Source organism: Chiloscyllium plagiosum, unplaced genomic scaffold (genome assembly GCF_037043375.1).
Source record: "Chiloscyllium plagiosum isolate Xiang-an unplaced genomic scaffold, Cpla_swu_hap1 HiC_scaffold_5, whole genome shotgun sequence".
NCBI classification, from domain to species: Eukaryota; Metazoa; Chordata; class Chondrichthyes; order Orectolobiformes; family Hemiscylliidae; genus Chiloscyllium; species Chiloscyllium plagiosum.
In genome coordinates, this window is record NW_028270143.1 from 73,967,059 (window position 1) to 74,210,851 (window position 243,793).

Consider the following 243,793-nt stretch of genomic DNA (forward strand, 5'->3'; position numbering starts at 1 on the left):
AGGGTAGAATCAGTGAACACAATCCTATGGTGTAATCGCACCAAATTAGCACCCTTAGCTCCTCACTCTCTTTATCCTCCAAAAAACACGAATGTCGAATATATACGAATGTAGTATAACATATGAATATAGTGTGCCAATTTTTGTGTGATAACCCCAGCCTATTCAACCTCTCTCTATAGCTCAAAGCCTCTAACCCCATCAATATCCTTGTCAGTTATTCCTGAATCCTTTCAAGTTTCACAGCATCCTTCCCATAGCAGGTTACAATGATGTTAGAACTGCTATGCACAAAATTAGTGGTATTGAAAATACAGGTGTATATTTTATAAATTGGCCATCATGAATGGAAAATCATTCATACTGCACTGGGATTTTCCAAATTATTCTTATGTTCTCCCATTTGGTGTGTAATTCATGGGCCTACTCCATATTTGCAACAACAGGACAATTTTAATAAAGGAGACAAGGAATTAAAACAACAAGCATGTCATGTATTAACTACAACTTTAAAACACAGAGTATGTATGGCAGATATAGATCAATAACTTTGTTTTTTTAGTACCATGGATAAACATAAAGTCACACATGACAGTGGGCATCAACACAGTGTTATCTGATATTACTCAATGTTTGGAAATAAAGAGGAACAGATTTTGAAACATTTAGACTTTTAAAAAAACCCAATTGAGAATGAAATTAAATAGAGGTAAATGTATTAACAGTTATCAGCACCAGACAACCATTTTCCTTAGTTTGAACTAAATACAATCTAACTTTGTTAGCTTTCCCAGAAAATTAGCTACAAATTGGAAAATCATGGATCAGATAGAAAGCTAGTGAAAAAAATCAGTTTAAAAATATTCACAGGTCAGGTGAGAATGGCACTTGCAAGAACCACTTTTCACTGTTTCAGAATAATAAATCATTTATTTTATGTTTGAGATAATAATAAAAAAATCACAAGAAGAGAGAACACTGGTGGTTGTATACAATGAATCAGATTGTGGTCTCATGAAGCACTTGGGAGTAAATATTGCTTAGTTCATTACTAAATCTTCAAAACCAGAGGATTGTCTATCAAAATCTGACATGATGTGGAGGAGCCAGGGTTAGGCTAGGGTGGATAAAGTTAAAAATCACACAACACCCAGGTTTTAGTCCAGCAGATTTATCTGGAAGCATTGGCTTTCAGAGCGCTGCTAACTACCTGATGAAGGAGCAATGATCCAAAAGCTAGTGCTTCCAAGTAAACCTGTTGGACAATAACCTGGTGTTGAGTGATTTTTAACCAAGATCTGTTCCTTCTTTGCTTTTCCTAGTCGTCATTTTTTAAGAACCATAGATACAAATTTATCTTGACATTGTCTCTATCTGCATAAGACCTGGCCTTCAGGAGTCAACATTGTACCAACACTGCACTTACCAATAAAAAAGCTACCTTAATTATTCTATCTTAGCAACTGAAACATCTCTTTTATGCTTAGAGCTCCTTGATTCTTGATCACCTTCCTGTCGGTACTGCATTAGTTTGTTGATCAGGTGAGGACAGAACTTGAGCTTGGCACTGATGCCTTCTACAGGTATTGATGCCTTCCAGCAAATATTATCTTTTGGAATTTTTTATTCATCCATGGGATGGGGAGGTCACTGACCAAACCTAATTAACTGAAGGGCAGCTAAGAGTCATCCACATTGCTTACAGTCTGGAGTCATGTGTAGGCCAGACCAGCAAAGGTCAACAGTTTCCTTCCCTAAAAGACATTAGTGAACTAAATGGGCGTTTCCTGACAATCAGCAATAGACATTATAAGACTCATAATTCCAGATTTTTCCCAAATTCAAATTCTGCCATCTGCCATGGCAGGATTCAAACCGAGGACTCCCAAACATTTCCTGGGTTTCTGGATTCATAAGTTAGAGATAATACCACTGGGCATCACCTCCCATTGAAAAATTCACACAATGATGGGTAATTTGAGAGAGGCACCTTTGGAGATCCATGTTTGTGGAATTGTGTAGCAAAATTGAGAATTACAAGAAGAGAGAAATAAAACTGGGAAAGGGGAAATCGTCTAACTTTTTTTTCCTCATCTGTCAATAAATAACTTCATATCAAAGGTTACAGAGATACTGGAACTTTATTGAACTGAATGTTTCCACGGAAACCAAAAGTAAATACATTTGGAAATGTGACTTCAAAACAACAGATAAACGTCACAACGAGCTATTGAAAACAAAGGTGCTGGTTTATACCTGACACGAGTTATTTCCTACACGCAGTTAGCTGTACCTTTGCTCGAATAATTGTTCAATAACAAATCCACAGTAAGTACAGACAATCCTAATGTATTAAAAATCACCTTTTGAAAATATCTGAATTGAAGTAAGATGAAGCATTTGATAATCTATATTGGCTACTGTTTTAGTTTTTCTTCAAGAATTTTAGAAATCTTTTCAGAAATATTATGATGCAAACATATATTAATACAGATGTTTCTCAATCTAGAGAAATAAAACTACAGCTGTTGGAAATGGAGAAGATACCACGTGTGAATATGGGGGAACATGGTACACAGGGATATGGTGTGTACCCATATCCCCCAGCACCTTCAAATGACCTAGGATCACAACTGGGACACTCTCAAGCCAGTCATCAGCTGGATTACCCACCAAGCTACTTTTCTCAGGAACACCCTGCTCCAAGATATCCACCTCAGGATTACTCATTGCCGGGGTGCCACCCTGCAAATGAACCATGTGAAGGCTTCCCACAGGCTCCTCCACAATCCTTAGTTGATGCACCTCCAGAATATCAAAATGAATTTGCCAATGAAACAGCAAAGAACTTTTCAGAGAAAGCTATAAGGAGAGGTAAGTCTTTCTCCTATTGGTTACGGAAGACAGTGTTCTCTCTCTTTGTAAAGTCCTTCTGATCTGAGGTTTGATAATAATGGCTTGACGATGCCATGATATTACAATAGGCAAGTAGAAGAGGCACACCCTAAGGAATGCTTCAATCAATATGCATACAGAGCCAGAACTTGCAGAATCTACAAAACTGGTTTCATTCTAAATAATTAAAGTATCAATAACATTACAAAGTGCAAAGTGAACATAGTCATCAGAATAACAAATTTAGACAATAAACGTTCATATTTCCTTTATGTTGTGACATATTCTGGTAATTATTCCTTGGAAACCTTAGTCAAATTATATTCATTGATCTGTTGATGTAAATAACTTTATAATGTAACTAGAATCAAATTTGAAATGAACTACACCATGAAAATTAGCTTTATATATAAGACCAAACAAATGCTGCAGGTGATGTGATTTTAACCAGATGTTAAAATCCCTCTTAGCTCTGCTCTTGATATTTTCTAATGACTGCCTGTTATTTGCAATGCTCCCCGCTCTGCCAATCTCCAAACAGACTGGAGGCTTAGAACAGAGCAGGGATGGCTGTTGTACTGGCATCTACGTACAGCTTAACCTCTGTACTCACAAGTGCAATCTAATTAGACTTTAGTACACTTATTAATAATGACTAGTCTGGTCATCTGGCCAGATTATTTTTAAAAAATTGAAAGTAGTTTTAGAAAGCAGGAAATTGCTGGAAATACTCAGCATCAGGCCAAGCAGCATCAACAGAGGAACAAAGAGTTAATGCTTCAAGTTGAAAGTCTTTTATCAGAATTCAAATAATATCGGGTCTTGCATTCCATTACTTTGCTGTCTTATTATTCCAACATCATAATTGAGGGTGAATATAAACTGGACTGGACTCTGAAGTGACAGGACAATGAAGAGGGTTTTGATGGTGCTTAAAGAAAGGATAAAGGGTTAAAGGTTTGATTCTGGCTGAGGCAGTGGTCAAGAAGTGGGATGGAATTATTTGCAAGTGTATGCAATTTACACAGTTTTCCTAAAATTTACTTGCAGAAAATGATTGCACACCTAAGACTGGATAAAACAGTCTGGTGATAGCGTGTCAGAGGTGACAGAGCAGTTAAAGAGGTGAGAAACAAATGAGGCTGAGTGTCAGCAGCTTACACAGGGAGGTGGGCTCCACATTCTGTGAATGATGTTGCCAAGGGGTTTTTGAGGTAGTGGTGCAGGTAGAGAAGAGAGGCTATTGCTGGATAAACTCTAGCTATGATCAGATGAATATGGGGCCACTGAACTGGGCAATAAAGGAGAGGATTAGAGAATGTTAGAATGGTCGATTGTGTATGGTTGGCAGAGGGATCAAGGATCACTATCAATCAACATCCTTTTATTGTCACATGTACTCCATTGCAGAAAGACAGTGAAAAGCTTTTACAATTTCTGCCTTCTTATGACAACATCTTAAGTACAAAGTACCTTGGTACAATTCTTGGATACAACAGAGTTGTAAAAGTAGTTGCATTACTTACAGAGTTGAGAAATAAGTTAATAATAGGACATCATTAAAGGGATGACTCTGCAGCAAAGTAGGAAATTTCAAATAAACATTACATTGTAGCAGCTCAGCACAGAGCCTCCGCATGTGGTTGACTGTCCGCGCTAAATTCCAGTACAACAGCCAGCCCTGCTCTGCTCTAAGCCTGTTCTGTACAGGCGCTCAGCTGCTCCAAGCTAAGTGCCAGGACTGCTTCCCCAATATTGGTCTCTGCCTGGGACTCTTTACATTGCCTGCATGGTGCTCCACTTCTGTTTCCACGCACTGCTCCAAGTCTCACTGCTGGCACTGTTCCCAGGCCCATACCTTACACACTGTACCAGGGCTCACTGCTCACGCTGTTCCCAGGCTCGTATCCCACACACTGTTCCAGGGCTCACTGCTTACACTGTTCCCAGGCTCATATCCCACACACTATTCCAGGGCTCACTGCTCAGGCTGTTCCCAGACTAATAACCCACACACTGTACCAGGGCTCACTGCTCACCATGTTCCCAGGCTCGTAGCCCACATGCTGTACCAGGGCTCACTGCTCAGGCTGTTCCCAGACTCATACCCTACACACTGTACCAGGCCTCACTACTCACACTGTTCCCAGACTCATATCCCACACACTGTTCCAGGCCTCACTATTCACTGTTCCCAGACCCATATCCCACACACTGTACCAGGGCTCACTGCTCTAGGGACTTGCTACCGGCGCCTGCCGCTGCACCAGTATTTGCCTCCGGTGCTGAGGTGAGAAAAGAAGAAGAAAAGACAGAAAAGAAAAGGAAAAAGAAAGAAAAAGAGCAGGCAGAGCAGAGGAGGTCCAGTAGGGTTAGGTCCTACTCTGCTGCCATCTTGACCATTCTATCGCACAAGAAAATTTTAAAGGAAAATTAAACCAACTTAACGAAAAGGATATTTTGTAAGTTTCATGTGTTTCAAAGACTAATACATATTTTGCTTCTTTGACAGCTTTCATAAGGAAAGTGTATCTCACTTTAATGGTTCAATTGTTAATCACCATAGGAATAATTTGCATGTTTCTTTATTGGTAAGTCAATTTTAAATTTACACTTTCAGTGTGTCACACAGGCTGTAATATCAGTTCTACAATGGTACTGAAGAATAATGCTGTTACAGAACAGTTAATATTCTGCTTACTCATTAAGAACAAACCCCAGTAAGAATCCATTTGTTACAGATTTCCAAGTGGTTATGAAATTGTTTTGTAACACCTCAACACCAAAGTTCATTGTAAGAGATACTGGCCTGGAATTTTTCTCTGCTTGTATTCAATAGATATAATGGTGGACGCCAGATGTAATCGACGATGCTCTCCACCGCATCTCCTCCACTTCCCGCTCCTCCACCTCTGAGCCCCGCCCCTCCAATCGCCACCAGGACAGAACCCCACTGGTCCTCACCTAACACCCCACCAAACTCCACATACATCGTATCATCCGTCGTCATTTCTGCCACCTCCAAACGGACCCCACCACCAGGGATATATTTCCCTCCCTTCCCCTATCAGCGTTCCGAAAAGACCACTCCCTCCGTGACTCCCTCGTCAGGTCCACACTCCCCACCAACCCAACCTCCACTCCCGGCACCTTCCACTGCAACTGCAAGAAATGTAAAACTTGCGCCCACACCTTCCCCCTTACTTCCCTCCAAGGCCCCAAGGGATCCTTCCATATCTGCCACAAATTCACCTGCACCTCCACACACATCATTTACTGCATCCACTGCACCTGATGTGGCCTTCTCTATATTGGGGAGACAGGCCATCTATTTGCGGAACGTTTCAGAGAACACCTCTGGGACACCCGGACCAATCAACCCAACCACCCCGTGGCTCAACACTTCAACTCCCCCTCCCACTCCACCAAGGATATGCAGGTTCTTGGACTCTTCCATCGTCAGACCATAGCAACACGACGGCTGGAGGAAGAGCGCCTCATCTTCCGCCTAGGAACCCTCCAACCACAAGGGATGAATTCGGATTTCTCCAGTTTCCTCATTTCCCCTCCCCCCACCTTGTCTCAGTCAAATCCCTCGAACTCAGCACCGCCTTCCTAACCTGCAATCTTCTTCCTGACCTCTCTGCTCCCACCCCCACTCCGGCCTATCACCCTCACCTTGACCTCCTTCCACCTATCACATTTCCAATGCCCCTCCCCCAAGTCCCTCCTCCCTATCTTTTATCTTAGCCTGCTGGACACACTTTCCTCATTCCTGAAGAAGGGCACATGCCCGAAACGTCGATTCTCCTGCTCCTTGGATGCTGCCTGACCTGCTGCGCTTTTCCAGCAACACATTTTCAGCTCTGATCTCCAGCATCTGCAGTCCTCACTTCCCCCATAATGGTGGATAATCAAAGGAATCAGATGGGAAGACTTACTGGCCTACTATTCCAATATTAGGCCCTCAATTATTCTCTCTTCCCATCCACAGGAAATAAGACTAATTTTGCATAAAAGTGATGGTACTGATTTGACGCTGATCCAATTTCTCTGCCATGCCTGACACTGCCATTGAACCAAAGACTTACTTGAAGATTGGTGATGGTAGATATTTCAGATGCAGAAACCCTGCCAAAGCTGATTTGTGCAGTTGATTAAAAATAGTCTTAAAACAAATAAAATTCGAAAAAAAACATCCAACAGAGAAATATATATCCCTTGCCATGTCACTAATAGCATGAGTGGCTTAGTTATAAGGATCAAAAGTAATCTCTGCTTTGAACGCAGATATATGCTGAATTGCTTGATTTCAGCCACAGTTTTGAAGTTGCCCTCCTCAATCCTGGAATAGACGTAGAAAAATCAAACTGTAGAAAAGTCAATCACGCATGATTGCAGTCCAAACATTCCGACTCTGTGTTAACGTGTATTGTATACTCTCAACATTTTTGGAATTTGCATCTTGGAAGTCAATCAGATGGATTTTGGTCAGTTCTGTGAAAGTAATTTATTTTAAACATTAGAAAGTCATTTAGAACAATGACAAAATTGTATCATTTCTAAGAAGGCATGTGACCTAGTTAAGTGTCAAGCAGGACATCTGTGGTGTTAATGAATGGAATGCTTACACTTCTGAGTTTACAACTGACAGAGAAAATAGATCAAAGACCATTAATTTAGCCTTCAATTTCAGTTCAGAAGAATCAGGAGTTCAGCTCAGAAGGAAGGTTTGTTTTCTCCTAGCAAGAGAATGGAGTTTTCAGTTCAGGAGAGAGGATTTTACCATAGCAGAAGGGATTTAGTTTGAAATGATCACAAGCATATTTATGGGTCTGCCAATAAAGCCAGTCATATAACATGCGGAATGGTAGAAATCCCAATGTGTTCATTCACCACGGAACATAAGGTTACGGTAAACAGTCGTAGAGAACCACATGGCCAATTTCTTAACTGGACCATCAAGGAAAGGAGTCATTTGACTCTTCCATGTGAATTTGAGCTCAGGATGGAGATCAATAAGACATATAACAAAATTATTATTGACAACCTCATAAACAGAACCTAAACTTTTTGTTAACCATTGTCAAAGAGTGTGGTGCTATAAAAGCACAGCCGGTCAGGCAGCATAAGAATCGATGTTTCAAGCATAAGCCCTTCATCAGGAATGAGGCTTGTGGGCCAAGGAAGCTGAGAGATAAATGGGAATAGGATAATACTGGGGGGGAAGGTAGCTGGGAATGCAATAGATAGATGTAGGTGGGGGTGAAAGTGATAGGTCGGAGAGGAGGGAGGAACAGATAGGTGGGAAGGAAGATGGACAGGTAGGACAGGTCAAGAGAGTGGTGCGGAATTGGAAGGTTGGATCTGGAATAAGTTGGGGTGAGGGGCAACAAGGAAACTAGTGAAATCCACATTGATCCTGTGTAGGTGAAGGATCCCAAGGCGGAAGATGAGGCATTCTTCCTCCAGGCATCGGGTGGCTAGAGTTTGGTGGTGAAGGAGGTCCAGGACCTGCATGTCCTTGGCAGAGTGGGAGGGGGAGTTAAAGTAGTTGGCCACAGGATGGTGGGTTGTTTAGTGTGTGTATCCCAGAGATGTACTCTAAAACATTCCGCAAGTTGGCATCCTGTCTCCCCAGTGTAGAGAAGACTACATTGGGAGTAATGGATACAATAGATGATGTGTGTGGAAGAAGATAAATCCCGATTAGATGTGGAAGGATCCTTTTGGGCCTTAAATGGAGGTAAGTGGGGAGGTGTGGGCACAAGTTTTGAGCTTCTTGCGGTGGCAGGGGAAGTTGCAGGGAGGGGATGGTGGGTTGATGAGGGCGCATGGACCTAACAAGGGAGTCACAGAGGGAATGGTCTCTCTGGAATGCAGGTAGGGGTGGGGAGGGAAATATATCCCTTGTGATGGGGTCTATTTGTAATTGCGGAGGATGATGCGATGTATCCAGAGGTTGGTGGAGTGAAAGGTGAGGACTGGGGGGGGGGGGGGGGGGGGATTCTGTCCTTGTTGCGAATGGAGGGGGCATTCCCTCCAGCCCCACTCCCCTCCCATTTGTCTCTCAGCCCCTTTGGGCCACAAGCCTCATTCCTGATGAAGGGCTTATGCTCAAAACGTTAATTCGAATGCTGCCTGACCAGCCGTGCTTTTCCAGCTCCACACTCATCAACTCTGATCTTCAGCATCTGCAGTCTTCACTTTCTCCTGTTTGTTAACCATGCAAACTTGATGCTGAAATAAGGTGCATCAAAGCCATCCTGCAGGGTATTGGCTACCCTGATCAATCATTTCTCATTGCACATTACACAAACCCTTGGAAGGCCCTAGCCAGTCACTCTTCATTCTGGAAAGTGCCCAGTCTATCCCATGGAAGGGATGAAGCTAACTCTTTCACGCTGCTGCTATGTAATAGTAACACAAGTGAAATTCACCACAAATGGGATGTTGCCACCATGTTAAAACAACATTGTGCCTATCACACAAATGAATAGTATGGTGTATGAATTTCACTAGCAGTGTGAGGCCAGGTATGTAGGCCATGTGTCCCAGAGATTGGTGTATTATATCAAACAGCATGTCCCTTTGGATGTTCACAACAAGAAACTTACTGACCATACCCAACCAGCCTGCACTTGCAAAACTTGGAAGCCAGTGTCTAAGATTAGATCTGATTCTGCAATTGGACAACATTTGTGACATAATTCTGAATGTGGGAGAACTATGCTGACAGCTGATTTAAAATTGTGAGTTGGGCCCACAGTGTGATGTAACTGTATGTTGGAAGCTCTGTACAGTACATTAATAAGGAGGGCCAGGTTCTTTGCAGACAGGAAGAACATGCACTGTGCTTGTTTCAATCCAACAAAATAGGTGACAGTCATTCACAGATTCATTTTCCAGGGCAATGCCCTGACCAATCAGAGTTAACCTTCTGAGAGCATATACTTGCACAGGTGACATTTCATTGGAAATAGGTTCCATGGAAGAAAGAGAGCTTGTTTTAATCTTATTGACAACCTCATGAAGAGGCCCAATTTTATGTAAGCAAAAGGAATTTGTGCATAATATTGCATCATTTTCATCCAAACAAATGTATCATGGAGGTTGCCGGTTTCTGCTGCATTCCCATAGCAACACATTGAAGAAGCAGAAACTACCTGCCTCATCTGAGGATGAAGATTGACAGTTAACTGTTCTTGCTGCATCTCCAATCCAAAGATGACATAACTGATCAGCATTCTCCTCTCATGCTCTATGATTTGGTGTCTCTTTTCAGAAGTCTGTTTCTTGCATCTAGTCCTCATGATTACAAGATGAAAAGCTTTGACTTCTTAGCAATGCTTAAATCGCTAATAGTGGGAATTTACCATTGAGTGATGTATTTTGACCCTTTTAGGCTAATTATGGCAAACAATCACTGTAAATCTGCAAAATACCAATATACCAAGAAAAGCCACACTGGTGGAGCAATTTGCCTGTTGTGTTTCCTGTATTACAATAATGACAACCAACGTTCCCTAAAATATTTTGTTCCACTATACAGAGCTGTGAGGTCTATGTGCAGCAGCCACAGTGATCCCTGATTGGCATATGCAGAACCTCTCACAGCTGCAAGGTCATGCACCTTGAAGAGAATGTTAGTGAGAACATTTCAAAAGTAAATAATTGGCTGTCAAAACCTTTGGACATCCTGAGGCTGGGAAGGGTGTAATATAAAATCATATCTTTATTTCTTTATCTGTTTCTATTGGGCAGCTACTAGGATTGTACAAAGTTAAAAATCACACAACACCAGGTTATAGTCCAACAGGTTTAATTGGAAGCACACTAGCTTTCGGAGCGATGCTCCTTCATCAGGTGATAGTGGAGGGCTCAATCCTAACACAGAATTTTTAGCAAAAATTTACAGTGTGATGTAACTGTAACTATACATTGAAAAATTGATTGTCTGTTAAGCCTTGCATCTGTTAGAATACAGTGATAGTTTCACTTCTTTCATGTGTAAATCACAAAACCGTTTTTAAAAAAAGCTGCATTCTCGGGTTAGCTGTTAACAATGGTGATAGCTAGACAATATGTTGAAGGTGTTAGTCCCCTGTGTTCTCTGTCTATGCCATGATGTTTAGATTGATTCTAATCTAAAAAGTGAGATAACGGAGTTTTACATAAATTCATGCAGTTTTTGAGCTCAGAGTTCTACATGAATGCATGCAGTTTTTGAGCAAAGTACAATGTAACCCTGCAAGTACAAATTCACCCCACAAAATATATGTGTGCATGTGGGTCTTTGTCTGTCTGTGTGTGTGTGTGTGTCTGGGTTGGGGCTTGTGAGTGTGAGAAAGTGTATGTGTGTGTGTAGTGAGTGCAGAGTGTCTTAAGTCTGTGAGGGGTTGCATGTGTGAGTGTGGGAGTGTGTGTTGTAAGGGTGTGTGTGGGTGTCTGTGTGCACGTCTGTGTGTATGTGTGTCCGTGTGTATGTGTATATAGGAGTGCCTGTGTGTGTGTGAGAGTGTGTGTGTGTGCAGGAATAAGTGTGTGTATGTATAGTGCAATGGTGGTCACCTGTAATGTGACATGAACCCAAGGTCCCGGTTGAGGCCCTCCCTATGGGTACCGAATCAAAGATGTGAGGTAAAGTTCTGTCTGGAAACCATGCAGACTGTCAAGCTCCCATATTTGTTCCCACTCTGCTGGGTCAGCAAATACCAAAATTGACCTCCACATCCCTTACTGATGGCGTGAAAAAATCTGGCATGGTGCAGATGTCAGATACGTCTGCAGTGTTACAAATGAGTCTGAAAGGGAGAATATTGAGGAGTGCTATAAGAACCCTCCAATATGATGAGTCACATGAACTCTGGGCAGAACAGCTTGGGAATCTCACAGGTGTGGCACCTAAATCTGGTCCTCCTTAAAGTCTCTGTTCCAACTCCAACATTTATCACATCATTGTAACCTGTAGCTAGTTGCCAACGTGTAATAAATACACTGAAAACAAAAATTGCTGCAGATCACAGCAGGTCAGGCAGCACCCATGGAGAGACAGCAATGTTTTGAGTGTAGATGACTCTTTAATTTGTTTCTGGGCTCCATTGACCCTCTGAGCTTCTCTGTACTGAGCTCACCCACAGGCTGGCCACTAGCCAACAACAAGTATTTACATTTTATGTGAATTATGGTCTCTACTGGTGTTTTACTGCCCAACAGAAAGCCGAGCCTATGAATCAGGTTCACTCCTGGTCAGGGTGGGGAGGGGGATGGTTTCCTGTTTGAAACACTTACAACAGTGCTCACCACCACCACTGCCCAGATAATATTGAAGTCTGAGGGTCTGAGATTCAAGCTGGAAACCATTTACCCAGTTGCCCCATTCTGTATCATTTAATTATCCATTTATGGCATCTCAAATATTATGTCTTCTGACCTACTTCCTACAGGAAGCGAGGAAAGCATAATTGGGACCTACTTATCTATCATTCAGAAGGGCACATTCCTTGGAGCCTTGTAGCTCTCAGTTATTTTTTTCATTATCCTTACACTAACTTGCCTATTATTAATTATATTATTTCTTATGGTTTCACAATCATGATGTAAATACCACATACTGTAATCGAATTTTAGTTGATTGAATTACTCAGCCTTACGTCTATATTGTGGCTAATAACAGGCAAAGTCCATCTCTGTACTGATGAATGATTGCTTTTGGATTGGACGGTTCTTAACAGGATCAATATATTTCCTTTAATGACCTCAACATAAGTGTGCAGGGTGCAATTTCAATGTTTGCAAATTACACAATAATGTAGCATTGTGAACTCTGAGGAGGATAGTGGTAAATTACATAATTGAGCTTGAGAAATGGACAGACACATGGCAGTTTCAAATTAAATAGTAAAATGTGAAGTGACTCAGTTTGGTCGGAAGAATAGTGTGATGCCATATAAAATAAAGGATTTTCATGGAGTTGTAGGAGCAAAGGTACTTGGAACATATATGTACACGTTATTGAAGAATTCAGAGAGGTGGTGCAAAGTGGTCATATCAATGGGCTAGTAATACAGACACCCAAGCTATAGCTCTGAGCACATGATTGAATCCCTAATGACAGGGATTTTTGAATTTAAATTCAATTGATAAATTTGAAATATAAAGCTAGTCTCACTGATGGTGGCTATGACAGCTCAACTCTGTGTGGAATGCTCTGCCCCAGAGGGCAGTGGAGGCCCAGTCTCTGGATTCATTTAAGAAAGAGTTGGATAGAGCTCTCAAGGATTGTGGAATCAAGGGTTATGGCGATAAGGCAGGAGCAGGATACTGATTAAGGATGATCAGCCATGATCATATTGAATGGTGGTGCAGGTCGAAGAGCAGAATGGCCTACTCCTGCACCTATTGTCTATTGTCTAGTGTAGGTTAGGTGGGCTTGGATCGGCGCAACATCGAGGACCAAAGGGCCTGTACTGCGCTGTATTCTTCTATGTTCTATGTTCCTGCACCTATTGTCTATTGTCTATTGTCTAACTATAATTATAGAAACCTTTTTAGTTAACTAATGTCCTTTAGTGAAAGAAATCTGCTGTCTTTACCCAGTCTGGCCTGTGTTATCCATAGCAATGTGGTTGATTCTCAGCTGTCCTCTGAAATAGTCTAGCAAGCCATTCATTCGAGAGCAATTAGGGATAGGGAATAAACGCACACATCTCATGAAAATATAAAGAAAAAAGGCACCGGTGAGGGTGACAAAAATGTTGACAAAGCATAAAGTATCCATCATATTCCAGATTTATCTACATACTGTGTTAGGAAATCCTCCTGCACACATTGGACAAAAACTGACCAATCCAAAGTACTTGAATTATCGTATTCCCAGTCAATATTTGGAAAGGTCAAGTTCCCCATAACAACTACCCTGCCACTCTTGCTCCTACTGAGGATCATCTTTGTTATCCTATCCTCTACATCTCTGGAACTATTCAGGGGCCTATAGAAAATTCCCAACAGGGTCACCTTTCCTTTCCTGTTTCTAATCTCAGCCCATACTACCTCAATAGATGAGTCCTCAAACATCCTTTCTGCAACTCTAATACTGTCCTTGACTAACAGTGCAACACCGCCTCTTCTTTTACTATTTTCTATATTCTTACTGAAACATCTAAATCCCGGAACCTGCAACAACCATTCCTGTCTCTGCCCTGCCCATGTGTCTGAAATGGCCACAACATTAAAATCCCAGGTACCAACCCATGCTGCAGGTTCACCCATCTTATTCCAGATGCTCCTGGGGTTGGAGTAGACACACTTCAAACTAACTTCTTGTCTGCCGATGCCTTCCTGCAATCTTGAAATCTTAGTTCTGACTTCACTACTCTCAACCTCCCATATACTTGAACTACAATTTTGGTTCCCATCCCCCTGCTGAATTAGTTTAAACTCACACAAAGAGTATTAGCAAATTTTCTCTCCAGGATATTGGTACCCCTCTGGTTCAGGTGAAGACCATTCTGTTTGTAGAGGTCTCACCTACCCCAGAAAGAGCCCCAATTATCCAGGAATCCAAAACCTTCCCTCCTGCACCATCCCTGTAGCCACATGTTCAACTCCTCTCTCTCCCTATTCCTCACCTTGCTAGCATGTGGCACGGGCAACAAACCAGAGACAACAACTCTGTTTGTTCTAGCTCTAAGCTTCCACCCTACCTCCCTGAATTTCTGCCTTAAATCCCCATCTCTCTTCCTACCTATGTCATTGGTGACTATGTGGAGCACGACTTGGGGCTGCTCCCCCTCCCCGTCAAGGATCCCTAAAACACGATCAGAGACATCATGAACTCTGGCACCTGGGAGACAATACTCCAACTGTGAATCTCTCTCATTCCCACAGCAGCCTATATGTCCCCTAACTATGGAGTCCCCAATGACTAATGCTCTGTTCCTCTTCCCCTTCCCTTCTGAGCAAAAGAGCCAGACTCTGTGCCAGAGATCTGTGCCTCATTGCTTACCCCTGTAAGTCATCCTCTCAACAGCATCCAAAATGATATACTTGCTGTTGAGGGGAACAGCCACACAGGATCCCTGCACTGCCTGCCAGTTCCCTTTCTGCCCCTGACGGTAACCCATCTACCTTCTTCTTTTTCATGAGGTGTGACTACCTCTCTGTAACTCCTCTCAATAACCCCCTCCGCCTCCTGAATGATCCGAAGTTCATCCAGCTCCAGTTCCTTAACACGGTTTTCAAGGAGCTGGAGTTGGGTGCACTTCCCATAGATGCAGTCAGCAAAGACAGTAGGAGTGACCCTTACCTCCCACATTCTGCAGGACGAACATTCAACTGCCCTAACCTCCATTCACACTATTCTAAACTACTGAAAAACTAAAAAAAAAGTATAGAAACCAGTCACCTTTTTTATTTGGTTCGAGGAGGAGGATGGTGAGAGACACCACCCAAGTAGTGTTTTGGGTAAAACAACCATCCGAATATAAAGCCTCACTTACTCAGCGGTCCCATGTCTACTCCTGTTCAGTGTGCGCTCTGCCTATGCAGGAGGCAAACCTCTATATTTTAAAAACTTTACCTTCCTGTCAGGTCTTGGTCCCCACTGTCGCTCCTCCCACTCCAATTGCCACAGCAGAAAAATGAAGAACACTGAACTCCTGAAGTAAGCTTTTATGTCTTTTAAAATTTACCTTCCCGCAGGCCTCTGGTCCTTGCTGTTGGAAAAAAAATGAAGCTCACTTGTAAGGTCCTGGAGAGTGTCACTGAATAAAGAGACCTTGGAGTGCAGGTTCATAGCTCCTTGCAAGTGGAGTTCCAGATAGGTAGGATAGTGAAAAAGGTAAAAACAATGACTGCAGATGCTGGAAACCAGATTTTGGATTAGTGGTGCTGGAAGAGCACAGCAGTTCAGGCAGCATCCAAGGAGCTTCGAAATTGACGTTTCGGGCAAAAGCCCTTCATATTCCTGATGAAGGGCTTTTGCCCGAAACGTCGATTTCGAAGCTCCTTGGATGCTGCCTGAACTGCTGTGCTCTCCCAGCACCACTAATCCAGAGAATAGTGAAAAAGACCTTTGGTATGCTTGCCTTTATTGTTCAGTGCACTGAGTATCGGAATTGCAATAGTACAGGATATTGATTAGGCCATTTTTGGAAAATTGTGTGCAATTCTGGTCTGCGTTAGGAAGGATGTTGTGAAACTTGAAAGGGTTCAGAAAAGATTTACAAGATATTGCCAGGATTGGAGCAATAGGGAGAGGTTGAATAGGTTGGGGCTATCTTCCCAGGAGCTTTGGGGGCTGACGGGTGATGTTATAGAGGTCAATATAATCATGAGAGGCATGGATAGGCTGAATAGCCAAGGTCTTTTCCCCGGTGTCAGAGAGTCCAAAACTAGAGAGCATAGGTTTAAGGTGAGAGGGGAAAGATTTATAAAGGACCTAAGGGGCAACTTTTTCACACAGCGAGTAGTGCGTGTGTGAAATGAGCTGCCAGAGGAAGTGGTGGAGGCTGGTACAATTATAACATTTAAAAGACATCTGGATGGGTATACAAATAGGAAGGGTTTAGAGAGATATGGGCCAAATGCAGGCAAATGGGACTAAATTAATTTGGTTATCTGATCGGTATGGGCAAGTTGGACCGAAGCATGCTTCCATGCTGTACATCTCTATGACTCCATGATTCTAAGTCACACTGCTCCTGATCACTGTACAATGACCAAAAGTACACTGGGACCAATTTTCTGGGCCACAGTCATGGGGTCAACTTTTACAAGAGTGTATATGCTATGTAAATTAGACTTGCAAAATTATCTTACATCAACTGGATGGGAATATATTATATTTAAGTTACCAATCATCAATTACCAACATAAGATACTGAATGAATCCATTAAGCCTTTCTTACCCATAATCAAAGCAAATGTCAGAGTTAGCAACAAGAGGCCTAATAGGGAAGGCAGATGAACGCAGGGCATGATTAGGAACATGGGACTGAGATATTATAGAAATTACAGAAATGTGGCTCAGGGATGGACAGGACTGGCAGCTTAATGTTCCAGGATACAAATGCTATAGGAAGGACAGAAAGAGAGGCAAGGGAGGAGGCGGAGTGGCATTTTTGATAAGGGATAGCATTCGAGCTGTACTTAGGGAGGATATTCCTGGGAATACTTCCAGGGAAGTCATTTGGGTGGAACTGAGAAATAAGAAAGGGATGATCACCTTATTGGGATTGTATCATAGACGCTCTAATACTATGGGGAGGCATGGTGGCTCAGTGGATAGCACTGCTGCCTCACAGCACCAGGGATGTGAGTTTGATTCCAGTCTCAGGCGATTGGCTGTGTGGAGTTTGCACATTCTCCCCATGTCTGTGTGGGTTCCCTCTGGTTGTACCGATTTCCTCCCACAATCCAAAGATGTGCAGGTTAGGTGAATTGGCCATGCTAAATTACCCATAGTATTCAGGAATGTATAGATTAGGTGCATTAGTCAGGGTAAATATAGGATAATAAGGTAGGGGACTGGGTCTGGGTGGGTTACTCTTTGGAGGTCAGTGTGGACTTGTTGGGCCGAAGGGCCTGTTTGCACTCTGTAGGGATTCTAGTAAGGTTCTAGAATAGTCAGCGGGAAATTGAGGAACAAATGTATAAGGAGATTTCCATTATCTGTAAGAATAATAGGGTGATTATGGTAGGGGATTTTAACTTTCCAAACATAGACTGGGACTGCCATAGTGTTAAGAGTTTAGATGGAGAGGAATTTCTTAAATGTGAACAAGAAAGTTTTCTGATTCGGTATGTGGATGTACCTAGTAGAGAAGGTGCAAAACTTGACTTACTCTTGGGAAATAAGGCAGAGCAGGTGACTGAGGTGTCAGTGGGGGAGCACTTTGAGGACAGCGACCATAATTCTATTAGTTTTAAAATAGTGATGGGAAAAGATAGACCGAATCTAAAAATTGAAGTTCTAAATTGGAGAAAGGCTAATTTTGACGGTATTAGGAAAGAACTTTCGAAAGCTGATTGGGGGCAGATGTTTGCAGGTAAAGGGACAGCTGGAAAATGGGAAGCCTTCAGAAATGAGATAACGAGAATCCAGAGAAAGTATATTCCTGTTAGGGTGAAAGGAAAGACTGGTAGGTATATGGAATGCTGGATAACTCAAGAAATTGATGGTTTGGTTAAGTAAAAGAAAGAAACATATGTCAGGTATAGACAGAATAGATCAATTGAATCCTTAAAATAGTATAAAGGCAGTAAAGAGAGAAATCAGGAGGGCAAAAAGTGGACATGAGATAGCTTTGGCAAATAGAGTTAAGGATAATCCAAGGGTTTTTATAAATACATTAAGTACAAAAGGGTAACTAGGGAGAGAATAGGGCCCCTCAAAGATCAGCAAGGCAGCCTATGTGTGGAGGTGTATGAGATGGGGAAGATACTAAATGAGTATTTTGCATCAGTGTTTACTGTGGTGAAGGACATGGAATATATAGAATGTAGGGAAATAGATGGTGGTATCGTAAAAAATGTTCATATTACAGAGGAGGAAGTGCTGGATGTCTTGAAACGCATAAAAGTGGATAGGTCCGCAAGTCCTGATCAGGTGTACCCTGGAATTCTGTGGGAAACTAGGGAAGTGATTGCTGGGCCTCTTACTGAGATATTTGTATCATCGATAGTTACAGGTGAGGTGCCAGAAGTATGGAGGTTGACTAACATGGTACCACTATTTAAGAGAGTTGGTAAGGAAAAGCCAGGGAACTATAAACCAGTGAGCCTGATGTCAGTGGTGGGCAAGTTGTTAGAGAGAATCCTGAGGGATAGAACTTACATATATTTCGAAAGGCAAGGACTGATTAGAGATAGTCAACATGGCTTTGTGCGTGGGGAATCATGTCTCACAAACTTGATTGAGTTTTTTGAAGAAGTAACAAAGAGGATTGATGATGGCAGAGCGATAGATGTGCTCTATATGGACTTCAGTAAGGCGATCGACAAGGTTCCCCATGGGAGACTGGTTCGCAAGGTTAGATCTCATGGAATACAGGGAGGACTAGCCATTTGGATACAGAACTGGCTCGAAGATAGAAGACAGAGGGTGGTGATGGAGGATTGTTTTTCAGACTGGAGGCCTGTGACCAGTGAACTGCCACAAGAATAAGTGCTGGGTCCTCTACTTTTCATCATTTATATAAATGATTTCGATGTGAACATAGGAGGTATAGTAAGTTTGCAGATTATACAAAATTGGAGGTGCAGCAGAAAGCGAAGAAGGCTACCTCAGAGTACAACGGGATCTTGATCAGATGGGCCAATGGGCTGAGGAGTGGCAGATGGAGTTTAATTTTGATAAATGCAAGGTGCTGCATTTTGGGAAAGTAAATTTTAGTAGGATTTATACACTTAATGGTAAGGTCCGAGGGAGGGTTGCTGAACAGAAGTGCAGGTTCATAGTTCCTTGGAAGTAGAGTTGCAAGTAGATGTGATAGTGAAGAAGGCATTTAGTATGCTTTCCTTTATTGGTCAGAGTATTGAGTACAGGAGTTGGGAGGTCATGTTGTGGCTGTACAGGACATTGGTTAGGCTATTTTTGCAATATTGCACATGCATTTCTAGTCTCCTTCCTATCGGAAGGATGTTGTAAAACCTGAAAGGGTTCAGAAAGGATTTACAAGGATGTGGCCAGGGTTGGAGGAGTTGAGCTATAGAGAGAAGCTGAACAGGCTGGGGCTGTTTTCCCTGGAGCATCAGAGGCTGAGGGGTGACCTTATAGAGGTTTGTAAAATCATGAAGGGCATGGATAGAATAAATACGCAAAGTCTTTTCCCTCAGGTATGGGAGTCCAGATCTAGAGGTATAGGTTTAGGGTGAGAGGGGAAAGATATAAAAGGGACCTAAGGGCCAACTTTTTAACACAGAGGGTTGTGTGTGTTTGGAATGAGCTGCCAGAGGAAGTAGTGGAGGCTGGTACAATAACAACATTTAAGAGGCATCTGGATGGGTATATGCATAGGAAGGGTTTAGAGGGATATGGGCCAAGTGCTGGCAAATGGACCTTAATTAGGTTAGAATAACTGCCGGCATGGACGAGTTGGACTGAAGGGTCTGTTTCTGTGCTGCACATCTCTATGTCTCTATGCTTCTTAATTTCAGAATTATTAATTGAAACAATGATCCAGATCTTCCAGTCTTTGACTATTTAGTGATATGGCACAGACCTCTCAGAAGTTCTGGGACACTGATTGTATAATAATTACCCAGGATATTTGAACATCCGATAGGCCATTATCCTGCATTTGCAAACATCTGAAAAAGTCGCCGAATCTGAGACTTTGGAGGGTTATGCCTTAATTAATAGTTACTCACGAAAAGATAATGATTAAATCCCAATCTAATACCAGACTAATTATACTACTGCACCCTCCAAATACTCATATTGATTCTGCTTTACATTCAACCGCCTTCCTCAAAACAGAAACCTGAAAGTTGCTCACCCTCCAGTGACCACTGGCCCCACAGACACAAGCCCTGAACAAATCCCCTGACAACTCCTTACCCCTTCTCTCTACTGGCCACAACCCAACCAGAACCCCACACCCTGGCATCCAACACCTGTGCCTATGGACATGTGACCAATTGATATACACCCTCCAACCCCAAATTGACCCCTAACACATCCCCAACCTCTATGGACACAAACATTCCCTGTCAACATCCAATCAACATCCCCAAAAACCTGGTCCACCCTGCCCCTAATCCATGCACTTTGCATATGACCATCCACATCCTCCGGCACCTACATCTCACCTACCTGGCATCTTAATACCCACCCTCTGGAACCCTACTGCCTCACCTATCTGCCAGCCTATCCCTCCATTCACCCGCCACCCTTCCCCAACCCTAACCCTTCTCATTCTCTTACCGTACATGCTCCACTTCCCTCAGTAGCTGTCATGTAACCATGAAAAATGGCAGATAGTGCCCTGAAAGGAATGTGTTTTCAGTATTAATCCACTCTGCTGCTGTCTGCATAGTTCGCTGGGCTGATTCAGTGACAAAACGTTCTGCCTCAGAGATTCAGCAAGAGATCTCCTGCAAAGGGACAAGTGGACAACCTTTTGAGTGATCTGAGTGGGAAACAGGAATTCCAACTCAGATTAGAAGGTTCAAGCCATTGAGTGTGCAAAGTAGGAGATATAATTAATCAATGAAATAAATCATCAACATTACAAAGACACTTCAGTTGTGTCATGGTTTAATCTGTATGTGCTTAAATGCACAAATTGGTATCTAGCCTTCTGCTGGGAGGATGTGACAGAACTCGGAAATATCTAAAGATGTGCAGGTTAGGTGAATTGGCCATGCTAAATTGCCCGTAGTGTTAGGTGAAGGGGTAAATGTAGGGGAATGGGTCTGGGTGGGTTGCTCTTCAGAGGGTCGGTGTGGACTTGTTGGGCCGAAGGGCCTGTTTCCACACTGTAAGTAAGTAATCTAATATCAGTGTGTTTCATCACCACATCTGTTGAGGTACATTTCTGTTCCTCCTGAATCCTCTTCTCTTGGATAAATTCACTTTTTGCACTGTTAACTATTTCTGGAACAACTCCCTTGACCTCAGGGAAGCATCTATATATGACTAATACACCTATACTTGACTGATATGGTCACACAGTCTTGCAGAAGACAAAAAGCATGATACAATCCAGGAAAAAGCAGTTTGCATGTTTGGCACCAATTCCATAAGTATCCAGTCCATACACCACTGACACACTGTAGCAGCAGTGTGTACAATCTACAAGATGCAATATAGAAATTCTCCAAAGATCCTGAGGCAGCCCCTTCCCAACTCATGAACACTTCCATCCAGAAGGACAAGGGCAGTAGGTAAACAGGAATATCACCACTTGTAAGTTCCTGTCCAAGCCACTCACCATCCTGACTTGGAAATATATTGCTGTTCCTGCACTATCATTATTTCAAAATCCTGGAATTCCCACTTTAAGGGCATTGTGGGTCTACAGCACATGGACTGCAGCAGTTCAAGGAGGCAGTTCACTATCACCTTCTCAAGAGCAACTAGGGAGGAACAATAAATGCTGGCCCAGCCAGCAAGGTCTATGTCCCATGATTAAAGGAAAAGATCCATTCTCTCTGTTGAAGATGCACCCTTCTCCATTAATTGCAGATTGGCTTTTATGGCAAAAATTAATAATGTTATTATTATTTGGTAACTCAGATTCAAATGAAAAGGAAAATGGATTTTAGTTTCCTGTTCTGTAAAGGTCAAAAAGACATTTCAAACAGTAAATTAAAGATAAACATTCCTAAAAAAATCATGTGACTTCTGTGAATCAGTAGCAAGCCCATTGAGGAGATAATTGCACTGGTGTTTGCTGACTTGAGTTTTAAAAACCACCAAAAGAAAGAGGGGATCCAGAAGTTGATAGCTTCAGCAAGAAAAAATCCTTAAAAGCAGAAATGCTTTGACTGTTAATAGTGGTCTAAACAGTCAGGGCTGCGTTAAAAAATCCAGAGTTGCTTGGAAGAAATCCCGAAACAGTAGGCTATGGAGATGACAGAGAGGAAGATATCCTACAAGTTTGTTTGATGACATGAGGTAAAAGAACCCATATTAAGTAATGTGAGCTGAGTAAGCAGTTTGTTTAAAAATGTAAGTAAAATGTATTAAATTTAAAGAATGCTATTGATTAAACGCAGAAGTATATTGAATAGAAACCAACTGCTGCCGTACCATCTGAACAAGAAGCTTCAGCGTGAAGACGGGGTGATCCTTCACTGAATTTCTCAAATCTATGAGGTTATTGCTGGGGCAGAAGTGTTGAATCTTTATTTCTTTCTGATATTTGCAATGAGCTTGTTTCAGATAATTGTTGTACGTCATAATATCATTTGTGTTCTCCTTTTATGTGACAAACTTTTATGTCCTTTCATTAAAAGTACATTGGCAGCCCTTTTAGTGACTGATCGCCACAATAAACTCAAAGAAAAATTAAACCTTATCAAGCCAGGTCTTACTCTGGGAATTGACTTGTCCATTTCTACCTTCAGCTGGGACCCGGACACCTTTCTTGAAATATTAGGAAATCTCTCTATTACAATGATGTTTAAAGTAACTGAGGTCTAAGCTAAGGACGAAAACATGCTGAACTTTTAGTGTCAAAAGCTCCATCTTCTAAATCCTTAATTTTCAACAAAATCACCCAATACTATTGATTAAAGAGTGGCAGGTAAAGTTGGAGACCAGAGTTGAAAAATGTGGTGCTGGAAAAACACAGCAGGCCAGGCAGCATCCGAGGAGCAGGAGAATCGATGTTTCGGGCATAAGCCCTTAGTTTCCTGAAGATTTTCCAGCACCACATTCTTCAACTCTGGTCTCCAGCATCTGCAGTCCTCACTTTCTCCTAGTTGATCTTAACCTATTGCGAATCCTCTTGCAAGGATGCCTCCCTTGAAGAAGCTCTCCTCCTCCCTCAGGTAAAGTTGAGTTTTATATCCATCCCTTTATCTAGTCATGTTGATACTGAGATGGCATCCAGATCAACGAATCACCAGCACCTTAATATGACATGACACTTACTCCCTAGCTTTCCAGGTTTTTGCTCACAAAAGCTAAGACACAGATAAGATATGGTTTTGGACTGACCCATTAACAAGTTGTTGCTGTCCCTAAGATCTTCATGGCTGCGTTTCTATCTTGATAAAGTATGTTTTGTTCGTATGAGTGTTCTTTGTTTAAATTGCATTAGTATTTCTTTTCCCAACATTTATTCTGGGTACTGACTCAATTAGAATTCACATTTAGACAAATCTTATGTATTTATCATAAAGACCCCCACTGGAAATGTGAATAGTTTTGAGAGCACAGCAGATGAGCACAGGATCAAGCTGTAATACAAACCAAAAAAACTGCGGATGCTGTAAATTAGAAACAAAAGCAAAAATTGATGGAAAATCTCAGCAGGTTCTGCACCATCTATGGACAGAAATCAGAATTAACATTTCGGATCGAGTGACCCTTCCTCAGAACTGTTTGGTAGAAAATATCAGTCTATATGCAGACGATAGGGTGGGTGGGGTGGGGGGGCAGGTAAGGAATAAATAATCGATGGAAATAGAGCCCAAAAAGAGAGAACAACAGTTGGACAGACAAAGGTTTGGATAGTGATGTAACTATTAATGGGGCCCTTTGGTGGTTATCAGCACCTCATTTTCAGCTTGGGGACCCTACAGCCTCCTGGACTCAATATCAAGTTCAATAAATTTAGGGCTTGAGCTCTCCCATTTCCTTACCCCAAACCCAAAACATCAGGCCTCATTATCACATAGTCTGCTGTTACACACAGCCCATGTTAGCCATTAATAGTCCCCATTAATGGCTATTCACTCTCCCAGCCAAATCATTATCCACTCCTTTGTCTGTCCAACCTTTCTTCTCTCTTTTTGGGCTCTATCCCCTCCTATCGTTCACTCCTTATCCCTTCTATCCACCCTATCATCTGCATATAAACTGACATGTTCCTAATTACCATCAATTCGGAGGGTCACTTGATCCGAAAGGTTAACTTTGATTTCTTTCCACAGACATTGCCAGACCTGCTGAACTTTTCCAGCAATTTCAAATCACGCTTGCAGTGACAAAACATTTCCTTTTTGGAACATTTGAGTCTGTTCCTCTTTGTCTTCTGTTCTACCTTCTCATTTACTATTTCTTTAAGTTTTCAACATCCATTCTGTGTTTTGTGTTCTTTTAAATTTCCTTGAATTTTTCATGCCTCCTATTGCCTCATGCAAATAGCTGTTTTACTTAATCAGCTCATTCTGCTGTTATTTTATACTTTTCCCTGTGCACATGTTTGCTCTTATCCTTCTTGTTGTCCTTTGTTCTTTCACCATGTAAAAGAATGATGGAGAACCCACATCCTGAACATTAATTTATCTTTTTCTGTACAGTTGCTGTCCATAACTGGTACTGTTTCAAGAGCTCACTTTTTCTGTTTCATTTTTACTTCTGTTTTATTATTGCTGTTGCTACATTGAATATTTTTAATATATTTACAGCATACACTTGGTGGAGAAAATCTAGACTGTCTATTGATTATATATCTCCTTGTTTTGCTTACTAGGCCAACCCTGAATGTATGGGTAACCCAAACTTATTGGTTTACATACGCTTTGTTGTAAGTATCTTTGAACAAGTTCTGTCAGTTATTTGTCACTTATTTCCAGTATCTCTGAAGTGCCTCTCTCTCTGTTGCAGTCCTGCCATCTTAATTTTAATCATTACCTTGTCTTGCTGCGATGGTGTCCGACGTAAAGCTCCATGGAACTTCATGCTTCTTTTATTATTTGTAAGTTGTGGTATAAATTAATATTAGTATTTTAAATATTACACACAGTGAAATATTACTTTAGTCTCTCTGGAGTCCACAATAGGACCATTGATCTAAACATGGGGTTAAGTGTTTGACCCCCATAGTTGCTTATCTGCTCATTCATCTCTAATAGTTAGCATGTGTTTCTTTGGATGGTCCAATGTTGAGTGCATCACTGCGATGTATGTCTTACCCCGGGGCTTCCCAAAGTGGTGGGGTGTCAGGACACCAAGTGGGTCATAAGCTGAAATATTGGGATCTCTCCCCTCATTCTCACAGGTCTTCTGCTCCCCCATTGATTTTCTCACTCCCAATGCCCTCACACATTTTTCACTGAGGGGTAGCAATAATTTTCAAGTCTCAAAATGGGATCACCTTTGAGAAAAGTTTGGGAAGTACCATTCTACACTACTAAAAAATCCTTGAGAGCAGATAAAAGCAAAGTTGCAATCTTTTTAATAGTGGTTGCACAACTGTGGAAATTAATTACAAATAGTATAAATTCTGGGATGTATTATTGTTCAGTTTCTATGTCTCTCATCTTCCATTTTGTCTCATTTCATTATCTTACTAAAGAGCTGCTTGATGGCATGACTGTTTTCCTCTAATGGTCACACTGAGTTCCTAAAACTTGCAGTCCATGTCACAGATCTGTTCAACTTCTGACACAGGTTACCACTAAATTGCAAGATTCAGTGCCTGTAATATTGGCAAACATGATGTCCTTCAGATGGCATAAATAACATAAATTTTGATTTAAATCCTTCATAAAATAAATTTATGATATGAAACTCCTTTCACTTGCAGACAACTCTGGAAGGCTTGCTGTTGGGAGCTGTTTCAGTGTAAGTCTTTACAGGTATTTTGCTTAAATTACACCCTTTATGCAACATTAAACAAACATATGGATGCAATTTTAACTTGAATCATTTAATTCTTTTGTTTTTTAATCCTGCTTAGTTTTTATGGTGCTGATGCAGTAATGTGGGCTGTCGGTGCAACTACATTTGTGTCACTTGGACTAACACTATTTTCTCTGCAAACCAAGGTACCACTTACAATACTATACCCAACGTCTTCTAGTATTAAACAGCTCACTGCTGAAATCTAAATAGTTAAAATCTTTATTTTTTCAGTGGGACTTTACAGCAAGAAGTGGAATTTTATTCGTGGTGCTATTGGTTTTAATAGCATTTGGAATTCTATGTGCCATAATACAATCATTTGTAAGTTCTTTTTTAAACTTCTAATTACATTGTGAAGTTTAATTTAAAAAAATGTAAAACTATGTCTTCAATCATTTCTTGTAAAGGGCTAAATATGACAAATGTGCTGAATATGTTGAAGTTTCATATCAAACACCTATTTTTACTGTCTGAAAGGAACATATGTAAATACTAAAAACATTTCTCAATTGGTCGTGCTGAGGTAATATTATCCAGTTTAGTATAGTCATTTGAAAACAATCATATTCTAATAATCATGAACAAGTCATGTTCAAGTTATCCTATCTTACATTAGATTTTCACACATAGTTTCCCCCAATTTCCATTATTTTAAATTGTTTATCTATTCCCATCTATTTTAAATTATTTGTCACTTTTTTGTTTCCATTCCACTCTTCCCACCATTTATTTCCTAGCCTCCTTCATACACATAACCTCACATTTTCTAGCAAGAGGGGAAGTGGAAGATATTTAAAGTAAAATGTTAAATTACAAAACTGATAATGGGGAATTGATAAATGTAGTATATTAAATTTTCAAAAGGCATTGATGAGGTCCCACACAGGAGGCAGCTTATCGAAATTAAAGTATATTGTATAGGAGTTAGTGTGCTGGCTGGCATGGATAAAGGACTAGCTAACAGACATAAAACAGAGAATATGGATAAATAGGTTATTTTCATTTTAGCAGACTGTGCCTAGTCTGGTACTGCAAGGATCAGTCATTGATAATGCTAATAATATATACATAAAGGATTTGGATGTGGGGACCAAATATAGCTTTTCCAATGTTGATGACACAAAGCTAAGCAGGATTGTATGTTGTGAAGATGTAAAATGTTTTCAGGAGGGTTTTGACAAAAATTAATGATTGGTCTAGAACATGACAGAATATAATGTGGGAAAATGTAAATTTGTGTGAAAAACAGGTGTGCTGGATATTTTTTTAAATGATAGGAGGGTGGAAAATGTAGATGTACAAAGGGACTTGTGTCTTTATGAATAAATCACTGAAAGTTGACATGTAGGTGCAGAAAGTGATTAGGAAAGCTCATGGAATGTTAGCCTTTAGTCTGAGAGAATTTGAGTACAGGAATAGTGAACTCTTGTTTCAAATTGCACAGGAACCTGGTTAGTCTTCACCAGAGTACTGTGTGCAGTTTTGATCTTCTTATCTCAGGGAAGACATTGTCGCCATAGAGGGAATGCAACAACAAAAATCAACAAATTTTACCAAGTGATGGCAGGAATGTTGCAATAAGAAAGATTGGATAAACTGGGGCCGTATTCTTCAGAGCTTTGAAGAATGAGAGACGATCTCATCGAAACTTACAAAATGCTTAAATGGATAGATATTGTAGATGCAGGTAAGATGCTGCCCCTGAATCAGGAGTCTACAACCGGGAGGTACAATTTAAAAATAAGGGGGACACTACTTAGGACAGATGAGTTTTTTTTAGTTGAAGGGTTGTGAATCTTTGGAATTCTCCACTCCAGAGAGCTATGGAAAGCCAGACTTTGAGTATATTTAAAGTTCAGGTTGATTATCGATGTGGCTAAAGGTTATGCAAATAGTGTGGACAGAAAGCACTGAAGAGTTGAGCAGCCATGATCAAATTAGGTGACAAGGCAGGGCAGCTTGATGGACAGAATGGACTGTTCCTGCATTCCTAACAATGTCAGTGTGTTTGGGGGAGGGGAGGGGAAGGTGCGGGTTCCAGAAATGGTTCAATAAAGTACTTATTCCATCTCATTTTTACAACTGTTTGAAGGAATCTAGACTGAATAAGATATGCTATGAAACAGTAGCTGAATTTATATGGTGATCATAACCTACATATGAATAGGAAACAGGGTAAATGATATGATGAACACCTCGCTCTCTGTTAGGTAATGGCAAAGCAAATGGATTTGTGTTTTGTATTGACCATTTGATGAAAGAATCCAATCAATATGTGGTTACTTATATAGGAGATATTTTGATTATTTGTGAAGTTGAGCAATTGCAATCCAATATAATTATATTTCAGATATTTTGAGTACAATGTTGCCTAGCCTATCATCAAAAATATGTTGGAGAGGATCCAAAGAAAATCAACAAAGAATTAGTTATCAAGTTGGCCTCCTGCAATTGAACCACCATGGAGAGCAGGTTATAAAGGAAGATGTTTAATCCAATTGAGATTTGAATATAGATTTAACCCAGCAATTTGATCAACACTATAAGCACAAAATTGAAACACAGAAGTTCAAAGTTTGTAATTTTGAATAATGAATAACAGCAACCAATTTGCTCTCTGATCGCAAAGTGATCACTAGCACATATTGGGAAATGAACACAGCTGTCAGTGATCCTAACAATGTTAATACATCACAACTTCCCAATGACCTCTACACACACACTTCCGGTGTGCTCCAGAGCTGCCTATTTCCAAATTGATTAATAGAATCCCGACAGGCCACTGTATGTGCAAAGTTGTAAAATTATCCCTTAGAAGAAACCTCTATGGCCCTATTATTGGATTTGTGCAGTAAACTGACCAAACTATACTGAGTAATGAACCATGATATTCAGAGAAAGCTGATCAATTTAAAAATTAAAATTATTCTTACAGTGGCTCCATATCGTTTATGCCTCCTTAGGAACATTGGTCTTCTCTATTGTAAGTATTTTTCGCATCTCGTCTCTTCAGATCACAATCCTACATATGTTCCGTAAGCTTTCCTAATAAATTGGTTAAATAACTGTTGCTTCCATCTATAACATGGAGTGAAATATTTCTGTAATGCTGTTGATCAAACATTGTTGCCAGGACATTTTACTTTGAATAGTGCTGCATTTACCTATTAACTATGATTATTTCTAGTTTAGATTAGATTACCTACAGTGTGGAAACGGTCCATTTGGCCCAACAGGTCCACACCGACCCTCCAAAGAGCAACCCACCCAGACCCATCCCCTACCCTATACTTACCCCTAAGTAATGCACCTAACACAATGAGCAATTTAGCACGGCCAATTCACCTGACCTGCACATCTTTGGATTGTGGGAAGAAACCGGAGCACCAGGAGGAAACCCACACAGACACAGGGAGAATGTGCAAATTCCATATAGACAGTGGCCTGAGATTGGGATTGAACCCAGGTCCCTGGCACTGTGAGGCAGCAGTGCTAACCACTGAGCCACCATACAGCCACAAAGCATTTAATGTTATGTTTCTTGAACCTTTGCTTAGTCTTTGGAATACGCTTATCTGCTCAGCAATATGCTCTGATAAATATTCCACTTGACCGCAATTGAGAGCTACGCTCTTGTCAAGTTCATCACATTCAACAACTTACATTTCTGTCGCACTTGCAGCAGAATTAAACATGCCATGGTATTTCACAGGGTTCCAGAAAAAACACCAACCCCATAGACAAGATGGTTACCTCAGAGTGTAATGGGCTTGATCAGATGGGCTCATGGACCCAGGAGTGGCAGATGGAGTTTAATTTGGATAAATATGAGGTGCTGCATTTTGGAAAGGCAAGTCAAGCCAGGACTTAGAGTTGCTGAACAAAAATACTTTGGAATGCAGGTTCATAGTTTCTTGAAAGTACAATTGCAGTTAGACAGGATAGTGAAGGAGGTGCTTGCCTTTATTGGTCAGTGCATTGAGTATAGGAGTTCGGACATTATAGTATGGCTGTACAGACCATTGGTTAGGTCACTTTTGGAATATTGCGTGCAATCCTGGTCTCCCTGCTATAGGATGTTGTGAAACTTGAAAGGGTTCAGAAAAGACTTACAAGGATATTGTGAAGGTTGGAGTGTTTGAGTTAGAGGCAGAGGCTGAATAGGCTGGGGCTATTTTCCCTAGAGAGTTGGAGGCTAAGGTGTGACCGTATAGAAGTTAATAAAATCATGGGGGGGTATAGATGGAATGAATAGCCAAGGTCTTTTCCCCAGCGTAGTGGAGTCTAAAATTAGAGTCTTAAAGTGGGAAAGGAAAGTTTGAAAAGGGACCTAAGGGGCAAAGTTTTCATGCAGAGGGTGGTGTGTATATGGAATGAACTGCCAAAAGAAGTGGCGGAGGCTGGTACAATTACAACATTTAAAAAGCATCTAGATGGAGTATGAATAGGAAGAGGTTAGAGGGATATGGGCTAAATGTTAGCAAATGGGATTAAATTAATTTAGGATATCTGGATGGCATGGACAAGGAAAGGTGTTTTCTTTGGCGGAATTTTTTCTACGGCTGTTGGAGTGGGAGGAGTGACAGTGAGGACCAGAGGCCCAACGGGAAGGTAAATTTAAAATATAAAAACTTACCTTGGCAGAGCGAACACTGAGTAGGAATGGACATGGGACTGCTGGGTAAGTGAGGCTTTTAAAGGAGCACCAGAGGGAGGGGTCACAATGAGGCGTAGAGGACTGCTGGGTATATAGAATGTAATGCCTTCCACCCGCCTTCCTCATCTAAACAGAAAAAAGGACCCTCGTATGTTGCTAAGGTAAGTAGTTTCAATTGATATTTCTTGTGTATCGTATAATTGATTAAAAGTTTAGTATTAGTTGGTTAGTTGAATAAGACCATAGGGAAGTTCTAGAAATTATTTAACTGATAAATTTTGTATAGATTAATTAAATAAGTAGAGATAGCTGGACAGGTGATGTGCTGTAACTGTATGATATGGGAGCTGGCTGATCCCATTGTGAACGGCAGTGACCACATCTGCAGCAAGTGTTAGTTGCTGGAAGAACTCCAGATCAGAGTTGATGATCTGGAATATGAGCTTCAAACATGACAGCACATCCGGGAGGGGGAGAGTTACCTGGACGCTTTGTTTCAGGAGGCAGTCATACCCGCTAGATTAAGTAATTCAAATTCAGTTAGTGATCAGGAACAACTGAATATGACTGTAAGTAAGGCAGGTAGGGGGATGCTGAGTTCAGAACTGGAGAGCCTCAGCCCTTGACCTTGTTCAACAGGTATGAGATTTGTGCCCTCTGTCTGGATGAGGAAAAGGGCTGTGGACAGATTGAGCCAGCTGACCACTACACCATGGTGCAGAAGGCCATTCAAGAGGGGGGAGCAAAAAGACAAGTAGTTGTTGGAGGGGATATTATAATTAGGGGGACAGATAGTATCCTATGCAAGCTGGATCGGAAGCCCTGCATGGTGTGTTGTCTGCCTGGAGGCAGGGTGCAGGACATCTCTGTCTGGCTTGAAAGGATATTGGAGCAGGAGGGAGAAGAACCAGTTGTGTGGTCCACATTGGCACTAACAACATAGGCACGGCTAGGAAGGAGGACCTGTTTGGGGAGTATCAAGCACTTGGGAGGAAATTGAAGTATAGGTCCTCAAGGGTCATAATTTCCGGATTACTGCCTGAGCCACGTGCTAATTGACATAGGGATAAGAAAATTAGGGAAGTAAACACATGGTTAAGAGATTGGTGTGGGAAAGAGGAATTCCATTTCATGGGACATTGGCATCAGTTTTGGAAGCGGGGCGGAAGGGGATCTGTACCGATGGGACAGTCTCCACCTGAACCGATCTGGAACCAGTGTTCTGATGAAAAGGATAAATAGGGTGGTCACTAGGACTTTAAACTTGTGAGTTGGGGGGAAGGGAAAGGGAAAGCAACAGGGAGTATGAAGTCAAGTAGAAAGATAAGCAGCCAGTTAGCATGTGTGCAGGGTTTAAGTTCAAGGCATTCTAGGAATGAAGCAAAAAAGAAGGATAACTGAGGGCATATTACTAGGGATGTTGGAAATCATGAGGATAAAAAAACTGGCATTAAAGCGCTTTACCTGAATGCTAATAGTTTTCGTTACAATGTAGATGAATTAACAGCGCAAATTATCATGAATAGTTATGATGTTGTAGGCATCACGGAGACATGATTGCAGGGGTTCAGGACTGGCAGTTAAACATCCAAGAATTTACAAACTTATTGAAAAGACAGGGAGGTGGGCAGAGGGAGCGGGGTTGACTTGTTTGTTAAGAATGAAATCAAATCTATGGCACTGAATGACATAGGGCCAGATGATGTGGAGTCTGTGTGGGTGGAGTTTAGAAACCACACAGGTGAAAAAACCATAATGGGAGTTATGTACAGACCTCCCAGCAGTGGTCAGGACCTGGGACGCAAGATGTACCAGGAAATAGATAGGGCATGTCAGAAAGACAAAGTCACAGTGATCATGAGGGACTTCAATTTGCAAATGGACTGGGTGAATAATGTTGCCGGTGGATCCAAAGAAAGGGAATTCATGGAATGCTTACAGGATGGCTTTTTGGAACTGCTTGTGATGGAGCCCACAAGGGAGCAGGCTATTCTGGACTTAGTGCTATGTAATCAGCCAGACTTTATACTAAAGGAAGGGAACACTTAGGAGGTAGCAATCATAATATGGTTGAGTTCAGTCTGCAGTTTGAAAGAGAGAAGTCAAAACTGGAGATAATGGTGTTACAGTTAAATAAAGGTAATTTCAGGGACATGAGAGAAGAACTGACAAAAATCGACTGGAAGCAGAGCCTAGTGGGGAAGACAGGAGAGCAGCAATGGCAGGAGTTTCTGGGTGCAATTGAGGACACAGTACAGAGGTTCATCCCAAAGAAAGATTATCCGGGGTGGGGTGTGGGGATTGGACAGCCATGGCTGACAAAGGAAGTCAGAAAATGTATCAAAAAAAAAGAGAGAGGCTATAAAGTGGCCAAGAGCACTGGGAAATCAGAAGATTGGGAAGGCTACAAAAACAAACCGAGGATAACAAAAACAGAAATAAGGAAGGAGATGATCAAATATGAAGGTAAACTAGCCAGTAATATTAGAAATGATAGTAAAAGTTTCTTTCAATACATAAGAAACATATGAGAGGCAAAAGTAGAAATTGGGCTGCTCCAAATTCATGCAGGAAGGCTAGTGATGGGATATAAGGAAATAGCTGAAGAACGTAATAAGTACTTTGTGTCAGTCTTCACAATGGAAGACATGAGTAATATCCCAACAATTAAGGAGAGTCGGGGGCAGTTTTGATTATGGTAACCATTACAAAACAGCAAGTGCCAGAAAAGCTGAAAGTTCTAAAAATTGATAAATCTCCTGGCCCCAATGAGCTACATCCTAGAGTTCTGAGGGAGGTGGCTGAGGAAATAACGGAGGCATTGGTTGTGATCTTTCAAAAATCAATGGAGTCAAGGAAAGTCTCAAATGATTAGAAAATTGCTGTTGTAACCCCCTTGTTCAAGAAAGGATGGAAAATTATAGGCCAATTAGCCTAACTTCGGTTGTAGGTAAAATTCGAGAATCCGTCGTTAAGGATGAGATTTCTAAATTCTTGGAAGTGTAGAATCGGATTTTAAAAAGTCAGCATGGATTTAGTAAGGGGAAGTCATACCTGACAAACCTGTTAGAATTCTTTGAAGATGTAACAAGTAGGTTAGACCAGGGAAAACCAGTGGATGCTATCTATCTAGACTTCCAAAAGGCCTTTGATAAGGTGCCTCACAGGAGGCTGCTGAGTAAGGTGAGGGCCCATGGTGTTCGAGATGAGCTACTGGCATGGATCAAGGATTGCCTGTCTGACAGAAGGCAGAGAGTTGGGATAAAAGGTTCTTTTTCAGAATGGCAGCTAGTGACAAGTGGTGTCCCGCAGGGTTCAATGTTGGGGCTGCAGCTGTTCACTTAATATATTAATGAGCTAGATGAAGGGACTGGGGGCATTCTGGCGAAGTTCACCAATGGTACGAAGTTAGGCAGACAGGCAGGTAATTCTCAGCAGGTGGGAAGATTTAGACAGTTTAGGAGAGTGGTCCAGGAAATGGCTGATGAAATTCACCGTAAGTAAATGCGAGGTCTTGCACTTTGGAAAAAAGAACACAGGCATGGACTATTTTTTAAACGGTGAGAAAATTCATTATGCTAACGTACAAAGGAACTTGGGATTGCTAGTGCAAGGTTCTCTAAAGGTTGACTTGCAGGTTGAGTCCGTGGTTACGAAAGCAAATGTAATGTTGTCATTTATCTCAAGAGGATTGGAATATAAAAGCAGTGATGTGTTTCTGAGACTTCATAATGCTCTAGTTAGGCCCCATTTAGAATACTGTGTCCAATTTTGGACCCCACATCTCAGGAAGGACATACTGGCACTGGAGCATGTCCAGTGGAGATTCACATAGATGATCCCGGGAATGGTAGGCCTAACATATGATAAACGGCTGAGGATCCTGGGATTGTGTTCATTAGAATTTGAAGATTGTGGGGAGATCTAACAGAAACTTACAAGATAATGCATGGCTTAGAAAGGATGAATGCTGGGAATTTGTTTCCGTCAGGTGGGGAGACTAAGGCCCGTGGGCGCAGCCTTAGAATTAGAGGGGGTCAATGTAGAACGGAAAAGAGGAGACATTTCTTTAGCCAGAGAGTGGTGGACCTGTGGAATTCATTGCCACAGAACACAGTGGAGGCCGGGATGTAAAATGTCTTCAAGGCAGAGATTGATAAATTCTTGATCTCGCAAGGAATTAAGAGCTATGGAGAGAGTGCAGGTAAGTGGAGTTGAAATGCCCATCAGCCATATTGAATGGCAGAGTGGACTTGATGGGCCAAATGGCCTTATTTACACTCATATGTCTTATTGAATTATGGACAAGTTGGACCGAAGGGTCTGTTTCCATGCTGTACAGCTCGATGATTCCATGATATAGGGAGATATTAGGGCAAATTGAAAAGGTTTGGTGAAAAAGGCAGATCTTAAGTTAAATCCTAAAGTAGGGAAGTGAGGTAAGGAAGGAACTCTAAAACTTATGGAATTGGCAGACAAATAGTGGAGCAATTAGATCAGGAATGCTCAGGAAAATAGAATTGGAGAATCAAAGTTTCTTTGGAATATTATGGTCCTGGAGGAGATTAGAGATGGAGAGCAGAAAAGAGGCTATTGAAAACATCAATGAATACTTTAAAACTTAGCAAGGAGCCAGTGTATATTTATGAGAACACTACTTGAGAGTAAAGACACAGACAGCAGAGTTTTGGATAATTTCATGTTTAAGGAAGGGAGAATGTGGGAGAGCAGCCTGGAGGGCATGAGAATATTCAAGTTGAGAAGTAATGAAGGCATGCATGACAACTTCAGCAGCACATGAGCTGATGCAAGCGTGGAGGTGGGTGATGTTACAGAGATGCAACTTTAGTGATGGTGCAGCTATGCAGTTGAAAGCGAATCTCATAATATGATGTCATGCTTGTGAACAATTTGGTTCAACTTCAGACAGTTCTGAGGGAGAGGGATGGTGTCAATGATTAGGGAATAGAGTTTCTAGTGGGACCACTGATGACAGTTTTAACTTTCCAATAGTTAATAGATCATTTCTGCTCATCCAGTTATTGGATGTTGGACAAGCCAACTGACAATGGAGGGATTGAGAAAGGCAGTGGTGAAGTAGAGCTGGGATTTGTGAAATATATGTGGAGACTAATACTGTGTTTTGTGATGATATCATAAGAGCTAACATGTAGGGAGGAAATGAGAGAGAGGAACAGAGGCTTCTGGGAAACATCAGAGGTAGTGGCACAGAAGCATAAAATGAAGGCATTGCATCTGATTCTCTGGCTACAAGTTGGATAAGAATGGAACACATCAGCTGGACAACACTGGACAAAAAAAGAAAGAAGATAATGCTGTTAGCTTTGTTGAAGGCACAAATAGTGAGAAGGAAGAGGAAGAACAGTTTGCCTTTGTCACAGTTACACAGAACTTAGACTGCTTTGATTTGGTGGTTGGAAACCTGATTTGATTTATTCAAGCACAGAGGTCTGGGATAGATGAGCATCAATTTCCTTTTACTCAGGTTGGCCCTTTCCAGACTGGTGTCCATTGATACAAATCTTGTCTGCTTCATTGAGTGAATGGTAAAAAATCCCACTTACTATTTGAAGAACAGCAAAGAATTCTTCCATTATCTTACCTAAACAATTAGAGCAAGGACAAACTGACTATTCAGCTCTATTGCTGTTGGTTGAATAAGGTTCATTTGGAATAGTCACCAATTTCATCGATGTAATAATTGCAGCACCAAAGATAATTCTTTTTATATAATTTTGCATGCATACTGTTTTTATCTTTGGGGAATAGTGGGGAAGTGGTGAAAGGAGTCATAGGCAGATCATGAATTCTCTTCTATGACCAACAAGTCATGGCCAGGACTTGAATGTGGAGCTTCTAGCTTAGAGGTAGGGAGCGTAAAGCCTCCATCCAAAAGTAATTGATAACGAGCTAAAAAATGTTATTTTGTTATTAAAACAAAATATGGTATGACTGAAATTTTGCAGGAGCATATTAGTCCCTAGCAATAGTGTCATAGCCAATTGATGGAATTCCTGCCAAGTTACATTTATCTCATCACATTTAACGTATTTCAATTATGAACATAAACATTTCTTTCTATTTCTCTTTTAGTACCTGGTGGTTGACACTCAATTAATGCTGGGAGGAAAGCACAGATACAGTCTGAGCCCTGAGGAGTACATATTTGCAGCTCTGAATCTCTACCTTGACATCATAAATCTCTTCCTTTTCATACTCCAAATTATTGGTCTGAGTCGTTAGGGAGTCCCAGCGCACCATGCAGTTGAGGATTCCCTCCAGCGTATTTCATTCACTTTCCACACCTCTGCCTTCGAACCCTACACCTCCAACCGCAACAAGGACAGAACCTCCCTGGTCCTAACATTCCAGCCAACAAACTCCACATACATCATCCTCTGCCATTTCCACCACCTACAAACAGACCCCACCACCAGAGATATATTTCCCTCCCTACCCCTAACCACCTTCTGTAAAGACCATTCCCTCCATGACTCCCTTGTCAGGTCCACGCCCTCCACTAACCCACCCTTCCCTCCCGGCACCTTCCCCTGCCACCGCAAGAATTGCAAAACCTGCACCATACCTTCCCCCTCACCTCCGTCCAAGGCCCCAAAGGAGCCTTCCGTATATATCAGAGTTTTACCTGCACTTCCACACATGTCATTTACTTTATCTGTTGCTCCCAATGCGGTCTCCATTTTATTGGGGAGACAGTACGCCTACTTGCAGAGTGTTTCAGAGAACATCTCTGGAACACCTGCACCAACCAATCCCACCACCCTGTGGCTGAACGCTTCAACTCACCGTACCAGGTAAAAACAATGACTGCAGATGCTGGAAACCAGATTCTGGATCAGTGGTGCTGGAAGAGCACAGCAATTCAGGCAGCATCCGAAAAGCTTCGAAATCGACGTTTCGGGCAAAAGCCCTTCATCAGGAATAAAGGCAGAGAGCCTGAAGCGTGGAGAGATAAGCTAGAGGAGGGTGGGGGTGGGGATAGAGTAGCATAGAGTACAATAGGTCAGTGGGGGAGGAGATGAAGGTGATAGGTCAGGGAGGAGAGGGTGGAGTGGATAGGTGGAAAAGGAGCTGGGCAGGTCCTGGGCCTTCTCCATCACCACTCCCTAACCACCCGATGCCTGGAGGAAGAATGCCTCATCGTCCGCCTTATGACCCTTCAATCACACGGCATCAAGGTAGATTTCACCAGTTTCCTCATTTCCCCTCCCCCCACCTTAATCCAGTTCCAACCTTCCAACTCGGCATTGCCCTCATGACCGGTCCTACCTGTCCATCTTCCTTCCGCTCCACCCTCCCCTTTGACCTATCACCATTACCCCCACTTTCATCCACCTATCACACTCTCAGCTACCTTCCCCCAGCCCCCCTTCCATTTATCTCTCAGCCCCAGAGGCTCACAGCCTCGTTCCTGGTGAAAGGCTTTTGCCCGAAACATCGATTCTCTGCTCCTTGGATGCTGCCTGATCTGCTGTGCTTTTCCAGCAACACACTCTCGAGTTTAAGAAAATACCTTAAGCATATATCACACCAATCGTGCATTCAGCTAATGCGTATGATTATTTATAACTGATGCTTTTTTAATGCAAGCCTTCTTTTCAGAAAGCAATTATCTGTTCGTTTAGATGATGAGGGAAAAGCACAACTATTTAAACATCCAATAGTTGTAGTTCTGGTTTTACTGCACCAGGTCACATGATTTTAAATGCCACACTATAAAATCTAAACTATATCCATAACTTATCGCAACATAAAACCACCATTAAAATTCCCTAAATAAGATAAAGCTTTACAAACAAAACAACTGGTGGATACCCAAATTAAAATGTATCATTTTATCAAAGCTTCCTTTGTCTTAATATTCCAAGAACTGGATTAAGGTGGGGGGAGGGGAAATGAGGAAACTGGTGAAATCTACATTGATTGAAGGGTCCCAAGGCGGACGATGTGGCATTCTTCCTCCAGGTATCGGGTGGTTAGGGAGTGGAATATTCCAAAACGTGTTTATTCCAAACCTTCTGCACCTAGTTGTGATTTGGATTAGTAGAAATTGTACAATTGAAAATTAGAAGTACTGAATATAATGATTTATAAACAGTGAAACTGAAGTGAGCCAGAAAAGTACTTCAGTTCATATGTCTTTAAGTCTGGAAATATTTACCAATAACCAATTATGAAAACATCCACATAAGGAAATATAAAATAATAAAGAGAAGGTTGGAGAGTTGTGTTACCATAAATAAAAGATCACAGAGTTCAAAAAGGTTGATTACTTTGAAAGGACGAATGCAGTTCAAAATGTCAAATTATACATGTTGGCATCTATAGGTTCAACAACAACAACATGGAAAAGACATACACAAAAGAAAATGCAAAGTAACATGTTTTTCATGATCAAGAAGGTAGCAAATGTAGGAACTTATAAACATACCATAACCAGCTGGGAATTTTCACAACCTCGAACCATCCTATAATCTTAAATCACATGTTCCTGGCCAAGATAAAGAAAGTTGACCACTGCTATACTTACGAGCATGACCTCCCCAGAATCGAAAGGATCCAAACGTTAATAAATATTGATAATTACATAGATTTACTTAGAATAAGAGACAGCTGTCCATCAGGGAAAATAAGTTATCAAAACCAAGTCTGGATCATGAAATGGGAGGAACATAATTAAGAGACAAGTCCTATACGTAAAAAATTATTTTTGTAACCCAAGACAAACTACACATATTGAAGAACAAACTGAAAAAAAGTCTAATTCAACTGGTTTGCTTAGATCTTAAAAATGTGTTGCTGGAAATCCTGAAGAAGGGCTTATGCCCGAAACGTCGATTCTCCTGCTCCTTTGATGCTGCCTGACCTGCTGCGCTTTTCCAGCAACACATTTTTAAGCTCTGATCTCCAGTATCTGCAGTCCTCACTTTCTCCTGGTTTGCTTAGATGTCAGATTCACTTAACTGGCTTAGGCATCACTTTAATATTTGATGGCTATCCTACTTAAGATAATCTTACTGTAGCAATTGAAATGTAACTGTTCTATACTAGAAATGAAATTGCACCGCCACTCTTTTTTTCAGAATGTATTAACTATTGTGTTGCATTATCATGAGTTTGAGTTGCAAGTTTAGTTCTTTAATAAACTTTTATGTACATTTTAGAATTCATGTCGTCTCACATAGCTTACAGCATTGTTGAGTTGAGAATCTTACTTTATGGTCCCTGTGAAAGAAACATTGCTCAGGATTGAGAATTTTGACATGGACACTGATGACAAATTTATCACCTGGAGACTATCTGGAGGACAGTGATAATGATGACTATCTCATTTCCTTTGAGGTGGAATCAGTCAGTCCTTTAGACTTATTTGTCTTTGCAATCTGTCTTTCTGTACTTGAAGTTAACAGGGATCATCTGAGACGTACACCTGATCTGGAATTATTCCAAACATAACCTATTATAATAGACATAATTACTAAAGTATAAACAGAAGGTTCTGGTGAAACGCAGCAGGTCTGGCTGCATTTGTGGAGACAGAATCTGAGGGGCTGAATTTTCCCAAGATTTGGCTGAATGTCAATTTCAAAGAGCTCCATGGAGGGTTTCTCTCCATTAGCCCGAGCAAGTACTCTCACACAACTTTATACTGTCTCCATATTCAGTACATATCCCACTTCCAGACTACTGCTCTCATAGAAACTTGTGTTGAGTTGTGCCTGGGACAGGGCTGTGTCCATGGTCTGGAGGAACATGCAGCAGTACCACAAGAATATAGTGCCCTTCTCCACAAGGGTAAGTGCCACCATCTTCTCTCTCTGACCTCACTCTCACTCCAACTTTACTGATACACCCACCTCCCATTAAGATCAACCACTCTCACTAACTACAGCATCTTCACTCGATGGTTCTCACCAATCCCATCTCCCTGAACTATGAACCCTTCCTGCCTGCTCAGTTTTTTACTCTTACTCAGGATACCAAGGTTTGTGCGAAGATTTGTAGCTCGGGTGCTCATTGTTGTGGTTCTGTTTGCCAAGCTGGGAATTTGTGTTGCAGACGTTTCGTCCCCTGTCTAGGTGACATCCTCTGTGCTTGGGAGCCTCCTGTGAAGCGCTTCTGTGTTGTTTCCTCAGGCATTTATGGTGGTTTGTCTCTGCCACTTCTGGTTGTCAGTTCCAGCTGTCTGCTGCAGTGGCCGGTATATTGGGTCCAGGTCGATGTGTTTGTTGATAGAATCTGTGGATGAGTGCCATGCCTCTAGGAATTCCCTCGCTGTTCTCTGTTAGTGTTGTCTCAGTCGAACTCATGTTGCTTGTCATCTGCGTGTGTGGCTACTAAGGATAGATGGTCATGTCGTTTCGTGGCTAGTTGGTGTCCATGGATACGGATCGTTAGCTGTCTTCCTGTTTGTCCTCTGTAGTGTTTTGTGCAGTCCTTGCATGGGATTTTGTACACTGCATTGGTTTTGCTCATGCTGGGTGTCGGGTCCTTTGTCCTGGTGAGTTGTTGTCTGAGAGTGGCTGTTGGTTTGTGTGCTGTTATGAGTCCTAGTGGTCTTGGTAGTCTGGCTGTCAGTTCAGAAATGTTCTTGATGTATGGTAATGTGGCTAGTCCTTTGGGTTGTGGTATGTCCTCATTCCGTTGTCTTTCCTTTAGGCATCTGTTGATGAAATTGCGGGGGTATCCGTTTTTGGCGAATACTTTGTATAGGTGTTCTTCTTCCTCTTTTTGCAGTTCTGGTATTCTGCAGTTCAGGATACCTCACTACCTTTCTTGACTGTACAAATCATCCCAATGGATGATAGTCCCCTTTTTCCTTCAAACATAGTTATTTAGTTGAGGCACAGGCAATGTGATAGCCACAAATTCTGCTGGCACATATTGTAGGTGTGACATTGACATGCAACTGTACCTTACAGTAACATGTCTATTCCACTCACACCGCTCCCTCCCCCCCCCATACAGTTCATTGCTGGCTTGCAACAGTTAAGAAGCAAATAGTTGAGTATTTAAAATGCCAAAGCATTGCAGGCTATGGATCAGATGCAGATAAATTGGATTAGTGCAGTTTGGCGTTTGTTGGTTGACATAGAGATGGTGGACCGAATAGTCTGTTTTTTTTGGCTGTATGACTTTATGAGAAGCTGCCTAGCTTTCTGGCTCTGTTAAAAGACAATCACATTCTGTCATTATCGCTATGCTTTCCCAGGCTTCATACCAGTGTCCATTTTGTTCAGAGGCAGGGAAAGTCACGCCAATATTTCAAGATCTCAACTTCCACGAATAAAATTTGTGAAATCCTATTCTTTAGAAAAACTGAACTATTGCCATATGTTGTTGCTCATGAAGAAAGTAGTATAATTCTTTGCTTGAACAAACAATGCAAGTCACTAGTCTGATATGGCTGTCCTCCATAGATTGGTAATGTCCACTTCACAGACTGGTATGACCAGGAGGCATAACAATTCATTGCAGTGGTGTTCTTGTTTGCCATCAGCAATGCCCTGCATGGCATGAAATTTGGCTACAATGAGAGAATGGCATAACTCAATTACCACTTTTGTAATCTATCTTGTAAAGCTGCTCAGACATACCAGATTAGTTACATCTCCACCTGCTTACATTCTTTGGAAGGGTAGCATCAGCAAACACAACCCTAGGGTGCTACCTTACCAAATTAGCATTCTCAGTTGCTCCTCCTCTTCATCCTCCAGAAAACATGAATATCAATCATATAATATATGAATGTAGCATAACATATGAATGTAGCGTACACGATAACAATCCATGGTACAAAAATTTTCTGCCAACTGATTTAAAAGAAATCAGTGACCAAAAACATGTACAAAATAATATTCAGGAATAATCCCGTTTTCCTAATGACCCTTTAAATCATTCAACAGCTCCTTAAAGATGCAGCAGTTCTGCCTTTTCAGTGAATTGGTGACTCATCTGGTGTGAACACTAAGAATTGGGATGGATGTGACATTTCTCCTTTGATTACACATCGAACTGAAGCACTGAGCTGTCTCTGCGAGGCCCAAGTTCCTTAGAATTAACAGTGGGTTAATCAAGAAGAAATGTGGCAAGAATTCATTCTTGGCACATATAGACATAATTGATTAGAAAATTCCCAAGTAAGTGTTTTGTTCCCTGGCTCAGTCATTATTCAGCTTGGTGAACAAAATTTTCACCTTAAACCATTTATGATCTTATATTGTGAAGAAGTCATGCTATGATCACACTTTGCTGGCATTGGTGGTGATGTTGCACCTTTGCTGGTGGCAAGGTATAATCACAGTTTATAAACAATTTTCATGATCAAGGCCACCATAGGAATTTTACCCCGGAAAAGCAGATAGGAAGCGTTTTTTTGTTAATTCTTTCCTGGAATATGAGCCGATCTGTAAGGCCAGCATTTGTTGTTCACCCCTGTAGTGATTGTAACAAAGTCAACCAGAAAATGAGTATTAATCTGGTCCAATCAGACAGCCCTGGCCGACAGGTAAGATCAAGAGTGTCAGAGATCCTGTTCACTCTGAGAGCTAGCTCTGAGGGAACTGGATCAGTGTCAAGGACTCTCTATGTGCTAAGAAAGAGTAATTTGATGTCAGGATACAAGCCTCTATGCAGTTATTTCAGTGGTGATAAGAGAAATGTATACTCCTTAAGAAATTTGCTTGCAGCAGTCATCTTTGAGTTGGGGTAAGCATTTTTGGCATCATGCTGTTAACTGAAAATCTTGACTTGTTCAATCCTGTCATTGAAAACTGGGGCCAGTATGCAGAAAGAATACATGATTTTTTTCCAAATAAATGATACTGGGGCAATGGAGGTGACAGGTGATTAGGTCAGATCCTAGAAATCCTCCAATGAGCAATTCATCTCTTGATGACAGTGTGAAACAGACTGATATATTATAAGAGGTTGATGTTAGGAAGGAGGATGTGCTGAAAATTTTGAAAAATTTGAGGACAGATAAATCCCCTGGGCCAGACGGGATATACCCTAGGTAACTACAGGAAGTGAAGGAAGAGATTGCTGTGAAGGATGATCTTTCCATCTTCACTGTCCACTGGAGTGGTGCCAGATGATTGGAGGATGGCAAATATTATTCCCTTGTTCAAGAAAGAGAATAGGGATAATCCTGGGAATTACAGACCAATCAGTCTTATGTCTGTGGTGGGCAAAATATTGGAGAGGTTTCGGAGAGACAGGATTTATGATTACTTGAAAAACCATAGCTTGATTAGAAATAGTTAGCATGGCTTTGAGAGGGGCAGGTCATGCCTTACAAACCTTATTGAATTCTTTAAGGATGTTACAAAACACATTGATTAAAGTAGTGCAGTGGATGAGGTGTACGTGGATTTTAGCAAGGTATTTAATAAGGTTCCCCATGGTAGACTCATTCAGAAAGTAAGGAGGCATGGGACACAGGAAAGTCTGGCTGTCTGGTTACAGAATTGGCTGGCCCATAGAAGACAGAGAGTGGTGGTACTGGAAAGCATTCAGCCTGGAGCTTGGTGACCAGTGGTTTTCTGCAGGGATCGGTTCTGGGATATCTGCTGTTTGTGATTTTTATAAATTATTTGGATGAGAAAGTGAAAGGATGTGTTAGTATGTTTGCCGATGACACAAAGATTGATGGAGTTGTGCATAGTGTGTAGGGCTGTTGTAGGTTGCAAAGGGACATTGACAATCTGACACTGGTACAGCTGAGAACAGACGCGAGTAAAATAGTCAGGGCAGGCAGGGACAAGGTAGGACTAATAAATTAAACTGCATTTATTTCAATGCAAGGGGCCTAACATGAAAGGCAGATGAACTCAGGGATTGGTTAGGAGCATGGGACTGGGATATCAGAGCAATTACAAGAAAGATGGCTCAGGGATGGGCAGGATGGGCAGTTTAATGTTCCAGGATACAAATGCTACAGGAAGGATAGAAAGGGAGGCAAGAGGGGAGGGGGAGTGGCATTTTTGATAAGGGATACATTACAGCTGTGCTGAGGGAGGATATTCCTGGAATTACATCCATGGAAGTTATTTGGGTGGAACTGAGACAATTTTCTGATTCAGTATATGGATGTATCTACTAGAGAAGGTGCAAAACTTGACCTACTCTTGGGAAATAAGGCAGGGCAGGTGATTAGGGTGTTAGTGGGGGAGCACTTTGGGGCCAGCGACCATTATTCTGTTAGATTTAAAATAGTGATGGAAAAGGATAGACCAGATCTAAAAGCTGAAGTTCTAAATTGGAGAAAGGCCAATTTTGACGGTATTAGGCAAGACCTTTCGAAAGCTGATTGGGGGCAGATGTTCACAGGCAAAGGGAACGGCTGGAAAATGAGAAGCCTTCAGAAATGAGATAATGAGAATCCAGAGAAAGTATATTCCTGTCAGGGTGAAAGGAAAGGCAGGTAAGTACAGGGAATTCTGGATGACTCAAGAAATTGAGTGTTTGGTTAAGAAAAAGAATGAAGCACATGTAAGGTATAAATTGAGTGAATCCTTAGAAGCATATAAAGGAAGTAGGAGTATACTTAAGAGGGAAATCAGGAAGGCAAAAAGGGGACATGCAATATCTTTGGCAAATAGAATTAAGGAGAATCCAAAGGATTTTACAAGTACATTAAGGACAAAAGGGTAACTAGGGAGAGAATAGGGCCTCTCAAAGATCAGCAAGGCGGCCTTTGTGTGGAGCCACAGAAAATGGGGGAGATACTAAATGAGTATTTTGCATCAGTATTTACTGTGGAAAAGGATATGGAAGATATAAACTTTAGGGAAATAGATGGTGACATCTTGCAAAATGTCCAGATTACAAAGGAGAAAGTGCTGGGTGCCTTGAAATGGGTAAAGGTGGATAAATCCCCAGGACCTGGTCAGGTGTACCCAAGAACTCTGTGGGAAGCTAGAGAAGTGATTGCTGGGCCTCTTGCTGAGATATTTGTATCATCGATAGTCACAGGTGAGGTGCTGGAAGACTGGAGGTTGGCAAACATGGTGCCACTGTTTAAGAAGGGTGGGAAGGACAAGCCAGGGAACTATAGAACAGTGAGCCTGACATCGGTGGTGGGCAAGTTGTTGGAGGGAATCCTGAGGGATCAGATGTACATGTATTTGGAAAGACAAAGACTGATTAGGGATAGTCAACATGGCCTTATGCATGGGAAATTATGTCTCACAAACTTGATCAAGTTTTTTGAAGAAGTAACAAAGAGGATTGATGAGGGCAGAGCAGTAGATGTGATCTCTATGGACTTCAGTAAGGCTTTCGATAAGGTTCCCCATGGGAGACTGATTAGCAAGGTTAGATCTCATGGAATACAGGGGGAACTAGCCATTTGGATACAGAACTGGCTCAAAGAAATAAGACAGAGGGTGGTGGTAGAGGGTTGTTTTTCAGACTGGAGGCCTATGACCAGTGGAATGCACAAGTATCGGTGCTGGGTCCTCTATGTTTTTCATTTACATAAATGATTTGGATGTGAGCATAAGAGGTACAGTTAGTAAGTTTGGAGGTGTAGTGGACAGCGAAGAGGGTTACCTCAAATTACAACAGGATCGTGACCAGATGGGCTAATGGGCTGAGAAGTGGCAGATGGAGTTTAATTCAGATAAATGGAAGATGCAGCATTTTGGGAAAGCAAATCTTAGCAGGACTTATACACCTAATGTGTATAAATGAAGTGAAACTATTACTGTACTCTAACAGATGAAAGGCTTAACAGACAATCAATTTTTCAATGTATAATTACAGTTACATCACACTGTAAATTTTTGCTATAAATTCTGTGTTACGATTGAGGCCTCCACGATCACCTGATGAAGGAGCGTCGCTCCGAAAGCTAGTGTGCTTCCAATTAAACCTGTTGGACTATAACCTGGTGTTGTGTGATTTTTAACTTTGTACACCCCAGTCCAACACCTGCATCTCCAAATCATAGTTAATGATGAGTCAGCCAGTGTCACCTACATCTAACAAGCGAATTAAAAAAAGAAAGCACAGTGCTGTTTAGAAAGGAAATTCAGAATTATCACCCACAGATAGTGAAATACTATAAAGTTATAGGGGAACTTGGAGGGGAACCTGCAAGTAGTGGCATTACCAAGCATCTACTGTCCTTGCCATTTTAGATGGTTAAGGTTGTAACTTTAAAAAATGTCTTGAAGGAGCATTGGAGAGTTGCTGTAGTGCACCTTGCATATGGTACATTTTGTTGTCAATATGCAAAGAGAGTCCATGTTGAATGTGGTAGATGAGTTGCTGATCATCTGAATTGCTTTGTTCTGGATAATATCTTCCATGTTATTTGAGTTGCACTCATTCAGGCAATTGGTAAGTGTTTTGTCACACTTCTGACTTGTGACTAACAGGCAGACGTCAGATTTTTAATGTACTATAGACATTTTTAAAACAAAACTATTGATTTTAAGACTTCCAATAAAAGCCTTTAAAAATATAATCACGCATTAAGATAAACTACTGAATCCTAATTCAAAACAATATTTCAAATGATCTTCCATATAATTATTTTTGTCATTATCTCATAAATATAACCAATAGTAAACTGATCCTCAGTTCTTCTTGGATTGTTAAGTCTCTATTGAAGGCTTAAATTGAAAAGGCTTTTGCAAGGATAAAATGGAAGACCATACATCATTTGTGAGATTGTAGGAATGGATTCATCTGGGAGATTAACTTGTCAGTCAGACAGAATTCCAGGTGAGAATGCATATGGTTAAAATGTTTGCTCCTCTGCTTCCAGTATATAATTGCATACCCTGATGCAAAAAATTTCATGTCCATTAAAACTAACAGATATAAAATCATGAGTTGGAGCTCGTGCAATTTCACGATGCATGCTCTCAGTCGAATGGAATTTTTACTCAATTGTGCCACTATGGCTGATTTTACTCGGTGAAGTTTTCATTTACTTTCATAACAGCCACAGGAAGCAATTTTATCTATCAATGCTAAAGCTGTCAGATATCTCATTCAGTAGTACAATGTAAGAATAGGGAAAAAAAACTAGATTTTAGTGACAGACTAGATGCTAATTTATGTCTTGTATATTATTTTATCTTGGTTTAATTGACAGTTCAGATTTAGCCTCCAAACAATCGTCAACATTTTTATTGATTTGTGTTGAAAATTTAAAAATCAAAACATTGTTCATCTAACCACATTTGTTTGTGGTTATCAGCTAACACACCTGTACTATGTACTGATCCCAAACTAAAACAGACATTCCTTTTAGATTTCTTAGTCCACAATATATATATACCATTGAAGAATGAGTCATTATTTGTAGACAGAAAGGTTAATGACATGCCATCATTGTTTATCTGTTACTGCTACAGGCACTTCATGTGAGACCAGGTGCAAGATTACATTTAGAAATCCAAACATTCTTGCTGGTGTTGTGTTTCCGCTATTAGCTTTACCAAAATGTCATTAACCTTGTCTGCCTTACCATTGAAGTGGCTTAGGCAGTAAGACATCTTAGTTTTTTAAAAAATTAACCTGTTTTTCTAATCAACCCCTGCGCAGAGATGTTATTACACACACCTAGAGTAGGTGGACTTGTACCTGGGTGTCCTGGTCCAGGGGTATGGACATTACCATTGCAGCACGAGGCCCCACCACCGCGCAAACCATCTCTTATATGGTATATTGAAATCATAGAAAGTTAAGCCTTGTCTATTTCAGTTTAACTACCATTTTAACAAGGTGGTAAGCATTATTTTACCAGTCAACTTCTGTAGCACTGAAAATTAACCATTGCTTCAGTAGAATCACAATCCTTCTCAGTTTTACCTTGTTGGAGATTTATATTTCCCCCTGTCTAGGTGACATCCTCAGTGCTTGGGAGCCTCCTGTGAAGCGCTTCTGTGATCTTTCCTCCACCATTTGTAGTGGTTTGAATCTGCCGCTTCTGGTTGTCAGTTCCAGCTGTCCGTTGCAGTGGTCGGTATATTGGGTCCAGGTCGATGTGCTTATTGATTGAATCTGTGGATGAGTGCCATGCCTCTAGGAATTCCCTTACTGTTCTCTGTTTGGCTTGTCCTATAATAGTAGTGTTGTCCCAGTCGAATTCATGTTGCTTGTCATCTGCATGTGTGGCTACTAAGGATAGCTGGTCGTGTCGTTTCGTGGCTAGTTGGTGTTCATGGATGCGGATCGTTAGCTGTCTTCCTGTTTGTCCTATGTAGTGTTTTGTGCAGTCCTTGCATGGGATTTTGTACACTACATTAGTTTTGCTCATGCTGGGTATTGGGTCCTTCCTTCCGGTGAGTTGTTGTCTGAGAGTGGCTGTTGGTTTGTGTGCTGTTATGAGTCCTGGTGGTCGCAGTAGTCTGGCTGTCAGTTCGAAAATGTTCTTGATGTATGGTAGTGTGGCTAGTCCTTTGGGTTGCGGCATGTCCTCGCTCCGTTGTCTTTCCCTTAGGCATCTGTTGATGAAATTGCGTGGGTATCATTAAAAACACAGAAATAGAGAACACACACCGGATCATCAATGCCACACTCACAGGAATCCGATTCACTAGAGAGGAAGAAAAGGACAACCAACTCCCATTCCTAGACGTGATGGTACAGAGAACACTGAACGGAGAATTCACCACAAAGTTATACAGGAAAGCCACACACACAGACCAAGTCCTAAACTACGAAAGCAACCACCCCAACACACACAAAAGAAGTTGCATCAAGATACTGTTCAAAAGGGCCACAACACACTGCAGCATACCAGAACAGCAAAAAAAGGAAGAACACCTATACAATGTGTTCGCCAAAAACGGATACCTGCACAATTTCATCAACAGATGCCTAAGGGAAAGACAACGGAACGAGGACATGCCGCAACCCAAAGGACTAGCCACACTACCATACATCAAGAGCATTTCCGAACTGACAGCCAGACTACTGCGACCACTAGGACTCATAACAGCACACAAACCAACAGCCACTCTCAGACAACAACTCACCGGAAGGAAGGACCCGATACCCAGCATGAGCAAAACTAATGTAGTGTACAAAATCCCATGCAAGGACTGCACAAAACACTACATAGGACAAACAGGAAGACAGCTAACGATCCGCATCCATGAACACCAACTAGCCACGAAACGACACGACCAGCTATCCTTAGTAGCCACACACGCAGATGACAAGCAACATGAATTCAACTGGGACAACACTACTATTATAGGACAAGCCAAACAGAGAGCAGCCAGGGAATTCCTAGAGGCATGGCACTTATCCACAGATTCAATCAATAAGCACATCGACCTGGACCCAATATACCGACCACTGCAACGGAAGCTGGAACTGACAACCGGCAGTGGCAGATTCAAACCACTACAAATGGTGGAGGAAAGATCACAGAAGCGCTTCACAGGAGGCTCCCAAGCACTGAGGATGTCATCTAGACAGGGGACGAAACGTCTGTAACACAAATTCCCAGCTCGGCGAACAGAACCACAACAACGAGCACCTGAGCTACAAATCTTCTCACAAACTTTGAATTTACATTTCCCTTCTGTCCCTTTATCAATCCAATTTTCCTTTCACTCGTTAATTCACTTTCTGCACTTGATTTAGCATAAACGTTCCCTCATTCCTACTTGCATTTTCATGTACATACTTAAATGGTTAATTTCACAATCCTTCCAATTGGCTGATGAGATATATTGTTGATTGCTTACTCAGCTCCTGGATGACAGGTTTCCCTTCATTGTATCGTTATCAACTTGCAGTTTCAGCAAATTGCCCCACAAGTCGATTTCAAAACTGAATTTGAAATAGCAGGTCTCATCTATAGTTTATGCCTTTGATACCCTAGTACAATAAATTATGGCCCATTGAAAACATTGAGTCACTAGGAATCACTCAAAGTGAGATCATTTTCCTGATAATTCTACCCACTCACAGAGGTAATGCTATTTTTAAACTCAGAAAGTAGGTCTGGCTCACTGATGCTGTGAGGAAGGCATTTTATCAATGACAGTTCCCATGGTGACTGAAGCTTCTTTTAGTTTATCTGCATTGAGATTATTACTGTTAACATTAAAAGAATATAATTCAAGAAGATAATGGAACATTTTTGGTGGCATAACCTAGTGGACGATTTTAGAGTTCTGAACTTCTACTACTGTTCTTGGGGAGAGATTTTACTCACATTTGACTAATGAAAGATTTGATTCTAATTTTTTGACGTTGCCTCTTGGATTAGCATGGTGACTCAGTGGTTAGCACTACTGCCTCTCAGTGTCAGGAACCTAGGTTCAATTCCAACCTGGGTGACTGTGCAAATTTCACACATTCTCCCCATGTCACTTTAGGTTTTTGCATGGTGCTCCAGTCTTCTCCCATGGTCGATGTATATACAGGTTAGGTGGATTGGCCATGTGAAATTGCCCATAGTGTAGGCTAGCCGGATTAGCCACGGGAAATGCAGGGTTACAGGGATAGGGTAGGGAGATGGGTCTGGGTAGCATGCTCTTTGGAGAGTTGGCTTGCACTCATTGGGCCAAATGGCCTACTTCCATACTGGAGGGATTCTATGCATCTTGGACTCAAACCGAACCAGTGGAAATAGTTCATTTTAAGATATCTTATCTGTTCTTCTTAACCTTCCAAATTTCAGGAAACACAACCAGTTTTATAATTTCTTATCATAACTTAACTCTTGTATCATCATTCTGGTAAGTCTACCCTGCTTTCCATCCCTAAGGTGTGATACAGAGAATTCCTTATAGTGAAAAAGATGGACATAACTCGAGCTTTGTAGAATTCAAGCTACCTATAGTTATAATCGCCTGCATTCCATTAGCCATTTTGAATATTTTTTGTATCCGTTCATGATATTTTAAAGATCTATGGCTGTTAATCCCCAATTTTCTTTGGATATCAATTTGGGACCTTTCACAGTCACACTATCTTCTAGATATATTCGGAAAAGTCCTTAGGAAAATCTTTTGAGTCCGCCCGTTCCCAGTAACCCTGGTATCGGTGCTCTTTTAACTTGAAATAGCCCCCTCGCTCAGAAACTTGTCCGATGCTCTTTCAAAGAGTCAAAGTGAATCAATAATCACCAGATGCTTTGGTAATCTGCTCCTATAGGCATTGTATCTGAAAAATAGCTGCCAACGTGTAATCTAGCTATTTGACACACAAATCCAACTTAACCAAATCTGTTCTTTGCATATTTTTAAAACATTAATCTTGTCGCCACGAAGACTAGATTTTTTCCAAAACGAGATTTCCTTGAATTTATTCTGACAACCAAAACTCTCAAAATTAGTTAAGCTATTGACTGTCCATGACGATCTTCTCTCGCCCTCAAAATCAGTTAAAACAAAGTACTGCAATGCTGAAATTTTGAAATAAGAACAGAATTGTTTACAATCGACCAGGTCCAAAATTAGACAATGCTTCAATGATGGCTCTGCCTAAACTCTGAACAGTCCATTTATGATAGTCTTAATTTCATATCACAATATATTGCCAATACCACATAAAATACTGTTTACTTTTTTTTCCACTTGATACAACTCTATGGTCAACTCCCATCATTGCATTTAACCTGACTGAGAATTAAGTTTAACAATTTCAGATCATAACCACTATCCCCATTACTCAGCCAGCAACTTTTATTGACGGCTCTCTTATTCTGATTTACACTTCCTCTAGATCCATGTTTTGTTTCTTTACTTGTCCCAAACCCATCCTCTTTTTGCCTCACACCACCACCCCTTCTGTTAATCTCTCTTGCACTGCAATTATCACAGACCTTTTTGTTTTTTCTTCCCCTTTCCTGAATTCGTTACACCTTTAACTTCTTCCAGTTCTGACAATAGGTCAAGCAATCTTAAATGTTATTTCTGCTTCTCTCATAACAGATACTGTCTGATTTCAGTATTTTCTGTTGCATTTCTAACATATAGCTTCTACAGTATTTTCTTTTCCCAATTTTATGTATCCATTTCTATCAGAGAATCACCTGCAATGGTTTTGCTTCCTCTTCCTTCACCATTACCACGCATAAACCTAATCTTGGCCCCTCCTGTTTTTCATCTACATTCTGCTCCTCAGTTACAGTGAACTGAGTGAACTCTCACCACCTTATGCCTCTTACCAACCAACTGAAGCATTCAGAGAAAGACGATTTAAGCAAAATACTGGCCAGCAGCAGGAGTCATAATAATCATATCAACAGAAGAACCTGGGATAAAAGACTACTGAACTGATTTCCAGTTTTATTCCTCACTGCCTATAATCTATTTAACCCTATCTATGTCTATGTGCTTAAGGTAGTGGAGGGGGTATTTATTAGGGGATTAGAATTTTAATTAGCAAAATTATATGCTGATGTTTGATAACTGTTTATCTGTAGTTCAAGTCTAACTACTCACAATGAACTGATTATTTTCAGTACAGAAACCTACTCCATACTTTCTTTTCGAACTAGATCTGAAAATCAGATAAATTGGGGAAACTTCCATACTGTATAAAATCTTTAACTTTTGTGATGATTTCAAGAATAGTGGGGCTCAATTTCCTGTGCTCTACCCAGTAAAAATTGTACAGAGGGTGCAAGACCTGCCAGCCACTGCTCAGCTGAACACAGACAGTGAGGAATTGTCAGCCTTTTCAGAGACATTGCACACAAGTAGGATGAGAATGAACCAGTCTGTCTCTAGCTCAAGTTCTATGACGTCTCAGGTCTTTGTACTGACATACATAGCCATTGAAAGTGTAGCTCCTTGCCTGGAGTATTAAATGCAGAATGCACTCAAGAGCATGTTTGCCCCTGACTGATGATGGGTCTGTTTATTTGCTCAGCTTAACCAACACTGTGGTAAACGTCACTTCGTCTTTCAGACCTCAAGTGCAACAAAGTGTATGCCAGCTCTTGGTTAGCAAGGAATTCTTGGTGGACCACAAGATGGAAGTGGGGTCTCCACTCAAAGCACTCCACATGTTAAACACACTTAAATAGTACATTTGTATTTTAATGAATTGCTGCTGCTTTGGCAACTCAGTGGAGAAGAATTGGACATGGCTGTGAAAATAGTCAGAGCAGTCATCATTTACTCTAATTTCAGATTTTTTATACCCTTACCAAGGCAAAGCACACAGTGCATTTTTTTTCAGCTTCCCCAGAGTGAATAGCTATAATCATGTCCAATGTCATTAGGTTTTAAAAACTTCTGGAATTAAACCCCAATTTTGGTTTCATCAATTGTCAACTTCACCTCTTCCTCCTCTTAATTTTATTTAACTTTGCCAAGTCAGTATAGCCTTTAAAAATAGATGCCATACAAATAAATGTGCATACATCAAAAGTACACAAGAACAATACAAAATTACCTTTCATTAAACCAATAATTCTCTTGCCCCATTCACAGCATACACAGAAAACATTAAGTTTTATAAAAATATAATCTTAAACTTAACAAAATCTCACACCTGAAAAACTACAATGTCCTATTTGGAATTTATATGTCAAGTCTGATCATGAAAACAGAAAACACAGAAAATAATATACTTAGAATTTCTCTAAGTCTTCTCCAATTATAGTAATTTCTAACTAGTTAAAAGTACATGCAAACATTTAATATGTAATAAGTGTTTAATTTTTAATGTACAAAATTAGATTCCTATTTCCACCATCCACAAATTTGTTTATTGCAAAATTGATAATTCAGGAACTTGAATCTAAATGTGGCACAATGAGCAGTTCCATACAAAATACTGCGTAACATACAAATACTGTACTTAAATTGATAAAGGTAACCAAAGCTTTGCAAAATTTACAGACACGTCAAAAATAGATCTTGCCATATTAATTTTCAAGTATGTCAAGACTTTAAACTGAATTGTTGGAGTTCATAAACCTCACGCTAATATAGTTTTGAATGTTTAAAATTGCATGAACACTGAAAACATGTTAAAACAGTGAGCCTTTTAATAAGGCCAAGATTCAGCTATATTACACAAATACAAACTTATTTTAAGAAAGCTTTAACGCCTTGGCTATAAACTGTTTCCTATTGATTCCTTCACCGTTATTGCAGGGGTTGGTCCAACACGGGTCCAGATATACCCTTTCTCGGGTTTGGTTGGAATAACTGGAAAAGGAGTCGATCTTGATTTGAAGTATTCTGAAGGTGCATGGCAAATAAATTCAAAATGCTCCATTTTTCTTGGTAGATCTTCCTCTGGCCCTGAAGTAAAAATAACTATCACTAGTATTGAACACATCAATCGCAAATGGTTTGCTCGCGAGGGTCAAAGCAATTCTTAAAACATTCATTTTGTGATCTGTTACATTTTAAAACTGCTGATTCATAATAGGATACACTTGTTACAATATGCCACACAGCAGCTTTCGAAGTGAAAGGCTCAAGGATAGTTGGTGCTGAACATATTGCTGATGTAAAACAATTATGTTGCAATGTCAATAAATGTCCTTTTATTGCTTCCATCGTGGATTAGTTGAGTAATAGAATTGCAATGTCAGTGAGGATTGATATCAAGAGTTCTGCCATGTTAGAGGTGATGTCACACGTTTGTGCAGCATGATAATTAATGTTTATGGCTGCAGTATTTTGCTCACTTAGCTTTTGAACTGCCACCCAACTGAAAGCCATTCTTCTCAGTGTTCAGATATCAAGCTATCACTCCTCAATGCTACACAGCTGTAATTCACTAACATTTCCATTGCATCAAGACTAGTAGATTGACAGAAAAAATTAACATTGGGTTAGATCCATTGTGTTGAAAATGTGTTGCTGGAAAAGTGCAGCAGATCAGGCAGCATCCAAGTATCTATTGTGTGTTTAGCATCTGGGGCCATCAGTTTTGAATCTGTCATCTGAAACCACAGTATCCTATCAGAAAGAGGTTTCAGAAATCCTAGCAGCAATCCAGTGTTGGTAAACTATTCCACTGAGGAACTGCATTCAAGCTTCTTGAGTATCTGTAATGGCCAGACATTCAGTTTCAGTAAAGTCCCTTGGAGAGTGATCAGATGGAGGAATGTGGCTTACCTATTCTCAATTAAAAGCAAAACACTGCAAATATGGAAATCGGAAATAAAATAAGTGCTGGAGAAACTCAGTGAGCCTGGCTGCACGTTGGGGAGAAAAACTACGTTAACACATCAAGTGCGATATGCCTTCTTCTGAGGAAGACTGATATTGGATAAGAAATATTAACTCTGCTTTTCTCTCCACAGATGCTGCCAGGCTCACTGAGCTTCTCCAGCACTTTCTATGTTTGGTAACCTTTTCTCATGTAGCGAGTGAAAATGGCCTTGTGGCTATTTAGCTATTCCTGATTTGTTAAATTTATCAATCAGCAATTAAACTGGTATTTTCTGGATCAGACAATTTAATAAACAGTACGCACACCATCTTTTACTATCTGCTGTCAGGAAAGTTCATATATTAAACAACCAGTTACTTGATATTAACTTTTCTACTGGGTTTCGTTTCATTTGAAAGGATTAAAAAACCTACAGCAATTATTTTCTGGTATGAAAGACCAAGTGGCTAATTTATTCCCCGAGCTTTATGAATGTTGCTTTACCAGACTAGCTTGAATCAACTGTGATGTAATATTCTTGCCCTGTGCAAAAAGATCTGATTTCACACTATATTTTTAACCACAATAAGAGCAAAATACTGCAGATGCTGGAGACCTGAAATAAAAACAAGTGCTGGTGAAACTCAGCAGGTCTGGCAGCATCTATGGACAGAGAAACGAAGTTATTGTTGAGAGTTCAATATGACTTTTCTTCAGAACTGAAGAAAGTAGTGTTTCATCATTTTCTTTTAGTTATTTGTTACAGTAAGAGTTCTAAAACATGAAATTGCATTGGGTTATTTCAGTTACCATTTAAAAGTTTGAATCTTTCTAAAATGTGACAGGTCTCTGTGGGGATTATAACACAATGGTCTGCCTTATTGCTGATTGTTCATATGTTACTTTTAAACAAGAATCACAGATAGTCTTGAAAGGTGATTGCTACAAGCTGCATTAGAAACAATGCTTAGCTGACAGAAAATTATATTCTTCCAACAGCTTTGAGAAGACTTGTGAATAGATTAAAAAGGGATGAAAAGCCTCTAGAATATTTCACAAAGAAATCTGATTATGTAGTTTACAGAATTGCCCATTGAACATATTCAGTCACGGCAGTATTATATTGACAAAATGGAAAAGATATTTCCTCTCATGGCAGAATCTAGAACTAAAGGTTCATTTTTTAAAAAAAGAATTAGGAGCACAATTCTTGTATATGTTCATTTCAGAAAGTACCAGGTAGTTTATATCAAGTTAGCCGACTGCAGCCACGTTGATGAAAGGGGCATAAAAGTTAGGCTCGATGCTTGGGGGAAAACTGACTAATACCGAAAGCCTAACATGGATATCAGATAAAGACAGCGTCAGAAACAAACACAGAATGCTGGACAAACTCAGCAGGCCTGGCAGGACCTGTGAAGAGAGAAGGCACAAGCCTTCAGAACACAGGATCAGACTTTGAGGATTATATTCTAGTCAATGATTTTTGCTGACATTCACCAAAGTTCACATGTGATGGTCTCTTTATAACATGCTGAAGGATTAATAATGCCTTTAGAAATTTAGAGTAAGAAGGCGATAGCTTTAGGAAACTGCGTTGCTAAAATGGGGGGGAAAAGAAAGTGAGTAACAGTCTGAACCAGAAAAAAACAATAAAGAGTATAAAGGGCAAATGTACTGCCACTAGTATGAATAACACCTCAAGTAAACAAACAGGAAACTGTAACAGTCACTGGTAATGTAATCCTAGTAAGTGCACAATTTTGGATTCACAGCTTTCAAAACATTCACATCCCTGTAACCATAAAGTGCATTTAAAACTTAAATAAGTCCACCTAAATTCAATTAGAATTTATCTACATTCAAGTTGGATTTCTGAAAGGTGAAGAAAGCAAGCAGTGAAGCACCTGAACCTCTAAAACGTTCTGCAGCTTGGTGAGTCAAAATTATTGAGGCCTTCTTTAGAAATGTTCTGAATGAACAACATTGCAGTATCACAATATTTTAGTTATGTCATCTAACACACATACATTTTAATACAGATATAAACAACTTAATATGTACCAAGTATATAAGTTGCTGCATCAAAGTGATCTTTGGAGCTTGCCTGAGTTGGGATAAGCCACGTAATCACTGCACTCTTTTCACAGTATTGATCTTGCACGAATCCTCTGATCTGAGCATAGTAAACCTTTTCATCATCTTCATCCGCAACAGAGACTATATCTCCAATTTGGTAGTATATACCCTAAAACACATTGAAAAAGTATAAATCTTTAAATAAAATAGACTTAAACTCTTAAAGCTTCTGAAAATCTTAGTCAATAATGAGTCAGTAGGTAAATGCACTGGGTCGTCACATATTCCAAATAGGTTCTGGGTCACTTGTTTGTGCTGTATCTGCTAGTGCTGCAACATTAGCATGAAAATTGGACTCCGTGCCACAAAGAGGTTGTGGGGTGTGACATCCATCTTAGGATACTTTTCTTTCACACCAGTCAACAACAACTGTTTGAAAATGCACTCATGAGGAACATGGTCAACTTGGTCATGAAGTTATTTAATGATCAAACTGTGCAATACGAGACAACAGCTTACATGTAAAGACTGAATGGTTAACATCTGTCAACCTACAAACTGTATGTGCCAGTGCAAAAGAAATACGGAACAAAAATTTGGTGGATCTGGGGCAGAATTCCACACCAAATACGATTAGATGGACACATTATTTTATGAGGGTAAATTGATAAGAAAAAGTCATGCTCAAAGAATCAGGGAATTATAGTTTCTGAAAGGTTCACTTCTGAAATTTGTTACAACTCAATTTAACCAAAAACTCAAAAGATTAGAGTAGTAAGCTGCTGACAACCATATCGTTGCACATATATAAAATTTATAAGTACAAAGTTTGACAAGATGATAGCATTTTGGACTACATCTTTAAGGCAAACTGGAGCAGGTTGTGTGTTCTTAAAATGAACCTAGCACACTTAACGTCTAAGAGCAAAAGCAGATGTTCCTGATAATGCAGACTTTGAGCAGAGACAGAGATGGAGAGATAAGGAACAATAGCTACTGTGACAGATTGCTGGGAAAGCTAATCCACTGTTTTAAAACAAACTTCATAGCGATTTAAGGATACTGAAAGACTTGCCCTGTGATAGAAGAAGAAATCACTAAAGTAGGCCCTGCTACTGAAAATCATTGAAGAACTGAGAAACAGGACTGTCAATGGATGCTGGGCATTACAATTTGGCAAAACAGGGAGACTTGGAAGCTTTAGACTTTCGAACATTTCCCAAAAAAAAACTACAAGTTTGCAGAAAATGTGCACCATTGTATGTAGACAGCAAAGAGTTTGTTAAAGTCTTAAAACTTGAAATGTTCTCATGTGAAAGTCAGGAATTGAATATTCAAATATCTTTTTATAAGTTATCAATATTTGTGGGGATCATAATGTATCATTCATATGAAGGACTATTGTTCAGGCAAGTTAAAATATTTTTAAAAGAATTTATGGTAGTGGATTTTTCCCACGTAGAGATACAAAACTGCACTCTGAAAAGTACTTACCCCATAGAAAATAGATTCACTTGTGATTATCGTAGACACAGATTTTGGTGCTTTAATTGGCTGCAAAATATCACAATCTCATTTTATGAAAATTCAGACTATTCCAAACATTCAAAATACTACTTTACATTATTCCATGAGCAAATGATCATGGACCACAGATTGAGCAGCAGGATCAACCATCACAATGATTTGCAAGCTGAGCCTACTTTCAACCATCAAACCATGACCTAGATTTGTCTTGTTAAGCATATCAGTGTTATAGAAAATTCAGCAGTCTCCTGTTACAATTCTGATAACCAATAGGTCCCTTATTAAATGCCAATGTTAACATGCTCCAATTCAAAACAGAAATATTCATCTTCATAAAGCAGTATTGATATTGCTATGGATCTGTTATAGCAACTCCTCTATTACAGGATGTCATCGATTTAACAGGGAAATTTAGTTTAACCCATTACATCATGTTAAAGAATGAAAACCAGTGGGTGAAATATACTCATAACAATTAATACATCGTCAGAGCACAAAGACCATAACTTGAGAGCTCTCTGCCAAATGCAGTTCCTGGAATAGCCCAATGAAAAGCCTGTTGCTGTCATGGTATAGGGCCAAAGTTTTAGTTGTGCATTGCAAAGAAATTAATTCTGCAAGCTTTATTTAAAAGGTAACATAAGATAGTCCTCCATACACATCCTGATCCTTTTAAGTTCTAATCTTAATAAGGGATCCATTACTTACCAGAATGCAAAAAAAAAGATTCCCATCAGCAATTCAGGGTGGTGATTTACTTTAAAGAACAAAAATAAGGCATCAACAATTAATGAATCTGCTATACAAGATACGTCATCAGAAAAATTGAAAAATTATTTAATGGACAATACCATAATGTCGACTGCCCTATTTATTGAAGAAATGTCTTCTTCCCTTCCCCACCTAATCTTAAATATTCAAAAGTTTTTGCAAATTGTCTTACATTTTTTAATTTGAATATATGTCTACGTCCCTTTCCTTTAGTTGAAACCTTCTTTTCAGCAGGAGGCATGGACCTATATTTTGTGTTCCGTAACCTTGCAGACCGCCTATGAATTTCTTGCTTTGCCTGTCAGAATATAAAAAAAACTACCATTATTAGCAAAAACTTTGTAGTTATTCTATTATTATTGATGAACAAGGAAGAGTAGGCCATTTAGCCCCTTGAGATTGCTCCTTTATTCAATAAGATTATGGTTGATTCAATTGTAACCTCAAATCTACAATCTCGCTTACCCCGTATTCATTATGGAATAGTATTACTCCAACAGAGTAATGAACACAGCCCAGTACGATGAATAAATCTGTGAAGTAAAAAGAATACCTGTGTTCATTTACTGAAAAGGACAAATCTTAGCCTGAGTTCATCCGTTGCTATTGAATGAGAGCATGTCATTTATCTCATTAGCTATTTAAAACTCTGTTTGTGTTTCTTCAATTTGATAAAGTTTTTTTGCTGAAACTACTTAATGTATGACATCAAAATCAAAATACAAGATGGCTTTAAAAAGGAAACTAAATGGGGCATCCATAGGAGGTTTAGCTAAAACTATACAAGACATTAGTCAGACCAAAGCTGGAATACTGAATAGTTTTGGGCCTCTTACTTGGGACTAACAGATCAACCATGATCTCAATTAATGCAGGAGGAGACTCTATGGGCTGAATGGCCTACTTCGGTTATACCTTCTGGCAGGTCCAGCCACATTACCACAGGACAGAGATCCCTCAATTGGCTAAGCTCACAGAAGTTCCCAACTTTAACTTCTAGTTGGTATTGAATCAACTTGAACAGAAAGTGGAATACAAGAACAACTGAAACCTGCAAAGACTGAATGAGGAATGTGTTCAATATTTTAGACTTGGAAATCTACGTGGATGCTTGCTAAGAGCCAATTAAACCTCTAATACGTCTGATGAAAAAATACAAACCTGCAATGTTAATCTTGTTATTCCTTGTGCAGATGCTGTCAGGTCTACTAAAATACTTCCAGCATTTTTTTACATTAACTATCATATATTGAATATTAATAAATTGCCAGTGAACACTGACCATTAAGACACAGGAATTTCAACAGCATTTGGGAATCACATTGTTCATCCCTGTCCCCATTTGCTCATGAAAGACAAACGTTTCAGTTTGGATTAAGCTATGACATGTCTTTAAACATGTTATTAAAATGTCTTCACGCTCTGTTCTATTCACAGCAGAAACGGTGACTCCCTAATCCGGAGACCACTCCCAATCTCCCTCCTCTACAGTGAGCTCTGCGCCCAAGAGTCCGTGGAAAAGCAACACGCTCTGTCCACTGAAATAGTCAAAGCCTTCTGTGGGCAGTTGGGCAGCGGAGGGGCTCGAGGGTATTATTAATTTCCGAAAAGGCAGCTTATTTTGAGCTTTGTTCATTTACACTTTGCGCCCCTTTTAGGATCGTGCAAGTTTTAATCAGATTTATTTGACTTAAATGATGATAAAAGTCTCAGGCTGGCGGCCTAGCCCTCCCTCTTCTCTGGACAGGTTTTGGAAGCGGCTCACAGCGGCCTTCCCCCTCGGGCTCCTCCCAGCCTCACCTGTTTGCCACCTCCACCTCCTCCGCCGTTGCTCTGCTGAGCAGCCGGTGCTGAGCCGGGCCCCGCGGTCAAGCCTGAAACACAGCCGGCTCCGGGGCTCTTGCCAGCGCAGTTATTGCAGACGATCTCACCCTGACTGCTCTTCCTCCACATGGCCGAGGAATTGGCCTTGCACACGCTGCAGGACGGCTTCAAACCCAGCGGCATCTTCTCCGTGTCTCCGACAACAGCCCACTCAACCGACCCAGAAAATAAACCCAATCAACCGCTGCCCCAACCTGTAACCCACAGCCTTCCCTCCCAGGATACAGCGGTGGGAGGACCCAGTGACCTGAACCGCCCCCACCTAGCGGTGGGAGGACTCAGTGACCTGAATCGCCCCCCCACCGAGCGGTAGGAGGACTCAGTGACCTGAACCACCCCCACCTAGCGTTGGGAGGACCGAGTGACCACAATGGCCCCATCTAACGGTGGGAGGACCGAGTGACCATGCCGGAGGACCATCTCCCTGCGCCAAGCAGGACCGGGGATACAGCGCCCTCTACAGCTGAAGGAGCGCGATTCCGCGCGAATGGAAATCCGGGTAGTGGCGGCCCCTTGTGTCGAGAGCATGGTAAAGCAATGTGAATGACGGAATTGTAACAGCGCGAATAATTGGGCCCGTTGTGCCTGCACCGGCTGTTCACACAAACATCATGGTTTAGTGCCAAATACCTGATTTTCGCACATATCCTTCACAAAGTATTTCTATCCAAATAATCATTCAGTACCTTCTTGAATGGCTTAATTAAACATTGCCTGGCAGTACATTCCAAACCTGAACTTTCGGTTGTTGCATGTCTTTTTTTCCAACGATAAAATGTTCACCCTCGATGATTCCCCACTGACACTTGATCCATCCAATTTCCAAGAACCAGGACCAACAAACCACCCTTTCCTCTTGCACTGGACATGGACTCCTGTCAGAATGTCTCCTAAGCACATTGAAGAAACAACTGCCCCTGACATTAACAGATTGCCAGCAGATATTTGGTTAATTGAAGTCCCTCATGAATAACAACTCCATAATGTTGAAATTTCTGTAATTTCCCTGTAGATTTGCTCCTCTACCTCCTTTCCACTAGTTAGTGGTCGACAGGTTACTCTATGCATTGTAATTGTGTTTTCTTTTATTCCTTAGTTGTAATCAAAATTATCTATCTTTGAAGTTTCCGAGACATCCTCTTTCTCCAGCTTTAATGCCCTCCTGAACCAATACTGCTACTCTTTATCCTTCCTTTACTTTGTTGCCTGAACAAGTTATATGCAGGAATATTTAACACAGTCCTGCCATTCCTTGAGCCAGTTCTCTGTTAGCACCACAAGATCGTATTTCCTCTCACCGATCTGCATCTGTAACTCCTCAACATTTTTCAAAACTATACTCCATAATTTGCAAACATGTACACTAACTTTGTTTTAAACTTTATTTCTTTCTCCTCACTCTGGCTTCACTTCAAAACTTGCTATTTTCTATGCTAATGCCCACTGAATCCTCAAGTATGAGAAAGTGAGGACTGCAGATCCTGGAAATCAGAGTCAAAGTGTGGTGCTGGAAAAGTACAGCTAGTCAGGCCACACATGAGCAGCAGGAGAATCAACATTTCGGGCAGAAGCCTTTCATCATTCCTGGTTCTGGGTAACGAGCCAGGCCAGGTGTTAGAATTGGAGGTAGGTGAGCACTTTGGGGACAGTGATCACAATTCAGTAACTTTTACTCTAGTGATGGAGAGGGATAAGTGTGCACTGCAGGGCAAGAGTTATAGCTGGGGACAGGGAAATTATGATGCGGTGAGGCACGACCTAGGATGCATGGCTTGGAAAAGTAGGCTTCAAGGCATGGGCACAATTGATATGTGGAGATTGTTCAAGGAGCAACTATTGAGTGTCCTTGATAAGTATGTACCTGTCAGGCAGGGAGGAAAGGGTCGTGTGAGGGAGCCGTGGTTTAATAAGGAATTAGAATCCCTTGTTAAATGGAAGAGGGCAGCCTATGTAAAGATGAGGCGTGAAGGTTCAATTGGGGCGATTGAGAGTTATAAGGTAGCCAGGAAGGATCTGAAGAGAGAGCTAAGAGCAGCAAGGAGGGGACATGAAAAGTCCTTAGTTGGTAGGATTAGGGAAAACCCTAAGGCTTTCTATAGGTATGTCAGGAATAAAAGAATGACTAGGGTAGGAATAGGTCCAGTCAAGGATAATAGTGGGAAGTTGCGTGTGGAGGCTGAAGAGATTGGGGAGACACTGAATGAATATATTTCGTCAATATTCACTCAGGAAAAAGACATTGTTGCCGATGTGAATATTGAGAGTCACAATTAATTAGAATGGACGGCTTTGAGGTATGTAGGGAAGAGGTGTTGGAAATTCTGGAAAGGGTGAAAATAGATAAGTCCCCTGGGCCTGATGGCATTTATTCTAGGATTCTCTGGGAAGCAAGGGAGGAGATTGCAGAGCCATTGGCCTTGATTTTTATGTCCTTGTTGTCTACAGGAATAGTGCCAGTAGACTGGAGGATAGCAAATGTGGTTCCCTTGTTCAAGAAGGAGAGTAGGGATAACCCTAGTAACTATAGGCCGGTGAGTCTCACTTCTGTTGTGGGCAAAGTCTTAGAGAGAATTGTAAGAGATAGGATTTATGAACATCTGGATAGGAATAATGTGATCAAGGATAGTCAGCATGGTTTTGTGAAGGGCAGGTCGTGCCTCACAAACCTTATTGAATTCTTTGAGAAGGTGACTAAGGAGGTAGACGAGGGTAAAGTGGTAGATGTGGTGTATATGGATTTTAGTAAGGCGTTTGATAAGGTTCCCCATGGTAGGCTACTGCAAAAATACGGAGGAATGGCATTGAGGGTGAGTTGGAGGTTTGGATTAGGAATTGGCTGGCTGGAAGAAGACAGAGGGTAGTAGTTGATGTTAAAGGTTCATCTTGGAGTGCAGTTACTAGCGGTGTTCCGCAAGGATCTGTTTTGGGACCATTGCTGTTTGTCATTTTTATAAATGACCTGGAGGAGGGGCTAGAATGTTGGGTGAGCAAGTTTGCGGATGATACGAAAGTCGGTGGAGTTGACAGTGAGGAAGGATGTGGCAGGTTACAGCGGGATATAGATAAGCTGCAGAGCTGGGCAGAAAGGTGGCAAATGGAGTTCAATGTAGGTAAGTATGAGGTGATTCACTTTGGTAAGAGTAACAAAAAGATGGGATATTGGGCTAATGGTTGGATACTTGGTAGTGTGGATGAGCAGAGGGATCTTGGTGTCCATGTACACAGATCTCTGAAAGTTGCCACCCAGGTAAATAGTGCGGTGAAGAAGGCATATGGCGTACTGGCTTTTATTGGTAGAGGAATTGAGTTCTGGAGTCCTGAGATCATGTTGCAGTTGTGGGGTGAGACTCTGGTGGGGCCGCATCTGGAGTATTGTGTGCAGTTTTGGTCGCCATACTATAGGAAGGATGTGGAGGCACTTGAACGGGTGCAGGGGAGGTTTACCAGGATGTTGCCTGGTATGGTAGGAAGATCGTATGAGGAAAGGCTGAGGCACTTGGGGTTGTTTTCATTGGAGAAAAGAAGGTTTAGGGGTGACTTGATAGAGGTGTACAAGATGATTAGGGGTTTAGATAGGGTTGACCATGAGAACCTTTTTCCACGTATGGAGTCAGCTATTACGAGGGGGCATAGCTTTAAATTAAGGAGTGGTAGGTATAGGACAGATGTTAGGGGTAGATTCTTTACTCAGCGAGTCGTGAGTTCATGGAATGCCCTGCCAGTAGCAGTGGTGGACTCTCCCTCTTTATGGGCATTTAAATGGGCATTGGATAGGCATATGGTGGATAGTGGGCTAGTGTAGGTTAGGTGGGCTTGGATCAGCGCAACATCGAGGGCCAAAGGGCCTGTACTGTGCTGTATTCTTCTATGTTCTATGTTCTAAGTATTTTGTAAACCATAGTATTCTCCTCAATTTTCTCTTGGGTCCCACACCCTTGCCAAATTAGTTTAAAATCCTCCCAAGCATGAGCAAAACAACCACAAGGAACTCAGCTCCAGTTTGTACAGGTGCCATCTTCCTCAGAGTCAATCCCAGCAATCTAAAGGCTTTCCTCCTGCATCATCTTTCCAGCTACGGAGTCCATCGTATCCACCTTTTTCAAAATTTTTCAATTAATATGTATATGTCCCCACTAGAGAAAGGGCTAAACGTGACCTCCTCTTGGGAAATAAGGCAGGCAAATGACTGAGGTATTAGTGGGGGAGCACTTCAGGACCAATGACCAGAATTCTATTAGTTTTAAAATAGTTATAGAAAAGGATAAGTCTGGTCCCAAAGTTCTATTTTGATGGGGCATTAGACAGGAACTTTTAAAAGAACAGGAAAATCGATGTTTCGGGCAAAAGCCCATCATCAGGAATAGAGGCAGGAAGCCTCCAGGGTGGAGAGTTAAATGGGGTGGGGCTGGGGAGAAGGTAGCAAAGAGAACAATAGCTGAATGGGGTGGGGATGGAGGTGATAGATCAGAGGAGAGGGTGGAGTGAAGGGAGATTGACAGATAGGACAGGTCATGGGGACAGTGCTGAGCTGGAAGGTTGGAACTGGGGTAAGGTTGGGGGGAGGGGAAATTAGGAAACTGATGAAGTCCACATTGATGCCCTGGGGTTGAAGTGTTCCGAGGCGGAAGATGAGGCGTTCTTTTTCCAGGCGTTGGGTGGTGAGGGAGCAGCGGTGGAGGAGGCCCAGGACCTGCATGTCCTCGGCAGAGTGGGAGGGGGAATTGAAATGGGCCACTGGGGTGGTGGGATTGATTGGTGTGGGTGTCCTGGAGATGTTCCCTAAAGCGCTCTGCGAGGAGGCGTCCAGTCTCCCCAATGTAGAGGAGACCGCATTGGGAACAACGAATACAATAAATGACATTGGTGGATGTGCAGGTGAAACTTTGATGGATGTGGAAGGCTCCTTTGGGGCCTTGGATCATGGTGAGGGAGGAGATGTGGGCACAGGTTTGTCATTTATTGTATCTGTTCCTCCTGATGCAGTCTCCTCTACATTGGGGAGACTGGATACCTCCTCACAGAGCACTTCAGGGAACATCTCCAGGACACCCACACCAATCAACCCCACTGCCCCGTGGCCCAACATTTCAACTCACCCTCCCAATCTGCTGAGGACATGCAGGTCCTGGGTCTCCTCCACCGCTGCTCCCTCACCACTCGATGCCTGGAGGAAGAATGCCTCATCTTCCACCTCAGAACACTTCAACCCCAGGGCATCAATGTGGCCTTCACCAGTTTCCTAATTTCCCCTTCCCTCACCTTACCCCAGTTCCAACCTTCCAGCTCAGCACTGTCCTCATGACCTGTCCTACCAACCAATCTCCCTTCCTACCTATCCGCTCCACCCTCTGACCTATCACCTCCATCCCCACTCCCATTCACCTATTGTACTCTTTGCTACCTTCTCTCCAGCCCCACCCCTCCCCCCATTTATCTCTCCACGCTGGAGGTTTCCTGCCTCTATTCCTGATGAAGAGCTTTTGCCCGAAACATCAATTTTCCTGCTCCTCGGATGCTGCCTGACCTGCTGTGCTTTTCCAGCACCACTCTGATCTAAACTCTGGTTTCCAGCATCTGCAGTCCTCATTTTTGCCTAGAAACTTTCAAAAGTTGATTGAGGGAGTCTGTTTACATGTAAAGGACCGTCTGGCAAGTGGAAGGCTTTCAAGAGAGATAATGAGAGTTCAGGACCAGGATGTTCCAGTTTGAGTGAAGGGCAAGGCTGGCAGGAGCAGGAAGCACTGGATGACTAGAGATTTTGAGGCACTAATCAGGTCCATGCAGCTGGGATCAAATGGATCTGTTGAGGAGTATAGGGGATATAGGAGTACACATAAGAGGGAAATCAGAAGGGCCAAAAAAGGGACACAAGATAAATTTGGCCCATAGGGTAAAACAGAATCCAAAGAGGTTCTACAAACATATGAAGGGCAAAAGAGTAACTAGGGAGAGAATAGGGCCCCTTAAAGATCAACATGGTCATCTATGTATGGAAGCACAAATGGGTGAGATCCCCAGCTAGTATTCCTCATCAGTATTTACCATGGAGAAAGATATTACTTGGGGAAGTAAATAGTAATGTTTCGAAGAGAATGTGCTGGACATCTTGAAACACAAAGTTAGATAAATCTCCAGGACCTGATCAAATGTATCCTAGGACATTGTGGGAAACGAGGGAAGAAACTGAGGGCCAGTTCCTAGTGGAAATATTTGCATCAACAGCCCCAGGTGAGGTGGTGGAACGTTGGAGGGTGGCTAATGTTGTATCATTATTTAAGAAAGGCTGCAAGGAAATGTCTTGGAACTGCAGACTGGTGAACCTCATATCAGTGGTGGGTAGCAACTTGGGAGATAGTGAGGACTGCAGATGCTGGAAAGTAAGAATCAATAAAATGTGGAGCTGGAAAAAGCACAACGGGTCAAACAGCAGAGGAGCAGAGGAGTCGACATTTCGGGCAGGACCCTTCAGTGGTGGGTAAGTTGTTGGAGAGGATTCTGACAGACAGGATCTACGTACATTTGGAATAGTATTTGATTAAGGATAGTCAGCATGGCTTTGTGCATGGGAAATCATGTCTCACAAACTTGATTGAATTTTGAAGAGGTGACCAAGAAGGTAGATGAGGGCAGTACGATAGAACATCATCATCAGCCCTTTCTAAACTCCACGTAGACAAAGTTCCACAAGGTAGACTGATTTGATTGATTTGTTGCCATGTGTACTGAAGTACAGTGAAAAGTTTTGTTTACGAGCAGTACAGGCAGATTCTGGTAAATCATAGAGTCAAAGAGATGTACAGCACAGAAACAGACCCTTCGGTCCAACTTGTCCATGCCGACCAGATATCCCAACCCAATCTAGTCCCACCTAGAGTCATATAGAGATGCACAGCATGGAAACAGACCTTTCGGTCCAACCTGTCCATGCCAATCAGATATCCCAACCCAATCTAGTCCCACCTGCCAACATCCGGCCCATATTCCTCCAAATCCTTCCTATTCATATATCCATCCAAATGCTTCTTAAATGTTGCAATTGTACCAGCCTCCACCACTTCCTCTGGCAGCTCATTCCATACACGTACCACCCTCTGTGTGAAAACATCTTTCCGATAGGAAGGAGACCAGAATTGCACGCAATATTCCAACAGTGGCCTAACTGTACAGCTGCAACATGACCTCCCAATTCCTGTACTCAGTAGTCTGACCAATAAACAAAAGCATACCAAGCACCTTCTTCACTATCCTATCTACCTGCGACTCCACTTTCAAGGAGCTATGAACCTGCACTCCAAGGTCTCTTTGTTCAGCAAAACTCCCTCGGACCTTAGCATTAAGTGTATAAGTCCTGCTAAGATTTGTTTTCCCAAAATTCAGCAGCTCACATTTATCTCAATTAAACTCCATCTGCCGCTTCTCAGCCCATTGGCCCATCTGGTCAAGATCCTGTTGTAATCTGAGGTAACCCTCTTCGCTGTCCACTACACCTCCAATTTTGGTGTCATCTGCAAACTTACTAACTGTACCTCTGATGCTCACATCCAAATCATTTATGTAAATTACAAAAGGTAGTGGATCCAGCACCGATCCTTGTGGCATTCCACTGGTCACAGGCCTCCAGCCTGAAAAACAACCCTCCACCACCACCCTCTGTCTTCTACCTTTGAGCCAGTTCTGTATCCAAATGCCTAGTTCTCCCTGTATTCTGTGAAATCTAACCTTGCTAATCAGTCTCCCACGGGGAACCTTGTCGAATGCCTTACTGAAGTCTATATAGATCACATCTACGCTCTGCCCTCATCAATCCTCTTTGTTACTTCTTCAAAAAACTCAATCAAGTTTGTGAGACATGATTTCCCACACACAAAGCCATGTTGACTATCCCGAATCAGTCCTTGCCTTTCCAAATACATGTACATCCTGTCCCTCAGGATTACCTCCAACAACTTGCCCACCACTTGTCCTTACCACCCTTCTTAAACAGTGGCACCACGTTAGCCAAGCTCCAGTCTTCCGGCACCTAACCTATGACTATCGATGAAACAAATATCTCAGCAAGAGGCCCAGCAATCACTTCTCTAGCTTCCCACAGAGTTCTAGGGTACATCTGATCAGGTCCTGGGGACCTTCCAGCACCCAGCCCATATCCCTCCAAATCCTTCCTATTCATATACCTGTCCAAATGCCTCTTAAATGTTGGAATCGTAATAGCCTCCACCACTTCATCTGACAGCTCATTCCATACACGTACCACCCTCTGTGAGAAAAAGTTGACCCTTAGGTCTCTTTTATATCATCCCCCTCTCACCCTAAACCTATGCCCACTAGTCTAGACTCCCCCAACCCAGGGAAAAGACTTTGTCTATTTATCCTATCCATGCCGCTCTGACACTCCAGGGAAAACAGCCCCAGCCTATTCAAGCTCTCCCTATAGCTCAAATCCTCCAACCCTTGCAATATCCTTGTAAATCTTTTCTGAACCCTTTCAAGTTTCACAACACCTTTCCGATAGAAAAGAGACCAGAATTGCACACAATATTCCAGCTGTGGCCTACTAAGTAAGGATGTATCGATCAAAAAGACTTAGACAGAGGCATACAGGTTACATTGAACAGATTAGAGTGGTGCTGGAAAAGCATAGCAGTTCAGGCAGCATCTGAGGAGCAGTAAAATCGACGTTTTCGGCAAAAGCCCTTCATCAGGAATACAGGCAGAGTGCCTGAAGGGTGGAGAGATAAGTGAGGGGAGTGGGGAGAAAGTAGCATAGAGTACAATAGGTGAGTGGGGGAGGGGATGAAGGTGATAGGTCGGGGGGGAGGAGTGAGTGGATAGGTGGAAAAGAAGATAGGCAGGTAGGAGAAGTCATGGGGACAGTGCTGAGCTGGAAGTTTGGAACTGGGGTGAGGTGGGGGAAGGGGAAATGAGGAAACTGTTGAAGTCCACATTGATGCCCTGGGGCTGAAGTGTTCTGAGGTGGAAGATGAGGTGTTCTTCCTCCAGGCGTCTGGTGGTGAGGGGGTGGCGGTGAAGGAGGCCCAGGACCTCCATGTCCTCGGCAGAGTGGGAGGGGGAGTTGAAATGTTGGGCCACAGGGCAGTGTGGTTGATTGGTGTGGGTGTCCCAGAGATGTTCCCTAAAGCACTCCGCTAGTAGGCGTCCAGTCTCCCCAATGTAGAGGAGACTGCATCGGGAGCAACGGACATAATAAATGATATTGGTGGATGTGCAGGTAAAACTTTGACAGGGCATTCACTAGGCAGGATCCTCATCAGCAAGATCAGCATAATTTGAGGCTAAAGAATCCAATGATCAGTCTAACAATGGCCAGAAAGAAGCTGTTCTTGAACTTGCTGGTGCGTGTGTTCAAGCTTCTGTATCTTCTGTCTGATAGAAGAGGTTGTAGATCATCACCTGGGTGCAATGGGTCTTCGTTGGTGTTGGCAATCTTTCCAGGGCAGCCAGCCATAATAGTAAGATGACATCACACGGGATCCAGGGAGATAGCCAATTGTATACAAAATTGACTTGATGGTAGGAGACAGAAGGTTGTGGTAGAAGGTTGTTTTTCAGTCTGGAGGCCTGTGACCAGTGTGCTGCAAGCATTGATGCTAGGACCACTGTTATTTGTCATTTATATAGACGATTTAGATGAGAACATAGGAGTCATGGCTTGTAAGTTTGTGGATGACTCCAAAATTGGTGGTATATTGGAGAGTGAAGGTTATTTCTGAGTGCAATGCTGAGGAATGGCAGATGGAGTCTGATGCAGATAAATGTGAGGTATTGCATTTTGGTAAGATGAACCACAGAAGACATACACGGTTAATGGTAGGGCCCAGGGAATATTATTGAACAGAGAAACCTACAAGTATGGATACATAGTTCCTTGAAAGTGGTGTCGCAGGTAGGCAGGATGATGAAGGTAGTGTTTTGCACATTTGCCTTCATTGGTCAAAGCATTGAGTACAGGACTTTGCTGTCATGTTAAACTATATGAGACTAACACAGCTGCTGCCTTTGCTGTTTGGTTTCAAGTATCTTTAGACATCAGAGTTCATTCTAAGAAAATCAGGAAAATTCAACTTTTTGACACAGATGGTGCATGCATTGAATGAGCTGCCAGAGGAAGTGGTGGAAGCTGGTACAATTACAACATTTAAAAGGCATCTGGCTGGGTATATGGAGTGGAAGGCTTTCGATGAATATGAGCTGGCATGCTGGCAAAAAGGACTAGATTAGTTTAGGATATCTGATTGGTATGGACACAGTGGGTTGAAGGGTCTGTTTCCATGCTGCTATCTCTATGACTTTATGACATTGGAAAGGCCACATCTGGCATACTGTGAACAATTCTGGTTTCCCTAGTACAGGAAGGAATATCACAGGAAGGAAAGGGTGCAAAAAGGATTTACAAGAATGTTGTCAAGACTGGAGGGTTTGAGTTACAAAGAGAAGTTGGACAGACTAGAATCTTTTCCCCCAGAGCGTAGGACGCTGAGGGGTCACCTTATAGAGGTTTATAAAATCATGAGGTACATAAATAAAAGTGAACAGCCAAGGCCTTTTCCCCAGAGTAGGGGAGTCAAAAACTAGAGGGCATAGTTTTAAGGTGAGAGGGACAAGATTAAAAAGGGATCAGAAGGGCAACTTTTTCCCATAGAGGGTGATGCATATATGGAATGAGCTGCCAGAGGAAATGGTAGAGGTAGGTACAATTACAACATTTAAAACACATTTGGACAAGTACATGGTTGGGAAAGGTTTAGAGAGATGTAGACCGAATGTAGGCAAAGGGGACTAATTCTAGGTTGGAAGTTTGCTCGTTGACCTGGTAGATTTGTTCTCACATGTTTGTTACCATGCTCGGTAACATCATCAGTAGTCTCCGATGAAGTGCTGGGGTTCTGTACTGCTTGCTGTTTATGTGTCTTGGCCTGTTGTTGTGGGTTATAATACTTCCAGTTCTTTTTCTGAGAGATTGGAATTCCCGTGCGTGTATTTGTTTAGCTTGTTCCAGGATGAATATATTGTCCCAGTTGAACTGGTGTACCTCTTTGTCTGTGTGTATGGATACTAGTGATAGTTGGTCATGTCTTTTGGTTGCTAGTTGGTTCTGCCTGTCTTTCCAATATAATGTTTGTTGCAGTTCTTGCAGAGTATTTTGTATACGATGTTTGTTCTACTGGTTATTGGTACAGGGTCCTTTAAATTCATCAGAAGCTGTTCCAGTGTGGTGGTAGGTTTGTGGGCTACCATGATTGCTAGGGGTTGGAGTAGTCTGATCGTCATCTCCGAGATGTATTTGATCTCTAGTTGCGTGGCTAGAGTCTCTGAGTATGTTGTGTCTTCTTGTTTAGGTCTGTTCTGCAGGAATTGGTGGACTACGGTATCAGGTACCCATTGTTCCGGAATACATTGCAAAGGTATTTTTCCTCGGCTTGTCTTAATTCCTGGGTACTGCAGTGTGTTGTGGCTCATTTAAATAATGCTCTCATGCAGCTCCGTTTGAGGATGATTGGATGATTGCTCCTGTAGGAGAAAGTGAGGACTGCAGATGCTGGAGATCAGAGTTGAGAGTGTGTGGTGCTGGAAAAGCACAGCAGGTTATGCAGCATCCAAGGAGCAGGAGAATCGATGTTTCGAGCAGGAGCCCTTCATCAGGAATGAGGTTGATAGCCTCGGGGGTGGAGAGATAAATGGGAGAGGGTGGGGCTGGGGAGAAGGTAGCTGAGAGTGGATGGAAGTGGGGGTGTAGGCGAAAGGTTGGAGAGGAGGGTGGAGTGGGTTGTTCCTGTAATTGAGTATCTGGTCAGTGTCTGTGGCTTTCCTCCAGTGATTTGGTTTTGATTTGGTGGTGGAGGAAGCCAGGATTTGCTTGTCCTTGGAGGAGTGAGACGAAGAGTTGAAGTAGTTGGCCACAGGGTGGTAGGGTTGTTTGGTGCGTGCAGACCAGAGACGTTCCCTGAACCACTCTGCAGGTTGGCGCTTGGTCTCCCTGATGTGGAGGAGACCACATTGAGAGCAACGAATGCAATAAATGAGGGGGAGGATGTGCAGGAAAATCTCTGCCAGATGTGAAATGATCCTTTAGGGCCTTGGACTGAGGGGAGTGGGGAGGTGTGGGCGCAGGCTTTGCACCTTTTATGGCAGCAGAGGAAGGTGTTTGTTGGAGATGGGTTGGTGGGGAGCGCAGACCGAACAAGGGAGTCACAGAGGGAATGGTCTCTGTGGAATGCAGATAGGGGTGGAGAAGGAAATCTATTTTTGGTGGTGGGATCTGACTGTAGGTGACAAAAATGACAGAGGATGATGTGCTCTATCTGGAGGTTCGTGGGGTGGAATGAGGGGTCCAGAAGGTTCCATCCTTGTTGTGGTTGACAGGATAGGGTTTGAGGGCAGAGATGCAGAATGTGGATGAGATGCAATGGAGAGCATTGCTGATCATGTGGGAGGAATAATTGCGGTTCTTGAAATAAGATATCCTTGGGTGGAATTGCTCCTCTTGGGAGCAGATAGAGGAGGTAGAGAAATTGGGAGTAAGGGATCGCATTATTACAGGGGGTTGGGTGAGAGGAGGTGTAGTCAAAGTAGCTGTGGGAGTGGATGAGTTTGAAATAGATATCCATGTTGATTTGGAGAGGTCCAAGAAAGGGAGGGAGGTGTCAGAGATGGTCCATGTGAACTTGAGGTCAGGGTGAAAAATGTTGGTGAAGTTGACCTCCTCAAGGGAACATGAGGTGGCGTCAATACTAACATCAATGTAATGGAGGAAAAGGTGCACCACGCTTTTCGACTCTTAACTCTCCAGCATCTGCAGTCCTCACCTTTCTCCTGGGGACAACTGTGTACTTCCCCAGTGATCATGAATATTACCCAACTGCTCCCATGGGCCTGCTCATATTAATTCACAAATATTTTACAACAATAAAAGTGTGTATGCCATGCAATGGTTGGATCAAGACAACTACAAGTGCAGACAGCAATATCAAGATCGATATATGCTGGTCGGAAATTTAAAGCTTAAACAGGGACAATCCACCTAGTCAATGGCATGTTCTCAAAGCTAAGGTGTTGGCATGTTTGAACAAGGTGTTCATGTGATAACTAGTGCCATAAAGCAAGGATGCATTATGGCTCCCCAGCTCTTCATTCTTATTTGCAAAATGTCAGAGACCTAGGTTCTGCTCAGCGAAGCTCTGTGATCTTTCCAGACTGTCTCTCTCTACCAAACTCTTACAGATACAGTTTAGAGATCTTCTGTGCACAGATGAACGTATTCTAATTGCCTACAAGGATCACATCCAGACTACAACTAAGTACACAGGAACCTCGATTATCTGAACGAGATGGGCAGATACTATTTCATTCGGATAATTGATTACTCGGTTAATTGATTTCCTCTGGGGTTTGGAGATTTCTGTGAAGTCTGCTGCCTGTTCAGGAGACTAGACAACAGCACATCACATGCAAGCCCCTACACCGCCCCCCTGCCTGCCCCCAAACCCTGTTGGCCCCCAACCATCCCCCAAACCCAGTTCGACCCCAACCCCATCCAACATCGACCACCCGTCCGCTTTGTTGGATCCAAACTAAACATTAGTGAGTAGGTTATTGCTAAGTAAGCACTGCTTGATAGGTGGGCACCATCCATTATTTTTCTGATGAAGGGTGGACTGCCAGGTAGGAACTGATCTGCTTTTTGTGTACTTGACAAACAAGGGCAACTTTCCACGTAGTTGGGTAGATACCAGTGTTAATCTGATTTGTTAGTTGCGGATTTGCTTAGCTTGATCATATGGTGCTTTGATGCTGTTTGGTACCATAAGTAATCCTGTGTTGTAGTTTATTCAGGTTGACAGCTCATTTTTAGATGTGCCTACTGCTGATCTTGGCATACCATGTCCATTATCATTGAACCATGGCTGATTCTCTGTCTTGATGTAATGACAGAGTATGAGAATTACCAGGCTGTAAAGTTGCAGATTATTTGAGTACAATTCTGCTGCTATTACTCCACAGTACCTCATGGATGTAGATTGCTAAATCTGTTTGAATACTTTCCCATTTGGCACAGTAGTGCCACACAACCTCAGTCTAAAATTGTAGTTGACTTGGGTCTTGCAATTACAGTCAAAATGTTATAAATTTTAATTTGTAGGAAGACATAAAAACATCCAGGCCTGGACTTGCAAGTGGCAAATAACAGTCCTGCCACATAAGTAGAGGGCAATGACCATGTCCAATAAGACAGAATTGAGCAATCACTCCTTGATGTTCAATGGCATTACCATTGCTGAATTCTTCCCTGTCAACATCCAAAGCTTTTCCTTTAACCAGAAATGGAAATAAACTGGCTCATGCACTGTGGCTACAAAACCAAGTCAGACTCAGAATTCTGCAGTTACTCACCTCCTGTCTTCCCTGTGCCTGTCCAACATTTCCAAGGCACAAGCCAGAAATGTTGTGCAATTGTCTCCACTTAGATTGTGCAACTCCAACAACCCTCAAAGTTCAACTCCACTCAGAACGAGTGGACTGTTTGACTGGCACTCAATCCACCAACTCCAATAATTCACTTTCTTCACCACCTACACACAATGCCAGTTCTAAATAGTACAAACACCCACGGTTCTTTGACAGCATCTTCCAAACAGCTAATTTCTGCCATCTAGAAGGACAAGGTCAGCAGATGTATGGAAACACCACCACCTATAAATGCCTTTCCAAGTCTCACACCATCCTGACTTAGAACATAGAGCTATATCTCAATTTTTTCACTGTCGTCACAACCAGCTTCAGCTGTTTCATTAATGGTCTTTGTTTCAACAGAAGGTTAAAAGTAAGGATATTCATTCATGATTGCAGTGCTTATTATTATTTGGAAATCCTCAGTTATTGAAGCAGACTATATTTGCATGCAGCAAAATCTAGGGATTATTTAAACTAGGGCTGCCACATAAGTCGCATATGTGCTACACAAGCACCAGGTAATGAATGCTTCCATGAAGAGAAAATCTAGCCATCTTCCTTGGACTTTCAATGACAATCCCATCACTAGATCACTCTTCAACATTTTGTGATCCTGGTGATGAATGGGTTACTTTAGATTAAATTGTAGGAACATAGGAATTAGGAATGGGAGCAGACAATGCAGACCTACGAGCCTGCTCCACCATTTAACATGATCATGACTGATCTTATCGTGGACTCAATTCCACTTTCCTGCCTGCTCCCCTGTATTCTGCTTTTCATCAGAAATGTGTCTATTCCTTTCTTGAATCTGTTGATTGACTCTGCTTCTACTGCACTCTGGGGAAATGAATTCCACAGATTCACAACCCTGAGAGAAATAGTTTTTTCTTATCTCAGTTTTGAGCTGAACTCCTCTCAAACACAGTATCCTCTCAATTCTATGACTGTGCCATTAGGGTGAAAATCTGTTCAATGTCCACCTTATCAATCCCCTTTAGCATTTTATATACTTCAATCAGATATCCCCACATCCTTCTGAACTCCAGCAAATATAAGCTCAAGGTATTCAATCGCTGTGAACATGATAGCCCCTTCATCCCTGGAGGAGAAAGTGAGGGCTGCAGATGCTGGAGATCAGAGCTGAAAATGTGTTGCTGGAAAAGCGCAGCAGGTCAGGCAGCATCCAAGGAACAGGAGAATCGACGTTTCGGGCATAATTCCTGAAGAAGGGCTTATGCCCGAAACGTCGATTCTCCTGTTCCTTGGATGCTGCCTGACCTGCTGCGCTTTTCCAGCAACACATTTTCAGCCCTTCATCCCTGGAATCAATCTGGTGAACATCCTCTGAACTGCCACCACATCCTCACTGGACCAATCACCAGTTAAGCACAGTGGCTACAAAAACACTTCAGAGGTTTGGAATTATATGCCAAGTAACTCATCTCCATATTTCCAGAGTCAGTTCACCGTTGATGAGATGCAAGTCAGGAAGGTGATGAAACTCTGTCCAATATCTGTATTCCAGGTGTAACTGAACAACACAAATATCAACACAATCCAGGACAAAGCATATTCTAGACAGGAAAGTCATCCATCACCTTGAACATTTACTTCCCACTCCACCAGCACTTAGTTCCAGCAGTGTTGGCATGGATAAGAAACATCTTGACAAAGTTCTTTTGACAGCTCATGGCAACCCATGATCTCTACGACCTAACAGAATAAGGACAGCAGATGCATGGGAGCACCACTATCTGCAAGTGCACATCCAAGCCCATGCGATCCTGACCTGGAATTGCATCACTGCTCCTTTATTGCTAAGTTAAAAATCACACAACACCAGGTTATAGTCCAACAGGTTTAACTGGAAGCACACTAGCTGGTGCTATAACCTGGTGTTGTGTGATTTTTAACTTTGTACACCCCCGTCTAACACCAGCATCCCCAAATCATGACCTTTATTGCTACTATGTCAAAACTCCGGGCATTCCTCTCTAATGGCATTGTTGGTCCAACTATACCATGACTAAGTGGAAGCATACCAAACGCCTTCTTCACTATCCTATCTACCTGCGACTCCACTTTCAAGGAGCTATAAACCTGCACTTCAAGGTCTTTTTGTTCAGCAACACTCCCGAGGACCTTACCATTAAGTGTATAATTTACGCTAAGATTTGCTTTCACAAAATGTAGCACCTCACATTTATCTAAATTAAACTCTATCTGCCACTTCTCAGCCCATTAGCCCATTGATCAAGATCCCGTTTTAATTTGAGGTAACCGTCTTCGCTGTCCACTACACCTCCAATTTTGTTGTCATCTACAAACTTACTAATTGTACCTGCTATGCTCACATCCAAATCATTTATATAAATGATGAAAAGTAGTGGACACACACCGATCTTTGGTGGCACTCCACTGGTCACAGGCCTCCAGTCTGAAAAACAAACCTCCACCACCACCCTCTGTCTTCTACCTGCATCCAAATGGCTAGTTCTCCCTGTATTCCATGAGATCTAACCTTGCTAATCAGTCTCCCACGGGGAACCTTGTCGCATGCCTTACTGAAGTCCATATAGATCACATCTACTGCTCTGCCCTCATCAATCCTCTTTGTTACTTCTTCAAAGAACTCAATCAAGTTTGAGAGACATGATTTCCCACACACAAAGCCATGTTGATTATCTCTAATCAGTCCTTGCCTTTCCAAATACATGTACATTCCTGTCCCTCAGGATTCCCTCCAACAACTTGCCCACCAGCGACTTCAGGCTCATGAATCAATTTTCTGCTTATGAAGAAAATGGTATCAGGTTTCTATCTTTAAACAGAAAAAGGAATATATTTAAATGCAAAACCTAAGTTTGTTTTAAGAGACAGCCTGATGGCAATGGTTCACTGAAAATCATATACATGCAAACATGCATAACAATTTCGAGACACTTTCAGGAAAAAATCAGTTTGCAAAAGTAACATGATTTGCATCCAGTTCATCGATCCTATCTAAGGGTGAAACTCCTGGCTCTCAGCTATTAGATTCTTTTAACCTTTTTAAGTAGTATGTTCATATTTGTGTATATGGAGGAATATAATAATCGAAGGTGAGATTCTGACTGCCAGAAATCTTTGAATAGTAACAATTTATTTTTAAAAGGTTTCTAACAAGGAAATAGAGACATTTATCATGCCCTGACCAATGCCTCAAATTTGGACTGGTTAGCTCAGCAGTCTCCAGGGTCCATGTGCATAGTTGCTAACTGGATAATTCTTCTTAAATATACAAGCAACCCATCATATTTGCTATTTCAGCATAATGCTGAACAAACATCAACCATTTCTATTTTAAAAAGTTCAGAAATGTGAATTTATTATAAATATTAATTTACAGTTGTTGCTCAAACTACTATCCATTTCCATGATATTACATTTAACCAAAGGAAATTATACTTTTAAAACAGTAAATAGAGAACTGCAGTTTTCACTGAAACCAACATGAGAATGAACTGAATTTTATTGTTTGACTTCAGAGGAAGAATATTGACTTGCAAAATTTAAAATAGAATTATAGGAGCTTGAAAAAGAAAGAAGAAAATGAAAATACAGGCTCTCTTCACAATTCCAGGTAGGTGGTCCGACTGTGAAGTTAAACAATTTTAGATTTTAGTTCTTTAGAACAATAGTCCAATCAAAAAAGTTAATTTTGTACAGTTTAACTGTTTTAAATATTTTGCATTGGCCAAGCATCTCAATATTACTGTATCAATATATAAAGTGGGAATGTATCAAGTATAGTACTATGAAAGTGCAAATAGTAACATTTTTGCAGAGATAAATCAAGGTTAACAGTTGGCTTTATTATAAAATTCCCATTGTCTTAAAAAATAGTCTTGCATTTTTTTTCTGATTTTCAAATTAATCCAAGACATTTAAAATTTGTAACAGAATATACAATTTTGAATCTGAATGACCTTGTGACCATGCACAGCCAACATTACACAGAATGGACCATGGTTCAAACTCCACAAATTAAACAATGCTTTTACAAAAACAAAACCCCACAAAACTATTAACTTCATATACAACACCCTTACATATCTCAACTTTGCAGTACATATTCAATGCCATGTAAAACATGTCTTTTTATTTCCAATATCAAACTGAAATTACTTCAATACACTACGTTGTCACAGACTGACTCAAGGTAAAACCAAACTATAAGAGAAACATCTCAAACTTAAACCAGTTACACGTCTTGGGCTTTGCATGGTTGCTATTTAAGCTCCAAATTTTAAAAACTGAATTAAATTCTCCAAGTTAAAAAAAAAACCTGGTTTAAAGCATGATGGTTTTAAAAATAAAAACTTTTCTAATAAAAATTAGCACAATTAGTTCATTCCAGATAATTCATTCCTTGGAAAAGCTTGATTTTTTTTGTAGATCAACCAAATTTTAGTATTCTGTGAAAATTATAACTATAAATCTCCACAGAACAATATCCAATATTTGATGCAAAACTGTCCACCCAAAATACAATTGGCAACAATCAAGCTAAAAGTATTTTCAGTCATACTTGTGTTCATCTGATCTTAAAGTGATAGTCTCTGATGCTTCAAAAATATGTGGCAACCAACCAAGTGGGTCAGGCAAAGGCACAATGATGGACTGACTGAGTAGGCCAGACATTTGATTGATTGTTGTGGCTTTCATGTCATTTTAACTTTTTTTTGCCTATAAGGGATGGCTTTGCAGTAAAGAAATCTTCGGCCTATATTTCAAGTCTATTTCTTAAGACCAGTGGCACTGACAGTGCTTTTAACTGAATACTTCTTTATAGTAAGGAAAAGACTCTACGATTGCACTTACAATAAAGTATCTGTGGAATTCAAACGCAGCGCGCCTGTTAATATCCACTTCTGATTTTAAAAAATAATCTGTTTTAAAACAGCAACCACTGAACAAATCAAAGCGTAAGCTACATTTCTGCAGCACCCATGCCACTTGAGTTCGAATTAGCATCGATTTTCATTTAAAGATGCCACCTCCTGGAAATTACTCCAGAGTTCTGATTCGTTCAGACTAGTGCAGGCACAAGCTGAATATAATAAAGTTATATTTACTTGGTTTCAACTGTTTAAATTTTGGCACCACATTTCACTTATGGCAGTGCTTCCTTTCCTTTGCAATCAGCTTCTAAGTATTTTAAAAGGCTCTCTATAGTGCATTTCATAGTGCTACCAACAGTACTGTTGGATAAGATAGCCTCACTTTCATGTTTCTATCAGTAATTTTAGTTTAGATCCTTTAGAATTGCTAGTTGGTAAGTAAAGTAAGTTAAAGACCAAGGATCCAAAAGCTTTATGCTCTTCATTGAAAACTCAGGGACTGGTGCAGGGCTGACAACTAATTGAGACATTCTTTTGAGAGCTCAAACCTTTTATGGATCCCACTACCACTGATGGGTTTCCCAGCCCTCCTACATGATGCATCAGTCTACGGTTCATGCTGATCGAAGCTTTTGGGACAAAACATAAGTGACTGTAACAGATGCCTACATCGTTGCACTTACACCAAATGAATTTGTTCTTCCCATTCATTTGATGATGTGTTAATCTGCTGGGAGTTATCACTCAACAACATTACACTTCTGCTGTCACTTACACCCGATGTTTCTGCTTGTGGCTCAGATTTTGTAGCACCAATACTTTCCGAAATGTCTTCAACATGGGTTCCTTTGCCTTCGCTCATGACTGTAGCTTCAAACAGAGCATGATCCTCCTGAAGGCTGTGGAGCATCTCAAGTCTGCTTGATCCTTGTTCCTCTGCACTGCTGAGTTGCTGAGAATTTATATCAGTTTCAGAAGATGCCGAAGGAATTAATGCAATGCTCTGAGGATTCATATCATGGAACCATGCCATGATATTCCCAAGGAGATTTGCATTCATGGCAGGATCTGCATCTGTGGATTCTGTTCCTTCAACAGATGAAAATAAGCTACTTTGTACATCAAAAGGCTGAGAGGTACCAAACCTGCTGGAGTAAGGATCACTATTACCCAATCTCATAAAGCTGTCTTCCAAATCCATCAGCTGAGAGTTGCTCAAAGCTCCAGCAGTATCCATACTTCTCTGGGCTGTGTCAAGCTTTGAAGGTAAAGAAGTACCAATGGCCCCTAAAGATAACTCGTTGTTAAGGAAGTCTTGCGGCTCACCACCCACTGCAAGAGCAGACTCTTGCAAAGACAGCTGGATAGCTAGCAGTATATTTGGATCATCATCATCAAGTGAGCTCAAAGCCTAACAGAAAGAAAACAATTGTATCATCAATGCCAAGACTTCATGAACAGTTTTCTTCTATATATTAAGATATGCAGATTAAAAACTATTTTAACTGTTTGAGCAGACTCTCACCAATGAACAACAGCAGACTAGCTAAAACACAGTATATATATTTTTTTAAAATGACAGGGTTATAGGGACAAGTCCATTTTAAATTCAGATCTATAGATACAGACAGAAGAAACAAGAACATACCATTTGGTAACAATAGTAAGCTTTATAAACTACAGACAGATAATTAATCATCACACAGGACTTTGGAAAAAGGGGTTTATCCAAGTGTGCTTTTTGTTCAAAGTGGCAGATCAGTATAATGTCAGATCTTTCCATTGGGAATGATGCAAAATGGGCATTCACAGTTCCCACACAGCAAATTTCCATCCTTTTTGGTCAATGAGATGCTGAGCAGAGGTGAGTACCCACACACAGACTGCAAGATAAAGTATTTGTGTTGTAAAAAGCAAATCCTCCCTCTCTGCTCCCTCCAGCCTAACATAATGCAGAGCAGCTTTTGTGGAGAACTGACAGCTCAGCACTGTGGTATTAAATATTAATTTCAATTGTCTTCAATTGCTCTGATTCTGTACTTACTTGACTTCAATACTGAAATGCCTATTTTTTTAAAAAGTCTATATGATCACAGAAAATGAAAATACAAAAATGCTCATTACAATCCCTCTTTGACAGCTTTTTGTTTAAGGTGAGATGCTTAATAGGAACTTATCACATTAATTATCAGTCCTTAGCTTCGGCTTCTCTTTCAGTGATAGCAAGTTCAAGATTTGAAATTATTGACTTAAATACAAGTTACTGACATCAAACTCTGCCATAAGTTACATACCAAAAACTAGATTGTGAAGGATCAAATATATGGAAAGTTTTGAATTACTAAATATCTAATAAATTGTAGAACAATACATTAATCAAAATAAATACAATTGTGTACCATTTGTCTTTTTCTTCAATTTAAACATGCAGCAAAGCAAAAATGGTTGAAGGGTAGTGGATTGCACTAAGAGAGGTACCTGCAGAGAGTCTTGATTCTCAGAGTGACTGACAGGTGTATAGTCATGAAGTGAAGAGCTGTGCAAAATACTCATGGATGCTGAACTCACCATGGAAGCATGTCGTCTGCTGTTACCTTCATGGGTATCTAGAATCAAAAAACAAAATAAAATTTAACTGTGATACAGAATACTTATGGAAAGGTGCATATGATTATTTTTGTCCTCTGTGGAATAACTCATCAATAACTTATATTGGCTCAAAATAGATGTTTCCCATAGCTGGACAAATTGACTAAAGCATAATAGAGTCAGATACGTTGCGTTGAAAAATTATCTTGCTTAAAATAAATATGACTAACACGTACTAAGCTATGTTCAGTTTTTACTTTCTATCTTACGTTTTAACCACATGCTATAATCTGAATTGAATATTCTCATATCTTTGGTTTTATGATACAATGGGCATTGTGAGGTAGGCCAGCGTGTCTTGGAGCCGATCGTGGAGCCTTAGAGACAGCAAAGAGACCAGCTAAAGATAGCAAATTCTGTTATTTTCAGGCCTTTTACAACAATCAACAGTGGTTATATGGTTACCATTATTGAATTCAAATTGTCTAATTTACTTAGTGTAATGGCATCTAGGTACCCAAGTTGATCAACATCTACTATGGTAGGATTTGAACTCATGTCTTCAGAAAATAGACCTGTGGTCCTGGATTAATATTCCATTGGCATAATCATTATTTCACTATCTTATGTTCAGCTGAATTAAAACTGCTGGTAACTGTAAAAATACAAAGGACTTTCAAATCAGCTCGATTAAGCATTTACAGCAGAATAAAAGTATGTAGAAGTATTGTAAGTAAAAAAAAATCTTAGGTTTGCTGCACCAACAAGCATTTCCAGATTTTTTTTTCCCAACTTCATTCAATGACCACGGTCATAAATTTGGAGGAAGCATAAAGACTTAAAGGGCATGCGGTTTTTCTTTTGCATGAATAAGAAGTTAATGCATCCCTTCCTTTCCTCAGCTACCTCAAAGACTTAAATGTCAGTTTCTAGTTGACTGAGCAGGTGACTACTTCTGCTATTTAAAACAAAATCCAGGGGCTCTTGTGGTGCAGTCGTAGTGTCCCTACCTCTGGACTTGGAGGCCCTCGGTTCTAGTCCCACCTGCTCCCAAGGAGTGTCGTAACATCTCTGAACAGTTTGATTTGAAAATATCTATAACAATCTTTCTTGGGCTCCAGTGACAGTAGTGGGGACCAAGAGGGCCCAAGTTCTAGTCCCACCTGCTCCAAAGGCATATCAAAAGCTTGTACAAACAGGTTGATTAAAATTACTATAAACAAGCTTTCACAAGTGAAATATCAGTTTTAGAATCTACAACAGAGATTTGGAACTTATTGTGGATGAATCTTGGGATTAATGCACATCATTCTTTGCTGTCACAGAGCATAAAGAAGTGTAATGCAACACCTTTAAAAAAAAAGCTTCTTTCCTATTCAGCACAGCTTCTGGCTAATACTACTGTACAGAACAGCTTAAGGTTTGGCCTAAGATACCCCCATAAGGATCTTTGCTACTATAATCTGTTCTTTTATTTATTGTATGATAAATAACAACTATCTCAGCAATGGCATGTGTCATTGTTTAAAAGTTTGAAGAGACAAGAGGGAGAGGCAGGAATGCATGGTTTAATTTAAAGATTGTTACACATTTTAGGCTTTTGATATATCATTTAGAAACATCATTATGACAAAGTAACTCTTGATATTTGATTGGCTTTAAGATTACAATGTTAGCATGTGTATCAATGCTACAATGTGGGACTCGAAGACTTCAGAAATAAATGACTGAAGGAAAATTTTCATTGTTTGTAAATCTACAGGAAACCATAAGATTAACAACCAGTATATATTAATTTGAACTTAAAAACCAGTGCATCTAATTAAGCTAGCACTTCTAACTAAATAAACCATGAATAAAAATGCTTTAAGCTCCTTGTAATTTGCCTAAAACACGTTCAAGACCCAAATTCCCAAGAATATTCAGATTATTGTAGTGCTTAATTTCTATACACTTTATTTTCCAAGTAATACTATTTTCTGAATGAAAGGCAGTTTTGCACTGTGGAATCAGTAAGACTAGGCTGACACTATTCATGCTGAGTTGTATTGGCAATGGAGTGAAGTTTGTAATTTCAACTCTTTGGTTCTGGTCTTAGTTCCTATCAGTGAAAGAAATGTCAAGTTCACTGTATAATTTAAAATCCAGAAGAACTGAAAGTCAAAAGCAGCTCGTTTTTTTTGAACATTTTTAAAAAAAAGCACTGAAAGTTTAAAGTTTAGAAAAATAAGAGTTATGTGTTTTCACTGTTACCTATAGTACTATCACTCGGCTCTTCAGGATCTGGAGTGTTACTGCGAAGGCTATGCATATCTCGCCGCCGTTGTCTATGCCGTCGTCGATACTGGAATTCAGCATATTCCTAAATTCAACAAATAAGTGGTTGCATGTTTAGGAAAGATTGCACAGTACTTGAACATCTAGCCAGAAACAAAATTGTATATCTCGTCAACATCTGCTATTATTAATGTGCAACAATATCCACTGATCTTTTCCTATTGCAATTACACCCATCTACCAGTGGTGACATAGAAGTAGCTTGCTTTTGCACCTGTCAGTTCTTCAGCCTATGACATCTTTACAGTATGTACAAACATTTGTGTTAAAGTTTTTGTGTACTTGATAGTTTCTCAAACTATTCTATACATGACTATTTAAGTACAAACATAGAATCAAAATATGTCATATTAAAATAAAAGCCAAAGAGACAGCTAGTTACTCTCCATCTTTAAACCTACTTTAATTGAAAACTACACCTGATACTCGTGCAGTTTATAACATACTTAAAGAATGATATACACGCACAGGATGCAATTTGATGGAATGCAGTTTGACAGTTGAAACATATGATTTTTCAATGTTAACCATCAGAAAATGAACTTTAGCTGGTTTTTGAGTGCAAGGCAACACAGCTGATGCTTACCTGTTCTCATCTTATGACCAGACAGACATTTCTGAGGTGTCACTGAGGGAACAATTGATGGAATATTAGGTCCAAATGTGGTCTCCTTGTTACAGGAAGGATTTACCAGGATGTTACCGGGTATGGAACATTTGAGTTATAAAGAAAGGCTGAATAGGCTGGGACATTTTTCACTGAAGCATAGGAGGTTGACAGGTGATCTTATAGAAGTTCATAAAATAATGAGGTATAGACAGGGTTAATGGTAATTTCTCTAGGATGGGGAATTTGAAGACTAGGGGCTACATATTTAAGATTAGAGGACAGAGATTTAAAAAAGACATGACCGCCAAAGTCTTTACAAAGTATGGTCGCGTGTGGAATGAACTTCCTGAGAAAGTGATGGATATGGGTACAATTACAACATTGGAAAGAACATTTGGATAAGTACATGAATACGAAAGATTTGGAGGGATATGGGCCAAGAGCAGGCAGATCTGACTAGTTTAGTTTGGGACTATGGACTGAGTGGATGAAAGGGTCAGTATCCGTGCTATAGGACTATGAGAGGAAGAAGAAACTTCATCTTCTTTTCCTTAATCTAAAGATACAAAGGCTAATTGTAACAACCTAACTCTATACCTGTAATCAGTTGATCTAGTACAGACCAACAAGTACATCTTTGACCTTTGGGTTCATAAGGCTTTGTTCCTCATGCGGTGTACCTCTTCCAATAAATCAGTGCTGCTTAGAGATACCACTTTACCCATATGCAGACTGCAATCAGTAAGGACAGGTGACACTTCCTCCACAACAATCCTCAATACCAGTGCTCTGCAAAGTTACGCACTCAGTCCTTTATTTTACTCCTTACACACTCAGCACTGGGTGGCCAAATTCAGTTCTAACTCCATATACAAATTTGTTGATGATAGCACTGCAGTAGGTCGGATCGCAAGCAATGAGACAAAGTACAAGAAAGAGATAGCGATTTTGGTGGCATTGTGTAAAGACAACAATCTCTCTCGATGTCAGCAAAACAAAAGGAGCTAGGAAGTGGAGAAGAGGATGCTCCCCTCTCTAGATCCATGATGCTGAGGTGGAAGTGGAGAAGAGGAGTAAATATCACCATTGATGCATCCATCAATCCATACAGTCAAGAAAGCACACCAACACCTCTGCTTCTTTAGAAGGCTAAGGAAATTCGGCATGTCCACAAGACTAACCAATTTTTATCATAGAAAGCATCCTATTTGGATGCATCACAGCTTGGTTTGGCAACTGCTCTGCCCAAAATGCAAGAAATTAGAGTCGTGAACACAGCCCAGTCCATCACGAAAACCAGCCTTTCTGCCACTGACTACATCTAAATTTCCTGCTGTCTCAGGAAAGCAGCCAACATCATCATGGACCTTTCCTACGCCAGTCATACTCTCTTCCACCCTCTTCCGTCAGGCAGAAGATATAAAAGATTGAAAACACGTACCAGCAGATTTAAAAACAACTTCTTTTCCAACTTATCAGATTTATGAACGGAACTCTCATATTAGAGTTGATCTTTCTCTGTACCTTCTGTGCTGTAACACTAAATTCTGCATTCTGCTCTATTACCCTGATGTACTTATGTAAGGTATGATTAGTCTGATAACATGCAAAACAATACTTTTCACTGTATCTCTGTATAAATGACAATAATATATATCAAAATCAAATCATATGCATTACCGTATTTTTAATCAAAAACATCTTGAATACAAAAACGGACAACTGTACTTTACATGAGCAGTTAAGTAACAAATATTTACCACCACTCAGTGTGAACGTGGCTGATCCTTTTACCAAAGTTTAACATAAATTTACCAGATACAACACATCCTTGTGAAGCTACTGTGTATCAAAAAGATGCAAATAACTGGAATCAAGATTAGAAGTCACTTAAAGGAGCTGTCCTGTGCAGTCATTACAGCCTAAAAAGGCTTTTAAATAGAAATCATAAAACCCTTACCTGCAGGCCTTCTATGTCTTGTCCTCCATACCTGCAGGCCGTTTTGCATAAAGAAAATAAGTAAAAAAATTATTTTTAACATACCACACCCACAAAGGGCTGACATCTGGCATATGTCGTCTTCCAGTGTCAGGCACAGAGACAGAAAGTGTGTCTGTCCCTAAATCAAGCTCAGCTTATAGAAATGGTGTCAGGCTGTAAAAATTGTGCACTGAAGTGCGAAAGCCTGACACAGAGAAAAGTATTAGTTTTAGTTGATGAGCAGTTTAAAAAAAAATGCTACATTTTGAAATTAATGATAGTTAGCAGCAGAATTGGTGGTACCATTCACTATCACCTCCTATTCAGGATAGCTCCTTTAAATAAAGGTCCTCCTATAAACTCTGCACTGAAAGGGCTATGTGATATAACCGCAAGCAGTGTTTACCTACCTCTGGTGATGCAAAACCTAAATATTCCCAATCCCAGGTTCCACCAGCAAAACTGTAACAAACAATTCAAAATTCTGTCAATATGGCACTTACTTAATCTGAACTGAGTTACATGGGTAGCCAATAATAACAGTTTTTGAACTAATGACCAACATCTGTAATTCACTAACTTGCTTTGAAGTAAAAATTCAAACTTTCAAATTGTTCGACAGGTATTTGTAAATTACTGTGGCACTGAGTTTATAATTCAGAGCTAACACTACAGAAGTACAAAACATGTAATTTAACAGCACTGTGCTAATCTTAAATTTAACAGAATGTCTTTCCATTATTAAATAGTTTAAATTAAGTGGGGTGACTGAAATCTATGGTAATTTAACATTTTTCTACTTCTGTTAAAATAGAAATGAAAGAAATCCAAGCACCCAAAATATGGAGCCTTCATTAATAAGCAAAAATGGACAAAGACTGTACCTATATTTAATCACTATATAACAGTGGTCTCAGGATTGCACCATGTGATATACATACCAGTATTCTACATTTTTGTGCCCTTTTACAATTTCTGCACAGAGAGACGAAGAGTGCAGTTTTGCTATAGCTCCCTACTGTTTAAATGAGATTTCAGTTTCACATGTTTCTCAGCAAAAAAAAACTATCGTGGTTTCAACCCATTCGAACAAATGCCATGGATTCCGACTTTATGTTTCATAGATTGTAAACACCATCTGAGTTAATTCAAATATCAACAATGTATGTACATGAGATCAATGTGGTTTTCCAGGTCTATAAAGTTTTAATAAACAGAGAAATAGGATGAGATAACCTGGGATTGGGCAAAATGATCTTTGTTTCTATCCAAATGCAGAACTTGCATGTTTATGAATAATGAAGTCTAATTTGTAGATATAGTTTTCATGCAAGGCACTAAAATGCTAATGATTCTGATCTGCACCATTTTCAACAGCAAAAACAGTAAAACACATGCTTAAGAAAATTCTAAATTACTGTAAATGTTGCCAAACAGAGCAAAACATGCCATTAAATTAAGAGGCTTTGCTTTAAAAAAGTTAAATTCTTCATGATATTTTATCTTGGTGTATTAAATTATTCTGTATAGCAATGCAAATGGCTATTAAAGTAATGTATACTGGGCAAGTACCTGCGTCTCTGCACTTCTGGTGAATCTGCAGGTGCAACACCACGAGCCACCGAGGCCAAGAACTCTTGTCTTTTCTGTTGAACGAGACATGCCGCTCGGATAATTTTATGGCGAGGAGTGCGGAGGTAAGGACGGTTTACTTTCTGAGCCAGATCTTCAGTCACCATCTCTAGGTCTGTCTGTTTGAATAGAATGGATGTAAATTATGTTACATTGCAACGTCACCCAAATGCAACGTGTTGGCACAGGAAAGTTTCGTGGATGAACAAAGAGCTATTTGCTGCTGGGATCTTAGATTTTCTGTATGCTTTGTAAGGATTCAAAAGCGTCCTGAACCATAAAAAGGGACATGAATGAAGTGACTTTACTGGCTGAATGAAATGGTACAATTTGTAAGAATCCTGATGAGTCCATCACACTATATCAGACATTATTTCAATAAATTTTTTTTTCAGACACTAAAATTGTAATGACCTGACATTTTACAAAAACAACAGAAAGCTGTTAATGTATTGACTGGAATCAAGTCATTAGTAGATGGATCTCATAAAATGAGTTCCCTGACTTGGGCTGTTATTCTGGTCCAATCAGAATAAGAACAGATAAGAACAGGAGTGTGAGGGGTTCTGTTCACTGTGGGAGTTGGCTCTGAGTTAGCTGGGTGTGTTTCATGTACTATCCATGTGTAAACAAATGGTGACTGGTGACAGGATATCAGCCTTTATGAAGTTATTTCAGTTAAGGCATTGGAAACAGCTCAGTCAAGGTTTACTGGACTAATACCTGGAATGAGCATATTGTCTTATGTGGAATGGCTACACAGGCTAGCCCTGAAATCCTCTGGAGTTTACAAGAGTCAGAGATGACTTAATTGATGTTTTTGTTGTGTGAGAGATTCTAGAATTAGAGAACAGTGTAAAAGTAAGGTGTGCTCATTTAAAACAGAGATGAGGTAACACTTTTCTGTCAAAGGGAAGAGTATCTTTAGAATTCCCTTCCTCAAAAGGCAGTGGATGAAGAATCTTTAAATATTTTTAAGACAGAGGTAGATAGATTCTTGGTTACTAAGGAGATAAAAAAATTACCAAGCATGTATAAAGTTGAAGTAAAAATCAGGTCAGCTGTAATCTGACTGAATAGCAAACAGGCTGAATGGCCTATTCTTGTTCCTTGATCGTATGTTCATAAACGAGGTACTCTGGCAAACCAGGAGAGATAAAAACAAAAATCAAATAAAAGCAAAATGTTGCAGATGCTAGAAATCTGAAACAAACAGAATGATATAGAAATCCAGCAGGTCTGGTAGTATTGGTGTAAAAAGGAAGGGAGGCAATGGCTTGATGGTATCATTGTTAAGCTACTAATCCAAAAACTCAGCTAACGTTCTGGGGTCCAGTGTTTGAATGTCATTATGACAGATGGTGGAATGTAAATTCAACAAAAATATCTGGAATTAAGAACCTACTGCTATGAAACATCGGCAATTGTCAGAAAAATCAATCTGGCCCACAAATGCCTTTCAGAGAAAGAAATCAGCTATCCTCACCTGGTCTGGTCTACATGTGACTCCAGACCCATAGCAATGTGGTTGACCCTCAACTGCCTGCTGAAATGGCCTCAGTTGTATCAATCACCATGAAGTCTCTACAAAAAACATGAAACTAGACTGACCACCTGGCATCAACCTAGGCAAAGGAAACGACAATGGCAAAAATGACTTGTTAACCCTGCAAAATCCCCAATAAATTCTGGGGTTGGTGCCAAGATTGGGAGAGCTGTCTCATAGACTAGTCAAGCAACAGCATGACTCATGGAATCATACGTTATAGACAATGTCCCAGACACCACTATCACCATTCCTGCACATGTTCTGTCCTGACCTCAGCAGAGGTGGTATACAGCCTGAAGGGAATTGTCCTGTGATTCCTCAACATTGATCCTGAACCCCACAGTCTCATGGCTTCAGGTTAAACATGGGCACAGATTGCTGATTGCTCTGTTCTGTACTGTCCTCCCTTTGCTGATGAGTCAGTACTCCATGTTGAACAACATTTGAACAACGCACCAAGGGATGGCAAGGGCACAGAATGTACTCTAAGTGGAGGATTTCAATGTCCGTGACCAAGAGTGGCTCAGCAGCAGCACTATTGATAGAGTTGGTCAGGTCCTAAAGGGCATAGCTGCTAGGCTGGGACTGCAACAGGTGGTGAGGGAACCAATGAAAGGGAAAAACATACTTGACCTCTTGCACCCCAATCTGTCAGCTGCACGTGCACCTATCCATGACAGCATTGGTGCAAATGACCATTGTACAGTCCTTGTGGAGACCAATTCTATCCTTCACATTGAGAACACCCTCCATCGTGTTGTGTGGCACAATCACCATACTAAATGGGACAGACTTTGAACAGATCTACTAACTTGACTGGGCACCCATGAGGAGAAAGTGAGGTCTGCAGATGCTGGAGATCAAAGTTGAAACTTTATTGCTGGAACAGCACAGCAGGTCAGGCAGCATCCAGGGAACGTCGAGTCTCCTGTTCCCTGGATGCTGCCTGACCTGCTGTGCTGTTCCAGCAATAAAGTTTCAACTGGGCACCCATGAGCCCAAAAAGGGGAAAAAGGAAGAAAGCCAGATAGAAGTGATGAACTCAGCACCCAGGCACAAACACTGCTATGCTGCTGCCACCATTTTAGATTACATTTGGAGGTGATCTTTCAGGAATCACTGAAGTCAGGGAAGATTCCATAAAACAGCTAATGTAACATCCTGCTTAAGGAGGCAGACAGAAGAAAGGGAACTACAGACCGGTTAGCCTGACCTTGGTTGTTGGTAAGATATTAAGAGTCCACTATTAAGAACTGCTTTATGACGTACTTGGTAAAATAAGGCTGAATCAGTATAGCTTCATCAAGGGGAGGTCATATCTGACAAATCTGTTACAATTCTTTGAGGAGGTAACAGGCAAGTTAGATGAAGGAGAGTCACTGACATCATCAAGGCAAAATAAGTTAAGAGTCCATGGTGTTAGGGGCAGGTACTAGCATAGATAGTGGATTGGTTGACTAGCATAAGGCAGAGAGCAGGGATAAAAGGGGTCTTTTTCAGGATAGCAGCCAGTGACTAGTGGAGTTCGCAGTAGCCGGTGTTGGGACCAAAACTATTCACGTTATACATTAATGATCTGTTGAAATTCACAACACTAGGTTATAGTCAAACAGGCTTATTTGGAAGTACAAGCTTTCGGAGCCCTGTTCCTTCGTCAGGTAACTAGTGGGGCAGGATCCTAGAACACAGAATTTATAGTAAAAGATCAAAGTGTCATACAACTGATGTATTGAACAAACCTAGATTGCTGTAAAGTCTTAAATTACTTATAACGGGGTTGTAGGGTTCGATTCATTAATTTTTTTTAAAAATTACAACCTTTAGTTATCTCGGGGATGTGACTTGAAAGAAGTTCAGTGGTGTCTGGGACATTAGTGAATCGAAACCTGCAACTCCATTCTAAGTGACTGAAGACTCAGCAGCGATCTAGGTTTGTTCAATGCATCGAATGAGTTGTATGACAATTTGATCTTTTACTGCAAATTCTGTGGCCTATGATCCTGCCTCACTAGCTAGTTGACGAAGGAGCAATGCTCCGAAAGCTTGTACTTCCAAATAAACCTGTTGGATTATTGTGTGATTTTCAATTTTGTCCACCCCAGTCCAACACCTGCACCTCCACATTATTAATGATCTGAACAAAGGAACTGAGGGCATTGATGCTAAATTTGCAGATGACAAAGATGTAGAGGGACAGGTAGTGTTGCGAAAATGGGGAGGCTGCAGAAGAACTAGACAGCTAGGAAATTGGGCAAAGAAGTGGCAGATGAAGTGTAATGTGGCAAAGTGTGCACTTAGGCTCTTGGGCAGGAAGAGCAGAGGCAAAGACTATTTTCTAAATGTGGAAAGACTTTGGAAATCTGAAGCACAAAGAGTCTTGGGAGTCCTAGTTTAGGATTCATTTAGGGTTAACATGCAGATTCATTTAGGGTTAACATGCAGGTTCAATTAGCAGTTAGCAAGGCAAATATAATGTTAGCATTTATTTCAAGAGAGTTCGAGTACAAATGCAGAGATGAACTCCTGAGTCTTTGGAAGGCTCTGAACAGGCCATATTTGGAATATTGAACATAGTTTTGGGCCCTGGATCTGAGGAAAGATGTGCCGGCATTGGAAGGGGTCCAGAGAAAATTTGTAAGAATGATCCTGGAGGTGAAGGGCTTTTCATTTGAGACGAGGTTGAGGATTTTGAATCTGTACTTAATAGGAATTTAGAAGGATGAGAAAAGAACTGATTGAAACTTATGAGAATACTGAGATGCCTCTATACAATGATCATGCAGAAAATGTTTGCACGAGGAGGAAACTAGGACTTGACAGCACAGCCTTGGAGTGAAGGGACGACAGAGATAAGGAATTTCTTCAGCCAGAAGGGAGTGAATTTGTGGAACTCATTGCCTCAATGCGCCTTGGAAGGCAAGTCACTGAGTGCATATAAGACAGAGGTTCTTCATTAATAAAAGGAATCAAAGGTTTTTGGGAGAAGGTAGGAGAAAGCGGTTGAGAAACATATTAGCTATAATTGAATGGTGGAGCAGACTTGATGGGCCGAATGGCCTAATTCCTTTCCTATGTCTTATGGTCTTATGAGTTCCTCTCTGCTTAGCAGTGTGAGTAAAGTTGAGTGGATTGATGTCTGGAAAGAAAAACATTTTTCCACTCTGGTGGTCCAATTAAGTTTCCACAAAGGACTGAAACTCAAATAATATGCAAATTAAAGAGAAAGGGACAGATTTCAGTCTTCCAAAAATGAAACCTTTTGTCACTGCAAGCTCGTGGATACACAGTACATTTTTAAAAATTGAACAGAATCAGGGTATTGTTCTCAAGGCCAGAATTTGCTGCCCAGCCAAACTGTGCTTCACCCATTTCAGTGGGCAGTTAGGAGTCAACCACATTGTTCTGGGTCCTGTTTCAAATGGGCCAGTTTAGGCAAACATAGTTTTCCTTTCCTAAAAGACATCAACGAACCAGATGTGTTGGCACAAGTTTATTGCAGCTGTCATGCTCAACATTACTGAGATTAGCTTTAGATTTCAGATTTATTAACTGAATTAAAATTCCTCAATGTGCTGTGGTAGGATTTGAACCCACATCTCCACAGCATTAGCTCTGACATCTGGATTATTAGCCCAAAGGTATTACCACTATTCCACCCTCTCCCCAGTGTTGCATTCAGTCCTGTCACAATAAATATGGAATAGTGTGAAATTAATGTATTTTACTGAGCTTTTGAAGTCAATGGCCAAGCAACACATTTAAACAGTTTGCTGAAATTCCCTTGGCTCAGTGTTTATTAAATTAATAACTGAATCAGGTAATCAAATTATGGATTTAGATTTTCGCAATAGTGTGGGCCAGTTAGATTAAAGGTATACACCACTAAGGTCCCAGTGATTAACAGAATGCAAGATTTAAAACTCAGTCATGATTGAATAGAACTTTGAGGTTTTACAACATTTATTTAAGGGTAAAAGGCCTTATTTAAGGCCTTTTATTCCTGATGAAGGGCTTTTGCCCGAAACGTCGATTTCGAAGCTCCTTGGATGCTGCCTGAACTGCTGTGCTCTTCCAGCACCACTAATCCAGAACATTTATTTAAGCCTGAGCAAATATCTGGCAAAATGGAGAGTGCTAAAACAAAAGGCACAATTTTTTGGCAGGACTGATTAGGTGCATGTGATTTTTCCATTGAAAAGTTATTGCTGATAGACGGTCTGCCAAAACAAAGAGAGTCATGGATTCAGAGGAAAAGCTGGGTTTGGACAACAAACTCTTTAATCATGCTGCAGCTACATACACGTAGTCAGACAACTTTACGTCTTATTGTTGGTAACACTGACAATCCATTCTTCATGATTTGGAGTCGCCGGTGTTGGACTGGGGTGTACAAAGTTAAAAATCACACAACACCAGGTTATAGTCCAACAGGTTTATTTGGAAGCACTAGCTTTCGGAGCGCTGCTCCGTCATCAGGTGGTTGTGGAGAATAAGATTGTAAGACACAGAAATTCTGCTATAAATTCTGTCTTACAATCTTATTCTCCACAACCACCTGATGAAGGAGCAGCGCTCTGAAAGCTAGTGCTTCCAAATAAACCTGTTGGACGATAACCTGGTGTTGTGATTTTTAACTTTCTAAATCTATTCTTCATTCTCAGGCCATTATAGCACTATAAATGCTTCAGGGGTCTTCAGAGTTGGCATCGAAGATTTACTATTGCATGGGAAAAGCCTTTGGCTTAATGTGGATGCCCCTTTTCTCAGTATGAAGCAGCTTGTATCATGATCCAAATATGACAAATGCAGATTATTCAATCTTAAATTTGGAGCTGACATCCAGTGGAATAGAAACATCTAGCACACATAGATGCTGCCTCCTCCTCGTTTTATAGATTCAGGCTGTACAAAAACGCCCAGCTATAGAAGGGGGTTTTTGGCTGTCCCCCGATTAGAGGGTAATGTTACTGATAGGTAGCAAAGTTCTCCCATGTGTCTTTTTGTGATTGAACAGGCTATTTCTTGCACTTCAAATTCATCAGAATGTAAGAGCAGGGAGGTTATCCTGGATTACACAAAGTTGATTAGGTCATAGAGTTCTGGAATCCACATTATGAGTTTTGATTCAAGAGGGTGCTGAGGATACTTACCAGGATGTTGCCTGAGCTGGAGAATTTCAGCGATGAAGAGAGGTTGGACAGATTGGAATTATTTTCCTTACAGCAGAGGAAGCATGATTAAGATGTACAAAATTATAAAGGGGCATAGACAGGAAGGAATCTATTCTTTTACTGGGGGGATCAAGTGATCAAAGCACAGAGTTAAGATAAAAGAGTAAGAGGTTTCGAGGGGATGTGAGAGACAGAAACCGTCAAAATTTTGATAGTATTTGGATGTACAAGATATTCAAGGATTTGGACCGAGTCCTGGAAAATGGGATTAGAATAGTTAGGTGTCTGCTTTTGACTGGCACAGTCTTGATGGGGGAAAGGGTGTTTTTGTGTATTGTAGAGATCTATGATGATTGACCATATAAGGCAGAATGCCCCATAAGGCAATGGATTCCTCCCGAATGAGGCAGGGCTGGTGGAATTTCTTTGTTGCTAATTGTCGCTGATAGAGCAGAGGTTTGGCTTAAGTAAGGATTGGATTATTTTCCTTCCTTCGCAGCCTCATCATTAAGCCCTTATGACTTAAAGTGTGATGCAAATTTATGGATCAAACGCAAGTGGACTGGATAGTGAAGGTGGCATTTAGTATGCTTGCCTTTATTGGTCAGTGCATCGTGTATCAGAGTTGTGAGGCCATGCTGCAGCTATACAAATCATTAGTTTAGCCACTGCATGCAATTCTGGTCTTCCTGCTATTCGAAGGATGTTGTGAAACTTGAAAGGGTTCAGCAAACATTCACAAGGATGTTGGCAGGGTTGGAGGATTTGAGTTTATAGGGAGGCAGAATAGGCTGGAGCTATTTTCCTTGGAGTGTCAGAGGCTGAGGGACTACCTTGTAGAGGTTTATAAATCATGAGGGGTATGGATAGGGTAAATAGACATGGTCTTTTCCCTGGGTTGGGGGAGTCTAGAACTAGCAAGCATAGCTTTAAGATGAGAAAGGCAAGATATAAAAGGGATCTAAGGAGCAACTTTTTCATGCAGAGACTAATGTATGCGTGGAATGAGCTGCCTGAGGAAATGGTGGAGGCTGGTACAATTACAACGTTTAAAAGGCATCTGGCTGGGTATATGAACAGGAAGGGCTTAGAGAAATATGGGATGAGTGCTGGCAAATGGGCCTAGATTAATTTAGGATATCGGGTTGGCATGGGCGTGTTGGACCAAAGGATTTGTTTCCATGCTGTATATCTCTAGGATGCTAATTAGGTGAGATTAGATTAGATTCTACATAGTGTGGAAACAGGCCCTTTGGCCCAACGAGTCCACACCGACTCTCCGAACAGTAACCCACCCAGGCCCATTTCCCTCTGACTAATGCACCTAACGCTGTGGGCAATTTAGCATGGCCAATCCACTTGATCTGTACATCTTTGGACTTTTTTTTATTTACTTAATTGGTACAAGTTTCTCCCAGTCACTAATGTCAATGCTGTTGTGCTTCAGGGAGCACTTCAACATGACCAGGAAGCATTTTCTCTTCTCCAGCATCCAATGCTGGCCATTTTAATTTAGAAATAAAACAGCTTTAGAGACACTTTTCTGCATCTGGATACAATGCCCAATCCACTGAAGTTAAGTTTGTGGAGTTATGCTTGATGGTGGAGTTGATAGCAAAAAGACAAAAGTGTGTTTGACATCCTCCCGAATGAGGCAGGGCTGGTGAAATTTCTTTGTTGCTAATTGTCGCTGATAGAGCAGAGGTTTGGCTTAAGTAAAGAATATGGTGACAACTGCTTTGTATACTGGACGACTCTTGACTCACTTTTGGAGGTTGTAGTGGTCAAACAGAGGTGGCTGCCAAAGAATTGGAGGTGCTCAACATATTTCAATGCCTCTCCTTCAATTTGGAGATGACATCAAATATTTTGCTGACTAGGCGTGGATGATGTAGCTCTGTTTCAGCAAGATTCAACTAGCGACCAAGCTTCTTGTACTGTATGCAGAATTGGAGAAAGAGTGTTTTGCAAATTTGTGCAGAGTGGGCAATGACACTGCTGTGATCTGTATAATCATGCATGTCTACAATGGTTGGTTTAGCACTGAGCTTGAAGAACTTTCTATGTACGCAGCAATAAATCAATAGTCTTCTGGTGTGACTTAACTAATTACTCTATTACCTGCATAACAATAGATACGGTCATGGAAGGAGTACTCAGATTTTGGTCTACCAGACTTTTACTGATACAAATCCTTTCACACGGGGCATGAAATATCCCACAAACTGCTGTTGGTCAGAGATTGAAAACACAATGCTGAAAGTCCTCAAAAGATCAGGCAGCATGTGGAGAGAAAGTGTTATTTTAGGTCTCTGACTCTTCATCAAACTTGAGAAATTAACTCTTTTCTCTCTACAGGCACTAATTGATCTTTTGACGACTTGCAGTATTTTTTGCTTTTATTTCAAATTGCTAGCACCTGCAGCATTTTACTTTGTTTTTGCCAATAATTACAAACTCCAGCCACTTTAGAATATCATTATTTTAGCTAGTTCAGCTGGTGTGCATCCATGATGAGAAAATGTTGCCATTGCATAGTTCAAATATTGACTCAAAACCAGTGGACCTTATTGTGCATAGATGAAAGCTTAGTGAAGTTCCGTAGCTTAGCATTACACAAGTTTCCTAGCACATTGTGTACTCTGTTCTATATTTATCAATACACTAATTAATTAAAAACTTTTAGCAAATAGAAAACCTAATACTACATCATTGAATTTTGGCAAAAGTACCTGCATGAGCTCAAATATTTCTTTCTTTGTGCTTTTAGGTTCCAGAAAAAATCCATAAGGGTAGGAGCACTTCAAGATACGTCTGGTTTTCAAAAGTTCATGTACTGCTTCTTCAATAAAAGTGGTATCTGGGGACCCTCCTTCAACTGATAAGATAAAGCAAGACATATTACACAGTGAAGAATGATACTTTATTATCTACTGTTATTTTTCCAAAACAAAAAAAATGAAACAGCTGGAGAAGCTGCCTCCAAGCTTCCTGGACTACCCCAAAGCATTTCAGAATTTTAAAAAATTTCCTTTTCAACCAATTAATTACTGAATTAAGTCCTGTTTCATACACAGAAAATAAGGACTGCTTAGTTCTTGGGGAAGTTACCTTCTATAGTATGAACTTAGATCCTATCAAATATGATCCTGGTAAAGAAGGCTTTGATATTTATTTGGAAAATACAAATTGCTCTAGATGAACAATGTAAAAAGTCACAATTATGTCACAGTGGTACTGCAGGGAGACAGGTTTTCCAAATGTTTGCCCTTGGAGGTTGCATATATGTCCAGTTTGGAGCCTCAGGGACAACATCACATGTTTCCAGTATCGGCATGTATAGCAAGCTTCATAATTCTTGGTACTTAAATTTAAGATGTATTCAATAGTGAGCCAATTATACAAAAAACACTTTGTTCAAACCTTCATGCCCTCAATTTAAATAAACTAGTCAATAAGCCCTGATTTTTGGGCTGGAGTATACAAATTCAAGCAAATGAAAAATAAATTAGACAGTCAGCTCCAGGAGAAGGATTCTGAGTAATCCAAGATGGAGGACAGGAAAAATATCTGGCTGTAACAGCTGCTCCTTTCTTAAGGTATTTTAGTTTCTGGAGGCGATTTCCTCAAATTCTAGGAGCAGCAATTACTGTTTTATATGCTATTGTATTGTTTTGGAACTTTGGGGGAAAAAAACTCAAAACAGCAGCAGTTTTAAAAGGGAGAAAGTAGACAAAGGAAGCACATGGTGAGATCAGCGCAGGAGAGAGAGAGAGAAAGAAAGAAACTGACACTACTTTTGCTGTTTGAATTCATGTATCGCTGGACATCGGAGGTCATCACACAGAAGGAGGTACGTGTATGGAATGACCTGCCAGAGGAAGTGGTAGAGGCTGGCACAATTGCAACATTTAAGAGGCATTTGGATGGGTATATGAATAGGAAGGGTTTGGAGGGATATGGGCCAGGTGCTGGCAGGTGGGACTAGATTGGGTTGGGATATCTGGTCGGCATGGAAGGGTTGGACTGAAGGGTCTGTTTCCACGCTGTACATCTCTATGACTCTATGACTAAGTTAAGATTAACACACAGTGTGGAAATAGGGAACTTCATTTTTTAGTTTTGTTGTATTGCTTTATGTTGATTTATAAGATCTGAGGTAAACCTAATAGTGTACATTCTTTGACACTAAGGTAATGCGAGGAGTCTCAAAGATAGCAGAATGCTTTTACTTTTGCCTATCTCAGTTTTCTCTCACAGAATTTGCCTCCATTACTACTCCCAGTTAGATCTGGTGATGCAGCACAACAAATCAATCTATCTACTAAATCAGCTCCATAGCATATCTGTTCATGGCTCCAGCTCCAAGTCCCAGATCGTAACTCATGTTGCTCTGGCTACATTAACTTTCAGTCCAATCCCAGTCACAGAGATGCGTACTATGGGCAGCATACGTCACTCAGTGATCTTGGATGCAAATTCTGCAGCATAGATCTTAGCAGGGCTACTGACATTTAAAGTGAATTGAGTCTGCTCTCTGACATGGCTTTCTGGGATCAATGTCGCTGGAGTCATGCTAAGTTGGATGAAATTGAGCAGTGCATATAATCTTGCTAGCAGGAGACACAGATCCTTAACAAACAAAAAAAGAGATCTGGAGTCCTGACTCATTGGAGGTTGATAAACAAAAATGCACCAAGAAAATCAGAAAAGATTTCTTCCTAGCAAAGATAAGCCCAATATCCACAGTAATGTTCTTAACTTAGTCAAATCTGTGATTATTTCTATACGTGGATAATCCAACTATTATGGACCAGATCGAACCCCCTCAAAATATATTAAGGTAGCCCAGAAACGTTTTATTATTTTAAAGGGAAATGACAGACGTTGCATTCTAGATGTAATTTGATTGGTCAAACTACAAGATTTGAACTAAAACATGCTTGATTCATACACTATAATTAAAATACAACAAAAGAAAGAAAGAAAGAAAGAATTGGATAACTTAACTCTACTCGAAAACTCAAAAGAATAATGGATTATTTAACTACTAAACAATAACTGTCTCAATATAGTAATATCCCATAAATACACTCTTGGCAAAAGGCAAATTTGGTAAAATAGATAGTCTCACATGCAATTCTACAGTCCAGTATGAACAGAATCACGAGGGTAGAAACATTCAGCTTTAAGACCCCAGCAGCTGCGACTGAAACCTAAAACTAAAATCCTGGTTCTGTGGGAGCTTGACCCTACCCATTAAGGCTGCTTCTATTGTTCCAAAATAAAACTGAAGGCCTTACAAACTGTTTACTCTAGTGGCTTAATAGACTGCTCTTCAGCTCTCTCTCAACCTTTCTTCACAAAAAGACAAAACACACCTCAAAGCCGTAGTATTGTCACACAACCCATGATGAGACATTTCTATTTTCCTTCTATTCAATAATTGGAGAGACCGTAAACTTGTTATGCCAGAAAGCCAGAGTCTGAATGACAATTTCAACGTTTATAAACTCAGGACTGTGCGAAAGTCCTCTCAATCAGAATTACAGACCATAAGGCAGCAACTTTATAAGGCAGTAAGCAGCTTTAAATCTATAAGAATTTATTTTTAAGATGAGTTGTGGAGCAAATTAGCACATAGATCCACTACATTTCCATCAGCTATGTATATGTTTTTGTTCAAAAGCTTTTTGCTGGAAGGTTTGCTGCCAAACTGAAGGTATGTGAAATTAAAGAGAATCTGGCAGCACTGATGTGTATTTAGCTGAAGCATGGAAATGGTAGAGTTAACCAATTTTTATTTTGAAAGAATGGAAACTATAATTAAAAATAACGTGAACTGAGTGGAAAGATCAATACATCACGTTGCAATGATAAAAAAGATGTGGACAGCAAGTAACCGAGAAGAACAATTAACAATGTAATACATGCGATAGATGGATGCTGGATGAGTTTACTGAGGAAGAGTGGGATACATTCAGGGGGCACGAATGCTAGGAACAAGTTTTATGATCAAATAACAGCACGACAGCAGATAAGTCTCAAGAATTGTGTTGGAAAGTTGGTGGCTTAATATTATGTCACTGAATAAGTAAGCCTGATGCCCAGAATAACACTCTGATACATGTGTTCAAATCTCATCATGGCAGCTGGCAGAATTCAAATTCAACGATTACATCTGCACAGTAAGGCTAGTTTCAGTAATGTTGTAGAAACTCATTTAAAGTTCTCTGGTAATTAAACAGGTCATCCTGGCAATCTAGCCTATATGCAACTCAAGAGCCATAACAATTGGATTAGTTCTGAAATGGCATATCAAACCATTCAGCTCACGTGCAATCAGCAACATACAACAAATTCTGGCCTTACCAGTGACACTCAGATCTCATGAAAGAACATGGTTTGTTTTAAAAACCTGATCTTCAGATTGGACCACTTAACTTTCTATCCCAATGATGCGACGATCATTCTCCACTAAAGGAATTCATACATCATTAAGCATAAAAGTCCTGCTATGATTTGCTTTTCCAAAATGTAGCGCATCGCATTTATCTAAATTAAAACTCCATCTGCCACTCCTCAGTTCACTGGCCCATCTGATCATGGTCTCGTTGTAATCCTTCTTTGCTGTCCACTACACCTACAATTTTGATGTCATCTGCAAAGTTATAACTATACCTATGTTCACATACAAATCATTTATATAAATGACAAAAAGTAGTGGACCCAGCAACGATCCTTGTGGCATACCACTGGTCACAGGCCTCCAATTTGAAAAGCAACTCTCCACTACCACCCTCTGTCTTCTACCTTTGAGCCAGTTCTGTATCCAAATGGTTAGTTCTCCGTATTCCACGAGATTTAACCTTGCTAACCAGTCTCCCATGGAGAACCTTGTTGAACGCCTTACTGAAGGCCAAATATATCATGTCCACTGCTCTGCCCTTATCAATCCTCTTTGCTACGTATTCAAAAAACACAATCAAGTTTGTGAGACATGACTCCCCATGCACAAAACCATGCTGACGATCCCTAATCAGTCCTTGCCTTTCTAAATACATGTAAACCCTGTCCCTCAGGATTCCCTCCGACAACTTGCCCACTGGTCTATAGCTCCCTGACTTTTCCTTACCATCTTTCTTAAATAGTGGTACCACAGTCTTCTGGCACTTCACCTGTGACTATCGATGATACAAATATTTCAGCAAGAGGCCCTGCAATCACTTCCCTAGCTTCCCACAAAGTTCTGAAGTCAGGTCCTGTGGATTTATCTACTTTTATGCATTTCAAGGCATCCAGGACCTCCTCTGCTGTAATATGGACATTTTTCAAGATGTCACCATCTATTTCCCCACCTTCTATATCTTCCATGTCTTTGTCCACAGTAAACGTTGATGCAAACTACTCTTTTAGTACTTCCCTCATCTCCTGCGGCTCCACACATAGTCTGCCTTGCTGAACTTTAAGGGGCCCAGTTGTCTCCCTAGTTACCCTTCTGCTCTTAACATATTATAAAAACCCTTTGGATTATCCTATTGGGAAGATGTTGTGAAACTTGAAAGGATTCAGAAAAGATTTACAAGGATGTTTTCAGGTTTGGAGGATTTGAGCTATAGGGAGAGGTTGAACAGGCTGGGGCTGTTTTTCCTGGAGCATCGGAGGCTGAGAGCTGACCTGATAGAGATTTATAAAATCATGAGGGGCATGGATAGGATAAATAGACAAAGTCTTTTCCCACCAGAACTAGAGAGCATAGGTTCAGTGTGAGAGGGGCAAGATTTAAGAGAGATCTAAGGGGCAATTTTTTCACACAGAGGGTGGTGTGTGTATGGAATGATTGCCAGAGGAAGGGGTGCAGGCTGGTACAATTGCAGCATTTAAAAGGCATTTGGACCCTCTCGTCTTTAACCCTCTTCTCATTGTACAAAACCAAATCGAGGATAGCCTTTTCATTTGTTGGGTCCTGAACACCAGTCTTAAAAACCATCCTGTGCACACTTCAAAAATGTATTTGCCAACATAAGGGAAGTGGGGCAAAAGATGGCTACAACAGGTGTGTGGGATTGAGAAGGCAGCTGTGAGAGGTATGGGAAATAAAGTCTGCAATAGGTGGGAAGGGAGATTAGCAGACAGCAAATGGGGATGCAGGAAGGTTACAAAAGGGGTGCGGTGCAAGAAGGAGCTGCTTGAGGGATATATGGGAAAGATTGAGGCTTTGAGAGTGTTTGGGGTGGTGGGAGAGAAAAGAGGAGAGCTACAGAAAAGAGAGACAACAATTTTACCATGTCGATAAAGAAAAACACCGTTAACTGGGATCCAAGAAAACTTTAAATCACAGAAGGTAATGAATTCCTTGTGAACGAATGTAAAATCTCTGGTTGAAGGTTGCATACTTCAGGAGTTACTAAACTTGGAAAAATTGTAGCGATTCCTATTGAAATGAACACTGCCAATTTTTAAATTTAAATCTGAGATTGCATTCTGAGCTGCAGTAGATAGAGCTGTAACTGCCTTGTTAAAAGCATCCAGCTTTGCACATATGCTTTCAGTTTTGCAGCAACATAAATACTGTAGCATCTTGGGAATGAATATTTCCTGTGTATGTCATGGCTTAACATTTAATGGAAGGAGTGTTATTTTTGAGGATATGCATGAATTATTCCAAATCTGCTCCTGCCCAAGTCAAAAAAACCTATGTATCAACACAAATACAGTATTGTTATGATGTAACATACCAGCTAATAAAATGTGACATGAATAAAGACAACTCTCAAGAAAATTTTGAGAAGCCCTTGAAAAATTATTCTGACCACTTCTCCTCAGATGAATATTGAGCTTCCAAACTGCAATCAAACCGCAAGTTAACAGAACCTCTGGAAAGTGTTAAAAAATATTGAAGACTTCAATAAGGTAAATAGATTCAATTTATTTTCACTCTGACAAGTCATAAACATCATGATAGAAACTTAAGGTGGCCACTAACTGGGTTAAGTGGAAAAAAAAGGGGGGAGTTTTTATTTAAGACACAGAGGATGGCTGGTTCACAAAATGACCCATCAAAAACAGAAGTGGAAGTAAAATCGTTCACAGTTTTCAACATAAACTAATGTTCTTTAAAGTTCTATCACTGCTGTAATACAAGAAGAAAACCAAGATTAAATACAGCCTGCAGATGAGGGAGGATTAACACAAAGAGTATTGGATTGTGGGCTACAGATGCAAATCAAATTCCAAAATAACCCCCATTATGTGTAATCAGTTTTTAAAAGAAATACTTGGGTCACAGAATCACCAAATTGTTGTGGTGCAGAAGGCTGTCTTTCAGCCCATTGTGTCTGAACTAGACTTTGTGCTCTAAAGCAAAACATGCAGTAATTTTGGATATAGGAAACAGAGCAACTGGAACTTATGAATTTTCCTGCAGCTCTGACTGGGGAGTGAATGACTCAAATTTGAAGTACTACACAACAATAGCATGCACTTGCAGTGTGACAAGTTTACATACGCAGTTTCTATTCAGTAACCACAGGAATGTCTTTGACAAAAGGTCACAAAAGAGCAATAAAATGTAACAACAGGAAGCAAGTTTTCACAGGCAGGACATTGGTACTATCTAAAGACCTTGAAGAAAAAGCAAGAACAATAGTTCTTTCAGAAAGTTGCCCAGGCCTAAGGAGTCAAAATGCCTTCTGTAAAATGTTATAAAAGAAAACAACCTGCTTTGTAACTCCAGGCTGTTTTCCAAACTTCTGTATATCAGTGTACCAGCCATAAAACAATAGCACTAATCTCTTCAGAGTATATTAATTATTGGTTTTATCGCCTACCTCCCTTCAGAGCTCTGCTCAGTTGTTCCATCTTTTCTTTGGCAGTTTTCAGAAGGCGTTGCTCTAACTAAAAGACAAAAAGGGCTGATTTTTATTCGATTCAAAGTTGGCAGTATTAAATGACAAATATTTCTGCCGTAACATACCTTATAACTATGCTCGTGATTTTTAAACCTTGTGTAGTAGTGCATAAATCTGTCAAGTTCCTGAAATTTCTTGTGCTTTTTCTCAGCCTGAAACAGAAGACAGATTTGCCAACTGCATATTTCTCGACAAAATAATCAATGGATATAAATACACAATATTTACTCAAAAAAGGACTGAGATAAGCAGTTGTACAAATATTCTACATCAAGTCAGGAGTCGAGAGAAATTTACAAAGGGAGAAGAAATACAAGCTAAACAAGTCGACATGAGACATTTTATAAAAAGCACATTTTAGACCAGCACATTATGTTGAAAAACTATTAACATAATTTCTTCCTTCACACCAACCCAACCACCTCCGCTTTTACTTATCATGCAATGAGGTTTTTTAAAAAAAGCAAATAAGCATAGAAGACAAGAACAAACCACAGAAACCTGAAGAAGGTAATCACATAAAAAGGTTTGCTGAAAACATCAACTTATTAATTTCACTTCCAAAAAAATGCTTACTTCAGCTGTCATTTCCTTGGACTGTTCTTCAACCTGTTGGATTACTTCATATCGAGTGCATCTATAATAGCCTCCAGTGGACGAGCTGTGCTTCTTCCATTCTTCCAAACATATCCAGCAAAAGTCATATTTGCACTGTGGAGGATGCAGACATGTTTCAGTGTGATTTGGGTAAGTTGAATGAATAGGCAAATGAATGATAATATAGATAAATGCAAGGCTATCCACCTTTAGTAACAAAAATATGAAGGCAGATTAGCTGAATGATGATAAATTGGGAAATGGCAGGTTCATAAAGGAGTGGATGTCCTTTCACACTCGTCACTGAAAACATACAGTGAAGGTGGTAAATGGTATGCTGGCCTTCAAAGTGACAGGACTTCGGTACAGGAGCAGGCATATCTTGTTGCAATCCATATAGGGCCTTGGTGAGACCACACCTGACCTGCCATGTACAATTTTGGTCTCACCTGGAGGACGATGTTTTTGCTATAGAGTGAGTGCAGTGAAGGTTGACCAGATGGATTCCATGGATGGAAAGAATGATGTAGGAGGACAGGTTGAACTGGTAAGGATTATATTCCTTGATGTTTGGGGGAAGAGGGACTCATATTAACCTATACTTCTCTAACAGGACTAGACAGGAGAAACCCAGAAAGGATGCTTCCGATGATCATAGAGTCCAGAACCAATCTGTCACAGTCTCAGCATACAGAGTAGGTCATTTAAGGCAAGTGAGGAGAAATTTCTGTGGAATTCTCTGCATGAGAAAGTGTTTGAATTGAATTGAGAACATTGAATATTTTCAAGAAGGATTTAGTATAGTTCTTCAACCTAAATCTCAGGGTAAGGATAAATTATACATGAGAGACAGGTTGCACCTTAATAGGTGGGGGACCAGCATTCTGGCAGGCAGGTTTGCCACTGCAACACAGGTGTGTTGAAACTAAATAGTGGGGGTGAGGGGACAAACTGGAAATTTGAGGAAAATAAAGGTAAAGAGAGAGTAAGAGAAGTTAAGAAAGACAACAGAAGCAATGGAGCAGAAAACTCAAGAAGGGATCATACAGTATCATTAAGTGAATTAGGGATTGATAGGAAGGGTGAGGGGAGAAACAAATTAAAAATATAATATATGAATGCAGAAACATAAGAAATAAGGTGGATGAGCTTGAGGGTCAGTTGGAAATTGACAGGTATGATGTTGTGGAGATAACTGAGACGTGGCTTCAAGTGGACAGGGCCTGGGAAATGAATATTCAAGGCTATACATGCTATCGAAAGGACAGACTGACGGGCAGAGGGAATGGGTGGCCCTGATGGTGAGGAATGATATTTTGTCCCTTGCAGGGGGCGGGGGCATAGACATAGACTCAGGAGATGTAGAATCAGTATGGATAGAGCTGAGAAATTCTAAGGGTAGGAAGACACGAAAGGGAGTTATCTACAGGCCCCCAAACAGTAGTCTGAATGTAGGGTGTAAGTTGAATAAGGAGTTGAAATTGGTTTGTCACAAAGGAATGACTACAGTTGTAATGGGGGATTTCAACATGCAGGTAGACTGGGAGAATCAGGATGGTATTGGACCCCAAGAAAGGGAGTTTGTGGAATGCCTCCGAGATGGATTCTTAGAACAGTTTGTACTGGAGCCTACCAGGGAGAAGGCAATTCTAGATTTGGTGTTGTGCAACAAACTGGATTTGATCAGGGACCTCAAAGTAAAGGAGCCATAAGGAGGTAGTGACCACAATATGATAAATTTTAATCTGCAATTTGAGAGGGAGAAGGGAGAATCAGTATTGCAGGGAACTATGGAGCTATGAGGGAGGAGCTGGCCAAAGTTCAATGGTTTAATACCCTAGCAGGGATGGCAGTGGAACAACCAATGGCAGGTATTTCTGGATACAATGCAGAAGGTGCAGGATCAGTTCTTTCCAAAGAGGAAGAAAGATCCTAAGGAGAGGCAGGGGCAGCCGTGGCTGATGAGGGAAGTTAAGGACTGTATAAAGATAAAAAAGAAGAAGCATAACATAGCAAAGATGAGTGGGAAGCCGGAGGACTGGGAAACTTTTAAACAGCAACAGAGGATAACTAAAGAGGCAATACATGGAGGAAAAGAATGAGGTATAAAGGCACACTGGTCAAAAATATAAAGGAGGGTAGTAAAACCTTTTTTTAAGGTATGTGAAAAGAAAAAAAAGTTAGGAGTAGAATTGGGCCCTTGAAAACAGAAATGGATGAATTTATTATGGGGAACAAGGAAATGGCATTAGAGTTGAGTAGGTACTTTGGATCGGTCTTCACTGGGGAAGCCACAAGCCATCTCCCAGATGTAATACTGGCTGGAGGACCTAGGGTAATGGATGAACTGAAGAGAATTTATATTAGGCAGGAAATGGTGTTGGATAAACTGTTAGGTCTGAAGGCTAATAAATCCCTGGGACCTGATGGTCTGCATCCTAGGGTACTTCAGAAGGTGGGTCTAGAAATCGTGGACGCACTGGTAATCCCGCATTGGTAATCATTTTCTAATGTTCTATAGATTCAGGATCAGTTCCTGCAGATTGGAAGGTGGCTAATGTTGTCCCACTTTTCGAGAAAGGAGGGAGGGAGAAAACAGGGAATTATAGACCGTTAGCCTGACGTCAGTGGTGGGAAAGATGCTGGAGTAATTATAAAAGATGAAATTATGACTCATTTAGATAGCAGTAACAGGATAGGTCAGTTAGCATGGATTTACAAAGGGGAAATCGGGCTTGACTAATCTTCTGGAATTTTTTGGGGATGTAACTATGAAGATGGACAAGGGAGAACCAGTGGATGTAGTGGACTTTCAGAAAGACTTTGATAAAGTACCACATATGATATTAGTGAGCAAAATTAGGGCACACGGTATTGGGGGCAAAATGCTGACATGAATTGAAAATTGGCTGGCTGACACGAAGCAAAGAGTAGTGATAAACAGGCCCTTTTCGGAATGGCAGGCAGTGACCAGTGGGATACCACAAGGTTTGGTGCTGGGACCGCAGCTGGAATGCTCTGCCCCAGAAGGCAGTGGAGACCAAGTCTCTGGATACTTTCAAGAAAGAGATGGAGAGAGCTCTTAAAGATAGTGGAACCAAGGGTTATGGGGATAAGGCAGGAACAGGATACTGATTGTGGATGATCAGCCATGATCATAATGAATGGTGATGCTGGCTAGAAGGGCCGAATGGCCTACTCCTGCACCTATAAAGGGATCAAAAGATATGGAGAAAAAGTGGGAACAGGGTATGAAGTTGACTGATCAGGCATGATCATATTGAATGGTGTAGCAAGCTTGAGGCGCCAAATGGCCTACTCCTCCTCCTATTTGTTATGTTTTTAGGTTTCTCTAACATTGGATGCCAATATTAAGGTCCACAATTCAAACAGTTCACTTTTAAAGTGTACTTCTTTCTTAAAATTATGATAATTTTATTGGGATATATTTCAATATAACTGCACAGAATAAATGATATATTGAAAGTTAACATAACCCAATCACGATGACTGTGTCCACACAAAAGCATTTTATGGTCGCTAAACAGGTCTCATTATATGGTCAATAATAATGTTAGCTTAGCTAAGGGTATCCAAAAATTTCTGCATTCCCAGGTAAGTATAGGAAAGGCCATCTAACTATGATCCTATTCTCCAACATACTGTTGCATCAAGGACAGATGCCCACTAAGTTTAGGAAGATGTATTCCAGAGTCTGTTCACAGCCTATTTGGAACTTGGTGAATTTGAGAGTCTGTAACAGTGTTAAACCCCAAGAGAAAGTATGTAAAGTAAAAGTCACAAATACTAAGAAATGTAATTACTAAAGTCTTCTATACTTGGAATAAAAAATGGGGGTAGCAGTACTTCTGAAAAAAATAGGGAAGTGACTGCAAAAGAAGATAAAAACAAACAGTGAGTACAACCTTTTTTCTGGAGAAGGTAAATGAGCATTAGATGCCAGAAATTAGGAAGAATTTGCTTATTTGTCTAATCATGTTAATTATTCCTGCTGCAAAATGTCAAAGTTAGGAACCGGTGCTTCAAATTAAATATAACATGACAACTGTACCTCACCAAATAGATTACAGAAATACATAATTCCACAATATACCCGGGTATCATCATTTATATAATAGTGTTAATATATCACAAATTTGCTCCATACACAATTAGTAAAACACTGATTTCAAGTAGTTTAGCAATCTCTCTCTCTAGATAGTCAGTTTACAATACTCACCTTGGCACATTGCATATGATTACAGCCCTCATTCTTTTGAATTGGAGATTTGCAGTTGGCGCATGGTTTAGAGTTCGACAGCAACCAAAGACAATTGGCAGCATCTTCAAAAGCTTCATTTACACCAGCAACTGTTAGCATTACAGAAGATGGTTAACTGGTTTTATTTTGCTATCAACTTAAATTATTTCCAACCACTTTAAAAATTCAACATTGTGAAAAGCTATAAATTACACATATTGCTTTCTTTACAGGCAATGTTCAACGTGCATTGCTTTTGCAGTCAAGTACACAGGCTTGTTTCCCAATTTCAATTATACTGTCATGGGAAAGTGACAGAACGCACACAGGAATGATTACTTTCTAATTCATACAGACGATTGTCATGTGTTTGCTGAGCTTGCAACATTGACAGACGTTTGGCAACAAGTTAGCTCCAATCAACAAAAACAAATTGCTTGAGAAACTTAGCAGGTCTGGCAGCATCTGTGGAGTGAAATCAAAGTTGATGTTTGGGGGTGAGTGACCCTTCTTCAGGAAAAGGTGGTCTATATGCTGAAGATGGGGCAGGGGCTTTGCAAACACCTACATTCCATTGGCAACAATGACCCCAAGTTTCCAGTTGCCTGCCACTTCAAAACACCACTGCTTCCTGGCCAACAATTCCATCTCAGGCCTACTGCAATACTGCAGGAAGACAGTGCAAACTGGAAAAATAGCATTTGTTTTGCCTACTTTAGGACCCTGCAGCCTTCAGGATGAGTTCTAGAACCTGAAAACTTCCCTCAATGCCCTTTACCCACTCCTATACCTTAGGCCCTGTCATGACATGGGCTGCTTTCAGCACAACTAACCAATTTTCACTACTTTATGGTTCCAGTTATCAGCTTTTCTATGTTCCTAGCTGATCTTTATCCACCCTTTGCCTGTCTAAGTGTCTTTCTCTCCCTTTGGGCTTTATCTCCTCCTATTTGCTTACTCCCCACCTTCACCCCACCCACGACTCCATTGCCCAGCACTATCTCCAGCATGTGAACTACCTCTGCTAGCTACTAACAGTTCTGGAGAAGGATCACTGCACCTGAAATATTAACTCTGTTTTCTCACCACACAGAGTCATAGAGATGTACAGCATGGAAACAGACCCTTTGGTCCAACCCGTCCACACCGACCAAATATCCCAACCCAATCTAGTCCCACCTGCCAGCACCCGGCCCATATCCCTCCAAACCCTTCCTATCCATATAACCCATCCAAATGCCTCTTAAATGTTGCAATTGTGCCAGCCTCCACCACATCCTCTGGCACCTCATTCCATACATGTACCACCCTGTGTGAAAAAGTTGCCCCTTAGGTCTCTTTTATATCTTTCCCCTCTCACCCTAAACCTATGCCCTCTAGTTCTAGACTCCCCGACCCCAGGGAAAAGACTTTGTCTATTTACCCTCTCCATGCCCCTCATATTTAATAAACTTCTATAAGGTCACCCCTCAGCCTCTGTCACTCCAGGGAAAACAGCCATAGCCTCGCCTAGTCAACCTCTCCCTATAGCTCAAATCCTCCAACCCTGGCAACATCCGTTTCTGAACTTTTCAACTTTACAACATTTTTCCGATAGGAAGGAGACCAGAATTGCACGCAATATTCCAACAGTGGCCTAACCAACGTCTTGGACAGCTGCAACATGACTTCCCAACTCCTGTACTCAATAGTCTGACCAATAAAAGAAAGCATACCAAAAGCCTTCTTAACTATCCTATCTACCTGCGACTCCACTTTCAAGGAACTATGAACCTGCACTCCAAGGTCTCTTTGTTCAGCAACACTCCCTAGGACCTTACCATTCAGTGTATAAGTCCTGCTAAGATTTATCTTTTCCAAAATGCAGCACCTCGCATTTATTTGAATTAAACTCCATCTGCCACTTCTGGTCACGATCCTGTTGTAATCTGAGGTAACCCTCATCGCTGTTCACTTCATCTCCAATTTTGGTATCATCTGCAAACTTACTAACTTATGCTTGCATCCAAATCATTTATGTAAATGTCAAAAAGTAGAGGACCCAGCACCGATCCTTGTGGCATTCCACTGGTCACAGGCCTCCAGTCTGAAACACAACCCTCCACCAACACCCTCTGTCTTCTACCTTTGAGCCAGTTCTGTATCCAAATGCCTAGTTCTCCCTGTATTCCGTGAGATCTAACCTTGCCAATCAGTCTCCAATGGGGAACCCTTGTCGAACACCTTACTGAAGTCCATGTAGATCACATCTACTGCTCTACCCTCAACAATCCTCTCTGTTACTTCTTCAAAAAATTCCATCAAGTTTGTGAGACATGATTTCCCACGCACAAAGCCATGTTGACTGTCCCTAATCAGTCCTTGCCTTTCCAAATACATGTTCATCCTGTCCCTCAGGATTCCCACCAACAACTTGCCTACCTCCGACGTCAGGCTCATTGGTCTATAGTTCCCTGGCTTGTCTTTACCATCCTTCTTAAACAGTGGCACCACAGTAGCCAACCTCCAGTCTTCCAGCACCTCACCTGTCACTATCGATGACACAACTATCTCAGCAAGAGGCCCAGCAATCACTCCTCTAGCTCCGCACAGAGTTCTAGGGTACATCTGATCAGGTCCTGGGGATTTATCCACCTTTACCCGTTTCAAGACATCCAACATTTCCTCCTCTGTAATCTGGACATTTTGCAAGATGTCACCATCTATTTCCCTACAATTTATATCTTCCATGTCTTTTTCCACAGTAAATACTGATGCAAAATACTCGTTTAGTATCTCCCCCATTTTCTGTGGTTCCACACAAAGGCCTCCTTGCTGAACTTTGAGGGCCCCTAATCTCTCCTTTTGTCCCTAATGTATTTGTAAAAACCCTTTGGATTCTCCTTAATTCTACTTGCCAAAGCTATCTCATGTCCCCTTTTTGCCCTCCTGATTTCCCTCTTAAGTACACTCCTATTGCTAAGGATTCACTCGATCTATCCTGTCTTTACCTTACATAGGCTTCCTTCTTTTTCTTAACCAAACCCTCAATTTCTTCAGTTAACCAGCATTCCCTATACCTACCAGCCTTTCCTTTCACCCTAACAGGAATATACTTTCTCTGGATTCTCGTTATTTCAAATCTGAAGGATTTCCATTTTCCAGCCGTCCCTTTACCTGCAAACACCTGCCCCCAATCAGCTTTCGAAGGTTCTTGCCTAATACCCTGAATATTGGCCTTTCTCTAATTTAGAACTTTAACTTTTAGATCTGGTCTATCCTTTTCCATCACTATTTTAAATCTAATAGAATTATGGTTGCTAGCCCCAAAGTGCTCCCCCACTGACACCTCAATCACCTGCCCTGCCTTATTTCCCAAGAGTAGGTCAAGTTTTGCACCTTCTCTAGTAGGTACATCCACACACTGAATCAGAAAATTGTCTTGTACACACAACAAATTCCTCTCCATCTAAACCCTTGACACAATGGCAGTCCCAGTCTATGTTTGGAAAGGTAAAATCCCCTACCATAACCACCTATTATTCTTACAGACAGCTGAGAGCTCCTTACGTTTGTTTCTCAATTTCCCTCTGATTATTAGGGGGTCTATAATACAATCCAAATAAGGTGATCATCCCTTTCTCATTTCTCAGTTCCACACAAATAACTTCCCTGGATGCATTTCCAGGAATACTGCCAGACCTGCCAAGTTTCTCCCTCAATTTCTGTTTTTGTTTCAGATTTTCAGCATTCACAGTTCTTTTTTTTTTAAAAAACTTTAATTACAATCAATGTTGGTTTTGAAAGTAAAAGGAATCAGATGTACAAAAAAAAAGTGGCACCTTGCCTTTTAACTCTGGACACTGAATTCCACAGAATGGAAGTAAAATTGCATGTGGACAAAGCATCCTGAAAGTCCTAGCGTGTAGCATAGATCCACCCCACTACAGTACAGCCTTTACAGTAAGAGTGTATGTTATAGATTCAAAAGGATGATATCCAGAATGTAAATATGCAGCTATAGAGAGAAGACACAAAATACCAGGAATCTTCTCCCAGAGAAACCGAGATGGAGGAGGAAATTTAACAGATATACACAATTCTGAAAAGCTTTGATCAATATATGTGTGGGAGGAGGGTGGAGAGAGACAATTTTGCAGTAAAAATAACCAGTTTTGTTTTATGGCATGCATTTTCTTAGTTTTCTTTCCCTCAGAACAAAAAGATGATAAGAGCTTAGGGGAGGTGATGGCCTAGTGGTATTATCACTGGACTGTTAATCCAGAGACTGAGGTAATGTTCTGGGGACCTGTGCTTGAATCCCACCACAGCAAATGGTGAAATTTGAATTCATTTTATAGAAATAATCTAAAGTTAAGAGTCTGATGATGACCATTAATCCATTGTCAATTTGTTGAAAAGCACGGTGGTTAGCACTGCTGCCTCACAGCGCCAGAGACCCGGGTTCAATTCCCGCCTCAGGCGACTGACCGTGTGGAGTTTGCATGTTCTCCCCGTGTCTGCGTGGGTTTCCTCCGGGTGCTCCAGTTTCCTCCCACAGTCCAAAGATGTGCAGGTCAGGTGAATTGGCCATGCTAAATTGCCCGTCGTGTTAGGTAAGGGGTAAATGTAGGGGTATGGGTGGGTTGCACTTCGGCAGGTCGGTGTGGATTTGTTGGGCCGAAGGGCCTGTTTCCACACTGTAATGTAATCTAATGTAATCTAATCTAATCCTTATCTGGTCTGATTCTAGACCCACAGCAACATAGTTGATTCTTAACTGCCTGCTGGACAATTATGGATGGGCAATAAATGCTGCTGAGCCAACCATGCCCTCATCCCGTGATTGAATAAAGCAAAAAATACAACAAATCATAAGAAATTTGGGAGTGGGAAAGCAATGAGAAATCCAACAAGAGAAAACTCAGATGAGGTTAATGGTTAGGAATAGACTAAAAGGCACATTGGTGAAATGTTCAAATTTTGGTAATGTCACAGACTACAAAAATGCGAAAAAGACTTTAAAGAATCAGACAAGAATGTGAAGCGAGTCTTACGTTCTTCTGGTTTCATTTCTGTAATTTTCTGTAGCCAGCTTTTCCACGTTGGACAATCACAGGGTTCGTGGGCTTCTCCTAGACACTCCCTAAGAGAAATAATACATTAGTATCCGAAAAAGCCTCAGTTGGAAGAAATGTTTCCAAAGTAATTAATTGATTTGGAACAAAAAACAATTAAGATATCGGCCACCCAATGATACAGAGCTGTGTTGTGTTATGGAAGTGCACCAAAAATGAGGGTTCACTGAATCAATACATCAGGTCAATTCTGATTTGCATTAGCATAGAGAAGAGCAACTGAATGGTCCAAAAGACAGGAGTTGAAGTAGGTCATTCAATCCAGTGGGTCTGCTCTACCATTCAATGAGATTGTGGCTGACTACATTTTCCTATCTTTTCCAATAAGCATTGATTCCCTTACAAACGAAAAAAATGTAGACTTCCCAACTCTGGGTATATTTAATGATCCAGTCTCAACAGCCCTTTGCAGTAATGAATTCCAAAGACTTACTACTTTCAGAGGAGGAATTCCTCCTCATCGGTGTCCTAATTGGGTGATCCTTTACTCTGAGATTATGCCCTCTTGTTCCCATCTCCCATAAAGGGAAATAACATTTAAGTTTTTACACAAACAAGCCGTGTGAGAATCTTTTTGTGTTTCAAGACAGTCTCCGCTCAACCTCCTCTCCAACAAATACAGGTCCAACATACTCAACCTCCTCTGAAGATGATGATCCCTGGGATGACTGGTTGGCTACCGTGGTGCCACGGAATACAGGGAGAACTAGCCACTTGGATACAGAACTGGCTCAAAGGTAGAAGACAGAGGGTGGTGGTGGTTGGTTGTGTTTTAGACTGGAGGCCTGTGACCAGTGGAGTGCTCCAAGGATTGGTGCTGGGTCCACAACGTTTTGTCATTTAAAGAAATTATTTGGATGCAAGCATAAGAGGTACAGTTAGTATGTTTGCTGATGCCACCAAAGCTGGAAGTGCAGTGGACAGCAAAGAAGGTTACCTCATATGACAACGGGATCTTGATCGATGGGCCAACGGGCTGAGGAGTGGCAGATGGAGCTTAACTTAGATGAATGCGAGGTGCAGCATTTTGGGAAAACAAATCTTAGCAGGACTTATACACTTAATGGTAACGTCCTCGGGAGTGTCGCTGAACTAAGAGTCCTTGGAGTGCAGGTTCATAGCTCCTTGAATCACAGGTAGATAGGATAGTGAAGGTGGCGTTTGGTATGTTTTCCCTTATTGGTTGGAGCACAGGAGTTGGGAGGTCATGTTGCAGCTGTACAGGACATTGGTTAGGCCACTTTTGGAATATTGCATGCAATTCTGGTCTCCTTCCTATTGGAAGGATGTTATGAAACTTGAAAGGGTTCAGAAAAGATTTCCAAGGATGTCGCCAGGGTTGGAGGATTTGAGCTAAGGGACAGGTTGAATAGACAGGGGCTATTTTCCCTGGAGTGTCAGATGTTGAGGGATGACCTTATAGAGGTTTATAAAATTACGAGGGGCATGGATAGGATAAATAGACAGAGTCTTTTGCTTGGGGTGGGGAAGTCCAGAACTAGGGCCATAGGTTTAGGGTGAGAGGGGAAAGAGACCTAAGGGACATCATTTTCATGCAGAGGGTGGTACGTGTATGGAATGAGCTGCCAGAGGAAGTGGTGGAGGTTGTACAATTGCAACATTTAAAAGGCATTTGGATGGGAATATGAATTAGGAAAGGTTTGGAGGGATATGGGCTGGCTGCTGGCAAGTGGGACTAGATTAGGTTGGGATATCTGGTCAGCATGGACAAGCTGGACCGAAGGGTCTGTTTCCATGCTGTACATCTCTATGACTCTAGTGAACCCTTTTCTCTGGACTATTTCCGATGCCAGTGCAACCTTCCTTAGATAAGGGGACTGAAACTGTTCACAAGATTCCAGGTATGCCCTAACTACTGCCCTGTAGTGTTTAAGCAAGACTTTCCAATTTTGATGTTCCATTTTCTTTAGACAATTTCTTGATAGGGAAGTAAAGAAAATTTTCCTTTCCTATTGCCCAATGAACTTACTGTAAGCTTTTTATGATTCCACAAGACTATAAAGTATCAGAGCAGAATTAGGCCATTCAGCACATTGAGTCTGCTCCGCCATTCAATCTTGGCTAGTATATTTCTCAACTAGCTCTGACCTCCTCCTTGCAACCCTTGATCCCCTTACTAAATCAAGAACCTCTTAAATACACTCAATGATAAGGCACCCATAGCCTTCTGCGGCAATAAGTTCCAGAGTCAACACCCTTCAACTGAAGAAATTCCTCCTCATCTCAGTTCTAAAAGGTCATCCCTTCAATCTAAGGTTGTGTCCCCGGGTCCTAGCCTTTCCTACTAGTGGAAACATCTTCTCCTCATTCACTCTATCCAGGCCTCTCAGTATTCTGTAAGTTTCAATCGGATTCCCCCCCCCCACCCCCCAAACCTCATCCTTGTAAACTCCACTGAGTACAGACCCAAAGTCCTCAACTGTTTGTCTTATGACAAGTCCTTCATCCCCAGATCATTCTTGCAAACCTTCTCTGCACTTCCTCCAATGCCAGCACATCTTTCTTTAGATATACAGCCCAGAACTGCTCACACAATATTCCAAATGTGATCTGATGAGAGCTTTATACAGTCTCAGCAGTACATCTTTTCTCTTGTATTCTAGCCCTCTTGAAATGAATGCCAACGTTGCATTTGTCTTCCTAACTCCCAAGTGAAACTGTATGTTAACCTTAAGAAAATCTTAAACTAGTTCCCCCAACTCCCTTTGTGCTTCAGATTTCTGAAGCCTTTCTCAGTTTAGAAAATATTATACACCTCTATTCTTCCTACCAAAGGAAGAATACTTTTTCCCACATTATATTCCATGTGCCACTTCTTTTCCCACTTGCCTAGCCTGTCAAAGTCCTTCTGCAGTCACTCTACTTCTTCAATACCAAGTGTCCCTCTACCTATCTTTGGGTCATCTGTAAACTTAGCACCAATGCCTTCAGTTCCTTTATCCTTCATGATTCATGCACAAGAACCCCCAAAATCCGTTGTGCTACAGCTTTTTGGAGTCTTCTCCCATTTATATAATATTCAGCTTCTCTATTCTTCCTGCCAAAGAACACAACCTCCCATTGTTTCATGTTACATTCCACCTACAAATATAGATTAAGTAAAAGTGAGCGGGTGAGGCCATAAGATACATGAGGAGTTGGCCTTTTGGCCCTTTGAGCCTGTTCTATCATTCATGACTGATTCGTTACCACTTCATTGTTCTTTCTCCCTATCCATTGATTCCCCTATTGATCAAGAATTTAAATATACACAAGGACCCTGCCCTCACAACTCTGTGTGGCAAGGAATTCCAAAGGCCTAGCCCTCAGAGAAAAAATTCCAGACAGCGAGACAGCATGCATGAGAAGAACCTGAAGGAGACAGATATGGACTGGAATAAAGATGGCAGCTTGTGAGGATAGGAAGGATCATTTGTTTGAAGTACTGTACAAGATGGAAGGTTTCAGATTCTTGGAATATTGGGATCAGTTCTGGGTTGATGAGGGACAAATTACACCTCAACAGGACTGGAACCTGTGGTGCTCCTCGTCAGTTCACTTGTGAGTTGGGAGTGATTAAACTAAGTTGGAAAAGGATAGCACTAGAACACATTACGAGAGAGGAAAAAGGTGGCATATAGTAAACACTTTGATTAGTGTACGGAAAGAATAGTGCTGCATTAGCTAGGAACAAACAGAAAAAATAAGGAAAACAAATAAAAGTTTACAATTCATGGACGTAAATAGGCAAGTGAATAATGCTTGATGAATAAGATTGGTAAGTTGCAAGTGCGACTGGCTTGATAGGAACATGTAAGGGCTATGATGGAAAAGTGGCTTTAAAAGGTGAGATTTGGATGGTTATTATTTAAGAATACCTATTATTGAGAGAAATAGGCAAATAAAAATGGAGATAGGGCAGAAATACTGATTAGAAAAGGATGCAGTAATGTTAGGAACAGGAAGCCTTGAGTTAAAATTCAGAGGCTATTTAGTAGTAAAGAACTTTTGTTATTCAAACATTGATTAGAACAATATTTAAGGGTACATTATGACAACTTTATATAACTAGTGTTATAATTATGCATATATCATTTTCTGCACAAACAGGTCAAAACAGGAAAAGAAATTTTGCAAATAGGCTGCAAAGGTTTATTGACAGTAAGTCTGTGCAGACTTAACATTTTTATTAATTATACATAATTGTTGACATTATACCATCTTCTTCTGCAGCATGGCTGACCCACTGAGCAACAAGAACTGTGGGGCTAAATGAGAAACGCGACAGCAAGGAAAATCTGACTAAAGCAGAGATGAGCAGGAAATCTTTATGGCCATATTGCAAATTTTTCAGTGGAGTCTACCCTCCAGATTTAATTAACCAATTGTCAAAATTAACAAGATGTGATAAAATTAGATGTTAACAGTAAAAAGCTGAGTACTCCATGTAATAAATGGAATTTAATTTCATTAATTACAAATTCAACAGATCAGGTACAATCTGAATTGATTAGCAATGATCACATCACATGAGCATAGTGGGTTGATGCACTCTAATGCTGAAAGAATCACGAATTATATTCTGGGATCCAATTGATGTAAGGTATGTTGTGTTCAATAAAATAATACAAACGATCATGGAAGAATATGACAATTGTACATCCTAAGAAATAGCAAACAACCACCTGGCGACTTCTTATAATGCCTGAAAATAGAAAAGACTATAGAAATTAATCACCAAATAATTTTTAAACATCTGCAACTTAAAATTCTGTGCACTAACCAACAGAAGAGGTGTCCTTTTCCACAATCCACTGCTGGTGCACTTAGTAGAGGAAAGCTCAGTTGGTCCATTGTAGAACCTGATCTTTGACAGGTTAATCTTACAGCTCTTTCACAACCAGGAGTGGGACACCATCTGATAACTGGATTATTTTCCACAAATGCCTAAAATTTAAAAAAAAGTACTGAAATGTGACAAAGAACAATTATTAAGAACCAAAGAAAAGAGCAGCTGATTTAATGCTTTCACATTTGTGCAAGCTGGACCAAAACCCAACTTAGACTAAGATATAAATACAGTAACCACTTGGAAAGCTCAGCTGGTCTGGCAGAACCTTTGGAGAAGGAAACAATTAATAGTTTCAAGTTCAACATGACTCTTCTTCACAACAGCTGAAAACTCATACTGGACTTGAAATGTTATTGTTTCTCACTCCACAGATGCTGCCAGACCTGCTGAGTTTCTTCAGCATTTTGTTTTTATTTCAGACTTCCTTCATCCTCAGTATTTTGCTTGTAAAAGACGGAGGTAAAATTGGAACCTCAAAATTTTAATATTAAGACCTATCGTGTCAATTTATTTTCAATAACAGTTTTGAAATTAGATTTCATGTTAAATCTTTATGCAAGTTTGTGAAAATTTCTTGAATGATAGTGCATTTAACTCATTCAAATTTCCCTCAAACAGACACAGTATTGCACAGCATACGCTGCTCGTTTGTGCTAGTGTTCCTTTGAGGTATACAGTACCAGAGGATAGTTGCAAATAAGTCAAGGTAGTTTTCAGTACCATATTTGAGAATAGTCAACAACCATTTGAGTGTGCTGGGAATGACTGATAGCAGGACAGTCAACCAAATTGAATATGCTCCAATTTAAAGATCACACATCCAATGGTGTCACTGAATAGTGCTTAAAAAGTAGAAAACCTGATCATTCATTTTCTGCCGATTGGTCTATAATACATCATTAACGTAAAGGTGACAATTTATATCTTCTGGCATTCATGTCCAGACTAGTGATGCAACTCAGGATGAAAATTGAACAGATCAGATCAGTCTGAATACACGCTTGGGCCATTTTGGAAAAAAAAAAGACAATCTAGAGCTTCTGCTCAATCATGAAGTGCTCCTTGAAAACATAGGTGTGAACAGTGGGTGAAATATAAGAGTCTGGTTCTACAGTGATTTGACTGAAAACTGGGTTCAAAGATTAGACTTTTTTTGACTTTCATCCAGTACCAGTATATGATAATCTTATGATGTACTGCACCTTCTTCACTGGGGTTTACCGATTTTGTTATGTTTTGCTGTTCAGTGCCATGTTCCTGCTTTCACCCCATACCTTTGAATGTGAAATAACAGGTCGATTTAAAAAATGTCTATCACCACCAGATGCCACACCAAGCATGCCAGAGTCATTGCTGTGCAAGTTTACACATTAGCAGAGGCTAATGTCTGCGTGACATTAGCATGTCTGCATGTCTGCAGGACATGCTCGACAAAGCAAACAGTTATATTAAACTCTAATCAGTAACCTCAATGTTATCCTCAATAGCAACTGGGATGGAACAGCACAATCAGGTCCCGTGACTCACTAAGCATGCTTGATTGAAATGATGACCTTCTGCTGCCTTTTTGGAACAACAACAGGCTCAGCACTGGGAATACTTCAAACAAAAATTCACGTATAAGGACATTCACAAAAAGAAAGAGGCCTTCAGATAGAAACACCCTCAATGAAACAGAATTTATATATTTCTCAGAAGCAGATGGAGGACATCCTACAAAATCCCTGGACTTGATGAGGTCCTAATATAGTTTTGGGTGAACATGTATTCAGCAAAATCCACCTCAAGTTGAAGGGAGCATCAACCACAAAGTTACAACTTCCATTTGCAAAGGAGTAACTGGAGAATATGCCATACTGCTTTACGCTGTAACACCCCAACAGACTCAAAGTACTATGGAGGTTGGGCAACATCAAGAAACAGTGGAAATGTTCAAAAAGGGGAAAAAAAAGGGAGTCAACAAAATGAGCAGAAGAACCGAATGATAATGAATCACTAATCAAACATGGAGGTTGATTGAGCTAAGAAAATTGAATACGAGCAAGGTACAAGAACATTTAGCAAAGACAATGCAATAAGCAGCACAGGGAGTTTGTGTTTAATATTGCTCCATTTAGCATTACGTGGCATTATGTGGCTTTAACATTAAGTTACTGGGCCAGAAAACATGTTGACTATCACTATATTGATTTTAATTTTGGTTGCTGCAGTACCCGACTGAATTGGTGCCAGTTTAATCCAAAATCTACTTCTTAGACTTGGGGTTTGCCCTCAGTGTCCAGCGCTGCATCACTGCTTGAGATCAGAATCAAGGATGCCACACCCACAAGGCTCCAGATTATATTTCAGAGTCACTGCTCAATCCCACCTGCCAACAACCCTACCAATTCCACCTTTAGGAGCTGCTACTGCCCCCAGGATCTGCTCGGACATGACAGAGATGCCCAATTGCCAGCGGCAGGGTCCCAACCACTATGCACTTTCTCCTTCATGTTCCTCTTTCTCCCTTCAGAAAGGAAGCAACCAGAATCCAGCTGATCAAACACATTACCACTAAGAATGGGAGCAATGATCTGCTGCAGGAGTGCAAGGCCCTGGCGAAGGATCCCAGGGTTTTATTTTGTGATGGGAGAGAAATGGGGTGAATGAGGGTAAAGAGCGGATATTACAACTTAAGGGCATAACATTGCTGTCAGTACATAGCAAGATTTTCAGCACAGTGGTCCTTAATACATTTAAAACTAGAAGATCGTTGCCTGAGTGAAGCAGGTTTCTCGGATGGCACATCATGCAGTGAGCAGATCTTTACATTCAGGAACATCACGGGGCAAACTCTTGGCCATTAGAAACCACTTATCATCAGCTTCGTTGATTTCAGGAAAGCCTTCAATAATATCCATCGCAGGCATTTTGATACATAGCAAAGCAAAATAGCATCCCAGGTAGCTATATTAATATTTTCAAAGCCTTATACCAAAAACCAGTTTTGACTAGTAGAGGTATCGTGGATTCCTTGAAAATCACAGAAATATGGCAAGGCTGCATTTCTCCTCAGTACTCTTCCTCTTGGTTACGGATAACATCACAAGTAAAATCACAAGGTGCAGATTTGTGGTATCCTGGGGGAGCAGCTTTAGTTGACGAACCTGGATTTTGCAGAAGACTTTGCCTCATTGGGCTCAAGAACTGAATGATAGTGAAGGAAATATCTGGAGTCATTTAAAAGTTTCTTGATTCCAGGGATTCAGGAGGGAGGTAGGAGAGAAATATACACTGTGTGCTCCTTTGGAGAAATAAGCTAATGAAACAAATGCTTTCTCCTTTCTACATTCATTTTCTTTTTCCTGTTTAAAACCTGTGCAGATCAAATTTTGCACTTTTTGTCACCAGTTGAGAATGAATGCCAGGAATTGAACCTGCAAGATCTGACCAAAGCTATAATACTGAAAATTTTGGGCCCCTCATTCAAGAAAAAGGAAGCTGACATTGGAGGTAGTCCAGAGAAGATTCAATACACTGATACCAGGTATGGAGTGATTGTCTTAGGAGGACAGGTCGAGTTGATTGGGCCTGTATCCATTGGAATTTAGAAGACTGAGGGCAACCTAATTGAAACATACAAGATTCTTAGTGGACTGAACAGGGTGAATGGGAAAAAACTTGTTTCCCCATGTAGGGGAGCTCAGGACCAGGTTCCCATTAATCTGTTCCATATTATTTTTTCTACACTTTACTTAAAAGCTTATAACATTACAGCTGAGTTGGCTTGACGGCTGCTTTGCAATGCAGTGCCATGCTATTGCATGGGTTCAGTTTCTGCACTGGCTGAACATTACCATGAAGGACTCTTCCTTCTAACCTCTCCCTTCACCTGGGGAGTGGTGGCCCACAGGTTAAACCACCACCAGTCATTTCTCTTGAATGATAGTGTAGCCCTATAGTCCTCTAGGACTATGGTGATCTTACCTTTACTTACCATATAAGTGAACAATGTTAGTGTCCTAACATTTTTAAATACATATAATGTAACCAAACACATGAATACTGAATTAAGTAGTTAAGAACACTTTCAAAGTAGTTATCTGATTACAAAGCTTACCTTAATGTCAAACTGCAAATAACGTTTGTCCATTTCTCTGGAAACCAAGTTTTCTATTATATCTACAGGAACTAGCTGAAAGCAGTCACAGGCGGGACAAATTATATTGTGGGCTTCTCCCTCCTGAATCTTGATATTCAAAAACCTGTTGAAAGTATAACTGTTACTAAAAACAAAAGGGAATTAAATTTCTTTAATATTCAATCACTTGAGTTCAAACCAACCAAAACCTAATGCCTCAGGCTTTGAGAGTAGCAGTGAATAAACCAGTTACCAGCTGTTTTATATTTGCGCTGGAACTTGTTTCAATTAGAAATTTCAGTATACAGGGTGGATAGGTTAACCTTTATTAAAGCATTAAACTTAAACCTGAGAATATCATTGACAGCGATGGCCATGTATAATAGAGAAATTCTGTAGTCAGGATTAATTATCCAAAATTTAACTGGCAAGGCCAACACGATCAACAAAAAATAAAATTGTAGTCAGTGAATACTTAAATTTACCCCTTAGATTGGAAATGTGGTACTCAAGTTTAAGTATATAGACAGTTACTTATTTTTTAACACCAAGCTTATGAAATTCACACAGCTTCAGCTTTGAATACTGACTATTTCTTATGAAATATTCTCAAAACTTGAAGGCTGAATATTATGGTGTCAGGAATGTTGGAGATGGGACCCAATTTGGGAAAGACATGTAAGGACTCCTTGGAAGGCCTGCTGGGCAACTACGTCTGAAAGATATACGAAGGATATAGGGGATGTGCCTGCATACTTACATTGGAAATGTTATGCTGGTTGATAGATGTTCCAACTCAACGATCAGTCAGCATAACTATGCTGACAATGAGCAACGCACACCCACCACTCCCACAAATACCATCTTCACTGATCTTTTGAAGACTTTCTTTGGAATCAGACGTCTCAGCTGACATTGGTTGGGTCACAGAAATATTTCTGGATCATGTCAATGCATGCAAGTTTGAGGCTGACTGGAAGGTCTGAAGCAAAATGCTTTGCAATCAATACTGATGTGTCCTTTTAGCATTGTTTTACACTGTAACTTGATTAGTTTCTAGTTTGAGAAAATGGATACAAAGAACTCAAGGAGGTAATTTGCAAAGAAAATGAACTTGAAGAGAATGACAAGGATGGAGGCGGCTTGGGCAGGAAAAATCAGTTGTGAGTAGGAAGATGTTAATATCACTGTTAAACAAGATCTTCTTGAATTTTCACTCAATTCATATTAGAGCTCACAACAAACCATTCATGTTGTGCACAGTTGGCTCTGATATAATGTGATAATCCTGTTCTTGTGTGATCTCGCGTTATAAAAAATATCACGCAATAGCCACACCATTTAAACGAGTAGGGTCAGAATCGTGTTATAACCAATACAGGAAAGTTTGCATTCTACAAATAACATTCTAAGTTCTTAAACTGCATTAAAGCCAATTCGCGTTTAAGAAACACATGTTATAGCAGAACTGACTGATATTTGGTTTTACTCATTTTCAGCAGCAGTCAGAGACTTTTGGAGTTGAGTTGCCAAACGTCCTGTATTAGTAATCAGTTGGACAATACTGCCTTAGAAAGGTAATTTTAGATGTTTAAAATCTAGAATTTCAGTTTTAGTTTCTTTTGAACACTTATGTACAGTATTAATTATAAGAAAGATATAGGGCAGGAATATTGAAAGCAGTGCAATGTCACAGTATTATTTTAAAATAAAATTGTGGTGTTTCTCACATTTAAACATGAACTATTGTTTTCTTGAACGTTTCTGGTCATCCATATTTTCACACCTAACTCCACAAGGTCTATTTATACAATCAGTAAAGTAATATATTAGATAATATATCAAGTTTTGCTTACAGGTGAGAAATTCTGCATAACTGTTCAGTAGTTGCATAACTTGCTTTAGGATATGCAATCTATTATTTTTATGTACAGACCTTACATACAAGGAGCACAGAGGTGCACAGATCTTTCACGGTGATATAGAATCACAGCAGAGGAAATCACTGAGCTAGTTAAACCTTGCTATGTCTTATAATGTTATAGGGGATGTTCCACAAATATGAGCTCATCCAGAGGCTTACTGCCCACAGTGCAACCAGCATCGTTGTTCATTGAATTACACTGAATCACTATCAACCAACTGAAAAATTTTAAAATTCCACATTAAATTTCTTCATGACCTCACCTGCTCAGCCCACCATGCTCATCTATGACCTTCACCAATCCTACAACTTTCTAAGAACTTCTTGTATTTTAGAGTGCCTTAAACAAAATTGTTATAACACAGGAAACCATCATTCGGCCCATCATTCTTTTACTGTCTCTATTAACAAGCAATTCGTCCAGTGCCATTCCCTGGCCACCTTAATTCTTCCCTTACAAACAACTGCATAATTCTCTTTCAAATGCAACAGTTGAAAATGTTTCTAACATACTCTCCAGCAGTGCACTCCAGATCTCTAGAACTTACTTCATGAAAATGTCAATTTTGCATCTTTTACCAATTACTTCAAATCCATGCCCTCTTATTTTGATCCATTCACAAAGTTTCACAGAAAACAGACACCTATTATTTAACGTCACCAACCCAGATGAAGAACTATCTTTTTGAAGATCTGGCTCTTTCAAGGGCCAATAAATCTCCTGTTCCAGCAACAGCAAAAAGCAATGATGACATTCTAGTTTAAACATAAGAAATTATCCTAAGGCATTTAAATTGTGTTTATTCAGTGTTTAACATAATAAAGCATCCCAAGGCATTTTTCACAGGAGACTTACAAAGAACACTCAACATTAAGGCATTAAGGCAAAGAGATTTAAGATTTGCTTTGTCAAAGTTGTAGATTTTCAGGAGTATTCAAAGAAGGCGAGTATGAGAAGTGACATTTGGCAAGGAAATTTGAGATTTTTGGGGACTACTTAATTGTCATAGCATTTCACAGGAATAATACAAAGCAAAATTAGATAAAATTAGGATAGCACACTGGTTCAGTTGTTAGTGCTGCTGCCTAACAATGCCAGGGACCCAGGTTCGATTCCAGCCTTGGGTGACTGTCTGTGTGGAGTTTGCACATTCTCCCCACCTCTGCATGGGTTTCCTCGGGATGCTTTGATTTCCTCCCACAATCTAAAGATGTGCAGGTTAGGTGGATTAGCCATGGAAAACATAAGGTTACAGGTATAGAGTAGGGAGGTGGGTCCGGGTGGGAAATTCTTCAGAGGGTTGGTGTGGACTCAATGGGCCAAATGACCTGCTTCTACACTGTAGGGATTCTATGATTACACTGAACCATGTGATATTAGGATTTATCACCAAAAGTGTTTGGTCAAAGAGGTAGGTTTCAAGAATTGTGTTAAAAGGAAGAACAAGAAACAGATGCTGAGGGAGAGAATTACTAGGCTAGGGCAGAGACAAAAGGGAGAATAAAGAGAAAAAGATTAAATGAGAGGAAGTAAAAAATATGGGTTCAGGTCTGCACCAACAGCCAAGATGTGTGCAACAGTGGACAGGGAATTTTCAGCTACAACCGAAAAAAGACTTGACTTTAATAAATCGTCTGTTTGGTTGGCAACTTGTTGAAAGGAATTTGAAAACCAAGGTTGTGCCAAATCAACAAGTCTATTAACATTAAAAATTCAAAAGTCATCTTTTTCCCAGAAGCCACATCAAATTAAATTTTATCATGAAGTACATATTTAACAATCCCTTCTGCAAACTTGTTTCTAATTCGTTTGACTTTGTAAGTTCCCATTTCTGACATACAGTTCTGTAAAATCAACGAGGAGAAAGTGAGGACTGCAGATGCTGGAGATCAGAGCTTAAAAATGTAATGCTGGAAAAGCGCAGCAGGTCAGGCAGCATCCAAGGAGAAGGAGAACATGCAGGTCCTTGGCCTCCTCCATTGCCAGACCATGGCAACATGACACCTGGAGGAAGAGCGACTCATCTTCTGCCTAGGAACCCTCCAGCCACAGGGGATGAATGCGGATTTCTCCAGCTTCCTCATTTCCCCTCCCCCCAACTTTTCTCAGTCCCAGCCCTCAGACTCAGCACCGCCTTCTTGATCTGCAATCTTCTTCCCGACCTCTCCGCCCCCACCCCCTCTCCGGCCTATCACCCTCACCTTAACCTCCTTCCACCTAACGCATTCCCAATGCCCTCCTCCAAGTCCCTCCTCCCTACCTTTTATCTTATCCTGCTTGGCACACCCTCCTCATTCCTGAAGAAGGCTCATGCCCGAAACGTCGATTCTCCTTCTCCTTGGATGCTGCCTGACCTGCTGCTGTTTTCCAGAATACAGTTCTGTAAGCCTACATAGACCTCTCTCCAGACCACAGGCAAGATTTTTGCCTCCAATGAACTGCTGAATGTTTGTGCCAATGATTGGCAAAGGACACTCCTATTTCTTGGAGTGCCTTTGGTTGAATGCATTAGTCTGATTTGTTTGGAAATATCTTATTCCGTCTAGCTAGAACTACATTCATTTGATCATTTTTAAATGTTATATCTGTGTCAACTACAAGAGAACAATTTTCTCTTCAGCTGTAAAAATGACATCAATCAGATATAACCCATCAGACAGCAAAATAGAATAAGCAAAATAGTGATTTTCTGCAGTGGTTCCCAAGATATCTGCAGCATAGAAAGCATCATGTTTAATACTGCAACATGGGATTAGAAGTGGGAAAGGAGTTAAGTACCCTAAAAAAGACATTTCTATAGATTGACTTATACCACTTTCCCATTGTTTCAATTTCAGCATGATACTTACCCTTCCCAGCATCCTCGGCAAAATTCATGACCACAAGGCACATCCACAGGATCTTCAAACACAGAAATGCTGCACAAGCAAATGCCACACTGTGGAAAAATAAATTACTGCAAACAATTGTGGAAAATAAAGACAGCAATTTTAACAAGACTGCAAACCATTATTGCAATTCTCAAAAGCTTTTCCAACTTGGACACAAGTCTGTTGGTTTTTGTGATGAAAGGCAGCTTGGTTTTCTTTAGCTTATAACTGGTGGGAGACATCGCTATTGATTCACAAAGCCTTGTGGCAGAAAGCAATCAACTTGCATAGTTAGGATGTAAAGTGTCAGAGTGCAGACTGGGGAAACAAAATTTACACATGATGAAAGCCAGGATAGGAGTTGAAGAAGCTGCCATAATCAAGATCTGTCAAGAAAATTGCAGAATTACTGAATCAAAAGTGATGAAAGAATCCACATTTCATAGGTAACCTAAGGAATAGCTTATATATAAAGGAGAATTCAAGTAAATGCCAGTTGGAAATAGCATACCTACTATGTTGGACCCAGAAAAAAATTAATTAAATTTATGATTTCATAATATAAGGGAATTCTTGAGGTGTTGGTGGAGGAGAATAAAAATTTAGAACTGAGCTCATAGCATCGTCTATGCAAGTAATAGCATTAGATTAGTGGTGCTTTCTTTCATTTTTCTTTATACGTGTCAAGAAATGGTGTGTTAAAAATATGAGGTCCTGTGGTGTAGTCCTGTTTGTTGATAACTGAGCTTTCAAATTTGTTTTTTGACTGTTAATATTCAAAAGGTTTGTAAAAATTCCCAAAATTCACATGAGAATATTAGCTCAGATTTTCCATTGGCTAGTTATTTCGATATAAATGGGAGCTGCAGAATTCCCAGATGTTCTGAAGGTATTGCCTGGGAAATTAAACATTCTACTAGGAAAGAAAAAAAAACAGGCAAATGGTGAGGATGACAGGAGTCTGCAAAGGTCTTGTTAATACAAGTCCATCAACTATACTAGATCCAGCAGGAAAACTGTGGCCCTTACTGAAGGAAACATTAGAAAGATGGAGGTTGAGGGGGACCTGACTGAGCGGTATAGACGGGGTGGAAAACAAGAAGCTTTCTCCCAGAGTGACTGACTCAATTACTGGGGGTCATGAGTTCAAGGTGAGAGGGGAGAAGTTTAAGGGAAATATGTGTGGCAAGTTCTTTACGCAGAGAGTGGTGGGTATCTGGAACATGTTGCCAATGGAGATGGTAGAGGTGGGCACGATAGCATCTTTTAAGATATAATCTAGTCAGATATATGAATGGGCTGGGATCAGAGGGATACAGATCATTAGAAAATAGGTGACAGGTTTAGATAGAGGATCTGGATCAGCGCAGGCTTGGAGGGCCAAAAGACCTGTTCCTGTGCAGAAATTTTCTTTGTTCTTTGTACTCTGTTCTTTATATACTGTCTTAGAGGTAGTGCAGAGAAGGTTCACTAGGCTGCTTCCAGCAATGAAGGGTCAGTTTTCTGGGGAGAGGTTGAGCAGTTTGGGCTTATGCTCACTGGAGTTTAGAAGAATGACAGGACACTTTAGTGAAACATAAAAGCTTGTTAGAGAACTTGATAAGATAGATGGCAGAGCGATTGCTTCCTCTTGGGGGTCTTGGACCAGAGAGCTAAATCACAAAATAAAAGGGTCACCCAAAGAAGACAGAGATGAGCAAGAATTTCTTCTCTCAGAGTGGGGAACCTGTGGAATTCTTTCATGCAGAGGGTTGTTAAGGCTAGGTTGTTATGTATATTCAAGAATGAGATAGACAGATTTTCAAAAACCAAGAGGATTAAGAGTGATGGATAAAAGGCAGGAAAGTGAAGGTGAAGAATATCACTCTCAAAGCTAACAATTCTGGGAAAGATGGTCAGAAAACTATGAGAAATAGAAATTATTCATATGGGTTACAGAAACAAAAAAAGAGTTGCACTGAAGTGACATAACTAAAATTCAGTTCAATCAAGCAAATTCTTCGGTAAATAAAAAATTCAACTCAACCATATGTAACTCATCATGTTAGTGTCTTGGTATAAATCTTCAAATTAAGACTATTATTCTAATCTGTGTGCACAAGATCCATTAGTCAAATATTTTCTCAGTAAAATCACCAACATACCACAAGTGCATCCTCATCAGTTGGAGATAAGCTGATATCATCTGGAGATGTGACAGAGGAACGGGTGGTGCGAGGAGTTCGAGGTGAGGGGAGAGTGTCCCATGCATTATATCCACTAGGTGGTGGAATTGGCATTTGAATGCCTGAACGCTGACAACAGTCTTCAGGATCTAACATCCAGGCTTCAAGTAGTTTTTCTCGATCCCAGTCTAGGAAAACACACATTGAAAGAGGAAACACAAAGTGAGCACCATTAAATTGGTCTTAAGTTACTGTGGTTTTATTATAGCTCATTGGCAGAATTTTCATGACAGGTTTACAAATGCAGTGCACTGGGGGAAAATAAAGGCATTAAATCAACTCTTCCCACTGAGCTTTATTGCAGCTGAGCTACAAAAGATGCTCACCAGAACACAGGGATGTGTCATGTGCAGGAGAAAGTACGAGGAAGAAAGAAGTATTTTATCACTACATCACAAATAGGAAAAAAAAAGTGTAGCAAACTCTGATCTTGTTTTGAGCAATGGAAGATGCTGGAAAGGCAGAGGTAAAGACAAAGAAAAATGTGTTGAGAAAGGACTGAAAGTTAACAGTTTTAAAGACAATACGGGCTAGAAATAAGGCCTGATTATCAGGCAGAAAATACTTCAAATGCTGAAATCTGAAATAAAAACTTTTGGAAATGTTCAGTAGCTCAGGCAATATTTGTGGAGACAGGAACAGGAGTCATGTTTCAGATCAAGTTTCCAGTTTCAGCCAATTGTTGACACATTTCTTACCATCCCAAATTTATTTTTCTTCCTTGTCCAGTTTATTTCTGCCAACATCCGCAACTCTCCCATTGTCCTCCACAACTTGAAGAAATTCCTCATCCGAACTATCTCTTTTTCAGAATGAACATCCAGTCCCCTTTACATTACAACCCCTTTGGCCTCAGCCCAAACATTACCGTTCAATGTCATACAGCTTGGCTGAACTTCACACTAAACTTCAGACACATGCTCTAAGTAAATAAATTCTGTTTTGGGAATCTTATCAGCTCTAGATATATCTTCTGTTTCTTGGATTACATCGAACATTCTTAATTTTCATCCCCACCGTTACCTCTTTTTCCCAGTCCATTGATATCTGCATATCAGTGCCAATTTCTTGTTTTAGCTTTAACTGGGAGAATTTCAATTTTTCTTCCAACTTGAAGCAATCTTCTGATTTTCAGATGGTCTACATTAATCTTTCCATCTCTATTTCAGTTTCTGCAGATAGGCTATTGATCAACTTGCATGGTTTATCCACTGATTCCCAAAATTACTTTGATTACACCCCCTTCTACTCAACTTCCCGAAAGTACAATATTCCAATAAGCACTTAATAATACCCAACACATTTCCCACATTTTCGATCCCACCTTTTCCCCATTCCCAAAACTACGACAGGGATCATGTGCGCCCCATCTTCCACCCCACCAGACTTCATGTTCAATAACCAATTTTTAATTATTTCTGCTAATTTCAGTTGGAAACCATTAGCTATCACATCTTCCCAGTGTCTTCTCTATCAATATGTTTCACAAGAACCCCCAACTCCCAATTCATTGGGTCACTCTTCAATCAATTGCAATACCATCTCTGCATTCCATGGGATCCTCTTGTACAGGTTTCAGGGGATGTATGTTTGTTCATTGACCGTGTGGATGAGGAAAACAAAGTTTGGCCCCTCTGAAAAATATAGTCTGACCTAAATCATGTCTGACGAGGGGTTCCACCAAAATTCAGACTTTCTAACATGCTCATCTGTGTTGTGCATCTTCGAGAGTTCTTCAAAATATTAGGATTGCATGCACTACTTCCTCAAGTTAAATCAAGCATTCTTGACAGTTCTTTGAAACCAAATATTTAAAAGAAAACCTACATTTCGCTTAGCATCTAGTAATCAACAAACAATTATTCAAGAAATACAAAATTTGAATTTGGACAATGAATTGTAAAGTGGACAACAAAATTGTTGCAGTGTATTTAATTGATTACTCCAATAGTTAATAACATTACCGTGGGCTCGGAGCAGTGCCTCTGCAGTAAAAAGTGGAGCTTGAAGCATATCTGCAGTTTCCACAATCAACATATCCTTCAGCTTCCTTAGGTCCTGTGGCCTTAGCCCCTCATATGGCTTCAAAGTGAAAGAAAGTACCAAAACATATTAATTGGATAAATAGTGGGACATTGAACATTCAATTCCTCTAACAATATCTTGTGCACACAACCTACTGTTGTAAAGTTTATTATAAACATGGAGATTACTTGCAAAAAACTCATGTTTTATCTCAAATGTTGAAACTACGATGAACAACTGATCAGTATATTGGAGTTAACAAGTCAAAAACGCTAAACTAAAGCAGTTTAAAATTGAACAATAATCATGGCTGCTTTAATAAAACCGGTTATCTTCTCAATCGCCTAGACTTAGCTGCATGAAATGTCCACGATTCAAATTGGAATGATGACCTGGAATAGGTCAGTAAAAACAAAACTGATGTTGAGGGGCCAAAGAACATTTTTGATAGGCTGTGGCTTGCAGGGTTCTCAATATAGTGGGACCTTTTTCTTTTCTTAAAGTGAAGCTTCTACATGTTGACAAGGAGACCTTTAGAGAAGTTGAGCCAGGAGGTGACAGAGGGCATAATATGGAAGGAAACGCCAGTTGCCTGGGAGATCTAAGGGTGACAATGCAGAATTGAAATATGGATTTATGGAATTAAATGTAAATGAGATCGAGGCTTTCAGTTCAGTGGTCACCACTGAAGAATAAATAATATTGGAGCACAAGTAGGTCATTTGGTTCCTCAAGTCTCTCTGACATTGACTAATATCATGGTTGATCTATTTTGTATTTCAAATTCCAAATTCTCTTCAAATTGATAACCTTGGATTCCAATGTCTGAAAAATAGAGCTGTCTCTGTCTTGAAAGTATTCGATGACCCTGCTACCCTGCTTCTACTACCTTCTAAGGCAGAGAGCTCCAACGTGTTATAACATTCTCAGTTAAACAAAATCATTAAATGGATATGGGGTTTTCTGACTGGGCAGTATATATTGCCGATTCTTAATTACCCTTAAAAATCGGAGCGAACTGCATTCTTGAACTATTGCAGTCCATTTGGTGCAGGTAAACCCACAATGTTGTGAGGGAGGGAATACAAGGATTTTGACCCAGTAACAGTGACGGAATGATGATATATTTCCAAGTCAGGATGTTGAGTGAATTGGTAGTGGTACTACCATGTATCTGTTGTCTTTGATCTTCTAGATGATAAAATTTGCGGGCTTGGAAGGTGCTGAGAAGCTTTGATAAGCATCAGCACTACACCTTGTACATGGCTCACACTGTTGCTATTGTGCATCAGTGGTGGAGGGAGTGAATGTTCACAGATGTGGTGCCAACTATGGACGCACGGTGTTTGAGTGTCTCGAGTGCTCTTGAATCTGCACTCATCTAAGCAAGTGGGGACCATTCCATTTCATTTAAAAGCAAAGAAATTTTTTTAAAAATGTGGAGGAGAAACTCAGCAAGTCTGGCAGTAAGTGTGGAGACAGAAACAGAGTTAACATTTCAAGTTCAGGACAAAGGAAGCACATGGTGAGGTCAGTGCAGAAGAGAGAGAGAGAGAGAGAGAGAGAGAGAGAGAGAGAGAGAGAGAGAGAGAGAGAGTGAGAGGGAGAAAGAAAGGAAGAAACTGACACTGCCTTTGCTGTTTGAATTCATGTATCGTTGGACATCGGAGTGCGTCTGGGAAAACTAATAAACAGTGAAATTCACAACTAATCTTGGAGGAACTGTTTGGGCAAAGTTCACAGCACAGAATCAGAAAAGTGTATTGTTTTAAGTGGCTTATAGAAAGTCTGCAGTAGAGTGGAATCTTTCTTGATTATGTGTTTGCAGATGTGTCTCTTGATTAACTTAAAATTTAAGCCATAGCTATTAATTTAACCTGGGGCAGTGTTTGTAGAGGAATAAGACGGTGTTATTTTCTAGGTCTGTAGATTGCGAAGAAGCAAAAATGGCCTTTAGTAGAGTGAAATGTTCTTCTTTTCAGATGTGGGAGTTTAAAGAGAGTTTAAGGATTACTGCGGATTATATCTGCCATAAATGCTGTTGGTTGCGAATCTTATCAGTTTGAATGGATCGGTTGGAGAGACAGTTAGAAGCAATGAGGAATTTGCAACAGCAACAGTATGTGATGGATGGCAGTTATAGCAAGGGGGGGAATTCCCAGATACAGTCACATAGATGGGTTAACTCCAGGAAAGGTAAGAGAGGTAGGAAGCTAGTGCAGCTGTCTTTTGTGGCTATACCCATTTCAAACAGGTATGCTGTTTTGGAAAATGTAGGGGGTGATGGATTCTCAGGGGAACGTAGCACAAACAGCCAAGCTTCTGGTATTGAGTCTGGCTCTAATGCAAGGAGGGATACGTCGGGTTCCAAGAGATCAACTGTGTTAGGGATTCTCTAGTCCGAGGTACAGACAGACATTTCTGTGGCCAGCAGTGAAAAATCAGAATGGTGTGTTGCTTCCCTGGTGCCAGGATCAAGGATGTCTCAGAGAGGGTGCAGAATGTTCTCAGGGGGGAGAGGGGCCAGCATGAGATCATTGTCCACATTGATACAGGAAGGGAAAAGGTTGAGATTCTGAAGGGTAATTAGAGAGATTTAGGCAGGAATTTAAAAAAAGGTCCTCGAGAGTAGTAATATCTGGATTACTGCCAGTGCTACGAGCAAGTGAGGGCAGGAATAGGAAGATAGAACAGATGAATGCATGGCTGAGGAGCTGGCGAATGGAGAAGGATTCACATTTTTGGATCATTGGAATCTCTTTTGGGGTAGAAGTGACCTGCACAAGAAGGACGGATTGCACCTAAATTGGAAGGGGACTAATATACTGGCAGGGAAATTTGCTAGAGCTGCTAGGGAGGATTTAAACTAGTAAGGTGGGGGTGTGGGCGGGGGGGGGGGGGGGGGGGGGGAAGGTGCGGGACCCAAGTGGTTAGTGAGGAAAGAGGTCAATCTGAGACTGGTACAGTTGAGAACAGAAGTGAGTCAAACATTCAGGGCAGGCAGGGACAAGGTAGGACCAATAAATTAAACTGCATTTATTTCAATGCAAGGGGCCTAAGAGGGAAGGCAGATGAACTCAGGGCATGGTTAGGAACATGGGACTGGAATATCATAGCAATTACGGAAACATGGCTCAGGGATGGGCAGGACTGGCAGCTTAATGTTCCAGGATACAAATGCTACAGGAAAGATACAAAGGGAGGCAAGAGAGGAGGGGGAGTGGCATTTTTGATAAGGAATAGCATTACAGCTGTACTTAGGGAGGATATTCCTGGAAATACACACAGGGAAGTTATTTGGGTGGAACTGAGAAATAAGAAGGGGATGATCACCTTATTGGGATTGTATTATAGACCTCCTAATCGTCAGAAGGAAATTGAGAAACAAACTTGTAAGGAGATCTCCGCTATCTGTAAGAATAATAGAGTGGTTATGGTAGGGGATTTTTAACTTTCCAAACATAGACTGGGATTGCCATAGTTTTAAGGGTATAGATGGAGAAGAATTTGTTAAGTGTGTACAAGAAAATTTTCTGAATCAGTATGTAGATGTAACTACTAGAGAAGGTGAAAAACTTGACCTACGCTTGGGAAATCAGGCAGGGCAGGTGATTGAGGTGTCAGTGGGGGAGCACTTTGGGGCTAGCAACCATAATTCTATTAGATTTAAAATAGTGATGGAAAAGGATAGACCAGATCGAAAAGGTGAAGTTCTAAATTAGAGAAAGGCCAATATTGACGGTATTAGGCAAGAACCTTCGAAAGCTGATTGGGGGCAGGTGTTTGCAGGTAAAGGGACGGCTGGAAAATGGGAAGCCTTCAGAAATGAGATAACGAGAATCCAGAGAAAGTATATTCCTGTCAGGGTGAAAGGAAAGGTTGGTAGGTATAGGGAATGCTAGATAACTAAAGAAATTGAGGGTTTGGTTAAGAAAAAGAAGGAAGCATATGTAAGGTATAGACAGGATAGACCGAGTGAATCTTTAGAAGAGTATAAAGGAAGTAGGAGTATATGTAAGAGGGAAATCAGGAGGGCAAAAAGGGGACAGGAGATAGCTTTGGCAAATAGAATTACGGAGAATCCAAATACATTAAGGACACAAGGGTAACGAGGGAGAGATTAGGGCCCCTCAAAGATCAGCAAGGCGGCCTTTGTGTGGAACCACAGAAAATGAGGGAGATACTAAACGAGTATTTTGCATCAGTATTTATTGTGGAAAAGGATATGGAAGATATAGACTGTAGGGAAATAGATGGTGACATCTTGCAAAATGTCCATATTACAGAGGAAGTCCTGGATGTCTTGAAACACATAAAAATTAATAAATCCCCAGGACCTGATCAGGTGTACCCTCGAACCCTGTGGGAAGCTAGAGAAGTGATTGCTGGGCCTCTTGCTGAGATATTTGTATCATCAATAGTCACAGGTGAGGTGCTGAAAGGCTGAAGGTTGGTTAACGTCGTGCCACTGTTTAAGAAGGATGGTATGGACAAGCCAGGGACCTATAGACCAATAAGCCTGACGTCGGTGGTGGGCAAGTTGTTGGTGGGAATCCTGAGGGACAGGATGTACATGTACTTGGAAAGGCAAGGACTGATTAGGGATAGTCAACATGGCTTTGTGCGTGGGAAATCATGTCTCACAAACTTGATTGAGTTTTTTGAAGAAGTTACAAAGAGGATTGATAACAGCAGAGCAGTAGATGTGATCAATATATGTATCAGTAAGGCGTTCAACAAGGTTCCCCATGGGAGACTGATTAACAAGGTTAGATCTCACGGAATACAGGGAGAACTAGCCATTTGGATTCAGAACTGGCTCCAAGGTAGAAGACAGAGGGTGGTGGTGGAGGGTTGTGTTTCAGACTGGAGGCCTGTGACCAGTGGAGTGCCACAAGGATCACTGCTGGGTCCTCTACTTTTTGTCATTTACTTAAATGATTTGGATGCGAGCTTAAGAGGCTCAGTTAGTTAAGTTTGCAGATGACACCAAAATTTGAGGTATAGTGGACAGCGAAGAAGGTTACCTCAGATTACAACAGGATCTTGACCAGGTGGGCCAATGGGCTGAGAAGTGGTAGATGGAGTTTAACTCAGATTAATGCAGCATTTTGGGAAAGCAAATCTTAGCAGGACTTATACACTTAATGGTAAGGTCCTAGGGAGTGTTGCTGAACAAAAAGACCTTGGAGTGCTGGTTCATAGCTCCTTGAAAGTGGAGTCTTATGGTAGACTTGTCCTGAAGAAGGGCTTATGCCTGAAACGTCGATTCTCCTGTTCCCTGGATGCTGCCTGACCTGCTGCGCTTTTCCAGCAACACATTTCCAGCTCTGATCTCCAGCATCTGCAGACCTCACTTTCTCCTCATAGATCCTACCAGGCCCTGGGAAGATATCTACCTTAATGTTTTCAACACACCTAACACCAGCTCTTTCTTAATACTGATGCGTTCCTGTGCTGACCTACCACAATGGAATGTGTATCTGTAATCTGTTTATCGGACTGGAAGGTTTATCCTTTTAATTTTATTATTTTTCTAACTTATACTATGAATCAATGTAAGATAATGTAAATTTTTTTATTTTTATTTTGTAACTAAGATTTGTAAAAAGGTACTTTGTACCTAAGATGGTGCTGTGAGGGGCGACATTATAGCCTTTTCACCGTACTCCTGTACTTGAGTACACACAATAAACCTAATTCTCATATCAACGTACCCTAATCTCACCATCAGCCGTGTCCCCCTCCTTGGTGAAATCTGATGTGAAGTACTTATTAAGGACCTTCCTCAGGCTCCATGCATAAATTCTATCCTTTCTTCTTGAATTAAACTACCCTTTCCCTAGTTACTCTCTTGATACTAATTTATATATAAAATGCCTTCGGATTCGCTTTAATTCTCCTTGCCAAGAACAATTCATGACCCACTTTTACAGTCATAATTCCATGCTTCAGTTCTTTATGGCTTCCTTTATATTCCTCAAGCGCCTTGTCTTGATTTAAGCTTCTGAAACCTCAAACAGCCGTCCCAGTTTCTAATTTCTCCAGTTCATGATTAATACGGTTGTAATTAGTCTTCTCCCAATTGTAACTGAATGCTAACGTTTCTGACCAATATACTTAAACACCTAGATTCTTCTGCATCTTGGAATTCCACAGCCATCCTCTATTTCTACAAATTGCTTTTTTCTTCATATCGAAGTGAATAACATCACATTTTCCCAAATTATGTTCAACATGCCAGACTTTTGCTGACTCAAATCAACTTATCCATAACCGTCTACCAACTCCTTACATTTTTCTCACAATGCCTTACCGATCTCTCTTTGTGATGTCTGAATTTAGTTCCTAATGCTTCGCTCCACTCTACTTATCAAAGTCAATTATGTAAATTGTAAAACTTTGAGGCCCCAGCACAGACACTGCACCCCATCCCTGAGGGGCTTCCTGTTCTCCACCCTCAGATTGTTGTTTGATTTGACTACTGAATATGTAGAAAATAACTGGTTGAACAGAGTGAACATGGATTTATGAATGAGAAATCTGATAGACATTTTATTTTCACAGAATCCCTACAGTGTGGAAGCAAGCCATTCGCCCCATCAAGTCCACACCAACCCTCCGAAGAGCACCCACACTGATAAAACCCCCTGATACCCTATTTCTGTAACCCTGCATTTTCGATGGCCAGTCCACACAACTTACACATCCCTGAAAACTATGGACAATTAGCACTGCCAATCTATCGAACTTGCACATCTTTGGACTATGGGAGGAAACTCACGCAGACAGGCAGAATGTGCAAACTCCACACAGACAGTCACCCAAACCAGGGTCCCTGGCATTGTGAGGTGACAGGGCTAACTACTGAGCCACTGTGCCGCCCTTTTATTGAAGTTGAGTTGAGAGTGATTTACTAGACCAGTTGACAACGGGACAAACCATATGTTGCGTTTAGATTTTCAGAAGATTTGATATACTCCTACACAGATTGGTAAACAAAACTGAAGTACGGGAGGTAATATGCTAGTATGGATTGAAGTTTTATCAACTGGCAGAAAGCAGATTTAGGATTAATTGGCATTCCAAGACTGTTTGGATGTGAAATAGAATCATGAAAATAAAAGGAAATATTACCAATTCAGCCTTTTGAGCCAGTTCTGCCATTCAAAATAATCCTGATTGATCCTCTATGTACTACCACTCAAAGCCATACTGCGCTTGCATCATATCACTTGACATGTTTAGCATCTGGAAATATACTTCCTTCTTGAGTGTATTCAGTGACTTGGCTAACACTGCGTTAGAATAGAGAAGTTCACAGCTTCACCACTGTCCTCTCAGTCCTAAACGGTCTATCCCTGCGCTGAGACTGTGAACCTTTGTACTTGATATTGTAGTTACAGGGAACATCATCTTTGCATTCAGGCTTGTCAGAATTTTAGACTTGTCAATGAGATTCCATCTTGTTCCTCGAACTCCATCGAGTAGAAGCCTCATTGACCCAATCTCCCTTGATAATGACAAACCTGCCTTTCTAAGAATCAATCCAATGAATCCCCCTATGGCAAGTGTTCTTTTATTTGGTCATGTGACTAAATCTACACGCAGTACTTCAAACATCATCTCACCAAGATCCCACACAGCTGCAATGCGACATCTTTGCTCCTGTACTCTTACCTTCTTGCAATGAAAGCCAATATATCATTTGATTTTCTAACTGCTTACTATAACTGCACTATTATTCTCAACCAACTGATGCATAAGGGAATCCAGATCTCTTTGTTCATCAACATCCAGCCTCTTTTTTACATCAACATTCCCAAATGTGCAAAGTATTTCTTGAATGACCAAACGTTGGAAACTGATCTCCGTATGGACTTAGGAATCCTTGTTCATTAATAATTGTAAGCTAGGATAAAGGCATAACAAGCAATTTAAAAGGCAAATGCCTCATTAGCCTTTACTTCAAGAGGGTGAAAGTACAGGAGCAAAGTGTTCTTGCTTCACTTGTATATTACATTGGTGAGACTGCACTGGAAGTACTGCATAATGCTGGTCCCCTTTGCCAAAGAAGGGAGATATTTATCATGGAAGAAATTCGGTGGAGGTTCACTGGGATAATGAGACTGATTTAAGAGAGATTAAGGATGCTTGGCCTGTATTCTCAACTTTAAAAGAATAAAAGGCTATTTCACTGAAGCGTACAAAATTGTTCAAGTGATAGACACAGCAGGTGCAGAAAGGATATTTCTCGAACAGCAGGGTACAGAATCAGGGGATAATTTCAACATAATAGGAAAGGCGTTTATTACTGCAATGAAAATAAAAATACTTTTGTTAAAAGAGTCGTGAATATTTGTATTTCTCTACCCAAGCAGGGTATGGAAGCTTAACTGTTACATTTAAGATTGATTTCCCATTACTCATGACATCAAAAATAACAGAAAAGCTCAGGAATATGGCATTGAGGTATAAGGTAACCATGATCAAAAATGGCAATGCAGACTCAAAAGGTTGAGTGGCCCGGCTCCTGCTTATCCTAAGCAAAACTAAGCATCATTCTCTAACTTCTCTCATATCTTCCCCATGTCCTGTCCAAACCCAACCCAGCCTTCATCCTCTTCTCATTACATTCCCAAATATCAAACTTGCATTTACAACCCATATCATTTCAGCACAGTACCTACACTGATTTACGTTGGCTTCTAGTCTCCTCACCACTCTCTTAAGCCTAGGGAGTTTATAGTCCTGCAATGGCCTTGTTTGTTATGAAGCTCTGCAACATCAGGTCCTAACAGACTCTCAAAGGATTAGTTCTTTGAGCTCTGGTCCATCCAACATCATTTTTCTCATCATTCATCAAGAGTGTACAATCAAAACCATTTCATAAACAGTTCTGCTCTCCAACCTCTTTCTTTCAGATCCTCATGCACTCTTATTTAATAACCACTGTTCAACCTAGTTCTTTTAACCTGTTACCACACAGACAGCAAGCCAAACCAAACTAGGCTCTCCATCACTGGATTTGCAACATAGTGAAATTAAAATATTCATTGACCCCCAAAATTGCTCATTTGTTCTAACAAAACTTTACAAATTACAGATCTTGAACACAAAGTTTGAAACTTAAACAAAAATGAACTGATTAAGAATGTAACTTTAGCAGAACACATGCTAGCTACAAGGCAATTAATTAATCTCTACAGTCCAAGTCTAATCATCTTCGAATATAAACTCCAACTTGCGCATTGATACAAACAGTTAAGGGAAACATTAAGAAGAAAATAAGATGATTGTAATTTGCCAATTCGATAACCGTTTCAACGATGAATACCAGACCTCTATGAAATTCTGTGACCCCCAAGTTGTATGACAGACATAGGAAGGTAAATCTTGCTTAAATTCCAAAGTCACCAGTCAATGCAAACAGGTCTTACTGACCTTCTACTTATTTCTTATAACTGGGATTATTTTAGAATTGTCAACAAACTGATAACTAGAAAATAACTATAAGAGAACAAAACCAAAAATAAAATCAACGTGCCAGGCCACAGCTTTGAAAGCAAAACTGCCTCTTGGCCAAACTCCAACCAGAACCGCTCAGTGTGCTTTTCTCTGTTTGGCTGCCCACCAACAGTCCTCCATCGATTGACCAATTCACCCATGAACCAGCAGCCAGTCCCTGAACATACCATTTCGCTGCCAAATCATTTGCAGCGTTCTTAGACAAGCAATGAATCTGCATTATATTTCCAAGCAGCAAAGTGGTCCTTTTAAAAATAACTCTTTTTCTCTCTTGTTAGAAAAGACAAGGTATTGATTGAAGTTTAAAGCTCGATTCTCAACTGCAACTCCATTTATAAACCAAAATGAGAAAAAGAAAACAAAAATAATGCTGGTCTCAACAGTCCCGAAAACATTTTTATCTTTAGTCTGAAGTCGATTTGTGTTGGTGGTTAAATTCCATTTGTCTCAGCATGATTGGGAACAAACCAGAATGGATATTTACCTTGAGAATACAACTGGAATATTGTGTGCAATTCTGGTCTCCCTCCTATAGGACATTGTGAAACTTGAAAGGGCTGAGAAAAAGATTTTGAAGCATGTTGCCAGGGTTGGAACGTCTGAGCTAATGGGAGAGGCTGAATCAGCTGGGGCTGTCTTCCCTGGAGTGTCAAAGTCTGAGGGGTGACCTGATAGAGGTTTACAAAATTATGTGGGGCATGGATAGGGTAAATAGACAAAGTCTTTTCCCTGGGGTGGGGGAGTCCACAACTGGAGGGCACAGGTTTAGGGTGAGAGGGGAAAAATAATAAAAGGGATCTAAGGAGCAACTTTTTCATGCAGAGGGTGATGTGTGTGTGGAATGACCTGCCAGACAAGTGGTGGAGGCTGATACAATTATAACATTTAAAATGATGGGTATAAGAATAGGAAGGGTTTAGAGGGATAGTGCTGGCAAATGGGACTAGATTCATTTAGGCTATCTGGTTGGCGTGGATGAGTTGGACCGAAGGGATTGTTATAGTGCTGTATATCTCTATGACTCTATGACTGCATGGAGTTAATTTATTCAGTACTACCAGCATCAAAACAGCTGTAAAAACGACTTGTTGTACCTCTCTTCTGTCCAAAGCTGCATACTCTGCTTCCACTTCTTCAGCTTCTGGATCTCGTGAAAATACCATACGCGACTCAAGATTGAGAGCAAGATCCTTGTGATGCTGTTTCTCCGCACAGTCACAGGGAGTGTCTCGGTTTTCATTTTCTGCAAACAGGTCTGCATCATACTTAACTAAAAGCTGAAATCAAAGGAAAGTTACAAAGCTAAATCTTTTTGTCTACATTTCAACATTGTCATTAAGTTCAGACATTGTAAATGCAAGTCACAAAAAAAAGTGAAATTTTAAGTGAATCTCAATATAACAGTTGAACTATTAGACAAGAGCACTCTGGACTGTCACTAAGAAAGAAGTTCTTTCTACTGATGATATTTAGATTAAGGAAAAATAACATGTCAATATATCTTTATAACATCTTGTATGGATTTGATTGTCTACATCATTACCATGAACAAACTTGGCCACTAATAAAACTCAAGGTTTCGATGGTAGTGCTAACAATGCTCATGTTGTTGAATGCAAAGAGAGACCGCTTCTTGTTAAGAGTGGTCATTGCTTTGCATTCCTGTCATATTTGTTACTTGCTATGAATTAGCTCATGCCTAAATGTTGCTTAGGACTTTAATAATTGTCTAATCACAGATTAGAACTCAACATTGTGGAATTATTTATGGTCATCATCTGATTTCTTAATGGAATGAAGATCATTGATGAAGTTAGTTGAGCCAAAATGTCCCCAAGAAACTCCAGCAACAATTAACTCCGGCTGTGGCTATCAACCAGCTTGTGAGCAACGTACAACCACAATTAGTGAAAAGCATACATTCCCACACTGACTTCAGTTTTATTTGGTCATCTTAGTGCCTAACTCAGTCAAACACTGCTTTGATTTCAAAGGCAACCACTGAAATAATTCTAAAGGATGTGTTTGAATTTTATAGCACACAGCAAAAGTTTCAGCTATACTTCAATGTCTTACTGAATTTGCCTCAATCTCTTAGTTGGGTTCAGCAGACCACATAACTTTGATAGCAAATGGGAGTACTTAGGCAATCACTACAAGATCTCTGCTGCCCAGGAAAGTAACGCGATGTGACACAATTATCCTGTAAAACTGTGGTGATTCTAATTTTTGTTGTTTTTTTTAACATGCAAATATCTGCTACTTGTTTAATGTTTCCTCGAAGTAGTAAGAACAAAGACTGCAACACTAAAAATCGTGAGAATTCAGTCTGTTTCCCCAACTGTACTGAACCACCAATTTGTATATAAATCATGTTTTTTCATGCTTCATATGTTCAAATTTGAGCAAAACAAACTGAGTCAAAATATTATATGTACAAAAAAAAATCAAAAAACACACACGTGATTGTTATGACTTTTCTACAAATTTACCTGGTATTGTTTTTTAAAAAAATGTCACATTTGAAAACTGAAATGTCTATTTAAGAGTTGATTTTACTGTTTCACTAAAGAAAGCAAAATAAAAATCAGCAATAGGTTCTGGAATAGCAATATATAATCTCTCAATTTATAAAATGCCTGTGTGCAAACTGAGAATTATTGAAACCATGCCCTGGAAATTACCTCTACACAAGTTTTCATCCCTGAGGCAGCAGCATAGTGCAAAGGTGTGAACTTTTTATTATCAGTGGCATTGCTTTCGGCCTTCTCGAACTCGCCTTGATCTAGCCTTGCACCCTTCCACTTAAGAATCAACTGAAGACATTCAGCTCTCTTGCCATCATCCTCATTGGGTCGTGTAAGGCGGGGTTGCAGGGCTGTTTCAGGTAGCATGATATGTGGTCCCATACACAACAAATGTAAAGCAGTCTCGTTATGTACATTCCGCTTGTTTGGATTCCCATCTTTATTATAAAGGAATATTCTGTTTGGCAGAAGAGAATTGACTTTTAAAGCCAAGTTAAATGATCATCCACAAACATAGATTTCTGCTCTTTAATCAATAGCTACAAGTATTAAACCCTGACTATTGCAATGCAGAGACCAAAAGTTTCATATTATAACTAGCTTGGGCAAAACAAAAATCACTTCAATAATCTTCAATTCTATGTCATGTTTTATCTGATCCTTTGGCAAAGTGTTGAAACAAATTACAACAAAGAAAAAGGGACTTGAAGATATCTTGGAACTCTAACTTAAGCTAAATTTTATTCTCGAATGTGAAACATTCTTTGCCAGTAAACATATGTTATGATATTAGCACATCAAACTTGTTAACGAAAGCCTAGATTCTTTAGCCGGCAATGAAGTGACAGCATTCAGTGCTGACCTCAAAGTAGTTCACAAATACCGAACAACTACAGAAGTGTGGATTTGTCTTTCCATTAGCTTGAATGCATTAAAGTGAATGGGATTGTCAAATATTCAGCAAAGTTCATTATAAGGAGGAGTACACAATTTAGCCACTCCAGCCTGCTCTGCCATTTGAAATCATCATGGCTGATCTCAGCTTAGTCTCAACTCCACTTTCCTACCTGCTCTCCATAGCTGTTCAATCCGTTACTAGTTCAAAATCCATCTCCCCCTCAAATTTATTCAATAAATTAACATTCACCATCCTTCGCAGTAGTGAATGCCATAGATTCATGACCCCTTGAGAGAAGTAATGTTTCCTCATCACTCAAAATTTACCACTGATCCTAAAATTATGATCTTTTATTCTAGATTGCCCAATGAGGAAACATCTTTTCTACATCTACTTTGTTAATCCCTTACAGCATTTCAATTAAATCTCCTCTCAATCTTCTCAACTAAAGAGAATTTAGGCCTCAACTGCATTCATAAGACAAACCCTTCATCTCTAAAATCAACCTAGTGAACCTCCTATGGACTGTCTCCAATACAACTGTATCCCTTCTCAAGTAAGGAGAACGAAACAGTGAATGAACTCTGGTTGACTGCAGTATGAAAAAGTTACAAACATTTTGCTACAGAATTACCACTGATGCAAGCTGTCTAATTAGTTTCCGAGTATTTAGTTTAATTAATTATTCAGCTTAATACTGCTAGTTTTCCAATCATCAAGTACAAGGCAGGAGCAATTGCTGGATTGGTGAAACAACCTTATTGACAAAATTAAATATGTTTTATATCTTGGGTGCATTTACTTTTAAAAGTAAAAGCAGGCTCAAGCTAGTTCCTCATTGATGTGATGTCAGCATTAAATTTCAGGTGAATTCAGCACTGACCAGTAATATTCTGTATGATTTGGGATGGCACAATAGAGGTGGTTCAGCCAGTGTCATTCCTGTGGTTGAAGAAATCAGTGAAAATGCTGCACAATGCTTCAGGGTGTGATATACTACTTGGGTTGCGTACAATAATGGAGGTTTTGTGCACAAAGCCAACTGCTCAGCAGTGGGTGGAAAAACAGTTCTACTCCTTAACTGTAACAATATATCGATCTTTTTGAGGCATTTTTCAAGCAAAAACAATTGACTGTTCAAAACTGATAACACATGTTTTCATCAACTCATACTTGCTCAACATCAGTTCCAAAGATATTTTTTTCCTGCCGTTTAGACAGCTGGTGGCAAGAGTTGAATTCAAAACACCAATGAGATCAGGTCACCAGCTGCTCCTTGCTGAAACAACAAGCTGGTAGGGGTTACGATTATAACAAATATTGGCAAGGAGATTTTAGTTACTGCACTAATGTAAATCATAAGTCATGCAAATCCTAATGATTAAATGATATGCAAATATTGAATTCAAGTTTCTAAATGTGGAAAAGTGCTGCACTCATTGTCAAGTTGAAAAAACTGAAAATTAAGTTCTTAATACCTTCAGAGGTTAAAAGGGGCAATTGGCTGAGATACAATAAGGTCAAAATCTGTATGGGCAAACAGGAACATTTTTCTCTTGTAAAAATAACCTTTTCTCTCCACATTTATAATGATGGCAGTGTTGCGAAATTATATCATGGAGGCAAAGGTTAAAAAGCCTTGTATCAGAGGAGCTCTTCACATGTATCATGGTTTTCCCAGTTGCAACCCAAAGGTGGATCTTCTTTAAAAAAAGAGCAAAACCATTCAAAATCAAAAGAAAATAAGGCTAAATAATATCACTGATGTTCGCTACATATTCCAGACTCTGTAGTACGTAAATAATTTTACATTATCCTTCAACATTGGCCTCTTATTTATTCCCAATTTCTAGAGCTCCACTTTGAAGTGCTTTCTCATTTTTAGTACGTGAGCAACACAAGCTGCTGCTGCTTCTTTACTAGCTAAAAACTGCAACCATTGTCATAGAGTCATAGAGATGTACAGAATGAAAACAGACCCTTCGGTCCAACTCGTCTAAGTCTCCAGATATCCAAACCCAATCTAGTCCCACCTGCCAGCAACCAGCCCATATCCCTCCAAACCCCTCCCATTCATATACCCATCCAAATGCCTCTTACATGTTGAAATTCTACCAGCCTCCACCACTTCCTCCGGCAGCTCATTCCATACACGTAACACCCTCTGCATGAAAAAATTGCCCCTTAGGTCTCTTTTATATCTTTCTCCTCTCACCCTAAACCTATGCCCTCTACTTCTGGACTCCCTGACCCCAGGGAAAAGACTTTGTCTATTTATCTTATCCATGTCCCTCGTAATTTTGTAAACCTCTATAAGGACACCCCTCAGCCTTCGACTTTAGATGAACTATTCCCAATTTTTCTGGTCATGTTAAAGTTACAGAAAATGTTTACTTCACAAATTTTCCTTCACAACTCCCCTTATCATATTTCTCAAAGAAAACTTTCATCCAACTTGATGTCTTTGGTAATTTACTGCTTTGTCTCCAGCCTTCTCTTCCTTTCCTGCAAAGTGCTTGATCACACTGCTTATTTGCAAACCTTGTGCTCAACTTTCCTGCAACTCCACGCTAGATCTTCTGCACTCAGGCTTTCATTCCTGCTGTACCAATGAGTGACCTTGACTCCAAGGAATTATATGCACAATGACAGTGCATGTGGCAGATGTAATATCCTTTCATCTTCTCAGCCTTTCTGGAGCCTTGGTAATCAAACTCCTCTATTCCAGCTCAGATGGACTCTCGTTTATTCCACGCAATGGGCTAAAGGGCCTTCTTCCATGCTGGAGAGCTCTGACTTTATTATCAATGTCACTATACACAAATAGGCAAATCTCTAGCAATGGCTTTGCTTCTCGTGCCCACAACATTTTTTGGAGATTTTCAAGAAACTGTACTCAGCCTTCACTTCTGTCTCAGTATGTTTTATAACTGAGAAGGTATGAAATAAAAGCCACCAGCTGTATTCTTACACAGACTTCATTTGCAAATAGTGATTCATTCAACTCAGCTCGAGTTGTATTCTTTAATGCTCTAATTGTACATTTGCAAGTTTTCATTACTATATGCTGAACTAGATAATTTAGCTAGATGTAAAACTATTAATTTTCTTCCCTTCAACTATGATAAATCAATTGCATAAACAGAATTAATTTGATTACTATTACAAACACTAATTCTTGACACTAACAGAGTCATATAGCATGGAAACAGATCCTTTGTCCAACTAGTCCACACACAGGCAGGTCGGACTAGTTTAGTTTGGGAACATGGTCGGCATGGCCTGGTTGGACCAAAGGGTCTGCTTCCATGTTGTATGATTCTGACTCGACTGCATTTGGCCCATATCCCTCCAAATCTTTCAAATTCGCGTATTTATCCAAATGTCTTTTCAATGTTGTAACTGTACCTGCATCCACTATTTCATTTGGCAGTTCATTCCACATAAGAGGCACTCCATGTAAAAAATCTTGTCCCTTCGGTCCCTTTTAAATCTTTCTCCTCTCACCTTAAAAATATGCCCATTGTTTTGAACTCCCCACCCTAGGGGAAAGACCTTTGCTATTCACCTTATCTATAACCCTCATGATTTTTATAAACCTCTAAGGTGACCCCTTGACCTCCTATGCTCCAGCGAAAGAAGTCACAGCCTATCTTTATAGCGCAAACTCTATTAATTCTTTACTGAACACTTTTCAATTTAATAACATCCTTCCTATAGCAGGGTAACAGAACTATATATGGTACTCCAGGGTAGGCCTCACCAAAATCCCGTTCAACCTCAACATCACGTTCCAAAGTCTAGATTCAAAGATCTGAGCAATGAAGGCAAGTCTACGAAACGCCATAGCTACCCTATCTACAGGTGATGCAAATTTCGAAGGATTATGTACCTTAACATCTGAGCACCTCTGTCTTCAAAACAGATGGTATCAGTTTGGTGATGAAGCATACCTGTCAGTTCTCCCCCCAAAATCATGAAATTTATTTTTCAATTATTTGTTCCTCACTCCCTCTGGCTTCTCTAGAAAGTATTTGTCATTGCAAATTCAAATTACAAGGATTCATGTGCTTAGTCATGATTCCAACCTACCTCAAGAGAAAATTTTAAAGCATAACAGCAACCAAAGGAAAGCCACAGTGTAATTGCTGGTCAGTAAATTAAGCCATAACAGAATTAGTTATTGTAGCATCAAAACCAAAGAAAAACTGGTATTTTACAGCAATCATTTGATGTATTAAATTCAACACTAGCTATGGCTCCTCAACAAAATAAACATTTTTGAAATTTATTCAATTAGCTTCACATTCTACCACCAAAACAAAAATCAGTTTAATTGGATTTGCTTGACCCTATGCCCATTACATTGCTAATGATCCAACTTCCCTTCCAGGCTTCCACAACAGTCAATATTGTTTTATGCCTCTCCAAAAGGCCTGTTTTGTTCCTCAGTAAATCTACCATTCATCATCACTCTGTCCAAAGAAAATCAAGCCCTTGAATTTTCACTTCTCAAATCTTTGCTCATCTTTCCCAAAACTCCAAGATTGAATCCCTCCAATCGGACTACTGCCTCTTCCGGTGCAACAAATCCCCTTATTTAATACTATAATTAACATCTTATGTGACCTTGACAAAGGTGAACCATTTCTCGAGTGAATCAAAAGCCTCTGTCATGATCAACTACACCATCCTCCTTTAACACTGATGCACTATTAAGCCAATCCTTATAACAATTCCTCAGTTTAACTGTCTCCCATTAATGGATGGGTTATGCCAAAGTTTGGATTATGACGAAATCAAAGTTTGGAAAGGACACAAAATCCCAATGCATCCAACAGACGTTGAGCATCTTCACTTACTAAATTGCTCCAAATCAAGTTGTACATAATCTAGTTTTCTTCATCAACTTCACCTTTAATTAAACAAATATTCTACACATTAACTATCCACAGCTATCTCTTAGATTGACATATTACAAATTTCACTGTATAACTTGACTTTTGGAAAAAAACTCTCTATGAACTCAAATATAAAACATTCATTCAGTTTGGACCATTTGGACAAAGCAATCTTTATCTTGCAGAACTTCAAACATGACAAATTAAAGTCTAAGCTTCTTATACTTTCAAACTTGAAATGAAGCAATTCACTACTAAGTACTCACCGCAGCAACTTGCTCATAGCGTGCTTGGCAGCATAATGAAGGGGGGTGTTATGCTGATAAGGCTCTCCATAAGAGGTATTTGGATCCAGAGACTCCTTGAACTGAGGATTGCTCTCATACACCTGATAGGCTAAGGACTCATCGCCATTTATGAGCGCCTTGCGGAATTTTGTAGTGGTATTCCCCATATTTTATTGACAGTAGTTGGCACTTGTTAGCTTCAGCCACTTGATTTTCTGAGCTTCAAATGCATGCTTCACATCCTGTGGAAAACAACAAATTTCAAGTTGATGCTCCTGCAAAAAGCAATTTTTTTTTACTTAATCACACAAATTATTTGTAAATGACAAATAATACAGGAATCAATAACATTCGTAATCCAGTGCTAAAGTACTTACATCTTGCATTCCCAATTACCAGTTCAAGTCAATTCCTTGTTCTGTTAATAAAGGAACATTGACTTCACATAAATGCCAAGCAATGACCATTTCTAGCAATAGCAAATCCAACCACCCTTCAGCAATATTCAATGGCATTACCATCAGTGAACTGAAGCAGCTAAATAAATGCAATGGCTCCAATACAATGCCAGAGGGTGGGGATTCTGCACCAAGTAATTTACATTCCAACTCCTCCCAGCCTGTCCACCATCTATAAGGCACTGTCAGGAGTGCGATGGAATGTTTTTCACTTGCTTGGATGACCTTAGCTCCAAAAAGCACACAATAAATTTGATGCCATTCAGGACAAAATAGCATGGCTGACTGGCACCCTAACACCTTCAACATGCACTCCCTTCACATATGACATTCAGTGACAGCAGTGTGAACTATCTACAGGATCACCAAGATTCCTAAGATGGCATCATGCAAACCTGCCAGGTCTACCACTTAGAAAGAGAAGCACCGCAGATATGTGGGAATACCACCACCTGAAACTCCCCTCCAAGCCATACACCATTTGGACTTATTGCTGCTCTTATAAAGTTGAAGATCGAAATCCTGAAACTCCTTGCCGAACAGCATTAGTTCACATGGACCACACTAGTTCAAAAAGGCAGTTCATGACAAAACCTATCCTGGGTGATTCAAGATGGGCAGTAAATGCTGGTTAAGCCAGTAACTTCCACATTCTATGAATGACTTTAAAAAAAGACATAACACACATACCACAGTGTGGAATCTCAAGTTCAAATTTGCACCCAACAAAATAGCTATTACTAATTGCTTTGAAGCAAATTAAAACAGTAGCCCAAAGTGAAAAACAAATTGGAGAGATTAGTCCAGAAACCTCTGTCTGCTACTTAGTTACTCAATCTTATTTTCCATCCCGCCATGATCCAAGGTCACAGATAATGGATTGATAACTGCTTCGAAGCAAAAGTAAAGTGAATCAATCGCCTAATAAACCCACAATACTGATTGAGTTTGCTGGCATTGTCATCGGTGCACCACATCCATATTTCAAAAGGCACAAATGCTAATTTTTGACTGTTTAAAAGGAAGTAAAGATAGCAACCCGACATAAGATTAAAGATGGTTTTAAAGTGCCTGATCATTGTCATGTTCGAAAAGATAAATAAAATAAAGGAAAATGGTCCACAGCTATTTCACAAAGGAAGAGACACAGCAAGCTCCAGAAACCAAGGAAGGATGGTGAAGCAAGGTTTAATCAGCAAGATGGATTTTTAACAGGTACTTTGAAAAGGATAAAAATACAGAAAAAGATCTAATGAGGAAATTCTAAAATCTGAAGAAAGACACCAATGCTGAGGCAAAATATGGAACAAGAGGTTGGAGATAAAGGATTGGAAAGCTTTTGGATGGGAATGAGGAAAATTAGAAAAATACAAACGATAATTTGGAAAGCTTGTAGGGGAAAATAACCCTGTTGGGGGCATTTTAAATCAAACAACATTGAAAGGAAGAAATGTTTCTGCTGAAAGGTTAACAAGAGTTGCAAATTAAAATGAAAAACAAACAGTCTTGGGTAATGATTTCTAAATCGATCAAGTGTGAAGCTGGAAAAGGCACAGTCAGGCAACAACTGAGGAGCAAGAGAATCGACGTTTAACCCTTCATCAGGACTGGGGAGGGGGAAGGGGGCTGAGAAATAAAAGATGGAGGCGCCGGGGCTAGGTAATTGGAATGGCAACAGGTGGGCGAAGGTAGGTGGTGACTGTGATAGTGATAGGTTGGTGGCAAGTGTGGAGGGGATAGGTGGAAGGAAGATGGACTGGTAGGTCAGGTCAAGAGGGCAGAGCCAAGTCAGAAGGTTAGATCTGGGATGGAGTGGAGGGGGAGGGGAGATTTGGAAGTTGGTGAATTCAATGTTGAGGCTGTGGGGTTGCTTGTGGATTTGGGGTAAGAGGTAGGACTGGGCAGTGCGGAGTTTGACCTAACATTTCCAACCCCACACCGCCTAGTTATCTCTCTTCCCAAATCCACAAGCAATGGCCTCAACATTGAATTCACCAGTTTCCAAATCTCCGCCCCCACCCCATCCCAGATCTAACCCCTCAGACTCGGCTCTGTCCTCTTGACCTGACCTGACCTACCAGCCCATCTTCCTTCCCTTTCGACATTTTCCACCGACCAATTACCTCCTACCTTCCTCTCACTTCGTCATCCTAACTACCTTTCCCCGAGCAACACCACCGCCCCCTCCCCCCAAACTTCAGCCCTGTTCTTCCTCTCCAGTCCTGATGCAGGGTCAAGCTTGAAACCTTGAAACCTCTTGGCTGCTCAGATGCTGCATGACCTGCTGTGCCTTTTCAAGCACCACACTTTATTGACTCTGACTTCTCCACCATCTACAGTCCTCACTATCTCCTGGGTAATGATTTGAAGTTATTTAAGCTCTCTGCAAACTAGTGTTGGTGGTGGTCAAGAATTATTAGCCTTTCCAGCCAGAAGTGCCAAGTATAAAGGAACAGAAGTGACCTCATGATGACAACTTTCAGCAAATTTACTTCACATGACATCAATGGATAGGATCAAAAGACTTGGGTCCTGGTGAGGGCACTGAGGATGTATACACATCAACTAGCTATGTCTTTTGTTACGTTGTTCCTGTACAGCTACAACACCCTGTGTCTTATTCACAAAAATCCAATCATGTCAGGCACTGTCCAAGGAGCCTCTACTTAAGCATTAGCAAAGAGATTAATGGTGTTCTTCACAGAGGCAAGGCAACAGTGACTGATCTTCAGATCAAGACAGCATTTGTCTGAAGAAGACATCAAGAAGCCCAACACTGTACATGGGGAAAGTTGCCTAGTGCTGGTCTTAGTCATTGCTAGCATGAAAGAACATGGTTGCAGTTGTTAGGGGTCAATGATCTCAACTCCACAATGTCTCAGCAGTAGTTTCTCAGGCTAATGTCCTAGCTGCTACAAGGGCATTCATTGCATTAGGTCAGAAATGGGATGTTCGCTGATGATTGTACAATGTTCGGTTCCATTCACAACACTTCAGATACCGAAGCAGTCTACATTTAAATGCAGCAAGACATGGACAACACCTAGGTTTGGACTGACAAATAACATCGGCCCACACAAGTACTAGACAATAACCATCTCCAAAGAATCAAACCATTTGCCCTTGACATTCAATACCATTATCATCACTGAATCCCCTTTCTCCTTAACATCAAACAGAAACCAGACCGGATCAGCCATTCAAATATGGTGACTTTAAAAGGCTACAAATTCTGCAGAGTATAACTCACCTCCTGTCTTCCCAATGCCTGCCCACCATTGAAAAGGCACAAGTGGGCGGCACGGTGGCACAGTGGTTAGCACTGCTGCCTCACAGCGCCTGAGACCCGGGTTCAATTCCTGCCTCAGGCGACTGACTGTGTGGAGTTTGCACGTTCTCCCACTGTGTGGGTTTGCTCCGGTTTCCTCCCACAGTCCAAAGATGTGCAGGTCAGGTGAATGGCCATGCTAAAATTATCCGTAATTTTAGGTAAGGGGTAAATGTAGGAGTATGGGGGTTGTGCTTTGGCGGGTCGAAGTGGACTTGTTGGGCCGAAGGGCCTGTTTCCACACTGTAAGGTAATCTAATCTAAAGTCAACAGTGTGACGGAATACTTTCCACTTGTCTGGATGTGTGCAGCTCATGCAATGCTCAAGATGAACACTATCCAGGACAAACATCCAGTTGTATAGCACCCCAACTACAAAACTTTAAAATTCACTCCCTTCATCACCGCACTACTGTACACTGGCAGTAAATAAATGCTTAGCTGTACAGAAGTTAAACATTACTAAAAGACAAGAGGTTGAAGCAAAATTAAGAGATTCAACTTCTTCGCTCCTTGAGCAAGTGTCAGCAATGTTACCATCTACAAGTTGCACTCAAGCAACTCACCAATACTCTGTCAACAACACTTCCAAACCTGCAATCGTTACCTAAAAGCACAAAGGCAGCAAATGCACAGGCACACCAACACCTCCAGGTTCCCCCCAGAGCTGGTCAACTTAGATCCAGAGTATATTCTATTTGTTTCATTGTTACTGGATCAAGATTCAAGAACTCCACTTGAAAAGGCACCACACAAGAGTATAGGCCTGATGGTCTGGTGCAGTTCAACAAAAAGGATAAGCACCATCTTCAAGAGCAATTGGGACTGGGAACAAATCCTTGCCAGCAACACTTGTTCTCTGAAGTGTTGTGAAAAAAAACATTGCTAGATACCTTAGATCTTTGTCTTATCCAGTGCCTATACAACCAGCTAAAGGAAAGGGCTTTCCTTCTCTACTTTAAGAAATCTGTCAGAGAATCAGAAACTGCTATCAAATCTGCTGTCAATCTCATCTGTTCTCAGGTCAACAAACTAACCACGCAGCCATGATCTCCATTCCCCAGAGCAATTTTGGTTCAGCTCCACTGTGTATTCTCAATGAATCAAATCTTTCCTGAAGTGTGGTGAACAGAATTAGATGCAATACTTTAGATGTAGGGGTAGGGGTATGGGTGGGTTGCGCTTCGGCGGGGCGGTGTGGACTTGTTGGGCCGAAGGGCCTGTTTCCACACTGTATGTAATCTAATCTAATCTAATCTTTAATTATGGCCTAAATCAAGCATTATCTAAGTTCAGAATAACTTCCCTGCTGTTGCACTCGATACCTCTATTTATGAAGATATGATTTGAGAACCAGTCTGGCAAATATAGCCTGGCACACATATTAGGCTTACCAACCCCTACTGTCCCTCCTCTTACTGTACACCTTTAGGAATTGTGCCAATGTCTATTTGGTCTCTGTGCATCCCTACTGCTGAAAGAAATCTCTCAATTTTCAGTTTTACATTCAATCTGCCACAATGTCATGAATTATTGAAGGTGGAATGGCAGATTGAGATAGTTGTTAGAAAGGCCATTCAGATCCCAGGCTTAGTAAATGGGACAGAGAATACAAAAGCAAACAAATTACGAAGAACATTTATAAAGAAACTGATTTGGTCTCAATTACGTTGGGCACGTTTTCGTTATTACGTTTTCGATAGATTATTAAAAGGATTTACAATAGTTCCAAGGACAAGAAACTCCAGATACATGAATAAGTAAGAACCATTCTATCTTCTTCAAAGACAAAGCCAGAAAAATAATTTGATAAAGATGAAAAAAATTGAGGAGGGATCTTGACAATGACAGAAGCATGATTCCCATTGATACAAGAGTACAGAAGCAGAAGACAAACATTTTAAAAATGTATTCTTAGGATGTCACCACCACACACAAGGTCAGCATTTAATGCAAGTCTGTAACAGCCCTGAGTACTGCAGTCCACATGGTGTAGAGAAACTTGCACTAACATTTTGCAGCAATTTGATACAAGTGAGTGGCTCATTAAACTGCCTTTTGAATTGGTGTACAATCAACTACAACACATGTAATGAACAGTTTTTGCCCAAAATGTCGACTCTCTTGCTCCTCAGATTATGCCTGACCTGCTATGCTTTTCCAACACCACACTTTCGACTGATCTCCAGCACCTGCAGTCCTCACTTTCTGCACTGTCGACCCAGAATTACACGCAGGCCAGGATGGCAGATTCTCTCTAGAGAAGGACACGAGTGAACAAATTGAATTTATTTGGATCATTTTGTAATTTCATGAACATGTGATGAGTATTATATTTCAGATTTATTAATTGATTTAGTATAGAGCCCTTGGCTGACAGGATTGGATATCAATTCATGCCTCTGAAGTTTTAGTCCACGCTTCTGGATAACTAAATTTGATAATTATCACAATGTTATGGTGTCGTAAACTGAGTCCCCTAATTTTGAGTCTCCACAACAACAGTAAGCATCTTCCTAGTAACAAACTGAACAAGACCTATTAGGATATTGTATATTTTCATAAGATCTTTTGAGCTCCCTTAACTTCCAAGCTCAACTGGGTATGGTCTCAACTTTTCTTCACAAGTCCTTCTACCAGGAATGAGTTGATTGATTGTTCTCTGAAATGCTTCTCGATGATATCTTTCTGCAAATAAGTGCAAACAGATGATGTTTCAAGTCCAAAATAATCGCTCTTCAGACCTCTTCATAATGCACTGGAGTATCATTCTAGATTGCTGTGCACGAGATGCGGCACACGATTTTAACCCACAATTTTCTGAGAGGTGACAGAACTACAAACTGAGCCACAGTTGACAGGAATTCAAAACAATAGTAATCTTTAATTATAGACAATAAGTGAAATGGACCTGATGGGATGCATCCTGGGATATTAAACGTAGCAGCATCAGCAATAGTGGACGCTTTGGTTGTAATTTCCCAAGAACACTTAAATTCCGGAAAAGTCACAGAAGAAGCAAAAGAGACAAGAAAATGTGAAAAGCAAAAGAGACAAGAAAATAGACAACTGCAGGCCAGTTAGCATAATGAATGTTATTGGGACAACGTTAAGAATTTATTATAAAGGACTTAATAGCACAGTATTCCAAACCGCACAATATTAAGCAGAATCTTCATGACTTCATGAAAGGGAAACCATGCACAACAAATCGACGAGAATTCTTTGTGGATGTAACAAGTAAGATAGCTAAAGGGGTCAAAGTGTGTGTAATGTGTTTGGTTTCTCAGGTGGTGTTTCATCACATATATGGAGGTAGTATAATAGCGTGGACGGAGGATTGGCTCACAAATAGAAGACAGAATTGGGAATAAGGGCAACCAGTAATTAGTGGAATGCCATTGGTGTCAGTACTGGGGCCATAAATGGATTGGGGAGGCCACATGCATGAATCATAAAAACACTAGCATGCTTGTTCAATAGGTAATAAGGAAGGTAAATAGAATGTTGGCCTTTATTCCAAAGTACAGGTCATTCTGCTATAACGCACCTTTCACTAATCAAAATTTGCTGTAATGCGATTGACAAATCGTGGACACCGTTTCTAAAGTGCAAACGTTTAAAACACATGCTGGCTGTAACGCAATTATGTCACCAACACTAAAGCGCGATTTTTCTATAACAAGAGGTTGTGCAAGAATGCAACCATCACATTCTAGAAGAACTACCTGTATAAAAGCAGGAAGATTTTGATGAAATTATAAGAGCACTAATCAGATTGCAACTGTTATACCATGACCAGTTTGGGCCCCTTATCTAAGGAAAGATATAATGGCATTGGAGGCAGCCCAGAAAAGTTTCATTAGGTTGATATCACGCATAGGGGGACAGCCTATGAAGGGAAGTTGAGTAGGTTGGACACGTACTCATTGTGATTTAGAAGAATGAGAGGTGACCGCACTGAAAAAAAAAATTCCAAGTTTCTTCGGGGACTTAGCAGAGTAGAGGTTATTTCCTGTGGACTAGTCCAAGAATAGAAGGCATAATCTCAGAGTAAGGGAATACCCATTTAAGATGGAAATGAGAAAGTATTTCCACTCTCAAAGTTAGTGAATCTGTGGAGCTCTTTACTGCACAGACTTGTCAAGGCTGAATTGTGAAGTATGTTCAAGGTTAAGATCAACATATTTTTAATAGTAAGGAATTGTAGGGTTTATAGAGAAAAGGGCAGGAAAGTGGAGTTGAGGATTATCAGATGAGCTGTGATCTCTTTAAATATCAAAGCAGACTCAATGGGCTGAACGGTCTACTACTACTTCTGAAGGTCTTTTAATTGAAAATTATACTCTAAGCAACTTAGTTGCACAGAGTAAGAGATTGTGGTCCCTGTTAACTTTATTAAGGTGCGATGTTTTCCTTTCAAGAATTGATTAGCCAATGAAGTTAAAAAAAGGACAATGTCTTGGAGCCATAAAAATTGTCTAGACAAAAGTGAGGACTGCAGATGCTGGAGATTACAGTCAAGATTAGAGTGGTGCTGGAAAAGCACAGAGGTCAGGCAGCATCCAAGCAGCAGGAAAATTAATGTTTCGGGCTAAAGCCCTTCATCAGGAATGAGGGTGGGAGCCTCTACTGTGCATCTTTCTACTGTAGATAATACTTACTGCTGCAATTGAATGTCTGTGGTGATGGGAATAGATGGTTTTGGAAATAATGCCAATCAAGCTGGCTGCTTTTTCCTGGATAGTGACAAGCTTCTTGAGCATTGTTGGAGCTGTACCCATCCAGGCAAGTAGGGAGAATTCCAGCACACCCCTGACTTGTAGATGATGCGACAGGCTTTGGGGAGTTACTCGCCACAGCATTCCTAGCCTTTGACCTACACTTGTAGCGACTGTGATTATGTGGCAAATCCAGTTGAATTTCTGGTCAATGGCAACCCCTAGGATGTAGATAGTCGTGGATTCAGTGATGGCAATAGCACTGAATGTCAAGGTGTGTTTTTCAGATGGTCTCTTATTGATGATGGTGATAGCCTGGCATTTGCGGCATGAATGTTACTTGCCACTTGTCAGCCCAAACCTCGATATTGTCCAGATTTTGTTGCATTTGAACAAGGACTGTTTCAGTATCTGATGAGTCGCAAATGGTGCTGAACACTATGCAAATCATCAGTGAACAACCGCACTTCTGAGCTTATGGTGGAAAGAAGGCTATTGATGAAACAGTGAAAGTGGTTGAGCCTAAGACTCAACCATGAGGAACTCCTGCAGAGATAAGAATCACAGATGCACAGCATGGAAACAGACCCATCGGTCCAACTTGTCCATGCTGACCAAATATCCTAAATAAATCTAATCCCATTTGCCAGCATTTTGCCCATGTCCCTTTAAACTGTTCCTATTCATGTACCCATCCAGTCCTACAGCTCAGATGATTGACCTCCAACAACCACGACCATCTTCTTATGTGCTAGGTATGACTCCAACCAGCTCAGGGTTTGCCCCTAATACCCACTGATTCCAGTTTTGCTAGGTCTCCTCGATGCCACATTTCATCCAATGTAGTTTTGATGTCAAGGGCTGTCATTCTCATTTCACCTCGAGAATTCAGGTCCAAGTCTGCTCCTGGCCAGGCTTGCAATAAACAGGTCCTGACATCAGACCGTGGAGGGGGTCATCTCTGCCAACTTCCAGCCCCTCTTCCATGGTTATGTTTGAGCCACATGGGAGTCACTGGAGAGGGAGGATGCAGTGTCCATCAATACTTTGATGCGTTCAGGGAGAATTTGGCACTGCAGGGGCTGAAATGCTTTATTTCCCCTTTCAACTGTTTTGATTTATTCTTTACCTTTCCCTTCACTTTCTTCACAAAAGCATTGCACTTATCGGCCATCATCTCCCCTTGCAAGATTGACACCTCATTTCAGGTATGCCTGGTGCTGCTTGTGGCTTGCCCTCCTGGACTCTCCATTGAACCAGGGTTGATGTTTGCTACAGTTTAAGCAATACTTTAACTTTACAATTTTTATCCTTGTTTTCAAGTCTCTCCGTAGCCTTGCCAGACTGAGACTCTGAGTCTCAAAACCGATGTCCTTCCAAAATATCTGTGTTCTTGAACAAATCAGCTTTTAATCACTCCGTCATCGACAACGATGGCCCTAAGCTGCACAATTCTCCCCTAAAACTCTGTCTTTGTACATTGCTTTCTTCCTAAAAATGCATCTCTCTTAGTCATCACCTCTAATAGCTCCTCATGTGGCTCATTGTCAAATTGCGCTTTCGAATCTTCTGTTAAGTGCCATAAGGCATTTTACTATGCTTAAGGCACTATATAAAGAAATTGTGGCAGCTTGAAAATCACTGCTATTATGCTTCCCATCTGGCCCAATTGTTAATTTGGTTGTCCATGTCAGTCGTTTGAGCCTTTCTCAATAGATACAGGAGCAAATATCTTCAGTTGACATTTTAGCATAATCTGAGTAAATGTTTTGTTGCTCTCTTTCAGATTATCTATGAAACCACATCATGTCTCTGGTCAGATGTCTTTTGTTTTAAAAGATGAGATTAAAACTGTTCAAATGGTGGTTAATTATGTCACAGCCAAATTTGTACAGTCTCAAATTGCAGTCATGAACATTTGTAGGAGAGCGTTTGAACTTCAAAATAATAAACAGTATAGTTTAAAACATTTCTGAATTACAGTTCAGCACTCAAAAATTGAGATTCAACATTATTGAGCTTACGATGCACAAAATGAATTTTCCATCAGCATTACCTGACTTAACTGTTCTCAGGGAAACACATAATTTAAGATAAAAGCTAGACTTAGATCACCGAAGCAACGCCCATTTCTGTATAATCCATGCATTCAGCATGGCAGTATGTTAAAAGTGATCCCAAGCATTTGAAGTTTTTAACAAAATCACAGCATTCATTTTCAAAATACCCCACCTTAATTAGACCCATTTTTAAACTGTGGTCAAGGAAACTGGATTCCAGGAAACCCTGTCGTAGCTTTGCAAACTGCCATCCCCTCAAAGTTCTTCTCTTCTGACGCACCCACTATACAGCATCTCTTTCTTCCGCCCAGCTGTGGTGATGTCATTTCAAACAAAGAGAATTATCATTTTACCACCCTTAACTGAAACAGTGGGCTAGACCATAAGTTTGCATCAGTGCAACTGGTTTTTATTTTTTTAAAGAGATCCAACATTACTCTTATGGTAAATGGTCCAAGATGAGGAGCTACTTGCAAAGGAGTTTGCATCCATGTTAATTAAGAGATAAACAACGTAATGTTTTGAACAATTTATGACTATCAGGAGAACTTAGATCAGATGTTCTTCTGCAACCCTCAAAGACTGAATAGTCTGGACCAAGCAACAGCTCATTTTCACTGTTCTGCTTGCTATTTTGTACAATTAACTTAAAAGTACTTCTGCACCGGTACATTAAACATTAAAGTGCATCCACACACCAAAATATAATCAATGCATCAGGGTGGCTGCGTTGTCCAAAATGTTATTCCTCAGACATTTAAACAAATTTTAACCTTATACACAAACAACATTCACAACACGATCTGAAAACCAACTCATCTGTAGAAATTTAAAAATTCCAGCAGCTGTGTCAAGACAAAGCTTCTTCTCTCAGAGTTTTACTTACTACAACTCTTTTTGCAGTCACTACAGGCTGTTGGAGCAGCATATAAAAGTAAAAATTGATTTGAAAAAGGTTTGAGCTTAATTTCTTGATATATCATAACTGGTCATATCCAGAAGCTGAGAATGAAATAGCAACCCGGAAGAAATAGCAACAGGTCAGCCATTTGGCCACTCAAGTCTGCTCTGCCATTTCAATGGGATCATGGCTGATCCAACATTACTTACATTCCTTTCCTACCCTTTCCATGTCACCCTTGATTCCCCTCTGGTCAAGGGTCTATTCATTCTAGCCTGTGGTTTGAAAAAAAAAACCTTATTTGTATTTTACTCAAGTCTGCAACACTGCTAAATACCCCAGCTTGCTTGGGCACTCAATATTGATACGTCCAAAAGTTCTATAAAAAGAAATTAAGGTAAAAGGAAGTTGTTCATTCATGGAGGCAAGTCCCTTTTCTTCCAATATTGACAACATTCAGTGTGAATGAGTGACACAGCTATCCAAGACAATTAAGTTTGCCCCAGACCAGACAGGTAATCAGAATTTTCTTGGGAGAGGGAACAGAATACAAATGCTCAGCTTAGGACAAAATCATGAGGGGCATAGATAGGATAAATCGACAAAGACTTTCCCCTGGGGTGGGGGAGTCCAGAACTAGAGGGCATAGGTTTAGTGGGCGGCACAGTGGTTAGCACTGCTGCCTCACAGCATCAGAGACCTGGGTTCAACTCCCGCCTCAGGTGACTGACTGTGTGGAGTTTGCACATTCTCCCCGTGTCTGCGTGGGTTTCCTCCGGGTGCTCCGGTTTCCTCCCACAGTCCAAAAATGTGCAGGTTAGGTGAATTAACCGTGCTAAATTGCCCGTAGTGTTAGGCAAAGGGGTAAATGTAGGGGAATAGGTGTGGGTGGGTTGCGTTTCAGTGGGTCGGTGTGGACTTGTTGGGCCAAAGGGCCTGTTTCCACACTGTAGGGAATCTAATCTAATCTTGTAACCTGGTGACCAAGGGATCATAAAGCGACCTTACTGAAATCTGAAGACTTCTTTATTTAAAAATGCTTTTCCTTCCTGAAAGCCTTTACTAGATTTGTTAAACTGGCTGTTGAAAGGCAAACACTCAATTTCGTTCCTGTAAAGAAGCACATCAGTATTCTGCTCGGGGAAACAAATAAACTATTCACCAGAACAGACACATCCAATAATCTATTGTGCTATCTGTATAAATCATCCAGCTGCAGGGCAACTAACACCAGTATATTTCAATTCTATCAAAGTACAAGATTGAGTTGCAATCCAGTCACACAGCTTCATGGCATTCATTCAAATACAAAATTTTGGCCTAAGTATGTTAAATATGAATATACTGGGAAGAAATACAAGCTATTCAGAGGGAAACTGTTCCAGTATGAAACAAAAGAGTCACATATAGTTCCAAATAATCAACCAATGATATTTTGAGCCATATACTCTTCTGAAGACTACTCTAAGTCTTCACTACTCAGTATAATCAATAATTGACACTCCAAAGTTTTTATTAACCAATTTGAGTGTATGTTTTCCTTTGCTACATTGAGCTTAACATGCAAAATTTAAATTTGTTTCAGACAATTAGGTTAGAGGAATAATATTCCAACTGTTTGATCAAAGCTCAGTCCTTCAAAGATTGCCCTCAACCTAATGGTTGCAATCCCTGTATAGTAGTTCAAGGTTGTATAATTTAAAGCAGCAGGCAGACAGAGTTTTGGGAGGGAGGGGCACTTTAACAGGACAAGAGAAATTTCTGATATTTTCCAGTTTTCAGTGCTGAATCTTAAGTCAATGGTTCTCAGAACACTTGATTTCTCCACAAAGACATCTTGCTGAGCAAAAAAACATCCTAACATGGATCATAACATAAATAAACCTCTTTCAGATTCACCCATTGCTGCACGGACATCCAGATTAGGGTATCACCCACTTACTTTCAACGCACTAACTACATGTTGTTTGCCATGCCATTAATGTTAGATTTTCACGTTGCCTATTTTCAGTCATTAGTTACATTACAATTTATGCAGCTTCATTACCCTATCCCCATGTTAAATCGGCAAAAGTAAAGATCTAATATCAAATCCCAAATCTCAGTTATTCCACTGAACATTTCACACATTTTTAGAAATGACAACATTAAAACTATCATTTGTTTTAAAATTCATCTCTCAATTTGGACAGAGGATGAAAGTTTGAGTTCCTGAATTACAGCATAAGTGAAGACACCTTTGTTGATATTAATTCTTATGCTAAATTTTGTTTAAAATAAAATTAAAAGCATGAATATCCTTTTGATTCTACACAGTTGGAGAAAGTGAAATAACTTGCACTTGATCCTCCAAGATTATAATATTAACAGTCACTCCCGATTTAAACCTTACTCGTGCGTAGAGTCACAGTAATGACAGGGTTAACCTCCGTAATCAATAAACATGACTGCGTAACCAAAATAACAAATATGTCAGGTCCGGCACCTTGTCCACTTCATTCTGCTTTCAAACAATAACAAAGATTAATCTGCTCCACAATTCTTTCAGACGGCAAAACAATCCAATGCAATATAATAACATCGTCACTAAATGGGAATTTCCTCCCAGTTAACATTCAGCTTGAATATATTCTATAGAATAGTTATTAAACACTGGAGGTTAAAGTGTGCTTGCCGGTTACACTCTGGCATTGCTCTCTTTTTGGAGCTGGAATCAGCTGTCGCCGATCAGCGGCACTGCCGGCCTGACAAACAGAGGATCACAGAGGTGGGCCGACAGCGAGCATCACCGAACCGGCACTCGGCCCTGACTTGAGAGGCCCCGACCAAAGTGCCAACATTACCCCAACAACCGGCATCCGACCACAGGACCCTCGACGGGAAATACACCGCTTAGCCTCCCGCCCACCCCGGCGTGATTCGCGCCCCGACCTCCTTCCTTCTTTTCCCTCCCAGGAAGGGGCAGCAGGATCCGGGGGTGGGGGGTGGGAGGGTAAAGGCGGCAGGTGAGTCAACGTTACCCTGCAGACATCGCCAGACGATCTTCCCCCGCTCCTACCCGACTGCGTGAAAACAAAAGCCCAGACCTCCAACCCGGAAGTATTCATCAGCCCCTTCCACCGGTGTGGGGTGGAGTTGGGGGATGGGTGGGAGGATGCTCTTTGACCCGGAAGGGCAGCTGTTATCTTCCCCACACTCTTCGCTGCGGTGACCGGAGGTGAGAAGCTGCCGGTGTTACTATGTTGGGGTTACCCGGGGAGCAAGGAGGGTAAAGTCGATGAGTTCTCGGTGTCTGTATTACCGAAAGTTTACGACGTTCCTCCCTCTTCTTTCCCTCCCCACCTTATCTCGCGTTACTCAGACGGAATTTAATATTTGGAACAACCAGTGTCCTGTCAGTCGGGGGCTGCAGCTCCACCAGCGGAACTGCGGGGAGTTCAGTTTCAGGCCTCGGCGGGCAACAACAATTCTCCACTTTGATCCCGTTCAATGACTTGAGCAGTTAGGGGTTGAGGGGGATTGGGGCTTTTAATACCTGCACAAATCAGTAAAGCGAGCAAGAGAAATAACAAAAGCAAAACCGAAGAAACAGAATCTCGAGTTCTGAAGAAGAGTCTGCTGCACTCGAAACGTTAACTATTTCTCTCTCCACGAATGCTGCCAGACCTGCAGAGTTTCTCCAGTATTTCATGTTTTTGTTTCACATTTCCAGCGTCTGCAGTATTTTATTTAAGCGAGTGAAGGAATTCGTCTGCTAATTGTGGACTTTTTTTGAAAATGTTTTCTGCTGTGAAACAGAGCTGGAAGCGGTACCATTCCCACAGGCCTTGTGATATGTAAACTGATCAGAATATGACCATGCAATAAGAGGGGGCTGTCTTTAGACTTCAAAACAATCTAATTCTACAAGAGAGCAGTTGGATATTGGACACACTTCGCATTACTGAAGGAACTGGGATTGGATTTGCAATCTAGTTGTAAGATTTGGGCCTTTTTAAACTTGATTGCATACGTTGTTTTGGAGATTACGGTCCATTACAGGTCAGGAATTTTGGAACCACTTTGCCATTTTGACAAAAATAATTATGAAATAATGATTTCTGCCATTCTGAATCTAAAGGACCTTGCACTTCTATTTGCATGTTTTTGCTTTCTATAAATAGATAACCATTTCAGAAATGACCTGAATCCAATACTCTCAATACAATAGCACATTGAAGAAAACAATCACTAGCATTCTAAGCAATCATAACTTTGTATCAATGTATGAGGTAAACTGCAATTGCCTTCATTTAGACAACCAGTGTTGGTCAATTTGGTGAAGCTCTTTAATGGGAGGAGGTGGGAGGAAGTGCATCTTTTACTTTCAAGTTACTGATATTTAAGCACATAATCTGTTCACTGCAGTACTAAGGGAGTGCTGAGTTGCTGGACACATGCACATCATCTCATTTGCGTGAGTTAAGCAGCCCCATCTGTCTTCTCTGCTGCCAGAGATATGAGATATACTGTTATGGTATGCTAGTATGCTATGTGTGTCTGTTTACACTATAGGGACACATCCACCACAGCCTGTCTTCAACTGCTCTGTGATGTTCATCGTCAGTTACACCTGGTTCAACCTCTTTTGATTGCCACAGCTTTTTATGCCTTCAGAAAATATTTTTGTGGCTTTCCAGCTGAAATACTGACACTTTGCTTTTCTGTCATTTTTTTGTTATTTTGCTCTTGCAATTTCAAGTACCACTTAAATTTGTCTCGTATGTGGAATTTTCAAATACATTTTAGTGTTCACATTTTAAAGGCTTGTATCCCCCCCCAGACACACACACACACACACACCTTTCATTTATTCTTCAGGTTGCTAAGCAATTCAGGAAATTGTACAGAAGTTGCATCTTATGAGTTGTTTTTTCCTAATTCCGAATTTGGGTTATCTTTGCTTGGATATTTCCATCCTCCTTCTGACTTTGGTATTGCATCTGCCATCCTCTATCGTTATTTGTCCAAAATAGACAAATCTACTTATTCCAGTATGGCACCATCCACTTCACGTTTCTGGCCAGTTTCTTCTAAGTTTCTTCTACCATAGTTTTTGTCTTGTTGATGTTCATACTCAATCCATGTTCTGAATTTAGGCAGAGATAGAAGATCCCTGGCTCTTTTCAAAGAGCAGGGAATTTTCAGTATCCTGGCTAAATTGTACCTCTTCAACAGAAAAGCAGAATCCCAAAGTCTTGGGACTTTGCTCTACAATTAGGTGCAACGTTTCCCTGCATTACCACAGATCATTTCAAAGCAGATATTTGTTCATAAAGCACTTTGGGATATCCTGAAATCATGAAGATTACTACATAGTCATAGAGACGTACAGCACAGAAACAGACCTTTTGGTCCAACTTATCCGTGCCGACCAGATATCCCAACCAATCTAGTCCCACCTGCCAGCCCCCGGCCCTATATACCTCCAAACCTTTCCTATTCATATACCCATCTGGATGCCTCAAATGTTGCAATTATACTAGCTACCACTACTTCCTCTGGCAGCTCATTCCATACGCGTACCACCCTCTACGTGAAAAAGTTGCCCCTTAAGTCTCCTTTATATCTTTCCCCTCTCACCCTAAAGCTATGCCTTCTAGTTCTGGACTCCCTCACTCCAAGGAAGAGACTTTGTATATTTATCCTATACATGCCCCTCATGATTTTATAAACCTGTTGAGGTCACCCCTCAGTCTCCAACGCTCCAGGGAAAACAGCCCTAGTATATTCAAGTTCTCCCTATAACTCAAATCCTCCAAACCTGGCAACATCCTTGTAAATCTTTTCGGAACCCTCTCGAGTTTCACAACATCCTTCTGATAGGAAGGAGACCAGAATTGCACGCAATATTCCAAAAGTAGCCGAATCAATGTCCTGTACAGCTGCAACTTGACTCCCAACTCTGACCATTAAATGCCTTCTTCACTAGCCCATCTACCTGCGAGTCTACTTTCAACGAGCTCTGAACCTGTAGTCCAAGGTCTCTTTGTTCAGCAACACTCCCTAGGACCTTACCGTTCAGTGTACAAGTCCTGCTAAGATTTGCTTTCCCAAAATGCAGCACCTTGCATTTATCTAAATTAAATTCCATCTCCCACTTCTCAGCCCAATGGCCCATCGGATCAAGATCCTGTTGTAATCTGAAGTAACCCTCTTCGCTGTCCACTACCCCTCCAATTTTGATGTCATCAGCAAACTTACTAACTATACCTCTTAAGCTCATATCCAAATCATTAATATAAATGATAAAAAATAGTGGACCCAGCACCGATCCTTGTGGCACTCCACTGGTCACAGGCCTCCAGTCTGAAAAACAACACACCAGCACCAGCCTCTGTCTTCTCCCTTTGAGACAGTTCTGTGTCTAAATGGCCAGTTCTCCCTGTATTCTTTGAGGTCTAACCTTGCTAACCAGTCTCCCATGGGGAACCTTGTTGAATGCTTGCTGAGGTCCATATTGATTACATCCACTGCTCTGTCCTCATCAATCTTCTTTGTTACTTCTTCAATATATAAGTTCAAGTCATTTTTGCATGGGGAAAATAGGGATTATTTGAAATAACTCCAGAGAGGCCAGTATCCTGTCGCCAAATCATCCTTTATTTACAAGTGGAATGTTCTTAACACTGGTCCAGCTCCCTCAGAGCCAACTCTGTGTCACAATATCTGACTCATCCTTTTATCTGTCAGTGAGGACTCCCTTTTTGGGGCTGTTAATCTGGTCCAAAAATGAACCTGTTACAATCACTACATCCCTCCCCCTCTGAATCCAAGGACAAAGACCAGTTTTTATTTTAATTCATCCTGGAGCATTTTAGCACTGGGTTAGGTTCTCTTTCGGTTATGGATGGCGTGTAGCACACAGGAGCTTGCCGTTTGTGCCTGGAACAACTTGTGAGAAATTCACCCTTCGTCTGCAGCAAAGACGAGATCCACCATGTTCATCTCAGATTAGGGATCTCTTCAATGTTTGAACAGAGGGGGAGAAGCCACTTGTTCCAATTGCCTTTCTGACTGTTCCCTGAAGCACAGCAGGTTTTGCTCCTGCACAGTTTGCAAGTTAATGGCTTTCATATGGTCCATGTGCTTGTTCAGGACTGTCACCTCTATCCAAATTTTTTATGTCACTGGTCCTAATGTTGCATCAACTAAGCCTTTTGCCCATATAGGACCATTTTTTATGGTTCCTACGCCAAACTTTGTCCCCTGTCGTAAACTGTTTCTCTTGCTTGGTGGAGTCTAGTAACTGGCACTGACATTCCTGATGCTATTTCACCCTCCTCCAGGTCCCAGAAGATCAGATTTAACTTGGTGTAGACTCTTCTTTCCGTAATCAACTTTGTTAGAGCTATCCTTGTAGTTGCATGAGAGGTAGTCCGATATTCAAATAGGAACCGGGACAGTTTGATATTTAGTGAATATGTAGGCTGTTTGTTCAAGCCTGCCTTCAAAGTTTGGACTGCTGTTTCTGCCAGGCCATTGGATGTTGGTTGGTATGGAGCTGTCTTTCTATGTCTAATACTATTCAATTTTAAGAACTGAAGTTCCGTGCTGGTAAACGATGCCTCATTATCTGTGAGCAACACTTCTGTGATTCTGTGTATTACAAAAGATGTGCACAGTTTTTCTATTTTTGTTCCCGTTTTTGATGGATGAGCTATAAGCATGTCCAACCACTTTGAGTGGGCGCCTACAATGACGAAGGAGATTGAGCCCATGAAAGGACCTGCATAGTCAACATGTAACCAAGTCCGGGGTGTTTATGCAGCCTTTCCCACGAATGTGGAGGAGCTGCTGGTCGTAAGTTTTGTCCTTGTTAGCACTCTGGACACTGCTCCACCAACTTGGTTATGTCTGCATCCAAGCCTGACCACCAGACATAACATCTCATCAACGTATTCATTTTGGAGACCCTAAATGACCCATTGGAGTTCAGCCAGTATCTGGTTGCAGGCTTTGCTTGGGATATTGACTCTTGCTCCCCATAATGGTATGCCATCCTGTACTGTGAGCTGGTCTCTCCAAATCCAAAAAGGTTTCAGTTCTGGTTATGACAGCTCTTTGGTTTTCCCCAATGCTACCATCTGTTATAGTTTTGCCAGGACCAGATCTTTGTCCAAAGTCTGACATTGTCAGTTGTGACTGGAAGCTTGGCCAGAAAATTTAAAACCATTGCGGACTCTTCCAGTGGCAGTATCAGTGGTGGTATATCAGCCAGCGGTAGGTCACTTAATGCATCTGCATTTGTTGCTTCACTTCTGTGAAAGCTATGGCTTGACTACACAATGCCTTCCAAGGCTGACCCGTTTTAGGATTTGATGAAAATGTGCCAGGATGGAGGCCAGTTTATGTATGAACTTGCTATATTAATTCACCATCCCATGGAAAAACCTATGCTCTGGTGTAGATGTGGGCACCTGGGCATTTTTTGAGCACCCTCACTTTCTCTTCCAGTGGTATATCCTGGTCCTGTTGGCTCTGTAACCCTAGTAAATCACTTGCGGTGTCTGGACAGAATTTTGCCTTGTAAGGCATGTGCCTCAATACTTGTTTTCCCTGTTATTGAGTCATTGCGATAAATGGCGACCTGGGGGAGACTTTGCAAAATGTTTTGCATCATTGGCTGGAAAATTGCACAGGCTGCAAATTGCCCAAAAGACAGTTTTGTATATTGGTATAAATCCCTATGGATATTAATTGTAGCATACTTCTAGGAATCCTCATCAAACTGCAATTGCAAGTATGCATGACTCATGTCCAGCTTCGGGAAGGATAGCCCGCTAGCCTCCACCTCCCCCCCCCCCCCCCCCCCCCCCCCCCCCCCCCGCCCCGCCCCGCCCACTAACATTGTGTCTAAATCTACTATGCAAGGAATTGGGAATTAATCCAGTTGCAAAAAGTAGTTTACAATATGTCTAAAATCCCCACTAAAGCAAACTACACAATTGTGCTTCAAAATAGGTATGGCCGTTGCTGCGTATTCCGCAAACTGGATTGATTTGATGATTCCTTTGCCTTCCACCTTCCTGATTTCTCCTATTCTTTTGCCACTAAGGCATATGGCTGGGCCTTCCCGAAATGTGGAATTGCGTCCTAGTCAACATGGCTCCATTGATAGTTACTAGAACTTCCTGCAAGATATTTGGGTTTTTAATGAGGCCTTCACTCACGTAGCCACTTTCTAATTGAAAAATGTTGAATCAATCTAAGTGAATCTCTCTCAACCAATTTCACCCCGTCAAGCCAAGGCCTGCACCTTCCACTACAATCAGTGGCAACTGAACCAGCTGCTTTTTATAAGAGACCAGAACTGAAGTTGTACCCTGAAAGATTCCCTGGTACAGGTTCCCAGTCTAGCTGAGGTCTTGCACAAAGTTGAGGGTTGCAAGCCAGAGTTTTGTTAAAGATTGATTCTGTGAGCACCAAAACTGTGCCAGTGTTGGCCTCTATCACATAACCAGTTGTTTATTTTGGTTGGTTCTGATTTGGATGTTGCTAAGGAATTTAATTATTCCAAGCCAGATGTAGGTGGACTGTTCAGTATGTGCAGTCTCCTGGATATGGGCTTATGAATTCTATTATTCAGTTTAGGTCTAGGAGGGCTCCTTTGCTTTCACATATCCACATACCAGCAACAACTACAATGGCTTGCCATGCTGGATCCTGGACACTATGGGCATTTTAGCATTGCCAATGCATCAGTGGTGGACTCTCCCTCTTTATGGGCACTTAAGCGGGCATTGGATAGGTATATGGAGGATAGTGGGTTAGTATAGGTTAGGTGGGCTTGGATTGGCGCAACATCGAAGGCCAAAGGGCCTGTACTGCGCTGTATTGTTCTATGTTCTATAACCTGTACATCTTTGAACTGTGGGTGGAAACTGGAGCACAGAGGAAACCGTGCAGACACAGGGGAATATGCAAACTCCACACAGACAGTTGCATGAGGGTGGAATTGAACTGGAGTCTCTGGCGCTGTGAGGCAGCAGTGCCAACTACAGAGTCAATGTGATTTTGATTGAGCAACAGTAAAAGAATGGCAATAGAGTTCCAAGTTAGGATTGTCTGAATTATGGGAAACTTGAAGATGGTTGTGTTCCTGTGTGTCAGTTGCCTTTGTCTTGTGGTAGAATTTATGCGTTTTGTAGTTGCTATTGAAAAAAATCTTGATAAGTTGCTACAATGCGCCATGTAAATAGTAAATTCTGGAACCTCTTGTACCAATGGTGGAGAGATGCTGGGTCAGTGTCAATCAAATGCTTTGCTTTCTCCTGAATGGTGTAGAGCTTCGTGAGAGTTGTTGGAGCTGCACTTGGTTGGTCGTGGGAGGAATATTCTGTCACTCCTGAATTTTGCTGTGTAGTTATGCAAAGTTTCAGGTAAAGTAGCTCCATGAAACTGGAATCAATGGGAATCAGGAAAAACTCTCGGTTAGAGCCATATCAGTTACACAGACAGGTGATTGTGTTGTTGAAGGTCAGTCTCTCAACTCCAGGACATCTCTGCAATACTTCAAGTTAGTGCTGAGGCCCAACCATTGTCAACTACTTCATCAAAGCCTTTCCCTCCATCGTCCAATCAGAAGCGGGGTTGTTCGCTGATGATGGCACAATGTTCAGCATCATTCCTGACTCCTTGTACTGAAGTAGTCCATGTCCATATGCAGCAAGGCCTGGACAATATCCATGCTTAGACTGAAAACTTTCAAGTGATATTGACATCACACATGCCAGGCGATGATCGACTTTCGCCAAGAAGACACAATCTAACCATCGCCTGTTGACATTTGATGGCATTACCATCACTGAATTCCCTCATGAACAACATCCCATGGGCTACTGAAGTGAACTGTACTTTCCATATAAATACTGACTACAAAAGCAAATTAGGAGTCCTGCAGAGAATAATTCACCAAAGCTTGTCCACGATCTACAAGATGCAAGTTAGAATTGTTCTGGAAGACTTCACCACCCCACCACCCCCCCCCCTTTCCTAGATGGGTGCAGCTTCAACAACGTACAAGAAGCTTGACACCATCCAAGGCAAGGCAGCCTGGTTGATTAGTGTCACATCCACAAGCATTCACGCCTCCCACCACCAAAGCTCAGCAGTGGGGTGTACTATCTACAAGATGCACTGCAGAAATTCCCCAAGGATCCTGAGACAGCATATTCTGAACCGATGATCACTACAATCCACAACAACAAAGGCAACAGATACATAGAAATGATGTCATCTGCAAATTCCTCTCCAAGCCTCTCACTATCCAGACTTGGAAATATATTGACATTTGTTCAGTGTTGTTGGGTCAAAACCATGGAATCCCCTCCCAAGTGGTATTTTGGGTCTACCTACAGCACATATACTGTGGCAGGTCAGGAAGGCAGCTCACCATCAGCTTCTGAAGGGCACTTGGGAACAGGCAATAAATGCTGTATGAAATTCATATATTTGCATACCATCTGAGTAAACAAACTGATTTGATTTATTGGATATACTTAATTAAATGCTATCATTTAATAGGTGTAGTATACTTTGCACTCATTTCCCATGAGTAAATATATAAAATATTGACAGGTTTTGGGGATCAGAATTTGAGTTGTATGCTTATAATTCCCAACCTCTGATTCAGTTTCTGATCAATGGTAACCCTATGATGGTGGTAGTGAGGAATTCAGTAATGGTACTGCTTTTGAATGTAAAGAGGAGATGATGAGATTCTCTTGTTTTCAATGGTTTTTTCACTTAAACTTATACAAAGTGAATATCTTTTGCTACTGATTGGTCTAAACCTGATAGGACCAGGTCTTGCTGTTTGCAGACAGAGACTGCTTCAGAATCAGAATGGTTGAAAATAATTTTAAACACTGTCCAATCATCAACTATTTCCATTTCTGTCTTTTATGTTGGTGGTATTTATAAATGAATAATTCATGCATTAGTCAAGTGAGAATTTGAATGCCCATCTTCATTCATAAGTACCTTGTATTTATGCATTTCTTAAATTGGAAGCCTGTTTCCTTTGAATTTGTTTGAAACATAATTTGGTAAAATGCAATTGCAAAAGTTACTTTAATAGATACTGGTTAAGCTTTTTAGATTTTCATACAAACAAATAATTTTACAGACCAATGTTCTGGGGAATAGGTTCAAATCCTACCATATGGATTTTAAGTTTGATTATTAAATCTGGAATATAAACCTAGGCTCTGTAATGATGACTGTTGTAAAAACTCATGTGGTTCACAAATATCCTTTAGGGAAGAAAATCTGCCACCCTTACCTGAACTTGTTGACATGTGATTTAGATTTAAAATAATATAGTTATTTCTCAGTTGAAAGGCAATGTTGATAGGGATCAAGGGGAATGCCCGCATCTCATGAAAGACTTTTTTTTAAAAAAGCCTTTTCCCATGGCTGATAATTGAAATAAATTTCAAGCAATTCTGTGACTGTGGAGATAGTAATTACAAAAATAGTGAAGATTTACTTCAAAGAGACCTTAAGGATTAAGCAGACTACATCAAAAGACACTGGATTATACACAATGTTAAGACCCAAGACTAATTTCTGGACTGTATTGAGTTATTTTTCTACATTTGAGGAAGAGTAAGTGCGTAATCTGCTTTTGTTGTCCTTGAACTGAGAAGAGGCAAATTCAGCCAAAGTTCTTGTTGTTTTCTAATGTTTGACCCTATTGGATAATGGATATTTGTGGGTTTTGCCTTCAGATAGGATCTGACTGGAATATAAAGTGTGTTAATTCGCCTGTGAAGAATCCTATATGAGCAGGGAAACAATGATTTTTAGTGGAGAAGTGAATAAAAGCTTGGTCATATGTTTTGAGGAGGACCTTAAACAGAGAAAAAAGGATATTCATAGAAGATTCTGCAGTGTGGAGTTGGAAGAGCTTGAAGGCATCACCAGTGGTTGGATGAAGGGAATGATGAAGTGTGAGATTTGAGCATATAAGGCTGTAATCATTGTGGTACAGAATTATTGAAGGCAAGGCTGTAAGTGGAGTGTAAATATGAAATCAAATGTTTGAAATATTGGGTATTGAGAGCCAACAAGAGTGATAAGTAACTTACGTTGAATGTCAGCTGGATGCAGGCACCATTTTCGCTCAAGCTGAAGTTTGTAAAGAACAGAACCCATGTAGACCCATTGGAAGTCTCCACTCTGAAAGTTGTAAAGGTATGAAAGGTTTCATCAGCAGATGGGCTGAGGAACAGGCAGAGTAGTTACAGACGGTGAAAATAAATATTTTTTATGATGGAGAGTTAGTGGAGTTTTAACTTCAACTTGCTGTCAAATTGGATACCAAGATATCCAAGTCAGGTTAAACCCGTATCTATTAAAGTAACTTCGAGTCATAGAGATGTACAGCATGGAAACAGACCCTTCGGTCCAACCCGTCCGTGCCAACCAGATATCCCAACCCAATCTAATCCCACCTGCCAGCGCCCGGCCCATATCCCTCCAAACCCTTCTTATTCATATACCCATCCAGATGCCTTCTAAATGTTGCAATTGTACCAACCTCCACCAATCCTCTGGCAGCTCATTCCATACAAGTACCATCCTCTGCATGAAAAAGTTGTCCCTTAGGTCTCTTATCTTTCCCCTCTCACCCTAAACCTATGCTCTCTAGTTCTGGACTCCCTGACCCCAGGGAAAAGACTTTGTCTATTTATCCTATCCATGCCCCTCATAATTTTGTAAACCTCTATAAGGTCACCCCTCAGCCTCCGACGCTCAAGGGAAAACAGCCCCAGCCTGTTCAGCCTCTCCCTGTAGCTCAGATCCTCCAACCCTGGCAACATCCTTGTAAATCTTTTCTGAACCCTTTCAAGTTTCACAACATCTTTCCAATAGGAAGGAGACCAGAATTGCACGCAATATTCCAACAGTGGCCTAACCAATGTCCTGTACAGCCGCAACATGACCTCCCAACTCCTATACTCAGTACACGGACCAATAAAGGAAAGCATACCAAACGCTTTCTTCACTATCCTATCTACCTGCGACTCCACTTTCAAGGAGCTATGAACCTGCACTCCAAGGTCTCTTTGTTCAGCAACACTCCCTAGGACCTTACCATTAAGTGTATAAGTCTTGCTAAGATTTGCTTTCCCAAAATGTTTTCCAATTGCATTTTACCAAATCTGTTTCGAACGAGTTAAAAAGGGGAGTTTGTGTAGAATCAATTGTGAGTATGCAACTTGTAGTGGTGACTTATGAGAATGTCATTGTTTGTTTCATTGTTTCAGTGACAGAATTGCAGGTTAAAGTCTGGATGTTGGATAATTATAGGCAACAAGATAGTTGGCAGGCTGTTGACAGGAGTAAAGGGATGTGCTGTTTGGCAATCTGGTGTGTTGTCCTTTCTCTTACATTTCTAAATCTCAACAGAAATTATCTTTAGAAATGGACATTTTTCTTACATGTATGCTTTTACTTTCTACGTTGCACATCTTACTTGCACAAGTGCGACTGATTTTCCAACATGGTCCCGTTAGTGTCATTTAGGGCAAGTTCCCTTTCGAAGAAAAATTCTGACATATGATCTGGATGTAACCAGCTGATATATTCTGACTTATTGTGCTTTAAAAAGCAACTAAATGTGGTTTGTTAATATGTTAGTCATAACCTAATGAACAATGCTAATCTTAACAAAACAAGATTAATTGTATTTGATGTCTTGTGCTGCACCATTTATTTTCATTTGAATCCATAAATCAAAAGATACTGCAGACTTCGTCATCTAATTGCTGCTGTGGGGAAAATGTGGCCTTCAGCTATTGGCAGTTAACTTGTATTTGCTCGTGCTTCTCCATCCATCCCCATTGTATTTTGTACCCCTTTGCTTTCCTACCAGCAACTTAATACCATTGTTTTCCTTCTCCTCTTAAGAAATAGTCACTCAATGCCTACATTGAACAGCCTATTGTGGTTTTCTCCTATCTGCCATAACTGTCTATCTATCTTCACTCATCTTGTTTGTCACTATTGTCCCCAATGTTGGGCAGCCAGTGGTCACCATCACATGTAATTCCTGGCATGTAAAAGCTAATTCCTCATCTTCTATATTTTCCGACGCTTCTCTGTTCCCCGATATAGAAGACGAGGAATTAGCTTTTATATGCCAAGAATTACAAGAGGTGATGACCACTGACTGCCCAACATTCGGGGATGGCGCACCAACTTTCCACTCATAAAATCAAAGAATCTCTACAGTGCGCAAGCAGGCCTTTCGGCTCATTGAGTCCACACTGACCCACTGAAGAGAATCTGACCCAGACCCACCTTCCTACCCTGTCCCTCTAACCCTGCATTTCCCATAGCTAATCCCACCTAGCTTGCACATCTCTGGTCACTATGGGCGATGGGAGGAAACTGGAGCACCCGGAGGAACCCCATACAGAAACAGGGAGAATGTGCAAACTCTACACAGGCAGTCACATGAGGGTGGAATAGAACCTGGGTTCTTAGCGCTCTGAGGCAGCTCTACTAACCCACTGAGCCGCCGTGCTGTCCTATGGCATGGGTTTGCATGGATAAACTTACAAATAGCACAGCTATTCTAATGGCAATATCAGGATCAGTGTGGTTTCCAAATTAAACAAATACAGCTCTTGCATGCTACTTGCTTTGCAATGTTGTTGTCAACAGCGTAAAGTTCAGGAGTGGTATGGGAAGTAAATTAGATGACGTTTCTCCCTTTCCAGCACCTGAGGCCAACCAATTAGTGATTATCTCACTGGTAATAAAAAGATACTCTGAGCTGGAGGCAGTTTTACTTCCAGTCATGCAGGCAAGCTGAATACCTCAGCTAACCTATATAACACACAAATAAGTCTACACTCAGTCTTGTAAAATTTACTCCTTAGCTATACATTTTTTTTGTGCTTTTGTAGTATAAGGATTCTTTGCAAAAGCTGCCAAAGTAGTTTTTCTTGACTTTGGAAGGCAAAAATAAGATCCCTATGGCTTAAGGTAAAGTATGGATTTGTTTTAAATAAAAATTAAATGGATAAACTAGCAATATTAAATACAAGTAGGAACAATGAAGAATTTCCTTTCTTCTACAGAATATTTGATTAGATTAGTTACAGTGTGGAAACAGGCCCTTTGGCCCAACAAGTCCATTCCGACCTACCGAAGCGCAATTCACCCAGACCCATTCTCCTACATTTACCCCTTCACCTAACACGACGGGCAATTTAGCTTGGCCAATTCACCAAACCTGCACATTTTTGGACTGTGGGAGGAAACCCACGCAGACACTGGGAGAATGTGCATACTCCACACAGTCAGTCATCTGAGGATATTAAAAACATCAAAGATGTATGTCTTGCACTGACAATCACAATCAGCAGTAGTTCGCTGTCGATCTAAATTTGTGTGGTTAGCCCAAAATAAAACAAGCTCAAGATTTTGAGACACACACTTTAATTTTTAAAATAAAAACTAAAAATGTTCAAAATACTTAGCAGGGTAGGCAGTAACTTTGGAAAGAGAAAGAGTCAACGTTTCAATTTGCCTCTCAAAAGTTCCCTCAAACTGAAATGTTAACTGTTTCTTCTATCACAAATGCTGTTTTATCTGCCAAATATATCAATATTTTCTGTTTTTATTTCAGATTTTCAGCATCCACAGTATTTTGCCTCAGTTAACACATCTGGTTGATGACTTTTCATAAGAACTGGGAAAAGTTGGAAATGTAATATCATCATCTTAAATGTAAATAATTGCATCTAAACTTTACTTTAACACTTACTGTTTCGAAAAGGATATGTAAGAATGCTTGGAAACTAAATATAAATGCCTAACATTTTAATCTGCTGATACAATCATATTTCAGTGTTATAATTGAGGATTTATCTACCACTGTTAAGTAGCAGTGTTTCAAGGAGCCCAGTTCAAATTCACAGGTTCACAAAATTTATAGCACAAACCATCAGGGAACAAATAAAAGTGCAGATTGATTCTAATGATTGTCTTCATGAACTGAATTGCCAAGGTTCAGGTTACATATAACTACAGGGACATGGTGGTATGCTGTTCAGAGGGTCGATGCAGACTTGATGGGCAGAATGACCCCTTACTGCACTGCAGGGATTCTATAATTCTATGAATCTAACTGTTGATTTACGGCTGCATTTTGAACAAAATAAAATGGACGTTTCTGGGATCTGTATCCAATAATTCATCAGACACTGTGCTTGGAGGAATACTTGTGCTATCTTTCTTGGCAAATTCTCATTTTTGTTATAAACTATTGTAATTTACAAGTTCATATGAAAAGACCTTGTCAGTCAATTCTTTTTTAATTTATGGGAATTATTTTCTGTTCTTTCAGGATTTGTGTGTTGTTGGCTTCCAGTCCAGCGGGCAGTTAAGTCAGCTACATTGCTATGGGCCCGGAGTCACAGACAAGGTAAGGATGGGAGATTTTCTTCCTGGCAGAGCATGGCCAGAACAGATGGTTTGTTTTTCTGACAATTGATAATTCATGGTGATTTTTATTGAATTCAAATTTCACTGTCTGGGATTCAAACTCAGGTCTCTCGAACATTACCTGGCTTTCAGGATTAATAGTCTAACAATAATATCACTAGGTAAAATCACAAGGCCATGGCTTCCCCCCCAAGCATTGCTGGCTATGGGTATTGATGTTGGTACACATTTGCTGTCCTTGGAATGTAGAGATCACCACAGTGCCATAAGGAAGGGAGTTCAAGAATGTTGATGTAGTTCCAAGTCAGGATCATGTGTGCCTTGGAGGGGAGCTTGCAGATGGTGGCATTCCCACGCATCTGCTTCCCTTGTTTTTCATGGTGATTTAAGTTACAGATTTGGAGAGTTGTGTTGAAAGAGCCTGGATGCATAACTACAATGTATCTTGGATATCATCCAAGTGAAAGTAATGAACGTTGAAGGTGATGACATAATGTTCAAGTCAAGTGGGTTGCTTTATTGACTTTCTACAGAAAATATAGGATTCCTAATAATGCTTGAGCTTTTTCAAGTTTCCACAGCCCCAATAAATGATCACCTTATTTGTTGATGTTAACAGTTGCAAATTTCATTAAATAGGAAATGATTCTCTTCAAGAGTAAGTTAAACAATTCATCATGTTTTGTATTCACAGGAGAAATTTCGATGGTTTCTGACTCCAAATAAACAAGTGGAGTGAAACAACCATGGGCAGTCTCAATGACCCAGAGGATATATATATTGCAGTTATTCGTCCTAAGAATGCTGCTAGTTTAAATTCTCGTGACTATCGAACTAAATCATATGAAGTAAGCCAGAAAATACTTTAAAACTATTTACTTAAGATATGTAAATGGTCAAATGTAAATTTGTTAAATAATTTGTTATTTCTCATGATGAGTGACAATTAGGTTGAATTGAAGCATTAATTTTAGCGACACAAATCTCATGTGTTTTTCTGCTTATGGAGAGTTTTCTTGTTGGCTCCTGAATATAAAGTTGGCGGACAAAGCACAGGCTAGATTGGCCACCATTGATCATAATTTTTAAATGGAAAGTGTCTTGGCAAAACATTCAACCACTTACAACACTGTTTTTAAGAAGAGTGCAAAGTATACTACACTGTCAAGAGGATAATAGCATATAATTTAAGTTTACCCAGTAAAATAGAGTTCCTTAAGTGAAGAAGGTTACCTCAGAATACAACGGGATCTTGATCAGATGGGCAAAGGGCTGAGGAATAGCAGATGGAGATAAATACTAGGTGCTGCATTTTGTGAAAGCAAATCTTAGCAGGGCTTATACACTTAATGGTAAGGTCCTGGGCAGTGTTGCTGAACAAAGAGCCCTTGGAATGCAGGTTCATAGCTCCTTGAAAGTGGAGTCGCAGTTAGATAGGATAGTGAAGAAGGCATTTGGTATGCTTTCCTTTATTGTTCAGAGCATTGAGTACAGGAGTTGGGAATCATAGAATCCCTACAGTGTGGAAACAGGCCCTTCGGCACAATGAGTCCACACTGACCCTCTGAAGAATAACCCATCCAGACTCATTCTCCTACCATATTATTCATCCCTGACCAATGCACCGAACCCACATATCCCTGAATGCTATGGGCAGTTGAGGATGGCCAATTCACCTAACCTGCACATCTTTGAATTGTGGGTGGAAACCGCAGCACCCAGAGGGGACTCACGCCGACACCAGGAGAATGTGCAAACTCCACACATACAGTCACCCGAGGCGGGAAATGAAACTAGGTTCCTGCCGCTGTGAGGTAGCAGTGCTAAGCACTGAGCCACCATGCCGTCCCTCAGAGGTCATGTTGTGTTTGTACAGGACATTGGTTTGGCCACTTTTGGAATATTGCTTACAGTTCTGGTCTCCTTCCTCTCGGAAGGATGTTGTGAAGGATTCAGAAAAGATTTACAAGTGTGTTGCCAAGTTTGGAGGACTTTAACTATAGGGAGAAGTTGAATTGGCTGGGGCTGTTTTCCCTGGAGCGTCAGAGGCTGAGGGATGACCTGATAGTTTACAAAATCATGTGATGCATAACACGGAAACAGACCCTTTGGTCCAACTCATCCATGCTGACGAGATATCCCAATCTAATCTAGTCACCTTTGCCAGAACTTGACCCATATCCCTTGAAACCCTTCCTATTCATATACCCATTCAGATGCCTTTTAAATGTTGCAATTGTACCAGCTTCCACCACTTCCTCTGGCAGCTCATTCCATACACGCACCACCATCTGTGTGAAAAAGTTGCCCCTTAGGACCCTTTTATACCTTTCCTCTCCTTACCCTAAACTTATGCCCTCTCATTCTGGACTCCCCAACCCCAGATAAAAGACTTTGTCCATTTATCCTATCCATGCCCCTCGTGATTTTATAAACCTCTGTAAGGTCACCCCTCAGCCTCTGACAGTCCAGGGAAAACAGCCCCACCTATTCAGCCTCTCTCTATAGCTTAAATCCTCCAACCCTGGCAACATCGGGGACTATGGTGGAGTGGAGGAGAGTCTGGGTGGGAAACTGAGAGGGGAGGGCAGAGGGGACTGAATGGGGGGTGGTCTGAGGAGAGAGTGGAGGAGACGACGAGGGGACTGAGGGGGTAGGGGCGGAGAAAACTGGGAAGGGAGAGGTGCTGAGGGGGGAGGGGAGGAAGGATCTGAGTAATTGGACAAAACTGGCAGATGGAGTTCAATAGCCAGGGAATTCCTAGAAGCATGGCACTCATCCACAAACTCCATCAACAAACGCATCGACCTGGACCCAATATACCGGCCACTACAGCAGACAGCTGAAACTGACAACCGGAAGCGGCAGGGACAGGCCACTATAAATGCCGGAGGAAACACCACAGAAGCGCTTCGCAGGAGGCTCCCAAGCACTGAGGATGTCACCTAGACAGGGGACGAAACGTTTGCAACAAAAATTTCCAGCTCGGCGAACAGAACCACAACAACGAGCACCCGAGCTACAAATCTTCACCCAAACTTTGAAGATGGAGTTCAAAGTAAGCAAATGTGCTTCGAAGCGATAAAGGACTGATCTTCTAGACAGCAAAATGCAGCGGTATGTCAGTCCTGGTGCTTCAGGTGCACGGATCTTTAACATGTCACAAACCAGAAAATAATCAAGACAGGTAATGGAATGCTGGCTGTTATATCAAGAGGACTTGATGAGGAGGTTATGCTGCAGTTATACCAAACACTGGTTAGACCCCACTTGGAGCACTTCTGAGAGCCACTCCTTCTGACGGATAGTTTGGTCTTGCAGGGAGTACAGTGTGGCCTTGCAAGAATGATAGCTGGGCTTCAGGCTTTAAGGTCATTTCTGTAGAACTGAGAAGGTTCGGGGTGATCTGATCGAAGTCTCCAAGATATCAACAGGAAACGACGGACGTAGTAAACTGTTTCCACCGAGCACAATGGCGGAGTGTTCAGGAGAGATGTTGGAAAGCACTTCCACACACCGGGTGGGAGAGGTTCGGAACAGTCCTCCGTGAACCGTGGATATGGGATCAGTTGTCAGCTTTAAATTGGAGAGTTTAAGCAAACATATGAAGGGTTATAGGCCAAGAGTGAGTGTTTGGAGTTAGGCCACAGATCAGCTACAGTCTCCTTGAATGGTGGGACAAGCAGGAGGTGCTAAATGACCTGTTGCTTTGCTCCTGTTGTCTGGGGAATGGGAAAAGGGATCCGAATTGGAAGGCGGTATCTGTGGCGAAGGGAGGAGGTGGGATCCGGAGTGAGAGGAGGGATCTGGGGGACGGAAGCAGCGTCCAGAATGGGAGGAAGGATCTGGGGAGGGTCAGAAGGAACCAGGGTGGGGAGTGAGAGGAGAGATCTGGGGAGGGAAGCAGGAATCCTGGGGAAGGGGGTGTGGGGCAAAGTTGAAAACAACATACTCGTGTTGCTGGTGGTTCATGCACTGGTTTTCTTGGTACCTCCTGGGCCCTGGTTCCCTGGAGAGGTGTCCATGATGGAGCCAGACACTGAACTCTGCACACTTCCATCATCACCTCTGACAGGCTCTGAACTTCTTTGGCATTGTAGACTGGTGGATAAGTATGACTGAAATAATCATATGTTCGGTACAGTGCAGGGAAGAGCCCATAGTTTTACTTCATTATTCTTTCATTGGATCTGGATATCACTGGAAGGATTAGCATTTGTTGACCATCTCTAATTGCCCACAAATGTTCACTAAGCCATTTCTGAGAGCAGTTAAAAATCGATCCATTGCTCGGCATCTGGAATCATGTAGGCCAGACCAGGTAACACTTTCCCTGAAGGATACAAGTGATCCTCAGGTTTTTACAACAAATGATACTTTTATGGACATCATAACTGAGACTACATTTACATTCCATGTTTTATTTTTGTATTTAATTCATTGCATTTCCAGACCAATTAGCCTGGACATGTAAATTACCACTACCCCACCATTTCCCCATAAAATATCGAAATTTTTTAGGTTTAAGAAAAACTGGAGAATCTTGGATTTTTCACCAGGAAATAATGAAAGTCACTTCCGAAAGTGACTTTTCAGGGTATATTTAAGATAGTGAAGACCCGGGTTCAGTTCCCAACTCAGGCGACTGACTGTGTGGAGTTTGCACATTCTCCCCGTGTCTGCGTGGGTTTCCTCTGGGTGCTCTGGTTCCCTCCCACAGTCCAAAGATGTGCAGGTCAGGTGAATTGGCCATGCTAAATTGTCCGTAGTGTTAGGTAAAGGGGTAAATGTAGGAGTATGGGTGGGTTGCACTTCGGCAGGTCGGTGTGGACTTGTTGGGCCGAAGGGCCTGTTTTCACACTAAGTAATCTAATCTAATCTAATCTAAGAGCATGGATATGGTAAATAGACAAAGTCCTTTCCCTGGGATGGGGGAGTCCAGAACTAGAGAGCAGAGGTTTAGGGTGAGAGGGGGAAGATATAAAAGAGACCCAAGGGGCAACTTTTTCCACGCAATGTGTGGTGCGCTTGTAACATGGGCTGCCAAAGGAAGTGGTGGAGGCTAGTACAATTGCAACATTTAAAAGGCATCTGGATTGGTATATGAATTGGAAGGGTTTGGAGAGATATGGACCGGGTGCTGGCAGGTGGAAGTAGATTGGGTTGAGATAGCTGGTCGAAATGGGTGAGTTGGACCGAAGGGTCTGTCTCTGTGCTGTACATCTCCATGACTCTATGACTCAAATTAAATGCAACTTGTTGCTGCTCTAATCCTGTTTGGTTAGTTGGAGGAAAGGTTAAAACAGGGAACTCATTGCAACTCTTTTTTTGCAAACAAATCAGGATTAGACCAGAGATATGCTGGCATACATAGCAGCTTTTGTTAAGCAGCTTGCATGTCTTCCAAGGATTTATAGATTCTCATTGGAATTGTCAACTGCAAAATGTTGAAGCAAGACAAAGGCAAGTTTTAATTTATTCATTCATGGGATGAGAGCATTGCTGACTAGGCAGCGATTATTGCCCATCCCAAATTGCCCAGAGGGCAGCTGAGAGTTGACCACATCTGTGGGTCTGGAGTTACAAGTCGTCTAGACCAGGTAAGGATGACAGCTTTCTTCCATAAAGGACATTTGTGAACCTGGTGGATGTTTCCTGGCAATCGGCAATGGATTCATGGTCATCATTAGACTCTTAATCCCAGATTTTTAAATTGAATTCAAATTCCACGATCTGCCATGGCACAATGTGAACCCAGGTCCCCAGAACATAAGCTGAGTCTTTGGATTAACAGTCCAACAATGATACTACTGGTCACAGCCTCAAGAAGTTCCTTTATCAAATGTTGTACCCCGTAAGAATATTATCACTGGTGCAGTTGCTTATTGGGTGGTGTTGAAGTATTTTTAGGATTCAACATCTCATACTCTTCTGTAGTGCTAATTATGTCCATAGCACTACATGTCATTCTGCATCTTATGATGATGAAGGATGCTATCCAGGTCAGTACCAGATGGATGCCTCTGAAGTTGAAGATGGCTTTTGTCACTTGTACCTTTGGAATTTTGTATCTAATATTGTTAATTGTGTGCTTTACAAATATCCCCCACCCTGATTCTGAACAAAGAACAATTCAGCGCCCTTTGGCCCTCGTTGTTGCACTGACGAGTGAACTAATCTAAATCCATCACCCTACATAATCCCATCATCATCCATGTGTTTATCCAAGGATTGTTTAAATCTTCCTAATGTGGCTGAGTTAACTACATTGGCAGGCAGAGCATTCCACGGTTCATATTACTTCGATGTTTTGAAATTACCATTCTTATGAGAATTCTGACAAACTTTTGACATGCGTTTGGGATTCTATGTGATCCAGACTTTTGCCAGATCTCATGTAAAATCTCAGCGCAAATACCTTTTTGATTCAAGGAGCTTTGTCGAACTTTTAGTAGCCAATAATTAAGCAATCCTGAGGGAACATGTTTCATGCAAGGATTATGCCTCTCTTGCTCTTCAAATTGGAGTTGTTGCTTGATTTTTTTCTGCTATGGTAGTGAGCAGCTGTCACCACATTCCTGTACTTGAGTGACATACAAGCATACCAGAAAACTTCCACCAGTCATATCCACATTCTCCTGATTCCATTAGACACTTTTAATTAAATGCTCATATCTGTCTTGAAGCCAGCTCTATAAATATTCAGGCAGAATACATTTTGGTGGTCTGTACACTATGATGAATTGTTGAAAAATGTCTTCCCGAGCAGTATTGTTTTCTCACTTCTCAACAAGTCAGAATTCCAGGGAAGTACATGGAAAAGCTATCAAGACACTGCAACTCTTCTTGAGGTCTGGCAGAACTAATACTAATGACTGGGAGGGCTTGTTATCGGTTGTTCAAATTAGCAACAACATGTCCATCAGGCTGCATCATGTTGAGTACAAATGCCTCCCTGATGAGGATTAGCAACAGCAGTGAAAGAAAGAAAGCAAGTGAGTCCTGTACTCAGAATGAATAAACTGCTGGTAGCGCTTCACCTATGCACACCAAAATCTATGGGTTGACATCTGGTTTTTTCAGTTTCATGAAAACCCAAGGCAGAAACACGTGACCCTGAAAAGACAACATTTTTAAGTTGAAACATAGTTAAAGTGTGATTCACATTTTTGCAAGGCTAGCACGAAGGTATCAAGTCCTGTTGCTGGAGCCTTCTTTGCATTAGGCTTCTGTCCTTATTTTTTGTTTAGATTTATTGTTTTAAGATCAGTCCATAAAGGAAACATGTTCTTTTATCCACTCAATATTTTGGTGAAGGTTACAAAGACCTTGAATTTCAGTTGTATTTCATCTCATCCGAGCACCTCAATGCAAAATAATCTTTGATACACAAATGTATTCACTGTTGCATCATGGCTCATTAAGCAAGCAAATGAACAGTACCCAGTACAAATGTAATATTTAGAGTTCACAGACTTTGCTGTCCTCATTATTAAAACAAGATGCAGTACATTATCCCACATCAATTATCCTTAGAGCATGGATGCTAATTTCTTTACTGGTAAAATGCTGCCATGGAGTCACTGGTGTCCGTCTCTGCTTACTTCATACTGGCTAAAATAAGAGTAGCCATGCTTAACCTTTCCTTTACAGATTGGAGCAAGTCTATTTTTTATGTTTTGAAACTAAACATTTTGGTGTCAGTTTTATTTAGAGGAAGTAACTCTAACTTGAGTCAGATCATGGATTCAAGTACCATAAAAATGTTCAAGTGAAATATCCAGACTGACACTTCAGTATGGGACCAGGACCATGCTGCAGTATCAAAGGTGCTGTCTTCTGGATGAAATGTTAAACTATAGTTCTGTCTAGCAATTTAGGTATAGTTAAAAATCCCAAGATAGCTTTTGAAGGAAAACTTGAGGTTTTTTCTTCCCTGGATTATTGGCTGATATTAATGCGCTGGAAATAAAGCCCCACTATTTCCAGAGTTGTCACAAGTATGAAAATTTGACAAAATCAACAAAGTACTCAACTTTCCCAGATTGTCTAATTTACATTAAAAAAATATGCATGCCAGTTTTTTCTATGAGCAAGAAAATAACCATTTACTCTAAACAGTTTTTAGCCAATGGCAATAAAGAAGCATGAATTACTAACTTTTAAAGTCTATAAATTAAACTCTATTCCTTTTTAATATTAGTCTCACAACCATTAAAGTAGGTGGTCAGTCAACACTTTGCTTTCAGTAGGATTAGGCACGCCATAAAATTGCTGATGTATTTCATATAATTGTAGAACCCTACAGTGTGGAAACAGACCATTCGGCCCATAGAATCCGCACCTGCCCTCTGAAGACCATTCCACCCAGATCAGCCACACTTGTTGTTCTGTTTGTTTTTGTGACATTTAATGACAAAGATATTTTAGATAAGCAACATCTCATTTGCCATGTTTATTATGCTAGTATATCATATTTTGCTGTGTTCAGTATCACATTTGGTTGTATACTTGTCTTTGTGAAGATTCTGCTGCTGGAGTTGCAAAATGAAGGCAAGGAGAAAAAGAGAAAGAAAGTTTTATTACAAACAAAACTGAAGAGGGATGAAAATAAAGGGCAAGACATTCTTGACTTTGTAGTTGAAGCCACCAAACTGATGTCACCTAACAACCAAGGAGTCAAAGGTACAAATAATGCACATTTTATTGCACTTATTCATGAGAGATTTCTTTTGTTCATTTGTAGTTTAGCATTGCTAATCGTCAAGATTCAGTAATTGCTTTATGGGATGAATAAATATAAAAGTTCTGTTTTAATTACCTCTTGTCAATCATGCCAAGGATTATTGGTGCAAATGATTTATTTGTTTATATTGGTGTTGGGACTTTTGTACTTTCAAGTTGTGGAAAGGAATTCAACTTTGTTTTATTGCTGCATTATGAAAAGATTCTGCCAAAAAAATTTAAACATGCAGCATTTAATTTTGTTGCCTGTGACGTATTTTTGATGTCCTCAAGTCAAGAATGGCATGCCATAAATGCCAACTTGTGTCCTTTCTGTCTTTCCTTTCAAACATTTTGTAGAAACTGCAAGTTGCAGTTGTTTAGAATAAACTTTGTAACATCGAAGAGGGCAGGAACAGAGATCAGCAGGATGTGAAGAGACAGTGCATTTAACAAATGAATGACGTTTGTTGCAGAAAAGTGTAAAGTATACAATTTAATAGTAAGAATGAGGAGAAGCAATATGAGCTAAAAAGTAATGTTAAATGGACTGTGGAAATCTGTAAAGCACATAAAATCCTTGACTTCATGTGTTAGGCTCAGAGCACAAAAGTGAGCTTTTCATTATAAATCTTTATAAAACACTCGTTGAGCTTCAGTTCCAGTATTATGTTCAGTTCCAGGCACCAGATCATAGAAAGACTATCGAGGCCTTTCAAAATGTGTGGAAGATTTTATTTCTTAGTCACAGGATGTGTGTGTTCCTGGCAAGGCAAGCATTTAATTGTTTCTAATTGTCCTTGAGAAGAAGGTGGTGAGCCGCTTCTTCAAACTATTGCAGTCTTTTGATGTTACAAAGGAAATTCCTGAATTTAACCTGGAGACCATGAAGGAATGGAAATGCAGTCCCAAATCAGGATGGTGTATGGGTTGGAGGCAAACTTACATTTAGTGATGCTGCCATGTATCTGCTGCCTTTGTCCTACTAATTGGTAGACATCTGTGGTTTCGAAGGTGCTCTTGAAGAAGCCTGTGTAAATATTTGTAGTGCCAAAGGAAGTGGTGGTATAATTGCAGCATTTAAAAGGCATCTGGATGGGTATATGAGTAGGAAGGGTTGAATGAGATATGGGCCAAATGCTGGCAAATGGGACAAGATTAATTTAGAATATCTGGTCGGCATGGACGAGTTGGACCAAAGGGTCTGTTTCCATGCTGTACAGCTGTGTCTCTATCTTGTAGATGGTACATACTGCTGCCACTGAGAGTCTGTCATGAAGAGAATGAATGTTCATGGTGAATAGGGTACCATTTGAGTGGTTTACTTTGTCTTGAATGGTGTCAAGCATCTTGTGTTGTGAGAACTGCACTACTTCAGGGAGGTAGAGAGTATTCTTTCGCAATCCTGACTTGTGCCTTGTATGTTGGAGAGGTTTTGAGGTTAATTTCCTTCCATGTATAATTCTTAGTCTCTGCCCTACACTTGTAATTTCAGTGTTTATATTCTGCTTCTCCGTGGTAATCAGGATTTGATGGTGGGAGATTTAGCAGTGATAATATAATTGAAGGTCAAGGGTTAGATTCTGTCTTGTTGGAGATGATGATTGTCTGGCTTTTTTATGGCATGTATGTTGCATGCCACTTATCAGCCCAAGCTTGTCCAGGTCTTCCTGAATATGGACACAGATTGCTTTTGTATCTGAAGAATCGCAAATGGTGTTGAACATTATGCGAATGTCAGTGAACATTCCCACTTCTGCCCTTATGACTTAGGGAAGGTAGTTGGAGAAACAGTTGAAGCTGGTTTGGCTCAGTACACGCCATGGGGAGCTCCTGCAGAAATGTCCAGGATGGTAAAAATGGGGGAGATACTAAATGAGTATTTTGCATCAGTATTTACTGTGGAAAAGGATATGGAAGATATAAACTTTAGGGAAATAGATGGTGACATCTTGCAAAATATCCAGATTACAGAGGCGGAAGTGCTGGATATCTTGAAATGGGTAAAGGTGGATAAATCCCCAGAACCTGATCAGGTGTACCCGAGAACTCTGTGGGAAGCTAGAGAAGTGATTGCTGGGTCTCTTGCTGAGATATTTGCATCATCGATAGTGATAGGTGAGGTACCAGAAGACTAGAGATTGGCAAACATGGTACCACTGTTTAAGAAGGATGGTAAAGACAAGCCAGGGAACTATAGACCAGTGAGTCTGACATCGGTGATGGGCAAGTTGTTGGAAGTAATCCTGAGGGACAGGATGTACATGTATTTGGAAAGGCAAGGAATGATTAGAGATAGTCAACATGGCTTTGTACATGGGAAATCATGTCTCACAAACTTGATTGAGTTTTTTGAAGAAGTAACAAAGAGGATTGATGACGGTAGAGCAGTAGATGTGATCTACATGGACTTCAGTAAGGCGTTCGATAAGGTTCCCCATGGGAGATTGATTAGCAAGGTTAGATTTCATGGAATAGAGGGAGAATTAGCCATTTGGATACAGAACTGGCTCAAAGGTAGAAGACAGAGGGTGATGGTGGAGGGTTGTTTTTCAGGTTGGAGGCCTGTGACCAGTGGAGTGCCACAAGGATCGGTGCTGGGTCCTCCTACTTTTTGTCATTTACTTAAATGATTTGGATGCGAGCATAAGAGGTATAGTTGGTAAGTTTGCAGATCACACTAAAATTGGAGGTATAGTGGACAGGCAAGAGGGTTACCTCAGATTACAACAGGATCTTGACCAGATGGGCCAATGGGCTGAGAAGTGGCAGATGGAGTTTAATTCCGATAAATGCGAGATGCTGAATTTTGTGAAAGCAAATCTTAGTAGAACTTGTACACTTAATGGTAAGGTGCTAGGGAGTGTTGCTTAACAAAGAGACCTTGGAGTGCAGGTTCATAGCTCCTTGAAAGTGGAGTCGCAGGTAGATAGGATAGTGAAGAAGGCGTTTGGTATGCTTTCCTTTATTGATCAGAGTATTGAGTACAGGAGTTAGGAGGTCATGTTGCGGCTGTACAGGACATTGGTTAGGCCCCTGTTGGAATATTGCGTGCAATTCTGGTCTCCTTCCTATCGGAAAGATGTTGTGAAACTTGAAAGGGTTCAGAAAAGATTTACAAGCATGTTGCCAGGGTTGGAGGATTTGAGCTATAGGGAGAGGCTGAACAGGCTGGGGCTGTTTTCCCTGGAGCGTCGGAGGCTGAGGGGTGACCTTATAGAGGTTTACAAAATTATGAGGGGCATGGATAGGATAAATAGACAAAGTCTTTTCCCTGGGGTGGGGGAGTCCAGAACTAGAGGGCATAGGTTTAGGGTGAGAGGGGAAAGATGTAAAAGAGATCTAAGGGGCAACTTTTTCACGCAGAGGGTGGTACGTTATGGAATGAACTGCCAGAGGAAGTGGTGGAGGCTGGTACAATTGCAACATTTAGGAGGCATTTGGATGGGTATCTGAAGAGGAAGGGTTTGGAGGAATAAGGGCCGGGTGCTGGCAGGTGGGACTAGATTGGGTTGGGATATCTGGTCGGCATGGACGGGTTGGACCGAAGGGTCTGTTTCCATGCTGCGCATCTCTATGACTCTATGATTGAGATGATTGACCTCAAAAATAAAACCAAAGCCTCCTTCATGTGTACTAAGTATTACTTGAACCAGCAGATAGTTTTCCCTCTGATCTTCATTGATTGTGGATTAGTTGGAACTCCTTGATAGCACACATGGTCAAATGTTACTTTGATGTCAAGCGCAGGCATTCTTCCCTCACTTTTGGAGTTCTGCTTTTCTGCCCATGTTTGTTCCAAAGTGACAGGAATATTGACCAGCGATGAGATACGTCAGTTATGTGGAGAGATGAAGCTGAGGATTTTCTTTTTGAAACAGGAATGTTTAAGAAGATAGTTTTATCTTCTATGTGTTGAAAGTAAAAGAAGGTTTTAAAGTAAATAAACCAAAGTTGTGGGGTTAAAGATTTGATACGAGAGGTTGCATGCTTCAGCAGATTGTGAAAGGAACAGAAGGCAACATGGGGATATTTTATTTGAATGTAACAAGTTGTTGTTGAATGTGTTGCTTTAAAAGGTGGTGCAAGCAGAGTAAAGTTGTAAAGTACAAATGTCCACAGGACTATAGGAAAAGGACAGCGGAGTGGGACAAATTGAATCACTTTCAAAGAGATGTCATGGGCACAATGAACTGAACAGCTCTTTAATACTGCATCATTCAAAGTTTATAAAATATTACTAAGTAATTTAAGTGGGAATTGTTGGCAGTATTTGTGTTTTCTTCCTTGTAATTGTGCGGATTAGACAACAAAGTATCTGCTTCTGTCCTCCTCCTCGTGCTGCAGAATAATTGAACACGAGCATGTGCACAAAAAAAGCTTGTGATCCCTGACATTGAAATTTATTTTCCATTTTTGTATTGAAATTTAACAGTTCTATTGAATTGCTAAAATTCTATTCTCTCATTTGACCTTCATCTTTTTATTTTTGCTTGTCTTGCTTTTCCTCAATTGAAACAGTTAACTTGATTCAGTGCATAGGCCCACAAGCAGTTTCCAGTAATCTTCCACTCCTTTTCTGGTGGACTTGTAACAATGTAAGATATAGGCCAATCACCCTGTAAAGCTTGTCCTGCAATTCTATAAGATCGTGGCTGATCTGCCCCAGATCTGAATTCCTCTTCCATGGCAACTCCTCAAAGCCCTCGCTCTTCAATATTTCAATAAACAGCCTAATCAAATAAATAATTAATTTGGATATTAAGTACTTTAGAAATATCTCATTACTGGACCTTTCAGCTGTAATATTTACTCCCTTTTAAACTTAGCAAATCAAACATGAGACAGAAGAGCTCCCTGCAAGTTGCATACCCATTTTTCTCTGTCTCTCACACTCCATGACTGGTAGAAGAGGCTCCCTGCTACCACTTTTGTCTCCTTCACTTGCTGCACTTTCCTCCCAGTCTGCTGCTTATTGATGATTTACTGCACATTCAGTCATAGTTATACAGTATGAAAACAGACCCTTTGGTCTAACTCATCCATGCCAACCAGACATCCCAATCTGACCTAGTCCCATTTGCCTGCATTTGGCCCATATCCCCCTCAGCCTTTCCTATTCATATACCCATCCATACGCCTTTTAAATGTTGTATCTGCTTCCACCACTTCCTCTGGCAGTTCATTTCATGTACGCACCACCCTCTGTGTGAGAATGTTTCCCCTCGGGTCCTTTTTAAATCTTTACCCTCTTTGTTAAACTTATGCCCTCTAGTTTTGGACTCCCCCACTCGAGGAAAAAGGCCTTAGCTATTCACCCTATCTGTGCCTCTGATGATTTGATAAACCTCTATAAGGTCACCCCCTCAGCCTCCAATGCTCCAAAAAGGCCCCAGCCTGATCAACCGCTCCCTATAACTCAAACCCCCCCCGTCCCAGCAACATCTTTTAAGTCTTTTCTGCACTCACTCAAGTTTAACAACATCCTTCCTGTAGAAGGGTGACCACCATTGTGCACAGCATCCTAAAAGTGGCCTAACCAATGTCCTGTGCAGGCTCAATATAACCTCCCAACTCCTGTACTCAGTGCTCTGACCAATGAAGGCATTAGTTCCAAGCACTTTCACTACCCTGTCTAACTGTGACTTCACTTTTAATGAACTATGCATCTGAATCTCTAGGTCTTTTTGTTCAGCAACAATCCCCAGGACCTTACCACTAACTGCATAAATCTTGCCCTGATTTGTTTTTCCAAAATGCTAAACGTCTCATTTATCTAAATTAAACTCCATCTGTTACTGCTATACCACCTAGTTTGGTGTCATCTGCAAGGTTGCTAACTATGCCTCCTAGATTCACATCCAAATCATTTATAAAAATGAAGAAAACAGCAGACCCAGCACTAATCGTTGTGGCACACTACTGTTCACAGGCCTCCAGTCTGAAAAGCAACCCTCTACAACCACCCTCTTTCTCATGCCTTCAAGCCAATTTTGGATCCAATTGCTAGCTCCCCAGGATCCCATGTGATCTAACCTTAACTAACCAATCTACCATTTAGAACCTTGTCGAAAAAGGCAATGCACTGCCCCTCAGCATGCTCTAGCTTTTTTCCAAACTGTCTATATCCTTTAGTTCCCAGCTATTTAAACAAAGCATTTCTCCTTATTTACCCTTAACTTTTACAAATAAAAGAATTGATTTGGATACATTGATGCAAAAATCAATTAATGTAATAAGTGTTACTCTTATTTGATCACAATGTTAAGAGTGTAATTCAGACTAAATTATAATTTGTGTTACTCAGATTTGAAGCTTTTCTGGAACCCAGTAGGATTTTAAAACAAACCAAAATGGAGCTAAGACTTTGGAAACCTTGCCTCACAATTTAACAGTGGAGGCAAACATTTTCCGTAAGACACTTAATCGTGTTTGCAGATTGGGAATGAGCTGAAACTTTATTGCTGGAACAGCACAGCAGGTCAGGCAGCATCTAGGGAACAGAAGATTCGACGTTTCGGGCACATGCCCTTCTTCAGGAATGAAGAAGATTGGGAATGATGCCACTGAGTGTCCAAAATGTGGTGTTACACCATTACGTGTGTACACAAGAAGCAAAAATTGACACCGGGAAAGACAGAAATGAAAAAACAGAAAATGATAGCAAAAACATTTTTAACAAGCTATAAGCAAATGTGCATGCAACTTGTTATTTCATGATTATCTTTTTTTTTTCCATAGGTAAACGAGTGGTGTTGATAAAAGAATTCCCTGTCCACAGGGAGAATTCTTGCAAGGCAGCTGCACTCTATGTTGTACCAGCAGCAGTTAAAGGTAAAAAAAATTGCAATGCTGTAATGCCTCAGTCCGTTTTATAATAAGCCTCACGTTGTGCTTGTGACTTGCCACATCAATTTAGTGATTTCTGTTTTGAGAAGCAATTTGTAAAGAGTTGCCATTAAGAAACTGTTTGAGCTCAACTTCCAGAATGTAATTATTGAAGGACAAGGGTGGGAGATCAAATAGGTGATGTACATTTCATTTTAAACTTTTAAATTTGCAAGCAAAAGTAAGGATATTTAATATTATTCAGTTTATGCTGTATTAGAGAGCAAGAAAACTTACTGTATGAATGTTCTGCCCCATTCTGGCTTTGTTACTTAAGAAGAGGGAATAAGTAACTGATTGGAATAGCTGCTCTGTAAATAAGCTATTTTATTCATTTTTTTGTTTGATTTTACTAATATGCACAATAATTTAGGAAAACTTGATAGGGATTCTTTGCTGCGTAACCTCAGTAGGAATGGTTTGCAATGTCCCCATATTTGTTTCCACTTGTGTACAGAAACTTCATTGCACCACTATTAAGTTGATGAAAGGTATGTGCTATTTGCACAATGTGTATCAATCCAGACTTTTCTTTGTTTGGAGAAAGTTTAGAGAAAACAGAGTTAGTGCACCGAATCCATGATGTGATCTCCTCAGCAGTGGTGGCATTTTGAGAGAGGTGACTGCCAAGATATGTCAAGTACACAACATATTCCAGAGACTGCCTTTCCAGATATATAGCACATTAAATATCTGGTTGAACAGTTGTCTTAGTGCACAGAACAGTTGTTGTCACCATACTATTGTATTACACTGAGGCTGGACTGTGTATTAACAAGACTTGAGAGCACTGGAGAAATTCCAGCATTATTACTTCAGATGGATCCTCTGACTTCGCTGAGAAGACCATGAAACAAATGCTAGTATCTCTACAAGCATTCAGTGAGAACACCAGCAAATTAAACTTCGATGCACAGCATTATATCCAGATGTCTGAAAAGCATTTTTCCGACATGGTCCCATTTTCTGAAACAGGTCATTTGTCGGGGTCTAAAAAATACTTGCAAGATACTCTGAAGTTCTCCTTGAAATCTGGGAACATAAGCATTAATGAAGAGAGCAGTTTGTAACCAATTGTTCAGAATGGTGACAAGTTGCCCATCAAGGAGCATCATGCTTTGAATCAGTGTCTTAATGATGAGGCAGAATAGCAGCAGAGAAAGAAAATAAAGGAAGCAAATCCTGCACTCCAGATCCTAGTACCTTGTGAGGCATCCTATGCCATGTGTTCACAAATCTCTGGCACGGGACTGTCTCTCTGTTCAGCTACCTGAAGACCCACGGTAGGAACGCAACTTTGAATAAACGTCAGCCTTGAGTTGAGGGACAGGTGGTAACGAGTGTATATAAAAGATGCTGTTGTGGGTTAATCATCACAAGTTACCTTTAATTCGTCTACTTGTTAAGAAATTTCACAGTGAATTACTGAAACAATAACTTAAACTTCATTGCATGTTGCATCCAAAATAAGACCCCACAAGCAAGTTAAGCCTCACAACTCAAGTTGGCTATTACTCGATTTATGGTTGAATTTAGCTACAATTCCAACCAACAGTGTCTATCTCTGCTGTCCAGGTTTGATCCTTGTGCAGTGTTGTTCTTTGAAGTTTTGCTGAAGGAGAGTTCTAGTATTGGATCCTTAGACAGTTTTATTGTCTGTCAGATCTATGATGTGATATTATTGATGATTCTTCATATTCTTTCATCTACATTATTGACTACTGCTCTGAAACTTGTCTGTAGCTTGCTTTCTTATCAGAAATAACTCCTGTGCTGTTTGTTACATTTAGTGTTAGCAATCTGTGGAAGGCACAGCTTTTCTGTGATGAACTCCTTAAATTCTTCTGCAGGGCAATCAGTGTTCTTGTGGCATAAAGAAGCCATATATCCAAGCAAGTATCAAAATAGTTTTGTTTATATATCTTTGGTTCCTTCTCCCAGACTTGGCTAATTGTTTTCAATTCTTGTGTAAGTTTTTCCTTGTCCCTTAATAGTTCAGACAGAGTTATTGATGCTTCTTTTGCATGTAGCAGTTTATCTTTGATTCTTTTTCAGTCCATGAACAGGTATTAAAATTCTGACGTTTACACTAGCACATTACTTGTGGTTCAAAATTTAGTTCCAGGTTCTTGGATAATCCCTTGAAGCCCATGTTAATGTGCCCATGACTTTTCTTTTATAGATGGATTGAACACTTTTTTTTTATATAACCATTGAATGTGATGTGCATGAAGAGATTGCGAAAAATGCAAATTGTTGTGCTATTAATTTTACGAGTGATTTTTACCCTTTGCAGACAACAGCAAGACATCCTATTGCCTTGGAGCACCAAGCTTTTACTGCTTCCAGGATATTATGCGTGTGTGCAGTGAATCTAGCACTCATTTTTCTACACTCAGTGCAAAAATGCTGATTGTCTTGGACAAGTAAGGAAATTTACAATTATTCAGTCTTCGCTGTATTGTAGTATAAAAAATAATGAAAATAGTAATGGTTTGTGATTCCCAGTGAGTAGATCTTCATTGGTACTATGCTTAAACTATAAATAAGAATGGAGTAAGAAATGGATAACTCGACTTCTAACATTTAGTGGTCTTCTTTCCCCTACTATGTCTTCACTCCTGATCAAATCTGAAATCAGAAGGTCAGTATGAAGAAGATAATAAGTGTTAATACAGACTTTTTGAATTGGATTTGCATGACTTAAATATGACTAAGAAAGGTAGAACAGTTGCAAACTTACTCAGTACCTCTAATGTCCCAGATTTGGTTGAAAATATCACAGTATTGCAACAATGCATGCTTTTATTAATGCACATTTGAACAACACTTGGCAGAATGGAAGAGTAATCTTCCAAATTCTGAATTATCACAAACCGTTGGGCAATTTGTGCCACTTTACAATTAGTTTTGTGAAACTAGAACTTGCAGTTGCACTCAAAAATTTAGTTTGGTAATTAGTAACTTAAACACCCTATACCAAAGTGACAACTTGATTCTGGCTGAAAAGGTGCATACTCTGTCAAAGCTTTAATGTATTGCATTCCTCAGACAATTTGCAAGAAATGCCAAAGGAAAGCAACAATTGTGACCATTCATTATTACTACCAGTTAATGACGTTTTTGCCAAAAGTAAGAAATTGTGAAGTGTGAATTCTCAGTTCTTCAGATTGTGATGCCTTGAGAGATTTTTAAAATGAGAAGTTCTATTTTTTCCTTATTCTATCTTTTATGTTTCTCCGAATGCAGTCTGTCTTTTCCTCTGTATTTCTCTTCTGCTCTAGATTTTACAATGGTGTAAAATCATCCCCTGTAATCCTTCCTCTGCTTATTTGCCAGTCTTTAATTTTGTTGATTATTGACATGACTATCATACCTGTTGCTCACTAAGATCTGAGAAGCCAATGCTGTTCCATTATCAGCTTGTGCTTCAAGCAATTCTGTAGCCAGTGTTTTTAAACCTGTCAAAATAGGCATGCCATGAGATGTCCTGCTCCAATAAAATCTGGTCTATGCTCATTTTTGTCAGCTGCCATCCATTTTCTTCTGAGCTTGTTCATAATATTTAAGGTCAAGTATAGAAGGCAGGTATTGACAGCATGTTCACCTGTTCCTCATGAAGCTACTGCAGGAGTCTACCCGTATGCTATATGCCTTAATCACCAGGCTATATAAAAGTCTATCATATCTTTCTGAGGTACTGCTAGATCAGTGTACAACTAACTGCATGAAGCTTGAAGATAAGATTATGCGATGAAGAAATAACCCATTCAGGCAAACCAACCCAGACCTGGAGCATCTTGAATGTTCTATGCAATCATTCATCACTGACAATATCAGCATTTATCAACTGTGTTAATTGCCTTGTCTTCTTGAACTTGCTGTAATACATCTTCTATAGATAAGCCCTCAGTACAATTTGAAAGGGATTTTGAGGTTTTTGACCAGGTCAGCAAAGGGATAGTGTTATGGTCCCAAGTTGTCATGGTGTGTGGTTTGGAGAAAAACCTGCAGATCTTCATGCTCTTGACTATTGCCTTTGATTATATAGGTGGTAGATGCCCTGCCCAGATCTGTTTTGCAGAATCCAACATATTAGTGCAAAAGACTCTGCTGAATTATCTTACACAAATCTTCAGTGTAAGGTGCTGGCTGGATACTCTTTTTAGCTTTGTCCTTTGGGCTCAATTATCATTCCAATGTCCAGCCAATTCCATTCACTTGTGATTCTGAAAAAGAGCTAACTCCCCTGTACACAGCAAAAGCTGTTTGTCATGACAGTTTCCTGAGTGTAGTGCTGAACATTTGTTCACACTGATCTAAACTCCGTGCTCAGCTGCTTTCTCAGCAAAGCTGTGGAATTTTAGTTACAACGCAGCCATCTAACAAATGATGTGAATGATGTAAAAAGGCCTATCCGCTCTATTTTAAAAAATCTTTTTCATGGGGCATCTCCATGACTCAATAGTTAGCACTGTCGCCTGACAGCATCAGGAGCCCAGGTTTGCTTCCACCCTCGAGGGCGACAGTTTGTGTGGAGTGTGCACATTCTCCCTGTGTCTGCGTGGGTTTTCTCCAGATACTCTGGAGTCCAAAGATGTGCAGGTTGGTTGGATTGGCCATGCTAAATTGCCCACGGTGCCCAGGGATTACCCATGGGAAATGCAGGGTTACATGGTAGGGTAGTTGGGGGGGGGGGGGGATGTGAATCGGGGTGAGATGCTCTTCAGGGGGTGAGTGTGGACTTGACGGGCTAAATGGCTTGAATCCATAATCTAGGGATTCTATGAAATCTAATTCGGTCACTTATCAGTAATGATGGGAATGTTTTTTTAATTTTGGTCAGTTTAAGAAAAAGCACATTTGGACACAAGATGTATTGTGATCTGTACAACTGATTCATTTAGATTTTGTAGCATGAGTAATTTACTCTAAACCAGATTTAAATTTAAGATTAATCTGGTGCATTTCATGAACAAATTTAATCCAGACTGTCTATTTAAACTGTTGGACTTCAGATTCTTTTATTTGTTGTTTGGGATTCTCTTGGCAGTAATATGAAGTGGGATGGTATTCAGTTTTGCATCACTTTGATTTTGTTATTGGCGTAATATTAATTCAAGATGTGCTGTGTTTTTGTGTGCATTTTCATAATTAAAATAAATCAATCTTTATACATTTCATCAATGCCACTAGTTTGCTCTTAACTGTAATATTGCACCGTGGACTTTAGAGGATTTATGGTATTAAACCTCAGCTATGTATTGTAGATTGGAGAAAAGGTTGAGGAGATTTGATTAAGGTATTCAAAATCATGATCTGAACCGAGCAGATGAGAAAAAAATGAGTGACAAGATTGAGAAGACTTGTACACAAAATAACAGTAATTGGCAAAATAAGCAGTGGTGACATGAGGGAAACCTTATGTAGCAAGTCTTTAGATCTGGAATATGTTGTGTCAAGGAAGAAGTCCTGGGGTAAGAAATGGTTTTCTGGATCAATACATTGAGATGTCAATGAGAGAATAAGCTGTCTGAGACAAAGTATTGTATAATGGGAGAGGAATAATTGACAACCTGGATGTACAAGGCCTCTTGATGACCACAATATGATGATTTTTCATTAAGATGAAGAGTGTCAAATAAATTCAGGACCCTAGTTTCAGCATCAACTAAAAGAAGCCACAGTGGAATGAGGTGTGATATGACTGTAGTAAGCTAGGGAGTGTTAATTAAAAATGGATAGAAAATAGCAAGCACTTGACCTGCAACAATTGCTCTTTTCTGTCGAGGCAAAACTAAATTGGGAAAGGACATCTGACCAGGGCTAACATAGGGAATTCTGCAGGAATCAGTGCTTAGACCCCAACTATTCAGAATATATGTTATGATTTAGATGTAAGGACTAAATATAATAGCTAACACTTTACAGACAACCCAAAACTGGATGGTAGAGTGAATTGTGAGGTGGCGACGGAGATGTTTCACTGGGATTTGGACAAGTTTGAGTGAGTGGCCAAATGTGAGGCAGATCAAGTATAATATGGAAATATGTGAAGTTATCCACATTGTTATCAAAAGCAGGTAGATTATTATCTGAATGGCAATGGATTTGGAAAGTTGGAGGTGCAAGATGTCTGTGTGCCCTTGTATATCAGTTGCTGAAAATATGCAGATTCAGCAGGCAGTGAAGAACGCAAATGGTGTTTTGGCCTTTGTAGTGAAAAGAGTCAGGTGCAGTAGAAGGGATGTCTTGCTGCAATTGTACAGAGCCTTAATTAGACTATTGTTTGCAGTTTTTAGTTTCCTTATTTGAGAAGGGATGTTCAAGCTGTTGGGGGAGTTCCATGAAGGTTTCCCAGCGTGATTCCTTGGATAACAGGTCCGATGTATGAAGAGAGACTGGATTGGTTAGGACTACATTCACTTGAGTTCAGAAAAGTAAGGGAGTATCTCATCAAAACTCAAATTGTAACTGTAATAAACAGAGTAAACACAAGTAAGATGTTACAGACGGTGGGGGAGTACAGAATTTTGGTCACGGTCTCAGGATATGGGCTATGTGATTTTGGACTGTGATGAGTATTTCCTTCTTCCAGAAAATTATGAGCCTGTGGAATTCTCTCGTCACAGAAAACTGTGGAGGGTAAAACATTGAATGTTTTCAAAAAGGAGCTAGATATAGTTCTTGGGGCCAAATGGATCAAAGGGCCTGAGTAGAAAACAGGATCAGGATCAAGCTACTGAGTTAGATGATCAGTCGTGACCATATTGAATGGTGGAGTGGTCTCGAGGGGCTAAGTGGGCTATGTTTGAGAGTATGGTGAAGGCAATTTCAATCATAGTATTCAAAGGGGAATTTGATTATGATCTGAAAACATAAAATATGCAGGGATGATGAACAAGCAAGGGAATGACATTCAGTGAATTTATCTTGTCAAGAGCCAACATGGACATCTGTCAAATAGCTGCCTTCTTTCCTGTAATGATGTTTGTTAAGAATCAGTGACTCCACCCATTAAAAAAGATACATTTTGAATGAGGAAAACATTGTGTAACTTGAATGGTCTTTTGCCACCCTAATCCAGTTCAGGGAGATTAAGGTTAATCAGTTTCCTTGTATTGATTGCCCTGCCCCAAAATGATCTTATAATTCCACATTCTTATGATTCTCCCAAATTGAGAGCTAGCTGATTCTAATTGAAAAACTGGCTTCAGCCCCATGATAAAATTGGGAAAACTAACTAGTATTTCCATTTGCAACATGTTGTTTGGCTGAAAAGCTTAATTATGAGGAAATGCAGAACTAGATGATTTTTGACACCCACACTAGCATACATTGTCAAATAATGCACATTTAGGTCAGCATATATATATTACCACAACAGGAGTGCAAGCTCTTGGGATTGGGAGAAACAGGTGAAAAAAATCTCATTGAAGATCATAAGCTTAAAAGATTTTTGAAAATGTCTTCCTGATTTCTTTGCAGGTGGTTGGCAGAACAGCACACAATCTCCCATGCCATTCCAGGTCTTTTTAGACCATCACCTCTTGACAGACTCAAATCTTGCGTAGCAAACCCTGCTTACATCAAAGAAATGGATCAGCATGAAAATACCATGCATGTGGGCTATACTGCTTTGGAGATAAAAAGTAAAATGTTGACACTGGAGAAAGCTGACCTCTGTATCTACAATCCACTTTTTGGATCAGACTTACAGTACACAAATAGGGTAGGAAGCAAAACACTATCATATAAATATACTGTGTTTTTTTTAAACAATGACTGTTGTGTTTGTCATTCTAATGTAAGCTTGATATTATGCTTGTATTGATTTCTGATGTAAGCTGCTGTATCACCATGAGCAGTCTTATTTGTTTCTTGGTTAACTGAAGTACAGTAAAGAATATTTGGTATTTTCACTGGCTATTAATGTGATTAAACTTGGGAGTGTTTGTTGGTTGCCTAAAAGATGTAAATAATGATTAATAATATCTACTCCATTCTAAATGTATTTGGGTAGTAATCCTGAAAAATGTGTTTTTGTGTTGTGCGTAATAATTTTCCAAAAAAAGTAACCAATGGCATCTGCCGGTAAATTCTGACTTCTCTTGTGAACACGGTGCAGTGACAGTGTACAAACTATTGGAAAACTACAGAGGGCTGCCACAGTTAGCAGTTTCCTTGCAAATCACAAGCCTGATTTTTGTATTGCTGTTTTTCCTCATCTTCTGTGGCTGAGTCACCTTTTGCTATAGTTATATCTCATCTCTTTTGCGATCTTGTATTTACTGTTATTTTTCCCTATTACTTAATGAAGATGAACATTTATATTACTTAAGTAGCCTGTTTTAAGCAGGTTGAAAACCTGTCAAAAGACTCATAGCCTTTGTTATATTTACAGTATCTATTCTTCCCTTCTTTTAACTTTTTAAAAATCTATTTACTCTTTTCCCATCTTTTAGTTCTGAAGAAGGGCCTTGTTTAAAATTTTGACTTTCTCTTGTCTCCATAGACAGATGTTTTCCAGAATTTACTCTTTGCTTGAACACATTTTATGATCTTTTCAAATATAATTTCATTCAAAATTAGAGTCACTCCAATATTTTAATCAAGTAGAATAATAAATAGGAGCACAAATGGATCAGGGAGAAAGTGAGGACTGCAGATGCTGGAGATCAGAGCTGAAAATGTGTTGCTGGAAAAGCGCAGCAGGTCAGGCAGCATCCAAGGAACAGGAGAATCGACGTTTTGGGCATGAGCCCTTCTTCAGGAATTCAGGATTCCTGAAGAAGGGCTCATGCCCAAAACGTCGATTCTCCTGTTCCTTGGATGCTGCCTGACCTGCGCTTTTCCAGCAACACATTTTCAGCACAAATGGATCAGCCATGATCTTTCTTGTTGGAGGAACAAGGTGTCATATGGCCTACTTCTCGTACTCATTCGTATATTTGAATGCAGTGAGTGTTATTGTGTTAAGCAAGTCAAGATTTGTAACAAATCCTTCAATCATTCAGCAACCATTTCATTGGTCAGGCTTGTAAGTGCTAAGAAGCAGATGAATGTGCTTTAAGATATTTTTGTGACTTTTACTTCGTTGTGTGAAATGATAACTGGAGAAATACCATGTTTGTGAAACTGCATTTAGTTATTTTTTGAAATTGCAAACTCTTTGCAGTCACCCAGAGTGGGAGATGGCTAATATGTGAATTACCTTTTTCTTTAAATGATTTTACTCATAGGTGGATAAAGTGGTGATAAATCCATACTTTGGTTTGGGAGCACCTGATTATTCCAAGATACAGATTCCAAAACGTGAGAAATGGCAACGCAGTATGAGTAGCATAATGGAGGACAAGTAAGTATATAAACAGTTCTAAATTACAAATGAACATTTATCATCCAAGCAGGTGTACTCCAGCAATATTAATTTGTTTGCACTGATGATAGAAACCAACATGGTACAGATCTGAGCGTTGACTGAACGAGCACTGCACAATATAAAGAATCTGGTATCTAGAGCTATTTGGTGTGCTTTGGTAAACTCGGAAGCTTTGGGAAAATGAGATATATCGATAAAAGTTTGTTATTGTGATGGCATAGTGATAATATCACTAGAATCCAGAGCCCCAGACTAATGTTCGAGGGACGTGAGTTGGAATCCCAGATGGTGAAATTTGAATTAATCAAAATTTGCAATGAAAGTCTAGTTGAACGGTGACCAGATAACCATTGTCATTTGTTGCAAAAACTCATTTGCTTCACTGATGTCATTTAGGGAAGCATATTTTTTATTTTCATCTGATCTGATCTCCAAGTGACCCACAGCAATGTGGTTGACCTTTAACTACTGTTTGAAATATACCAGCAAGCCACTCAGTTGCATCAAACTGTGACAAAATCTAATCAATGGCATGAAGCTAGATGGACCATTCTGAATCAGCCTTCTCACTGGAAACAAGAACAGCAAACCCAAGCCTATCGACCCTGCAATGACCTCCTGAATAACATATAGTGACTTGTTTCAAAATTGGGAAGGTTTTGGCACAGACAAGTAAAAGTCTGACATTGTTTGTAAGTAATGATTCTGTGATTATGTTCTATATATCATCATTGATATTCCTTTGTATGACCTACCAAAAGTGCTGGCAGAGTGCAATACAGTTAGGAGATTGTTGCCCTGGAGACTTGAACATTTATTCTGGATCCCATGAAGTCTCATGGCATCAGGTCAAACATAGGCAATGAAACCTTGTGCTGATTACCACATGCCGTGCAGAAAATAAGAGAGCATACCTAATGTTATGATCTCAGTTGTTGAACTCATGTGATGTGGGCATCGCTGGCTAGGCCAGCACTTGTTGTCTGTCTATAGTTGGCCTTGGGAAGGTGGTGTTGAGTTGCCTCCTTGAACTACTGAAGTCTGTGCGCTACCTAGGAGGAAATTGCTGGATTTTGACCAAATGACTCTGAAGGAATAATATACATTGCTAAGTATAGATGGTGAATTGCCTAGAGGAAAGCTTTGCAGGTTGTTGTGTTCCCATGTATCTGCTGCCCTTGTCCTTCTAGATGGAAGTGGTCATAGGTTTGGAAGGGGTTGGCTTCAGGAGCTTTGGCAAATTTCAGTAGTGCATCTTGGCGCTAGTACGCAATGCTGCTATTGAGAAGCATGTTTGTGGTTGTGGTGGCAAACAAGTGGGCTTCATTGTCCTGGATAGTGTCAAGCTTCTTGAGTGTTGTTAGAGCTGTACCTATCCAGGTAAGTGGGGAGTATGCCATCATACACCTGACTTGTGCCTTGCAGATGGTGGATAGGCTTTAGGGAATTGAGAGGTGAGTTACTTGTAAGATTCCTAGCTGCTGACCTGCTCTTGTAACCACTGTGTTTGTATGGCTGGTCCAGTTCGATTTCTGCTGAATGATCGTGGATGATTCAGTGGTGGTAATGGCATTGAATGTCAAGGCGCAATGGTTAGATTGTCTCTTACTGCCTGCCATTTGCACAGTGCACATGTAACCTTTTGGCCTGAGCCTGCCATATTGTCCAGGTCTTGTTGCATTTGGATGTGGACTTGTCAGATGCTGAAGTAGTCCGCGAATGGTGGTGAGCACTTTCATATCGTATCAAACAACCCCACTTCTGGGAGAAAGTGAGGACTGCAGATGCTGGAGATCAGGGCTGAAAAATGTGTTGCTGGAAAAGCGCAGCAGGTCAGGCAGCATCCAAGGAGCAGGAGAATCGACGTTTCGGGCATAAGCCTGAAGAAGGGCTTATGCCCGAAACATCGATTTTCCTGCTCCTTGGACGCTGTTTGACCTGCTGCGCTTTTCCAGCAACACATTTTTCAACCCCACTTCTGACCTTATGATAGAGGATTGGCTGTTAATGAAGCAGTGGAAAATGGTTTGGCCAAAGATGTTACCCTGAAGAGCTCCTGAAGAGATGTCTTGGAGCTGAGATGATTTACCTTCAACAGTCACAATCAAGTATGACTCAAACCTGAAGAGAGCTTTTTCCCTAATTCCCATTAACTTCAGTTTTCCTGTGGCTATTTGATGTCACACTCCCTGGTAAATTTGATCTTCATGTCAAGAGTAGTCAGTTTTACCTCTGAAACTAAGCTGTTTAGTCCAAATTTGAACCAAGGCTGAATAAATCAGATTCCAGTGTGAAACCAAGTTTGATAATCACAAGTTTCAGTTTTGCAGTTTATTTTGTTGATTTGTTATTGAAGATATTCACAAATTTATTGCATAAAAGGAAAAGCAATAAGTTGCACATGACAAGTTGAAAAAATTTTAACATAAGCACGAAAACAAAGATTGAATCCTTTTGCCAAAATTATGCTTTACAAATCCTTAGTTCCACTATCACTTCAGTTCTTAAGGTTTATTACCCAACTGAGTCTTTCCAGTCTTGATGACCTAGAGATCTAGACCTGCCTTTCTGACACAACTTTGATTCTTGCCTCTGATCATCTCTTTGTGTAGCCATAAGAATCAACTTTGCAAACATACAATAACCAAATACCTAGGTTGCTGAATAAGATAGTCAATTCACATGATTTATTGAAAATAATGTCTTTAGTTCGCTCTTCCAAATTGCATCTGACTTCTTGTCATAAACCACCCTCCCACCAAACATAATAAAGACAGGGTCCCCCTTGTCCTCACCTTCCGCCCGACTAGTCTGCATATCCGACGTATCGCCCTCAAATACTTCCGCCGACTCCTACTGGACTCCACCACTAAGAACATCTTCACCTCCTCACCCCTTCCTGCCTTCTGCAAGTACCATTCCCTTCGTCACTCCTTCGTTAGCTCCACTCTCCCCACCAACCCCCCGAACCCTCTGGTACCTTAACCGGCAACCATAAAAGATGCACAACCTGCTGGCACACCACCTCGTCACCTCCATCCAGAGCCTCAAATAGTCCTTCCAGATGAAACAGAAGTTCACTTGCTTCTCCTCCAACCTAGTTTACTGCATCCAGTGCCATGGTCTTCTCTACATCACACAGCATCTCAGCTGGGCCCTTAAGGGCCAGCCTGACCTCCCAATCACTACCATTTCAGTTCCCTTTCCCACTCTCCCTCTGACATGTCCATCCTTGGTCTACTCCATTGCCATAGTGAATCAGACCACAAAGTGGAGGAACAACACCTTATCTTCTGCCTGTACAGCCCACAGGACTCAACACCTGAGTTCTCCAATTTCAAGTAACCTCACACCAATCCCTGACTCCCTCTCCAGCCCTATCACCTACCTTCCATTCTTCTGATCGACTCTTCCTTCCAGCTACCAACCAGATTCATTCCTCCCATCGACCAACCAGATCATATCCACCATCTGTATTCACTTATCACAATGTCACTATTCTGACCCTCTCCCCACCCATAACTCTGCACCACCGGCTCACCAATCTGCAGCTCCCCTTACCTCTAGCTCCATTCCTGAAGAAGGGTTATACCCGAAATGTCGACTTCTCCACCTCCTGGCTTGCTGTGTTCCTCCAGCCTCCTGCTTGTCTACTTTCCTAACCTGTCTAAATCCTTTTGCAACCCCCCCCTGCCGCCTCAATACTACCTGTCACTCCACATATCTTTAGATTAGATTAGATTCCCTACAGTGTGGAAACTGGCCCTTCAGCCCCACAAGTCCACACTGACCCTCCGAAAAGCAACCCACCCAGACCCATTCCCCTACATTCACCCCTGACTAATGCACCTAATACTACGGGCAATTTAGCATGGGCAATTCACCTAACCCGCACATTTTTGGACATCTTTATCATCTGCAAACTTAGCCCGAATGACCTCCGTTCCTCCTCCTAGATCGTTAATGTATAAAATGAAAAGTTGTGGTCCCAACACTGACCCTTGCAGGACACTACTAGTCACCGGTTGCCATCCTGAGAAAGTCCCTTTTATCCCCTTTCTAGGCTTTCTGCCAGACAGCCAAGCTTCTATCCATGCTAGTATTTTGCCTGTAATACTATGGGCTCTTATGTTACCAAGCAGTCCCCCGTGTGGCACCGATCAAAGGCCTTTTGGAGGTCCAAGTAGATAACATACATGGGCTCTCTTGTTTAACCTGCACATTACAGTTGCTGACTAAGTGCTCTGCTGATGGAAATGATACCCCTCATATGTAAATCTGAATGTATGAGATCCCATGATACTATTTGAAAAGAAGTAGGCCAATTTCTTATAATGCAATAGGTAGCATTTATCCTAATACCATTGAAACCAATTAACTGTTCAATTATCTAATTGGTATTTTTGTGACCTTGCTACGTATTTATTAAATGTTGAATTTGCCTTCGTTACAACTGATGACTGAAGAATTTCCTTGTGAAGTATTTTAGGAATCCTGAGGACCATATATATTTGGAATGTGTACACAATATATATGTGGTAGTTATTTTTAAAAGCTAAGCATTGACAATTTATGAAGAAACGTTTTGCTGATGTATTAATTATCAGAAGAGAATCATATGTTTCAGAGATGGACCTTTCTTGTGACTGTTCAATTTGAAAAGTTTTTTTTAATGAATTTCATTTCTCCTTCAGGGAACGACAGTGGGTGGATGATTTTCCCCTGCATCGCAGTGCCTGTGAAGGTGTTACAGAGTTGCTGAGCAAACTTCTAGATAGTGGCTTTTCAGTTAATCAGTTGGACAGTGATCATTGGGCACCTATTCATTATGCTTGTTGGTATGTAATTTAGCTTCAACTTTAATCTTTTTATTATTTTCCATAATGAAAATATTCCATGAAAATCAAGTTGTTCGTGTTAAGCAAAGCCAAGAATGAAGTCTGCCACGGATTTTTATTCCTCTGACTTAGGCAGTGCATGGTTACTCTATGGCAGTGCTACACTTTGAGATTCATCATCATTTCTCAGCAGTATGTGTCACAATTTCTGTTTTTGCACTTTGGTCTTCTTGTATGTTGCATTCAATCTTGCTTGTATCACAAACATTGTGTGTGATTTTTTTCCATTCCAGAGGTGACAAGTACAATCGTGAATGTGATGACATAATTGGAAATCAGGTTCTCGCCATTCCAATAGATTTTGGAAACTCTTCATTCCTCCCATAGGTGCTGAGATAACTTTCTTGCCAACAAATTGCAAAAAAGAATCTATCTGCATGCATTTGCATCTCATTAGTTACCATCTCCCTTGAATTAAGTCGATCATCCCAACTAACCTTTGACATGTGAGAAATTTGACTACAAATTGGTTTCCTCTATGGGCTGCTACGGCACACCCTCCATATCCACACCTTTGTTAACTATCCGGATGCTGTGGCATTTCATCCTGCTATCCCGAGATTGTGGGGCCACTGGTCAGCTCAGTCACTATGATTTTTGGCATGTGCTAGTTTTTATGGTTCAGAGTGCAATTGGAGCCGATTTGTCATGAACCAGCATCTTCATCAAAAAATCTTCAATGTGACCATTACAGTCAGTAGTGTACCACTAATGAAACTCTGTTAGGTTTCCAGATAGCAACCATGACTCTTGGATCCTGGACCATTCACAGACCATCCTTTGAAAGACAGTCAGCCCATACAAGGATAGTTGCTGGACCACAGATGATACTTGCTGCACATTGGCTGATGATATGTCTAAGAAATCCTCAGCCTGCTGAGCAGAGGTACAGGCATTGTCCATGCCCTCAACCATAGCCATAGGCATGAAGACGAGGTTCCAATGTCTGGATTGTTCAGGCACTAACAATACAGTGTACTTCAGACAGGGTGGCCCATATCACTCTGGTCTGCTGCACCCACCACAGTCTGTCACCAACGGTGGGAGGGGAAATCTGTTCACTGGGGAGATGATGCAGGAAATGGAGAGGAGAGTATGGATATTGCAAGAGACCAAAATAATCATTGAAGACATGGAGAGGGCAATTATGTGCTGAGCCAGAGAGACTAGAGACAACCTTTTAAAGTCACCAGCTTTCAGGGTGACTGAGCTGTCCAGAAACATTTTGTGTTCATGTTTTCATTTGTGCAGTTGGCTGTTACTCTTCTGATTGCTATATGTTTCTCGAGGGCTGAGATGCTTTTCCATTTGATTTACGGTAACACTTCTCTCACTTGTGGCTGTGGTTTTTTTATTCTGTAAAAGCACAAGTGTGGGCACAAACCTTGTCTTGGATCAAGATGACATTCAAGAACTGTGATGGCAAGCCCTTCTACTACTGTTAGCTCCAGAATGCTTGTGTTAAAATGGTCCTTGCATCAAACATGTGCAAGACCCATCAAGGCGCACATTCCCTTGTGAATACCACTTTGTTGCCTATGAGCTTTACAATCTGTTTCCCTGCAGTGCTTCAGAGTGCCGTGTGCCTTTGCTGTATCCTTGTAATCCTTGAACATCTTCACTGAGAGCTCTTCCATTACTATGCACAGTGAAGTTTGAATCTGTTTTTTTTTAGATTAGATTACTTACAGTGTGGAAACAGGCCCTTCGGCCCAACAAGTCCACACCGACCCGCCGAAGCGCAACCCACCCATTCCCCTACATTTACCCCTTTACCTAACACTACGGGCAATTTAGCATGGCCAATTCACCTGACCTGCACATCTTTGGACTGTGGGAGGAAACCGGAGCACCCGGAGGAAACCCACGCAGACACGGGGAGAACGTGCAAACTCCACACAGTCAGTCGCCTGAGTCGGGAATTGAACCCGGGTCTCTGGCGCTGTGAGGCAGCAGTGCTAACCACTGTGCCACCGTGCCGCCCACGAAAATACTTTTGACAGCGCTGTTGCTGAAATGAGACGTCTCAGTTGCAGCTCTCACCCTTAAATTGTCTAGTATTGCTTGGATAACCACGGACAGGTGACAGACTTTTTCCCTCTGGAGTCTGTAGATATATAATAGGTTTGCTATCGTTTCCATATTGAGTGTATGCACCATATTGAGGATTCACCATTTGAACATCCAAAAGCACTTGCAAAGGAGTGTCACTGAAATTGAGAGGCTAGCTTCTGTGTTCTCTGATGCATTTCTTTGATGTTGGGAACAGACACCATTGGATCCAGGGATGCTCCTGGCATGCAGTGATGAAATGGCATCCAGCTGTTCTGCCAGGATTGAGAACATCCTGCTTGCTCATGATGTGTGTTTTGCCGAGTCATTTGTGTACACGACACTGGAATAGATAATGTGAGAAGTGTACGATCATCACCCAAATTAACACATTGGCTGTGATGCCATTTAAGACATATGATGCCATACTTGAAGTCAAAAATGGAAAATCTCTGTCATTGCATTTCATGTTCTGAAAATACATACAGCTTTATGATTTTTGCCTCAATCATGACACACCTCCAATATTCAGCGGAGGAGATGGCAACATGTATTTTGATTACTTTCTGTATAACCAGCTGTCTGTATTAGATTTTTATTTCTATTTTATGGTTCCTAAGGCTCAGAATCATATGACTTAGTTAAATGAACCTTTGCATTGTCTATTGTCTAACTGGATTTGAATTAGTTGGTTTAGCTGGCTAATAATTAGCACTATAGTTTTCTTGGTGAAATTCTACTTGTACCAATTCATTTTATTTATCACTTTAAAATGGCGTTTCATTGTCCTTTTGATTTTGTGCTTGTAATCATTGAATATCATCAGAAGAATAAGACAGTTGACTCATTTATTCAATGTTGATCTTCAATATGCTCACATATTGGCAGTTGACTTTAACCCTTTCCACTACCAATCTAATCTAGTATTACAAGTAATGCATATTTAAACCATTCATGAAAATATTTTTCTCAAATGAAGATTTTAGTATAATCTGTGAAATTATATTCAAGGCTGAGAGGTTAAAGTAATAAACGTAAAGTTTCAATTTCATTTTTCTTCCCACTGACCATTTGCTTTTTTAGGTATGGAAAGGTCGAAGCTACCCGCATCCTAATACAAAAGGGAAAGTGTAATCCCAACCTTCTAAATGGACAGCTTAGTTCACCACTTCATTTTGCAGCTGGTGGAGGACGTGCAGAAATTGTGCAACTTTTACTACAGCATCCTGAGATTGATCGGGTACAGTTCAGACAATTTCTTAGCACATTCTGTTCAAATCTTCATATAAACTAGACTTTTTGCTACATTGATCCTTGATTGTCTTTATTTTGGAGCAGATTTAATGTGTTAGTATTGAAAGTTATGCCAGTTTAGAAATGGTAGCTGATTGCATTGCATTGATAGTTTCAAAATTACTGGTCAATCTAGCAGCCTTCCAAGATTGTACCATTACTCAAAAATTGAGTGCAGTCAGACTTACCTCTCCACTAAAGCACCATTGCAGATATAAATTAGCATTGCACCATCAAGCTGCATATTTATTTCAGTTTATCCTTATTTCCCTTTTCAAGCAGTTTGAGACACTGCTTTACATAGAGATAATAAATAAATATTTCCACAATCTTGCTGTTCACTACTTTGTAGATATTTTCTAATTGGTCTGTTCAGAAATGCAATTACATACTTGCTGTCCTGATGGGACTTGAAGCCGTGCTTTCTCCACTACTTATAGAACATAGAAGAATACAGCGCAGTACAGGCCCTTTGGCCCTCGATGTTGCGCCGATCCAAGCCCACCTAACCAACACTAGCCCACTATCCTCCATATGCCTATCCGATGCCCGCTTAAATTCCCATAAAGAGGGAGAGTCCACCACTGCTACTGACAGGGCATTCCATGAACTCACGACTCGCTGAGTAAAGAACCTACCCCTAACATCTGTCCTATACCTACCACCCCTTAATTTAAAGCTATGCCCCCTCGTAATAGCTGACTCCATACGTGGAAAAAGGTTCTCACGGTCAACCCTATCTAAACCCCTACTTGATTTATTGTTTAATCGATATGTTCAGAGATGTTATTATATGCCTTTGGAGCACATGGCACTATACCTGCACCACAAGAGCCCTTCAAACATTTGTGAGTAGTTGTGTGTAAAGGAAATGTGATGACCAACACATATCAATAAAGGGTCCTTTCTTTGCTTTGTTCCCCACTAACCTGATGTTACACGTGGTGATAATTTTCCTCCCTCAGTCTTGCTGTGGGACAAGTCAAGAAGTCTTTTATTTAAAGTATGCATGGACAGGCTTTTGATAATATCTGCTAAAAGTCAATTATAGGGGCATTTTTTTAAAAATACATGATCCAGGGGAGAATCAACACAGAAGACTTTTTTTATTCGTTGATGGAATGTGGCCATTGCTACCTTGGCCAGCATTTCTATGCCATTCTAAATGCATGGCCGACAGTTAAGTGTCAACCACATTGTTCAGAATCTGAAGTCACATGTGGCCAGATTAGGGAAGGATGGCAGATTTCCTTCCCTAACTACATGGTAAACCAGATTGGTTTTTACAATTATCAAAGGTTATATAATTGCCATTTTTAAAATTTCAGACTTTTAGTGAAATGTGAATTCAATTCCTGCCATGATTGAATTGAAATCCAATTGTCCAGAACATTTTAAAGTAGAGTTATAGATTAGTAGTCCAGTGAGATTACCACTTTGATACTGTCTCCCCTAGCTTCCCTCTGTCACTTCATGATCTTCTGAAGCTAATTGTTATCATAGTCACACAACCAGATCATGAGAAAGTCCAGTCATGTTTAAAACACACCAAAATTAAACAACTTTAAGTTGTGTTGTCCAGTATAGTACTTCATTTCCATGAGAGAAATGTATCCTATTGCAGCTATTGATGAGGAGAAATTTCTTTCCTCAGAATAATCTTTTAATAATTAGAAATCTTATTAAAATCATACTTTGCATATTGTAGTGAAATTGTTTTATGCTTGTTGATTATTCCAGCATATTGTGGATCAACAAGGAAGGACAGCATTGCAGGTCTGCGAAGAGAATAAACAGAATGATTGGGAAAAAACAGTACAACTCCTAAATGATGCAATGAATAAGCCAGTAAGTTTATTTACTGACGCTTTTCTAAAATTAAAATGCAGAAACCTCTAGATCGTTGTCAATGTTCTGCATGTATTTAAAGAACTTGAACTTGAACATGTTTTAGAATTACCAAAACATGCATTTTTAGTTAACTGTACACATGTACATTTAGGAGAAAGTAAGGACTGCAGATGCTGGAGATCAGAGTTGAAAAGTGTGGCTCTGATGTGTGTTTCAGGTATGAGCCCATCATCAAGAATTTTCAGGGCTTATAGCTAAAACGTCAACTCTCCTGCTCTGCGGATGCTGCCTGACCTGCTGTGCTTTTCCAGCACCACACTTTTAGATGTGTATTAAGCACTTTGTGTATAGTTTTATTTTGTTAATTAACCATGATCTCTTTGTATAAGTGGCTGAAATTTCATAATTATGAAACAGCAGGAGATCATAGCCAACAAATGAATTTTAAAAAGTGGTGGGTGGATGTCCGATAAGAATAGATTAATGTAATCAGGTTTGTCCCACTGAGGCGCGGAAGGGATGGTAGGGTGAAGGAACCTTGTGTGACAAGGGGTGTGGAACATCTAGTCAAGAGGAAGAAGGAGGCTTGCTTAAGGTTGAGGAGGCAAGGATCGGACAGGGCTTTAGATGGTTACGAGGTAGCCAGGAAGAAACTGAAGAGTGAACTTGAGAGCTAGAAGCGAGCACGAAAAAGCTCTAGTGGGTAGGATTAAGGAAGACCCTAAGTTATCCTAAACTTGTGAGGAACAAGAGAATGGCCAGAGTGAGGTTAGGGTTGATCAGAGATAGTGGAGGGAACTTGCGTCTGGAGTTAGAGGAAGTAGGGGAAGTACTTAATGAATACTTTGCTTTAGTGTTCATTACTGAGAGGGACCTTGATGTTTGTGTGGACAGCATGAAACAGACTGATATGCGCAAACAGGTTGATGTTAGGAAGGAGCATGTGCTGAACATTTTGAAAAACATAAGGATAGATAAATTCCCTGGGCCAGATGGAATATACCCTGGGTTACTACAGGACGTGAGGGAAGAGATTGCTGCACCTGTGGCAATGATCTTTCTGTCCTCACTGTCCACTGGAGTAGTACCAGATGATTGGAAGGTGGCAAATGTTATTCCCTTGTTCAAGAAAGGGAATAGGGATAACCCTGGGAATTACAGGTCAGTCAGTCTTACGTCAGTGGTGGGCAGAAGAGAGACTTGATTTGTGATTACTTGGAAAACTATGCTTTGATTAGAGATAGTCAGCATGGCTTTGAGAGGGGCAGGTCGTGTTTCACAAACCTTATTGAATTCTTTGAGGATGTGTCAAAGCACATAGATAAAGGTAGAGCAGTGGATGTGGTGTACATGGATTTTAGCAAGACATTTGATAAGGTTCCCCATGGTAGGCTTATTCAGAAAGTAAGGAGGCATGCGATACAAGGAAATCTGGCTGTCTGGATACAGAATTGGCTGGCCCATTGAAGATAGAAGGTGGTGGTGGATTGATAGTATTCAGCCTGGAGCTCACGCAGGGATCTGTTCTGGGACCTTGCTCTTTGTGATTTTTATAAATGACTTGAATGAGGAAGTGGAAGGGTGTGTTAGTAAGTTTGCCGATGACACGAAGGTTGGTGGAGTGGCAGATAGTGTGCAAGGCTGTTGTAGGTCGCAACAGGGCAATGACAGGATGCAGAACTGGGCTGATAAGTGGCAGATGGAGTTCAGCCTGGAAAAGTGTGAAGTGATTCACTTTGGAAAGTCGAATTTGAATGCAGAATGCAGGGTTAGGGGCAAGATTCTTGGCAGTGTGGAGGAACAGAGGTCCTCCATGTCTGTAGATCCCTCAAAGTTGCCACCCAAGTTGAAAGGGTTGTTAAGAAGCCAGGCGGTGTGTTGGCTTTCATTAGCGGGGGATTGAGTTTAAGAGCCGCGAGGTTATGCTGCAGTTCTGTGGAGCCCTGGTTAGACCACACTTGCAATATTGTGCTCAGTTCTGGATGCCTCATTACAAGAAGGATGTGGAAGCTTTCGAAAAGGTGCAGAGGAGATTTTCCAGGATGCTGCCTAGACTGGAGGGCATATCTTATGAAGAAAGGTTTTTCTCATTGGAGTGAAAAAGGATGAGAGATGACTTGGTGGAGGTGTATAATGTGATGAGAGGCATAGATAGAGTGGATAGCCAAAGACATTTTCTCATGGCAGAATTGTCTATCACTAGGGGGCATAATTTTAAGGTGATTGGAGGAAGGTTTAGGGGTAATGTCAGAGGTAAGTTCTTTACACAGAGTGGTGGGTGCATGGAATGCACTGCCAGCAGTGGTAGTAGAGTCAGATACATTAGGGGCATTTAAGCAACTCTTGCATAGTTACGTAGAAGATAGTACAATGAAGGGAATGTGGGTTAGTCTGATGTTAGAGTAGAATAAACGATCAGCACAACATCAAGGGCCTGTACTGTACTGTGCTGTACTGTTCTGTGTTTTATGTTAATCACTAAGAATGAACAGTCAGAAAAAAACATACTTGAGATCTCAGAAGTTGTAATGTCTGGAGATGAAGAGTGAAACCAATTCGAATTGACTTGATAATCTTTCACTTTAACCAGGCAGGTCTGCAATGATCAGTAGTATAGATTGACAAAATGGTTTGGTTCATTGGATGGAATCTGGAGGGACAGTTCTTGCCACTTAAATACCAGAAGTTATATTTTGTAATGTTTGACAGGATGGCCGTGGTTGGCCAACAGTCGCTTGTAATCTTCTCTGGAAAGCTGTGTGGTTTTGAGTGGTCAAACTATTAGTATCTCCAGTATTTTTGTAAGTTGTTCACCACCTTTTTTACCCTGCGCCAAGAATATATGTATTTGGGTCATTTGAATGTATATGGCATGATCATTGTGTGTCCATTGGCAAAGAGACGCTCTTAACTTGACATAGATTTTTCAGAAACAAGAACCAGAAATTGCAGGAGAAATTCAGCAGGTCTAGCTTTATTTGTTGAGGGAAAGCACAGTTAACATTTGAGTCCAGTGACCCTCCTTCAGAACACTTTCTCTACATGGATTTATCCAGACCTGAATTTGGAACAATTTAAACATCGTAATGTGTTTCCACTTGTGTGTTAGACATTCAAATAGAAATAGCTAATGTAATGCAATATTTGATCTTAGGTAAACTTTGTTATTGCTGTAATGAAATATGCAGAACTGTAATACATTTGATTCAACTTTACTTGACAAATGACGTACAGATTTTTAATTTCCAAAAATTTATGGAGATATTTAGTAAACAATATATTAGATTAAAATAAATCTTAACATGCTTGAGCTATTTATTAAACATTAAATACTGGTACCTTGCTAAAATAATTTTGCTTATATCAGAAATGATTATTGATTACCTTAAAGATTGTTAAAACACTGATCTATTTGACAAATTATTAAGTGATCATCTGAAACAATTTGATAGCCATTGATCTTGTAATTAATATTATAGTAATATAATTCAAATAAATTTAAATATTTTGTGAACTATTATTTAAAGTATAATTTGAACTTTTTTGTTGAATCAACAGTATGAGAAAGTTAAAATTTATCGTACCGATGGATCTTATCGTGCTGTTGAGCTGAAGCATGGTAACAATACCACGGTGCAGCAGATAATGGAAGGCATGCGGCTGTCACAAGAAACACAACAATATTTTACAATCTGGATCTGCTCTGAGAACCTCAGTAAGAAATATGATAAATTGCTTTTATATTTAAATGGTTTAACTAAAAATGGTAAAATGTTGCAGACAATATAATTTTCGATTATTTTGTCAAAATAAGAGGATGAATGCATATTGGGGGAGGAGTCCTTGCAAATGTTATCAATTAAAAATCATAAGTTCAAATATGGTTTCCCATTTTGAATTCATCAGCCCCTTGCTATTTACAACGCTGATGCTAATTCACATCACAAATTTTCAATATAAGGGAGAAGAGCAATTTGTTTAGCTTTGTAAGTAGTCTCTTTTTGTGCTGGCAGCTTCTTCTTTTGTGCTGTTGCCAGGAAATATGGCCCATTGTTAGCTTGAAGCATTTGTACATGTAAACACTGCACCAGCCATCTTGCAGTCAGTGGGTCAGGTTAGAGACCGTTTGCGTTGAAGACCACATTTTTCATGATAGGATTATGCATATTTTATATTGGGCACTTAAAGCTAACAAGTAAAGCTGACTTTTGTCCTCACAATCTGGGCTAAATTTGAATACCGTTCCCAGAAATGAAATACTATTGTTAAGCCATTGAACTATCCTCCCTCATTTCTGTCTCTTTTTTTGAAGAAATAATGATAAGTAAATTTAATGGCAAAGACACTGCCACATCATTTTTCAAGTTTCTTTTTATCTAGGTTTGCAGCTCAAACCATACCATAAATCACTACAGCACCTGCGAGACTGGCCAGAGATTGTTGCAGAATTAACTAGCCTTGATCCACATTCGGAAAAACCACAACTCTTTCTGCGAAGGGATGTGCGACTTCCACTGGAAACTGAAAAGAAGGTTAGTACTAAAATGCAGCATTGATAACAGCTATCTCTTTTTTTTTAAAAGGGGAGCAACGCATATTTATAAGGCCTTGCCCTCCTTGCACTGCTGAAAATGGTTTTCTGTAATTATATGTACATGATGCATTTGTGAAGACCAATGGATTTTGATTGGTTTAAGAGAATGCTTTTCAACTTACAAGCGATGCTTAATCAATGTTCAATTCAAACAGTGAAAATGTGAACTATTCAATTCGGCTTTTAAGTCTTTGATCACATTTGTCATACTTGTATGGATGATTAGTTAATAAACAAAATAAAATTTGACTGTTTTGTCACTGATAAAATGGTACTCTCAAAGCAATTTCACACAGCTTTTTTTCAGCAGGAAACACTAATGAAAATGGCCAGGAAGTTCCAATGCCAGATAACCATTGAAGCAGCACCAACTGTAATTGTGCATCAGGATTATATGAAATCCTAGATGCGGCGCACATTTTGGGAATTGACCAGGAATTTTATGTCCATTTCCCTGTCTCTAGGACACTTTGGTAGAATCCATTAACGTTGAAGAGTTTGGAGGGTTCAGCTTTAATGAAGTCAGTTTATGCCCAGGAAAATTGAGGATTAAAGCCTACTATTCTCGCCCACCTCGCTCTTCCCACCGTATGCTGATCACAACACTGCCCCAACCCTCCAAACTACATGCTGATTGTGAGGCATTTACTGCAACTTGATTGACTTTGACTTTAACTTTACTTCACAGATCAACGGACTGCTTGATTTGTATTGAGGAGAAAGTGAGGTCTGCAGATGCTGGAGATCAGAGATGGAAGTGTGTTGCTGGAAAAGCGCAGCAGGTCAGGCAGCATCTAGGGAACAGGAGAATCGACGTTTCGGGCATTAGCCTGAAGAAGGGCTAATGCCCGAAACGTCGATTCTCCTGTTCCTAGATGCTGCCTGACCTGCTGCGCTTTTCCAGCAACACATTTCCATGCTTGATTTGTATTGCTTACCTGTATATTGGTGCTCATTTAGCTGCAGTTTTCCAGTTCACTGGGATATCAACAAACATTAGTATTTCCAAAGTGTGATACATTTATGTCTAACAATGTTATGTAAATACAACTAAGCAGTGTTGTATCAAAGGTTGTGTAGCTAAATCTTTTGTCCTTGCTGGCTTATTACTTTGTTCAACAATGATGTTCTTGGCTTTTCATTGGCTCATTGCTGGTGCGTTAACTAGTCAGTCAATGTTAATCACAGACTTTGTTCTTGCTTCAAATATAAATAACTTTTTATCAAGTTATATCTAGACTTAGCATCCTGTAGTTTTCAAGTCTGTTTAATTAAATTGCTCAGTTGCATTCAGTGAGAAATTTGTTAGTTGTAATTTTAATTGCACCTAAGCATAAACATCATATTTGTTGTATGTGGGCAAGAACAAGGCAGAAGAATTCATGTGAATGTGAGAGATTATCCAGTTTGAAAACATAACTAAGAATTAGCAGCAGGAGTTGTCTGTTCTGTCCTTTAGCCCGCCCCACCATTCATTAAGATCCCAATTGATCTGCCCAAGGTCTCAACATCTCTTTCGTGGCTGCCGCTTAAAGTTCTGAACTTCATGATATTTCAAAAATCTATCTACCTCCTCTTTGAATTCTTCCAGTGATTTAGCCTTCACAACTGTTTGGGGGTAGAGAATTCTAGATATTGCTAACCTCTGAGAGACGGAAGTCCTTCTCATCTCAGTTTTAGATGTGTTCCCGTATTCCCATATCCTGTAACTTTGCCCACTAGTTTGGGATTTCCCCATTCATAAGCACTGCCCCCCCCCCCCCACCTCAGGCCAATATCTACCCTGCCAGACCGCCTCAGAACCTTGTATGTTTCATGAGGACCTCCTCTCATTCTTATAATCCTAATGAATAAAGGTCTAAGATGCTTAACTGTTCTTGAAAAGTGAAGGTCTGTGTTCAAGGAATCAGCCTAGTGAATCACACTCGAACTGCCTCCAATGCAGAGAATCCTTTTTAAAATAGTGTCCAAAAATGTACACAGTACTCCAGGTGCAGCCTCATCAACACTCTGTGCAGTTATAATAAGACATCTCTATTTTTAAACTCTAACCCCTGAGCAGCCAAGCCCAGAATTCTGTTTGTCTTCATGATTACTTGCTGCATTGGCATGTTAATGTTTTGTGTTTCATGCACAAGAATACCCAGATCCCCCTATGCCTTTGGTATCTCCCTTCATTAGTTAATATTTATTTTGATTCCTCCTATCAAGGTGCCTGACCTCAAACATGTCTGCATTAAACTCCATCTGCTACATTTTTGCCCTGTCACTGAACGTTTTCTTATTTTCATGCAGATTCTTTTTGACTTCATTATAATGACCACACCGAACCTATTTTTGTATCAGCAGCAACTTTGGGCACTTTATATATTGCTAATATAGATGGTAATAATTAAGGCCCCAAGACTGATTCTTGTGGTATTTAATAGTTACGTCTTTGTAGCCTCCAAAAAGACTAATTAATCCTTATTAACCAGTATTAGCCAGTTTTCAATCCATGCTAATATATTACCTCTGATAGAATGAACTCCTGTCTTGTGCAATAATGTATTTTGTGACACCTTACCGAATGTCTTCTGCAAATTCAAAATACACCACATCTACTAAATCCCCTTAATCAACTCTGCTTGTTATATCCTTAAAAAACTCAAGCAAATTTGTCAGTCGTGATTTCCTTTCACAAAACCATGTCGGTTCTATTTGATGCTGTTCAGATTTCCTAAATGTGCTGCTATTTCTTCCTTTTATAATGACCTCCAGCACTTTTTGACTGACAGATGTTAGACTGACTAACCTATAATTTCCTGCTTTCTGTCTCTGTCACATCTTGTACAGGGGCCTCACGTAAGCAGTCTTCCAGTCCTCTGGAGCCCTCCAAGAATCCAGTGAGTTCTGGAATATTTAAGTTAATGCCTCCAATATTTCTGCTCCCACTTCTTTTAGCCTTTCAATGCAGCCCAACAGGTACTGGCATCTTGTCTACCTTCAGTACTATTAGTTTGTGAAATACGCAGGGCTATAAAGAGGGTTTTAAACTAATTACAGAGTAGAGGATTTGAGAGAGGGCAAATGTAGGCCTACATAGTAAGAGGATACCCAGCATTATAGGGCAGCAATTTGGATACCAACACCGAGGGTGGGACAGGAAGAGATGGTTGTGGGGGAGGAGGGAGTTGGTGTTAAGACAAGATTAATGGCTATTCACTTCAATATGCTTGGTATTCAAAAAATAAATTGACAGTTCAAATACATGTAAATGGGTATAATCTTGTAGCCTTTATAAAGACGTGATTACAAAGAGATCAAAGCAGGGAACTAAACATCCCAGTAAATTTTTGAAAGAACAGGCAGCAAGGAAAGGGTAATAGGGTAGCAGTGTTAGAACAGGAGGAATAAGTATTATAGTAAGAAATGATCTTGGGACAAGAAGTATAGTATCCATACAGTGGAAGTGAGAAATAAGAAGAGAAAGAAGATACTGGCAGTCTACAGGCCCTCTAACTGTTTGATAGAACAGAGGATAAATCAGAAGATAATGAGGGCATATAATAAAGGCAGTATATTAATCATGAGCAATTTTCAACTTCACAGATTGAGAGAACCAGATTTGCAAAGGTAGCCACAAAGAAGAACTCAGTGTGTTTTCAGGACAGTTTCCTAGAACAAAATATTGTGGATCCAGTCAGGGATCAGGCTGTTTTGGGTATGGTGATAGCCTTAATGAATCATGTCATGGTAAAAGATTGGCTTGGAAAGAGTGAACATGATGGCAGTATTTAGCATTTGATTTGACAGTGAGGATCTTGGAATGCAAACAACTATGCTAAGCATAAATCTAGGTAATTACAAAGGAATGAGTACAGAGCTGGCTGGAGTGATTTGGGAAAGGTGTTTAAAGCCAAGACAGTTGAGGAACAATGGCAGGTGCTTAAGAAAGTGTTTCATAGCTGGAAGCTGAATCAAAATCCTGGCATTTCCTCCCTGAGGGCATTGTGTAGCATATGGACTATAGTGGTTCAAGAAGGTGGTTCACCACGACCACCTGAAGGGCAAGTAGTTGTGGGTGATTAATGCTGGCCAGCCAGCAATGCCTCTATGCTATGAGTGAATAATTCAAATATTAGTGAAAAAGGAGGATTCTAGGAACGGAATAAATCAACCTTCGGTAACCAAGAATGTTAAGGATAACATCAAATTACAGAAGTGTGGCGAAGATTAATGATAAGGCAGTGGATTGGGAAAGTTTCAAAACTAACAAAAGGCAACCAAAAAAAAGAGATAAAGTTTGAGAGTAAACTTGCTTGTCATTTCAAAATGGAGACCTTCCTTAAATAAATCGAAGGAAGAGAAGCCAGAGTGAACATTAGTCCCTTAGAAAATGAGGTTGGGGAAATAATAATGGGGAACCAGGAAATGGCAGAGGACGCATTGAGATCTGAAGTGTTCACTCTGTTTTCTTTTCATTGATGCTGCCAGACCGGCTGAGTTTCTCCAGCATTGTATTGGGTCAAAAAATGGGTAAAAGACAAAAGTATAATGGCTATTTAAAGTTTGTTTCAGATCACTTATTAATCTTTCTTGATTACACATTCCTGGGGTGCAGTTTTGCTCAATTGATTGACTGGCTGGTTTGCAATGCAGAGTGAAACCAGCAGCTTGAGTTCACTTCCCACAGTGGCTGAAGTTACCATGAAATACCCTTCTTCTTACCCTCTCCCCTTGCCTGAGGTATGGTGACCCTGAGTATCTCTAATGCGAGAGCAGTCCTGTGGTCCAGACTAACTATGGTAACTTTACCCTTACATATTACTAGATGTAAAATTACCTATTCCTGGGTAAGTTTAGCCAGATACTGCTCTAAGAATCCCTGATGCACTCTGTAGATTTGTCTTCCATGTTACCCTTGCGCATCTGATTTATTCAGTCAATATGCAGATTAAAATAGGCAATTAGAACTTTAGTGCCCTTCTTGCATGCCTCATGCCCACCCATGATTTCCTTACCTTACAATTCCTTATTTTCATCCAAACAGATCCACATCACTTGTCACTACTCAGCACCACACTGATAACTTGCATTATTACCAGCATCCTTTTCCTCCTCCCCATGCTTCCAAAATATCAAATACTCTTAAGTGTTGTGTTCCCAGTCTTACTCATTTTGCAACTGTATTCGCATAATAGTTATCAAGTTACATTCATTTATTTCTATTTGTGTAGTTAACTCATCTATCTCGTTACAAATACCGCATGATTTCAAAAAGAGAGATTTAAGCTTTGACTTTTTACCTTTATTATTACTGTGGTTTTAATTTCTGCTGCACTTTTCTATCAAGGTTTTGCCTCTTCCTGTCACATTTTGATTAATGTTCACCTCTTCACTTTCATTACTTTTGCACTCTCATCTCCTTCTTTGATTTTTCAAACTTCCTTTCAGTTGAACGAGTTTAGAATGACTGGTGATTTCACTCGAACTTGCAAAATTTCTGGAATGCTAGATGGAGTAAATGCAGAAAGGATATATGCTTTGGGCATTGTCTCAAGCCAAAGACAATTTCCGAATAAGGAACAAAACATTAGAAGAGAGATTAGGAAGAACGTTTCTTTCTCCAGAGTGTAGTGGATCATTAGAATCCTCTACCACAGAAGGTTGTGGATGCTCAGTCATTGCCCATATTCAAAACACAGATTGATAATTTCAAATTACTAATAACATCAGGTGATAGTGTGAGAAAATGGTGTTGAGGTAGATGGTTAGTCATGATGTAGAATAGTGGAGCAGACTTGGGGGATCAATGGCCTACTCTTGCTTTTATATTTCTATGTTGTGCACATTGATTTTGTTTAATAAGCATAACGCACTATATAAACAATGGGCATATATATATTATATGTATAGAATACATATTTTAATTTGTTTGTTCAAGGTGGATGATCCCTTGGCTATCCTTATTCTATTTGATGAGGCACGCAGTAGCCTGCTGAAAGGATTATATCCATGTCCTGACAGTCAGTTGATAACATTGGCTGGTCTTCTCCTTCAAATCATCTATGGAAATTATGAGAGTAAAAAACATAAGCAGGGATTCCTCAAGTGAGTACATATTTTAAGTGATATATCAATTCCAGCCTTGGGTGACTGTTTGTGCGGAGTTTGCATGTTCTCCCTGTGTCTGCGTGGGTTTCCTCCGGGTGCTCCGGTTTCCTCCCACAATCCAAAGATGTGCACGTCAGGTGAATTAGCCATGCTAAAATTGCCCATAGCGTAGGGTAGGGAAATGGGTCTGGTGGTTTACTCTTTGGAGGGTCAGTTGGGCTGAAGGGCATGTTTCCATACTGTAGGGAATCTAATCTAGTCTAAAAAATGTAGAGTTTGATGAGATGCTTACAGACTTCAGTTTCAAGACATTAACAGATATTGCTACTGTACCTTCCAGATTTTTTTTGAAGTCTGGACTAAAATCCTTGCATTATTTAGCATTATAAGTAATCCCGTGTCAGTCAAATAATTATACTTGAGAGCTCCATTATTGCTTACCTTAATTGTTAGACCCGGGTATCATTCATATGATGGTCAGTACTTCCCAACCTTGTATTTAGGGGTTTAGAAAACACCATGTGCTTTTTCTTTTGAAGCATGTTGTCTTTATATTGCAGTTCTGGTCTTGTAGAGAGATGCTGTTTCTGATCGCTCATGCCTTATGTGCACAGCTATACTAGAAAATAGTTCATGTAACAGATTATGATCATGCCAGTTGGCTGCTGAAAATGTGTTGCTGGAAAAGCGTAGCAGGTCAGGCAGCATCCAAGGAACAGGAGAATCGACGTTTCGGGCATAAGCCTGTCTTCATGCCAGTTGGCTGGCTAACTGAAACCACTTGTCACGATATGAGCTGAAGGGATTCAATTTCTCTTGGTTGAGATAGAACCTAACCTGACTCCTGACATGCAAGAAGGACCAGTATCCATTAAATTTGAAAATGAATATTTCCTAAGATTAACAAAATGTATGCTATTTGGAAAGGGAATATAATGATATTGTGTGCAGCACATTTTCCACAGTATTTCTTTCCTTATCACTGGACAATTAAGGAATTTAAATACGTGCAGTTTATAATACCACGATTTCAATTATCTCAACAACTGCAGTAAAGGCAAAGTTCCACAAACATGTAAATAATGGATTAAGGAAGATATTTCGCTCTTCTGTGCATGGCTGTGCGATTGTATTTTGCTCTTTAAAAGGATGCCACCAACAGTCTAAAAAAGACAGTGTGTGCCATATATTTGAGCAACATTGCATATCAATTTCAATACAGGTTCAATGCAGATACTTAGCTGTTTGTCCCACTAATTGCATTTATTTCAGACGTTCATAATGGGCAAAGTACAGACTGTAGTCAAAGTGTGGCGCTGGAAAATCAGCAGGTCAGTCAGCATCTCAGAAGTAGGAGAGTCGACGTTTCAGGCATAAGCCCTTCAGTACAGAATATATCAACCAGCCATGTAAAAACCCGCCAAGCAAGAGTCAGTACCATCCCACCTTGCTGATGCAAGCAGGTCTCATACTGGGCCCAGATTTGCCTCTACCACCACTGCCTCCGAGAGGTGTTGGATGCAGAAGCCATGGGGAACCCAAACTTTCCTCTGCCACAGCAGTCATGCGATGCTGCTGGGCTCAACTTGTCAATGCAGAATCCACCAGGAACCCAAATCGTCTTCCGCCATGAGTCTGTGCAGGACTCGCCTCTCCACTGCTGATGCCATCATTGCCAATGCGGTCACCACAACAGAGTTCTTCACAAATAAACAAAGTCAACAAGAAAAGAGAAAAAATAAGAAAGAAAAGTGGATGGAGTGGTCGAACCTCTGGATCAGTATCCATACTCCGCTGCCATCTTGAATTAGCTACATTTTGACTATGCTGCATATTAAAGCTAACTGAATTCTCTTTCACCTGATGTGCATGTACTGTCTGTCACAGAAGAAGTGTTCCCAATTAATTCTTTAAACCAGGATTGCTGAAGTTGTATTTCAGAATTTTCTTGACTAGAATCAGGTAAATTCAATATAGTGCAAGAATTGAATATGTCAGTTTTTGACACATGGCTGAGTATCATATTAAAATGCATTCGCCGCTATTAAGGAAATTATTTTGTTATTTCAGAAAATGTTTATCTCCAGCATGTTTCACTATTCAGCTGCTGAAGTGAATGCTGGTTATTTATTTTACTATCTACAGTATTAGTTATCTTTAACTGAATAAAATTCTATGCATTTCAGTGAAGAAAATCTAAAGTGTGTCTTACCATGTACCAAACTGAAAAGCAAGGCTCCACACTGGATCAGTAGGATTTTACATGAATACAAGGTCAGTTTAAATAATTCTTTAAAATTTTGTTATACTCATTAAATCTTTCCTTTCTCACTTGACATTTTCTTTAAAAAAAAATACTTGATTGAACGTGTTGCTTACTCAACATGGATATATTGTTGTGACTGAAATAATTTGACAAAGCTTTAATGTGGAATTCCGAATGAGTGAGATGATGTACTTGGGCTGGACAAATAAGGCAAGGGAATATATAATAAATAGTCGGACTGTGGGAAGCGCCAAGGATCAAAGGATTGTTGGTCCCTTAAGGTATTAAGACAGGTGGATAAAATGATTATGAAGGCATCTGGTATACTTACCTTTATTAGACAAAGCCTAGAGGTTAAAATTAGGTTATGCTGGAAATTGGTTCGGCCACAGCTCGAGTACTGTATGCAGTTCTAGAATCCACATATTGAGAGTGACATAATAGCATTAGAGAGGGTGCAGAGTTGATTTACCAGGAGGTTGCTTCGCTGGAGAGTTTGTGAAGAGAGAATCTGACAGACTGGGTTAGGAGATAGTGGGTGGTGATGGAGGATTGTTTTCCGAACTGGAGACCTGTGAACTGTGGTGTTCTGCAGGGATCGGTGCTAGGCCCACTGTTGTTTGTCATTTATATAAAGGATTTGGATGAGAATTCAGGAGGTAAAGGTACTATGTTTGGGGTTGACACTAGAATTTGTGGTAAAATCAACAGTGAAGAAGGGTTATCTAAGATTACAAAGGGATATTGATCAATTGGACTGAGCAGTGGCAGATGGAATTTAATTTGGATAAGTGCGATATATTGCATTTTGGTAAAGCTAAAAGGGGCAGGATTTATAGAGTTAATGATGGGGCCCTGGATAGTGTTGTCAAACAGCAAGACCTAGGGATTCAGATAAGTAGTTCTTTTGAACGTAGACAGGGTGGTTAAGAAGACATTTAGCAAGCATGCCTTCATTGCTCAGACCATTGAGTATAGGAGTTGGAACGTCATGTTGAGGTTGTACAGGGCATTCTTGAGGCCACTTTTGCACGATTCTGTACAGTTCAGGTCACCCTGTTATAGAAAGGATATTATTAAATCGGAAAGCATTCGGAAAAGTTTTGCCTGGATGTTGCTGGGGAAAGGCAAGGACTGATTAGGGATAGTCAGCATGGCTTTGTGCATGGGAAATCATGTCTCACAACCTTGATTGTGTTTTTTGAAGAAGTAACAAAGAGGATTGATGAGGGCAGAACGGTAGATGTGATCTATATGGACTTCAGTAAGGCATTCGACAAGGTTCCACATGGGAGACTGGTTAGCAAGGTTAGATCTCATGGAATAGAGGAAAACTAGCCATTTGGATACAGAACTGACTCAAAGGAAGAAGACAGAGGGTGGTGGTGGAGGGTTGTTTTTCAGACTGGAGGCCTGTGACCAGTGGAGTGCCACAAGGATCTGTACTGGGTCCACTACTTTTCGTCATTTATATAAATGATTTGGATGTGAGCATAAGAGGTACAGTTAGTAAGTTTGCAGATGACACCAAAATTGGAGGTGTAGTGGACAATGAAGGAGGTTACCTCAGATTACAACGCGATCTTGATCAGATGGGCCAGTGGGCTGAGAAGTGGCAGATGGAGTTTAATTCAGATAATGCAAAGTGCTGCATTTTGTGAAAGCAAATTTTAGCTGGACTTATACACTTAATGGTGAGGTCCTCTGGAGTGCTGCTGAACAAAGAGACCTTGGAGTGCAGATTCATAGCTCCTTGAAAGTAGAGTCATAGGTAGATTCGGTATGCTTTACTTTATTGGTCAGACTATTGAGTACAGGAGTTGGGAGGTTATATTGCGACTGTACAAGACATTGGTTATGCCACTTTTGGAATATTGCATGCAATTCTGGTCTCCTTCCTATCAGAAGGATATTGTGAAACTTGAAAGGGTTCAGAAAAGACTTACAAGGATGTTACCAGGGTTGGAGGATTTGAGTTCTAGGGAGAGGTTGAATAGGCTGGGGCTGCTTTCCCTGGAGCATTGGAGGCTGAGGGGTGACCTTACAGAAGTTTATAAATCGTGGGCGGCACGGTGGCACAGTGGTTAGCACTGTTGCCTCACAGCACCAGAGACCTGGGTTCAGTTCCCGCCTCAGGCGACTGAGTTTGCACATTCTCCCCGTGTCTGCGTGGGTTTCCTCCGGGTGCTCCGGTTTCCTCCCACAGTCCAAAAATGTGCAGGTCAGGTGAATTGGCCATGCTAAATTGCCCGTAGTGTTAGGTGCAGGGGTAAATGTAGGGGAATGGGTCTGGGTGGGTTGTGCTTCGGCGGGTCGGTGTGGACTTGTTGGGCCGAAGGGCCTGTTTCCACACTGTAAGTAATCTAATCTAAATGAGGGACATGGATAGGATAAATAGACAAAGTCTCTTCCCAGAGGTGGAGGAGACCAGAACTAGAAGGCATAGGTTTAGGGTGAGAGGAGAACGATATAAAAGAGACCTTAGAGGCAATTGTTTCATGCAGAGGGTGGTACACGGATGGAATTAGCTGCCAGAGGAAGTGGTGGAAGCTGTTACAATTGCAACATTCAAAAGCATCAGGATGGGTATATGAAATTGAAGGGTCTGGAGGGATATGGGCCAGGTGCTGGCAGGTGGGACTAGATTGGTTTTGATATCTGGTCGGCAGGGACAAGTTGGACCAAAGGGTCTGTTTCTGTGTTGTACATTTCTATGACCCTATGGAGTGGAGAGTTTGGGAAGAGTAAAGGGCTGGATAAGCTGGGATTTTTTGCACTGGAGCAGAGGAGCTGGAGTCCTTGTAGATCTTTCTAAATTCACGAGGAGCATTGATAAGATTACTAGCAAAGATCTTTTTCCTAGGGTGGGATAGTTCAAAACTAGAAGGCATATTTTTAAGGTGAGAGAAGAAAGGGGAAATTTGTCACACCAGAGGGTGGTTTGTGGTGGAATGTACTGCCAGAGGAAGAGGTAGATGTAGGTACAGTTACACCATTTAAAAGACATTTGGACAGGTACATGAATATGTAAGGTTTAGAGGGATATGGGCCAAATGTAGGCAAGTGGGACAATTTAGTTCGGAAGACTTGGTTGGCATGGCTGAACTTGAGCAAAGGGTCAGTTTCTGTGTTGTATGACTCTGACTCTAAACTCCTTCAAGCAGAGGGGATTGAGAGCCTACGTGATTGAGATATATAAAATTATGAGCGTAGATAATTAGACAGGAAGAAACTTTTCCTCTTGATGATGGGATCATTGATCATAGGGCATAGATTTGAGGTAAAGGGCAGAAGCTTTAGAGGATATCTGAGGAAAAAACGTTTTCACCCAGAGGTTGCTGGGAATCTGAAACTCGCTCCTTGTAAGGGTGTTAGAGGCAGCAACCCTCATAACATTTAAGGTGTGTTGAGATGCCATGGCAGACAAAGTTATGGGCCAGGTGCTGAAAGTTCGAGGGTTGTTTTTGACCTGCATCGATACAATGGGTTGAAGGGCCTTTTTCTGTGCTATAAATCTCTGACTCTACACATCGCTTTGAATTAATTTGGTTTATGGAGAGCAGAAAATTAGCTTGGGTCTCAGGTGTGCTCAAACTTTTAAGTCGTCTTGTTCACAAGCAAAATCCCTCGTCACTAGATTAATATGCTAGTCATTTTTTACAAATTGGAACAATTGAATTTTAAATATGACTGCTAGCTCTTTGTTTTGAGCTTGTAACTCAAACTTTGAACAATCATTTTTTAATCAGCGCTAATGAGTAGCGAGTACTTTTCTTCTCACCATTCCCCGGGTGTTGAATAACTTAGTTTCATTTTCTTCATACGTACAGTAGCGCCTCGACTTACCGAAAAGTTCGCGAACTGAATCAATTTTTCCCATTGTTCGGATAGCGTAAGAATGCTTGGATGGTTGTTCACAGCGCACGCGCCAAAGACAAACTGAATGAGATCACGCGGGGCCCGAGAGCTTTTGCGTTCAACAAGCATGTAGCAAAGCAGAACAATGAAACTACGTGGTCGCACGCGGGCTTTTTGCGTTCGTATCTTCGTTTGTACCTTGAATTTCGTACGTACGTTGAAGCAAAATTTTACGTACAATCCTGTTCGTAAATTGATTTGTTCGTGAATGGGGTCGTTCGTATGTTGAGGTGCTACTGTACTGAGTTGCAGTCATTTCTCCAGACTAATGCTGTAACACATGCTCTTGCTGTTTACATCTGAATTGAAAGTAACATGAATGAAACCTGTGTTGTCAGCTTCACTGTCCTTTCAGGTCATGTTACATGGCATGGCAAAGATTGGTGAATATTAAGGTTGAAGATTAAGGCATGTTAAATTACAACTACAAAAGAGGAATTAGTGTGTTGTTGTTAATCAGCCCACTACACTTACGGCGAATTTCTATTTTCAGCTGTTACAGGCAAGAATATAGATTGAATATGAGAGTCCGATCAGGAGCATGAAACAAATAAGTAACTCAAAGAAACTGACCTGCTTAATTAACCATAAAAACAATCAATGCCTGTGGCAGCGCTTAGCTGGACAATTTCAAAATTACTTCTGCTCAGATCTTACTTTATATTGTTTCCTACTTCAAATATTTTTCCAGTTTTCCCTTGAATGCCTTTGCTTCAAACTTAGTGCTCTAACAAGAACCTGACTTGTCTCCTCAGTCTCCCTTGGTCCAGTATAGTCCTGCCATTCCAAGATAACTAGTAAGATAATTTTCACCACTGATCTATGGTGTACATTATCTAGTTTTCATGTCTTTTGTTAAACAGTCTGCCCAAAACATCTTTTGGTCACTCCAATTGCACGCCAATATGTATTGTGAAAGAATTGTTGTTTGATACTATAGAGAAAAGGAATAGTATCCTTCCTCAATCTTTCAGTTCTGAACTGGTTATCAGGTAGTACAAACAATGTTTTCTCTACTTCCCAGTCTGTACCACTTCCCCCTCTCCAAGCACCACCACCGCCACCAAGATGCGCGCATGTGCACACAATGTCATACTTCTCTTCAGAGTATTCAATACGGAGTATTAATGCCTTAATATCTTCAGCATTCAAATATTTTAATGATGACACTCAGGGAAATAAGTAGTCACAAACCTGTACTGAATTACAAACCGATCCTCTTATAAACTATAAGCCAGTACTGAGTGGGGTTGAATAAAATGTTACAACAAGGTGTTAATTAAAAATTCCATTATTTGCCTACTGCATTGGCTGCAGTTCTTAAACTGCGATTGGATGTGATGAGAATATTTTTCATGTGTATCTTTTTACGCACTGGCAACATTTACTTAAGGTTTATATTGCTTAAAATCTTTAACAGAGCCTTAGCAGTCGTGAAGGTATCAGTAAGGAGATGCACCACCTTCAGCGTCTTTTCCTGCAGATTTGCTGGGAGTTTCCATCTTATGGAGCAGCCTTTTTCACAGGACAAGTATATACTAAATCAAGCTCGAGTAGTCACAAAGTTGTCAAGGTATATGTTGGTGTAAACACGAAAGGTCTGCATTTGTTAAACATGGAAACAAAGGTAAATTGACAGTGATCCCTAGTGAATTTATGATGTAACAAGCATGTATTTTGATATTACACAGGAGACATTTTGTTGAAGCTGTTTGTCTTGCAATCATCAGGACAATTACAAATGATTAATATATATAAGGGAGCAATATGGTATGAATTTCACTGTTAGTGTAATGCCAGGTATTTGGGTGATATATCCCAAAGACTGGCAGTTCATATCAAACAGTGTATCCATGTTGCAACAAGCAACATACTGACTGGACTCAACCAACCGATGTTCGTAACGATCAAAACACAGAATCCAACATTGGATGTGATTCTGCAATTGACAACATTTACTGGATAATTTTCAGTGAACAAATGCATCCAATTTAGGATTGTCACTAGGCTCGCAAAGTGATGCTCATGTGAACTGGAAGCTCAATAAACCAATATACAAAGTCCTGTTCTTTACAGACAAATGAACATATGGACTGCACCTGTTTAAGTTCAACAAATTAGGTGGCAGCCTTCCACTGGCTCATTTCTTAGAGCAGTGCCTTGATTAGAGTCAACTTGCGTTGTATAAATTTTAGCACTGGCAGTAAACTAACCCCACAATCTCCACAGTGACGCCTCTACCATCCTCAGTCCACTTGTCAACCAATCAACACTCTTCTCTCATTCAGTATAAATGTTTACTTCTTTAAAGTGATTTTCTTGTGAATTGTGATGAATGCAAGTCAAAAGACTTTAACAAAATGTCATTTTTTCAGCAATACGCAAGTTCTCTACTACAAAACAACTATTTATAAACATGCATTTATTTGATCCCTTCTCGAATAATTATATGATTAATTACTTCTGAAGAACTGTGACTTTTGTTGTGGAAAGATCAATTCCTTAATTCTATATTAAAACTTTTTTGTTTTCCAAGGTCAGAGGTAAAACATTTTATCTATTTCATCCGTTAACTTGCTCTGTAACAACTAAAACAGATTGCCACAATGAACTTTTTGTGACAGTTGTGAACCTTTGGCTTCCTGTTCAACCTTGTATGAGTTGTAAATTCTGCATCCTATCCAATACCAGACTTGCAAATTTCCACTTTAAATATTGCAACAGAGTCATTATGTCCAAGTTTTTGTGATGAGTGCAAGACAAAATGTTTCAACTTTGTCTATTTTTTCAATGTTTAAGTTCTGAATCATAAGCAATTATTTTCATTCTTTTTAATATTGCCCACCCTGTAACCAGCATATGGGAAATCGTAGAATTGTCCTCAGCCTGTTCCTCTTGAATTTCTTTTGGTGATGTGGATGTGATTTGCTGACTGTAGGTGGAAGTTAACCGTCTCCACCAACTCATTACCAAAAATCTTTGCAGCACCATCAGCTGAATTCCAAATGCATTGCCATAGACTATTTCAAATAGAGGTTCTTCACTGCTGAAGGCACTGACAGATTATTTTCAGAACTGGTAATATTAATTGTTTTCTTACATTTGTATCTTTTCCAGGCTTTGTTGATTAGCCTTAAGTATGGCTCCCTTATGTGGCAATTGGGTGAAGCAGATGCCTACTTTCAAATTCACAGTTTGGAAAATAAAATGAGCCTCGTTGTGCATACAAAGCAGGTATAAAAAAACATTCTCGTCAGTGTTCAGATGAAGGTGAAGCCTTTCAGTTTTATTTAGGAAAGTAAATAATGCAAAGGACTTTGTAATTTTGTAACACCAATACTTAAAGTGAACAACAATTAATTATAAATTGATCAAACTGGTGTTATGGTAGTAGAACTGTATTTTTAAAACTTCTGAAATTTTCTTTAAAGAGAAATCTTCCAAATCATTGCAACAGTTTATTTTCAAAAGAAAAGGACTAATAATTATTAATCTTGTGTAAAACCTTAAGGATGAGTGACCATAGTATGATCAATTTTAAACTTTCTGAAAGTGAGATCGTTCAGTCTGAAGCAAGGGTGTTAAATTTGAGTAAGAGAAATTATGAATCGTGAGACACAGGATGGCTAAGTTGAATTTGGAAAATACATTAAAAGGCATAACTGTACAATGGGCAGTCTTCAAAGAACTATTAGATTGGGACGGCAACTATACATTTCTTCAAGGTGCAACAACTCTTTTTTTTTTAAAAAGAGCAAGTCAACTGTGGCTAATAAAGAAAGTTAATGATTGTATAAGATTAAAAGAAAAGGCTTGGTGATAAATCTAAGGATTATAGAAGTTTTTGAAATGGCAAAGAAAGATAAAGGTACTGGTAAGGAAAGGAGCAGTAGAATATGAATGCAGTCTAGCAAACACTATTAAAAATAGGCTTTAAAACCCTCTATATGTACATAAAAATGAAATGCTTGGCTCAGACAAATGTGGATCCCGTAGAAGCTGAGTCAGAAGAATTTATACTGAGGCATAGAGAAATGGCAGAGAAGCTTATTGTGTTTGATTTCACTGAGGAAGATGCAAGAAATCTCCTTGAATTAGAGGTAATGACTCGAGAGAAAAATAGGTGGGAAGGAAAGTGGTAAGGATAATACAAAGAAACTGCAGAAAGATCTAGACATGTTAAGCAAGTGGGCAGAAACTTGGCCGATAGAATATTTTTCCCACATTATATTCCTCCTGCTAAATGCATAACCTCATAAAGCAATTAAATATTATTTAAATGAAAAATATACTGCAGAAATCTACAGAGGAGGGATTTGGGAATCCTTGCGTATGAATCTCAACATCTGACACTGAAGGCAGTCCAGCTAAGATTCACTTGGCTACTCCCAGGTATGGGAATGTGAGGACTGGAGATCAGAGATCGGATGTGGCGCTGACAAAGTACAGCGGGTCAAGCGGCATCTGAGTAACAGGACAGTCAATGTTTTGGGAATTCCTGATGAAGGGCTTACGCCCGAAACGTCGACTCTCCTGCTGCTTGAATGCTGTGCTTTTCCAGCGCCACATTTTTCAGCTCTAATCCAAGGTATGAAGGGACTGTTTTATGAAGAGAAGTTCAGTAGATAGGGCCTGTACACATTGGAGTTTAGAAGAATGAGAGGTAACCTTATTGAAACTCAAGATCCTGAGGGAAGTTGACCAGTTAGATGTGGAAAAGCAGTTTTCCCCTTGTGAGAGTGCCTTGGGCCGGAGGGCATAACATCAGAATGTGGGGTTGTAAGACTCAAGGAGGAGTTTCTCCTCTGAGGGTTGTGAATCTGTGGAATTCTTTTCCTCAGTGGCTTTAGATAGAGTCATAGAGATGTACAGCACGGAACCAGACCCTTTGATCCAACTCGTCCATGCCAACCAGATATCCCAACTAATCTAGTTCCATTTGCCAGTACTTGGCCCATATCCCTCCATGCCCTTCCTATTCATATACCCATCCAGATGCCTTTTAAATGTTGCAGTTGTACTAGCCTCCACCACTTCGTCTTGCAGCTCATTGCATACTTGTACCACCCTCTGTATTAAAAAGTTTCTCCTTAGATCTCTTTTATATCTTTCTCCTCTCACCCTAAACCTATGCCCTCCAGTTCTGGACTCCTCCACCCCAGGCAAAAGACTTTGTCTATTTATCCTATCCATGCCCCTCGTGATTTTTTAAAAACCTCTATAAGGTCACCCCTCAGCCTCTGATGCTCCAGGGAAAACAGCCCCAGCCTATTCAACCTCTCCCTATAGCTCAAATCAGGAGTCATTTAAGTATATTCATGGCTGAGAGATCTTTAATCAGTAAGGGAATCGAACACTATGGAGAAAAAGCAGGAAAGTGGAGTTGAGGCCTTTGATTTGAGTACAGAAGTAATGAAGTCTTGCTTCAATTCGATAGGAGCCGGGTGAGACTGCACCTGGAGTACTGTTTGCAGTTTTGTCGCCTTCAGTCAGGAAACCGGTTATTGCCACGGAGATTGTGCTGCAAAGATTCACCAGACTTGTTCCTGGAATGGTGTGATTATCCTATGAAGAGAGATTAGGCACATTGGGCCTACATTTTCCAGAGTTTCGAAGAATGAGTGGTTATTTCATTGAAATCTACAACATGTGTAAAGGGATAGACAGGGTAGATGCAGGCCACAAAACAAAAATTGCTGGAGAAAATCAGCACTGAAGAAGGGCCACAGAACTCAAAATGTCGATTCTGCTTTCTGTTAACTGTCCATACAGCTGAATTTCTCCAGAAGTTTCTGTTTTTCTTTCAGATTTCCACCTTCTCCAGTTCTTTGTTTTATATTGGATGCAGTTAAGTTGTTTCCCCTGGGGAGTCTAGAATCAGGAAGCATAATTTGAAAAGAAGGGCGATGCCACTGAGGACTGGGAAGAGGAGACATTTTTCTCCTGTGTGAATATTTGGACTTCTGTACCCCAGAGGGTGTGAAAGCTCAACCTTTTGAGTATGTTTAAAGTGAAGATTGAATTTCTGATTACTGATGGAGTTAAAGGCTATGGAGATAGTGTGGGTAAAAGTACTTGATGAAGTGCTTGATAAGCCATAATATTATATTAGATAGTGGAGCAGCCTCAAAGGGCTGAATGGCCTATTCCTGTTCCTACTCTTTGCTCAGTATTTTAAATCAACTGTAATATTTACATACATCAGCACAACAAAGAATGGTAATCTCAAACTAAGACTTGTGCAGTTTATTGTTTCCTTTCAATAACATTTATTTCTGCCTCCATTTTTTAGGCTGGTCTGATTGTGAAATTACTGATGAAGTTAAGTGGCCAACTGAGTGTAAATGAAAGAAACTTGACAGATAAACATGGATATGGGTAACCATTAAATATCATGAGATCTTTATCTTGACAAGGCCATTCCTGTTGAACTGAAGCACTTCAGATTACTAAGAAGCCAGAAAAACCCACTGTGATTTAGCATTCCATGTATATTTGTATGATATTGAAGAATTGTATATCTTATTTGATGTATTTTAAAGCAAAGTATACATTGTGTATGTTGATTATTTCAATGTCTTGTTATTGTGCTAAAGAAGCAAGTTTTAATTTGGTTCTATAAAGAACAAAATTCTGAGTTATAGTATGTATTACAGCAATAGTTGTGCTCTTCAGTATGGTTTATAAAGTATTTTAGAAATATATCACAATATCGACATTTTTATGAATTAAAAGAGGATCTTCTAAATTTTGGTTGATTTGCATATTTCAGAATTACAGAACTATTATGGTCCAGTGGGAGGCCATTCATCCCATTGAGTCTGCACTGGAATGAAACCAGACACAGCATAGAGTCTAGAGATTATGGCACAGAAACAGACCCTTCAGTTCAACTTGTCCATGCGAACAAGATATCTAAATTAATCTAGTCCCATTTGCCAGTACTTGGCCCATATCTATCTTAAAGTCTTCCTATTCATATACCTATCCAGATGTCGTTTAAATGTTGTGATTATATCAGCTTCCACCACTTCCTCTGGCAGCTCATTCTATACTCTAACCACAATGCCATAAACAAACACACAGATCTAGATACCATCTATCAACCCCACAGAAAACGAACAGGAAATGACATCACCACAAACCCCAGGAATCCCATCCAGGACAAACATATATATGGAAAGCAGGAGACAACAGCTTAGTTTCACTTGGAGATCGCCACTGATGAAGTTACCTAGCCAGGTAATGAAATGTCTGGATATCAAACCTACAGCTCAGCGAGCAAACCTATACCCAAAACCTCAACCTGAGCTACAAACCTTGCAAAAATCCCATAAATTCTTACAACTTCAAGTTAAAGATAGATAAGGAAATATGTTGATTACACTCCATACCAAAGTGGTTCAGCAGTGCTTAAAGACATTGCTCCTAGATTGGATTGACAGCAGGTGAGGAGGGAAAAATGCACTTGACCTCATCGTCACCAGTCTTCCTGTCACAGTTGCATCTGTCCATGACAGTATTGGCAGAAGTGACCACTGTACATTCCTTGTGATTGTGTAGACTACTACTGAGCTAAACTGGATTGATTTAGATCAGATCTAACAGCTCAAGACTGGGTATCCATGAGGCACTGGGTCATTAACAGCGGCACAAATGTCCTAAAATACAATCTGCAACCTGATGGCCCATTGTGTCCCCCTTTCACCATTACCGTCAAACCAGGTGATCAACTGTGGTTCAATGAATAGTGCAGGAACACCAGGCATACATACAAACCAAGTGTCAATATGGTGAAACTACAAGAAAACATGACTTGCGTGTTAAGCAGTATATGTAGCAGATGATAGTTGCAACAAAGTGATTTCATAATCGGTGGATTGAAGCTCTGCAGTCCTGCCATGTCCCGTTGTGTATGGTGGTGGAGGACAATCAACCAACTCACTGGAAGGGGAATCCTAACAAATATGCCCATCTATAATAATTGTAATCCAGAACATAAGTGCAAAAGATGAGGCTGAAGCATATGCAACAAACTAAGGGTTCTCCATTCACTAAGATTTCCACCTGTACTTGACCTTCTGAAACACGTCACCTCACATTTGTCAGAATTAAACTCATCTGCCATTTTTTTTGCCCATGTCGCTGACTGATCCATATTCTGCTGTATCCTGACAATCATCCTCACTATCTGCACTCAACAAATCTTTGTATCATCTGCAAACTTACTAATTCGACCAGCTATGGTTTCCTACAAATCATTTACATAGACCACAAAAAGCAGAGGTCCTAGCACTGATCCCTGTGGAACACTACTAATCACAGCCCTCCATTCTGAAAAGCATCTTCGTACTGCTACCCCTTCTTCCTATGACAAAGCCAGTGCTGTATCCATTTTACAGCTCACCCTAGATTACGTGACTTCACCTTTTGTACCTGTCTGCCGTGAGGGACTTTGTCAGAGGCTTTACTGAAGTCCGTGTAGACAACATTGACCATTTTAACCTCATCAATCATCTTCATTGTCACCTCACAAAAACTATCAAGGTAGTGAGGCATGACCTCCTCCTCACAAAACAATGCTGTCTATTGCTGATGTCAGTCTATGTGCATATAGATACTGTCCCTGAGAATCTTTTCCAACAGTTTCCCTACCACTGATGTGAAACTCTCAGGCCTGTAATTTACAGGATTATCCCTGCTACTTTTCTTAAATAAATAGGCTTTTCTCCAGTCCTCTGGGACCTCACCTGTTGCCAAAGAGGATACAAAGATGTCTGGCAATGTCTAGCAATGTTTTCTCTTGCCTCTCCCAACAATCTGGGATAGATAGACTGCAGAGCTAGACTTTTCATTTGCTGGCACAGTGCTGATTAATTCTGAATCATGGTCACAACATCCCAGCCTTGCCTTTTTGCACTTTACTGCTTTTTTGCCATGTCATTTAGTGCAGACATAAAGCTTGCAAGTTTGTCATAGCTGCCAGCAGGCCTCGGTCAAATCAAGGGGGATAGATTTTTTTCATCCAATGTTGTCCCATTGTTTAGGCTCGGTTATAAAGTGGAGCAGTTAACCCAGAGGTACCTGAATGGAAACTGCTCTGCTACATCAATGGTAGCATTGTGTGTAAACCATTCCCTGTTCAATAAATGATGGAAGGCTACATTTGGGAACTATTGACAATTCCAGTTTAACCTTTGTAATAATATCAAATAACTATCATCCAAAATGGGAATACATCTGATCAAGGTCAATTAGAAATAAGTGTAGTTGTTTAATCTATCAACTGCTTAAACATTCAGCCTCTCATCGAGTCATAAAAATA

General features: G+C 40.5%; 4 protein-coding genes across 14 annotated transcripts; 2 read left to right on the forward strand and 2 right to left on the reverse strand.

The window, feature by feature from the left end:
- Window positions 1–2,204: 2,204 nt before the first annotated feature.
- LOC122549962 (protein lifeguard 1) lies at window positions 2,205–40,433 on the forward strand. Its single transcript, XM_043690247.2, has 10 exons — window positions 2,205–2,328; window positions 2,510–2,874; window positions 5,408–5,486; window positions 25,047–25,100; window positions 25,181–25,271; window positions 26,103–26,140; window positions 26,256–26,343; window positions 26,432–26,521; window positions 29,136–29,183; window positions 36,972–40,433. Exons 2-10 carry the CDS (start codon window positions 2,535–2,537, stop codon window positions 37,119–37,121), a joined length of 978 nt encoding a protein of 325 aa, XP_043546182.1. The 5' UTR covers window positions 2,205–2,328; window positions 2,510–2,534; the 3' UTR covers window positions 37,122–40,433.
- A 14,094-nt stretch (window positions 40,434–54,527) lies between these two features.
- Window positions 54,528–62,484, reverse strand: gatad1 (GATA zinc finger domain containing 1). Of its 3 annotated transcripts, none has more exons than XM_087987312.1 (5): window positions 62,181–62,484; window positions 60,553–60,678; window positions 59,577–59,636; window positions 58,116–58,251; window positions 54,528–55,146 (listed from the first exon to the last, which is right to left on the reverse strand). In XM_087987312.1, exons 1-5 carry the CDS (start codon window positions 62,385–62,387, stop codon window positions 54,983–54,985), a joined length of 693 nt encoding a protein of 230 aa, XP_087843438.1. In that variant the 5' UTR covers window positions 62,388–62,484; the 3' UTR covers window positions 54,528–54,982. The 3 variants fall into 3 exon arrangements, with proteins under 3 accessions (XP_087843438.1, XP_043546184.1, XP_043546185.1); XM_043690249.2 differs by having other exon boundaries at window positions 54,528–55,141; window positions 58,068–58,251; window positions 62,181–62,476; XM_043690250.2 differs by lacking the exon at window positions 59,577–59,636 and having other exon boundaries at window positions 54,528–55,141; window positions 58,068–58,251; window positions 62,181–62,477.
- Window positions 62,485–80,229: 17,745 nt separating this feature from the next.
- Window positions 80,230–168,139, reverse strand: ankib1a (ankyrin repeat and IBR domain containing 1a). 6 transcript variants are annotated; one of them, XM_043690254.2, is made up of 20 exons: window positions 168,022–168,139; window positions 153,513–153,775; window positions 147,604–147,904; window positions 146,014–146,196; window positions 135,331–135,448; window positions 133,286–133,494; window positions 131,121–131,209; window positions 126,326–126,470; window positions 122,158–122,321; window positions 117,294–117,382; window positions 112,237–112,367; window positions 107,976–108,110; window positions 107,465–107,551; window positions 107,319–107,385; window positions 100,221–100,366; window positions 90,709–90,887; window positions 89,116–89,146; window positions 86,462–86,570; window positions 84,098–84,225; window positions 80,230–83,030 (listed from the first exon to the last, which is right to left on the reverse strand). In XM_043690254.2, exons 2-20 carry the CDS (start codon window positions 153,698–153,700, stop codon window positions 82,299–82,301), a joined length of 3,231 nt encoding a protein of 1,076 aa, XP_043546189.1. In that variant the 5' UTR covers window positions 153,701–153,775; window positions 168,022–168,139; the 3' UTR covers window positions 80,230–82,298. The 6 variants fall into 6 exon arrangements, with proteins under 6 accessions (XP_043546189.1, XP_043546190.1, XP_043546186.1 ...); XM_043690255.2 differs by lacking the exon at window positions 89,116–89,146 and adding an exon at window positions 89,547–89,598 and having other exon boundaries at window positions 84,188–84,225; XM_043690251.2 differs by lacking the exon at window positions 89,116–89,146 and adding an exon at window positions 89,547–89,598.
- A 111-nt stretch (window positions 168,140–168,250) lies between these two features.
- On the forward strand, window positions 168,251–241,212 carry krit1 (KRIT1 ankyrin repeat containing). Of its 4 annotated transcripts, none has more exons than XM_087987317.1 (19): window positions 168,251–168,269; window positions 181,689–181,789; window positions 182,409–182,486; window positions 183,201–183,354; window positions 191,032–191,191; window positions 197,972–198,064; window positions 200,415–200,544; window positions 205,607–205,850; window positions 207,361–207,476; window positions 212,195–212,338; window positions 215,534–215,690; window positions 217,484–217,591; window positions 221,153–221,309; window positions 221,975–222,126; window positions 228,115–228,281; window positions 230,471–230,558; window positions 235,889–236,095; window positions 237,586–237,702; window positions 240,761–241,212. In XM_087987317.1, exons 4-19 carry the CDS (start codon window positions 183,253–183,255, stop codon window positions 240,848–240,850), a joined length of 2,232 nt encoding a protein of 743 aa, XP_087843443.1. In that variant the 5' UTR covers window positions 168,251–168,269; window positions 181,689–181,789; window positions 182,409–182,486; window positions 183,201–183,252; the 3' UTR covers window positions 240,851–241,212. The 4 variants fall into 4 exon arrangements, with proteins under 4 accessions (XP_087843443.1, XP_043546191.1, XP_043546195.1 ...); XM_043690256.2 differs by lacking the exon at window positions 168,251–168,269 and adding an exon at window positions 168,276–169,042; XM_043690260.2 differs by lacking the exon at window positions 168,251–168,269 and adding an exon at window positions 168,276–169,042 and having other exon boundaries at window positions 181,689–181,769.
- The last annotated feature ends 2,581 nt before the right edge of the window (window positions 241,213–243,793 follow it).

What these genes read in the sequence shown, in the direction of transcription:
- gatad1 (XM_043690249.2), bottom strand. Translation starts at nt 62,387, where the DNA reads ATGCCGCTGGGTTTGAAGCCGTCCTGCAGCGTGTGCAAGGCCAATTCC. An exon ending in GAGGTGGAGGTGGCAAACAG is followed by an intron (nt 60,679 to 62,180) that starts GTGAGGCTGGGA and finishes ATATTCTGACAG; the next exon opens with GCAAAGCAAGAAATTCATAG. An exon ending in ATATATTCAAATTAAAAAAT is followed by an intron (nt 59,637 to 60,552) that starts GTAAGACAATTT and finishes GATATTTTGCAG; the next exon opens with CCAATTAAAGCACCAAAATC.
- krit1 (XM_087987317.1), top strand. Translation starts at nt 183,253, where the DNA reads ATGGGCAGTCTCAATGACCCAGAGGATATATATATTGCAGTTATTCGT. An exon ending in TGTACCAGCAGCAGTTAAAG is followed by an intron (nt 198,065 to 200,414) that starts GTAAAAAAAATT and finishes TACCCTTTGCAG; the next exon opens with ACAACAGCAAGACATCCTAT. An exon ending in ATGATGCAATGAATAAGCCA is followed by an intron (nt 217,592 to 221,152) that starts GTAAGTTTATTT and finishes TTGAATCAACAG; the next exon opens with TATGAGAAAGTTAAAATTTA.
- ankib1a (XM_043690251.2), bottom strand. Translation starts at nt 153,700, where the DNA reads ATGGGGAATACCACTACAAAATTCCGCAAGGCGCTCATAAATGGCGAT. An exon ending in GGATGAAAACTTGTGTAGAG is followed by an intron (nt 146,197 to 147,603) that starts GTAATTTCCAGG and finishes CTTTGATTTCAG; the next exon opens with CTTTTAGTTAAGTATGATGC. An exon ending in CCAGAAGTGCAGAGACGCAG is followed by an intron (nt 89,599 to 90,708) that starts GTACTTGCCCAG and finishes TGTTTGTTACAG; the next exon opens with TTTTGCTGGTGGAACCTGGG.
- LOC122549962 (XM_043690247.2), top strand. Translation starts at nt 2,535, where the DNA reads ATGGAGAAGATACCACGTGTGAATATGGGGGAACATGGTACACAGGGA. An exon ending in TGGTTTACATACGCTTTGTT is followed by an intron (nt 25,101 to 25,180) that starts GTAAGTATCTTT and finishes TCTCTGTTGCAG; the next exon opens with TCCTGCCATCTTAATTTTAA. An exon ending in GTGCCATAATACAATCATTT is followed by an intron (nt 26,522 to 29,135) that starts GTAAGTTCTTTT and finishes TTATTCTTACAG; the next exon opens with TGGCTCCATATCGTTTATGC.